Consider the following 241,283-nt stretch of genomic DNA (forward strand, 5'->3'; position numbering starts at 1 on the left):
CTCTTGAACCCCTGCCTCCCTCCACTCTTCAGAGTTCTAATTCCTGGGCTTGGGCTTGGGGCAGCTGGGCTGGTCTCCCGCTGACTCAGCTGAGCCTGGCCCAGGAGTGGCGGGTGGAATTAGCAGATTTAGGGAGGAATTTGAGTGGCGCTTCACCATCCCTCCCCTCTCCATTCTCTAGGAGCTGGGCTAGGAGCTCGCATGGCTGTGTGTGTGCGCACATGTGTACACACGTGCACACACCACACGTTTGTGGGCAGGCCGGATGGGGTGGGAGATCCGTTCTCACCCCATGCATCCTCCTCTGGGCAGATGGGATTTGTTTGGATCCGCGAAGCCCTCTCCTGCCAAGTGACTCATCCCCTCTGTTGCTGTGGGTGGAGGGCCAGCCTGCCGGGGTGGGGGAGGGTGCTTGCTTTCCTCGAGTTTGCTCGCACCTTCAGGGCCATTTGTTCCCTGGCAACCAGGCCACCCTCATCGACCCTGAAACCTGTGTTCCTGCAGCCAGACCAGGCAGCCAGCTCATGGGAGGCCACCAACTTCGGAAGGGTTGCTCACACCCGCCCTCCTTGTTTGCCATCACTGTTGCCCTAGCAGCTGGAGAGGTGTTTGGGGTATTCGCCTGTGAACCAGTTTGAAACAAGAGGGGCAGCATTCGCCCAGCCCGGGACAGAGGGACATGTGGGATACATCCCGAGCCCTCTCCGAGACAGCCATTCTCCCATCTGTGGCTGTATGCACCGCAACTTGGGGTGCATTTACAAATGCAGATTCCAGGGTCCCTCCCTGGAAGAGATTACGGTTGGGTGAGTCTTGGCAGGGCCGAGAAATCTGCATTTATTTATTTATTAATTATAGAGATGAGGTCTTGCTGTGTTACCCAGGCTGGTCTTGAATGCCTGGGCTCAAGTCAATCTCTTGCCTCAGCCTCCCAAAGTGCTGGGATTACAGGCATGAGCCACCAAGGAATCTGCATTTTTTTTGAGACAGGGTCTCACTCTCTTGCCTAAACTGGAGTGCAGTGGTACAATCTCGGCTCACTGCAACATCCGCCTCCCAGGCTCAAGCAGTTCCCCTGCCTCAGCCTCCTGAGTAGCTGGGATTACAGGCATGCACCACCACACCTGGCTAATTTTTGTATTTTTAGTAGAGATGGGGTTTCACCCTGTTGGCCAGGCTGGTATCAAACTCCTGACCTCAAATGATCCACCAGCCTCAGCCTCCCAAAGTGCTGGTATTATAGGCATGAGCCACCGTGCCCAGCCAGGAATCTGCATTTTAACAAACACCTACTCCGTGGGATGCTGAGGCAGGTGAGTTTGGGGCCACCCTGAGAAACACGGCTGTGAACAGAAATAGATGTTGCAGTAACTCCGGCCCTGGTCTGCCCACAGCCGGGAGACACTTACAGGTTTCAGCCTGAAACCTGGGTTTGAAACTTGGCTCCACCTCACACCTTAGCCGTGTGACCTTGGGCAGGTGGCTCTCTTAACCTCTCTAGACCTCAGTTTCCCCATCTGTAAAATTGGGAAGAGCCGGTGGGCAGGGATGTGTGCACAGCCCCTGGCATGAAGGCCCTGCTCCTGTCCCTGCTCCGAGGGGACAGGAGGGGGCTGGCCCAGCTTCACCCCTGTTTTGTAACATGTGTTTACTTTTCTTACAGGACAATTCAAGGAGTGGAAAATTGTGCTGGCCCTCCAGCCCACATGGGCTGACTCACGCTCAGCTCTGGGCTGGGGGCCCTGTGAGCTCCCCACAGTTCTCCTGGGGCCAGAGGGGAGGCCAGGCCCTGGCAGCTGGGGCAGGAGAGGGTCTACGGTGAGTCATGCTCTGCCTGCCCCTGAGTCATCCCCTGAGAATGTGCCTCAGGCCCCTACCCGCCCGGGCCCCCTGGCAGAATGCCACTTCTCCCTGCCTGCCAGGCAGCCCCACCCTCCTGCCGGCCCAGGGAGCCGCTGCTCCGATGACCGCCTCCTGGCTCTCTCCTGAATGCACCTGTACAGCCCTGTGTGTTATCAAAATATTGAAATAGCTCCCAACCGGTAGTTAAATAGCGGTTGCTCTGAGCCCCTGGCCACCCTGGTTTTTCCCCTCCCCAGCCACTGAGGGGTTAGCCGTGGGCTCAGCAAAGGGTTCTTCGACTCTGCCCCACCCATGGCTGGCGTCCACCGTGACTATGAAAAGCCCATCAGCCCATCTTGCAGATCCAGGTTTTTGGGATTTCAGACACTTCATCTTGAACCCTGGGCCACATTCCTTTTTCTTCTTCTCTTTGAGACAGGGTCTTGCTCTGTCACCAAGGCTGAAGTGCAGTGGCATGATCACAACTCACTGTAGCCTCAGACTCCTGGGCTCAAGCAATCCTCCCATCTCAGCCTCCTGAGTTGCTAGGACTACAGGGGTGCCACCACGCCTGGCTAATTTAAAAAACTTTTTTGTAGAGTTGGGGTCTCGCTATGTTGTCCAGGCTGGTCTCAAACTCCTGGGCTCAAATGATCCTCCTGCCTCTGCCACCCAAAGTGCTGGGATTATAGGTGTGAGTCACTGCGCCCAGCCCCCGGGGCACTTTCTGACACAACCTGCTACACATCTTGGATACCACTTGTCAAGCCTGGCCCTAGGCCTCTCAGGGGTGGGTACATTAAGTGAGGAAGTCACACTGTCAGGGCAGAAAGAGGGGCTGGGTGGGGCCGGACAGGCTCTGCTGGCTCAGGATCCCGGCAGGACAGGCTGCCCAACCCAGCCCCAAAACTCCCATCTTCTGTCCAACGCCCAAGCCTGCTTCCTCCCTGCCCCACCTCACCTCACACTGCCCAGACTGGTGGGGCTGCATTTTTGGGGCCGGTGTCAGGTGTGATAGAGGACAGCCCAGGTCAGGAGGTCAGGGCCCCGTTTCCTCCCAAGCCAGGATGACTCAGTGATGGACAGACTGGGCCACAAGGGGCAGAACACAAAGCCAAATTAGGGTTTAGTTTGAAGCCAACCTGGGTTTGAACCCTGGCTCTGCCATGCACCCAGCTGCGTGACTGTGGGCTGGTGGCTTAACTTCTCTGTAACATGGGGAAGAGCCAGTGAGCTGAGGTGTCAAATCTCAACTGACCTATTTCCTAGCTGTGTGACCCTGGGCAAATGTCTTCACCTCTCTTAACCTCAGTTTCCCCATCTGCAAAATGGGGACACTCTGATACCTGCTCTGTAGGGTCTTGAAAAGTCTCAATAAAGGAAGACATGGAATCATGGCAAATAATAACTTTTGTTGGGCATTTACTATAAACCAGGCCACGTGCTGAGTACCAGGCTTGGAGGCTGGCACTTTTTCTTCCAGCTTGATTGAGATGTGATGAACATGCAAGAAAGGGCACATTTTAAAAAATTTTAGGCTGGACACGGTGGCTCACGCCTGTCATCCCAGCACTTTGGGAGGCTGAAAAGGTTGGATCACCTGAGGTCAGGAGTTTGAGACCAGCTTGGCCAACATGGCGAAACCCTGTCTCTACTAAAAATATAAAAATTAGCCAGGCGTGGTGGCGGGTGCCTGTAATCCCAGCTACTCAGGAGGCTGAGGCAGGAGAATCACTTGAACCCAGGAGGTGGAGGTTGCAGTGAGCCGAGATTGTACTGCTGCACTCCAGCCTGGGCAACAGAGTGGGTGTTCAGTGTCATTGTTGAATGAATAAATGAATGAGTGGGAGGACCAGTGTACTGTTGTGATCCCGGGGAAGGTCCCCTTAGGGGAGGACCAGGAAAGGGTTAGTAGGTCCTAAGTTAAAACTATGATGGAAGAGAAGAGGTTCATTGGTTTGTCCATCCATCCATCCATCCATCCATCCATCCATCCATCCATCCCTCCCTCCATCCCTCCATCCATCCCTCCATCCATCCCTCCATCCATCCATCCCTCCATCCATCCATCCATCCCTCCATCCATCCATCTATCCATCCATTCATCCATCTATCCCTCCATCTCTCCATCCCTCCATCTCTCCTTCCCTCCCTCCCTTCCTTCCTCCATCCATTCATCCATCTCTTCATCCCTTCATCCCTCCATTCCTCCTTCCATCTCTTCATCCCTCCATTCCTGCATCCATCCATCCATATCTTCATCCCTCCATTCTTCCCTCTCTCCCTCCCTTCCTCCATCCATCCATCCATCCATCCATCCATCCATCCATCCCTTCATTTGTCAAATATTTACTAAGCACCTGCTACATGACACGTCCTGTTCTAGGCACTCAGAATTCAAGATCAAGTACAATAGACTCAGGTTCCTGCTCCCAGGGAGCTTGCTGTGGGAGACAGGAGTGGGAATGGACAAACAATGTAAATTTGAGGCCCCCTTGGGTGGATCATGGCGCCTCTTCTGTGTGCCCCAGGAGACAAAGTCTGCAGTCGGCACAGAGTCACCGTCAGGTGGGGGCCCAGGGACACTATGAGGAAAGTGGCCAGACTCCAGTCTGAGGGTGGTTGAGGACCCGGTGAGGAAGGGGAGGCCTTAGCTTGCAGGGCGTCAGGTTCCCTTATCGTGTTTTCTGCATCACTGACATTTCCCAGGAGCCAGGCTCCTCCTCTCCAACCCCCGTGGAGGATCTCGACCTCTTGCCCCCACAATACCTCCCACAAGTCACTCATCCATTTATTGAGCACCTACTGTGTACCCGGCTCTGGGGATATAGTAGCAAACACGATACATCCCCCACATCCTGGGGGCCCCCTGTCTTGGAAGGGAGGAGGGACAGAAAAGCAAACAGATAACTACATTTTTTACAAATGAAATAACCTAAGTGCCCATCAGTGGGGGAAGTGGTGGTAAATTACAAAACTGCCCTAGTCTGGGAGGAATTCGGGGAGGCCTGTGGGCCTCACAGGGAAGCTGAGGGCGTAGCAAGTGAAAAAAGGAAGCTGCCTGCTATTAGGTGTCGTGTTTTGCCATTTCCACTTCAGAACGGAGCTGCCCTGTGTCTCCGTGAGCTCGTCCTCCACCTGCCTGCCTGCCTGGCTCTGCCTCCACTCTTTGTTCATGCTCTCTGCTGAGCTCAAACATTCCTGCTGGGCCCAGGCAGCCAAGCCCCCATCAGCCGCCTCCCAGGCCATTCTCTAATCACAAGCTCAGGCTTAATCCCCACACACGCCCAGGACTCCGCTCTGGGCAAATACTCCTCCTTTCAGCCCTGGAGTCCCTGACCTCCCCCTACCCAGACCATCCTGTCCCCAGCCCCCAGCCAAAGGGCCACCCTCCACTGGTTGGGGGTGGGGAGACCTCAGTGTAGCCTTGTCCAATAAAACTGCCTGTGACAATGGAAATATTCTGTATACATGGAGGCAACAAGCCACATGTGGCTATTGAGCACGTGAAATGTGACTAGTGCAACTGAGGAATTGAATTGTTAATTTTTAAAAATTCATTTTAATCCATTAATTTATATTTTGTAGAGATGGGAGATTCTCACTGTGTTGCCCAGGGTGTCTTGAACTCCTGAGCTCAAGCAATCCTCCGGACTAAGCCTCCCACAGTGCTGGGATGACAGTCGCCTGCCACCACGCCCAGCCTGAATTGTTAATTTTATTGTTTATGTGTAATGTTATTTATGTAAATATAGAACATATTCATATTTACAGAATTTAATTAATGCAAACGTAAGTAGCAGTGTGCATCTGGTGGCTGTCGCAGGGTCCACATGGGCCCAGGCATGGAGAAGAGGACAGCCTGGGTCCCTGGTCCTCTTCTTGGCAGGGGCAGCCTAGAGGGGCTGGGTGGCAGCTGAGGCCTCAGGCACTGAGCTGGGGGGTCCCTGGAGTCGCTGTGTTGATGTGGCTGAGCTTTGGGTGTTGGTGCCTGTGGCCCCTCCCCAGCGGCCAGTCCGTTGTTCTGACCCCTGCTTGGTGGTCAGAATCACACACTGAGAGCTCCTGAAGACCTGAGCTGACCTTCAGGTGGGACTGTCCGGCTCCAATGACAAGAGGTCGTTGTCCCCAGGTTCCTCTGTCTGCATCCGCTCCACGGATGCCCTCTCTAGGAACAGCTTCCCCTTCCTGCTTCTCCTGGGTCTCCCTTTCCATTCCTACAGCATCTACCTGGCCAAGAGATCTAGGATCTCACCCCCTCACCTCCAGATTCCTGAGGTCACTTTGGTGGCCTCCCTCCTCCTCCTGGCTCCTCCTCTGTGCTCTCTGCACCCTTCCCCCTCCTCCACCGTGGTCAACTACAATCTATTCCCAACACAGCAACCAGAGGGCTAAAGTGAAGTCAGCAGACTCCCCTGTCCCACACGTCCCAGACACTCTGAGTACCTCAGCATCAGAGCCAGATAACCCATGAGACCCCCTCCCTCAGACTCCCCTCAGAGTCTGCTGTCTTCCCCGCCACTTCCCTCCCACTAATTCTACCCCCGATACACTGACCGCCTCCCCATTACTCAAACACACCAAGTATGCTCCTGCCTCAGGGCCTTTGCACCGGCTGCCCCCTGGGCCCCAGTCTCTACGTGGACCCCCTGCTCTTCTTCCAAGCCTTTGTGCCAATTCACCTTCTCAGCGCAGCCCACCTGGTCCCTACATTGTAATCCGCCCTGCACTTCCCACCCTCTTTCCCTGCTCACCAATCATGGCACTCAGTGCAATCTAACCCACAACAGAAGCCACTCACGGATACAAAAAAATAAGCCAGGTGTGGTGGTGGGCGCCTGTAATCCCAGCTACTCGGGAGGCTGAGGCAGGAGAATCGCTTGAACCCGGGAGGCGGAGGTTGCAGTGAGCCGAGATCGCGATGCTGCACCCCAGCCTGGGTGACAGAGTGGGACTGTGTCTCAAAAAAAAAAAAAAAAAAAAAAAAGGGAGTGAAGGCCTGACATGCACTTCAGCATGGTTGACCGTGAGCACATTAGGCTCAGTAAGAAAAGCCAGATACAAAATGGCACATATTATATGATCCTGCCTGTGAAATGTTCAGAGGTGAATTCGTAGGGATGGAAAGGAGACTGTGGCTACTGGGGAGAGGGGAGTGGGGAGTGACTGCTAAGGGGCACAGGTGATGATAGTGCTCTCAAATTGACCATGCTGATGGTTGTGCAACTCTGAAACTACCAAAACCGGCTGGAAGGCACACTTTATTTATTTATTTATTTTTTGACAGGGTCTTTCTCTCTCTCTCTTTTTTTTTTTTTGAGATGGAGCTTTGCTCTTGTTGCCCAGGTTGGAGTGCAGTGGCGCGATCTCAGCTTACCGCAACCTCCGCCTCCCAGGTTCAAGTGATTCTCCTGCCTCAGCCTCCTGAGTAGCTGGGATTACAGGCATGCGTCACCACGCCCGGCTAATTTTGTATTTTTAGTAGAGACAGGGTTTCTCCATGTTGGTCAGGCTGGTCTTGAACTCCTGACCTCAGGTGATCTGCCCACTTCGGCCTCCCAAACTGTTGGGATTACAGGCGTGAGCCACCATGCCTGGCCCCTGTTTTTTATTTTTACTTTTTTTTTTTTTGAGACAGAGTCTTGCTGTGTTGCCTAGGCTGGAGTGCAGTGGCACGATCTCAGCTCACTGCAACCTCTGCCTCCCAGGTTCAAGCAATTTTCCTGCCTTAGCCTTCCAAGTAGCTGGGACTACAGGTGCCCGCCACCATGCCCGGCTAATTTTTTTTGTATTTTTAGTACAGATGGGGTTTCACTATGTTGGTCAGGCTGGTCTTGAACTCTTGACCTTGTGATCTGCCTGCCTCAGCCTTCCAAAGTGCTGGGATTATAGGCGTGAATCACCTCACCCGGACTTAAAATTTTTTGTAGAGACTGGAGACTTACTATTTTGCCCATGCTGGATTTGAACTCCTGGGCTAAACTGGTCCTCTCTCCTTGGCCTCTCAAAGGGCTGAGATTATAGGTGTGATCCCCTGTGCCCGGCCAAGGGTATTGCTGTACTGCTGAGGCTGGAGTGCAGTGGTGTGATCATTGCTCACTGCAGCCTGGAACTTCTGGCCTCAAGCAATCCTCCTGGCTTGGCCTCCCAAAGTTCGGGGATGATAGAGGTGAGCCACCAGACCCAGCTGAATTGCATACTTTAAATAAATGAATTCTGTATCTCCAAAAAGCAGAGTTATCATCTTCCTATACTGTGTTGGCCACCCCCTCAAATGTCCAACGTCAAGTCCCCACTCCCCTTCACCCTAAAGTCCCCTGGGAAATGCCCCTCCTTCTGAGCCTGCACAGTTACAAACATGTACCCGGGTCCTCTGGTGGTCCCTGTGCAATTACTTTTCCTCACGCAATTTCCACCACCCTTCAGGATAACACTACAGTTAACCCCATTAAAAAAAAAGTTTCCAACATGATTTTTTTTTTTTTTTGAGATGGTGTTTCACTCTGTCACCCAAGCTGAAGTGCAGTGGCGCAATCTCGCCTCATTGTGACCTCTGCCTCCAGGTTCAAGCGATTCTCAGCCTTCCGAGTGGCTGGTATTATAGGGGCCTGCCACCATGCCTGGTTAATTTTTGTATTTTTTTGTAGAGACAGGGTCTCGCCATGTTGTCCTGGCTGGTCTCGAACTCCTGACCTCAGATGATCTGCCCACCTTGGCCTACCAAAGTGCTGAGATTATAGGAGTGAGCCACTGTGCCTGGCCTCAATGTGATTTTTTTTAAAAAGGCTAATCAGGTGAAGCAGTGAGAGTGGAGAAAACAAAACAAAACAAAACAAAACAAAGACATCTGCAACTGGTTGAGACAATTAGTTGTAAACACCACTGCACTCAGACCAGCTCATGTTATTTTTTTTATTGCAGTAAGATATATATAAAACGTTGCCCATCTTAATTAATCATTTTTCAGTGTGCAGTTCAGTGGCATTCACATTGTTGTGTAACCATCACACCATCCATCTCCAAAACTCCTTTTTTTTTTTTTTTGAGAGTCTCGCTCTGTTGCCCAGGCTGGAGTGCAGTGGTGCGATCTTGGCTCACCATAACCTCCGCCTCCTGGGTTCAAGCGATTCTCCTGCCTCAGCCTCCCGAGTATCTGAGATTACAGGTGCGTGCCACCATGGCCGGCTAATTTTTGTATTTTTAGAAGAAATGGGGTTTCACTATGTTGGCCAGCCTGGTCTCAAACTCCTGACTCGTGATCCGCCCGCCTCGGGCTCCCAAAGTGCTGGGATTACAGGCGCGAGCCACTGTGCCCGGCCCAGAACTCTTCATCTTCTAAAACCCAAACTCTGTGTCCATTAATTAACTCCCCATGCCCCTCCCCCCAGCCCCTAGCACCCCCACCGTTCTTCTTTCTGTCCCTGTGGATTGGGCTCCTCTAGGTGACTCAGATGTGGAATCACTCAGTTCTTGCCCGTTCAGCATAATGTCCTCCAGGTTCATCCAAGTTGTAGTGCGTGTGGGTGCTTTATTCCTCTCTAATGCTGAATAATTTTCCATGTTACCCCCTACTTTTTTTTTTTTTTGAGATGGAGTCTCACTCTATTGCCCAGGCTGGAGTGCAGTGGCATGATCTCAGCTCACTGCAACCTCCACCTCCCGGGTTCAAGCAATTCTCCTGCCTCAGCCTCCCGAGTAGCTGGGATTACAGGCGTGCGCCACCACGCCAGCCAATTTTTGTATTTTTAGCAGAGACGGGTTTTGCCATGTTGGCCAGGCTGGTCTCAAACTCCCGACCTCAGGTGATCCACCCACCTCAGCCTCCCAAAGTGCTGGGATTACAGGCGTGAGCCACTGTGCACCGCCCATGTTACCCCATGTTAAAAGGAGGGGACATTGGCCGGGCGCAGTGGCTCATGCTTGTAATCCCAGCACTTTGGGAGGCCGAGGCGGGTGGATCACAAGGTCAGGAGATCGAGACCATCGTGGCTAACACGGTGAAACCCTGTCTCTACTAAAAATACAAAAAAATTAGCCGGGCGTGGTGGTGGGCGCCTGTAGTCCCAGCTACTTGGGAGGCTGAGGGAGGAGAATGGCGTGAACCTGGGAGGTGAAGCTTGCAGTGAGCTGAGATTACGCCATTGCCCTCCAGCCTGGGCGATACAGTGAGACTCTGTCTCAAAAAAAAAAAGGGGGGGGGACATTGAGGCAACAAAGCTGGGGGGTGGCAGGGTCAGAACGCACATCAAGGTTGGTCTGACTCCTGTACCCACCCCAAGTGCCCGGCCACCCGACCCCTCCCACAGGGCTACCCCTCCCACCCCCTGGGCCACCCTCCTCCCACTGTGTTCCATTCTCTCCTTTGGGCTTCATGTAGCAGTTGGTGGAGCCCAGAAGTCTTTGTAAAGTGAATGGACTTGGGTGCCTGGCTGGGGGTCAAGGTGGGTGGGTCCTGGCTGTGCAGCCCCCTGGGTCAGACTGCCTCAGACTCAGCCTCTGCTCAGTCAAAGCTGCTCCCATGACTAGGACTGTTCCACAGAGTTGTGCAGGTTACAACCTATACACCTGTACACAACGGCCCTGCCAACCATCCTGATAGCCCTGGAGATTCCCAAATCCCGGAGGCCTCAGGGCTCTGCTTCGAGAAGGGGCAAGAAACAACACAACGTAGAGGCCACCCGGGACGAATGAGATGTCCCCCAGGAAGCAGATAAACAGATGGATGGTTTCCAGGGGGCTGCGGGAAGGGAGGAAGGAGGAGTGACAGCTTCATGGGTATGAGTTTCCTTTTGGGGTGATGAAAATGTTCCAAAACTAGAAAGTGGTGCTGGCTGTACGTGCATCTTGTGAATATACCAAAAGCCAGAGAATTGTACACTAAGAAATGGTTAAAATGGTAACTTTTGTGTTATGCGCATTTTTTTTTTTTTTTTGAGATAGAGTCTCACTCTGTCACCCAGGCTGGAGTGCAATGACATGATCTTGGCTCACTGCAACCTTCACCTGCTGGGTTCAAGCGATTCTCCTGCCTCAGCCTCCTGAATAGCTGGGATTATAGGCATGCACCACACTAAGAAATGCTTAAAATGGTAACTTTCGTGTTATGTGCTTTTTTTTTTTTTTTGAGATGGAGTTTCTCTCTTGTTGCCCAGGCTGGAGTGCAATGGCATGATCTTGACTCACTGCAACCTCTGCCTCCCGGGTTCAAGCGATCCTCCTGCCTCAGCCTCCCCAGTAGCTGGGATTTCAGGCATGCATCACCACACCCAGCTAATTTTGTATTTTTAGTAGAGATGAGGTTTGTTCATGTTGATCAGGCTGGTCTCGAACTCCCAACCTCAGGTGATCTGCCCACTTCGGTCTCCCAAAGTGCTGGGATTACAGGCATGAGTCATCGTGCCTGGCCGATTTTTTTTCTTTTTTTTTTTTTTGAGATGGAGTCTCACTCTGTTGCCCAGGCTGGAGTGCAGTGGTGTGATCTCAGCTCACTGCACCCTCCGCCTCCCAGGTTCAAGTGATTCTCCTACCTCAGCCTCCCAAGTAGCTGGGATTACAGGCATGCGCTACCATGCCTGGCTAATTTTTTCATTTTTAGTAGAGACAGGTTTTTGCCATGTTGTCCAGGCTGGTCTCGAACTCCTGACCTCAGGTGATCCGCCCACCTCAGCCTCCCAAACTGTTGGGATTACAGGCATGAGCCACTGTGCTCGGACCATTTTGCCACAGTAAAATTAAGCTGGGGACCGTACCCTGCTTGCTGCATCTTCTACAGCTTCAGAGCCATCCCAGGGCCCATTATGTATTCCAGGGTCTTAACCCCCATTATCAATGTCACACTGAGCCATTCAATTCAGGACATTCCCAGCAGGATGCCTTTCAGGAACATCTGCCTTTGGATGGGGTCCAGAGTTTTACTCAAACAAATGCATCACTAATGGTTGAATCTTCTCTGGCAGTGGCCCATCTGCTGGGAAGACAATCAGAGACATGGGGTGGTTTCTGGGGTTCCCAAAACCCACCTCCTCAAAAGTCAGCATTGGCTGGGTCATTCTTGCAGGGCAGGTGGGAAGCAGCAGATAGAGGCTAAAGATCCTGCCCTGGGACTGAGTTCATGCCCAGCACCCCTGGGGAATCAGCCTATCCTTGCAGCGCCTTCTTGTCCTGGAGCCAGGGTGCCTGGAGATCTTGCAGTTCAGGGCTTGGAATTCACATCTTCCCGGAGCATCAGCTGCAGCTCTAGGAGAAGAAGTCATTGGAGAACGAGAGTCCTGGGTTTCAGTTCCTTACTAGCTGTGTGGCCTTGGGCAAGTTATTCAGTCTCTCTGTGCCTTGTGCCTTAGTTTCCTTACGTGTAAGATGAGGATTAAAATAGTTTTGACTGTATATGGGCTTTTAATTGAGATGAAAGCCACGTAACAGAAAATTAATCATTTTAATATTGTGGCCCTAATTCAGTGGCACGTGCATTTGCAACGTTGTGCAACCACCACCTCTATCACATTCCAAGACATTTTCATTGCTCTGGGGTTGCTTTGAGGATTAAATGCATTCGTGTTCGTAAAGCTTTAGAATGGTGCTAGGTATAGTAAGCGCCAATGGAGTGTCAACAAGTGGTAGGAATAATTAGTAGAACAGTAATAATAGGCAACTGGGCCAGGTGTGGTGGCTCATGTCTGTAATCCCAGCACTTTGGGTGGCTGAGACGGGTGGATCACCTGAGGTCAGGAGTTTGAGGCCAGCCTGGCCAACATGATGAAACCTGTCTCTACTGAAAATACAAAAATTAGCCAGGTGTGGTGGCAAGCGCCTGTAATCCCAGCTACTCGGGAGGCTGAGGCAGGAGAATCGCTTGAACCTGGGAGGCGGAGGTTGTAGTGAGCCGAGATTGCGCCACTGCACTCCAGCCTGGGTGACAGAGCAAGACTCCATGTAAAAAAAAAAAAAAAAACCCGCAAAACCCAAAAAAAGCTGGAGTGAGTGTTGGTGGCGTTATTAATTCCCTTCCCTGGGGCTGGAGGAGGAGGGAGTGGGGTTCTCACTCCCCTCCAGGCCCCAGTTTCCACTTTGAGCTCTCTGTACCCGCAGGGCTGTCACACCTCTGTCTCCCACGCAGAGTCATTGTCCTCCCTCAATGTTGGGCAGCAGGAGAGGCGGACTTAACGCCTTTCGTGGTGGTAACAGCAGCTAACGGTGTTAACGTTCACTTTGCTCTGTGGCGATGCCTGGGCAGAGCTGGGCATTTCCTGGATGAGCCCGGGTTAGGAGAGTCATCCCTGGATCCCATGTCCCCCACCTACTCACCCTTGTGTTACTCCAGGAGCCATGGGCTATCATTTGCTGCCACCTTGCGACAGGGATGGGAACTTTGTGTCCCATTTCCGCCCTTGATTACCCAAGCCAAGAGTGTGCTGGGCACCTGCTGCCTGCCTGCCAGGTCCCCAGTAAGATCCTTCCCAACATGCGGGCAGCTGAATAAGGCAGCCACTGCCCCTGCCCTCAGGGAGCTCACAGTCTCCTGAGAGAGACCTCCAGGAACCCACAGATACATAAAACGAATAAATGCAATATTAGAATGTGATGCAGGCTAGGAAGGGCAGAGAGGTGGTTTTCACAGGGTGCAGTGACATACTCTAAATATATCAGGGGTTGTCCATCTCCCTGGCCACCTCTGACTTCCCCTGCTTGAAGGGGTGAATTCACCCCACGCTGGCACGTAGTAGGTGCTCAGTAAATGTTGAATGAGTGAATACATGGATGACAGCACTGTCCAGAGCCAATTTCTTGGCTCTTGTAGGCTAAACAGATGAGGAGTGGCAAGGCAGGACTTCTGGGAGCAAGGTTGGTCCCCTGGGAGTCCTGGGAGGGCTGAAAGGGGTTAAGTGTGAGTTAAAATGAGAGTGATGGACAAATGTCACTCTCCCAAGGGAGGCCCCCTTACTCCCTGTTTTATTTATTTATTTACTTATTTATTTTGAGACAGAGTCTTGCTTTGTTGCCCAGGCTGGAGTGCAGTGGCCAGGTAACAGCTCACTGCAGCTTTGAACTTCTGGGCTCAAAGGATCCCCCTGCCTCAGCCTCTTGAGGAGCTGGGACCACAGGCACGTGCCAACACGCCTGGCTAATTTTTTTTTTTTTTGCGACCGAGCTTTGTTCTTCTTGCCCAGGCTGGAGTGCAATGGCGCAGTCTCGGCTCATTGCAACCTCCGCCTCCTTGATTCAAGCGATTCTCCTGCCTCAGCCTCCCGAGTAGCTGGGATTACAAGTATACGCCACCATGCCCGGCTAATTTTGTATTTTAGTAGAGACGGGGTTTCCTCATATTGGCCATGCTGTTCTCGAACTCCTGACCTCAGCTGATCTGCCCGCCTTGGCCTCTCAATGTGCTGGGATTACAGGCGTGAGCCACCGCGCCCTGCCTAAACGAAAAAAAAATTTTTTTGTAGAGATAGGGTCTTGCTATGTTACCCAGGTTGGTCTCCAACTCCTGGGTTCAAGCGGTCCTCCCGCTTCCGCCTCCTAAAGTGTTTGGATTACAGGCGTGAGACATGGCGCCCGGCTTCTTACCTGTTTTAAATTGTCCTTTCTCTCCGCTGGCTCCTTGAGCCCCTTTCCTGCTTATTTTTCTCTCGTGAGAGTTTTTCACCACCTCACACATCATATATTTGCCTTATTTATTGAGTGTCTGTCTCCCCACCGTAGTATAAACTCCACGAGGGCAGGGATTCGTGCGTGTGGCTCACCGGCGGCTCTCCAGCGCCTGGACAGGGCTGACCCCCAGCAGGCGCTCTGTGAAGGTGTGCAGAGTGGGCGAAGGTGCATGCGCGGGCCGTGGGGCGGGGACAGGTGGAGGAGCCAGTCAGACCCAAGTGCAGCGGGACGAGGGCGAGGTTAATCTGAGCAAGAAAAGCGTAAACTGTGCTTATCTACAAATGTAAACAGTACTGTCGGCCAGACGCAGGGTCCGGGGCGGATCGGCCCGGACTCAGGGTCCGCTTGGAGGCAGAGCTAGATTAGGGCGGGGTCGTCCTGTGGCCGACCATTCCAGAGGCTGAGGACCTTGGAGGGCGGGGCCAGTGAAGGGGGAGGGGACTTCCTGAGGTATGACCAATCTAGAGAAAGGACTGGGCTGAGGGCGTGGTCAAACGAGAGACATCTAAAAACAAGGGGCGGGGCTAGAACCAGGGGGGAGTTCGCCTGGGGCGGGGCCAGAGTGGGGCGGGACAAGTTAGGGGGCGGGGCCAACCTGGGCGGGGCCATGGCCGGGGACGTGGGCGGGGCCCGGTCAGGGGCGGGGCCAGGCCAGGATCTCCGCTGTCCCGGGTCCTGGAGCTCTCTCGGCCCGGCAGGTCTCGCTCCCGCCCCTCCGGCCTTCCACAGCGTTCCTTTTTGCAGGGTGTTCAAGGCGGGACACACCAGGCTAGCGAGCCGCGATCGGGCCCCGCCTCAGGCGCTGCGCTCCAGGCCAGGCGGGCGCGGGAGCCCGTAAGCGCTCAGCTCGCGAGCCAGGCGGGCTTCCAGGGCACTTCCCCTAGGCTGCATTCCCAAAGGCTCCCGAGGGCGAGGGTGAGCAAAGCTGCGGGGACCTGTGTGTGCGAGTGCCTCTACGTGTGTGTACGTGTGTCTGCATGTGCGCACGGGTGTGTGTGCGTGTGTGCACGTCTGTGCACACCAGGGGAATTGCGTGCGTGGAGTTGGGCAGGTGCGTGTTTCAGGGTGTGTGTGCAAAGTTGGAGGCGTGTGCAAAAGCAGTCCCGTGTGGGAGGGAAACCTGCGTGTGTGCATGTGTGTGATAGAGACAGTGCTGTGAAATGTGGTGAAGGCTGTGTGTGTATTTCAGGGTGTCTGGGAGGAAAATGGGAGGGCAGGTGCAAGGAGACTTGGGGGTGGGCTGTAGGCCAGCAAGTCTGTGGCAAGCTGCGGGGTGCATGCGTGAAGAGAACCGTGGGAGTGTAAGAATTGCAAATGTGTGTGTGTCTGTGTGGGTGGCCGTAAGGCTTCTGGGGGCCCTCAGTGTGAAGGGGTGGGGGTAGAGGAAAGTTTGGGGGTGCTGACTGCTCTTGGAAGGCTGAGCGTGGTCTGGGGCCATGGCTAATGACAGGGAAGCTGTTGGGGCTTGGCCTGGAGTAATTTGGGGGTAATATCAGCCTTCTCAATTTGAAGGCTGGGGAGCTGTGTGGGTGGGGCCAGGGGCTGCCCCTTACACTTGGTGGGTGGTGTCCCTGCTTCCCGAGGTGGGAGCTGCAACCTCACCAGTCACTCCTCACCCCAGGCTCCGTGCACACCCCTGCCTGGTGACCTCCATTGGTGCTCCAGCGTGAACATGGTGCAGAGATACCAGTCTCCTGTCCGAGTCTACAAGTATCCGTTTGAGCTGGTCATGGCGGTGAGTGACTCCTGATTCTTGGGCCCCCATGTGACAGTTGGAGGGACTTGAGATCAGCTATGGCGGTAGGAAGACGGAGCTCCTTAGACTCCCAGATCAGAAGGAATTAGTGAGTTACTCAGCTGACGTGGTGGGTTTAACTTCTAACCAGTGACCCCTCTGTCCAACCATCCTATCCTCGGCCCAGTGACCAAAACACAAAGTCTTTCTTCCTTCTCCTTGTTGAAGCTGACCTGCTCCCTTACTTTAGACTCTCCTGATAGAAAGCAAAGGTATCAGGGGCCAAGCCACTGCCGTCATTTCATATAATGGCATATCACAGTGATAAATGGAATGGTGGTGATAATGACAACAGCTGTTTATTGAATGTTTACAGCACTGTCTTAACAGATGATGTTTCTTCCAATTCCCGATAGCTGTTATTTTCCCATTTAACCTCCATGAAACTGAGGCTTTGACAGGTGAAGGGATGACACCAAGTTCTATATCTATGCAGAAGTGGAGTCGGGGCTGAGATCCCCACAGAGGAGACTCTAGAACCTCACATTTGACCACAGAGCCCTCCTTCTGCTCACAGACCCCCTTCCCTCCCCTTCAAGGAAGCTGACACTGGGACGAGAGAGAGAATGAGTGGGTAGGTTTGCTTTGTGATGTACTCTGTGTTGTGCAGCAAGTCAGTTGGAGGCCTAGAATTGGCTGCCAGATCCTTGGCCCCCAGGATCACTGGTCTTTGCACCCTGGGGGCAGAAGCTGGACATAGGTGGATGTGGAATTCCTTCTTGGCTCCATCCCTCTGCCTCTCAGCTTCACTTCCCTGCTCAGTAACATGGGGACAATGCTATGAGGTTGCGGGGAGGAGTAAACGAAATAGTTCTTGGTGCTCCTTGCGGTGTGCCGGGCACACAGTAGGAGCTCACAAAATATGCTGTCGCTGTTATTACACCGAAGTCTTGTAAATTAATGTATTGAAAGTGTAAGAAACATTAGCATCCACCCCCATCTGTCCCACCCCAGCACTGACTGCTTAACCCCAGCCTTCTATCCAGGGACTTTCATATCTCTTGGTGGCTGTGTGTGCCTGTGTGTCCAGTCCTGTCTTATTCTATGAATCTACATGCATATATGTTTATTGTCACACAGAGGATTTAAAAGCATCACCAAAATCATCCACATACCTTGTGCTGTTACAGGCAGATGGTTCTAGGACAGCAAAGAGGCAGGAACTGGCTTAGGGTCATATTCTAGCTCCCAAATTGACTAGCTGAGTGACTGTGGGGCAAGTCACTTCACCTCCATGAGCCTCCACTCCCCATCACCAAAATGGGAATCTCCTGGCTTCCAAATCCTGGTGTCATGCTGTGGATTAAATGAATCAATGTGTATAAAGCTCCTGGTACAGGGCTGACGCAGACCAAATGCTCACTGAGATCCAGCTATGATTGTTACTGTTTTTGCAAGTGGCTGAGTGACTTTGCTTCTGCATAATGGGAGTGGAACACCAGGGGATGGTGAAGAGATCCAGGGATGTGAATTCAGATGCCTTAGGGTTCTGCTGTGCTCTGCCATGCTCTGGTTGTATGTTTTTAGAAAGTTGCTGAACTTAAGCCGGGTGCAGTGGCTCACACCTGTAATCCCAGGGCTTTGGGAGGCCGAGGTGCGTGGATCACAAGGTGAGGAGATCAAGACAATCCTGTCTAACATGGTGAAACCCCAACTCTACTAAAAATACAAAAAAAATTAGCCGGGCATGGTGGCATGCACCTGTAGTCCCAGCTACTCGGGAGGCTGAAGCAGGAGAATCTCTTGAACCCAGGAGGCAGAGGTTGTAGAGAGCCGAGATTGCACCGCAACACTCCAGCATGGGTGACAGAGCGAGACTCCTTCTCAACAACAACAACAACAACAAAAGTTGCTGAACTTTTCTGAGCCCCATTTTCTTTTACTTTTTCGAGACTGAGTCTCGCTCTGTTGCCCAGACTGGAGTGCAGTGGTGCCATCTTGGCTCACTGCAACCTCTGCCTCCCAGGTTCAAGCCATTCTCGTGCCTCAGCCCCCTGAGTAGCTGAGATTACAGATGCACACCAGCATGCCCAGGTAATTTTTGTATTTTCAGTATAGACGGGGTTTCATCATGTTGGCCACGCTGGTCTTGAACTCCTGACCTCAAGTGATCCACTAGCCTCGGCCTCCCAAAGTGCTGGGATTACAGGGGTGGCTCACTGCATCCGGCCCCTATTCATATAGCCTTAAGTGCTACATTCATGGGCATGGCTTATTTTCAAGTGCAATGATTGTAAATATTTTCAGAACCCTAAACGTGACAAATTAAGTTGGAATTTATTAAGCACATGCAGTAGATGGTTTTCCATCCTATAGTTAATGTGTCTCAGATTCATGGCAGAGAACCATGGGTCCTTGGACTGTCAGAGAAGGGTGGGGACAATTTCTCTCTTCTTATGAATGAATGAACAAGTGCTTGGGTCTTAGAACATGTGAGCTGCCAGAGCCTTAAACTAAGGGTGATTATTTATGTTTATCGACCACTTATTGTCACTTGGTAGGACTGGGCCCTGTGCGAGGCAAACAGACACACACACACACACAATCACTTTTCATCTTCATGACAACCTTATGAGGCGCATATAGGCATACAGTCATCCCCATTTCACAAATAAAGAAAATGGCGGCTGGGTGCTTATTCATAGAATAAGACAGGACTGGACACACAGTCCTGCACTTGAGCCTAGGCAACAGAGCGAGACTCTGTCTCAAAAAAAAAAAAAAAAAAAAAAAAAAAGAAAAAAAGAAAAGAAAACAAAAACAACAGAAAAACTATATGAATAGGACTAGTAATGTACTCGCATTGCCTGTATTGGGTATGTTAAACATATTTTGTAAGCTTCATGTTCCACAAATGAAGGCAGGGCTCCATTTACTCCCTTTGCTGTTGAGTCTCTAGGTACTGACACCTGTGGGTAAAGTGAAAAAAAGGCTTTCAAATCTATATTATCTGTGGCCAGATATGGTGGATCATGCCTGTAATCCCAACACATTGGGAGGCTAAGGCGGGCGGACCACCTTAGGTCAGGAGTTCGAGACCAGCTTGGCCAACATGGTAAAACCTTGTCTCTACTAAAAATACAAGAATTAGCTGGGCATGGTGGCAAGCACCTGTAATCCCAGCTATTCGGGAGGCTGAGAGAGGAGAATCGCTTAAACCCGGGAGGCGGAGGTTGCAGGGAGCCGAGATCGTGCCATTGCACTCCAGCCTGGGGGAAGAGTTAAACTCTGTCTCAAAATAATAATAATAATAATAATAATAATAATAATAATAATCTTCCTTATCTGTACCTGCCTTAATTTAAGTCATTTGTATTTTTCAGAGGGACTGCCACAACCCTGTCATTCTATCTTCCATACAGTCCTTGTCTGTGAAATGGTCCCAAGCCACAGCAACACTGCCAACAAAGCCACTTTACCAACTGTTTACAAAACATTATTGTCCCCAAAATAGCTGCATAACTCAATGTAACTTGCACACTGTGGAGGCACAAAAGGGGTTTTCTATGCTTAATGTTCGTCTTTGTTTCTCAGTTAAACACTTGCCCTCAGATTGGGTCAGATGCCGGGGAAGTTTCAGATGAACTCAGCTATTTTCACTGCATCCGAGTGACCAGAAAAGCTGGCCTTTCAGTTTTTCTGTTTAACAAAACTGACTTCAGAATCAAAATGCTCCTGGCTTCTTCAAAAGTCCACTGACAATGACACAAATGACTGAAATTGGGCTTGAGTAGTTGATTACAAAATTGTGCTTTGAGGTAACCTTTCTAGACCTGGCTTTAAACATTTTTAAAAATTAATACTCTCACTTCAAAAATTTATCTAGTCAAATAAATGGAGATTTCTCTCCAAATCCCTTCTCACGAATTTTGCTTCTAAAGGGAAGGATTCTAGGGTATCTTTCCTCCTCCCAACTATTTTTTTTTTTAAGACGGAGTCTCGCTCGCTTTGTCATCTAGGTTGGAGTGCAGTGGCATGATCTTGGCTGACTGCAACCTCCGCCTTCTGGGTTCAAGTGATTCTCTAGCTTCAGCCCCCTGAGTAGCTGAGATTACAGGCATGCGCTACCACACTTGACTAATTTTTGTATTTTTAGTAGAGACGGGCTTTCACCATGCTGGCCAGACTGGTCTTGAACTCCTGACCTCAAGTGATCCGCCCGCCTTGGCCTCCCAAAGTGCTGGGATTAGAGGCGCGAGCCACTGGGCCCAGCCTTTTGCTCCCTTTTTTCTTTCTTTTTGAGACAGAGTCTTGCTCTGTTGCTGAGGTTGGAGTGCAGTGATGCAATCATGGCTCACTGCAGCCTTGAACTCCTGGGCTCAAGCCATCCTCCTGCCTTAGTCTCCAGAGTACAGCCTTAGCTGGGAGTACAAGCATGCACCACCATGCCCGGCTAGTTTTTAAATTCTACTATATAAAAATTTATATATACTTTTATAGAAATGAGGTCTCACTATGTTGCCCAGCCTGGTCTTGAACTCCTGGGCTCAAGTGATCCTCCCACCTTGGCCTCCCAAAGGGCTGGGATTATAGGCATGAGCCACTGCGCTCAGCCTTCCTTTCTTTCTTGATAGCATTCCGTATCATTGGGTTCAAAACAATGAGCTTTTATTATCTTGGTAAACAGAGAAAAACAATTAAGACAATGGAGGCAGCTGGAGTATCCAGTGTTGGAGAGGGTCCGTCAGTCCTTTGAATGCCCGGGTCCCAGAAGGTGTGTGGGGTGGTGGTGTCTTTGTGGAGGTCCTTGCATAGAGGACACAAAGGCCATGTGGCTCAGGTCGCCTGAGTCCCGAAGGCCATGCTCTGCCCAGTCCATTGTGAGTTGAGTCTAGGTTATTTGTCTCTTTTCTCAAGTGGGTGGTAAAGAACAAGGGCCGGGCATGGTGGCTCACACCTGTAATCCCAGCACTTTGGGAGGCCGAGGCAGGTGGATCATGAGGTTTGGAGATCAAGACCATCCTGACCAACATGGAGAAACTCCATCTCCACTAAAAATACAAAATTACCTAAGTGTGGTGGTGCATGCCTGTAATTCCAGCTAGTCGGGAGGGTGAGGCAGGAGAATCGCTTGAACCTGGGAGACAGGTTGCAGTGAGCCGAGTTCGCGCCATTGCACTCCAGCCTGGGTGACAGAGTGTGACCCCATCTCAAAAAAAAAGAACCAGACCCACAGGCTCTATCTCTGCTCCAGGCCTCAGCACATTCCCCAATTCTTCTTCTTCACTCCCGACCTCAGGTGATCCTCCTGCTTCGGCCTCCCAAAATGCTGGGATTACAGGCGTGAGCCACTGTGCCCCGCCTCTTCTTCTTTTTTCGATACGGGGTCTCACTGTCACCCAGGCTGGGGTGCAGTGGCCTGATGTTGGCTCACTGCAACTTTTGTCTCCCAGGCTGAAGAGATTCTCCTGTCTCAGCCTCCTGAGTAGCTGGGATTACAGATGGGCACCACCACGCCCGGCTAATGTTAGTATTTTTAGTAGAGATGGGGTTTCACCGTGTTGGTCAGGCTGGTCTCGAACTCCTGGCCCCAGGTGATCTGCCCACCTTGGCCTCCCAAAGTGCTAGGATTACAGGTGTGAGCCACTGCGCCCAGCCAGTATAATATATATTTTTAAAACTACCTCATTCAGGTGTGATTGACACATTAAAAGCTATATGTCTTTAACGTACACATCTTGAATGTGTCTGGTGATAAGAAGACACCTGAGCGTACAATATTTTTAAGGTTCATCCACATCTTAGCATGTATAGATTCTGCCTTGTTTTTATGGCTAAATAAATACTTCACTGTGTATGAATAGACCACATTTTCTTTATCATTCATTAGTTGATGGATATTTAAGTTGTTTTCAGTTTGGGGGGACTATTATAAATAGTGCTGCTATAAATATTTATGCGCAAGTTTTTGTATGAACATAGTCTTTCCAAATAAATCTCTGTTGTTGGCCAGGCGCGGTGGCTCACGCTTGTAATCCCAGCACTTTGGGAGGCCGAGACGGGCGGATCACGAGGTCAGGAGATTGAGACCATCCTGGCTAACACGGTGAAACCCCGTCTCTACTAAAAATACAAAAAATTAGCCGGGCGTGGTGACGGGCGCCTGTAGTCCCAGCTACTCGGGAGGCTGAGGCAGGAGAATGGTGTGAACCCAGGAGGCAGAGCTTGCAGTGAGCCGAGATCGCGCCACTGCACTCCAGCCTGGGCAAAAGAGCAAGACTCCATCTCAAAAAAAAAAAAAAAAAAGAAATCTCTGTTGTGAATGGTACTGGTTATTCAATGGGTTTTTGAAGATTCTATTTTAAATTTTATTTAAGGCCAGTTGTGGTGGCTCACGCATGTAATCCCAGCACTTTAGGAGGCCGAAGCAGAAGGATTGCTTGAGCTGAGGAGTTTGAGACCAGCCTGGGCAACATAGGGAGACCCCATCTCTACCAAAAATAAAATAATTAGCTGGGTGTGATGGTGCACACCTGCAGTCCCAGCTACTTGGGAAACTGAGGCAGGAGGATCACTTGAGCCCAGGAGATTGAGGCTGCAGTGAGCTGTGATGTTGCCACTGCACTCCAGCCTAGGCAACAGAGTGACACCCTGCCTCAAAAAATAAAATTAAAAAAAATTTTAAAAATTTTAAAAATATTTAACAAACTCATACACGGCACTGAAGTTCTGCCACCATGCCTGGCTAATTTTTTCTAATTTTTAGTAGAGACGGGGTTTCACTGTGTTAGCCAGGATGGTCTCAATCTCCTGACCTGATAATCCACCCTCCTCTGCCTCCCAAAGTGCTGGGATTACAGGCGTGAGCCACCGCGCCCGGCCTCTTTTTTTTTTTTGAGATGGAGTCTTGCTCTGTCACCCAGGCTGGAGTGCAGTGGCATGGTCTCGGCTCACTGCAACATTCACCTCCTGGGTTCAAGTGATTCTCCTGCCTCAGCCTCCTGAGTAGCTGGGAGTACAAGTGCCCGCCACCATGCCCAGCTAAATTTTTGTATTTTTAGTAGAGGCAGGGTTTCATTATGTTGGCAAGGCTGGTCTTGAACTCCTGACCTCAGGTAATCACCCAATTTAGCCTCCCAAAATGCTGGGATTACAGGCATGAGCCACCGCGCCCGGCCCCAGACACTGCTCTGAGTCTATTCACTTATTAATTCCTCATAGCCACCCCATGAGATGAGTTCTGTGGGCAGCCCATTCGACAGAGGAGGAGACTAAGGAGAGGCTTATCCAGGGCTCCAAAGCAAACATGTAGCAGGTGGGGACTCAACTTCATGCAGTTCGGTCCCTCAATTTACACCCCAACTATGAGCTCTACCATTTTTCAGAGCTGGATGGAGGATCTGAAGTTACTGAGCTGGCGTCTGGGCCAAGTGCATGGTCCCAGCAGAGGCAGTTACCATCAGGATGCCTTTACCCCTTCGGGACCCTGCAAGGGAGAATACAGCCCAAGCCGTCAGGCCCTGGCCCCTGGCACACCGGCCAAGCCCGGGAGTGTTTATTCAGCGCTACCTGTGGCCAGCCCTTTAGGCTAGCTCAGAGGCAGGTCAATTATAGCAGCCTGATCTGTAGCAGAAGAGGAAATTGAGGCTCAGCAAGGTCCAGGAGACTGTCCCTCAGTGACCAGTGTTTATGGTCCCACAGAGCCACAAACCGGGTGACTTAGAACAACATAAGTTCATTGCCTCACTGTTCTGGAGGCCAGATGCCTGAATTCAAGGTGTGGGCAGGCCCACACTCCCTCTGGAGGCTCTAGAAGGGGATCTGCTCCTGGCCTCTCTCCCAGCCTCGGACAGTTCCTTGACTTGGGACAGCAGAACTCCAGTCCTCACATAGTGACTCACTGTGTCCAGATTTCCGTTTTTTATAAGGACACCAGTCGTATTGGATTTATAAGGACACTCCAATGGCCTCGCTTCAACTTGATTACTTGTAAAGACCTGTTCTCCAAATGAGGTCACATTCACAGGTACCAGGGCTTAGGACTTCAACATATCTATTTTAGGGGTTACATTTCACAGTTGGGATTTGAACTCAGGGAATCTGACCCCACAGCCAGAGCTCACAGCCAGACTTTCCGGATTCTGGCTCTGACTTTTCTTTCTTTCGTTTTTTTTTTTTTTTTTTGACAGAGTGTTGCTCTGTCGCCCAGACTAGAGTGCAGTGGTGCTATCTTGGCTCATTGAAGCTTCCACCTCCCAGGGTCAAGCGATTCTCCCACCTCAGCATCCTCAGTAGCTGGGATTACAGGTGCCCGCCACCATGCCTGGCTGATTTTTGTATTTTTAATAGAGATGGGGTTTCACCATGTTGGCCAGGCTGGTCTCCAACTCCTTACGTCAAGTGACCCCGAGGTCACTTGAACTCCTGACCTCAGGTGATCCACCTACCTCGGCCTCCCAAAGTGCTGTGATTACAGGCCTGACCACACCTGGCCTCCTTCCTGCCTTCCTTTCCTTCTTTCCTTCCTTCACCCCTCCCCCACTTCCCCTCCCGTCCCCTCCCCTCCCCTCCCATCCCCTCCCCCCCACCCCTTCCCCTCCCTTCCCCTCCCCTCCCCTTCCCTTCCCTTTCTCCCTCTCTATTTTATTTTATTTTATTTCTTTTTTGAGACAGGGGCTTGCTCTGTTACTCAAGCTGGAGTGCAGTGGTGCAATCATGGCTCACTGCAGCCTTGATCTCCTGGGGGTCAAGTGATTCTCCCACCTCAGCCTTCTAAATAGCTGAGACCACAGGTGTTCACCACCACGCCTGGCTAATTTTTTTTTTGAGACGAAGTTTCGCTCTTGTTGCCCAGGCTGGAGTGCAGTGGTGCAATCTTGGCTCACTGAAACCTCTGCCTCCCGGGTTCAAGCAATTCTTCTACCTCAGCCTCCTGAGTAGCTGTGGTTACAGGCATGCACCACCACGCCAGGCTAATTTTGTATTTTTAGCACAGATGGGGTTTCTCCATTTTGGTCAGGCTGGTCTCGAACTCCCTACCTCAGGTGATCCGCCTGCCCTGGCCTCCCAAAGTGTTAGGGTTACAGGCGTGAGCCACGGCGCCTGGCCGCACCTGGCTAATTTTAAAAAATATTTTTGTAAAGGTGAGCTCTCCCTATGTTGCCCATGCTAGTCCGAAATTCCTGGGCTCAAGCCATCCTCCTGCCTTGGTCTCCCAAAGTGCTGGGATCACAGATGTGAGCCACTATACCTGGCCTTGACTTTCCATAAACATTTGTGCACCAGCAGCAGTACTGTGGCTTTAGGAATGACCTGGTCCCCTTTTGTCCAGCCACTGCCCAGGTGTTCCTGTGGGGCCCCAAAGCCCAGTAGCGTCAGGTCATCTCTGTTTTGCAAACCTAAATAAGGAAGATGGCTTGGAGTAGAACTTCCTAAGCAAAAGGCTTTTCCTGTGGAGGAAGGGTTACGGAGGTAAGGTTCTGTCCTTCAGCAATTACATGTTAAAATATTTAAAGATCTGGCCTTGTTGTATTGTTAAACAGCTTGTAATTTAGCCAATGCGTTATTAATAAGAAGCAGCTTGTGAAGGTAAATTATTGTGGCTTAGGCCAAAAGCAGTTACAGTTGGATTCGCTGTTACGGAGGTAGTTTTAACAAAGCGGCAGGGGCCTTATTTAAATGAGTTTAAATTAGCTCCCTGGAGCCCGTCATCTGATCCTGTTGCTAACAGATTAAGGCAAGCAATGTTTTCTACCTTGAATGCTGCTCTGATTTGCGATGGGAGAACAGAGGTGATCCACTGCCCTGCATAGTTGTCTTCTGATTTCCGAGGGCCCTGAAATAAGTGTAAGGCCCTCGTGCATTCATTTCTGTGTGCATTTATTTATGCATTCATGCATGTGTGCATTCCACAAATATTTTTTGAGTTTTTGCTGTGTGCCGAAGGCTGTGCGAGGTGGATTCCTAGCACTTCTTTTTTTCTCCAATGTCAGAGGCTCAAATGTGCACTGATCTAGTACTTTTTTTTTTTTTTTGAGACAGAGTCTTGCTCTGTTGCCCAGGCTGGAATGCAATGGTGCCATCTTGCGCATGGCAACCTCCGCCTCCCAGGTTCAAGCCATTTTCCTGCCTTAGCTTCCCAAGTAGATGGGATTACAGGCGCCTGCCACCATGCTCGGCTAATTTTTGCATTTTTAGCAGAGATGGGGTTTCACCACATTGGTCAGGCTGGTCTTGAACTCCTGACCTCAGGTGATCCACCCACCTTGGCCTCCCAAAGTGCTGAGATTACAGGTGTGAGCCACTGTGAGCAGCCTGATCTGGTACTTTTTGAAATGCATTGTTATTCTGTTCATTTGTTTCCTTGTTTACTTGTTTATATGGGTATTTTTCATTAAGGGAAGCTCCAGGAAGAAAAGACTGTGTCTGTCTTGTCTGGTTCTTTTTCTTTTTTTTTTTTTTTTTTTTTTGAGACTGGTCTCAGGTTGTCACCCAGGCTGGGGTGCAGCGGCACGATCACAGCTCACTGCAGCCTCAACCTTGCAGGCTCAAGCGATTGTCCCACCTCAGCCTCCCAAGTAGCTGGGACTACAGGCACACACAACCACGCCAGGCTAATGTTTGTATCTTTTGTATAGAAGGGTTTTTACCATGTTGCCCAGGCTGGTCTTGAACTGCTGGGCTCAAGTGAACTGACTGCCTCTCAAAGTGTTGGGATCACAGGCGTGAGCCACTGCACCTGGCCCATCTGGTTCTTTTGATGTGGTTCCTGCCCTTATCGAGCCCTCAGCATAGTCTATTGGGGGAGGGGGTGACAGACAAATGCCATGTAGAACCATTCATCATGGGGAAGAACAGGGCATTGTAGGAACACAAAGAAGGACCCACTGGAGGCCATAGGAGGGTCATTTGAGCCAGCCAGGCTGAGAGTTGCGGGGAAGCAGGGAGTGGGGAGGTGGGGGATGTTAGGCAGGGTTTAGCCTATGCAAAGGCCAATGAGGCAGAACTTGTCTCTCAAAGAAGTGAACTAGCTTAATGGGACCCCAGTGCAAGTTAGAAAGTGGCTGGCAGCGTCATCAGGGGCCAGGAAGCAGAGACGTTGGAGGTCTGGAGGCATTCCTGAGACACTTGGAAAATTTAAAATAGCGTTTCCCCTCTGCGCAAGATCCTGACATACCATGTAAATGTCAAGCTGCTCTAGGCTGGCCTCGCTAAGTCATCCGCCCTCCCGGAGCCGTCAGGGGAACCAGGTGATCCTAGGAGTCCCTGGGCCCCGCTCCTGACACGTGAGTGAGACTCTGCAGTGGGTTTGTGCACACATGGGTGGCACGGGCTGTCGTTCTCCCAGTGCCGGAGAGGCCAGTCATTCTGAGGGTGAGTCCTCATGTGGAGGGGACACGGCTTCCCAGCCCAAAGGTACATCCAAGTGTGCAGAAGCAGGAACCAGTAAGAACTAGACCTGGCTGGGTGCGGTGGCTCGTGCCTGTAATCCCAGCACTTTGGGAGGCCGAGGCGGGTGGATCACGAGGTCAGGAGTTTGAGACCAGCCTGGCCAACATGGTGAAACCCCGTCTCTACTAAAAATACAAAAATTAGCTGGGCCTGACGGTATGTGCCTGTAGTCCCAGCTACGCGGGAGGCTGAGGCAGGAGAATCGCTTGAACCGGGAGGTGGAGGATACAGAGCCGAGATTGCACCACTGCACTCCAGCCTGGTGACAGAGCCAAAAAAAAAAAAAAAAAAAAAAAAGAACTAGCTGACTTTGGTCCTGTTGCAGCCATGGGATAGGGAACTTGTTAAAAACAGGCAAAACTGGCCGGGGGCGGTGGCTTACGCCTATAATCGTAGCACTTTGGAATGCTAAGGCAGGAGGATTGTTTGAGCCTAGGAGTTTGAGAGACCAGCCTCGGCAACATAGTGAGACCTTGTCTCTACAAAAAATTAAAATATGAACTGGGCATGGTGGTGTGTGCCTGTAATTCCAGCTACTTGGGAGGCTGAGGCAGGAGGATCAGTGGAGCCCAGGAGGTCGAGGCTGCAGTGAGCCGTGATCTTGCCACTGCACTCCAGCCTGGGTGATAAAGCAAGACCTTGTCTCAAAAACAAACAACAATAACAACAACAACCAAAAAAACTGGCAAAACTCTCCCTCTCCAGCTTTGTTGTTCATGGCTGATTCATTGTTTAATCCCTGTGGATAAACCCTGTTCTGACAACTGAGGGGGAGTTACTCATTTATTCACCTGCCCAATAAGTATCTTCCAGAACCTAGCTCTCTGAAGGTAGAGCTTTGGGCTGCGCACCTGCTGATGTCCCCTGGGAGTGTAGATGTAGGTCCACTCACTCTGAGACTAGGGAGACCGGTACTTATGTGACTTAATCTCCCAGGGATATATAGAAAGATGGTTCCATTTTCCTATTTTATTTCCCTGGCACCTGGCCGTTCACTCATTCCTTCCTGCTTTCATTCCTTTGAGAAATATTGGCTGAACGTCGACAGTGTCCCAGGTGTTGTACAAGGCACCAGGGAATTCAGTGGTAAATGAAACCTACATAGAGACGGTGGCATTGAGACTGTAAACAAACAAACGCAGACATAATGTCCTATTCCAAACCATGACAAATGCTTCTGATAGGGCTGTAGACCATCTAGGAGGTGGCTTATTCTTTTTTTTTTTTTTTTAATTGCCCAGGCTGGAGTGCAGTGGTGCAATTATAGCTCACTACAGCCTCAACCTCCTGGGTTCAAGCGATTCTCCCAGCTCAGCTACCTGAGTAGCTGGGACTATAGGTGCCACCGAACCTGGCTAATTTTAAAATATTTTGTGGAGATAGGGGTTTTGCTGTGTTGCCCAGGCTGGTCTCAAACTCCCGGCTTCAAGTGATCCTCTTGCCTTGGCCTCCCAATGTGCTGGGATTATAGGTGTGAGCCACTGCACCTGGCCTCACTCTATATTTTTTTATTGTGATGAAATACACGTAACATAAAATTTCCCATTTAAGCATCTTAAGTGTACAGTTCAGTGGCATAAGTACATTCACGTTATTGTGCAACTGTCTCCACTGTCCATCTCCAGAACCCCTTCATCATCCCAAACCGGACTCTGTACCCATGAAACACTAACTCTCCACTCCCTGCTCCCCACTGCTGCTATTAACCACTATTCTATTTGCTGTCTCTGCAAATTTGACCATTCTAGGTACCTCATAGAAGAGGAATCATACAATAGTTATCCTTTTGTCTCTGGCTCGTTTCACTGGACACAATGTCTTCCAGGTTCAGCCGTGTCGTGGCAGGTGCCAGGTGCCTCACTCCTCTTTAAAGCTGAAGAATACGTCATTGTATGACTCCATCACCTTTCATTTATCTATTCATCTGTTGATGGACACGTGGGTGGTTTCCCCCTTTTGATCATTGTGTAAATGATGCTGCTGTGAACACTTGTGTACAAATATCTGTTTTAAGTCTCCATTGGTTTGCTCTTGTCCATTAAGAAAAAATCAACAATGTGGTACCTGGCATTGTCCCTTTAATTGCTGCAGCAACTCCAGAGCCCACACTCTTAATGGCAGTGCTATGCTGTTGCTCATTCATTCATCCTGTAAATGTCTATTGAGTGTTGACTATGTGCTAGGCATTTTTGCAAAGCACTGCAAATTCAGGGATGTCAGGGGCTGGTGATGCTACTTCAGCAGTTGTGATGTGTGAAGGAATAAAACAGGCATAAATGAGTCAGCATCCTTTTCCTCTTTTTTTCTGAGAAAAACTGAGCCTCAGAGAGGTTGCTTTGAGAGCATCCAGCTGTCAAGTGGCAGAGCTGGGGTCACATGTTGACCCTGTGCTGTGTCTCTGCCCCTCCCCCACGCTCCGCCCTTGTCCTGTCACTGAGTCCAGGTGCCCTGGCTGCAGACGCTGTTCTGACCCTGTGTCTCCATCTCATGTGTGTCCCAGGCTGGCTTTGCTGGGATGAGCAGTGGCTTTTCAGCTCCAGGGCCATCTGGGTATAGCTGCAATGATGGATTGTCTGCAACAGTCATGTCAGGCCTTCCGGAACAGTGTCAGCCTGGTTCTGCCAGGCCCACTTCCCTTCATCAGCTGGATGACACTGCTGCCATTGGGTGGCTGATGACTCATTCAGCAAGCTCTAGTTGAGCACCCCTACGAAAAGTTGGGGGGTCTACCCCATGGCACAGTCTTCAGAAGTAAAAAGGAAGGAAGCACTGATGCATGATGCAACACAGATGGGCTGAAAACATTGTGCTGAGTGAGAGAGGTCAGAGGCAGAAGGCCATGTCTTATGTGATTTCTTTTTTTTTCTCTCTCTCTTTTTTTTTTTTTTTTTTTTTTGAGACAGAGCCTTGCTCTATTGTTCAGGCTGGAATGCAGTGAAGCAATCTCAGCTCACTGCAACCTCCACCTCCCGGGTTCAAACGACTGTTGTGCCTCAGCCTCCTGAGTAGCTGGGACTCCAGGTGCACGCCACCATGCCCAGCTAATGTTTTGTATTTTTAGTAGAGATGGGGTTTCGCCATGTTGACCAGGCTGGTCTTGAACTCCTGACCTCAGGTGATCTGCCCGCTGAGGCCTCCCAAAGTGCTGGGATTACAGGCGTGAGCCACCTCACCAGGCCTTATATGACTTCATTTCTTGGAACTATCCGGAGAAGGGAATATATAGACCCAGAAAGTAGATGAGTCGGATGAGTGGTTGTCTAGGACTGGGGTGGCAGGGGAAGGGGCAGAGATGGGGGTGACTTCTGAAGGATACAGGGCTTCTTTTGAAGGTGATGAAAATATTCTGGATTAGGTATTGGTGATGGTTTTAAGTTCGTGAATGTACTGAATGAAACACACTGGACTGCATACTTTGTATTTTATTTTTTGAGACAGGGTCTCTCTGTTACCCAGGCTGGAGTGCAGTGGCAGGATCATAGCTCACTGCAATCTTAAGCCATCCTCCCGCCCTAGCCTCCTGAGTAGCTGGGACCACAGGCACTCACCATCATGCCTGCCTAGTTTTTTATTTTTATTTTTAGAGATGCGTCTTGCTATGTTGCCCAGGCTGGTCTTGAACGCCTGGGCTTAAGCAATTCTCCCACCTCGACCTCCCAAAGTGCTGGGATTACAGGGTGAGCCACCATGCCTGGCCTGACCTGCATACTTAAAAAGGGTGAGTTATATGATATGATAATTATATTTTAATTTTTTAAAAAAACATTTATTTTTATTTAAACAGTTTTTGGGGTACAGCTTTTTTTTTTTTTTAACATGGATAAGGTCTTTAGTGGTGATTTCTGAGATTTTAGTGCACCTGTCACACAAGCAGTGTACACTACCCAATGTGTAGTCTTTTATTCCTCACTCCCTCCCAGTCTTCCCCTCCCAAGTCCTCAAAATCCATTATATCATTCTTATGCCTTTGCATCCTCATATATATATATTTTGAGATGGAGTCTCACTCTGTCACCCAGGCTGGAGTGCAGTGGTGTAATCTCGGCTCACTGCAACCTCTGCCTCCTGTATTCAAGCGATTCTCCTGCCTCAGCCTCCTGAGTAGCTGGGATTACAGGTGTGTGCCACCATGCCTGGCTAATTTTTGTATTTTTAGTAAATATGGGGTTTCACCATGTTGGCCAGGCTGGTCTCAAACTCCTGACCTCAAGTAATCCGCCCACCTCAGCCTCCCAAAGTCCTGGGATTAGAGGTGTGAGCTACCGCGCCCAGCTTGCGTCCTCATATCTTAGCTCTCACTTATAAGTGAGAACATGTGATATTTGGTTTTCCATTCCTGAGTTACTTCATTTAGAATAATGACCTCCAGCTCCATCCACGTTGCTGCAAAAGACATTATTTTGTCACGCCTGTAATCCCAGCACTTTGGGAGGCGGAGGCGGGCGGATCACAAGGTCAGGAGATCAAGACTATCCTGGCTAACACGGTGAAACCCCGTCTCCACTAAAAGTACAAAAAAATTAGCTGGGCATGGTGGTGGGCGCCTGTAGTCCCAGCTACTTGGGAGGCTGAGGCAGAAGAATGGCGTGAACCCGGGAGGCGGAGCTTGCAGTGAGTCGAGATCATGCCACTGCACTCCAGCCCGGGTGACAGAGCGAAACTCCATCTCAAAAAAAAAAAAAAAAAAAAAAAGACATTATTTTGTTCCTTTTTATGGCTGAGTAGTATTCCATGGTGTATATATACCACGTTTCTAAAATCCACTCATTGGTTGATGGGCGTTTAGGTTGGCTCCATATTTTTGCAATTGTGAATTGTGCTGCTATAAACATACATGTGTATGTGTCTTTTTCACATAATGACTTCTTTTTCTTTGGGTAGATACCCATATTTCAATTTTTTAAAAAAGAGTTGGAGGAGGTGAGTAGATTGATACCACATCTGTGCTGAGGTCCCCTAGACTTGCAGGGGGAAGGAAAGGGGTTGATAGGGAGACTCCTGAAGAGTATTACAGGCGATGGGGGCACCTTACTCAGTGGCTGGAAGATGTTGGTGCAGCTTGGATATTCTTTCTGCATTCTTACTGGATGTTTTGGGGTAAGTGGCATTCCAGCTTCCTTTGAATTTGGATGAGGAAGAGCAGGAAGGAAGGAAGGAGGGGAGGAGGGATCATCTGTCAAGTGATTAGCAGAAATAGCTTTTTGTACTTTACAGAATCTCACTCATTTTTAAAATTTAAATTTACTTAAATGGTGATGTAGAATGAACCATGTGCCAGGCACTGCTCTAAGCACATTACATGAGCTGACTCCTTTATTCTTCTGACAAGTAGCAAGGTAGCTGCTTTTCTTACTTCCCCTTTTACACACAAAGGAATTAAGGAACTGAGAGCTTGATGATTTTTTCACACAGCTGATGAGAGGCAGAGCAGAGATCCCAATCCAGGCCCCAGAGCCCACTCTCTTAAGGGCGGTGCTATGCTGTTGTTCATTCATTCATCCTGTAAATGTCTATTGAGTGTGGACTATGTGCTAGGCATTTTGCAAAGCACTGCAAATTCAGGGATGTCAGCGGCTGATGACCCTATTTCAGCAGTTGTGATGCATGAAGCAATAAAACAGGCCCACCTGAGTGCTAGTTGGGAGGTTCTATGATTATTGCACTTTACAAATGAAAGAGGGGTCACCCAGCCTGGAATTGGGCAAGTCTGGGTGGGAATTCAGGGCTATTTAGCTCCAGCCTCCCATCTCCAGATGCTAATTGTGTCAATATGGATTTTCCAGGATGGGGACCCATAAGAGGCAGCCCTGCTTGGTCCCTGCCTGCCCCACTGTGGCCCTGCAGCTGTGGGCTCTGGGCTTTGGACCATCTCCTTTTCTGAGCAGGCAGGCTTGGATGTCCTCTCCAGCCACCTGGCAGAAGGGCTGTAACTGAATCCTTCTGTGGCCTTGTGTCCCTGAGAGCACCACACCATGTGTTTGTTTAGCAGGGAGAGGCTCAGATCTCATTTGTGGGTGGTCAAGCCAACTGTAGGGACAGGAGCCGGCAGCTGAGGCTCTTAGGCAGGGACAAAACTAGTGGTGTGAGCTGGTTTCCAACACAGAAAGGTCCCGTGAGCTGTTTGATCCCGTAGGACCTTGGGAGGTACCAAAGGCACAGGGGCCGGGCCCTGTTTGGTCTCTGCCGGGGCCTCTCCCAGGGCAGGGTGCCTGCGGCCCGCAGTTCCTCAAGGTCACAGCAATGTTTAACCAGGAAAGAAAATGAATGTAATTATTCCAGAATACAAAAAGAAACCTGCAGGCCCAGGTGCAGTGGCTCATGCCTGTAATCCCAGCACTTTGGGAGGCTGAGGCAGGCAGATCCCTTGAGGTAAGGAGTTCGAGACCAGCCTGGACAACATGGTGAAACCCCATCTCTACTAAAAGTACAAAAATTAGTTGGGTGTGGTGGTGGGTGCCTGTAATCCCAGGTACTTGGGAGGCCGAGGCAGGAGAATCGTTTGAACCCAGGAGGCGGAGGCTGCAGTGAGCCGAGATCGTGCCATTGCACTCCAGCCTAGGCGAAAGAGTGAGACTCCATCTCAAAAAAAAAAAAAAGAGAAAAAAAAAGAAAAAAAGAAAAGAAAAAGAAACCTGCAGAGTTAAAATGAACACATGCTGAATTAAATGCCTACCAAGGGCAACTTCATGCCAGGCTGTCATCTGGACCTCAACTGTGATGAGCTCATGTATATGTAAATCACGGAAAGTGGATGCATTTTAATGTGTGTGATGTGATTGACATGGGTAGGGCCCAGGACCTGTGAAGGCCTCACAACCATCCTGCGAAGAGAGGTGCTCTATAACCTTCCGGGGCTCCCTGGTCCCTTCTAGGTAAGGTCCCTCTCCACTTGGCAGGCATTTGAATTTTATTCAGCCAGTGTTTTTATTTATTTATTATTATTATTATTTTTGAGATGGAGTCTCTGTCGCCCAGGCTGGAGTACAGTAGCATGATCTCGGCTCACTGCCACCTCCTCCTCTCAGGTTCAAGCAATTCTCATGCCTCAGCCTCCCGAGTAGCTGGGATTACAGGTGCGCACCACCACGCCTGGCTAATTTTTTGCATTTTTAGTAGAGACAGGGTTTCACTATGTTGTCCAGGCTTGTCTTGAACTCCTGGCCTCAAGTGATCCACCTGCCTCGGCCTCCCAAAGTGCTGGGAGGATAGGCGTGAGCCACTGTGCACAGCCTTTATTTTATTTTTTAAAGAAACAAGATCTTGCTCTGCCACCCAGGCTGGAGTGCAGTGGCATAATCATAGCTCACTGCAGCCTTGACCTTCTATGCTCAAGCAATTCTCCTGCCTCAGCCACCTGAGTAGCTGGTATTACAGGTACATGCCACCACACTTGGGTAATTTTCTTTTTTAAAAATATTTATGTATTTATTTTTGAGATGGAGTCTCGCTCTGTCACCCAGGCTGGAGTGCAGTGGTGCAATCTGGGCTCACTGCAAGCTCCGCCTCCTGGGTTCAGGCCATTTTCCTGCCTCAGCCTTCCGAGTAGCTGGAACTACAGGCGCCTGCCACCACGCTCGGCTAATCTTTTGTATTTTTAGTAGACACGGGTTTCACCGCATTAGCCAGGATGGTCTCGATCGCTTGACCTCGTGATCTGCCTGCCTTGGCCTCCCAAAGTGCTGGGATTACAGGCGTGAGCCACTACACCCGGTTAATTTTCTTATTTTATGTAGAGATGAGGGCTCACTATTTTGCCCATGCTGGTCTCGAACTCCTGGGCTCAAACAATCCTTCTGCCAGGATTACAAGTGTGAGCCACTTCACCCGACGTCAGCCAGTGTATTTAATGTCTTCTCCAAGTCAGATGCAGGAAGGGGACCTTCAGGCAAAGAGGCTGGACCCTCAGAGGTGCCCATGGTCAAGCTGGGGAGACAGACACATTTTCAAATACATGGGGGACTGTCCGAGGAACAAGGGCAGAGGGAGGGTCAGAAATGGGTTGAGCATGAGCTGAGGGTATGAACCAGGCTTCCGTCCTGTGTGGGAGTGTCTTGAGTGTTGGGCTGTCCTTCAGAGATCAAGGCACTGTTTGGTTCTAGAAGCAACACAGTGCACCAACCCCATGGTCTGACTGCAAGTGGGTCAAATTGCAGCTTGATCCCTCACAAGCTGTGCGACTATGGGCAAGTGACTTAAACTCTCTGAGTTTTGGCTTCTCCATCTGTCAAATGTGGAGGGTGAGCGCTACCTACTTCATCAGGAGCAGCACACGGTATGCAGTGAGCCCAGTGTATGCCTCGGCTGTTGCCGTTACTGCAATGATGGTTAGGCTTGGGCAGCTGAAAATTGTCCAAATGTGTCCTTTTGGTACTCATCGGCACCTTTTGGTCATCTGAAATTAAAGGAAAGTTTTCTGCCTGACCAGCCACCCGCTATAAACATTCACCCCAGGAGAAGGCAAGGCAGTTCTCCCGGGGCCTGGAGATGAAGCATTGATTGTCCCTGGAGAGCCCTTGGGCTGGGAGGAGCTGCTTTTCTTGCTCCTGCGGTCATTTTCCCTGCAGCAGGAGGATGAGGTTTGAAAGCAGCAGACAGAACCTGAGGTTGGTTTCTGCCGAGGTCCCTCCATCCCCTTCCCTGCATCCCCTTCTCTGCCATCCAGGGAGGTGAACCTCCTTCTCATGCCCCACCGGCCCCATCCTCAGCCCACCCCGATCCTCACTTCTCCAGGTCCCCTGCTTTGCGAGTTACAGGCCAGTGGGACTCAGCATTTCCAAGCCACCGATGCTTGTGACGTAGCCAGAGATTCTGAGACACAGTGATTCAGGGTTGTCGTCTGGGTCAGACAGGCTCATGCGCCAATCCCACCACTCCCCGGCCATGTGCTGCTGGGCGAGTCACTCTGTCTTCCTGAGCCTCAACTTGCTCATCTGTAAAATGGGCAAATGCCAGTTCCCATCTCACCAGGGCATTGTAAGGATGAAGCGAGGCAGTTAACACTTTATAAAGTCCTTAACAACAGTGTCCAACAATCATGAAAGTCGTCTGATGCTGGACAACTGGCTCTGGGATGGACGCCTTCCAGACGGAGCCTCAGCTCGAGTGTCCCCCCGAAACATGTGGCTCTGTCATTGGATACTGGGAGAAGTACCTTCCTTCCCTTTCAAAGTCAGAGAAAGTCATGCCCAAGCAGACCAGCCTCCCCTCCGCGCCTGTTATCTGGGGGCTCCAGACCGGGCCTTTCTAACAAGAGGTTTGTTAGGATGGGAAGTGAGTCAGGAACTCTGGCCTTTGATTGGCTGCGTGTGCTGAGTCTGTGGCTTTATCCCCTCCCTGACACCCTCCTTAGGGCTATTTGGGCCAAGTGCGTGTTATGTTCTTCTTTGCTGGTTAGCATTGTTAGCACCAAGGGTGTGCCGAGGACCAAGCCCGGCACAGGTATGAGGTTGTGCTTTGGAAAGGCAGGCGATCCTCCTTCACAAGTCTCCTGTTACAAGGCATGATAAACGCTTTCAAAGAAATAAAATGGTAAAAGGAAGGAGAACTGAGGAAGAGGCAGTTGTGCATAGGAGGGGGAAGGGAGGGTGTCCCAGGAAGAAGGACCAGCATGGATGAGGCCCTGAAGCCTGAGCGTCTCCTTGGCCCAAATCCAGGCCTCCTACCCCTCCAGAAAGCCCCGTGTCTCATGCCTCCCATCCCCTTCACTGTCAAGGAAATTGATCAGCGTTCCAAGCATCTGGAACAGCAAGTGCAAAGTCCCCATGGCAGGGACACGTTGATGTATTGTTCTAAACGCAGCAAGGCTGGCGTGGCTGGAGCCAGATGAGGGGGCTGGGATGGGAGGTGGGTGGGCAGGGCAGATCACACAGGGCCTGAGGACCACCATAAAGAGTGCAGGGTTTATTCTCGGCATCAAGGCCCGTTCTTTATTATTTATTTTTTTGAGATGGAGTCTTGCTCTGTCGCCCATGCTGGAGTGCAGTGGTGCGATCTCTGCTCACTGCAATCTCTGCCTCCCTAGTAGCTGGGATTACAGGCATGCACCAGCACGCCTAGCTAATTGTTTTTTTTTTTTTTTTTTTTTTTTTTTGTATTTTTAGAAGAGATGGGGTTTCACCATATTGGCCAGGCTGGTCTTGAACTCCTGACCTCAAATGATCCATCCACCTCGGCCTCCCAAAGTGCTGGTATTACAGGCGTGAGCCACCGCGCCTGGTCTCGTCAAGGCCTGTTCTGTGTATATCCTCCCCCAAAATCATTTCGTTTGGGAAATAGGAGGGAGACTGAGCAGTAGAAGGAAGGGGAGAAGGTCAGGGGTGGTGTGGCCGCTGCCTGGCAGGATTCTGAAGGACAGAGGGTGGAAAAGGGAGGAGAAGATGTGACCGCTTGGCCCGGGGGGACAGTGCCTGGCTCTGTTTCTGAGCTGCCCGTGACAACAAGCCCAGCTGCTGAGCAAACGGTTCTTGGAGGGAGTGGGGACTGGGCCCAACTGGGATTCAAATCCAGGTTCACCATCCCGTGCTGTGTGACTTGGGGTAAATTAGTGAGCCTCTCTGGGCAAGTACATGAGACATATACGCACTTTCCAAATGATGAAACAGGCCCAGAGAAAGGAAGGGGCTTGCCTCCCTGGAAGGAGGTGGAGCTGGGCTTCTAACCAGGCAGCCTGAACCCCTCCAGCCTCCACTGGCTTTACTCTGCTCTCTGTCCTCCGTGGGGAGATGATTTCCTTTGAAAGTGGGTCCAGCGTGGCTGAGATCTACAGGGCAGACACAGTTCTCAGGGGCTCTCCTTGCCAGCTCGCTGAGTCCAGACCCCAGGATCCCCATGGTGCATTCTCTGGGGGAACGAGGCCTCCCTATTCCAACGCTGATGTGTTTGTCGCAGCAACTGACATGGAGATATGGCAGGAGGCAGCTCTGTCCTCCTGGCCCTGGCGGAGGACAGGCAGGCTGGCCTCGCCCAGCCTGGGGTGACACCAAGGGCTCCTGGGCATGTATCCGTTTCTTCCTCGGCCCCCCCCCTCCCCCCGCCTCTCTTCCTGGGAGCCAGGAGGGAAGGGGGAGGAGATGTCTGTCCTCAGATGCCGGCACTATTTTTGGAGCCTGCCTTGATCCCAATTCCGGGGCACGTGGGCTGTGACAGGCGCTAGGAGCAGACCCCGCTGGAATAAGGAATAAGGTCAGCCACAGATGCTGGGATACGCCCCCACCACCCTGACCCTGGCCCTTCTAGAACTGGGCATGGACTCTTGCCCTCCCTGAGCGTAGGTTCATGGGCTTGGGGGCCCCTCAAGCTACCTTCACCCAGCTCTACACCCCCGCCTGGGAGGACCTCCGCCCGCACAGAAGCAAGCAGCCCCAGCACAGAGCCTGGGGCTGACCTGAATTGGCTCCGAGGACAGTGAGGGGCCCTTCCCTGTGAAGGGCACAGTGGCATGGAATCCAGCTTAACCTCCTGTGCTCGTGGCCAAATCCTGTCTGAGACACACGGAGAGACTGTGGAGGAAATAATCCTGGCCATCCCTTCTCCAGCACCCACAGCAGTTTGCTCAGTTCTCAGGACGACTGTGTGCAACAGGGCACTGAGAGGTTAAGTAACCCACCCAAGGTCACACAGCTTGTAAGTGGTAGAGCTGGGATTTGTACCCAGGCAGGGCTCGAGTCTGTGCTGTCAGCCAGGGTGAGACCCTCTAATGGCTCACAGGAAGCACATTGCTGAATATTTACATGAACATATACAAAAAAAATTATGTAATAGATATATTCATATATAAAATAAACTCCTTAAACGACTCATATATTTATTTATATATTTATTTTTATTTTGAGATGGAGCCTGGCTCTGTTGCCCAGGCTGGAGTTAAGTGGCACGATCTCGGCTTACTGTAACCTCTGCTTCCTGGGTTCAAGCGATTCTCCTGCCTCAGCCTCCTGAGTAGCTGTGATTACAAGCATGTGCCACCATGCCCAGCTAATTTTTGTTGTTGTTGTTATTTTTTAGTAGAGACAGGGTTTCATCATGTTAGACAGGCTGATCTCAAATTCCTGACCTTAAATGTTCTGCCTGCCTTGGCTTCCCAAAGTGTTGGGATTACAGGCATGAGCCACTGCTCACGGCATGCCCATATATTTATATATGGAATATATTATGTATCCATATATGAAATAATATATTTACATGGGTACATTTATATATACATTATATATTTATAGATATGTATAGATATGATCTATATTTACTTATATTCTATCTATATTTATAAAATTATATTATATAGAACACCTTATATTTACATTGTGTATAGAAAGATATATGCACACTATATAAATTGTGTATATTTATATTAACATATATTCATATATATTTATATATACACTTAAATAATATATGTATACATGTGGCCAGGTGCGGTGGCTCACGCTTGTAATCCCAGCACTTTGGGAGGCCGAGGTGGACGGATCACCTGAAGTCAGGAGTTCAAGACCAACCTGACCAACATGGTGAAAGCCCGTCTCTACTAGAAATACAAAAATTAGCAGGGTGTAGTGGCGTGTGCCTGTAATCCCAGCTACTTGGGAGGCTAAGGCAGGAGAATCGCTTGAACCTGGGAGGTGGAGGTTGCAGTGAGCCGAGATCGCGCCATTGTACTCCACCGTGGGTGACAAGAACAAAACTCTGTCTCGAAAAATAAATAAATAAATAAATAAATAGTATATGTATACATGTGGATTCATGTGTGTGTATGTGTATATATAAAGAGAGAGACACTTTTTTAAAGAAACAGTTTTATTGAGATACAATTCACATATCATACAACTCATTCATTTACAGCACATAATTCAGTGGCTTTCAGTAGATTCATAGTATTGTGCAAGCTTCGCCACAATCAGCTTTAGAATAGTCTCATTACCTCGAAAGGAAGCTCTGTCTGCCTTAACCCTCATCCCTCAATACCCCCACCATCTCTTTCCTCACCACTCCTGGTCCCTGGCAACCACTAATCTACTTTCTGTCTTTCTCTATTTGTCCGTTCTGAACATTTCATATAAAAGGATTCATGCAATATATGGTATTTTGTGATTGGCTACTTCCACTCAGCATAATATTTTCACAGTTCATCCATGTTGTAGCATGAATCAGTACCTTGTTCCTTTTTAAGGCTGTATAATATTCCATTTTATGGCTAGACCACCACTGATTTATTCCCTCATCCATTGATGGACATTTGGGTTATTTCCACTTTGCCTATTATGAATAATGTTGCTATAAATATTTGTGTATTTTTTTGTGTGGACTTATGTTTTCATTTCTCTTGGGTACATACCTATGAGTGGAATTGCTGGATCATATGGTAACTCTTTGTTTAATTGTTTGAAGAACTGCCACACTGTTTTCCAAAGGGATTGTATCATATTACATACACGTGGGAGGGTTTGGGGGGCTTCAATTTCTCCACATCCTCACCAGCACTAGCTATTATTATGTCTTTTAAAAGTTATTATAGTTATCCTAGTGGATGTGAAGTGGTATTTCATTGTGGTTTGGATTTGCATTTCCCTAGTGACTAATGATGTTGAACATAGTTTCATTTGCTTTTTTGTGTTGGTATATTTTCCTTGGGGAAATGTCTGTTGAGATCTTCTGCCATTTTAAAATTGGGTCATCTCTTTATTGTTGAATTCTAACACTCGTTTATACATTCTAGATGCAAATCCCCCATTTTCTACACACACATGTACACATATGTATGTATGTATAATTTGCAAAAATTTTCTCCCATTCTCTGGGTTTCCTTTTCACTTTCTTGATTGTATCCTTTGAAACACAAAAGTTTTAAAATTTGATGATATCCAGTTTATTTTTTCTTTTATTGTTTGTGCTTTTGATGCCATAAGTAAAAAACCATTGCTTAATCCAAGTTCATAAAGATTTATTCATATGTTTTCTTCTAAGAGTTTTGTAGTTTTTAAAAAATGCTTTTAAAAAATTATTATTATTATTTTATTTGTTTATTTTTTTGAGATGGAGTTTTGCTCTTGTCGCCCAGGCTGGAGTGCAATGGCACAATCTCGCCTCACTGCAACCTCCGCCTCCCGGGTTCAAGTGATTCTCCTGCCTCAGCCTCCTGAGTAGCTGGGATTACAGGTGCATGCTACTATGCCCAGCTAATTTTCTTGTATTTTTAGGAGAGACAGGGTTTCACCATGTTGACCAGGCTGGTCTCTAGCTCCTGACCTTCGGTGATACACCCGCCTCAGCCCCCCAAGGTTCTGGGATTAGAAGCGTGAGCCACCGCGCCCGGCTCCAACTTCATTCTGTTGCATGTGTATATCCGATTGTCCCGGCACCATTTGCTGAAGAGATTATTCTTTCCTCATCAGATTGTCTTGACACCTTTGTAAAAAATCAGTTGGTGATAAACGTAAGGGCTTATTTCTGGATGCTAAATTCTTTTCCACTGAGCTGTATGTCTCCCCTTATGCCAGTATCACACTGTTTTGATTACTGTAGCCTGATATATCTATATATTTATAGATACGATATATATTTATATACATACTATCTATATTTATAAAATTATATTATATAGAAACACCCTATATTTACATTGTGAGTAGATAGATATGTGCACAGTCTATATAAATTGTATTATTTTTTCTTTTATTGTTGAATAGCCTGATGTTGGTATAAATATTTGTGTATAATTTTTTTGTGTGGGCTTATGTTTTCATTTATCTTGGGTATATACCTAGGAGTGGAATTGCTGGATCATAAGGTAATTCTCTGTTTAACTGTTTGAAGAACTGCCAAGCCATTTTCCAAAGGGGTTGTACCATATTACGTTCATATGACAGGGTTTGGGGGTTTCAATTTCTCCACATCCTCACCAACACGTGCTGTTATGTCTTCTTCTTCTTCTTTTTTTTTTTTTTTGAGACAGAGTTTCGCTCTTGTCGCCCAGACTGGAGTGCAATGGTGTGATTTCAGCTCACTGAAACCTCTGCTTCCTGGTTTCAAGTGATTCTTCTGCCTCAGCTTCCCAAGTAGCTGGGATTACAGGCACCTGCCACCACGCCCGGCTGCTTTTTGTATTTTTAGTAGAGATGGGGTTTCACCATGTTGGCCAGGCTGGTCTCGAACTCCTGACCTCAGGTGATCCACCTGCCTTGGCCTCCCAAAGTGCTGGGATTGTATGCGTGAGCCACCACACCTGGCCTGCTACCATGTCTTTTAAAGTAAATCAGGAAATATGAGTTCTCCAATTTTGCTCTTTTTTGATTGCTTTTGGTTATCTTGGGTCTGTTGTATTTCCATATGAATTTTGGAATAAGCTTGTCAATTTCTGTAAAGAAGTCAACTGGGATGTGGATATTGTGTTGAATCTGTAGACTAGTTGGGGAATATTGCCATCTTAACAATGTTAAGTCTTCTGTTCCATGAATATGGGATGCCTTTCCATTTATTTAGGGCTTTAATTATTTTCAGCAAATGTTTTGTAGTGTTCAGAGTATACATTTTACACTTCTTTTTATTAAATATATTCCTAAGTATTTTATTCTTTTTGATGTTGTAAATAGAATTTTTTCATTTTATTTTCAGTTTGCTCATTGTTAGTACATAGAAATACAACTGATTTTTCTATATTGGTTTTATATCCTGCAACCTTGCTGAACTCATTGATTAGTTCTAATCTTTTTGTGTGTACGTGTGTGGATGCTTTAGGATTTTCTATATAAATGTTCATGTCATCTGCAAATACAGATAGTTTTACTTCTTCCTTTCCAACTGGATGGCTTTTATTTCTTTTACTTATCTAGAACCTCTAGCACAAGGTCGAATAGACACGAAGAATGCACATTGCTACCTTGTTCCTGATTTTAGGGGAAAGCACTCATTCGCCAGGGATGTTAACTGTGGCTTTTAGCAGATGGCTTTACCAGGCGGAGGAAGTGCCCTTCTATTCCTAGTTTATTGAATCTTTTTTTTTTTTTATCATGAAGGGGTGTTGGATTTTTCTCAAATGCTTTTCCTGAGAAATACCTTATTTTAAAATGTCCCCGGAGTCCCTGTGCTTCCTTCTGAGGGCAAAAACTCAAATGCAGAGGCAAAACTTATGTGCCAAATCATTGTCCAGGCTCTGCTGTGTTGGGCTCTAACAGGTGCTAGCTGGTGGAACAATTGTTGGTAATGACTGCAAAATCCCTGCCCATTCCAGTGGCCAGGGCTGCCTTTCCCGTCTGATAAGTGACACAGCAGATAAGGAGGTCGCGCTGGGCGGGGGGGTCCCTCTGCCCCCCCACCACGGCCGCTCACTGCCGCTCTGCCCCCAGGCCTACGAGAAGCGTTTCCCCACGTGCCCACAGATCCCAGTCTTCCTGGGCAGCGAGGTCTTGCGCGAGTCCCGCAGCCCGGACGGGGCTGTGCACGTGGTGGAGCGGAGCTGCCGGCTGCGCGTGGACGCCCCGCGGCTGCTGCGGAAGGTGGGCGGCCCTGGGGCTGGGGGGCGGAGGAGGGGACCTGTTGCGGGGGTGCGGGAGGGCTGGGCGCGGGAGCTGGGGACCGGGGCGGCGGGGTCCAGGAGATGGAGCAGCGGCGTGTGAGTTGATATTTGGATGGAGGTTCCAGGATGAGGGTGGCGGGACCCTGGTCAGGGAACCAGGGCCCAGGAGAGGCGAGGGCTGGAAGGCTGGGCTGGGGAGTAGCGGGAACTGGGCGGGGTTCGCGGGGGCGAGGCCGGAGCTGGGTGGTGAAGATGGGTTGGCGACAGGGCGGAAGTCGGGGGTTGGTGTCCTGGGTCCGGGCTGGGTGGGCGGTGGCGCAAGGGACCTGGGACTCAGGGCAGGGGGTGACTGGGGCAGGCCCGCCGGACTCGCTCTCCATTCCTGTGTGCTCCACGCCGCCCACCCACCTCCGCCTCCCCGCCCCTTCCCTTGCAGATCGCAGGTGTTGAGCACGTGGTCTTCGTGCAGACAAACATCTTGAACTGGAAGGAGAGGACGCTCCTCATCGAAGCGCACAATGAGACCTTTGCCAACCGCGTGGTGGTGAACGAGCACTGCAGCTACACGGTGAGCCCAGGCCGCCCTCAGCGCCCACGCCCGGCACCCACCTGCTCCCGGCACCCACCTGCCCCTGGGACCCACCTGCCCCCGGCACCCACCTGTGCCCAGAGCTGTGTCCCCACATTCCTTGAGCCTCTGCCAAGCCCTCCCTCCTGGGGCATTGTCAAGTAAGATGCAGGATGCTTGGTTGCCTTTGCATTCAGATGAACAACCCATAAATTTTTTAGTATGTCTCAAATATTGCTTGGGATATACTTATACTCAAATGTTATTTGTTGTTTATTTGAAATTCAAACGTGACTGGACATCCTGTGTTTTATCTGCTAAATCTGACAACCCTATCCTCTCCCTCCTTTCCTTCCTTCTTTCATTAAATTATGCCTCAGTTTCCTCACGTGTGAAATGGGCTTAATAATCATGCCTACTACACAGGTAGTATGTGGCGCCTTTAGACCAGTGCCTGGCACATATTAAGTTCTACGTAAATGTTACCTTTGACTTTAATTAATAATAATAATAATTATTCTCTAGTATATACTGATTGAGCACCTACTATGTGCCAGGCACCCTGCCAAGTGATGAGCACCCAGCAGTGGACCAGGCTGCCTGACCACTGCCCTCACGGAGGGTCCATTCCAGTGGAACAAAACGGAATGAGTGTGTGTGCATTTGTCACAGCTAAGTCTGGATCCAGCAGGGAGATGTGTGGGAGTCAGAGGAGGTGGTGGGGGCACTGAAGCTGAGTGCTGAAGGATGAGAGGAGCTGCCCATGGAGGACTGGGAACAGCATTTTGGGGGTGGGAACAGCATGAGTGAGGTCTGCCAAGGTGAGGCCATGGGGCCTAGATCTTGATGACTTTAGAGGCTGGAATGAGGCACCTGCTGGAATGAGGCACCTGCAGGCATTCACTGATGGGACCCAGTTCTGCCACTTTCTTGCTGAGTGACGATGGGCCACACTGTCTGTATCTGTAAAATCGGGACATTGGCAGATCCTGCCTTGCTGGGTCGTTTTCACGATGATAACTCCAGGATAGCAATGATAGACCATTGTACGTGTTTTTTTGTTGTTGTTGTTGTTTTTTGTTTTTTTTTTTTTGAGAGACAGTCTCGCTCTGTGGCCCAGGTTGGAGTGCATTGGCGTAATCTTGGCTCACTGCAACCTCCGCCTCCTTGTTAAAAGGATTCTCGTGCCTCGGATTCTCGCGCCTCAGATTCCCGCGTAGGTGGGATTACAGGCATGTGCCACCATATCCGGCTGATTTTTGTGTTTTTAGTAGAGATAGGGTTTCTCCATGTTGGCCAGGCTATTCTCAAACTCCTGGCTTCAAGTGATCCACCCACCTTGGCCTCCCAAAGTGCTGGGATTAGAGACATGAGCCACCGTACCCGGCTCCATTGCCTTTTCTTTCTACGCCTCCAACTCCTCTTGGGTCCTCCAGGAGCTTGGGCTCAGGGTGTTCAGATCCTCTGGGGAGGGGCGAGCAACAGTTGTTGAAACCCCTCTTAGTGTGTGTGGTGTTTCTCAGAATGAGTTCTATCAATAGCTGAGTCAGCAGCACCTGGGGCTGCTTGCGAAATGCAGATTCCTGGGCCCCAACCTGGACGTGTCTAGGGGCAGGCACAGGAATCTGCATATTTTAACAGACTCCTTGGTAATGTTTCTGCCCACAGACGTTTGAGGAGGACTAGGTCTGGGTCCATAAAGGAGCTCTGCCAATGAAGTTTTCTTTTTGCAAACATACAGATCTATAAATGTTTATTGATATATAAGGATATGTAATATATCTTTATATAGATAACATACAATATATAACTATTTTAAAAATCTATATCTAAATTTTATGTGTAATATTGATATATAATTTATTTATAGATTATATAAATGATACACTGAACAATTGTATTTATTTTATTATTTTTTTTTTGGAGATGGAGTCTTGCTCTATTACCCAGGCTGGAGTGCAGTGGCATGATCTTGGCTCACTGCAACCTCCGCCTCCCGGGTTCAAGCGATTCTCCTGCCTCAGCCTCCCGAGTAGCTGGGATTACAGGCACCCACCACCATCTCTGGCTAATTTTTGGATTTTTAGTAGAGATGGAGTTTCACCATGTTGGCCAGGCTGGTCTCCAACTCCTGACCTCAAATGATTCGCCCACCTTGGGCTCCCAAAGTGCTCGGATTACAGGCGTGAGCCGCCATGCCCGACCTAAACATAAGTATTTCTAACTAATTTTCTATGTATGTGTATAATATTGAAAGGGCAGGGCTGCAGATTTGAGACCCACATTCTCCCGGCCTCTCATGAGAAGGCTTTTTGTTCCCTGACAGTTTGAACTTTGCATCGTTCTCTGGGTGGGGGCCCCTTGGTCCTGCTACCCCATCCAGGGTTGCCAGGCTTGATCTGCTTTCCACTGCAGGCTTTGCCTGGGCCCAGGTCAGTGGGAGAGCCCTAGGGGAGGGCAGGGTGCCCCCGACATTGAGTCCCTGGCATGACCCCTGCCTGGCTTTCAGGTCCACCCTGAGAATGAAGACTGGACTTGCTTCGAGCAGTCTGCCTCACTGGACATTCGGTCTTTCTTTGGCTTTGAAAATGCCTTGGAGAAGATCGCCATGAAGCAGTACACCGCCAATGTCAAGAGGGTAAGGGGTGGGTTGCATTAGTTACTGGAGGAAGGTGCACACACCTGCTCTGCCATCAACAGCTGCATGACCCCCGGCAAGACCCTTACCCTTCCTGGGCTCAGTCTTATCTGTTAAATGGGTACTCTAGTAATGACCAAATCACCACGAGATAATGGATGGAAAGTAACTGGTCTGTAACAGGGGCACCCTAATCCTTGCTCTGGCACCATGAGATGTCCAGGCTTATGTGGTGAATTATCTGGACAACAGATAATTCTGTGGTGCTTTTTTTTTTTTTTTTTAGATAAAATGATCATTGCTTGCTCTAAAGACCTCAGATCCATCCCTGAGTAAAAACCCGTTCTTGTGATGAAACAGATGAAATTAACTTTAATAACAAATTTTTAACCAATGTGTTATCAATATAAAACTTAATTCTCCGAGGTTGGAGGCCCAGTTGAGCCCAGGAATTTCAGAGCAGTCTAGGCAACATAGTGGACTCCATCTCTAAAAAAATAAAATAAAATAAAATTAGCTGGGTGTGGTGGTGTGTGCCTATAGTCCCAGCTGCTCAGGAGGCTGAGGCAGGAGGATCTCTTGATCCTGGGAGGTTGAGGCTGCAGTGTGCTGAGATGACACTACTGCACTCCAGCCTGGGCAACACAGCAAGACACTGTCTCAAAAAAAATAAACAAAAACAAAAACAACCCCCAACCCAAAAAACTGATTACTGAGCTATTTTGCATTCTTTGTTTCGTACCAAGCCTTGGAAATTAGGTGGGTGTTGGACACTCACAGCTTCTCTCCATCCTGACCAGACACATCCAGCCACTCAATAGCCACGTGTCGGGGCTGGGACCTGAGCCGGCTGGGGGTGACTCCCTGTGGTGACCCGGTGACCCCCCTCCATCCTGCCCCGTGCTCATGTGTCTTGGGTCTCTCTGGCTTCCAGGGGAAGGAGGTGATTGAGCATTACCTGAATGAGCTCATCTCCCAGGGTACCTCGCACATTCCGCGCTGGACGCCTGCCCCAGTCCGTGAGGAGGATGCCCGCAACCAGGCTGGACCGAGGGACCCCAGCTCCCTGGAGGCCCACGGGCCCCGTAGCACCCTGGGGCCCGCTCTGGAGGCGGTCAGTATGGACGGTAGGTGGTACAGCCTAGGCCAGTCAGCCCTAGGAGGCTGCTGCAGGTCGTCTTGCTCCATGGGGGGCCCTGGGGCATGTTGGGGAGAATTGCCTCCCGTCCCCCCTGGGAATGGGTCTGGGTCTTGGAACGACACCACCTCCTGCCTCCACTGAGTGCTTTTCTCTCTCTCCATCCTGGTCCAAGAGCAGAACTCATTTGTTTCTTTTGTTTTCTCTTTTCTTTTCTTTTCTTTTTTGAGACGGAGTCCCCCTGTGTCGCCCAGGCTGGAGCGCAGTAGCACGATCTCGGCTCCCTGCAACCTCCGCCTCCCGGGTTCAAGTGATTTTTCTGCCTCAGCCTCCCAAGTAGCTGGGATTACAGGCATCTGCCACCACACCCGGCCAATTTTTTGTATTTTTAGCAGAGATGGGGTTTCGCCATGTTGGTCAGGCTGGTCTCAAACTCCTGAGCTCAAGTGATCTGCTCGCCTTGGCCTCCCAAAGTGCTGGGATTACAGGCGCGAGCCGTTGCACCTGGCAACAACTCATTTATTTCTAGATCAGGAATTAACCTCTGGTGCCTTGACATTGCCTCTTTCTCTGGTTTTACTATTTACTAACTTACCAATTATTATGAATTTACTAATTATTACGATTGCTATTGCTATTTTAAATTATACGAGTAATGCATGATCATGGTAGAAAACAATTCAAACTGTAAAGAAGATGTAAGAAGTACGATTCTTTTCCTCTCCCTAAAGGCTAACAATAGTTTTGTGTTTCTATGTCCTGAAGCTGTTTAGGTGCATATATGCACGTAAAATGTATATATACCCACACACATATGTGTGTACATGCATACATACATGTGTGTCTTATGTTGAATACGTGAGAACATATACATTCCATTTGATATTTTGCTTTTTTTCACTTACTAATGTTGCCTGAAAAACTTTCTGTATCAGTGCCTATGTCTTCTTTTCATACTTCATAGTATGGTGTGGTTGCACCATAACTAATTTATTAATAAATATTAATTATTTATTTAGAGACAGGGTCTTGCTCTGTTGCCCAGGTTGGTATGCAGTGGTGCAATCGTGTCTCTCTGTAACCTTGAAATCCTGGGCTCAAATGATCCTCCTGCCCCAGCTTCCTGAGTAGCTGGGACTATATAGGCACAGGCCACCATGTCTAGATAATTTATTTTTACTTTTATTTTATTTTTAATTAATTAATTAATTATTTTTGAAGTGGAGTCTCACTCTGTCACCCAGGCTGGAGTTCAATGGCACGATCTCAGCTCAATGCAACCTCTGCCTCCCGGGTTCAAGCAATTCTCCTGCCTCAGCCTCCTGAGTAGCTGGGATTACAGGCATGTGCCACCACGCCTGACTAATTTTTAAATCTTTAGTAGAGACAGGGTTTCACCATGTTGGCCAGGCTGGTCTTGAACTCCTGACCTCAGGTGATCCACCTGCCTTGGCTTCCCACAGTGCTGGAATTACATGTGACCCACTGCCCCTGGCCTTGATTATTTTGAATTAGTCTATTTAGCTAGTTTCCTATTGAAGGAAACAACCCTATTTAGGTTGTTTCAGTTTTTAAAAATACAAACAACATGGTACATGTGAGTACTTAAGAATTTTTTAAAAATGTATGTAAGTATATACAAAGCATAACATTTTAAAAGTGGAATTGCTGGTTCAAAGTTTACATGCAAGTAAAATTTTGGTAGATTTAACCATTAGGCTTCCAATGAGGTTGTACCAATCATTGTTCCCACTGAATGTGTAATTGCATCTATTCCTGACTTCACTGCAGCTCCCCACAAAAGTCTTAGTAAACATCTCAAACTTCTGAAAGGCAATAAAAGTAGTCACTTGTTGATTAGTGACAAGTTTTTTCATTATGAGCAAGATCAGGCATGATTTTTAATGTTTAGTGACCGTTTTCCTTTTTTTTTTTTTTTAATAATACATACTTGTTCTTGTCCTTTGTCCATTTTCTTATTTGCCCATTGCTTTCTTATTGGTTTGTAAGAGCTCTTTGTATATGAAGGCAACTAGCCTTTTGTCACAGTTCAAGCTTTTATGGACATGGAAAATGTTTACAATATAATGTTAAAAGGAAAAATCCTAGGATACAAACTGTATGTACACCACAAATCCAGTTCTAGTACAAATCTAGTGTAAGATGTGTACTCAGGTTGATAATGTTTTTCCTTTAGGGCCACTGCCGTGCAGGGACTTCCCTGACTCTGACACACTTGGGTGGCAGTGCCATGGAACTAATAATACATCTGGGGCTCTGTTTAGGGAGAATGAAATTCATTCATACAACATGTATTATTCTTTTTCTTTTTTTTTTTTCTGTCACCCAGGCTGGAGTGCAGTGGTGTGATCTCAGCTCACTGCAACCTCCGCCTCTTAGGTTCAAACGATTCTCCTGCCTCAGCCTCCCAAGGAGCTGGGACTACAGGCGTGCACCATCATTCCCGGCTAATTTTTGTATTTTTAGTAGAGACAGGGTTTCACCATGTTGGCCATGGTGGTCTCGAACTCCTGACCTCAAGTTATCCTCCTGCCTTGGTCTCCCAAAGTGCTGAAATTACATGCAACAAGTATTTATTCTGCACCGACTGTGTGTGCTGGTTGGCTGCTGTTGTACATGCACATATTTTTCTTTTTTTAAAACAGCGCCCGCTCCTGCCCCCTCCTGTGCACACTCTCTGTGGCCTCGTCCCCTGTACCTTCCCCATTTTGCACAGGTCGCTCTTTCCTTCTCCATCTTTGCTGTCCGCCAGCAGCACAGGCACTCAGGGTGGCTGGAAAAGGACATCCTCATGCCCCTTCTGCCCTCTCCTGAATCACTGAGTCTTTGTGCTCAGAGGTAGAAAAAGCCTTCACATCTGCCCGGGGCCGGAAGAATGCTGGGAGCTCCGGCCTCTTTCGTTTTTCTCCCTCATCCCATCCTCACTCCCTCCCTGATTCCAGCATCTCTGCCTCTGACCACACAAGGTCTGGACAATTCGCCCTCTGCCAACATTCTCCCACCTCTGTTTACCTAGATGGCTCCTGGCACAGCAGTTGGCATGACCCCCCACTGTGGGCTTTTCTGTTTTGGGGGTGCTGCTGGCCGTTCATTCAGCCTGTTTTCTTATTTAGCCACAAAGAACTGGCTCTGCCCACGGAGGCTGCTGCTTTGTGTGACGTCTCCGCCCACTGCTGAGATGCCAAGAGGCCTCTGCACGCCAGCATCTGCCACCCTCATGGCTAAGAGTCAGGGAACAGGACTCAGGCTTGGGGCCTGGCCTCTGCACACTGGCAACATTCCGACTGCAACTGCCCAATTGTGGGGGACAAGGCTGCACAGTGGGAATGTTCCCTGTGGTTCCCAGTCTCCTAAAGAGAGCATGGCTGTGTGGCAAGGTCCAGGCTCTGTTAAAAGCTGCTGTCTGTCAAAACCCCACAATGGGGCCTGGGGATGGGGAAAAGCAAAGAGAACTGGTGTTTATCAGCCACCTCCTTTATGCTGGGCGCACAACATGCATTTACTCATTCGAATTACTCCACCTCTCTAGGCCTCAGTTTTATCTTCTCTCTCTCTCTTTTTTTTTTTTTTTTAAGACGGAGTCTCACTCTGTTGCCCAGGCTGGAGTGCAGTGGTGCAATCTTGGCTCACTGCAACCTCCATCTCCCGGGTTCAAGCGATTCTCCTGACTCAGCCTCCTGAGTAGCTGGGATTACAGGTGTGTGCCACCACGCCTGGCTAATTTTTGTATTTTAATAGAGACCGGGTTTCACCATGTTGGCCAGGCTGGTCCCAAAATCCTGACTTCAAGTGATCTGCCTGCCGTGGGCTCCCAAAGTGCTGGGATTACAGTCGTGAGCCACCACTCACAGCAGTTTTATCTTCTCTAAAGTGGGGATAATAGTGACGCCTGCCTCACAGGGGTGTGGGGAGAGCTCAGTGAGACCAGGTGGCTTCTGAGAAGGTAGTGAGTGTAAGCCTATATTGTTAAGAATCCTTAGAACATCCCCAGAGGGTGGGAATTATCTTCAATTCCCAGGGTCAAAGAGGAGAAATCCCGTCTCACAGTGAGATCCAGGTTTGCCCGATGATGCGTTTTCAGAACCCCCTTGGACATGGGCTGGAGAAATGAATGCATTCAGAGTCCAGGTGGCTGCTGTCTGGGGCGGGGGCTTAGCCTGGTTTGGAACCACGTTTTAGAGTCAGTGAGGCAGCCAGTAAAGAATGGCACACAGACCACATGGTAAAGAGACGGAGCGTCTCCCTCTTGTCCTGAAGCTCCCCCTTCTCCTCCAAGGGGACAAGCTGGATGCGGACTACATTGAGAGGTGCCTGGGCCACCTCACGCCCATGCAGGAGAGCTGCCTGATCCAGCTTCGGCACTGGTTACAGGAGACCCACAAAGGCAAGGTGGGTGCAGGGGGTACCCTGGAGCAGTGGATGAATGGGCAATGACTGGTACTCAGCCTCCGTGCGTGGGAAGGAAAGGCGAGATGATAATGCTGACACATTATCTCTTGCTTATTTATTTATTTATTCATTTATTTCTGTGAGACAAAGTCCCACTCTGTCCCCCAGGCAGTGGTGTGATCCTCACTGCAATCTTCGCCTCCTGGGTTCAAGCAATTCTCCTGCCCTAGCCTCCTGAGTAGCTGGGGTTACAGGCGCACACCACCACGCCTGGCTAATTTCTGTACTTTTTGTAGAGATGGGGTCTCACCATGTTGCCCCGGCTGGTTCTGTAATTTTATCTGCTGGGTCAGGGGATACCGTTCTGTGGGCTTTTTACTTCTTTGTCTCTCAGATTCCCAAAGATGAGCACATCCTTCGGTTCCTGCGGGCTCGTGACTTCCACCTGGACAAGGCCCGGGAAATGCTGCGCCAGTCCTTGAGCTGGCGCAAGCAGCACCAGGTGGATCTCCTCCTTCAGACCTGGCAACCCCCTGCCCTGCTGGAGGAGTTCTATGCAGGGGGCTGGCATTACCAGGACATAGGTGCGTGCCTCCACCCACATCATGTATAGGGCATACTTTGGTCACTGCCAAATGCACTTTATTTATTATTTTGAGATGGGGTCTCACTCTGTCACCCAGGCTGGAGTGCAGTGGTGCCATCTCGGCTCACCATAATCTCCGCTTCCCGGGTTCAAGCAATTCTCCTGCCTCAGCCTCCCCAGCAGCTGGGATTACAGGCTCCCGCCACCACAGCTGGCTAATTTTTTGTATTTTTAGTAGAGATGAGGTTTTGCCATTTTGACCAGGCTGGTCCCAAATTCCTAATCTCAAGTGATCTACCTGCCTTAGCCTCCCAAAGTGTTGGGATTACAGGCATGAGCCACCGCACCCGGCCCAAATGCACTTTAAATGCCATGCTTCATGCTAACATCTTACTATTTTTCCTTTTGACTCTTCCAGGCATCTAGAAATGCTTTGAAGTGACAACCTAGCTAGGAAGAACCAGAGCTGGAAGGCTTTGGGGCTTGAGGAGGAGGCATTTCTCCACTGGGCTGAGTGAGCCCACAATTACTCACAATAATTGTGATCGTAAACGTAACAGGTGCATACATTTTGTATGCATTTCCAAGGGCAGTTGTAGCAAATTGGCACAAACTTGGTGGCTTAAAACAGTAGAAATGTGTTCTTTCACAGTTCTGGAGGCCAGAAGTCTGGAGTCAAGGCGTCACCAGGGCCGTGCTCCCTCTGAAAGTTCTAGGGGAGAATCCTTGCCTGCTTTTTCCAGCTTCTGGTGGACCCAGGTGTTCCTTGGCTGTGGCAGCTTCACTCCAGTCTCTGTCTCTCTCTTCACATGGCCTTCCCCTCTGTGTCTCTGTGTCCTCGCCTCTTCTCATAAGGACCCCAGGAGATTGGATTTAGGGCTCACCCCAAATCCAGTGTGATTTTATCTTGAGATCCTTAACTAATTACACCTGCACAGACTCTAGTTCCTTTTTTTTTCTTTTTTTGAGACAGAGTCTGGCTCTGTCACCCAGGCTGGAGTGCAATGGTGTGATCTCAGCTCACTGCAACTCCGCCCCCCGCCAGGTTCAAGCGATTCTCCTGCGTCAGCCTCCTGAGTAGCTGGGACTACAGGCGTGCACCACCATGCTTGGCTAATTTTTGTACTTTTAGTAGAGATGGGGTTTCACCATGTTGGCCAGGCCGTTCTTGGAACTCCTGACCTCAAGTGATCCGCCCGCCTTGGCCTCCTGAAGTCCTGGGATTACAGGAGTGAACCACTGCACGCAGGCATGGGTCACATTTTAATGTCCCCATGGATATGAGTTTTGGGGACACAATTCCACCCATTACAAATATCTTTTCTGGATTTTTAAGTTAAATTGCCACTGAAGCCTGTGCCTACGACACTTTCCAATGTCCTTTATCTAAACGTTCATCTATATCAAGTAGGGTAAAGGCTTGACTCTCCTAAAGAACCGGCTGGCATGGTTTCTCTTAACGATCAATCTTCCTAATTTATGGAATCCAAATTTATGAACTCCCCTTATTGCTGAAATTTACTTGTAACCCCCAAATCAGTATTCACAGAACTTTTTCAGTCATGCTGAGACATATTCAGAGTGGCGAAGTATTGGAGTCGCCCATCACGCATGCTGTCTGCTGAAGTTGAATGACGCGGCTCCTGCCTTTTTGTTTCAGTTCTCATACCCTAAACGAGTGTCCTTTTTGTGGCCTATTTAATGCCACATTCTTGCATTTTTGGGCTTTTCTTTGGTGACTTTGCTGTTTAAAATGCCTCTTTGTGTAGTGCAGAATTGCGCCTAGCTTTCCTAAGGATGAGCAAGTGGTCACGTGCTCCATGCAGAAAACACCCAAAGTGCTCCACTAGCTTCAGGCAGGCACCAGCTACAGGGCTGCTGGCCGTGAGTTCAATGCTGACAGATCAGCAATATGCATTCAAGTGTCCTTAAATAGAAACACAAGCCGGGCGCAGTGGCTCACACCTGTAATCACAGCTCTCTGGGAAGCCAAAGCTGGAGGATCGCTTAAGCCCAGGAGTTCGAGACCAGCCTGGGCAACATAGTGAGCTCGCCCCCCTCCACCACATCTCCACAAAAAATACAAAAAAATTATCTGGGCATGGTGCTGCATGCCTGTGGTCCCAGCTACTTGGGAGGCTGAGGTGGGAGGATTGTTTAAGCTGGGGAGGTTCAGGCTGCAGTGAGTCGAGATCATGCCACTGCACTCCAGCCTGGGTGACAGAGTGAAACCCTGTCTCAAAGAACAAAGAGGCCAGGCATGGTGGGCTCACATCTGTAATCCCAGCATTTTGGAAGGCCGAGGCGGCAGATCACTTGAGGCCAGGGGTTCGAGACCAGCCTGGCCAACATTGTGAAACCCTGTCTCTACTAAAAATACAAAAAATTAGCCAAGCGTGGTGGTGCATGCCGGTAGTCCCAGCTACCTGGGAGGCCGAGGTGTGAGAATCGCTTGAACCTGGGAGGCAGAGGTTGCAGTGAGCTGAGATTGCTCCACTGAACTCCAGCCTGGGTGATACAGTGAGACTCTGTCTCAAAAACCAACAAATCAACCAACTAACAAACCAACAGACAAAAAACACCACATAAAACAAGGTTATATATTGATTGGTTGACAAAAAGTATTATGGGGCCGGGTGCGGTGGCTCATGCCTGTGATCCCAACACTTTGGGAGGCTGAGGTGGGCGTACACCTGAGGTCAGGAGTTTGAGACCAGCCTGGCCAACATGGTGAAACCCCATTTCTACTAAAAATACAAAAATTAGCCGGGTGCGGTTTTGGGTGCCTGTAATCCCAGCTACTCGGGATGCTGAGGCAGGAAAATTGCTTGAACCTGGGAGGCCGAGGTTGCAGTGAGCCGAGATCGCACCACTGCACTCCAGTCTGGGTGACAGAGCAAGACTCTGTCTCAAATAAATAAATAAATAAATAAATAAATAAATATGTTTTGTAGAGAAGGGGTCTCATTATGTTGCCCAGGCTGGTCTCAAAACTCCTGTGTTCAAGCAATCCTCCTGCCTCTGCCCCCCAAAATGCTGGGGTAATAGGTGTGAGCCACTGTGCTGGCCCTTATCCTCATTGTAACACTTCTGTTTTTCTGCCTTTCAAAATAAGGGGCGTCAGCCCCTCTTGGAAGCAGGCAGGGTGTTAGTAAGTGAAGGCTGGATCGGGCCTTGGTGGGTTGCAGCCTGAGGAGGTGAAGCTCTCACCTGCAGCTGTGACCTGCCCCTCGGAAGCAGTCCTCTAAATAACGGGCTCTTCTTTCTGCTTGGCCCCATCCACAAAGATGGCCGCCCCCTCTACATCCTCCGCCTGGGCCAGATGGACACCAAAGGCTTGATGAAGGCCGTGGGGGAGGAGGCGCTGCTGCGGCATGTGAGTCAGGGGCTTCGTTCCTGGACGCCGTGCCTGGGGCCGGGCCTGGGAAGGGCTGTGTGGGGTAAAGCAGCGAGGCGGACGTTGAGCAGCACTGTCTCTCCCTTCCAGGTTCTCTCCGTCAACGAGGAAGGACAGAAGCGGTGTGAGGGGAGCACAAGGCAGCTGGGCCGTCCCATCAGGCAAACACCTGGGCTGGGCACAAATCCCCCCTAAACAGCAAAGACGGAGGGTGGAGAGGGGTCCACTGTGCATATGTGCTGGGCTGGGCAGCGTGCCAGGGGCTTCATTCTCCCCCAGTTTCTACAGTGGTCTTCTGGGCCTTGAGGCAGGGCCCGTAAGCGTCCCCGTTTTTTATGCATGGGGAAACTGAGACTCAGAATGGTGGCCCCCATCGAAGCTTGTGAGCCGGTCAGGACAGAGCTGGATTTGAACCTGGGGTCCTGTCTGGCTTCCGGCTCGAAGACTTTATCCTCCCACTCCACTCAACAGTCTCCTTGACTTTGCTTTTTTTTTTCTTTTTTGAGACGGAGTCTCGCTCTGTCGCCCAGGCTGGAGTGCAGCGGTGCAATCTCAGCTCACTGCAAGCTCTGCCTTCCGGGTTCAAGCGATTCTCCTGCCTCAGCCTCCAGAGTAGCTGGGACTACAGGCACCTGCCACCACGCCTGACTAATTTTTTTGTATTTTTAGTAGAGACAGGGTTTCACCGTGTTAGCCAGAATGGTCTGGGTCTCCTGACCTCATGATCCGCCTGCCTCGGCCTCCCAAAGTGCTGGGATTACAGGTGTGAGCCGCCACGCACCGCCTGACTTTGCTTTTTGAGATCAGCTCTCCACCACGAGTTCTGCCTTGGCTCTGTCATGGCACATCCAGGAACCCACTGTCCTCTGCAGGAACCCACTGTCCTCTGACTCCCCCGCATTTCTGTTCCTGAACTGTTTCCCGGAGCCAGTACTTACGGTGGCATCGCCCCCAAAGGCAGCAAACCTTTCTGAGCAGCAGCTTCCTCTTCTGTAAAGTGGCTTTTTTTTTTTTTTTTTTTTTTTGAGACAGGCTCTCACTCTGTCACCCAAGCTGGGGTGCAGTGGTGCAATCACAGCTCACTGCGGCCTTGACCTGCTGGGCTCAAGCAATCCTCCCACCTCAGCCTCCCAAGTAGCGGGGACTATAAATGTGCACCACCTTGCCCAGCTAATTTTTTTTTTTGGAGAGATGAGGTCTCACCCTGTTGCTCAGGCTGGTCTAAAACTCCTGGGCTGAAGTGATCCTCCCACCTTGGCCTTCCAAAGGGTTGGGATTACAGGTGTCAGCCTCTGTTCCCGGCCTGTAAAGTGGCTTTTACAAATGGATTCTCAAAAATAATAAGGGTTTAAAAATAATGCAAACACGGATCTTGCACTTGCTATGTAGCAGGTGCCTTTCTAAGCACCTTGATTAATTTCCTCCTCCTAAACAGCCCTGTGAGACACGGGCAGGCAGGAGCTGCTGCTTCAGCTTTTCAGCCCCAAATATCCAGATCTTTGTGAAAATTAAAGTTCCTTTGCTGTTTGCAGATTTTTTTTTTTTTTTTTTTTGACAGAGTCTCGTTCTGTCGCCCAGGCTGGAGTACAGTGGTGCAATCTTGGCTCACTCCAACCTCCACCTCCTGGGTTCAAGTGATTCTCGTGCCTCAGCCTCCCAAGTAGCTGGGATTACAGGTGCCCGCCACCACGCCTGGCTAATTTTTGTATTTTTAGTAGAGATGGGGTTTCACCATGTTGGCCAGGCTGGTCTCTAGAGATTTTCTAAGGACACGTATGTTGGGGTGGAAGTGAGAATCAATCCATTAGTGTCCTGGCTGGAAGCATAATTCACCCCAGGTGGCTCAAATGAGGGAGTGTCATGAAGGGATGCTTTGGAGAGGTGTGTGCAGGTTTAAGCGAACAAATCTGGGAGGTGGAGGCTCCCAGGCACCAGCCGCTGCAGTCAAACAGTTATTTTCCTAATGAATGAATACTAATGAAACGGAGGCACAGAGAGGTTCAGGACTTGACCAAGATCACACAGCAAGTGGCAGAACTGGGATTTGAACCTTGGCCATCTGACTGTGGAGTGCATGCTCTCAGCACCTCTGCTCTATTTAGTAGTTAGCATCTTTTCAACAATTAACTCATTTATGCCTGAGGTTGCAATGTTTTGAATTTTTGCAATCAGACCTTGGTGATGACCTTGGGCAGTAGGATAGAAATAACTCCCACACGCTTAGTGTTGCAATAATGGAATGCTAGGCCTAAATGGCCACTTGTGATAACCAGCTATAATTGAGGGCATGTGGTGTGCCCGTCCTTGCAGAGAGCTTTGTATATACCATGTCACTTGATCCTAACAGCAGTTGCTTCAGATGAGGACTGTTACTACCTTTGCCACTGTCCTATGAGGAAGTGGGTCTGTGCCCTGACCTAAGGCTCTCAGGGGTGGAGGTGAGACTTGAATTTGGGCGCTCAGCCCTGAAGTCCACAGTCTGATCCTCTTCATCGCATGGGCTCCCTACTGTGGCAGGAGCCCCCATCTGCTCCCAGCCCTACCTCTCAGAGCCTCCCTGTTCATCCCCTGTGGGGAGGGTGTTGGTGGCCTTGGGAGGCAGCAGAGCCAGGTGGAGCTGGGGCTATTTCTGCCACAGCTCCTGGACCTGCCTGCTAGACCTGGAGGGACTCAACATGCGGCACCTGTGGCGGCCGGGGGTGAAGGCCCTGCTGCGGATGATTGAGGTGGTTGAGGACAATTACCCAGAGACCCTGGGTCGGCTGCTCATCGTGCGAGCCCCCCGAGTCTTCCCCGTGCTCTGGACACTGGTAAGAGCTGGAGCCTGGGCCAGGACTCTCCCTGGGGGTGGGTGGGATGGGAGGGGTTCTGTCTGCAAGCAGCTCTGCTTTCTTTTCCTGTTTCATTTCATTTAGTAACTTTTTGGAGATGAAACTCACATAGCATAAAGCTCACACTTTTTAAGTATAGACTCCAGTGGTCTTTACTGTATTCACTGAGTTAAGCAATTGTCACCACTAGCCAATCCCAGAACATTTCTGTCGCCCCAAAAAGAAACCCCATACCCATTATCGTGGGTCTCAAATTCCTGGGCTCAAGCAGTCCTCTTGCCTTGGCTTCCCAAAGTGTTCGTGTTATAGGTGTGAGCCACTGCGCCTGACCTGAAATATACTCTATATTGTAACCCGGTGAGTACACGCGTGCATGCACCCGTGTGCACGCACACATACACCCACGCCCACACACACACTCCTCTGAAACAAGGGCGCAGCCAGCCACTGCACAGTGTGGGCAAAAGCCTGGAGGCTGGACCCAGCTTGATGCTTTGGAGGAACTGAAGAAACAGTCCAGGGTGGCTGAGCAAAAAAGAGCAAAAGGGACGACAGCACCTGAGGAGGCTGGAAGATGTACAGGGGCAATAGGGACCCATGGAGGGTTCAGTAGCAGGGGAGGGTGGGGGACAGACTTAGGGGCCAGGAAGTTCTCTAGCTTTTGTGGGTGCTTCAAGGCTCTGTTCAGGTGAGGCTAGGGGGCAGGAGCTGCTTCTGAAGCTTTTTATCCTGAATTGTCCTAATCTCCGGGAAAATTAAGTCCACCTGCTGTTTGGGGTGGTTTTGGGAGTGCGAGCGCATCGGCCGGGGTCCTGGCTGGAAGTGGACCTCACCCAGATGGTTCAAATGAGGGGTGTCCTGAAGGGGCTCCTTGCAGAGGTGTGGGCAGGGGAAGGAGAGACCCCAAGCACCAGTGACTGCAGTAAGCCTGGCCACCCCCAAGAGGAGGGAATGTCCTTGCAGAATCCTGGGGAAAGCTGGGACAGGGGTGGGGGCAGGGAGCTACTGGGGGTCAGCCTCAGCCTCCTGGGGCCCAGCACAGCACAGAGCGCAGTGGGGCTGGGGACAGGAGAGGGCCCTGCACGGGGGGATTGCAGTTTCCTCATCTATCTCTTGCTTGTGGCATTCCCTGTAGAACTGGCCTGTTACCTGCCATGCCAAGGGCTCCTTCCTTCTCTCTCTCCCACTTCCTTCCTTATCAACATGTGGCTTAGAGCTCAGTGTTAAAATGGATTCCATCTGGAATAAACAAACTGTGGAATACTGTTCCATCCATGTAATGGAATAGCATTCGTCCATAAGAAGGAAGGAAGCACTGATCCTCCAACACGGAGGGACCTCGAAAACCTGATGCTCAGTGAAAGGGGCCAGACACGGAAGTCCATGTACTGTGTGATCTCCTTTATATGAAATGTGCAGAATAGGGCTGGGCGAGGTGGCTCACGCCTGTAATCCCAGTACTTTGAGAGGCCGAGGTGGGTGGATCACCTGAGGTCAGGAGTTCAAGACCAGCCTGGCCAACATGGTGAAAATACAAAAGTACAAAATTAAAATACAAAAATTAGCCAGGCATGGTGGTGGGAGCCTGTAATCCCAGCTACTTGGGAGGCTGAGGCAGGAGAATCACTTGAACCTAGGAGGTGCAGCTTGCAGTGAGCCAAGATTGCGCCATTGCACTCAAGCCTGGGAGACAGAGCGAGACTCTGTCTCCGAAACAAAAACAAAAAAGAAACGCGCAGAATAGGCAAATCTACAGAGACAGAGCGTAGATGGGTGGTTGCCCTGGGTTGGGGGAGGGGAGATGGGAAGTGACGGTGGGGTGGGAATGGGGTTTCCTTCTGGGGTGATGAACATGTCTAGGTAGAGGTGCTGGCTGCACAAGCTAGTGAGTGCACTGAAAGCCACTGAACTGTGCACTTTATAATGATTAATTCTATGTTGTATAAATTATATCTCAATAAAAAAATACATCCATGGTCAGGCGTGGTGGCTCACACCTGTAATCCCAGCACTTTGGGAGGCTGAGGCAGGTGGATCACGAGGTCAGGAGATCGAGACCATCCTGGCTAACATGGTGAAACCCCGTCTGTACTAAAAATACAAAAAAAAAATTAGCTGGGCATGGTGGTGGGTGCCTGTAGTCCCAGCTACTCGGGAGGCTGAGGCAGGAGAATGGCGTGAACCCAGGAGGTGGAGCTTGCAGTGAGCCAAGATCATGCCACTGCACTCCAGCCTGGGCGACTGAGCAAGACTCCGTCTCAAAAAAAAAAAAAAAAAAAAAAAAAAACCATCCATCTTGCCTTATGTCCTGGTTTCAGATCAGCCCCTTCATCAACGAGAACACCAGGCGGAAGTTCCTCATCTACAGTGGCAGCAACTACCAGGGACCCGGAGGCCTTGTGGACTATCTGGATAGAGAAGTGATCCCTGACTTCCTTGGGGGAGAGAGTGTGGTGAGGCTTCCGTGTCCACAGACAGACCTGGGCTTGAGGAGGGGGCATGCCTGGCTGGGAGGCTGGGATTCCCGGAGTGGGGCTGGGAGGTGGAGGGGGGCTGGGTGCGGCATGTGCACTCTGCCTAGGGCGGATCTTGCTGGCTCTCAGCAGCCACAGGGCTTGCTTTAGAAGCTGCTTCAAAGAGAGGTGATGCTGTTCTGAGGTTGGGCCTTACTCTGGGTCCTTCAAACATAGTGAGTGAGATAGAAGTTTCTGGAAGCCTAAAGATTAGGCCAGTCAAAGGCTTACCCATTCTATATTCCCATCAAAGACATTGCCAAGCAGCAGTGAGTTTACCTGCTCACTCACTGCAGGGGAGGTGACTCGAATGTCTCTGCAGCTCTGGACCCTGGAGCTGGGACTAGCCTCCAACCCACAGCCACACAGCCTGAGACGATCAGGACCCCCCTTCAAGGGAGGCAGTGTCCAGGCCCCTTTTATTGCCTTCCCTGGGGTGAAATGACAGGCTGGGGTGATCCTAGGTCACAACTCTGTCATCTCATATGGCCCCCAGTGGCCCGGGCCCTCTTCGGTTCTAACAGAAATACCAGACAGTGAGCTTGCATCATTTCTGGATTTTAAAAAAGTCTTTTCCTAGGAATTTTTCCAGGCTTGCCTGTTCTCTCCATTTGTGATGTGCGGCACACACGACTTATTTTTAGCAAACGGTTCTGCAGATCTGAGAGTGGCTTATGGAAAGACACTGAACAGTGTCCTGCTAATCCCAGTGTTTCTACAAGTGAAACGGGGTGGGGGTAATCATTGTTTGGTGGTGGCAGGGGGAGTTCTGCCAAGGCCTGGCCATCCAGGGTGCCTTTGGTTTGGGGAAATCTCTCGATGAGCACGGTGCAGTGACTGTTCCACCCCCGCTTGTGACGGGGAGAGGCAGCTGCTATGGGGTGCGGTGTGGAGGGGCCCCCCAGCCTGTCAGTCCGGCACCGGGGTAAAGGGACATGAGCATGGGGCTGTGACGAACGTGGGTTTGTGCCCTGGCTCACTCACTTTCTGCTGTGTGATCGTGGGCGAGTGGCCTGACTTGCCCGAGCCTCCATTCCTTCCTCTGTGAAACGGGAAGAATAATAGTCTCTACTGCATTGGTGGACCTGGGGATTAAATGGGGTCATGGAAGCCCACAGCCCTTTCAGTAAGGGGTTGCCATTATGAGTGGCTTTGGGGGTCACACAGCACCCTCCTGTGGGTCAGGCCAGCCAGGCCTCAACTGGTCCTGACCTGCTGCCCTTTATCTCTGACCTGCAGTGTAATGTCCCCGAAGGAGGGCTGGTCCCCAAGTCCCTCTACATGACAGAAGAGGAGCAGGAGCACACGGACCAGCTGTGGCAGTGGAGTGAGACCTACCATTCAGCCAGTGTGCTCCGCGGAGCCCCCCATGAGGTGCCAGGGCCTGGCCGGGGAGGGCCCGCTGGGCTGGAGTGTCTGTCGTCTTAGGTCAGGTGACCCCAAAACACAGCTTGAGATGAGGATTCTTTTTTCTTTTCTTTCTTTCTTTTTTTTTTGGGATGGAGTCTCGCTCTTTGCCCAGGCTGGAGTGCAGTGGTGCAATCTTGGCTCACTGCAACCTCCACCTCCCAGGTTCAAGCAATTCTCGTGCCTCAGCCTCCCGAGTAGCTGGGATTATAGGCATATGCCGCTGCGTCCAGCTAATTTTTGTATTTTTAGTAGAGACGGGTTTTCGTCATGTTGGTCAGGCTGGTCTTGAAATCCTGACCTCAGGTGATCCACCCGCCTAGGCCTCCGAAAGTTCTGGGATTATAGGCGGGAGCCACGGCGCCTGGCCTCTTTTTTTTTTTTTTTTTTTGAGACCGAGTCTCACTCTGTCACTAAGGCTGGAGTGCAGTGGCGCAGTGTTGGCTCACTGCAACTTCTGCCTCCCAGGTTCAAGTGATTCTTCTGCCTCAGCCTCCCGAGTAGCTGGGATTACAGGTGCCAGCCAGCATGCCTGGCTATTTTTTTTTTTTGTTTGTATTTTTAGTAGAGATGGGGTTTCACCATGTTGGCCAGACTGGTCTCGAACTCCTGACCTCAAGTGATCCACCCACCTCGGCCTCCCAAAGTGTTGGGATTATAGGCATGAGCCACCAAACCTGGCTGAGATAAGGATTCTTATGCCAGTGATCTGTTGCAGGCGAGGTCTCAGGAGAAAACTGAGGAGAGGAGGGCACTCCTGTAAGGAATGAGCGTGTGGCCTGGGAAAGGAGACCCCAGGGGGCACCCACAGCCCCTCCTGCCACTGTCTTCCCCACCCCAGCTCTACTGTCTTGGACGTGACTCTCAGACCTTGCCTGTCTCCAAGCAGGTGGCCATGGAGATCCTGGAAGGGGAGTCGGTCATCACCTGGGACTTTGACATCCTGCGAGGGGACGTGGTGTTCAGCCTGTACCACACCAAGCAGGTGCCCAGGCTGGGCGCCCGGGAGCCGGGGACCAGGGCCAGCGGGCAGCTGATCGACAAAGGCTGGGTCCTGGGCAGGGATTACAGCCGTGTGGAGGCTCCCCTTGTCTGCCGGGAGGGGGAGAGCATCCAGGTTTGCATTTTCTGGACCATTCGTTCGCTCACCAAGCAGCACTGAGTGTCCACCGCGTGCCAGGCTTCTGGGCATACAGCGGAGGACAAACTGGGCTGCTGGTCCCCAGCCTCAGGGACCCTGCAGGACAGGGCAGAGGAAAGACACACAGGGTCTCATGTAATGAAGTGCTCACCTGCCCAATGGCAGCTGGTACAAAATCGAGAAAGCACGGGGTGCTCTGCTGAGAGGTGGCTGGTGTCTTGGGGAGGAGCACAGGGTCTGGAACCTCAGTTTCCCCATCTGGGAAATGGGACTTCTAACAGGATCCAACTGTATTTGTTTCTTGGGGCTGCAGTAATGAGTTACCACAAACTACATGGCCTAAAACAACAAAAATTTATTGTCTCAGTTCAGGAGGTCACAAGTCCAAAACCAAGGTGTTGGCAGGGCCACACTCCCCTGAAGGCTGTAGGGAGGAGTTCATTCTATGCCTCTGTCCTAGCCTTAGGTAGCTCCTGGCAATCCTGGGTGTCATTGGTGGGTAGATGCATCACCCCAATCTCTGCCTCTGTCCTTAAAGGGGTTTCTTCTCTGTCTGTCTCTCTTCTGAGTCTCAAATCTCCCTCCCCTCTCTCCTGTAAGGACACTGGCCATCGCATTTAGGCCCCACCTTAAATCCTGTTTTTTTTTGAGACAGGGTCTCACTCTATCCATGATCAGGGAACTGTTGCGGGACTGGGAATGTAGTGGTATGATCACAGCTCACTACAGCCTCTACCTCCTAGGCTCAAGCGATCCTCCCATCTCAGCCTTCTGAGTAGCTGGGACTACAGCTGCCTGCCACCATGTCCAGCTAACTTTTGTATTTTTTGTAGAGATGGGGTCTTGCTATGTTGCCCAGGATGATCTTGAATGCCTGAGCTCAAGCGATCCTCCTGCTTCAGCCTCCCAAAGTGCTGGGATTAGAGGCGTGAGCCACCATGGCTGGCCTCACCCTAAATACTTAACCACAAAGACTCTATTTCCAAATAAGGTCACGTTCTGAGGTTCTGGCTGGACATGAATTTTGGGGGTACACTGTTCAACCCACTGCATTAACTCAAGCAGGGGAAAGGATGAGCATATTGGAATTTGAAGTTCAGGTTGCCTGCATGCATTCAAGTGGCTTCAGTATGGATGAAGACCTTGAGTTGTGGCTGGATCTGGGAGGGGGTGAGAGGGGATGATGTTCCAGGTGGAAGGAACAGAAAGAACAAAATTGAAGCCGCAGTGAGAAGGCAGGTGGACACGAGGGTAGCTTGAGTGCTGGGGAGGGGTTGGAAGTTAGTTTGGATAGAAGGGGAGGTGCTAAGGTCCTGAGGTCAGTAGTCAGATTTCTGATGTACACTGCGGTTTCAGAACTGATGCAAAAGAAACTGTAGGTCTTGGGCCGGGTGCGGTGGCTCATGCCTATAATCCCAGCACTCTGGGAGGCCGAGGCAGGTGAATCATCTGAAGTCAGGAGTTCGAGACCAGCCTGGCCAACATGGTGAAACCCCGTCTCTACTAAAAATACAAAAAAAAAAAAAAAAAAAAAAGCAAGGTGTGGTGGCATGTGCCTGTAATCCCAGCTACTCGGGAGGCTAAGGCAGGAGAATCACTTGAACCTAGGAGGCAGAGGTTGCAGTGAGCTGAGATCGTGCCATTATACTCTAGTCTGGGTGAAAGAGTGAAACTCCGTCTCAGAAAAAAAAAAAAACTGTAGTCTTGGAACAGAACTTGAACGTGTAACCGGAATATGAGCTGCCCCTGTTGATCCCCACATTCTCCAGGAGGCTGACATTGCAGGTGGAATGTCACTCTCTGACTCCCGAAATGACACATGCACACACGCAGCACCAGCTCCACGAGCACTGGCAGTTGCTGTCGATCTCACTGAAGTTCCCGGTGGGGAGAGGGTGGAGGGCCGTCCTGCATGTCCCTCACAGCCACTGCTGGGTCCCACTGAACTTCTCAACCCAGAGCAACCCAAAGTGGCTCTTCTTGTAAAAACAAACACTTCCCTTTCTCACTCTCCCTGACCCCTCCACAAATTCTAAGCACCTGTGAGCTCCCAGCCCAAATCCCTTTCCTAATCCCCTTGGTTTGCAAATCTCACTCAGCAGAGCAAAAGCCCCACAAAATCCAGGTGTTTAAGCACCTCTGTTGTCCTGAAGTTGCGCCTCCACCCCCAGGCGTCAGCTCCTCTCCAGATTAAGAGGGAGGGTCTGGTCCCAGGGATATGGGGATAATAGCAAGGATGGCTTCCAGAGGCCCTGACAGGAGGAGTTGCTGGTGGACTGGAGAAAGGGACAGAGGGAGAAGAGCCCCAATTTCCAGGCCTAGTGATGAGAAGCCCACGAAGGCTCAGCCTCCTTGACCTGTCCTCTGGAGGGCCCAGGGCCTCAGGGCAGGGCTGCTGTGTTTCAGGGCTCCCATGTGACCCGGTGGCCCGGCGTCTACCTGCTCCAGTGGCAAATGCACAGCCCCCCCGGCAGCGTGGCCTGCAGCCTCCCGGGTGTGGACGATGTCCTGACGGCTCTGCACAGCCCCGGGCCCAAGTGCAAACTTCTCTACTACTGTGAGGTGCTCGCCTCTGAGGACTTCAGGTAGGAGGGCTCGGGAGTGGGGTCCTGGGCAGGAAGGACCCTGGGGCTGATTGACAATGCAGATGCCTGGCCTCTTGTCTCCCAGCTGGGTCAGCTTCTCCTGGGGTGGGAACCCAGCATGGGCATGGTTGGAGTTCTCAGGTGACACAACCCCGCACTAGGGTGTGAGGAGAGCCCAGCTCTGCGCGTCTAACTCTGCTTCCGAAGCAGGGTTTTTCCTTCAAATGAAACCTTGGGCAGAAGCTCAACTTTTTGGAGCAGTTGGAGGGGAGGAGAAGGGGAGTCTTAAACCCTTCCATGTGGGCCTCCCCTCACTCCTAGAATTCCATGGGAATATTTTAGAATATTCTAAAAGGGTGCCTTTTAGACAACCCTCCCCAAGTTGTTGCTTTCAGAGAGACAGGGAACTGTAATGGTTAAGACCTCCAGCACTTCCTGGTTGCTGTGTGACCTCGGGCAAATCACTTTTCCTCTCTGAGCCTCAGGTGCTTCATCCCTTAAATGGGAACCACTGGAGCCCCAGTCTTGTGGGTTTGTCATGAGGATGAGATGGCTGGGGGAAGCTGCCTGTCACCTGGGCATGCGGTGTGCATGCCACAGCAGAAATGAAGGAGAAGGTCTGGAGGCGGAGCAGGCAGTTTCTTCAAGGTTTTGCATTCTGTAAAAGCACTTATGATTTTGCACCCTGCTTCATGATGGATCTGCTCTGGTTTTCATCTAAAAATGATGCTTTAAATTCTTTCCCGTGGGGGTAAAATTAAGGCTCAAGGAAGGTGCTGAGTCTAGACCTCAAATTCCAGGTGGAGCTCCAAGGATCCCAGGAGCATGGGCAGCCCAGAGTGAGGAACACTGGGGCAGAGTCTTTATCCAAGGAGGGGTCCCATAGTTTGTCAGGGGGCTGGCGATTCACTCTTTGTGAAGCTGCATGTTTTGGCCATCGGTCCTCAGTGTGAGGCGACAGGCTGAGGCCCAGGGGGACACAGAGGAATAGACACAGGCATTGGAAGGTTGTCTCTGGGAGGGCTGATTCTGAGGCCGGGCATGTGGAGGCCAGAGGGGCGGGCTGGGCCAGACGCTGCACACCAACCTGTCAAGGGTGGTCACCATGAGAGGACCTTACTGCCCTGTCCTCTTGTAGCCTCATGAGAAAATCAGTTCAAAGGCTGTTTCCTGGTCGCCCTCAGGGGGCAGGTGGTGGCTCGGATCGTGGGGGGACCACACAGATAGGGTCTGCCATCATGAAGCAGAGACCAAAGGCTCACACCCAAGTATAACTATGGGCAGCGATGGATGCCATGGCCAAGGCCACGGTGTTAGTCCGTTTCCACACTGCGAGAAAGAACTACGTGAGGCCAGATGTGGTGGCTCACGCCTGTAATCCCAGCACTTTGGGAAGCCGAGGTGGGTGGATCACCTGTGGTCAAGAGTTTGAGACCAGCCTAGCCAACATGGCGAAACCCCGTCTTTACTAAAAATACAAAAATTAGCCGGGTGTGGTGGCGCATGCCTATAATCCCAGCTACTCAGGAGGCTGAAGCAGGAGAATGCCTTGAACCCAGGAGGTGGAGATTGCAGTGAGCTGAGATCGCGCCACTGCACTTCAGCCTTGGCGACAGAGCGAGACTGTCTCAAAAAGAAAAAGGAAAAAAAAAAAAACCTACCTGAGACTGGGTAATTTATAAAGAAAGGAGGTTTAATTGACTCACGGTTCTGCATGACTGGGGAAGCCTCAGGAAACTTACTATCATGGCGGAAGGCAAAGGGTCAGGAGAGAGAGAGAGCAGAGGAAGCCACACACGTTTACACCATCAGACCTCATGAGAACTCATTCACTATCGCGAGAACACCATGGGGGAAACTGCCCCCATGATCCAATCACCTCCCACCAGGTCCCTCCCTCAACACGTGGGGATTACAATTTGAGATGAGATTTACCTGGGCCATAGAGCCAAACCGTATCAGCCACCCAGCCAGGAGGCGCTCAGGGACGTAACCTAGAGCCTTGCCAGAGCACAGGACGGGCCTGGCCTAGGGCTGGGAGAGGGGGTGGGGGAAGGAATATGGAACGTGACATTGGACTGAGATCTGAGTAGTGTGGTGGTCACACAAGTCACCAGGGGGTCTTTTTATTTATTTATTTTTGGAGACAGAGTCTTGCTCTGTTACCCAGGCTGGAGTGCAGTGGTGCAATCCTAGCTTACTGTAGCCTTGAACTCCCGGGCTCAAGCAATCCTCCAACCTCAGCTTCCCAAGTAGCTGGGACTATAGGCATGGGCTAGCTTGCCTGGCTTTTTTTTTTTTTTTTTTTTTTTTTTTTGAGACAGGATTTCACTCTGTCACCCAGGCTGGAGTACAGTGGCACGATATCTACTCACTGCAACCTCCACCTCCTGGGTTCAAGCAATCCTCATGCCTCAGCCTCCTGAGTAGCTGGGATTACAGGTGCGTACCACCACCCCTGGCTAATTTTTATATTTTCAGTGGAGACGGGTTTCGCCATGTTAGCCAGGCTGGTGTCGAACTCCTGGCCTCAAGCAATCCACCCACTTCGGCCTCCCAAAGGGCTGGGATTACAGGCATGAGCCACTGTGCCTGGCCACTTTTAAAACTTTTTGTAGAGATGGGGTCTCACTATTTTGCCCAGGCTGGTCTCAAACTCCTGGCCTCAAGCGATCCCCCTGCCTCAGCCTTTCAAAGTGCTGGGATGACAGGCATAAGCCATGGCACCTGGCGAGGTTCTGCATCTCTAACAAGCTCCGGGCACTGCTGGTGCTGCCAGTTCCCAGACCATGCTTTGAGTAGCAAGGCCCTAAAGCTGCACTGTCCTATCTGGTCGCTGCTAGTCACCTGCAGCAATTTAACTTAGCAAGGAGAATGAAATAAAAGGAACAATTCAGTGCCTCAGTCGCATGGGCCACATTTCAAGTGATGAGCAGCCCATGTGGCCAGTGGCTTGTGTGTTGGACTGTGCAGGTGTACAGCATGTTCATCGCAGGAAGTTCTTGGAGGCTGGGCATGGTGCCTCATGCCTGTAATCCAAGTGCTTTGGGAGGCCGAGGCACGAGGATCTCTTGATCCCAGGAGTTTGAGACCAGCCTGGGCAGCATAGTGAGAGCCCCGTCTCTATACGAGAAAAGAAAGTTCTCGAGGATGGCGCTGCCCTGAGGTTTGGAGTAGGAGTTAACCAGACAGCTGGGGGAGGAGAGAATGGGCTTCTGCCTCAGGCTCAGTGCACACGAAGGCCACTGCAAGAGCTAGGAGGAGGACCATGGAATTTGAGTGCAAAGAGTAAGGAGGGAGTGAGACTGGAGACAGGGCCGGGGACTCCCTGGGCTGTGGCGGCCTTAGGGCCATGCAAGGGCCTCAGGCCAGGGGAGCCCCTGATGGGTCTGTGGCAGGCTGGGCTCCATCTGGGGAGATAGGAGTGTGGGGAATTGGGTAGTGCTTTTCTCTTCATGGCGTCACTTGCTTTTCCCTCTGCATCGGCCTGGGGCCCTGGGGCCTGATTTGCAGCATCAACAGCTTTTCCACTGCTGTGTGTCAGCCCAAGGGCCTTGTCACTGTGAGAGGGTAACGTGTGCCACGCCCTTCCTCCCCAGGGGCTCCATGTCCAGCCTGGAATCCTGCACCAGCGGCTTCTCCCAGCTCAGCGCCGCCACCTCGTCCTCCTCTTCCGGCCAGTCTCATAGCAGCTCCCTGGTCTCCAGATAGCCGGGCCCAGTGTTTCAGGGCCGCCCGCTCGCCTCCAGTGTCCAGAAATGTCCAGAATGAGAAGCCAGCTAACTGCAGGGCCTGGGACCATGTGGGCTGGAGCCCCAGGCCTAGATGCTGCCCAAGTTGGGGTGTCTGGAGCGGATGGCAAGGATCCAGAACTGGCCTGTGCGTGGTGTCAGGGCTCTTGAAATTGCAAGGACAGAACCATCTCCTTCCGGCTTCGTGTAAGGAAGACCAAGCCAAGGCCAAGGTGTCTACCATACCACACCTTTGGGACATCCGGGCTTAGCAACGTCAGCTAGGCCCATCTCCTCTCTGTCCACCTCTTGCTCTGCTTTCGCCATGCAGGGGACCATCACTATTAGGTGCCCTTCTCCTCCCCGCAGCTTGCCTGCATAAGAGAGCCTCTTCCTCCCAAAGGCTCCAGCCCACTTCCCAGAGCTGAGTCTTAGCCTGGAACGGGGGCGATTGCCAGGTCAATTCCTGAACCAATCACAGTTGCCAGGCACACTGGAGAATGCTGATTGGCCAGCAGGGTCATGCCCAATCTGGACCAATCACTGTGATCCAGGGTTGCAGTGAGGTGCAGTGATTGGCCAGCCTGGATCACATGCACATCTCTGGAACCAACCACCTGCTCTCAAAAGCACTAGTGGGTGCCTCGAGGAGTACTGGGGTCCCCCCTAAGAAGAAGGGGGAAGGATGCTGGGGAGGCAGAAATGAAGGGTGTTTACCTTGGCATCTGATTGCATAACGTTCTGTTATGCAGTATCAAGATGTGCTTGGTGAGCAGTTAAGTGAGTTACAGGCGCTGCTCTTTGTGGGGAACAGCACATCCTGAACTGAAAATCCATGTCCCCTGCACTTGGCCAGCATGGCCTAACCCTGACCATCCCTGATTGGAGAGGGTGGGAGAGCCCTGGGTTTCTGCTAAGTCCCAGGCAGCGATGGGGTGACTGAGGCTGTCTGTATACCCCACTGGAGATGCCTTTCTCTCCTAGGGAACTGTTTAATTATGACTGTTTTTGGTTGTAAGCCACAGAGATCCATGCCCAGGTGCTTCAACACAAAAGCATGATCATTCATGGGTGCATAGAACTGGCCAGTCCAGGAGGGCTTGCTTCAGGTAAGGCTAGATCCAGGGTCTCAACATGGAGTCTCGATTCCCCCCGCGAGTGGAGGCTGCTGTGTCTGCCCTGGGGCAGATATGACTCTGGAACTAGGTTCAATATTGACATGAGTTCCCCTAGTTACTACACAGGAGCGTCTTGGGTCTCCTTGGGGCCTGAGGACATTTCTCCTTTCCTTTCCTGGACTCCCCAAAAGGCAGCCAGTCAGGGGTCACCAACTTGAAGCCTGATCTGGCCTGCTTTTAGTGTTGCTTTTTTGCCTTTAGAATGGTTTAAAAATTGAGGCATTTCGCATCGAAATCAGGATTTCTGGCTTCCCTTAGGCATTTGGGAGCACCAGCAGAATGGGGTCACTATTGTTGCATGAAGACAACACCTCTGCACCCCTGGATGCGGCCACGCCAGTCCCTACCCCATTGACTTGCGCCCAGCCCACATTACACATCCTCATGACCTGCGTGGCAGGAGCCTCACTGACATGGCTCTGTCAGCAGTGGCTGGTACCCTTGTCTCCTGGCCTTGCTTAGAGTTGGGGCTCATCTCTGCTGCAGTAACTGAGCCAAGGGGTGGTTTTGTGGCCACAGGAATCATCTTTATGCAGGCTCAGCAATGCAGGGCCAGGAAACTTACATCTACGCCAGCCTCAACCCCAAACCCAAGGAAGAGAGAAAGTGTCATCTTTTCAGATACATCCTTCTTCCTGCTGGGAGAGAGCCTTGCCCACCTTCCTGTTGGCTCTCTGTCCGCTTCTCAGGTATCTGAACAAAATAGGTTGCTTTGCACTCTGTGTCAAGGTGTGTGTGCACATGTGTGCATAAGAGACCGACTGATTGGAAGGAGACGTTCTCAAAACTAATTGCTCCCATATCACCAGGCATTTATTGCTGAGAGCAACTTGCAATATTTTCAACTATCTTTAAGTGAATTTCTAGCTTTTCTCTTAAAAACTAGGTGTTATCCTACAAGTATGCTGGGATAAGCTGTCCTGGCAGTCTTCATACATTTATTGTCTAGCCCCAGAGAAGGACACAGAAGCCTTTTACGGGAGGAAGCTGGAACTGCCTGTTCCAGAGGCGGGTGGGGGAAGGGGGGTCTGCTATCAGCTGTCCACCCTTAACAGTGGGGGTGAGGAACCTCAGGCCCTTTCAGTTCTGCTCTTGAGAGTGCTCTCTCCCTAGGGAAAACCAGCCCAAACTGGCTTAAGCAACAAAGCAAATTCCCTGGGTCCTGTACTACGGATGGCTGGATCCAGCAGCTTAATGTCCTCAGGCCTCTCAACTGCACCCAGGCCTCTTGACTCTGCATCTCTTTGCATGCTGACCTCATTCTTTCTTCCACCTGGTGGGAAAGATGGCTGCCAGCAGCCCCAAGCCTATAACTTCAGGATTCACACTCTAAGAGACGCTTTTCCATCTCAAATCTCATGGAAGGCTCTGATTGGCCCAGCTCGAGTCACATGCTTATTCCTGTGGGCCACACTGGCAAGGAACTAGGGTCCCGTGATTGACATTCCCTGCAGAAGCCGCAGCAGGATTGGGGAGGGCCAGTCCCCCAATGGACAAGAGAAGCTGGACCACAGAACCAGCAGGTATCCATGGTGGCATCTGCTACGGCCGGCTCTCCTCCCATGTGGAGGTCTCGGGGACCCACGTGGAAGCATTATCAAGGTCATTCTTCTTGCCTTCGGGAGGCCTGGAATTAAAAATAATCCAAGGAAGGGATTGCCAAGCTTTTGGCTTTTGAATTTCCTCTGAGCCACAAAGGCTGGAAGTGCCTTGGCTTGGGCTTCTTGCATCATTAGTTCATTAATCCATTGTGACCAGGACAGAAGCAACCCACAAGCAGCATTACTGTTGGTGTTTGGGCACCTGGGCCTTGAATTTAGGCCAGGACTCAAACCTCAGCCTTCCTTTCACTAGCTGTGTAACCTTGACCAGGTGACTTAACCTCTCTGTGCCTCAGTTTCCTCATCTGTAAAGTGAGGATAGCAGTGCCTACCTCAATAGGTTGTAGTGGGACAAAATGAGGGAGTAGCTGTAAAGCTTTCAGCACAGCTCCCAGAACACAGAAAGCGCTCCATTAATGTCAGTGGTCATTCTGATTACTTAATGCTTCTCATCCAAAGACTCGTTTTCTTCCTGAGGTCGCCTATCCCTGTTTTTCGTTATTGCACCCAGAGAAAAGTAGGTGTCAAGAATTATTGCCCTCTGAGTTGGGTGTGCAGTCTTTCTCTTTTAGAAACTGCTTGTGTGGGCGGGGCGTGGTAGCTCATCCCAGCACTTTGGGAGGCTGAGGCCGGCTGATCGCTTGAGTGCAGGAGTTCAAGACCAGCCTGGGCAACATAGTGAGACCCTGTCTCTACAAAAAATTAAAAAATGAGCCAGGCGTGGTGGTGCGCGCCTATAGTCTCAGCTGCTCGGGAGGCTGAGGCAGAAGGATTGCTTGGAGGTCAAGGCTGGAGTGAGCCATGATCTCACCCCTGTACTTCATCCTGGGTGACAAAGCAAGACCCTGTCTCAAAAAAAGAAGAAAGAAGCTGCTTGTGTTTTCTGGGTAAGTCCACCCATCTGAGGGAGTGTATTCTGAGTGGTATTTCCCTTGGCAGTTAGAAAATGTTTTTTCCCAGAGGTTGAAATATGGAGAGTTTGAGACTCTTTTTTTCTATCCTGCACTCTCTGGAATTCCCCCTCCCTGCTGTAAAATTTATTGTCCAATGAGAATAGCATAATTCTTTTCAACAAAGTCTCTTTGAGCCAGTGAAACACGATGGGTTTTTTTGTTTGCCTGATCATTTGCTCCAACCAGCAGCATTAAATGTTTTCCATTTGGATAAACTTGCATCGTCAGCTTCCTAAAACCCTGGAGGTTTCCCGTGGGCTCGTTCAAGAATTTTCCAGCTGTTGTTTAAAAGACTTTAGAGAGAGCTTGTTCAGCCTGTGGCCTGCAGGCTGCACGCGGCCCCGGACTGCTTTGAATGTGCTCCAACACGAGTTCGTAAACTTTCTTAAAACACTGAGGGTTTTCTTGTGTGTGTTTTCTTTGTTTTTTCAGCTCATCAGCTATCATTAGTGTATTTTATGTGTAGCCCAAGACAATTCTTCTTGTTCCAGTGTGGTCCAGGGAAGCCAAAAGATTGGACACCCTTGCTTTAGAGCATTTGAAACAGTGATATCACCCCCAAGGGGCTGCATATCTGTTTAATGCAGGTATAATTGTGTATCATATATATTGTATACATATGTAATGGATTGGATAGCATGTCCCCAAATTCATGTCCACCTAGAACCTTAGAATGTGACCTCATTTGGAAATAAGGTTTTTGCAGGTGTAATTAGTTAAGGTTCTCAAGATTGGTTATTGGGCCGTGTGAGGGAGGATCACAATTTTTATATATAAAGCAGAAATAGGCCGGGCGCAGTGGCTCACGCCTGTAATCCCAGCACTTTGGGAGGCCGAGGCAGGTGGATCACAAGATCAGGAGATCAAGACCATCCTGGCTAACATGGTGAAACCCCGTCTCTACTAAAAAATACCAAAAAATTAGCCGGGCGTGGTGGCGGGCGCCTGTAGTCCCAGCTACTCGGGAGGCTGAGGCAGGAGAGTGGCGTGAACCCGGGAGGCAGAGCTTACAGTGAGCCGAGATTATGTCACTGCACTCCAGCCTGGGGGACAGAGTGAGACTCCGTCTCAAAAAACAACAACAACAACAACAGGAATGTTCTGGAGGCTGGAAGTCCGGAATCAACATGGAGGTAGGGCCCTGCTCCTTCTGAAGGCTCCTTCCTTGCCTCTTCCAGCGTCTAGTGGCATGTCGTGGCTTGTGGTTGCATCACTCCAGTCTCTGCCTCCATCATCATATGGCCTTCCTCTCTCTCTGTGTCTCCTCTTCTTGTAGGGATGCCAGTCATTGGATTTAGGGCCCATCCTAAGTCCAGTATAACGTCTTGAGATCCTTAACTAATTCCACCTGCAAAGATCTTATTTCCAAGCGAGGTCACATTTTAAGTTTCTGGATGGACATGAATTTTGGGGCATGCTACTCAACTTATTATGTATGCATACAATAGCTAACCAGATACACAGTTATATCTGCATTAAACAGATATGAAAATCCCTGGTGCCCATCTCTCCTGGGCTGCCCTGCCCTCCCCCTGGGGTTTTACCAAAGTGCCAGACCTGGTGTCCTGGTGAGGTGCATCCCAAAACAGCCACAGTCCTGACGTCAGAAGGGTGTGATGAGCCCTGTCCAGGGTGCCACCTGTCCTTCCCGTGAGCTCTTTTGGGGCATGGAGAGTGGAGCGGGCTGCCACACAGATCCTGGGACTCTGAAAAGCCTTCGTCATTTTGGAGCTGGTGGCTGGGGTTGTCATTTGTGAGAGCAGAGCAGGTGTGGTGTTTTGTGTGATGGCACGAGGGCCATCTGTCCACCCAGCACAGCTCGTCAGGGGAGAGGAGGCGGCTTGCACTTGCGTGTGTTCATGGGCGGTGACTCTTCCGTCGATTTCTCTGGAACTGTGGGTGGCGGGTTTCAAAGGAACAGCCAGCTGACTCGTGGGTGCGGCGGGTATCGAGAAAGAACAGCCCTGTGGGGGAAGATGGAGCTCCGGAGGGTGGGCGGGAGCTGGGATCAGGCCTGAGCTGTGGGGCCCTGCTGATGCCTGTCTCAGCCACAGCGCTTTCCTTGGAGGCCTCCTGGGGCCTGGACCCAGAGCGAGCAAAACATGCCCAGGGCTCCCTGTGGCCCAGAGGCTGCCTCTGGGATCAGTTCTTGGGGCACAGACCCCTGGGACCTCTGCGGAGCCAGGTTGGACGCAAGCAGCTGCAGTGGGAGCTGGGGTAGGGCTTGGGAGGAAGGGAGCCCAGGGCCTCCAGGGATGTCAGAGGCTGTGGCTACCAACTTCTCCCTCTCACTTCCCTGCCTCCCTTAGTGCCCAGCCCCCAACAAGGCATTTTGGAGGAATGCGGATCCCCAAAAGTCACATTTTTTTTGGAGACAGGGTCTCACTCTGTCACCCAGGCTGGAGTGCGGTGGCATGATCATGATTCACTGTAGCCTCACCCTGCTGGGCTCAAGCGACCCTCCCACCTCAGCCCCAAGTAGCTGGAACCACAGGTGTGCGCCACCATGCCTAATTCTTGTATTTTTTTGTAGCGGCGGGGCCATGTTGCCCAAGCTGGCAAAAAGCACAATTTGAAACCTCTGAGCCAGGATTTTTTTTTTTTCCGGACACAGACTGCTTGGAGAATCCCATGAAAACTCAGGACACACACATGAATTTCATTTGTTTTGGGGCCCCAAAGAGTCCTTGAAAGCCCACCCATTGACGCCAGGATGGGAACCTTTCTGGGGTCTTTCCGAATACTAAAGTTCTGTGCAGAGCACCCCAGAAGCTGAGACGTGTCACCATGGCGATGGCCCAGCATGTGGAACTCTCAGGGTTCCCAGTTGAGCTGCAGACTTCAGTGTGCAGTCCAAGACCCCCGTGCCTGTGCCTGGGGGTCTTGAGTCACTACTGTGGGTGGGGGAGGGGACCCTTATGCTGCTGGGATCGGAGCACATGAATCCCCAGCCGGCTTGCCTGCAGTTTGATGACTTTAGCTCTTGTATATTTGTGTCCCCACCAGCACCATAGGTTGGTACTGGAATCTCAGACACTTCTGCCTCCTGCTCCATGTCCTATCTAAGGTCTGCCGTCCAAAATCTAAATGCCTGAGTCCCAAAATGTGCCTCTCCTGTAACAATACAAGTGTCACACGTTTTGGGTTGCCGGAGACCCCAAAACCCAATACAAATTGCCTCAAGCAAAAAATGGGAATTTATGGGTTCATGTAATTCGGAAGTCCAAGAATGATCTGGCTGGCTTCAGGTATAGCTGGATCCAGGCATTCAAATCATGTCCCCCCACCCCCACCCCAACACCCTCAGTCTAGTCGTTTTCCACACTGGCTCACCCGCTCCATCTCTTTGTTCTGATCAGGTCTTCTCCACACTGGAGAAGAGTTGGTTTCCGTTCCTCCTCCTTGTGGCCCACCTTGGCCCACCTTGTGGCCCTCCTTGTGTCTAACCTTGGAAGTTAGACAGTCCCAGCAGAGAGAGTTTCTTCTTCCAGCTGCAGCAGAAGTTCCACGATGGGCTCTGACTGGCTGACCCGGGGCAGGTGCCTAACTCTGGACCAATCTCTCAGGCCCACCTGCAACTTGGGGTGAGAAGACAGTGCCACCCAAACCACCTGGATGGAGAATGGGGGAGAGGTACTACCCTGATAGCAACACGCTAGAGGCTCACAGCCAGGGCTCCTGGGTTTTGGGGTCTCCGGCAACCCAAAACGTGTGACACTTGTACTGTTACAGGAGAGGCACATTTTGGGGCTCAGGCATTTAGATTTTGGACGGCAGACCTTAGATAGGACATGGAGCAGGAGGCAGAAGTGGCCACCTCCCCGGGCACTCTCATTACCATGGAAGGCTTCAGGTCGCAAGATGTTGCAACTTTCCCACAGCTCCCTGTGGTTGCCAGGGCACACTCGGTCTCTGGGTAGGGCAGACTGGCACTGCCAGGGAGTCAACCCCCAGGAGCGGCCCTCAACCAATGATGAATGGGTGTTGGCTGATAAATACCCCAGCTTCCTCGCCCTTGTGTGGTGCAACCGAGACCTGTTCTACCAACTGTCCCAGAGGCCCCCAGCAGGATTGAGCCCCTGTTGCCTACAGTATAGACCTGCTCACTCCTGCACCCTGCACAGGCTGCCTTCCCTCCCTGTCCTCTACCAGTGCTTCCTGGGGCCGCCTCCCCAATAAAGTACTTGCTCTCACCTCCTCGTCTTAGTTTCTGCATCTGGGGAATCCTAGCCTAAGACAGGGCTGTTGCTAGAAGAGAGACTGGATGTCGGGCAGGCAAAGAAAATCAATAACATGATGACAAATTAAAAAGAAATTACAGGCTGGGTGCGGCAGCTCATACCTGTAATCCCAGCACTTTGGGAGGCCCAGGCGGGTGGATCACTTTAGGCCAAGGGTTCGAGACCAGCCTGGCCAACATAGTGAAACCCCGCCTCTACTAAAAATACAAAAATTAGCCAGGCATGGTGGTGCATGCCTGAAATCCCAGCTACTTGGGAGGTTGAGGCATGAGAAACGCTTGAACCCGGGAGGCAGAGCTTGCAGTGAGCCGAGGTTTCACCATTGCTCTCCAGCCTGGGGAACAGAGTGAGACTGTCTCAAAAAAAAAAAAATTCCAGGGGCCACAGGACTCACACCACTTGGCATGTTTGAGTCACCTGACCTGGGACCCCTCTAACTTTGCTGTGACAGGCCCTCTTCAGGTACTGCTGCCTCTGGGCCTGGATTCCAGTGCACAGGACTGTCACTTTTCCAACTTAGCTGCCAGCACAACAGAGATGTCCCCTCAGAAGTCATGGTTCTCAGGCCAAGGGTCATTTCAGGATGGCCATCATGGCCATCATCGTGGCCATGGCGTCAGACTGAGAGTGATCCCTGTAGATTCCAGGATCTGCAGCCAGGCTTGGGAACTGCTCTTAGGAATACACCTGAATGACTCTAAGGCGCCTGACTTTGCAGCTCCTTTTAAAGAGGCAGAGCCCGTTTCCCTTCTCCCTGAATCTGGGCTGGCCTGGTGACTGTGCAGGCGCCCACCAGAGCTGCCAGATCTTTAAAGAGAAACCAGCAAGCTGGAATTTTTGTCAATCTCTGGACTTTTTTTTTGAGATGGAGTCTTGCTCTGTTGCCCAGGCTGGAGTGCAGCAGTGCGATCTCAGTTCACTGCAACCTACACCTTCCGGGTTCAAGCGATTCTCCTGCCTCAGCCTCCTGAGTAACTGGGATTACAGGTTCCCACCACGCCTGTTTTGTATTTTTAGTAGAGACGGGTTTTTGCCATGTTGGCCAGGCTAGTCTCGAACTCCTGACCTCAGGTGATCCGCCCACCTCAGCCTCCCAAAGTGCTGGGATTACAGGCATGAGCCACTGCACCCCCGCCCTTATTTATTTTAAAATCTCTTGACTTTTAAACATGGGTAACTAATTTAAATTCTATAAAAATACTGTGAGGAAAAACTAAGCCCTGGTCATTCAAATTATGGTCAGGGGCCAGGCGCAGTGGCTCGAACCTGTAATCTCAGCACTTTGGGAGGCCAAGGCAGGAGGTTGACTTGAGGCCAGGAGCTTGAGACCAGCCTGGGCAACACAGTGACACCCCTTCTCTGCAAAAAAAAATTTAAAATTTAGCTGGGCATGGTGGCATGTGCCTATAGTCCCAGCTACTTGAGAGACTGAGGTGGGAGAATCACTTGAGCCCAGGAGGTCAAAGTTGCAGTGAGCCAAGATCGTACCATTGCACTCCAGCTAGGGCAACAGAGCGAGACCCCGTTTCTAAGAAAGACAAGAAGTGTGGTCTGGGGACCTGAAGCATCAGCATCGTCAGCGAGCTTGTTGGAAACGCAGAATTGCTGGCCTCACCCCAGGCCCAAATCTGCATTTTAACAAGATCTCCTTGTGACCTGTGGCATATTAAAGTTTGATAAGCACTGGATTAAACAAGCAGGGAACAGGACTTGGCTCCAGGACGCCGTTGTGACTTCTGTTTCAGGATAAGCCACACCTGCTAAGCCCTAGCAGTGACCTAAGTCCATGATTCAGAATCCACACACCACCTGGTGGCTCCTTTTATTATATCAATTTATTCAAGTGATTAAAAAACTTCTTGGCAGCAGGATGACAAAACAGGTCTGTAAACATGATTTCATCCCCACATCCCTTCTTCCAAGGAGCTTCCTATGACAGGAAATCGAATTCTAGTTGGCAAATCCAGTGATGAGGTCTGTAGAAAAGGGGTCCTGTGTCACAGCCAGGAAGGCAGACTCGTCCCTTTAACCCACTCCAGCCAGGGGTGCTGGCCAGGATGTGCTGTTCTGTCATGATGTGGTCACTGGGTCTGGTTCGTTGGCAGCCCCTTCCCCAGGAGGAGGGAGACTCTTTGGCAGTGCGGCAGCCCTCCCGGGGGCACGGGCTTCTCGGCAGCAGACACAGGCAGGCGGGAAGCAGGCGGCTGAGCCTCTCCAGCGAGCATGGTATTGCTAGGGTTGCAGGTGCCCTGGCAGGTGGCCAGGTGAGGGGCTGAGGCACAAGTGCTATCAGGAACTTGGCTGCCCCACAGGGGCTGAGGACACCCAGATGGTCCATGCCAGTGGCCTTGAAATTTCCCCTGCAGAAGCCAGATCGTGGGGAAACAAGCTTTCGCGACGTGCCACCCCGGGCAGCTTGAGGCTTCAGTCCTTGAAGGGGTTGTGGGCGCCCCCTGGCTGCTCCTTCTCTGCGGCCAGAGGCTCCCCATTCATCTCCTGCAGCGGGTGGTATGCATAGTCCCCATGCAGGCGCCGGTTCCTCTCTGCTCTGGACAGCAGCAAGGACAGGTTTGCTGCAGTGCTGATCAGCAGGAGGAAGGCCAGCGCCAGGGTGAGGGCTAGCCAGGCGGTCCTGCAGAAAGGAGAGAAGCCCCAAGTGGGGGACTGCTGGGTGGGCTCAGGGCTTGGGTAGCACTGGAGGGGCTTCCCTCTACCCGGCATAGATAGCACTAAATCAGGTGCCTCCGGGGACCACACAGGGAATGTTATGAGCAAAATGGACTAGGTGGGGATGGGGCAACATTTAAGACATGTGCAGGGAACAGCAGAGGCAGTCATGACGTACAATGCAGGTCCGTGCTGCCCCATCTCCTGATTTTTTTTTTTTTTGAGACAGAGTCTTGCCCTGTCATCCAGGCTGGAGTGCAGTGGCATGATCTCAGCTCACTGCAATCTCTGCCTCCTGGCTTCAAACGATTCCCCTGCCTCGGACTCCCGAGTAGCTGGGACTACAGGCTCGAATCACCATGCCCGGCTAATTTTTGTATTTTTAGTACAGACCAGGTTTCACCATGTTGGCCAGGCTGGTCTTGAACTCCTGACCTCAAGTGATCCACCTGCCTCGGCCTCCCAAAGTGCTAGGATTACAGGTGTGAGCCACCACGCCTGGCCTGATATTTTAAGAGAAGCCATTAAAAAAGTTTTTAAGGCTGGGCGTGGTGCTCATGCCTGCAATCCCAGCACTTTGTGAGGCTTAGGCGGGTGTATCACTTGAGGTCAGGAGTTCAAGACCAGCCTGGCCAACATGGCGAAATCCTGTCTCTACTAAAAATATGAAAATTAGCCGGGCACCTGTAATCCCAGCTACTCAGGAGACTGAGGCAGGAGAATTGCCTGAACCCAGGAGGCGGAAGTTGTGGTGAGCTGAGATCGCACCACTGCACTCCAGCCTAGGCAACAGAGTGAGACCCCGTCTCAAAAAAAAAAGTTTAAAAAAATGTGAATGTTACTGATTTTTAGATGCTGCTGATATATTTTAACTTTTTAAAAATTATGTAAGCCAAATAAAACACAGCTGGATGCTAGGCATGGGGGCTGGGAGGCCAAGGTGGGAGGATCACTTGAGCCCAGGACTGTGCACCTCGTCTGTGCAAAATAGTGAGATCCTATCTCTAAAAAACAGTAAGAAATAAAATTAGCCAGGCATGGGGGCATGTGCCTGTCGTCCTAGCTACTTGGGAAGCTGAGGCGGGAGGATCGCAGTGAGCTGATTGTACCACGGCACTTCTGCCTGGGTGACAGAATGAGGAAACCTCCTGCCCCAACCCTGGGATCTCATCTAGCCCAGTTTGCATTCTGAGCTCCAGGGGGGGATGCTGACAACAGACGCTGGGCACTTGAAGGCCCTGAGCTCTGCTCCAGGGTCCCCAAAGCAGACAGTGTGGAGAGCTGGTCCCGCTTCCTCTAAGGCAGGGAGCTGGCAGGGGACAAGGGCAGAGATGGACCTCACAGGGGAAGGGTGCGGGAGAGAAGGGGGATTACTCCCGCCCTGGCCCCAGCTCCCACAGAAGCACCTACCTGGTGAAAAAGGAGAGTTCGCCCGCCCTCAGGGTGGCTTCAGGTGGCTGGAGACACTGCTTTACTGTAACATACCAGAGACAGGCTGAAGGGGCCGGAGCAGGAGCGTCTGCCCATACCCCCTCCCCTTGGAGGGGTAGGTACCTCCGGAGACGCTGCAGTTGCCAGTCTTGGGGTCGCAGGGACAATGGTGCTCACACTTACAAGGCCTCTGGCAGCCCGGCCCATGCCAGCCAAGGGGACACTCTATGGAAAGGAGATGGGAGGAGGGAGGAGAGAGGTTGGGGCCTCCAGTGTCAGAGCCTTTCTCGACAGGACAAGATACCTGCCCTGGCCGATGTGTACAGAGCCGGGCTAAAGGTGAAGCACCCCCTGCCCTCCCTGGACTAGCCCCTGAACGTGACCTTATTTGGAAGCAGAATGTCTACAGAGGCACTTCAGTTAGGATCTCAAGATGAGACCGTGCCGGATTTGAGGTGGGCCCTGGAGTCAGAGCCCGGGGACCCTTGTTTTAGCCAAGCCCTTTGTGGAACGGGCCGCAGCAGCCACAGGGGAATCACGCAGTGATGTGCAGGTGAGGCCGGGGCAGAAGACAAGAGGCAAGCATTTCCCAGACCAGAAGGTGGAGACAGAAGCAGCAGAGGAGCAGTGGGGGCTGCCGGGGCCACCGTCTCCCCATCCGCTAGTGGCGTGGCAGCTCCTACCTTCACTGCAGTTGGACCCGGTCCATCCGGCATCACAGCGGCAGCCGGCTGCCGAGACAAGACCGGGGAGGCCAGGTGAGGGCCTAGGGCAAGGCAGGGCTGGGCAGAGCCCCCTCCCCAGAACCCCCACTCACTCTCCGTGCACAGTCCGTGCTGGCTGCAGTTAGAGGGGCCACAGTCCAGCTCATCACAGCCGGGACCCCGCCAGAAGTGCCCGGTGCATTGGCAGTGCCCGTCCACGCAGGTCCCGTGGCCGTGGCAGTCAGGCGGCTGGCAGCGGGGTTCGTGCACACACACCACGGTGGACACTTGGCGGGGACAGCGCCACATGTTGTCCTGGCTGTAGAGGGATGTGATGTGTGAGGAGAGGACACCCCCAGACGGCCCCTCAACTCCCTCCAGGCTGCCCCCAACCACCCCTCTCTCCATTCTCACCTGTCTACCTACCTACCTACAAGATGGCGTCTATCTATCTATTTTTGAGATGAGGTATTGCGATCCTTCCACCCGAGCCTCCTGAGCAGCTGTAACCATAAGGTGTGCACCATCACGCCTGCCTAATTTTTTTTTATTTTTTCATAAAGACGGGGTCTCACTATGTTGCCCACACTGGTCTTAAACTCCTGGGCCCAAGCGAACCTCCCACCTCGGCCTCCCAAAGCACTGGGATTCCAGGCGTGAGCCCCTGTGCCCAGCCCTCTCCAGTCTTTTATAGGTTCCTCCGCTCCCTACAATCCCTCCCAGCCCTGGGCCTTTCACATGTGGTGCCCTCTGCCCGGAAGGCTCTCCCACCCCCACCCAGCTACCACCTCCTTCAGATCTCAGTTCTTATTCTGTCATCCTCGGGGAGGTCTTTGCTGACCAACTGACCCTGCTCCTAGGCCTGGGTAGTACTGGCATCCTGGGGGAGGGACTGCAGCAATTTCTGCTCTCTTGAACCCCCGGGGCCTGGCACATAGCAGGCACTCAATATTGGCTGAATGAGACAGGCTGGGGCAGACCCGGACTTCAGCCCTCACGAAGGCAGCTCTCACGTGCTTACCAGTGATCTGACGGGTAACTGGCCAAGGTCCCGTTGAGCACAAAGGTGGCAGAGCCACCCCCATCCAGGTTGATGGCGTTGACCACGTCCTGTTTCAGCAGGAACTCCGCCATTTCCCACAGGTTGATGCTGCGGCACAAAGCGGCGTTGCTCAGGCTCAGCGCCCACCATCATTTCTCATTTAACTCCTTTTCCTTCCACAGTGCACAGCATCACGCCCACAGTGCAGGCACATTTCTAAGTGGCCCCCGCCCCCAAGCATGTCTCATCCTAGCCCCCGGAAGCTGTGAACACGTGAGATCACACCCATGCCTGTGCTGTTACATGGCATAGGAATCCTTAAGGGAGGGGAAACGGCCTGGAGGATCTGGGTGCGGCCACTGGAATCACAGGAGCTGTTCAACACAGAGAACCTTCTCTGGCTGGTGACAGAATAGGAAGTGAGATTTGAAATACGAGGGGGATGAGAGGGTGGCCGGACAACTGGGGGAGAGGACACACATGGGAAGGAACCTGGGCAGCTTGAAGGAGCTGAGGCCCCAGATGGCGGCCAGCAGGGAAACCAAGACCTCAGTCACAACTGAGGAGGCGACGTGGATTCTTTCAACAACCTAAACAAGAGGATTCTTTCCAGATAAGAGAAGAGCCCTGCCTAACCAGCATCTTGGTTTTGTCCATGGGACACCCTGAACATAGAACATTCCAAGTTGACCAGCCTGGCCAACATGATGAAACCCTGTGTCTACTAAAAATACAAAAATTAGCCAGGTGCGGTGACTCACGCCTGTAATTCCAGCACTTTGGAAGGCCGAGGTAGATGGATCACCTGAGGTCAGGAGTTCGAGACCAGCCTGGCCAACATGATGAAACCCCATCTCTACTAAAAATAGAAAAATTAGCCGGGTGTGGTGGCGGGTGCCCGTAATCCCAGTTACCTGGGAGGCTAAGGTGGGAGGATCACCTGAACCTGAGAGGTAGAGGTTGCAGTGAGCTGAGATTGCACCACTGCACTCTGGCCTGGGCGACGGAGTAAGACCCTGTCTCAAAGAAACAAACAAACAAAAGAACATTCCCTGCTGAGTGTTGCTAAATTTGTGCTGGTTATGCAACCAGAGCAAACCAAAACACTCTCTTTACAGGGGCTAGAAATGCGGCTCAGGGAGGCTGAGGGACTTGTCTACGGCATAGGTGGGTAGACAAGTCATCGATGGCTAAGCTGGGATTGGAACCAAGATCTTCTCCCTGCTCACTTTGTGACCATTTCCTTGTATCCTATCTAGGGTTCAGGAAAGGTGAGGCCTAAAGCTGAAGATGATGAGTTCTTGGAATCGGCAAAGATCTCAGGACCCTCATCCTGTGGGAAGGTGAGGGGGCCCTGGGAGGGGGGACAGATAGGTGTCAACATCCCAGAAAGCAGGTAGAGTCAGAGGGTGGCTGTCATTGGGTCAACGTTCCTCCTAGCAGGACTGAGCCCCGGCCGGGGGGCCTCAGCTCCCAGGACTCACCCACGCTGCTCCGTTTGGCCGTCTGCATGAAAGAGCACCAGCTGCCCTTTCCGGTCGTGGCCAATGGCCGTCCTGGCTGATATCACATTCACAAATTTGCTAAAGGAACCTGAAGGAAAAGCAGCCTGGCTGATCACCGGCCCCTTGGGAGGCCTCCTGCTTCTTGCCTAACTCCACTTCCCACTGGTCTGAGCTACCTGGTACCTCCCTGGGAAGCACAGCAGCCTCCTTGCTCGTCTCCCTGCCTCCCCTCTGCACATCCCAGTCTCCCCAGGGCAGCCGGGGGGTCTCTTCTTACAGGTAAACCAAGCTATGCCAGCCTCCAGGTGAAGACCCTCTAATGGTTTCCCCTGTTCTTAGAACAAAATTCAAAGAGCCAGCATGCCCTCCCCAGCCTCTTCCTCCTCCTGCCTCAGCTCCTGGGTGTCCCCTCACCACCCTGCAGCCACTTTGCACTTCCTGTTCCCTCTGGCTGGGAACTGTGCTTTTCTCTAGCTTGCTCCTTTGTCAGATCACCTCCTTAGTGAGGCCTTCCTTGACCGCCCACTCTTTTTTTTTTTTTTTTGAGACAAAGAGTCTCGCTGTGTTGCCCAGGCTGGAGTGCAGTGGCATGATCTCAGCTCACTGCAACCTCCGCCTCCCAGGTTCAAGCAATTCTCATGCTTCAGCCTCCCAAGTAGCTGGGACTACAGGCACACACCACCATGCCTGGCTAATTTTTGTATTTTTTTTTTTTGTAGAGATAGGTCTCACTATGTTGCCCAGGCAGGTCTTGAACTCCTGGGCTCAACCGATCCTCCCGCCTCGGCCTCCCAAAGTGCTGGGATTATAGGTGTTAGCCACCACACCTAGCTTACTGCCCATTCTAAAATGGTCATGGTATCCTGTCCCCATCCCAGTATTCCGCATCCCAGTGGTTCTCAACCTTGAGTGTCGGTCAGAGTCACCATGGAGGCCCGTTAAAACATAGACTCTTGGGCCTTGCCTCTGATTCTGCAGGTCTGAGGGTGTGGGGCTTTGGAACAAGCTCCTGGGCCACGCCGATGTTGCAGGTCCATGAAGATTTTTTTCTCTTCACTTTTCTCTTCCTGTACCCACAGCTCCGGTCCCCATCTCTCCCCTTTCCCCTAACTTTATTTTTGTTTCTGAGCACTTACCAATTCTTTTCAGCATATTCTATAACTATTTTTTGTCCTATATATTCAATATAAGCCTATCTTCATCCCCATGAATCCCCAGTACCCAGAATAGTGCTGGGCACAAAGTAGCTGCTCAATACTTGTTGAAAGACTTAAGAACAGCTCCGCCCAGCCCACTGGTCCTGGTTCTCGAGAGGGTTGTTGCCAACAGCCTCCCCATCCAACCTGTCTCCTGTGTCTCGTCACACTCTGTGGCTTGGCTCTCGTTGATGTAGATGCTTCCATTACGAATCAGCCACACGACCCCACTCAGCAGCTGCACAAATGGGTTCTCAGTGTCCAGCACCTCCTCCTCAGACAGGTACCTGGATCCGGGGAAGGTGGGAAGCTCACTCACCAGCAGGGGCAACTGCAGATAGTCAGGCTCTTTCTCCCTGGCCGTCCCAACCTGGCTGCTAGATTCCCCCTCATGCCCCAGGAACCTCCTGGGGCCTGAGTGTAGCTGGGACAACTTAACAGCCCTAGCAATCTCCCTGTTGTCAGAGCTGAAGCTGGACAGGGTTCTGACAATACGATCCCCACGAGCCTTTGCAAACAGTCTAAGTTTCATTTAACAGAAATGACCATCCCCCAACAGAGCTCAAATCCATCTATGGCCCTCAATCCCCAGGCCATACGCAGCCCAACTACCACTTGATCCCTGTTACGGCCCTTCATTGGCTTCCTTATTTCTCCACTGCTCTCTCCCACCTGGTCCCACTCAGGATCAGAACAAGCTTTATCATCAACAAATAATTTTTTTTGAGACTCAAATAATTTTTAAGATAATTTTAAATAATTCAAATCATCAATCTTGCCAGGGCGTGGTGGCTCACACCTGTCATCCCAGCACTTTGGGAGGCTGAGGTGGGTGGATCACTTGAGGTCAGGAGTTCGAGACCGGCCGGGCGAATATGGTGAACCCACTCCCCCGCTCCCCCTCCATCCCGTCTCTACTAAAAATACAAAAATTAGCCGGGCGTGGTGGCACACGTCCGTAGTCCCAGCTACTCCAGAGGCTGAGGCAGGAGAATCGCTTGAACCCGGGAGGCAGAGGTTGCAGTGAGCCGGTATCATGCCACTGCACTCCATCCTGGGCAACAGAGCAAGACTCTGTCTCAAAAAAAAAAAAAAAATCATCAGTCTTGATGAGTTGATGTTTCTGACACCCCACTCCTTTTTCAGTCCCTCATACACACAAGCCCCCCTGAGCCTCTGAGCCTTTGTGCGTGGGGTTCCTTTGGACTGAAACGCTCTTCCTCCAGTTCTGACCTTGGCTCACTTAGTGATTCATCTTCAAGTTCCCACTCAAAGGTCACCTCGGAGAGGCGTGTTCCAGATCACCCTCCCTAAAATCAACACTATTTACAACAGGTTCACCCCGTTGGTTGCTTTGCTGCACACACAGCAATCAGAATGTATGTTAGCTATTTACCCGGCTTTTGTTGATTTTTCTAGTAATGGGGGAGGGCTGTTAAGGCAAAGACTGAGTTGTTCACGGCTATCTCACCGGGGCGCGGCACATTGCCTGATACAAGCAAGTGCTCAATGATACTGGATGATGAATAAACTCTGCAAGGAAGCGATTCCTATCCCCATTCTGCAGATGAGGAAACAGGGGCTCAGCTTGGTTAAGTGACTTGAACACGGAGGCACGGCTACAACCCAAATCTCAGGCCCTCTGCCCTCGACAGCACGGGGCTCCCTGCCTCCTCACCCGGTGACCAGGGTCCCGTCGCGGCGGATCCCGAACTGCGCGTTCTGCAGCCCCCCGGAGCTGCTCACCCGCCGCTCGTCGCTCACCACGTTCCCCAGGCACTCGCCCGAGTTCATGCGGAAGAAGCCGCCGTTCTGAGCGACACGGCAGTCGGCCGCCCGCGCCGTCTCCTCCACGGTGGCGCGTCGTCTCGCCGCGCAGCCGCCGGGCCCACCGGGCTCCAGCACCGAGAAGGTGCGCAGGGGCTCAACGGCCCGCGTCAGGTGGCCGGCCACCGCGCGGTCCCTGAAGTGCGACACGAAGGTGCGCACGGCCAGACCGCCGGCGCCGGGGGTCGCGGGAGGCGGAGGCCAACTCTCGTGCTCGCGGCTGCCGGCGCGCACCCGTGTGCAGTCTCGGGGGAGGCGCGCGCGCGCGCGTGGATAGGGCAGTAGCAAGTCGTCGTCGCGGGAGGCCCTGCGGGGACGGGCGGCCGTGAGCTCACGGGGCTGTCCTCGTGAGCTCGGAGGACAGGGGGGACCCCCCGAACCAGGCTGGCCGCGGGAGCTGCACTCACCCCGAGTCGAGGCCGCCGGACGCTTCCCAGAGGAAGCCGAATAGTGCAAGCCGGAGGAGAAGCCAGCGACCCGTGGAGGTCGCCATATTGGACCGGGGCCTCGGGTCATGTGGGCTCGCCTCACGTGACTCAAGTCCCAGGGTGGCCGCTTTCAGCTCGGACTGAATTACCTGCGCTCTTTTCGGCTGGCGGGCTGGCGGGCTGGCGGGCGGTGCTGGTGATGTTAACTTTTTATCTCCAGGTAATCTCAAACCTACAGGAAGTTGCAAGGAGAGCATAAAGAACTCTCGTAGAACTGTTATTCATGTTTAGCAGTTGTTTAGGCTTGCCTGATTTACTCAATCATTTGTACTTTGTTTTTTTTTTTTCCTGAACAAATTGCAGATGTCATGATCCTTTACCCCATACCTTGCCATGAATCTCCTAAGAACAAGGGCATTTTCTTAACCACAGGGCAAATATCATTAGGACAACTCCCATTGACATTTCTGTGATCTCATCCACAGCTAACCTTCAATTGTCCCTCTAATGTCTTTTTTTTTTCCTTTCCTTTTTGTCCGCCCCTGACCCTGTAATCCAGGAGTTGCTTTTAGTTGTCATGTCTCTTTGATCTCTTAATCTGGAAGGCTCCTCAGCCTTTTGTCTTTTACTACCTTGACATTTTTGAAGACAGCCCAGCTACATAATTTGTGTGACTCAATGCAAAATGAAAACTTGGGGACACTTGCTAAAAAACCCAGAAAACTATTAAGAATTTCAAGATGATCAGAGCAAATGGTTGCAGCAAGCCAGGGACCTTCTGAGTGAGCCCATGAAGCTGGCCCTGAGTATAGAAGCCAGTTTATTTTGTAGCATGTACTTCAAGCTTCCTTTGAGAGGATTCTTGTCTTCAGGCCTCCTGTCCCAGTGCAGTGTCCAGGGTTGGGTGGTGTCTTGGTGCCAGTGCAGTGCGTGGGCCATTCCAGGAGCCACGGTAAGTCTAGTTGGCTTGATACTGTTGCAGTCTTGCCAATGCACCTTAATATAGCATTTCTCCTTGTCTGAACTAGTCCCGGGGTTCTTTGTCCTACCTCCAAGAAAACTAAGGAGCGTGGACACAAGGGTGGGGTTGGAGCGAAAGTTTAATAAGGGAAAGAAGAAAGCTCTCCAAAGTGGAGAGGGGAGTCCGAGTGGATTGTCGGGTTACAGCTGAATGCAAAAAGCTTTTTTTTTTTTTTTTTTAAAGACAGAGTTTTGCTCTTGTCGCCCAGGCTGGAGTGCAATGGTGCGATCTTGGCTCACTGCAACCTCAACAACCTCTGCCTCCTGGGTTCAAATGATTCTCCTGCCTCAGCCTCCCGAGTAGCTGGGATTACAGGCACACGTCACCGCGCCCTGCTAATTTTTGTATTTTGGGTAGAGACGAAATTTTACCATGTTGGCCAGGCTGGTTTCAAACTCCTGACCTCAGGTGATCCGCCTCCTTCGGCCTCCCAAAGTGCTGGGATTACAGGCGTGAGCCACTGTGCCTGGCCGCAAAAAACTTTTATAGGACACTGCTCTCCTCCTGGTAACTGAGTAACTTCTTACCAGTAAAGCTGCCTATGCAGCTCCCCTTATGTTATGCAGCTGTAGGTATGTCTCTAGGCAAGTGCAAATCGGTGCTTCTCTTGTTTGTGTATCTGTGGGTTTGTTTTAGATAAGGCCCCCTCCTCCCTGTGCCGGTTTCCATGGAGCCCACTGTGTATATGCCTGAAAAGGAGAGGAAACTTTTTCCCGGGAGCCTGCTAATTATGCAAAGAACAAAGGGCTTCTGCGCTGGACCCTGTCTGCTTATCTCCGTGCAGGTCCAGCCTGAGTTTTTTCCCAGGTTGCTTTATTTTTGCCAGTTGCTATGACTTTTCAGGCAGGCCACTTCTGAGGTCAGAATTTTCCCCAATGGATTTTTCTTTTCCTTCTCCCTCACTACCACAGGTATGGGGGGACACAGATAGGGGCCAGGCCAGCCCCTTTTCATCCACAGTCAGCACTTCTGGTGCTTGATCTCAGGCCCCTCTTTGAGCCGCTGCTCCTTTGAGCCAGTCCACGGTGAGGATTAGTGAACTCAGAGAGTGTCCCCCCAAACTCATGTCATTACCAGAACCTCAGAATGTGAACTTGTTTGGAAATTGGGTCTTTGCAGATGTAATTAGTTAAGATGAGGTCATTCTGGAGTCGGGTGGGCCCTGAATCCAATCTGACTGGTGTTCCTGTAAAAGACACAAATACACACGGAGGAAAGAAGCTCATATGAACACAGGCAGAGGTTGGACTGATGCAGTCATAAGTCAAAGAATGCAAAGAAGGCTAGCAGCCACCAAGAGCTAGGAGAGAGGCGTGGGAGAGACTCTTGAGCTTTGACAGAGAACATGGCCATGCTGATGCCTTGCTTTTGGAAACTAATACAATTCAGGGACCTCAAAGGGGTCCCGGCAACAGCTCTGACGCTCCTAGTTCACTTTAACCATGTACAAAATGACTGCTCCTCCTAGAGGCTTAAATGACCAATATATTGATGTGAAGGGAGTATATCTTTCTGAGCTTTGCATTGGGCTGCTAAAAATAACCAGCAGAGGAGCCCAGGCCTGACGCCTACTCCCTGCCTCCGGAAGCGCTCTTTTTTTCTGCCTCAGTTAGGAGTTGCAGGAACAGGCAGTCTTTGGCAAGTTCTGACTTTGGTTTTCTCCCTACTTGGAGGTTTGCTACTCCTTTGCCAAGTTTTTCTAAGCACATAACGGGTGCCACAGAAATTCTGCATTTGAACAGAGCAGCCCATATCCACAGTTCTAGCCAAAGCTGCTAACGAAGCCAAGGGTTTTCTTTTTTGCTCTTCAGCCTGGAATACTTTTCTCCCCTCTTAGCGTCCTCATTTGAGTTCTACCATCATTTGTGTGTTCAACAGGCTGAGCACCTCGTATGTGCTCCGTTGCAGCTGATCCCTGCCTTCCTGGAGCTTAGCTTTTCAAGGGGAAACAGACATGAAACAGTTATGTGATGAATGCAAGAAGCAAAGGGCAGGACTGCGAGAGAAGGATGTTGCAGGTGTGGCAGGGAAGCCTCTCCAAGCCCCTTTAGACTGTGATTGAAGGAAAGAAAAGATGCGGCTGTGTGCAGATCTGGGCCAGAGCCTGAAGTGGGAAACAGCTTGGGAGGTGCAGCAGGAAGAGCCACCTGGTGGGAGAGGAGGGCCATGGGGGAGGGGTTGGAGGTGGTGAGCAGGGTTGAAGTGGGAGGGCCAAGGCAAGGCCAGATCGTACATGCAGGGATCCAGGGAAATGGGTATGGATTTCAGCCAAAGTGAAATAGTAAGCCATTGGAAGGTTTTTTTAAAACTTTATTAAGATATAATTTACATACTGTAAAATTCTCCTGTTTTAAGTGTACAATGCAGTGATTTGTAGTAAATGCACAGCGATATTCCAGCATCACCATTATCCAGTTTTAGGATTTTTTTTATCACCCAAAAAAGTTTTGTTATGTAATTCTATTATTATTTAGAGACAGGATCTCATTCTGTTGCCCAGACTGGAGTACAGTGGTGCAATCATAGCTCACTGCAGCCTCGACTTCTTGGGCTCAAGCAGTCCTCCCACCTCAGCCTCCTGAGTAGCTGGGACTACAGGTGTGTACTACCACACCAGGCTAGTTTATTTATTTATTTTTAGATGGAGTCTCACTCTGTTGCCTAAGCTCGAGTGTAGATTGAAATGGCCTGATCTTGGCTCACTGCAACCTCAGCCTCCCAGGTTCAAGCGATTCTCCTGCCTCAGCCTCCTGAGTAGCTGGGATTACAGGGGTGTGCCAACACGCCCGGCTAATTTTTGTATTTTTAATAGACACAGGGTTTCACCATATTGGCCAGGCTGGTCTTGAACTCCTGACCTCAAGTGATCCACCCCCGTTGGCCTCCCAAAGTGTTAGGATTATAGGCGTGAGCCACTGTGCCCGGCCCGAAAGTCATTTTTATAAAACTCTTAGGAAATGTAAACGTCAAAGGATCAATTTCTTCTGTCCGTGCTGTGTAGAGTATCTGTTGTGTAAAGGGCTGGGAGGGCATTAACAGCATCCCAGAACCTGGCGTTGAGGTTCTGAGGGGCAGGAGATTCTATCATAGGCTGCGTGTCTGGTAGGTGGCCCCCACGTCCAGTTGGGTACATTAGGGGTGCCCCTCATCCCATGTGGACTTGCAGGGTGGTGTGGGGGCTGCCAGCTGGGCAGACCAGACTCAAGCACGCTCACAGCCCAAGGTCCCTTCCACCAGCTAAGACCTGGACAAAACATCTCCAGGTGCCTCTTTTTTCTTTTTCTTCATTTTTTCTATTTAATTCAGCAAATATTTTTTAAACATTTCTATGTTCCAGGCTGTATAGTAGGAGCCAGGCACCTGAAGAGGAGCAAGACATCGTCTGTGCCCTAAAGTCATTCACAATCTGAAAATAGAGTTGACAAGCACACAAACGAAGCCAGAGTGAGCTGCCACAGAGCAGTGTAGGGAATGAGATGGGCAAGTAGGTGTGAGGAGGGGAGGAGGCTTCACAGAACAAGGGACAACCTTGGGGAATCTTTTTTTTTTTGAGAGGGAGTCTCGCTCTGCCGCCCAGGTTGGAGTGCAGTGGCGCCATCTCAGCTCACTGCAAGCTCCGCCTCCCAGGTTCATGCCATTCTCCTGCCTCAGTCTGCCAAGTAGCTGGGACTACAGGTGTGTGCCACTACGCCCGGCTAATTATTGTATTTTAGTAGAGAAGGGGTTTCACCATGTTGGTTGGCCAGGATGGTCTCAGTCTCTTGACCTCGTGATCTGCCTGCCTCGGCCTCCCAGAGTGCTGGGATTACAGGTGTGAACCACTGCACCCAGCCAATCTTGGGGAATCTTAAAGGACAAATCAAATTTAACCAGATTGGGGGTGGGGGCAGATTCGCAATTGCAAAAATGTGGAACCAGCCCAAACGCCAATCAGTCAATGAGTGGATAAACATCATATATATATGATGGAATACTACTCAGCCATAAAAAGAAATGAATTAATGGCATTCGCAGCCACCTGGATGGGATTGGAGACTATTATTCTAAGTGAAGTAACTCAGGAATGGGAGACCAAACATCACACGTTCTCACTTATAAGTGGGAGCCAAACTGTGAGGATGCAAAGGCATAAGAATGATACAATGGGGCCAGGCGCGGTGGCTCACACTTGTAATCCTAGCATTTTGGGAAGCTGAGGTGGGTGGATCACCTGAAGTCAGGAGTTTGAGATTGGCCTGGTCAACATGGTGAAACACCGTGTCTATTAAAAATACAAAAATTAGGCCAGGTGCGGTAGCACATACCTGTAATCCCAGCACTTCGGGAGGCTCAGTTGGGTGGATTGACTGAGCTCAGGAGTTCGAGACCAGTCTGGGAAGCACGGTGAAACCCCGTCTGCTAAAGCACAAAAAATTAGCCAGGTGTGGCAGTGTGCAACTGTAGTCACAGCTACTCAGGAGGCTGAGGTAGGAGAATTGCTTGAAGCCGGGAGGCGGAGGTTGCAGTGAGCCCAGATCGCACCACTGCACTTCAGTCTGGGGGACAGAGCAAGACTCTGTTTCAAATAAACAAACAAACCAAAAAAACCCCAAAATTAGCCGGGTATGGTGGCGCATGCCTGTAATCCCAGCTACTCAGGAGGCTGAGGCACAAGAATTGCTTGAACCCAGGAGGCGGAGGTTGCAGTGAGCTGAGATCGCACCACCACTGCACTCCAGCCTCAAAAAAAAAAAAAAAAAAAAAGTTACAATGGAATTTGGGAACTCGGGTGGGAAAGAATGGGAAGGAGGTGAGGGATAAAAGACTACAAATTGGTTTCAGTGTATACTGCTCAGGTCCTGGGTGTACCAAAATCTCTCAAATCACCACTCACGTAACCAAACACCACCTGTTCCCCAAAAATCTATGGAAATAAAAAATGAGAAAGAAAGAGAATAGGTGAAGACCCAGAAAAAGCAAGGATACTGGTGGGACGTTGCCCAAGTCAGTCTTCCTGGCTCTGGTGGGTGAGGGGGGGCAGAAGCTTAGCCGCTGAGAGATGGGAGTGGGGAAGCAGTCATGAAAGGGTGGCTTGAACTCGCCCCAGCTCTCACCAATCCCTTCCCCGCCCTCTCTTGCTCTCTCAGACCTCATTCCAAGCAACAGTTCTGCACATACTGTTCTCACAACTCCTTCACACTAAAGCTACATGATGGAGAAAGTCTTAACTCATTCCGTTTCCTGTGTATATTTACATCTTAAGAGGAAACACTTTCAACCAGGTATGGTGGCTCATGGCTGTAATCCCAGCAGAGGCAAGAGGATTGCTTGAGCCCAGGAGTTCCAGGCCAGCCTGGGCAACACACCAAGATCCCCGTCTCTTAAAAAAAAAAAAAAAAAAAAAGGGCCAGGCGTGCTGGTTCATGCCTATAATCTCAGCTCTTTGGGACGCCAAGGCGGGCGGATCACCTGAGGTCAGGAGTTCGAGACCAGCCTGGCCAACATGGGGAAACACTGTCTCTACTAAAAATACAAAAATTAGCCGGGTGTGGTGGCACGTGCCTGTAATCCTAGCTACTGGAGAGGCTGAGGCAGGAGAACCGCTTGAACCCAGGAGGTGGCGGTTGTAGTGATCTGAGATTATGCTACTGCACTCCAGTGTGGGTGACAGAGTCAGACCCTGTCTCAAAGAAAAAGGAAAGACTTTAAGAACATCATGACTTAATGGAATTACTTGTTTACAGTAGGATTTTATACCCTGAGCCGGGAGCCGGAAGGAATGCACTTTTGACCAAGGATTGTGGCAGGGGCACATAGACCCACCGTGGGCTGGGTGCTTCCACCAATGAGGGCCTCTCTCTCGGGGTGTGTATTTGGGGGGCAGGGAAAGAAGGCCTTGATGAAGCCCTGAGGTGGGGTTTGTGCCGGGGGACCTGCTTTTCCATCCCTCTCTCATTTAACTCCAAGTCCCAAGCCTCCTTTCCTCCCTGTCTTCCTCCCACCCGCTCCAAACAATCTGCCTGTGACTGGTTTTTCTGCTCTCTGTGCTACTTGAACAGGAGGCTGTCAGGAGCTGTTCTGCTCCAACGAGGAGAATCATTGACTCTCATTTGTGGGTGCTCCTTGTCTTGACCTCGAGTTTTGTTTCAAGCCCTTTGGAGGGTTCCTTCTTTTTTTCTTTTGAGACAAGTTCTCGCACTGTCACCCAGGCTGGGATGCAATGGCATGATCATAGCTCACTGCAGCCTCAATCTCCCAAGTCTCAAGTGATCCTCCTGCCTCAGCCTCCCAAGTAGCTGGGACCACAGGCACGGGTCACCATGCCCAGCTGATTTTTGTGTTTTTTTGTGGAGATGGATTTTTGTCATGTTGCCCAGGCAGGTCTCCGAATCCTGAGCTCAAGCAATCCGCCCACCTCAGTCTCCCAAAGTGCTGGGATTCTAGGCATGAGCCACTGCGCCTGGTCATAGGAGAGGGCATTTGAGCAGAGACTGGGGCAAAGTGGAGTGTGAGCCACTTGGATGTCAGGGGAAAAGTATTCAGAAAGATAGGAGAGCCTTGCAAGGGACGTGAACTCCATGTGGGCTGGATGTGTGTGCTGAGTGGATAAATTCCAGGGAGTTTTTGGGCTACAGTTTGGCTGTGGCATGCCACTGAGAAAGTTCTTTTTGTGTTTGTTTGTTTTTCCTTTTTTGAGATGGAGTCTTGCTCTGTCACCCAGGCTGGAGTGCAGTGGCATGATCTTCCCTCACTGCAGTCTCTGCCTCCCAGGTGCAAGCGATTCTCCTGCTTCAGTTTCCCGAGTAGCTGGGATTACAGGCGAGAGCCACCACGCCTGGCTAATTTTTGTATTTTCAGTAGAGATGGGGTTTCACCATGTTAGCCAGGCTGGTCTTGAACTTCTGACCTCAAGAGATCCGCCCGCCTTGAGAACGTTCTTTTTAATTTTCGGTTTCACATCGGTCCTTTAAATAGAGGATCAGGCTGTGAACCAGGTCATCAGGACGGGTCATCTGCTTCCCCACGGGTGTGGTTGGGCTGCAGGGACCTTGTTGCTGAGACTAGGAACAGCTCCTTGAGGCAGGTGCTGCATTAGTTTGTGGGGCTGATGTAGCAAGGTGCCATCAACTGGGAGGCTTAAACCACAGAAATGTATGGTCTCACCGTTCAGGAGTGCTGGGATTATAGGCGTGAGCCAAGGATTGCCTTTCCTTGAAAGTGACTCATATGCTCCGCTTTCCTCCACAGTCATTTCACCCTCTCCCTGGTTTGGTAACTGAAGCCTTCTGAAATGAACCAGTGTTAGGCTCCAGTGAGGACTCCATCCCCAATTCAGGAAGCACAGAAGTGGAGTATAATCCCCCCGATTTGTTTATGTGCGGTTGACTTCTCTCAAGGTGGTGTGCCTGTTTGGGAAAACTTTTGTTTGCAAGACAATGTGAAAGAAATCCTTAAAGCTCACGGACTGCCGGGTGGATATGACATTCTGGCCCTTGGTTCCCCCAAGAAAACAGCAACTTGCAGAAAGCAAGTCAAACTTGTCAGCAGAATCCAGGGATGTTCCTCGAGGCCTGACAACTTAAGAGCAATCACGGGAAGGCATTCAGAGGACCACAGCAGAGGATCAGGTCAAGGGAAGCCTACCTCCTAAAGGAAAGATCGAGAAGAACCATGCGCCCCACTACCCACCGGGGCTGCTCAGCTGGGCACAGAAGCAGCCAAGGATATTTTCATTCGGATGCTCACATATGACTGAGTTGCCACATGAGGATGATCCGTGGCGATTTTCCACCTTGAGGCAAAGCAGGACAATGCGTGTAAAGAGGCTTGCAGCCCCGGGACCGGGTTTTCAGCTGGTTTTTCTACCCCAGAGTCTAATGCGTGCAGGCTGTCATCAGCACCACAGACAGCACCAGAACCCATAATAACGTCCCAGAAGGTTTTATTGCTAAATTAGTGTCAGAGCTCCAGGGAACACATTCAGATATAGTCACACTGAGTCAGAGCTCGAGGGAAGAGCTGTAAGCTGGGAACCAGAGAACCGATGACAAGGCAGCAGCCTCTTCTGGCAGCTTCCGGAGGAGCCCCCAGTTAATGGGACGTCATCACTTGAGGCAGCAGGTAACGTTTACTTGGCACTTAGTATGTTACGGGCACCATTTCCAGTATTCTAGAAACACAATACTCACAGCAGTGGAGGTAACATTGAGGTAGGGGCTGGGTTTTGTTTTTTTTTTGACTCCCACTCTGTTACCCAGGCTGGAGTGCAGTGGTGCAATCATACCTCACTGCAGCCTTGAACTCCTGGGCTCAAGTGATCCTCCCTCCTCAAGTGAGCCTCCCGAGTAGCTGGGACTACAGGTGTTCACTAGTGCACCCAGTGAGGGTTGGTGGGGAGGTGTCTCGTTATGTTGCCCAGGCTGGTCTCGAACTTCTGAATCCAAGCGATCCTCCCACCTCAGCCTCCCAAAGTGCTGGGATTATAGAGGCGGGCCACTGTGCCCTTCCAAGGTAGGGGTTATTATTATCACAATTTTACTGATGAGAAAACTGAGTCCCAGAGAAGTTGGTGACTGCTCAAGGACACAGACAGCTAGGACTTGAATTCAGGCAGCCTGGCCACAGAACCACACCATCAACCGCTATGCTATACTGTGTTTTGTAAAATGACATGATGGCCATGTGATACAATGTAATGATACAGCAGAGTTTTGTGCTCAGGATGTAAAAATGAGTATGTGCTGCCTTTCATGGTTATCTGTTGAGTTCTGGCTCATGACCTGAACTATTTTTTCCAAGACCCTTCCTTCTCCCACTGGGAAAGATACTATATTTGGTAACTGAACAAATAGCCTTTAAGATATCAGTTTATGGGTCTTTTTAGAATTTGTGGCTGGGTGCAGTGGCTCATGCCTGTAATCCCAGCACTTTGGGAGGACAAGGCAAGAGGATCACTTGAGGCCGGGAGTTCGAGACCAGCCAAGTCCATGTAGTGAGACCCCCATCTCTACAAAAAATTTAAAAGTTAGCTTGGCATGGTGGCACACACCTGTTGTCCCAGCTACTCAGGAGGCGAGATGGGAAGATTGCTGAGCCCAGGAGTTTGAGGCTGCAGTGAGCCTAGGTGACAGAGCAGGACCTCACCTATTAATTAAAAAAAAAAAAAAGAAAGAAAAGAAAAAAGAATTTGTGTTGAGTGGGATTGGAGAGTCGAAACAGACCAAGAGGTTGTCCAAGGTTGTCCTCAAAGCTGAGAAACAAGACTCAACCCTGGGTCAGTTGCAGTTGAATTTTATTCATCCGTTCACACCTGGGTCCCTCCCGGCCCCCACCTACCCTGGCCCTGCCTACTCAGGGCTTCCAAGATGGGGTGTCGGGGTGGCTTTGCTTATCCTCCAGATGCCTTCTTCCCAGGATGTGATCCGTGCCCTCCAGGATGTAAGGGATGAGGACTAAAGGGGTCTGTTCCTCCTCCAGGTAGCAGGCGTGGAACCATCTGTCTCAGCGGCTGCTTGGTGGTGGCGGTGTGGATGGGTGTGGCTCTCTGTTTGCTGGGGGGTATTCTGCCAGGATGTACAGGAAGCCACCCAGGGCTGCCACTGCTGTGGCTGTGTTGTGGGAGGAGCAGCCATCTAGGGGAGAGAGCCCCCATGAGTGCTGGGTGGCAAGAACCTTGGCCCTTTATTCAACACAGTCCCATTGAAAGTGCTTTTCAGCCAGACGCGGTGGCTCACACCTATAATCCCACACTTTGGGAGCCTGAGGTGGGCGGATCACTTGAGATCAGGAGTTCGAGACCAGCGTGAGCAACATGATGAAACCCTGTCTCTACTAAAAAAATATAAAAATTAACCAAGTATGGTGGCATGCTCCTGTAGTCCCAGCTACTCGGGAGGATGAGGCAAGAGAATTGCTTGAACCCAGGAGGCAAAGGTTGCAGTGAGCCGAGATCGCGCCACTGTACTCCAGCCTGAGCAACAGAGCGAGAATCTGTCTCAAAAAAAAAAAAAGTGCTTTTCAGGTGTCATTCCAGGCAACTTGCAAGACACTGAGTGGGTGCTTCGGTGCTCCCTTAGGCCCCTTTTGCTGGGCCGGGTGCTCTTCCGCCAGCTGCTAAGGGCTCCTTCCTCTGGGAGGTATGTCCCTCCAAAATAACTTACCAATACAGGGATACAAAAGCCTGGCCACCTTGTCCCAGGGGGATGACTCTGGTGCAATTTATGCTCCAAGGCATTCCCCTCCCACCCCTGCGGGGGTATCTGGCCTGAGGCCACATCCTGTCCAGCTCCTGCCTGGCTTAGCCTGCTTCCCTGACTTACCTACCTCAAAAAACCACACGCACCGGAGTCCTGTCCCAGGTCCTGTATAAGACCTTCTGAGATGGGGAAACTGAGGCTCGGGTAGCCGAGCAGAGCCCCTGGCCCTGGTGACTCCACAGCTCATTTCCTGACCCCAATGGCCTTCCTCTTAGTTGCCTCTGGTCTGCCTGGTCCCATGTGACCTCATGGCTCATGGAGTCAGAGTCTCAGGCCTGAGCACTTGCCTGAGATAATAACCCTTAGATGTAGTTAGTTCTTTGAGCTCAGAGTGGGCTGCACACCTCTAGTCTCACAATCTGTCTGCTTGTGGAAGGGAGCCAGGAATTCTTTCCTCCCTACCCAGAGACTTTGGGAAGGGGAGGGGACCCCAGCCAGGTCCGTTGAAGGGAGGGAGAATGCAGATTTCAAGGTGCCGAATGACTAACCCTGGCAGTTTATGCCTCTCAGTGGCCTACTGTATGCCAAATACAATGGGGAGGGCTTTGCACGATGATCAGTTGTTAGCCCCCAACAGTTTGGTGCCCATTTTACAGATGAGGAAAATGAGGCTCAGAGAGGTTGTGTGACTTTTGCAGCAAGTTAGAGGCAGAAGCGGGACTCGAACCCACACAACCTGACCTCAAACCCTGTGCTCCTAATCTCTACACCAGCTGCCTCCTGCTCTGTGGGCTTGTGTCATAAATGCAACAATCAGCACACCCCTCCTGGGCAGTTTTCTAGGCTGCTGGTCAACCTGGAGGTGTCCCAGGAAAGGCCTTGGGCTCTGGAATTTCTGTGGCTTCCGCTCCAGTCCCTAGGACAGTCCTCGTGTTGGGCTCTAGGGACAGGCAGCTGACCGGGTAGTACACAGCAGGCCCCTACCACCCTAGCCATAGGCAGCCCCAGCCCCTCTGTGTCATAAAGGCCTAGCTAGGGCAGGACCTCTGGAAGTCTCCTGGGAACTTCTCTCCCTTCTCCTGCGTGACTTTTGGTGGCAGCTACGAAACTGACTCACTGGATTTCTGCTTTCACTCCTCTCTCCTGTCCACCTATAGGTGGATGATGAGGCCACAGTGGGGTTGATGGAGAGATGTTTAGTTACTGGAATCATATACCCAAGTATGTTGGACATCCACTCTGTGAGCTGGCTATCCCATATCCCTTCCTGTTTTTGCCTGCAGTTATTTATTTTTTACTTTATTTTATTTTATTATAATTATTTTTGAGACAGAGTCTCACTCTGTCACCCAGGCTGCCGTGCAGTGGCACAATCTCAGCTCACTGCAACCTCCGTCTCCTGGGTTCAAGCAGATCTCCTGTCTCAGCCTTCCAGGTAGCTGGGACTACAGGCATGCGCCACCACGCCTGGCTAATTTTTGCATTTTTAGTAGAGATGGGGTTTCACCATGTTGGCCAGGCTGGTCTCAAACTTCTGACCTCAGGTGATCCACCCTCCTTAGCCTCCCAAAGTGCTAGGATTACAGGCGTGAGCCACTGTGCCTGGCCTATTTATTTTTTATTAATGAAAAATTGAAATCAAAGTCCTCTCTTTCTTCTTGGTTCCTCCCTTCCTGTGTCCCCCTCCTTCCCTTTCTTCTACGTTATTTCTTGCCTTTCTTCCCTTCCCAATATACTTATATCCTGTTCTCACTTTCTTTACATTGGCCAACTGACCATACAGTTTATTGTCACAACCAGGACACTTTGGAGGAAAGAGGGCACTATTCATAATGGCCCCAAGACAACAGGTGTAAACTGGAGCAGCTCTGGGGGCTGTGTGGCCAGCAAAACTGTTCTGGTCACTTGCCCATTCATTGGCTTTCGGGTCCCTTCTCTGCCTTTCCTTATTCCAAACTCCAGCACACAGACCCCTCCAAACTACATTTCGCAGGATGTCTTGCCTACTGGTTTCAACCAACAGGAGGTGCAGGTGGAATGAGGGGAGAAGCCAGAATATTTCTCCCTTCCTCTCTCTGTCTCCCCCTTGTTCAGCCCCTGCAGGCTCTGTTAACACCGCCTCCTCCTGCCATTCTCCAGCTCTAGGGAGGGTAGTGGTTTCCTGCAACAGTAAAATCTCTGGGTTTTTCCACCTTTTCCGTTTTCAGCTCTTACAACACCTCTGAGATGAGTTTCCTCTAGTAAATTCCCTGTGTTGAAGTTCCTGACGCAGGTTCTATTTTCCTGACCAGACCTTGACTTAGAAGGGTTACTGTTACTATTTTTAACAACTGAAACTTCTCTTTTATGCTCCTTTAACAAAAGACAGTATCTCTTGGACTCCCCACTTTCTTTCTTTTTTTTTTTGAGACAGGGTCTTGCTCTGTCACCTGGGCCGGAGTGCAGTGGTGCGATCTCAGCTCACTGAAGCCTCCACCTCCTGGGTTCAAGTAAATCTCATGCCTCAGCCTCCCGAGTAACTGGGACTACAGGCGTGTGCCACCATGCCCAGCTAAGTTTTGTATTTTTAGTAGAGACAGGGTTTTGTTATGTTGCCCAGGCTGTCTCCCCACTTTCTAAGAGGAGGTCATCAGGGACCCCCAGCCTCCCTTCCACCTCTCAACATGAAGGCCCTCTGATTAGTGCCCCTTTGGTGATGCCAAGTGCTTTTCTTCCATAGCAGAGAATAAACACAGGCCTCTGTTTTGCTAGGATATCTTAGTTTCATGTCAAGAAACTCCCTTGGGTATTTTCATTACCTGAAAATTGTTTTTCTCGCCTCTTCACTCTCCTCGAAAAATGCTGCTGATATTGAATAGCTTTAGATAATTTTTCATCTTCAGCATCTGGGAGAAGAGCAAAAGTTGAACTTCTCAAGAGAGATTTTTATTTTTTACATTTTAATTTCTTTTTACTTCTTTTCTTTTATTTTAGAGACAGGGTCTCATTCTATTGGCCAGGCTGGGTGCAGTGACACAATCATAGCTCACCACAGCCTCGAACTCCCAAGCTCACACAATCGTTCCTGCCTCAGCCTACCAAGTAGCTGGGACTACAGGCATGGACTACCATGTCCCGCTATTTAAAAAAAATTTTTTTTTGGTAGAGATGGGGTCTTGCTATGTTGCCCAGGCTGGACTTGAACTCCTGAGCTCAAGTGATCCTCCAGCCTTGGCCTCCCAAAGTGCTGGATTATATGTGTGAGCCCCTGCAGCTGGTCTCAAGGTGAATTTTTAAATGTTACTCACTAAACCTCCTGCCCCCATAACATTTCAAGGAAGTTAGGTCTTCTCTTGAAACTTGAGGCTATTCCAGAAGTTTCCACCTGCACCTGTCTGCAGATCCTTTTGCATGGCCTAAACTTGTCATCTACTGATGGTTTTCCAAATTGTGGCTCCCCAAACACCCACCATCAGAACCATTGGAGGTGCCTGTTAAAAATGGAAGTCCCTCCAAGATAAGCAAAAAACTGAGGGAATTCATTACCACTAGACTGGCCTTACAAGAAGTGCTCAAGGGAATCCTACATCTGAAAAGAAAAAGACAATAATCACTGTCATGAAAACATGAAAAAGTATAAAAGTTACTGGTAGAGGAGAAACAGAAAGAAGAAAGAGAAAAGAAGCAAAACTATCGCTAGAGAAAAGCCCAAACAGCAGTGATAACAATAAGAAAGGAATAAAAAAAAATCAAAGGATATAGAAGATAACCAGAAAACAATTAATGAAATGACAGGAGTAAGTCATCACAAGGCAATAATAACCTTGAATGCAAATTGATTCATTCCCCCACTTAAAAGATATATAGAGTGGCTGAATGAATGAAAAAACATGACCCAACTATATGCTGCCTACAAGAATCTCACTTCACTGGTAAAGACACATATGGAATGAAAGTGAAAGAGTGAGAAAAGATCTTCCACATAAATGGAAACCAGAAGGAAGAAGGAGTAGCTATACTTAGATAAAACAGACTTTAAGTCAAAAACTGTAAAAAGAGACAAAGAAGGTCATTATATAATGATAAAAGAAAGAATTTAGCAAGAGGACATAACAATTCAAAAAATATATGTATTAAACACTGGAGAACCCTAAAGCAAATGTTATTAGATATAAAGGGAGAGATAGACTCCAATACAATAATAGCTGAAGACATCAACACCTTGCTCTCAGCATTGGACAGATCATCTAGACAGAAACTCAACAAAGAAACACTGAATTTAAACTGCACTTAAGACCAAATGAATCTAACAGACATTTACAGAACATTTCATCTAACTGCTGCAGAATATATATTCTTCTCATCAGCACATGGAACAGTCTCCAAAATAGACCATATGTTAGGCCAAAAAACAAGTCTCAGCAAATTTAAAAGAATTTAAATTATAGCAAGTATCTTGTTGACCACAATGGAATAAAACTAGAAATCAATAACAAGAGGAACTTTCAAAATTGTACAAATACAGGGAAATTAAACAACATGTTCCTGAATGACCAATGAGCAAATGAAGAAATTAAGATGAACATTTAAAAATTTCTTAACACAAGTGAAAATAGAAACACAATATGCCAAAACCTATGGGATATAGCAAAACCAGTATTAAGAGGGAAATTTACATCAATAAATACCTACATCAAAAAAGCAGAAAGATTTCAAATAACGAACTAATGATACATCCCAAGGAACTAGAAAAGCAAGACCAAATCAAGCCCCAAATTAGTAGAAGGAAAGAAATTGTAAAGATCAGAGCAGAAATAAATAAGAGACTAAAGAAACAATACGAAAGATCAGTGAAACAAAAAGTTGGTTTTTAAAAAAGATCAACAGATAAATTATTAACTAGACTAAGAAAAAAAGAGAAAAGACTCAAGTAAATGAAATCAGAAAGAAAAAGGAACTATTACAGCTGATACCACAGAAATACAAAGGATCATTGGAGACTATTATAAACAACAAATTAGAAAACCTAGTGGAGTGTGCTGGGTGTGGTGGCTCATGCCTGTAATCCCAGCACTTTGGGAGGCCAAGGTGGGCAGATCACTTGAGGTCAGGAGTTCGAGACCAGCCTGGTCAATATGATGAAACCCAGTCTTTACTAAAAATACAAAAATTAGCCAGGCATGGTGGCGGGCGCCTGTAATTCCAGCTACTTGGGAGGCTGAGGCAGGAGAATCACTTGAACCCGGGAGGTGGAGGTTGCAGTGAGCTGAGATTGCGCCACTGCACTCCAGCTTGGGTGACAGAGCAAGACTCTATCTCCAAAAAAAAAAAGAAAAGAAAACCTAGTGGAAATGGATAAATTGCTGGACACATACAACATACTGAAATTGAACCAAGAAGAAATAGAAAACCTGAACAGACCAATTATGAGTAATGAGATTGAATGTGTAATAAAAAGTCTCCCCAAAACAAAAAGCCCGGGACCTGACAGCTTCACTGCTGAATTTTACCAAATATTTAAAGAACAAATACCAATTCTTTTCAGTCTCATCCAGAAAATTGAAGAGGAGGAAAGTTTTCCAAACTCATTCTACAAGTTCAGCATTACCCCAATACTAAAACCAGCCAAGGACAAAGCAACAACAAAAAAACTATAGGCCGATTTCCCTGATGAACCTAGATGCAAAAATCCTTAACAAAATACTAGCAAACCAAACCCAGCAACACATTAAAAACCATTCATGGCTTTCCTACTTTGACCACTTCCAGTAAGTAATGAATGTTTTGCATTTAAAAAAAATCATTCATCATGAACAAGGGGACTTTATTGGAGGGATGCAAGGATGGTTCAACATATGCAAATCAATAAATATGATACATTACACCAATAGAATGAAAGACAAAAATCATATAATCATCTTAATAGATGCAGGAAAATGCATGTGATGAAATTTAACATCCCTTCATGATAAATCTCTCAATACGTTAGGTATAGAAGGAATGTACCTCAATATAATAAAGGTCATATATGACAGACCCACAGCCAACATTACACTGAGTGAGGAAAAGTTGAAAGCTTTTCCTGTAAGAACTGGAACAACACAAGAGTGCCTACTTTCACCATTTTTATTTGACATAATACTAGAAGTCTTAGCCAGAGCAATTAAGCAAGAGAAACAAAAAAGGGCATCCAAATGAAAAAGGAGGAAGTCAAATTGTACCTGTTTGCAGATGACATGATCTGATAGGAAACCCTAAAAGCTCCACCAAAAAAACTCTTAGAACTGATAAATGAATTCAACAAAGTTGCAGAATACAGAATAAACATACAAAAAATCAGTAGCATTTCATACACCTACAATGAACTAGCAGAAAAAGAAATCAAGAATGTAATCCTATTTATAAGAGCTAAAACCAAAATACCCAGGAATAAATTTAACCAAGGAGGTGAAAGATCTCTACAAGGAAAACTGTAAAAGACACTGATGAAAGAAATTGAAGAGAACACACAAAAAATGAAAAGACATCCCATGTTTATGGATTGGAAGAATTAATATTGTGAAAAATATCCATGCTACCGAAGTGATCTACAGATTGAATCAAAATACCAATGACATTCTTCACAGAAATAGAAAAAAAAATCCTAATATTTGTATAGACCCACCAAAGACCCCAAATAGCCAAGCAATCCTAAGGAAAAAGAACAAAGCTGGAAGCATCACATTACTGGACTTCAAAATATGCTTCAAGGCTATAGGAAACAAAATATGGCCAGGTGCGGTGGCTGACGCCTATAATCCCAGGACTTTGGGAGGTCGCGGTAGGCAGATCACTTGAGGCCAGGGGCTCAAGACCAGCTTGGCCAACATGGAGAAACCCTGTCTCTACTGAAAATACAAATATTAGCCGGGCATGGTGGTGGTGGGTGTCTGTAATCCCAGCTACTCGGGAGGCTGAGGCAGGAGAATCGCTTGAACCCGAGAGGTGGAGGTTGCAGTGAGCCGAGATTGTGCTACGGCACACCATCCTGGGTGACAGAACGAGACTGTCTCAAAAAAAAAAAAAAAAAAAAGAAAAAGAAAAAGAAAAAAAAGGCAAATGAGCTGCATAGACATCTCTCAAAAGAAGGCATACAAATGGCCAACAGGTCTATGAAAAATGCTCACCATCCCTAATCATCAGAGAAACGCAAATCAAACCACAATGAGATAGCATCTCACACTTGTTAAAATGGCTACTATCAAAAAGACAAAAAATGGCCAAGTGCAGTGGCTCATGCCTCTAATCTCAGCACTTTAGGAGGCCGTGGCTGGTGGATCACTTTGAGCTCAGGGATTCTGGATCAGCTTGGGCAACATGGCGAAACTCTGTCTCTACAAAAAATACAAAAATTAGCCGGGTGTTGGTGGCTCCCACCTGTAGTCTCAGCTACTCAGGAAGCCGAGGCTGGAGAATCTCTTGAACCCAGGAGGCAGAGGTTGCAGTGAGCCGAGATCGCACCACTACACTCCAGCCTGGGTGACAGAGTGAGACCCTGTCTAAAAAGAAAGAAAGAAAGAAAAAAAAAAAGACAACAAATAACAAATGCTGGCAAAGATGTAGAGAAAGGGGAACTCTTACACACACTTGATGGGAATGTAAATTAGTACAGACATTATGGAAAGCAGTATGGAGATTTCTCAAAAAGCTAAAAATAGGACTATCATATGATCCAGCAATCCCACTACTGGATATTTATCCAAAGGAAAGGAAATTGGTATGTTGAAGAGACATCTGCACCCCCATGTTTATTACAGCGCTATTCACAGTAGCCAAGATACAGCAACCTGAGTGTCTATCAGCAGATGAATGGACAGAGAAAATGTGGTACACAGACTCAATGAAGTACTATTTCACCATAAAAATAACCAAATTCTTTCATTCATAGCAACATCGATGAACTTGGAGGACATTATACTAATTGCAGTAAGCCAGCCATGGAAAGATAAATGTTGCATGTCCTTCCTCGTATGTGGAAGCTAAAAAAGTTGATCTCATGGAAGTGGAGTGTTGAGGCAGGGTGCCTGTAATCCCAGCACTTTGAGAGGCCAAGGTGGGTGGATTACTTGAGGTCAGGAGTTCGTGACCAGCATGGCCAACATGGTGAAACCCCCTCTCTACTAAAAATACAAAAACTAGCTGGGCGTGGTGGCATGCACCTGTAGTCCCAGCTACTTGGGAGGCTGAGGCAGGGGAATCGCTTGAACCTGGGAGGCGGCGGTTGCATTGAGCCAAGATAGCGCCACTGCACTCCAGCCTGGGTGACAGAGCGAGACTCCATCTCTAAAAAAAAAAAGAAGTGGAGTGTTGAATAGTGGTTACTAGAGGTGGGGAGGGGGATGGGGGAGAGGAGATAACCAGAGGTTGGTTAGGGGATGCACTAGTACAGCCAGGAGGAGGAATAAGTGGTACTGTTCCATAGCACTATAGGGTGATTGCAAATAACAACAATTTGTGGCTTTTTTTTTTTTTTTTAAAGACAGTGTCTTGCTTTGTCACCCAGGCTGAAGTGCAGTGGTGCAGTCATGGCTCACTGCAGCCTCGACCTCCTGCTGGGCTCAAGTGATTCTCCCACCTCAGTCTCCCAAGTAGCTGGGACCATAGGTGTGCGCCACCACACCCGGCTAATGTTTTTGATATTTTTGGTATAGATGGAGTTTTGCCATGTTGGCCAGGCTGGTTTCTAATTCCTGAGCTCAAGCCATCTGCCTGCCTTGGCCTCCCAAAGTGGTGGGATTGTAAGGCGTAGCCTATTGTGTATTTTCAAATAGCTAGAAGAGCGAATTTGGAATGTTCCCAACACAAAGAAATGACAGATGTTTGAGGTGATGCATCTGCCCATTACATATTGTATACATGTATGGAAATATCACACTGTACCCCGTAAATATGTACAATTATTACATGTCTATTGAGAATAATAATAAAGCCAAAAATGCAAGTTCCACAGCCCCATCCCCAACCCGCCGAAGCTATATATCTGGAGGCCTAAGAATCTTCATTGTATAAACTCTTTTAAAAATGCACCATCTTATTTCAAAAGCTTTTGCTTCTTGGAGCATCCCAAGCTTCCAATGAGGACACTAGCATTTCCTGGGAGCTGCCGTGTACCTGGCACAGGCTATGCGGCTTCAAATGTATTCCGTTGACTCTCCTTGCAGCTCAGGAAGGTGGGGATTACTATGCTCATTTATTTGCAGACAGGGAAATTGAGGCTTAGAGGAGTGAAGCGACTTATTCCAAAGGGACCAGCTGTCCATTGTCACACGGCTGGGAAGTGACTGAGTCCTCTGCCTCTCCACCCTCTGCTACGTCACCTCCTCCCATGTAGTTGTTCCCGGCCACCCACCTGGAGAGCCTTTCCTGGACTTCTCTTCTTCCTCACCCTGTCGTCTCCTTTATAGCTCTTATCAGAACGTGCAATTATTTCACTTCTTGGTTTGTTTAGGTGATTTATGTTTCTTTTCCTCGGGCCTCTGGTTTTCCCTAGAGCCTAGATGGTGTCTGGTACATTAGTGGGTGCTCAATACGTACTTGCTGAATGAATGGTGATGTGGTTTCGCTGTGTCCCCACCCAAATCTCATCTTGAATTGTAGCTCCCATAGTTTCCATGTGCTGTGGGAGGGACCTGGTGGGAGGTAATTGAATCATGGGGGCTATTTCCCCCATACCGTTCTCGCGGTAATGAATAAGTCTCACAGATCTGATGGTTTTATAAGGGGTTTCCCTTTGTGCTTGCTTCTCATTCTCTCTTGTCTGCCACTATGTGAGACGTCCCTTTCGCCTTCCACTGTGATGGTGAGGCCTCCCCAGCAGTGTGCAACTGTGAGTCCATTGAACCTCTTTTTCTTTATAAATCACCCAGTCTTGGGTTTGTCTTTATCGTCAGCATAAAAACAGTACAATACAAATGGGCTTGTTAATGCAGCTGTGGGGGCCAACACCTTCTAATAAGACGGCCTCCTGTCTTGCCACATTTTGGCTTCCAAGGCTCCGAGCCCGTTTCTACTTGTGTGTACACGTCTGTGTGTGTGTGCACCTGCAGGTTACAAATCCCTTGGCAACCTTAACACCAATGCATTGTTCCCACACCTGGCCTAGAAACTCAGAGCCACCCCCACCCCCACTGTCCCCGCTCTTAGCCAGGGCAGCAGCGCAGCTCACCAGGCTCCCCGAAGCATCCTTCCTGCTGTTTCTGCCAGCTGAGAATGGCCTCCAGCCACCGGAGCTTGTAGAAGTCGGAGAAGCCGCCCATTCCACAGAACATGACTGGAAGTAAAGACGGGGGCTCTCTGCAGGCTTGCCCCCCAGGCCCACCTCCTCCCACTCCCCAGGGCTGCCACGGTGCCACCTGCCTCCATCTGCCTGGGTTAGGCTTAGGAGGTGGGCGTTCAATGCAGAGGCGGGAAGGAGGCAGCTTGAGCCTTTGCCCGACCAACTAGGGGCTCCCACGCTTGTGTCCCGCCTCCCACTGAGGGCCTTGATCAGGGCTGCTCCAAAGTCAGGATCAGTGGAGGAGTTTGGACACCCCAGCCAGCTAGCAGCCTCCCAAGTGCTCCCTGTCTGCCTCATCCATAAGGCTTTGCGGGTCTGTCTGCCAGTCACCTGGTCCATCTGTGTAGAGCTCCGTCACTGGGGCAGCCTTTGGGGGCAAGAAACTGTCACACAGTGGCAGGTAAAATACAGGATGCCCAGTTACATTTGAGTTTTCGATAAACAATGAATATAATTTTTGAGTGTAAGTATATCCCATGAAATAGTTGGGATAAACTTATACTAAAAATGGATTCATTGCTTATCTGAAGTTCAAATTTAACTGAGCACTCTGTATTTTTACTTGCTTAATCTGGCAACTCCGTGTGTGTGTGTGTGTGTGTGTGTGTGTGTGTGTGTGTGTGTGTGTGTGTGTTGGTGGGGGGACACCCTGTTCCTTTGCCCCGGGGGCAGAATGCTGGCCATACTGTTTTCCATGAAGATGTCCCGGGTAGGGTAGGCGTATCCAATGGCCTCAGCTCTGCGGTTCAAGTCCATCATGTTGGCGCAGAAGAGGTTGATATAGTCCTGGCTCTGTTGGAATGGTCCCTGTGTGCATCCCCTCTGGGGAGACAAACACCCAAAGACAAGGGAGTCAGTGGTACAGATGACAGACACACGCCCTGCTATGGGAAAGTCTTGCAGTTCTGAGACGGTCTTGCAAGGGGCTGTGTTTAGGGCTGTGTTTAGGGCAGGTCTTTTTCTCCTTTTTGCAGGATTTCTTCCCCATGCACACCCCCAGCCTGCTGGGACTCCTTCATCAGAGAGAGCTGGGTTCGAGATCCAGCTCTGCCACTTAGGAGCAAACCACTTGGTTTGCTAAAGTAACCTTTCTGAGCCTCAAGAGTTTTTATCAGGAAAGGGTGAGGCCTCTAGAAACGGCACCAGAGGGGCTCTCATGTGGGGGGATGACACAGCTGGGAAGTGCCCAATGTGATGCCTGGGCCACTAGGAGGTGCTCTGTGACCGATCGCGGGGGCAATGCAATGTACAACGAGCCTGAACCCGCGGGCAGCTTCAGTGCTACTCAAAGTGTGGGCCAAGTACCGGGCTGGTCACTCCCCACACTGGGAGAGAAGAACAGGAGTTGACAGCAGGCTTTAGACACTTCTGTAGCAGTGGTCAGAGTTACTTTCCACCTGCTGAATCTAATGATCAAAATAATTCCCTTGTAATATGGTTTTTATTGTATTTATAAAAATATTGGGCTGTCACAGCTTGCAGAGAAATAATAATTTTTAAATTCTGTTGAACAAAAACAGAGTGTCTCCTCAGCTAAGGATTTCTGGACACTGAATCACATTTTTTTTTGAATGAAGATAATGAACCCTACCTTTCTGTATGAAGAAATATATATGGCCAGGCACAGTGGCTCATGCCTCTAACCCCAGCACTTTGGGAGGCCGAGGCGGGTGGATCACGAGGTCCGGAATTCAAGACCAGCCTGGCCAACATGGTGAAACCCCATCTCTACTAAAAATACAAAAATTAGCTGGGCATGGTGGCACGTGCCTGTAATCCCAGCTACTTGGGAGGCTGAGGCAGAGAATTGCTTAAACCTGGGAGGCAGAGGTTGCAGTGAGCTGAGAGCTGAGATCGTGCCACTGCACTCCAGCCTGGGCAGCAGAGTGAGACTCCATCTCAAAAAAAAAAAAAAAAGAAGGAAAAGAAATATACATATATATATATATATAGTGGTATATATATACATAGTGGTGTATATATATAGTGGTATATATATAGTGGTATATATATAGTGGTATATATAGTGGTATATATATAGTGGTATATATATAGTGGTATATATATAGTGGCGTATATATAGTGGTATATATAGTGGTATATATATAGTGGTGTATATATAGTGGTATATATATAGTGGTGTATATATAGTGGTATGTATATAGTGGTGTATATATATAGTGGTATATATATAGTGGTGTATATATATAGTGTATATATAGTGGTATATATATGGTGGTATATATATAGTGGTGTATATATAGTGGTATATATATCGTGGTGTATATATAGTGGTGTATATATAGTGGTGTATATATAGTGGTGTATATATAGTGGTGTATATATAGTGGTGTATATATATAGTGGTATATATAGTGGTGTATATATAGTGGTGTATATATAGTGGTGTATATATATATATAGTGGTGTATATATATAGTGGTATATATAGTGGTATATATATAGTGGTATATATAGTGGTATGTATATAGTGGTGTATATATAGTGGTATATATAGTGGTATATATAGTGGTATATATAGTGGTATATATAGTGGTGTGTATATATAGTGGTATATATATAGTGGTATATATATAGTGGTGTATATATAGTGGTATATATAGGTATATATAGTGGTATATATATAGTGGTATATATAGGTATATATAGTGGTATATATATAGTGGTGTATATATATAGTGGTATATATATAGTGGTGTATATATAGTGGTATATATATAGTGGTATATATATAGTGATGTATATATAGTGGTATATATAGTATATATAGTGGTATATATAGTGGTATATATAGGTATATATAGTGGTATATATATAGTGTTATATATAGTGGTATATATAGTGGTATATATATAGTGGTATATATAGTGGTATATATATAGTGATGTATATATAGTGGTATATATAGTGGTATATATATAGTGGTGTATATATAGTGGTGTATATATAGTGGTGTATATATAGTGGTGTATATATATAGTGGTATATATAGTGGTATATATATAGTGGTATATATATAGTGATATATATATAGTGGTATATATAATGGTATATATATAGTGGTATATATAGTGGTGTATATATAGTGGTATTCATATAGTGGTATATATATAGTGGTATATATATAGTGGCATATATATATAGTGGTGTGTATGGTGGTATATATATAAAGAAAAGAAATATATATACTGGTGTGTGTGTATATATATATATGCCACTATATATATATTTTTCTTTTTTTATATGTATATATATAGAGAGCGGCATATATATATATAGTGGCATATATAATGTAGTAGCATGATCTCAGCTCACTACACCCTCTGCCTCCCTGATTCAAGCGATTCTCCTGCCTCAGCCTCCTGAGTAGCTGGAATTACAGGTGCATGCCACCATGCCCGACTAATTTTTGTATTTTTAGTAGAGACGGGGTTTTACCATGTTGGCCAGGCTGGTCTCGAACTCCTGATCTCAAGTGATCCACCCACCTCAGCCTCCCAAAGTGCTAGGATTACAGGTGTGAGCCACCGTGCCCGGCCTCATTCATTTGTTTTTGTTTACAGAGTTCTTTCTGATGATTCTCTTTTATTCTCTCTTTCTCTCTCTCATTGTGTTTTTCTGATGCCCTACAGTCCAGTTCAGCAGGCAAAGCTATCTGTTTCACTGGCCTAACAGAATCCCAAATGCCAGATCCCAAATCGGCTCAATTACACAGCAGGAGTATGATAGGGGCCCTACTTCTCCCTCCTGAGGTCCCAAGTAGAAATCCAAAGCTCTGCTTATTTTCCTGGTGTGTAGCAGACAAAACTACACTGCCATGAGCCCCTTTTCATTTATTTCTTTTTTCTTTTTTTTTGAGGCAGAGTCTTACTCCATTGCCTGGGCTGGAGTGCAGTGGCGCAATCTTGCTCACTGCAACCTCCGCCTCCCGGGTTCCAGCGATTCTCCTGCCTCAGCCTCCTCTTGTAGCTGGGATTACAGGTGCACGCCACCACGTCCAGCTAATTTTTTTTTTGTATTTTTAGTAGAGAATGGGTTTCACCATGTTGGCCCAGCTGGTTTTGAGCTCCTGGCCTCAAGTGATCTGCCTGCCTTGGCCTCCCAAAGTGCTTGGATTACAGGCATGAGCCACCATGTCCGGCTGCCCCTTATCCTTTTTCCTTCCCCTTCCCCTGGCACAGCGGGGGCTCCCTGGGCACTCACCATTCTGGCCCAGAGGAAGAAGAGCAGTTGGTGGGACAGGCAGTAGCCTGAGCAGCCGGGCTTGGTCATGAGGCTCCTGCAGAGGTCTGAGAGGCCGCAGGGCTCGCTGCTGTCTGTCCTGGGGGAAAGTGGTTCCAAGCTATTGAGGATGGAGCGCTGACTCCGCCCTGCGTCTTCCCAGCCCCCTAGTTGTAGTTGGAACTCCCAGTAGATTCCAGACACCCAGCTGGGCATGGGGGTTGACAGAGACAATACAGCAGTCCTGCATCTTGATTTGCTAAATCTGGCTGCCCTAGCCCAGGAAAGATGACGCTAGAGCTATTCTGGGGTTGAGGAAGCCACCAAGGCTGAAACTTCCTATTGCTCCATGGGCCAAATCACATCTTTTCCAGCCCTGAACAGTGGGTACTTGAACCCAGACCACTTGGAATCTGGGCCCAACATGCTTATTCCTCCTGCACTAGCCAGGCGCTGTGGCTTACACCTATAATTCTAGCACTTTGGGAGGCTGAGGCAGACAAGTCGCCTGAGGTCAGGAGTTCGAGAACAGCCTGGCCAACATGGTGAAACCCTGTCTCTACAAAAAATACAAAAATTAGCTGGGTGTGGTGGCACGTGCCTGTAATCCCAGCTACCGGGGAGGCTGAGGCCGGAGAATCACTTGAGAATCACTTGAATCCGGGAGGCAGAGGTTGCAGTGAGTTGAGATCGCATCACTGCACTCCAGCCTGGGAGACAGAGCGAGACTCCATCTCAAAATAAATAAATAAATAAAAATAAAATAAAAATTAAAAATACACACACAAATACAAAAATTAGCCGGGCATGGTGGCGCACATCTGTAATCCCAGCTACTCAGGAGGCTGAGGCACGAGAATCACTTGAACCTGGTAGGAGGATCTTGCAGTGAGCCGAGAAAGAACACACCACTGCACTCCAGCCTGGGGGACAGAGTGAGACTGTCTCAAAAAAATAAAAATAAATAAAAATTTTTAAAAAGCAGGGGTCCTTGGCTGGGGCCCAGCCCCTCCGTGAGTCCAGCTGTGTCCTGGCCCAAGCACTGCTCTGAAGGATGCTGACAGGATGCGGCCTGGGCACCGGCTGCCCACTTTGCCCATGGGCCCTGCACCCAGGACTGCCCTGGGGCCTTGCTCCAAGCCCACCAAACACCAGGATAAAATGAGGAGCCCAACTAGGCTCAGTCCTGCCTTCCTGGAGCTGCATCCTCACTGGCGATGGGGACAGGCTCATAATACAAATGTAAATTGCATCTGTGGCTGTAAGAGGTGCCAGGAGAGGCCCTCATAGGAGGTTTGCTATGTGCTGGGGTCAGAGATAGGATGGGGTTTGGAGGTAGGATGCTGGCGCCAGCCCTGGAGGATGGGCAGACTTCCTGAGGCCCCGGGGGTGGAGTGGGTGGGGTGGGGGGAGCAAAGTCTTTGAAGTGGGAGGAAGCCTTGGAGAGTCTGAAAAGAGGCCTCTAGGGGCCTGGAGACTTGGAACTGCGGAGAGGAATTGGGGATTCGTCCTGGGGCCTGGAGGTGGTGTGTTCAGCCGTGGCTGCTGGAAGGCCTGCTGTGGCCTGGGAGGCCAGCGGGCGGCTGGAGCAAGGGGGACCCTGCTGGAGTAGGAGAGGGCAGTGCCCGGCAGCTACAGGGAGCTGCACCTGTGTCTGCACAAACCCCTGGCTTCAGCCCTAGGGCTTGGAGAAGGAGGAGCAGGACAGGACCAGCTGAGAACTAGTGCGTTTGGGTTTCCAGCAAATAGGGCAAGTGCAGGGCCCACCCGGTTCCCAGCAGCTGCACCAGGCACGCGTCACTTCTCTCCTCTGAGAATGAGTCCTGGGGCTCGAACGTGGGGTACACCAAGGAGGCATCAGTGTGGATCCAGGCATGTGGGAGCTTCCAAAACCCGGGCTGGAGGGTCAGCTGGAACTCTGGCAGAGAGGACAGATAGATGGGGTGGGGTGTGGGGGTGACCCAGGAGCAGTGGGCCACCCTGGTGTCCCCACCTCCTCCTGCAGCCCTGCCCACTGGCAGGTGCAGCTCAGGGCTCTAAGCCCTGTCCCCTGGTCCCAGATTGGGTTTGAAACACTCAAGAAAGCTCCTTTTGCTTATAAAACCATTTTTTCCCCCTAATCAATAGGAACAGTGATGGGATGGGATTTGACTAAACCCACTGCATCCCATGGAAACCCCAGATAAATAAAAGGTTTAGTTTCCCAGGTGCAGGGCTCACGCCTGTCATCCCAGCACTTGGGGAGGCTAAGGAAGGAAGATCGCTTGAGGCCCAAAGTTCAAGACCAGACTAGGCAACATAGCAAGACTCTGTCTCCACAAAAATAAAAAAAGTAGCCAGGTGTGGTGGTGTGCACCTGTAGTCCCAGCTGAGGCAGGAAGGTTGCTTGAGTCTAGAAGTTGGAGAATGCAGTGAGCTATGATCAGCATTTTTTTTTTTTTTTTAAGAGGCAGGGCCAAGAGCGGTGGCTCACGCCTATAATCCCGGCACTTTGGGAGGCCAAGGCGGGCGAAATCACTTGAGGTCAGGAGTTCAAGACCAGTCTGGCTAATATAGTGAAATCACATCTCTACTAAAAATACAAAAAATTAGCTGGGTATGGTGGCAGGTGCCTGTAGTCCCAGCTACTCAGGAGGCTGAGGCAGGAGAATAGCATGAACCCGGGAGACAGAGCTTTCAGTGAGCCGAGATTGCACCACTGCACTCCAGCCTGGGTGACAGAGCGAGACCCCATCTCAAAAAAAAAAAAAAAAAAAAAAGAATTAGCCGGGCGTAGTGGCGCATGCCTGTAGTCCCAGCTACTTGAGAGAGGCTAAAGCAGGAGAATCACTTGAACCCAGGATGCAGAGGTTGCAGTGAGCTGAGATCGCGCCACTGCACTCCAGCCTGGGCGACAGGGTGAGACTCTGTCTCAAAAAAAAAAAAAAAAAAAGAAACCCCCCCAAAAAAACAAGTGGGGAGGTGGCATTAGTGGGGAGGTGATATTGGTAGACCTTTTGGTTTGGTGAGAAAGTGGAGCTCTTAACTAAACAGATGCCCAGTCATAGGCATCTTTAAGATGACATAGGTGGGGACAGTGTTAGGGACCAGGCCTGGGAGAGGGTGGGGGACCTTAGTATTGGAAAGGTCAGCTTGGGCTATGGTCCCTGCGGCTGGACTGCCATGTGAGCATGAAGCATGGCCTGACTACCTCCCCACTCACCCCCATGCATCTGATGGGAGTGGGGAGCAGAGGGGACAGGGTTGGAGCAGCATGATGGACTGGTTATTTGTGCCCCGCCCTTGCCATCCAGGAACAACTCAGCCAAACTTATTAGATGGGACCTTTTGCAGGGTCACTCGGGGCTGGTGAGGAGAGAGAGACTCTCAGTGGTCATAAGGCATGAGAAAGATAAACCCCACTGTTTTGAAAAATAGTGTGTGGACAACTTCAGGAATTTCTACTGATATTTAATGAAGTGGATTAAAATAATTTGGTGACATGGGACACTACTGTTTGCTGTGCAAAGGGTTGAATTGCCTTTTGGACACTCTCCCCTCTGGGACAGCCCAGCCCCTCCGCTCTGGTCTAGGACCAGGACCTCCAGCTTGTGCGTGCGCTGAATGCTTGAGAGAAGACACCCTGCCTCCTCTGCACACCTCTGTGTGGGTAGGAGAACCCGTCAGAGTCTGAAGTCAAGGATGACCGCACGTCCCCAGGGCTCGTCTGTGGCTTGCTCAGCAGACAGGTCCAAGTTGGTTACGGACTGTCCCAGCCCAGCCTTGCCCCAGGAGAGCCCACGCTGGGTTATTTCAGTCAATATCCCCAGAGGCGCTATTCCTGAGGGAATGGGACACCCTGCGTGTGCTCACCTCTTAGGTACTTGGGATCACTCAGCTTGAGGTAGTGGAGGGATCTCTGGATGGCAGCCTCCAGCTTCTCCCCCAGCATCCCCATGCGCAGGCTCAGCGGCTGCAGCAGGGGCTCCTGGGCCCACTTCTCCTGGACACTTTTTAGCTGCTCTGGAAGGGAGCAGAGTTAATTCATTCTACTATTTGGAATCGGGACCTTTTTTTGCCTTGGAACAGGAAAAAAAATGCCCCAAAGTCTAATGCTTCCTGGGAGCCTCTCTGCCTACTCCAGCACTCAGAGGGGAAGGATTTACTGAGCTGACTGGAAATGAGGCCAGGATGGGGGTGATCTGGGCAATGAGAATGGGTGTCAGAGTAGTAGAAGGTGGTGGCTGAGAGCTTGGTTTCTGGAGGCGGGCCTGGGTTCAAATCTTTGATACTTGAGGTTCAAATCCTCAAATCCTTGACTCATATACTTTCTTGTTGGATGGCCAGAGAAAGGTTGCAGGGTAGAGAACCAGTGTGTACAGTTGAGCAGGTTGTACACTGCACAAGGGCAACACACATTTGGATCATGGGTTTGTATATGCAGTAAGACAATTTCCCAGCAGATGGCTGCCAAGTGACTTCAGGAAGGAAGTGCCTTTTTCTAATTCCCACAGAGGTACCCTGTGGGCTAGCAGTGGCTTTGTTGGGGTGGGAGACAATGGTGAAGATCCAGAGGTGGCCAGAAATTGGGGAGACGTGAGTGAGAACATCCGAGTGAGAGCATTCACGCAGGGCTGAGAGGGCGAGGGATGAAGTAGGGCAGCTGCAGTCAGGTAGGAACCTTGTTAGGGAGGATGGGCTAGGTTAAGAAGGATGCTGAGGTAGTCCTCCAGGGCGACCGGCTCTGGCACGCCCCCTCTGCTCAGCCCCCTCCATGGGCAAACCCGCAGGGAAGAAGTAAAGGCTTGGGAGTGCTGACAGGGAGGGGCTCCCTGTGTGTCAGAGTGTCTCCTCCTGTGATTGCACCGGGTCTACAGAGTCCAATAGGACAGGGGTCCCCAGCCTCCAGTCCAGTACTGGTCTATGGCCTGTTAGGAATGGGGCCGCACAGCAGGAGGTGAGTGGTGGGTGAGCGAGCCAAGCTGCATCTGTAATTTACAGCCACTCCCCATCATTCGCTGTCACCACCGCCTGAGCTCCGCCTGCTGTCAGATCAGTGGCTGCATTTGATTCTCACAGGATTGTGAACCCTGTTGTGAACTGCACATACGAGGGATCTAGGCTGCACACACCTTATGAGGATCTAATGCCCGATGATCTGACACCGTCTCCTATCACCCCCAGATGGGATTATCTACTTGCAGGAAAACAGTCTCAGGGCTTCAACTGATTCTACATTGTGGCGAGTTGTATAATTATATATTATAACATAATAACAATAAACAGAAAGTGGGCCGGGCACGGTGGCTCACGCCTGTAATCCCAGCACTTTGCGAGGCCGAGGCAGGTGGATTACTTAAGGCCAGGAGTTCAAGACCAGCCTGGCCAACATGGTAAAACCTCATCTCTACCAAAAATACAAAAATTAGCCGGGCGTGGTGGTGGGTGCCTGTAGTCCCAGCTATTTGGGAGGCTGAGCAGGAGAATCGCTTGAACCCGGAGGTGGAGGCTGCAGTGAGCTAGGGTGGCACCACTGCACTGCAGCCTGGGCGACAGAGCGAGACTCCGTCTCAAAATAATAAAATAATAATAATAATAATAATAATAAATAAAAAATAAAGTGCACAATAAATTTAATGCACGTGAATTGTCCTGAAACCTTCCCCTCCACCTCAGTCCATGGAAAAATTGCTTTCCACAAAACCAGTCCTTGGTGTCAAAAAGGTTGGGGACCACTGCAATGGGATGTAGACCCTGCCCACTGGGAGCTCATTGTTTAGAGAGACACAGGTGAGGAAGCCGTTGCTGCTAGTCAAGGATGCTCAATGCTTTGATAGATGGAAACAGTAATGGCTGAAAAGTACTGAGCCCCACTGGTAAGATGACATAGACACACAATCTCATGAGATACATGTGCATGATCGTGTGATACTCCCATCCACCAGCTGCAGCTGAAGGATGAGGAAACCAAAACTCCACGAGAGCAGGTAACTCAGTGCCATGCAGCCAGTTGGGGGAGATCCAGGATTTGAACCTGGGCAGTCCAGTTCTGAAGCTCTGTTCTAGGCACTGGCACTGCCTTTGCTCCCTTCTGGGCACAGTTCACGGTTGTGGTTGTATTAAGCGCTGAATTCCTAGGGAATCTGTTATGGAGCAAGATTATTGAGAGGAGAAGGGGCAGTGGATGTGGGATGTGGCGTGGGTGGAGAAGCCGGGCTCACTGCAGCTGCCAAGGAGGGGGGACCCTGGTCTGAGGCTGTTAGGTGGGGCCGCTTTCCCAGTGAATGCTGCCCAGTCATGATTAAGAGAACCCCCTCCCTTCTTTGCTAAAAGAGGATAATAATAATGGGTGTAACCTCAGGGATGATGGGGAGAGGGCACTGAAGTACCCCATGCAATGCACCTGGGTTGTGCCCACATTGAGCAGATACTTAGTGAACTACAGCTTTTGCTATCACATGCGCCCCAGGAAGCACCCAGCCCCGTCGGAGCCACCTGTGTGCTTGTGTGTGTGTGTGATATGCTTGTGTCCATGCGTGCATTCGTGCTTGTGTGTGTGATGTGCATGTGTGTGTGCGTGCATGTGTGCTTGTGTGGGTGTGCATGATGTGCGCATGTGTGTGTTTACCTTGGCCTGTCTCCATCCCCCTTCGTGGGGATCTTATAGCTCTCAAAGCTAAACAAACACTTGACTGTTTTTGCAGAACCTTCAGGAGACTTTGGCTGGAAGTGGAGGAAGTGGGGTGGGAACCCGATCTTGAGGGTCCTCAGTTTTGTCCACAGCCACCTCATTCAAGGGGAGGGGTCTTACCACAAATATCTGTTAACGGGGCACTCTCCCTGCTCCCCTTGTTCGTGGCGTGTCAGGAGGGGCTGTCAAATGGATCATTTCATTCTGAGAAAAAGATAATTCCCAAATCCCTTCCCATGTTGCCTTTAAATCTTTCCTACTTCTAAAAAATTGCGTAGCAGTTAGCTGGGCCACAGCCGCCAGGAAGATCCAGCCCCTGGCCTCCTCTCTCCTTATAGCCGAGGCAGGCTATACTGGGGCCAGGAGGCTGCCAGGTCCCAGGCGTACAGAGCAGGGCAGGGGACAAAGCTGAGAGCTAGCTTCCCAGTGTCCAGCCCGAGGAATTGGGGCTCACTCACCTTCCAGCACTCGGACCCCCACCATGCCATCCAGGTTGATTTCAGGCAGCCTCTGTTCTAGGAAGACGGTGGCTCTGTCCAGCGCAGACAGGATCAGGTCTGCAATGGTGGCTTTACTTTCAGCAGTGTCCAGCCCAGGCAGTGAGGAGGACCACAGCGGTGGCAGTGCTGTCAGTAAGAGCAGGAGCAGCAGCCCCGGGCTGGCCATGGCTGGCCTCTGCTCACAGCTGGTCACACGCTCAGCACCCTGAGCTCTGGCCAAGCCCAGACTGCCTCTGCACACCCTCCTCCCACCTCCTCCCCACCTCCCCCTGGCAGACATGAAGACAAGTGGCCCGGCAGGGCTGCCAAGAAGCCTGGGGTGGCCTGGGCAAAGGACTCTGGGAAGGGTGGCTGCAGGGGGATGACGGTTAGGCAGCGGAGGTTAGGCCAGTCCTGGGCGTAGAGCCTGCTGTCCACGGGATGCTGGGGAGAGGGGTGCCTGCCCTGTCCTTCTCAGCCCTGATTCTCCAGGCTCACAGGCAAGATCTTTGATCTAGCAATTGCAATTCAACCCAGAAATCCAAAAGCTCTGAAAGCAAAACGAATTTTTTTTCTTTCTTTGTTTTTTGAAATAGGGTCTCATTCTCTTGCCCAGGCTGGAGTGCAGTGGTTTGATCACAGCTCACTGTAGCCTTGACCTCCTGGGCTCAATAGATCCTCTTGCCTCAGCCTCCTGAATAGCTGGGACAATCGGCATGTGCCACCATGTTGCCTAATTTTTGTAGTTTTTTTAAATAGAGACAGGGTCTCACTATGTTGATCAGGCTGGTCTTGAACCCCTGGCCTCAAGCGAGCCACCTTCTTTGGGCTCCCAAAGTGCTGGGATTACAGGCTGGAGCCACCACACCCAGGCTTTGTTTTAAATAAATTTGAAACAAACTCATTTGAGGGCACATCTGCCTTGAACTGAGGCAAACTTCCTTAAAGGGGCACCGTCCAATTGAAATAGAATTGGAGCTACAAAGATGAGCCATGTGTGCATTTCAAAATTTCCTAGTAGCCACATCTAAGAAAGCAGCAATAAGCAGGGGAAGTTAATTTTAATGATCTAGTTTATTTGACCCAATTATTTAAAATATTATAATTACATCTGTAATCAATATAGAAATGATTTATTTTTATTTTTCTCATACTAAGTCTTTGAAATTCATGAGTAGTTTATGTTCACAACAACACTTGTTTTATTTTATTATTTTATTTTTAAGAGACAGGGTCTCACTCTGTTGCCCAGGCTGGAGTGCAGTGATGTGGTCATAGTTCACTGCAGTCTCGAGCTCCTAGGCTCAAGGGACGCTCGCGCTTTAGCCTCCCAAGGAGCTGGCACTCCAGGTGTAAGCCACCATGCCAGGCTAAGCACATTTCAATTCAGACTATCCATATTTCAAAGGCTCGATAGTCACATGTAGCTGGTATACTGGGCAGTGTCTTAGTTTTGTGCTACTACAACAGAATACCTGAGACTGAGTAATTTATAAAGAAAAGAAATTCATTTGGCTCATAGTTCTGGAGGTTGGGAAGTCCAGGTTCAAGGGGTTGCGTCTGGTGGGGGTCTTCGTGCTATATCATCCCATGGTGGAGGGCAGAAGGGCACGAGAGCTGGAGAGAGAGAAGAGAAAGAAGCTAAACTCATTCCTTTATCAGGAACACGCTTTTGCAATAACAGCATTAATCCATTCATGAGGGCAGAGGCCTCATGAAAGATTCCATCTCTCAACACTGTTGCATTGAGAATTAAGGTTCCAACATACGAACTTTAGGGGACACATTCAAACCACAGCAGAGAGTGAGGACCTAGCGTCCTTATTGGTTTCACTCAGTGTGAATGCGCATCTGTTTCCTTGCAGAAATGTTAATGTTGGTTTCCTGGGTGCTGTCCCAAACCTTGCTGGGGCTGTTGTGTGTATGTGCACCACATTATCTTTCTAAAATCCCAACAATTTTGAATTCAGAAACATACTTGGTCCCAAGGGCTTCAGCAAACAGATTACAGATCTGTAATAATAATCAAAAGAACACCACTAAAGTGTGTATTTGATGCTCCCTATGTGCAGGTGCTAGATTAGGGCTTCTCCACCTTTTAATTTCGTCATTGTTCTTTTTTCTACCCCAGGAGTGTTTTTAGACATTTTAATCCTGAAAAATCTTTAGTAAGAGGCTTATTGAGATATTATTCACCTATCATAAAATTCACCTTTTAAATGTGTACAGTTTCACAGTGGTTTTTAGGATATTCACAAAGTTGTGCAGCCATCATTATCTATCTCCAGAATGTTTTTGCCACCCTGAAAAGAAATCCCATACCCATTTGCAGAAACTCCCTATTCCCTCCTCCCCAGCCCCTACCAACCATGAATCGACTTTCTGTGTCTGTGGTTTGACCTACGGTGGATATTTCATATAAATGGAATCATACAATGCATGGCTTTTTGTGTCTGGCTTCTCTCACTCAGCGTGATGTTTTCAAGGTTCATCTGTGTTGTAGCACATGTCAGTACTTTATTCTTTTTTATGGATGAATAATATCATCTCCCGGGGAAGCCCCTCCTGCTCTGATGATTTAAGAGGGTGAGGACTATGGAGATGACAAACCAAAAGTAGACACCTAGGCCGGGCATGGTGGCTCACACCTGTAATCCCAGCACTTTGAGAGGCTGAGGCGGGCAGATCACTTGAGGTCAGGAGTTCAAGACCAACATGGCCAACATGGTGAAACCCTGTCTTTACTAAAAATACAAAAATTAGCCAGGCATGGTGGCACGCAACTCTAATCCCAGCTACTTGGGAGGCTGAGGCAAGAGAATCACTTGAACCTGGGAAGCAGAGGTTGCAGTGAGCCGAGATGGGGCCGGTGACAGAGCGAGACTCTGTCTCAAAATATGAAATGAAATGAAATGAAATGAAATATAAAATAAAATAAAATAAAATGAAAACAAGACACCTGGAGCAGGGCGTGGTGGCTCACACCTGTAATCCCAGCACTTTGGGAGGCTGAGGTGGGCGGATCACTTGAGGTTATGAGTTTGAGACCATCCTGGCCAACATGGTGAAACCCCGACTCCACTAAACATACAAAACTTAGCCAGGCATGATGGTGCAGGGCTGTAATCCCAGCTACTAGGGAGGCTGAGGCAGGAGAATCAGTTGAACCTGGGAGGCGGAGGTTGCAGTGAGCCGAGACGGCACTCCTGCACTCCAGCCTGGATGACAGAGTGAGACTCCATCTCAAAACAAACAAACAAACAAACAAACAAGCAAACAAGGAGACACCTGGGAAACCTCGGGTGGGAGGCTGTGGGAGCTGTGGACAGACCGCATTCTGTTCATCACTCATCCACTGATGAGCCTTTGGATTGTTTCCATAATTTGATTCTTGTGGACAGTACTGATGTTTGTTTACAAGTTTTTGTTCGAAAACCTGTTTTTCATTCTCCTAGATGTATACCTGGGAATGCCATTGCTGTGTCACGTGATAATTCTATGTTGAACCTAATGAGGGACCATACGACTGTTTTCCACAGTGGCTGGGCCATTTACGTGCCCACTGGCAGAAGATGAGGGTTCCTTATGTACTGCCCCATGAAATTTTATTTTACTTGTTTATTTTTTTGAGACAGGGTCTCGCTTTGTCACTTAGGCTGGAGTGCAGTGGTATGATCATGGTTCACTGCAGCCTCGACCTCCCTGGGCTCAGGTGATCTTCCCACCTCAGTCTCCCGAGTAGCTGGGACTGTAGGCACACACCACCACCATTTTTTGGGTATTCTTTGTAGAGATGGGGTTTCACTATGGTGCCCAGGCTGGTCTTGAACTCCTGGGCTCAACTGATCCTTCCGCCTCAGCGTCCCAAAGTGCTGGGATTACAGGCATGAGCCACTGCTTTCAGCTTTCATAAAATTTTAATACTGCAGATATACTGCATGCTTGTGTATTGTATCATTATCTGTGCTTTATACATAAAAAGGGTAAGGATGTTTTGCTCCCCAAGAGCCATTTTTGCCCCCTTGGGAGCACCACTGGGAACAGAGGTTCTAGGGGAAGCTTGTCATTGTCGTTACTTCTGTTAAACCTTGATCACCCCTCAAGTGGGTGCTCAATCAACTTGAACAAAATCTGAGGCTCCAAGGGAGATTGAGTGACTTATCCATATATCCTCTTGATTGTTGGAAAGACTGGATCTCATGTGGAATGGATGCCAAGTGAGAAAGCAGGACAGGTGGGCTGGCCCAGCTATGAAACCGCCCCCCTGCTGGGGATGGCTCCGTCCCCTCTCTCCAGGAGACACCACTGCAACTCCCTCCCCGACGGAGGTTCACCTACCAGAGGGAGGCATCTACTTTTGGTTTGTCATCACCATAGTCTTTATCCTCTTAGCTCATCAGAGCAGGACAGGCTCTCAAAGACTTGAAGTTCCCCTCCCTTAATTCACAGACGAAGAAAGCAAATTGATGGGGAGTGACTCGCCCGAGGTGGAGCAGGAGAGCCAGGAGTCCTGAGGCTGAGGTCCCAGATCCCTACCTGTCCCATTACAGAGCGTCGACAGAGTTGGGCAGGCGGTGTGTCACAGGCCTCCACCCCAGCACACGCAACCTGGAGGCAGGGGCCTCGCTGGGAACTGGAGGATAAATGCCGCTGCCAGCATGTTTGTATGCCCATCCCTGCTGTCTGCAGATACTTACTTGTCCTTCCTTTCCTTCTGAAAACTCGGGTTTCAAGGTCTGGCTTAAGGCGTGAGCTGTCCCTTCTGAATCCATAGAAAGGGAGTGCTGGGGCTATTGTGAAAAGCAGATGCAAAGTGTGCCAAGCCCTGAGCTGAGCCCAGGGACACTGGGGAGCCACATCCATGTGGGCTACCCTGTCCAGTGGGTGCCGCCTGTGGTCCTCATCAGGGGAGGAGTCTTGTTTGTTTGTTGAATACCATCTGGGTGGTGGCTCTCCAGGTTCTGCGGCAGCTCCCAAGTGGAGGCAATGGGGTAGCATCACCAGTGAGCTCTTGGTGTTTCTCTGCAAGGAACCGCTTTCAAAGAAAATAGGTCATGATATGGTTTGGCTGTGTCCCCACCCAAATCTCATCTTGAATTCCCATGTGTTGTGTGGAAGGGACCCAGTGGGAGGTAACTGAATCATGGGGTCAGGTGTTTCCCGTGCTGTTCTCGTGATAGTGAATAAGCCTCATGAGACCTGATTGTTTTATAAAAAGGAGTTTTCCTGCACAAGCTCTCTTTTTGCCTGCTGCCATCTATGTAAGAGGTGACTTGCTCCTCCTTGCCTTCTGCCATGATGGTGAGGCCTTCCCAGCCATGTGGACCTGTAAGTCCATGAAACCTCTTTCTTTTGTAAATTGCCCAGTCTCGGTTATGTCTTTATCAGCAGCATGAAAACGGACTAATACAGGCCATCACAGAGACACACATTAATCTCTTACTATGGCTACTTTGGGAGGTGAAATTGGAGGGTCACTGTGGAAATTTCCTTTCTAGCCATTGATACTTAAGCAAAATCATGATAGTGTTTACTTCCTTGTTTGTCCTTCCCCCCTCTACCTTTTAAATGTTTTATTAAGTGTGATGTACACCCTGGAAAATGGGCAGGTAAGCTGCTGCTTGAGGTACCGCCCCAAATGCAGCACACCCACATTACCAGCACCAGATCCAGAAGCAGAACCCACCAGCCCCTAACTTCTAACAGCGAGGACTGATTTTTATTTACATAGACGGAACTCTCCAATTCGTACTAGTCAGCATCTGGCTCCTTTCTCAATGTTAGGATGAAATTCATCCAAATTCTTGTGTCACTATATTTTGAAATTATCTTTGAATCCTGAAGAGAGTTCTTAGATCCCAATACAGTAACAGCTTTACTTTAGTCGGGGAAATACACTGGTGTGTAGGGAATCTGGCGTATGTGCGTGTGTCCTACTACTACTAATTCTTGGCCCCGAGGGGCTCCTGGGGGTTCCCCGGGCCCCTGTTAGGGAACCGCGTCCACATCTCGCCCTCTCTCGGCCCACTTCGGAGGCTCGGTCTGCGGCTGCGCACAGCGCGGAGGCGCGGTCACGTGACTGCTGCGGGCCGGCCAAGATGGCGGCGTCATGCTTGGTCCTGCTGGCGGTGTGTCTGCTGCTGCCGCTGCTGCTGCTGGGAGGATGGAAGCGCTGGCGGCGGGGGCGGGCGGCCCGGCATGTAGTAGCTGTGGTGCTGGGCGACGTGGGCCGCAGCCCCCGTATGCAGTACCACGCGCTGTCGTTGGCCATGCACGGCTTCTCGGTGACCCTCCTGGGGTTCTGCAGTGAGTGGCCAAGGGTCTGGGAGGGACGATGCTCTCTCAGCCTTTGATCCTCGGTTCTAACCGCCCTGGGGAGTCGAGGCGGAAGTGCCCCTTTAGTCGCCGCCTTTGGGCAGCCCTCCAAGATTAGACGAGCGGGTTCTGCCCAGCCTTTCCTGGGTGGGTCTCTAGGTAGAGCCGGCGTTAATCTTGCCACGTGTCAGAAATGTGTTAAGTGAATCCATTGCGTGGTCTCACGTAATTCTCCTAGTAAGTGGAACCCAGGTGCGTGGAGCTCCAGGGCTAGTGCTGGTAGCTACGTCCGTGTGCAGCTACCCTTGTCAGGCTATGTCTGAGCTGACAGGATATCTCATTCCTCATCCCTCAACGCAGAGCTCTGCAGACAGATGTTTTCATTTGTTCTTTATGTCCAACTTTTCCGCACAGTGTGCAGGGCAGCGGTGTCTGCTCCCTCATTATACTCCACGTTGGTATCTTGAGAGGGTAGCTCAACCCCATCTCAGGAAGAAGTGGGAACAGCACTAGTTGCCTTTAATCCCTGTTTAGAATCTGCTATCCTAGGGTGATGGGGTAGAGTGGGACTTCCTAGGAATGGCTCTGTGGTGGGAAAATTCCACTATCCAGAGAATCTAGATTATTTTAATTGAGCACCTACTGTTTGCCAGGCATCGTGTTAAGTGAAGGTAGGTAAGATTCAGGCCCTCTCTCTGTGGGCCTCCTAGAGGAATCTGAACAAGAATTGGCCGCATTATCTGTTCTGGCTAGTGAGGAGCAGAGAGAGGTTTTGAAATATCTTACTTTCCAAAACACTGTCCGTGATTCAGCCTGAGTTGGGAGATTATCTGACTTTAGATTGCTGCTTCTGGTACATTAAAGGGATCATTCTCATTTTTCAGACTCCAAACCCCATGATGAGCTCTTGCAGAACAACAGAATTCAGATTGTGGGGTTGACAGAACTTCAGAGTCTTGCAGGTAGGATGCCGTCAACTCCAGAATCCTCTGAATCCATGGGCTGGGGGCAGGGGGTGTTTGTTTGAAAAGCCGTGCAGATTGCCAGACGCTCCTTTGGTAGTCACAGGTGTTTTCTGACTTGCAGTTGGGCCCCGAGTTTTCCAGTACGGAGTCAAAGTTGTATTTCAGGCTATGTACTTGCTGTGGAAGCTGATGTGGAGGGAGCCAGGTGCCTATATCTTTCTCCAGGTGTGTATCAGCCTCTGCCTCCCTCTGTGAGAGCCATGTTAGCAGTTTACTTTCCACACAAATTGGTACTATATTGCATATTCATATGTGTGTGTGTTGTGTGTATGGGCGTTTAAAGACATGAGTAGGAGCCTATGGTATGTGTCTATTTATGGCACCTATCCATGCTCTCTGTGTCATTACAGATAGTCTTACATTGTACTGACTGTGTATCAAGCGTTTTCCATGTATTAACTCATTTAGTCCTCACAGTTACCCTAAGAAATATTGCATGTAGGTAATACAAGAACCTGTTTCTTAAGGTTGTTCTCATTTAGATGAGAAAACCTAGACTGAGAAAGGCTCTGTAAGTAGTCCATTGCCATACAGCTAGGAAGTGGTGGAATCAGGATTTGAACGTAGGTCGTCAGTGTGATTCTATAGTATACACACGCACGTACGCATGCACACACATACACACACACACACATATATGTTTTTGAGACAGTTTCGCTCTTGCCGCCCAGGCTGGAGTGCAGTGGCATGATCTCGGCTCACTGCAACCTCTGCCTCCTGGGTTCAAGTGATTCTCCTGCCTCAGCCTCCTGAGTAGCTGGGATTACAGGTGCCCGCCACCACGCCCAGCTAATTTTTGTATTTTTAGTAGAAATGGGGTCACGCCATGTTGGCCAGGCTGGTCTCGAACTACTGACCTCAGGTAATCTGCCACCCTCGGCCTCCCAAAGTGCTGGGATTACAGGCGTGTGCCACCGCGCCTGGCCTATCGTTATACTTTTAATCTCTTCCCTTGATCACTTTTTCTTTAAAAAGTTTTTCTTTCTTTTTTAGCTGAAGGAAGAATACTTTTTTTTTTAAATCAATTTTTAATATATAGAGGCACCTTCCTCTTTTATTTATTTATTTTTATTTTTCCTGAGATGGAGTCTCTCTCTGTTGCTCAGGCTGGAGTGCAGTGGTGCAATCTTGGCTCACTGCACCTTCTACCTCCCATGTTCAAGTGATTCTCCTGCCTCAGCCTCCTGAGTAGCTGGGATTACAGGCATGTGCCACCACGCCTGGCTAATTTTTATAATTTTTTTTAGTAGAGATGGGGTTTCGCTATGCTGGCCAGGATGGTCTTAAACTCCTGACCTCAGGTGATCCACCTGCCTCGGCCTCCCAGAGTGCTGGGATTACAGGCATGAGCCATCGTGCCCCACACCTTCCTCTTTTAATAGGCAGCCTTGAATTCCAATATGTGATGTACTATACTGCATGTATTTAGTCTCATGTTAATGGATACTCAGATTCTTCCTGATTTTGTTTTTAGTTTTACAAATAGTGTGGCTCCAAGCACAGCGAGCATATGGCTTTTGTATAAGTCTAGTTTCTTTCTTAGGATAACTTCCTAGCAGTGGAATTGTGTAGTCAAAGTTGATGCATTTTAAAAATATGTATGTTACTGGATAGCTTTAGAGTAAGGTTGGGTCAGTTTGGCCCCCGCTGAGTGGGGGTACCTCTTCTCCCCCATGCTTACCATCACCAGCTGTTGTTAGACCTTTTTAGAATTTGCATTCCAACAGGTGAAAAATGCCATCTCTTTGTTCTGTTTTTTGCCTCCTTGATTATTGATGATCTTGGACTTTTCAGGTTGGTTCTGTTTGTTTGTTTGGTTTTTGTTTGTTTGTTTTAGAGGCAGAGTCTAGCTCTGTTGCCCAGGCTGGAGTGCAGTGGCACAATCATAGCTTAACTGCAGCCTCATCCTCCTGGGCTCAAGTGATCCTACCTCCTCAGCCTCCTGAGTAGCTGGGGCTACAGGTGTGTCCCACCACACCTGGCTAATTTTAAAATTTTTTGTAGAGATGAGGTCTCACTGTGTTTCCTAGGCCGGCCTTGAACTCCTGGGCTCGAATGATCCTCCTGCCTTGGCCTCCCAAAGTGTTGGGATTACAGGCATCAGCCACCGCACCTGGCCCATTCTGTTTCTTTTATGACTTTTTACACCTATTTTGGTGGTGGAGAGGGTCTTTCTTCTGCTTATTATCAAGAGCTCTGTAAAGATAACAGACTCATCACCATGTGTGTTGTGACTATTTTTACTCGGTTTATTGTCTAGCATGGTCTGGGTTTCCTCCTCTTCAAGTCTCTATCTTTCCTAGAACCCCCCAGGTCTGCCTAGCATTGCTGTCTGCTGGTTCGTGGGCTGCCTTTGTGGAAGCAAGCTCGTCATTGACTGGCACAACTATGGCTACTCCATCATGGGTCTGGTGCATGGCCCCAACCATCCCCTCGTTCTGCTGGCCAAGTGGTGAGAGTCTAGGAAGAGGGTAAAATACCGTCCCCTAAACCACTCAAGGATGAGTGAGAAGAAGGGCCATTGTGGGCCTCCGGAAGTTGGTTCTTTGTGGGCTCTGCAGGAGGTGGGGTGAGGCTGGTGAATCAGGCCGAATGCTGGTTCCAAATGATAGAAACAGGCCTCAGCAAAGGACCACATTTTTTGGCCCATGAAATGGAAGTGTCTGTGGAAATGGTTGCTTTCGAGGTCAGCAGTGTCACTGGGACCCAGCTCACGTCTGTCTCCACACTCCCTTCTGGTGTTGGTTCCCGGAACTCTCCTAGCTCTCGTCCTCACGTAGGCTCATTGGGGAGGGCAGCCCTTTCTGATTGGCTCATGTAGGTTACCTGCCTTCCTCTGATCTGCCTGTTGAGGCCAGGGGGCAAGTGCTCCAGCAGAAGAGCTGGGTCTCAGGAGCATCCATATCCCATGGACAGAGGGTGGGTGAGAGCAGATCCCCAAATTAAAACCCAGGGCTGCTGTTGGTAGCTGGAGAAGTGGGCCACAGTTGCTGCAGCTGATGTGACAGGGAGGGAAGAAGTGCCAGTGGTAGCAGTGGGACGTGGAGCTGGGAAGGTCATCTGCTGTACTCTGAGCCCAACTATAACATCTCTGTTATACTCTGCACAGCCAGCCTTCATGTGCACATCCAGCCTCCGTGTGCACGTCCAGCTGCTGTGTGTACTTCCGGCCTTGGGCCATTGGCTGGCTGTGGCCTTCGCCCTGATAGTTTGTTCACTGGCAGTGGTGACAGCAGCAGCGAACAGCTCAGTTGAGCAAATTGAGCAAAATGGTCAATGGTGAGCACCTGCTGCATGCCAGTCCTCCAGCCAAGCCCTTTTTGTATTTTACCCTGTTCAATCTGTATGCACCTCAGGAGGGTGTACCTTTTACAAGTCAGGAAACTGAGGCTGAGAACGATTATGCCTCTTGCCACACAGCTAAGTGTGAGGACCAAAATGTCCCAGGCAACCACATTTCCGAGCTTTCTCTGCATCTTGAGAGGAACAGGCGATGATACCCTGGCGGTGATAAATAACCCAGAATCGCGCATGCCGTGTTCCAGCTCTACCCTGCGATCAGGGCTCAGTCTCCGTTAGGAGAGAATGTGTACAATGTTCACTGAATCCCTTTGCCCCACGTTGAGAGCAAGCCGTGGCCTTACAGCCTTTGCAGTGGTAGCACAGGGTGGCTGAGATCGCTAGTGAGGCCTTTATTGTATTTCTTCCTTTTTTTTTTTTTTTTTTTTTTGAGACAGTCTCACTCTATCTCCCAGACTGGAGTGCAGTGGCGCCATCTCGGCTCACTGCAGCCTCCGCCTTCTGGGTTCAAGCAATTCTCCTGCCTCAGCCTCCTGAGTAGCTGGGATTATAGGCACCCACCACCACGCCTGGCTAATTTTTGTGTTTTTAGTAGAGACAGGGTTTCACCACGTTGGCCAGGCTGGTCTCGAACTCCTGACCTCAAATGATCCACCTCCCAAAGTGCTGGGATTACAGGCATGAGCCACCACGCCCGGCCTGTATTTCTTCCTTTTACAGCAAGAGAGAGGATGTTCACTTTGGCAGTGATACACAGTGTCCTTCTATTTATTTTTTTAAATTTGTATTTATTTATTTATTTATTTGAGACGGAGTCTTGCTCTGTTGCCCAGGCTGGAGTGCAGTTTCCTTTTAAAGTGATTGTATTTAAGCCAACAAGTGACACAACATAAAGGAGGGTATATACAGCATAAAGAAAGAACACTGGCACAGGTGGGGCTCAGGGAGCACAAACTCTCCCAGCTCTGTGGCCTTTTCTCTGTTAAGGGATGTCGAGTCACGTTGTGGTGGTAGCGGAGGCCTGTCTAGGGCTCTGCTGACTGCTGATCTCTCTTTTCAGGTACGAGAAGTTCTTTGGGCGCCTGTCCCACCTGAACCTGTGTGTTACCAATGCCATGCGAGAAGACCTGGCGGATAACTGGCACATCAGGTACCATGGCCTGGGATGACGGCGGCCTGGGAGAGGCGCAGGGCCCCTGGTTGGCTGCAGTGAGAGCTGCCTTGCCTGCTGCCATCCTGCTGAGGGGCAATTTGAAATACTGAGGGCCTGGGAGGTGGTCTCTGGTTTGGGGAAGCCGGAGGAGGAGGGGGCAGAGTTTCTTTCTTAGCCAGCCAGGGGGTCCAGGCAGTTTTGGTCCTAGGACGTCTCTCTGTGCATTCCCAAGTAATTGCAAGGCTTCTTCTTGTCATCATCTGAGACTTGGATTCCCCAAGCGTCCTTCTTTTCCTGGAGCCTCTGAGTCCTCTATTCCTGAGACCTTTCTTCAGCCCTCCCAATAGCCCCGTCATGATTTCATTGCAGGGCTTTGACCGTCTACGACAAGCCCGCATCTTTCTTTAAAGAGACACCTCTGGACCTGCAGCACCGGCTCTTCATGAAGCTGGGCAGCACGCACTCTCCGTTCAGGGCCCGGTAGGCCTCCCATCCTCAGCTGCCTTCTCTCCTGCTCGCCACTGCCCTGGCCTCTCCCCTTCTCACTGCAGACCTGGGAACCCACTCATCCAGGGGTTGGCAAACTAAGGCTACAGGCCAGTCTGCTGCTTTTGTAAATCAAGTTTCACTGGGACACAACACACTCATTGCCTTCTGAGTTGTCTACAGCCGCCTTTGAGCTGCAGTAGCAGAATCGTGTTTTGCAACAGAGAACCTGTGGCCCGCAAAGCCTGAAGTATTTATTCTCTGGCCCTTTAAGAAATGTTTGTGGACCCCTGCGCTGTCTTACTCTCCTGCCAATGGCTTCCCAGGCCTGTGGCAGGATCTGTGGACCTATGTGTCCCCTGGGGTGTCTCATGGGGCTAAGGAGGGGACCTTTGTGCAGGTCCACATACCCTGAGGTGTGCCCCTGGGTAAGCTGGGGTGGTGTGGGAGGGCGTCCCTGCACCCTCATCTTGAGTCCAGGGGATGATAAGACAGTAAGTCCCGTGGAGAAAAGGAATGAGTCAGTCTTGTTTGCTGTTGTAACCTTAGCACCCAGCAACAATATTAGAGAAAGCAAGCCCAGGCCTCAGATGGCAGGGGTGGCCTGGTGCTGCTGATGCGGCCGGGCACCCCAACCTTTGGGAGCCTGCAGGCCTCGCCACGGCAGGAGATGCCTCTCCTGGGTCCCGGGCCTGCTCTATGGCCTCTCACAGGCTTTTTTTCTGCTCCTTCAGCTCAGAACCCGAGGACCCAGTCACGGAGCGGTCGGCCTTCACGGAGCGGGATGCTGGGAGCGGGCTGGTGACGCGTCTCCGTGAGCGGCCAGCCCTGCTGGTCAGCAGCACGAGCTGGACAGGTCTGCAGGACCCCTGGGGCATTTGGGGTTGGTGTGACGGGCACCTGGCCAACCTGTGTTCTCCTCACCCCTGCCAGTCCTGCATGCCCCCACCCTGCCATGGTCTCAATGAGAAAGGGAGGGCGTGTGAGCTGGAAGAGGAGTGTCTAGAAACAGGCCCCTGACATTCAATTCTCTTCTCATAGAGGACGAAGACTTCTCCATCCTGCTGGCAGCTTTAGAAAGTAGGTGTGTGGCTGCGGTGAGGAGCTCTGGGCTTGTCGGGGGCCACTGAGCTGTAAGCTGCTTGCCTGGCCTGCAGCATGTTCCTGTCCCAGGCCACTGGGTGGGGCAGCCTGGGGACAGCGGGGGTGGTGGAAGTGGGCCGCCCTGAATCCCCAGTTGGGTCATTGAGTGACCAGGCCCTCAGCCTGAAATGCCCCCTCCAGGAGAGTATCTCACACAGGCTGGTGGCCTCCCCGCCAGAGCAGTGCTCTTTCTCCACCTGACCAGGTGACTCTGGCTATTGTTTATTTAAAAATTTTTTTCTGAATGGGCATGGTGGCTCAAGCCTGTAATCCTAGAACTCTGGGAGGCCGAGGCAGGCAGATCATCTGAGGTCAGGAGTTCGAGACCAACCTAGCCAACAGGGCAAAACCTGTCTCTACTAAAAATACAAAAATTAGCTAGGTATGGTGTGGGCGCCTGTCATCCCAGCTACTTGGGAGGCTGATGCACGAGAATTACTTGAACCCAGGAGGCAGAGGTTGCAGTGAGCTGAGATCGCGCCATTGCATTCCAGCCTGGGTGACAGAGCGAGAGTCTGTCAGAAAAAAAAAAAATTCTATCAGAAATTCCATGTAGAATTGTTTCTTTTTTTAAACACAGAGTTTGAACAACTGACTCTTGATGGACACAACCTTCCTTCTCTCGTCTGTGTGATAACAGGTACTGCCTGGGACCCTGGGTGTCTGTTTGGTTGGGGGATGGCGGAGGGGGAGGGGCACGCAGCCTTTACCCTGTGCTTCCCACGATCTTGTCTCCTTAATCCTCACTGCAGCTCTGCCATAGGGTCTTATACTGCTTGACATGGGGGAAACTGAGGCTCAGAGGCAGGGCAGGGAGCCCAGATTTGAATCTGTAGATACCAAGCTTTCTACTTTTTCAGTAGTTTCCAAGCATCTTTTTGTTGTTGTTGTTACGTCATTGGTGTCTTTTTTTTTTTTGAGACAGAGTCTCTGTTGCCCAGGCTGGAGTGCAGTGGTGCGATCTCGGCTCACTGCAACCTCCGCCTCCCACATTCAAGCAATTCTCATGCCCCAGCCTCCCAAGTAGCTGGGACTACAGGTGCCCACCACACCTGCCTAATTTTTGTGTTTTTAGTAGAGACAGGGTTTCACCATGTTGGCCAGGCTGGTCTTGAACTCCTGACCTCAGGTGATCCACCCGCCTTGGCCTCCCAATATGCTGGAATTACAGGCACGAACCACTGTGCCCGGCCATGTCATTGGTGCCTTAACCAAGCCTCTTAATTTTTCAAACGGAAGAGCCCCTGTCCCACAGTTACTGCTGCTGAGCCCTTTCAAGGTGACTCAGTGAGGAGGGAGAAAAGCGGAAGCCGTGTGGGAAGAGGCGGGGTCTGGGCCAGCTGCTGGTCCTGCTCTCCTCCCTCCTCTGGCCTCTAGGCTCCCAGGAGTGGTTTGGAACCCGCGCCATGTGCTCTAGGGGCTGTGCCAGGGCAGGAGGAGTCCTCGTGTCCCCTGTGCACAACACAGACAAAAGGCTGGGTCCACCCAGTGGGCGGTAAGGTGCCAGGCCAGTGCTTACCCCACCATGTTTGCAGCCCGAGGCCAGCTGGCTGCAGGTGAAGGGCTATGCGTCAGGGGTCAGGGTGCACACACCCCTGCAGGTTTCAGGGCTCCTGGGTTGCTTCTGGAAGGGCCCGGATGGGGCCTGACTGGAGCTGCTGAGGGGTGGAGCTTCTGGGAAAGGGATCCCTCCTAGGGGGGAGTGTCTTGGGCCTGGGGCCACGTGGCAGGGACAGAGATGGGTCCATGGCAGTGTCTGCTCTTCTCTGTGAAGGCAAAGGGCCTCTGAGGGAGTATTATAGCCGCCTCATCCACCAGAAGCATTTCCAGCACATCCAGGTCTGCACCCCCTGGCTGGAGGCCGAGGACTACCCCCTGCTTCTAGGTGAGAGGCCAGCAGGAGGCTCAGGGAGGAGGCGGGGGGAACGGGGTGGGCGGGATGTACTTTTTCTGAAAAGGTGGCTCTGGAGGCCACTGGGGGACGGGACCTGGGCTCTGGCTGAACTCCCAGGAGGAGGCTACTTCCTGGTGTGCCAGCCCCTCCCTGCCAGGTGGCCCCAGAGGCTGTTTACCAAGGGGTTTGAGGAGGCCATGTCCTTTCAGCCTGCCACGCCCTCCATTCAGTCCTCTTCCTTCCTGCAGGAGGGCTGGGCCTGGGGTTGGGGCCACTGTTGCCCAGGTGTGGGAGGGCAGTGGCTTTGGGAGGTACAGGGACGATGTGTTAAACAGCGTCGCCTCTCCCAGTGAGATGGTTCTCCTTTGCCTCCGTCTCTTTCCCTTTTGATTTCTCCAAGTGGGGAGTCGTGCCTTGGTCCTGATGCGTCTCTAGAGCTGCATCTTCCAGCTTCGAGTGAGCAGAGCATTTGGAGGCTGAAGGCCTTTTCCTGGCAGGACTCTCCACCTAGTCTTTGTTTTAGACAGTCTCGCTCTGTTGCCTAGGCTGGAGTGCATGATCTCAGTTCATGCAACCTCTGCCTCCTGGGTTCAAGCGATTTTCCCACCTCAGCCTTCCGAGTAGGTTACGGGATTACAGGAGCCCACAACAACACCTGGCTTATTTTTGTATTTTTAGTAGAGACAGGGTTTCACCATGTTGGCCAGGCTGGTCTGGAACTCCTGACCTCAAGTGATCCTCCTGCCTTGGCCTCCCTAAGTGCTGGGATTCCAGGCGTGACCCATCACGCCTGGCCCCAGCTAGTCTTTAGAAATGTTAAGCTATTTGGCTTTATTTTCACAGTGACAGCTGGTTTGTGGTGGGCGTGCTGCGGTTTATTATTATTATTATTTTGAGATGGAGTTTCGCTCTTGTAGACCAGGCTGGAGTGCAATGGTGTGATCTTGGCTCACACAACCTCCGCCTTCCCGGGTTCAAGCGATTCTCCTGCCTCAGCCTCCCGAGTAGCTGTGATTACAGGCGCCTGCCACGACGCTTGGCTAATTTTGTATTTTTTTAAGTAGAGATGGGGTTTCACCATGTGGGCCAGGCTGGTCTTGAACTCCTGACCTCAGGTGATCTGCCCGCCTTGGCCTCCCAAAATGCTGGGATTACAGGCAGGAGGTGAACCTGGGAGGTGGAGGTTGCAGTGAGCTGAGATTGTGCCACTGCACTCCAGCCTGTGTGACAGAATGAGACTCTGTCTCAAAACAAAACAACACAACAACAAAAAAACCAAATTGTGGTTACGTATAAAAAGTGTCAACTTACATTTTCAGATGTCCCAGCCAGGCCGTGTGGCTGCTTGGCCAGCTTAAGCCACTTGTGTTTGGGGCTGTTGGGGGCCTTATCCGATTTTCACTCTCCTTGGGGGATGCTGCCTCACTGTGCTGGGAGGATTTGTGTTCCCAGGGCAGAGACCAGTGCTCTGACCCACCCCTCTTGCCTAGCAGGGTCGGCGGACCTGGGTGTCTGTCTGCACACGTCCTCCAGTGGCCTGGACCTGCCCATGAAGGTGGTGGACATGTTCGGGTGCTGTTTGCCTGTGTGTGCTGTGAACTTCAAGTGGTAGGAGCAGAACCCAAATCCTTCTGGGGATAGCTTTGCAGATCCACCGCTGAGGGGGAAGCAGTGCAGAGGGAGCTGCCCACAGTGAGGCCCTGCCCCTCGGTCAGTTCAGCACACACTGGAGGCCATGAGGAGGAGCCCTGCGGTTACTGTGGCTGGGCTGAGCCTCACTGAAGTAGTTGCTTCCATTTAGAGCTCATGTTATATTTAGGTTGGTACAAAAGTAATCATGGTTTTTGCCATTAAAAATGGCAACTACTTTTGCACCAACCCAATATGAAAAAAAAAAGCACATTAAATACCAGAACTCCACTCGGGGCTTTTGCTCCTAGAGTAGAATTGGCGGGAATTGCCTGCAGGCTTACATGGTTTTCTTCGTTTCTTTCTCTCCCACCATGTCCCTTTTGGCCAAGCTCACATGGTGGGTTTGAATCAGTTAAATGAGTGTCATGCTGTGGCCTCACTGCACCCAGCGTAGACGGGTGTTTGGAAGGGCGGCGTTAGAGGAGATTCTAGAAGCTGTAGCCCCAGCACAAGTTGAGCCCTTGGCCCCTGCTCAGGAGCCGGCCCCTGGATGGGATTCAGGGATGTGAGCCCCTCGTGTGAGCTGAGCTCAGGGAATGTCAGGATCAAACCTGGTGCCCTAGAAAAGTCATCTTTTATGTGCTGAGCCAGTCCCCAGGGCGTTGCCTTTACTTGTTCCATGGCCATGGAATTAAGAAAAACATGCAAAAATAATTCTTTAGTCCTTGAAGAGCATCCAGCACAGAAGGTACAACCCCCCCCTTAAGGCTCCCTCCTCAAATCGGTGTGGCCATTTTGATGTGCACCCCCCCCCCGCCAGGCCTTTATACCCTTCAGATGCCAAATCTAAGAACCAGCTCCCGGAAACCACACCCCCTGTTCCAACCCCCAGCCTGGCTTGAGCATGGGATGTGTGGGGGAGCCCAGGTGGGCACCCCAGGGGTCTGGTGTCTTCTCCAGGCAGCTCTCAGGCTCCCTTGGTTCTCTCTGCAGTTTACATGAGCTGGTGAAACATGAAGAAAATGGCCTGGTCTTTGAGGACTCAGAGGAACTGGCAGCTCAGCTGCAGGTAGCCACGTCTGCCACCACGCCAGGGTGGGGAGGGTTCTGGAGACTGGCACCGAGCCACGCTCCCTGATCCCTGCTTCCCACAGCCAGGGTGGGACCATGCGGGGTCTGGCGGAAAAGCTAGGGAGGGAGCAGAGGTCACAGAGGCCGGCCCACTCTGCTGTCCCGTTTCGGTACAGTAGGCTCGGGAAAGTTAAGACACACCCTCAACCTGCCCTCTGGATTTATGGAGCTGACACTCCACAGATGATGCTGGAGCCGGGTGGGCCGGGCTGCAGTTTAGGAAGTGATCAGGATCAGGTAGGTGGGCGGGCAAAGGGAGCTTCTGGGACCAGCCTTGAAAGATGGTTGGAATTCTGCAAAGGTTACTTGTTTCTTATTGCAAAAAGTAATACATCATTCTTGCCAACAGAATGATTGGCAGGATTTTCAGTAAAGGTCCAGGTCGGAAGTCATTTAGACTGGGTGCCCCAGTCTCTGTCAGAACCATGGTACTCTGTTGGGGTGTGAAAGTAGCCACAGATCATCTGTAGATTAAGGGGTGTGGCTTTGTTCCAATAAAACTTTATTTACAAACACAGGCTGTGGGCTGGATTTGGCCTGCAGGCTGTAGTTTGTGATCCTTGATTCAGACAGTTTAGCAAGGCTGAAAAGAACACCGACACCCCCTTGTTACCCACAGATGGGTGGGACTGCGTTGGCCAGAGGCCGAGAGGAGGGTGCTCACAGGGGAATGTGCAGCACGTAGAGGCCGGGAGGTGCTCCAGGGCACCAAGTGTGGGAAAGTGGGACATGCGGGGAAGTTTCCAGAAAGTGTGATGTCAAGTTGGAGGCGGAGCGCTGCTGGGGTGTGAAGGGTCTCGAGTCCAAGTGAGGGAGTTAGGGACTTGGGAGGGGTTGTTGTTGGGTCGGGGACCTGGGGTCAGCCAGGTGGTGACCTGGGATGGGGTGGGGACAGGCAATGAGGTAAGCTCTGCTCTTTATTTTTTTGCAGATGCTTTTCTCAAACTTTCCTGATCCTGAGGGCAAGCTAAACCAGTTCCGGAAGAACCTGCGGGAGTCGCAGCAGCTCCGATGGGATGAGAGCTGGGTGCAGACTGTGCTCCCTTTGGTTATGGACACGTAACTCCTGGGCCAGAGGCTAAAACCCCAGGACCCCTGCTGTCCTTCCCGCAGCTTCTTCTCGGAGTCTCAGGGCAAACCCTTTCGAGCAGCACCTCCCAGTGGCCAGAAGCTGAAATGACAGCAGTGGTACCGCCTGGTAAATGAATTGGTTCTGTGACCCGGGAAGCTGTGGTTGGCCTTGATTTCTTCTCTGGAGGCTCGGAAACGCTTCCTCTCTTCTTCTGTTCTTCACGCCCCATGCCCCTGCTAGCGTATTACTGTTCTGTGACTTCCCTGTGACCTCTGCAGAACTCCTCATCCTGCGTTTGGTCTCCAGGTGTCCCCTTTCTGCCGTGTTCCTAACATTTTGATTCCTGTCTTGAAAAAAAGCACCTGCTGCACCGTAAGCCCAGGGATGTGGCAGCTGCAGTGGGCTTGGCTTTGTGAGGAACCGAGTGTGTCCATGTTGGGGGAACATCATACTTGATACACACGTTTTTATTTGCACAAAGAAAATGCTATTTTTGGAGCCAGAATTTTCATGTCTGATTTATGGTGATTTTCTTAAGAACCAGAACTGCTGGCAGAAAGGGGGCACCCACACGCTTAGATAGCCGATGTCTTATTAGAGGGCAGTTTGTGGTTCCTGATTTGGAAATTAACATTCTCCAAACATTCCAGTCCAATGAAAGTTTTATCTGCTTTCCCATATAGAAATTCTTCCCACGAGAGTGACTTGATTCTCACAATCCCGTTGGAGTCGTGTGTGAGTCCTACAGGGTGAGGTTCAGCATTGCCATCTCCAAGTGCTCTTCGTAGGGAAACAGTTTCTGCTCATGACGAGGTTCCACTTCCCATCTGATCCCGGCCCGGCCTGGAAACAGAGCACATGTGTTTGAGGATGGCGGTGTTTGGGGACAGGACATGAGGGTATTGTGTGGGGCTGCTAGGACAGGCCTGGCGGGGTAGGGGGGTGTCCAAGTCAGTTTACTTGGTTCACAGGTTCCCAGGCCCACCCAGGTGCCTAGAATTGGCCTCCAGGATGGGACCAGAAATCTGGTTTTGCATAGAAATGGCTAGCAGCAGGCACCGTGCCGCTGTCCACTCTCTGCCTGTGTCCGCCCCAGCACTTGGCACAGCGGGACAGAAGCAGAGATCTGAACAGTCAACCCACTCTTCACAAAGCTTAGAAAGTGGCCGGGCACAGTAGCTCACGCCTGTAATCCCAACACTTTGGGAGGCCAAGGCGGGCGGATCACTTGAGGTCAGGAGTTCGAGACCAGCCTGGCCAACATGGTGAAATCCCATCTCTACAAAAATACAGAAATTAGCCAGGCATGATGGCGAGTGCCTGTAATCCCAGCTACTTGGGAGGCTAAGGTGGGAGAATTGCTTGAACCCAGGAGGTGGAGGTTGCAGTGAGCTGAGATTGTGCCACTGCACTCCAGCCTGAGTGACAGAGTGAGACTAAGTCTCAAAAAAAAAAAAAAACCGCACACCACACACACACACACACACACACACACACACACACACACACACACAGCTTAGAAGGGGCTGCTGTTCTCATAAGCACAGATGTCTGAAGAGCCGTTAGCCAGAATGATTCTTTTTTTTTGTTTTGAGATATGATCTTGTTCTGTCACCCAGGCTGGAGTGCAGTGGCACAGTCATTGCTTACTACAGCCTTGACTCCTGGGCTGTAGCAATCCTCCCACTTCCTGAGTAGCTGGGATGACAGGTGCGTGCCACCATGCCAGTAATTTTTTTATTTTGTAGAGATGGGGTCCTGAATGCATGGCCTCAAGTGATGCTCCTGCCTCAGCCTCTTTTATTATTTGTTTTTAGATGAAGTTTTACTCTGTTCCCCAGGCTGGAGTGCAGTGGCACAATCTCAGCTCACTGCAACGCCTCCCAGGTTCAAGTGATTCTCCTGCCTCAGTCTCCCGAGTAGCTTTGATTATAGGCGTGCACCACCACGCCTGGCTAATTTTTGTGTTTTTAGTAGAGATGGGGTTTCACCGTGTGGGCCAGGCTGGTCTTGAACTCGACCTCAGGTGATCTGCTCACCTCAGCCTCCCAAAGCCTCAGCCTCTTACAGTGTTGGGATTACAGGCGTGAGACACTGTGACCCGGGACGATTTTCAATCACAGTTTTTTGTTACGAGTGGAAAATGCGTATTTATAAGAATGAAGTAGTACAGACATGAATGTGTAGAAATCTCTATAATCCTGCCATCCAAGGATGGCACCTGTTAATGTGTATATCAGGGATGTCCAATCTTTTGGCCTCCCTGTGCCACACTGGAAGAAGAAGAATCGCCTTGGGCCACCCATAAAATACACTAACACTAGCAATAGCTGATGAGCTAAAAGAAAAAAAATCACAAAAAAACCTCATACTGTTTGAAGAAAGTTTACAGATTTGTGTTGGGCCGCAGGTTGGACAAGACTGCTATATGTATATTCTAGGTTTTCCCCTATAGGTATACTTATGTGAAAATGATTATTGTGATAAATTTTGTTTTGAGATGAAGTCTCGCTATGTTGCTCAAGGTGGCCACAAACTCCTGGGCTTAAGCCATCCTCCCGCGTCAGCCTCCTGAGGAGTTGGGAATATAGGTACTCATAACCATGTGTGGGTGATTATTATTAGTTTTTAAACAAAAATGGGCTGGGCGCAGTAGCTCACGCCCGTATTCCTAACACTTTGGGAGGCTGAGGCGGCAGATCACTTGAGGTCAGGAGTTCAAGACCAGCCTGGCCAACATGGCGAAACCTCAACTCTACAAACAATACAAAAATTAGCCAGGTGTGGTAGCACGTGCCTGTAGTCCCAGCTACTCAGGAGGCTGAGATGGGAGGATAGCTTGAACCTGGGAGGTGGGAGGTTGCAGTGGGCCGAGATGGCACCACTGCATTCCAGCCTGGGCAATACAAAGCCAGACTCTGTCTCAAAAAAAAAAAAAAAAAAAGGTGGGTGGGGGCTTATACTATGTGTGCTGCTTGGCACTGTTTTTTTCACTTAAAAGATATTGCAGGTTTTTTTTCACGTAAGTATCTGAAGAAAGACTTCCTTTTTTTTTTTTTTTTTTTTTTTTTGCTTTTTTGAGACAGGGTCTTGCTCTGTTGCCCAGGCTGGAGTGCAGTGGTGAGATCAGGGCTCACTGCAGCCTCCATCTCCTGGGCTCAAGCCATCCTCCCACCTCAGCCTCCTGAGTAGCTGGGACTACAGGCGTGTGCAACCACATCTGGCTAGTTTCTGTATGTTCTGTGAAGATGGGGTCCCACTATGTGGCCCAGGTTGGTCTTGAACACCTGGGGTCAAGTAGTCCTCCTGCCTTAGCCTCCTAAAGTGCTGGGATGACAGGCCTGAGCCCTGCGCCCGGCCAGCCTCCTGTGCGAGGTTGTGGGGGACTCTGTCGTGGAACCCAGTACATCTTCGTGTGCTGGCTTGTTTGTTGGCTCTGTAGTTAACGGGCTGCCCCACGTGGACAGGCACTGGGTTGTCTGTGTCTCTGTGTGCAGGCAGAGGCTGCTGTGTGTGCATCTGTGCACATGGCTGCCAGGAGGGGCTGTGCTCAGGGGGAGCTGGGGCAAAGGCTGGTGGCACTGGAGGGCTTGGGTGTAGTGTGGAGGCGTGAGAGCCAGGTGGCCGGGGTGCAGTCTGCGGGAGCTCGGGGGTCTCTTGGCCTCCGTGTGTCCTAGTGTCTTTGTTGGTGAGATGGGACAGTGACAGCACACCCTCACAGGTGCCGGGGGCTGACAAATGTCAGGTCTGAGGACAGTTGCTGGCCCACTATGGGGCCAGTTCCCCTTCTCTACAGTCACCCTGCTCGTCTTCCACCGACTGGGTGCTCAGGACAGTGGCGTGGTGGATCCGCCTGTACAGCCTGTGCTCCAGCATCCTGCAGGCCACAGCTGTGTCCAGCCCTGACCCCGACTGCCCCTCCTGCCACCTCCATTTTATAGATGAGGAAACCGAGGCCCAAGGGCTTAGGGAACCCTGCTCTGAAGCACACAGTAGGGCTGCTGGGCTCAGACCCTCCCTCCCTGTGCTGAGCTGCCCTCCTCCTGCCGCAAGCCCCCCACGCCCCAAGCCCACCCTGCTCACTGGCCTCTGCCTGAGTTCCCCGCATGGTTTGGGAGTGTGGGGCAACCTAGCTTTTCCCCGGCACCCAGTTCTTTCACTTCCACTGGCGTCCTGCAGGGACAGCTTGGGGACCATGCAGGCCCGGGTGGGCGTGGGGGCTCACCTAGCTCGGTGGTGAACAGCTGGCACGTCTCTGGGTTGCGGATGGTAAAGGCCACGTAGACCTCAGGAGCCCGCTGGTGCTCCCGGCAGGCAGCCAGCCTCTGCAGGACCCCGACCAGCGACACGATGGCTTCTGGGCAATACAGCACGTCTATGATGAAAGCTTCCGGTTACTGAAAGGGACCAGTGGACAGTTCCAGGTCATGCTGACCTCAGCAGCAGGGCGAGGCCAGAGAGGCAGCGGTCATATGAGACTAGTAGATGCCATTTGACCATTTGGGCCATTAGACAGAAAGGCAATTACTTGGGTGAAAAAGGAGAACCCTTAATAGAGAAAGCTGCAAAAGACCGAAGCAAAAGAAAAAAATCTCCAGACTCACTGGTGTTCCTTAAAAAACGAGCTCTGGTTCTCGGCCTATCTAGAGGGCTGTGAATGACACAAAGCCCGACCCTGCCGTGAACTTCGTGTTTCAGGTGTCTGCCGATTGGTCTGCTGGCTTGCAGGGGTGGGCCTGTGTCCCTGGCCACCGCTGGACCTGTGGGTTTCAGGGCTGGGACCCAGGACCACAGGCAGAGCTCTGATCCACCAGAGAGGGGACTGAGTGTGCTGGCAGGGGCGAGGGGTTTTCGGTGGCCCAGCCAAACACCACCTTCTCTCAAGGGCCCTGTCCTTGTCCCTGAAGTGGTTGTTTTCCTCCTGTGGTCTCTGAAAGACACAGGCATGGCTCTGGGACAGAGCCATGTGGTAACGACTGTAACGGGAGTATGCCTGTCTCCAACAAGAGGGCTGTGGCTTGAAGGTCACCTTAAGAGGCACCCCTGTCCTGTGATGTCACCCTGGAGGCACAGAGTAACTCTTCTGGAAGCCCCATCATGTCCATGCCCGACAGTGTCCATTGTTCCCTTTTCCCAGAGCCAAGAGCTGGATAGAGCTGCAAGGACACTGCCTGCACAGGGTGCCCGGGGCTGGACATTACCTGCTGCAATGACAACATCTGGCTGGAAGGCAGAGAGCTGATGGACCGTCGCGACGTCCCAGTCCAGCTGGGCCACTGTCACCCTGGGGCTGTCTAACTTGGCAGTGATGTCTGCCTCTAATGAGAGGCCATTGAGAAGGACATTCCCTCGGAGCTGCTCAAGGACCCGGCTGTGACAGTCGCTGAAGATGTATGCCCGGGGGCGGCACATCTTGCAGATGGCCAGGCCTGTGAGGCCAGCACCACTGCCAAGCTCTAGGACAGTCCTGGCGGGAGGAAAGGGGACCGTGTCTGCGACTGCACCAGGGTAAGCCTGCCTCGGTGCCCTGCCCTGCGCCCCGAGGTCACCTGTTAGTGAAGGCTGCCGGGTTCTCGATGGCCCATTCTGCAAGGTAGAGGGCGGCGTCCCATGTGACCAGGCCTGTGGTACCGTGGGAGATGATGGCCGTGCTCTCGGAGAGTGTGACCGAGCCTCCCGAGGGCTGCACCAAGAGAAGGCGAGAGAGTCAGTCCAGTGATCAGAAGGCAAGTGGCTTAGAAGACAAGTAGCCATCCACCACATGGCTGAATAAACCATGACAGGACCAATCGCCACTCAGTAATGAGAAGCAGCTAACTGTTGACATACCAACAGCTTGCATGGGCCTCAAGGGTGTCACGTGGCGTGAAAGACACTCATCTCAGGCCACACAGGATTCCATTCATCGAACATTCCTGAGACAACGGAATTCTGGCGATGGAACACATGTCAGTGGTGGCCAGGGAACAGGTGTGGCTATGAAGGGGTGGCTGCCTTGTGATGATTCAGTATGCTGTTTTTCCTTTGTGGTTTTCTGTATCTATGTTTTATCTTATTTTTTTTTTAGCTCTGTCACCCAGGCTGGAGTCAGTGGCATGATCTTGGCTCACTGCAACCTCTGCCTCCTGGGTTCAAGCAATTCTCCTGCCTCAGCTGCCCAAGTAGCTGCGACTACAGGCGTGTGCCACCATGTCCGGCTAATTTTTGTACTTTTTTTTGAGACAGAGATTGGCTCTCGTTGCCGAGGCTGGAGTGCAATAGCGCGATCTTGGCTCACTACAACCTCCACCTCCCGGGTTCAAGAGATTCTCCTGCCTCAGCCTCCTGAGTAGCTGGGATTACAGGCGCCCACTACCACACCCCGCTAATTTTTGTATTTTTAGTAAAGATGGAGTTTCACCATGTTGGCCAGGCTGGTCTCAAACTCCTGACCTCAGGTGATCCCCCCACCTCAGCCTCCCAAAGTGCTGGGATTACAGGCATGAGCCACCACGCCCGGCCTGATTTTTGTATTTTTAGTAGAGACAGGGTTTCACCATTTTGGCCAGGTTGGTCTCGAACTCCTGACCTCAGATGCACCCACTTCGGCCTCCCAAAGTGCTGGGATTACAGGCGTGAGCCACCACGCCCAGCTCTGTCAAGTATTCTTTGAGGACTGGGCACCAGGTCTTGGTGAAGCAGGTAGTGTGTGTCACCTATTGGACAAATGCCCAACAACTCCACGAGACATGCTGTTGTTGTTGAAGTGCCTGATTTACAGACAGGGAAACTGAGGCTAAAGAAGGTTGACGGACCTCATGTCTAAGACTGCAGAATGGGTGAGTCAGGATTTGAACCCACACCCACGTTTTCACTTTGTCTGTGCAGGAAGGGTATCTGGGCTGTGAGGGGGAGGAGGGTGCCCTTCTCATACCAGCAAATAGCTCCGGTGGCCTTGGGTGGACTCCTTGGCCATCAGGGTCTCCGCCAGCGCCTCGTACAGCTCGTCCAAAGGCTCTGTGTGGACAGCCTCGTGCTGGGGGCAGACAGAGTGAGAGCTTGTTTGCTTTCGTTCTAATCTGTTAAAATGGCCAGATGATTTTCACCAAGTTTGGAGGGGAGATTTGGGATGGAATGGTGTAATACCAGCCAGCTGCCATATAGAATATTCACTTTGTTGGGTGTGGTAGTGTGTGCCAAATAGTTCCAGCTACTCTAGAGGCTGACATGGGAGGACTGCTTGAGCCCAGGAGTTCGAGGACAGGCTGGGCAACAGAGACCTTGTCTCTAAAAAAAAAAATTCACTTGGTAGGGAAACCTGGATGGGAGGGCCTTCAACCAGAGGTGTTGAGAGGGTAGGGTTAGGTGTAGTCTAGGGCAGGAGACAAGGATTCCGTGAGAGCTGCCACGTGACCATGATAGAGAGCTCTGTGTTTGGATCAAACACAGAGAGGAGGAAAACAAAAGGTGCTTTTAAGTGAGCCCAGGAAGAAGTGTGAGGGCGGCCCATGCTGCAGGCTGTGGCTGTCAGCAGGCCGCTTCTCCACAGCTGACCCCGTCCTACGATTCACAGGGGAGCAGCAGAGTACACTGGGTGACTGCTGCCCTCTCCTGGTGGCACAGGGCAGACCTGCTGGTGACCACAGATGCACGCTTTTGAGGAGGACTAGGGAGAAAGCAGGTATTGGAGAAGCAGGGGATTGTTTATTTGCTAAAAGTGTGGCCCTTTCACTCAGCAGGTCTGCTACTGCCTACTGAGGAACGGCCTCTCGACATCCTCATGTCAAACCCTGCATGTTTGGGCCCATCTTTAAAATCCATCCTAGGCCAGGTGCGATGGCTCATGCCTGTAATCCCAGCACTTTGGGAGGCCGAGGCAGGCGGATCACCTGAGGTCAGGAGTTCGAGACCAGCCTGGCCAACATGGTGAAACTCTGTCTCTATTAAAAATACAAAAATTAGCCAGGCATGGTGGCGTGTGCCTGTAGTCCCAGCTTCTTAGGAGGCTGGCATGACAGTTGCTTGAACCCAGGAGGCAGAGGTTTCAGGGAGCCGAGATTGTGTCACGGTAATCCAGCCTGGGCAACACAGTGAGACTCTGTCTCAAAAAAATAAATAAATAAGTAAAAAATAAAATCCATCCTGTATCAGTCAGGAAAGAGCTCATGCCAGCAGGATTAATGCAGAGAATTCACCAGAGGAACTAGTTCCGAAGGTATGGCAAGAGCTAAGCTTCCAACAGGGGCCCGTGGGGCAACCCAGAGACGGACAAGAGCAGGAAACTCCAAACCCTTTGGCGGGCAGGACAGAGAGTGTGGGTGCGGGTTCCAGTGCTGTGGGCTGGGCCAGCCCGGTAGGAATGAGAATCCATATGCTAGGAGCTGGGGCCCCAAAGAAGCAGCTGCTGTGGAAACCCCAGGAGGCAGAGTGAGGGAGAGACGCTGGCCTCCCCTTCTTCCCGCCCTGCACTGTTTCCCATGGGTCACACGCGGCTGCAGCCAGTTGCCTGGGGAGCCCCTGCCATGCTGGGGTTTGCAAAGCAGGCCCAGGGCCTGGGAAGGACAGGGGCTCCAGCACGAAAGTGGCTATGCTGTCCAGCTACTGGGCGGACACTGCCCATAACTGACCTTTTTGATGAGTTCTGAGAGAAAGCACCGGGCATATTTGACGGACGGCGGGTGCTTCACACACACAGGATGCTTCACAGTCTACGGCAAAGGACAGAACGTTGGTTGCTCGAGAACCCGTCTTAAGTCTCCTATGAGCTTCAATCCAACACAGCAGAGGGCAAACTGCAGGCTACCCAATCCCTCAGCAAAGATGTAGATGGACACAGCGTTCTGGCCCCACACATCTGAAGTTTGTCTTAAGATATAAGCCGTTTCCCAGAAATGCTTCCACTGCAGTGGCACAGGCTATGGCAGCATTTCTAACACCCATTCTGAGCAGGAACACAGGGCATGTGGGCCCAAACCACCTCCCTCCCAGGGGAGCCAGTGTGAACCAGGGTTTGCAGTAAAGACAGTTGCCAACGGTCTGGCTCTATGGAAGAGGTGGGAAGGCCCACTCGGCAACTGCTCTCTTGGAGCGTGTGTCCCTGGGGACAGGATGGAGGGGAGGGGATGCTCCGGGTGACACTCCAGCTAAAGCCCAGAGAAGCCAAATGCAGGACGAAAAAGTTCTAGGCAGTGGGAACAGCTGGTGCAAGCTCTGAGGTGGCCCCAGCCTGGCACTTGGAAAGGAGGGCAGAGGGACTGGTGCAGCAGGAGTGGGGACGGTGGGAAAACAGGAGCCTGGAGGGAGAGGGAGGAGACGGTCCGCAGCGCCTGCTGGCTGGGAGGGATGCAGATTCTACCCAAGGGCAGCAAAGTACCCCACACAATACACAGGCTCTTCAGGCTGGTGCTGGTTTTTCATTTATTCTGACACAGAGTCTCGCTCTGTTGCCCAGGCTGGAGTGCAGTGGCCGAATCTTGGCTCACTGCAGCCTCTGCCTCCTGGGTTCAAGCGATTCTCCTGCCTCAGCCTCCTGAGTAGCTGGGACTATAGGCGAGCACCACCACGCCCAGCTAATTTTTGTATTTTTAGTAGAGATGGGTTTTTGCCATGTTGGCTAGGCCGGTCTGGAACTCCTGACCTTAGGTGATCTGTCCACCTCAGCTTCCCAAAGTCCTGGGATTACAGGTGTGAGCCAGTGCACCCAGCCTTGTGCTGGGTTTTAAAGCACTCTCCCTACATTTCATGCTTCACCACCTACGAGAGTGAGGCTCAGGGTGAAACTCAGAGCAGGGTGCAAGATAACTTCAGGTGTCTCCATGCTCGAAGCCCTGACCTACTGTATTGCCCCGAAAGTCTTCCCTGCTGTGGCTGTATCTTTTCCATGTGGATAATCTTGGTTCACCTCTAGCACAGGAATTCTTCACCGGGGCTCCTAGGATGGGCTGGGTGGGTGGGGGTGGAGGATATCTGCCTCCCGAGTTTGTATGGAAAATGTATTCTTCTGGTGCACTTCTTTCTGCGAGGGAGTCTATTGCTTTGTCTTTTCAGAAGGGCTCATGGCCCTTCGAAGGTGAAGACCCAGGATGCAGGGTGATCTGCACTTGGCCCTCAAGGCCAAGGTCAGGCTGTGGCTGGGCCGGGTGGTGATCCTGCCTCTCACCTGCATGCAGATGCACTTGAGTCCAAACCCCACCCTGGGCAAAGCAAGGGCCCATTTAGGTCTAGAAGAGACAGGAGTGGGCAGGACAGGCCTCATGAATGCAAAAAAGAAAGTCTCTGAGCATCAACCAAATGCTAGAGGCTGTTTTGCACCTATCATCTCTGTTTTTGCTGTGGATGGTTTAAAAAACATTCCCTAGATTTCCCCCCTCACGCAGATTTTTGTATATTCTGAAGTCTTTGTCTAAGTCTTAAATAGAAAATGAAAGAGCTGGAGCTGTCGGAGGTGCCGACACCCACCTGCAGTGCTGACTCAATGGTTTTGTTCTTTGAACAGGGGTGTTTTTAAAGGGTACAAGCACACCTGTGGTTCTTCTCTCAGGTCTTCCGGAGAGATTCAGGAGGCAGGGTCATGAGTCCCAGGGACTCTGGGATTCTTACCTTGTGCAAAATATCCCGCAGCAGCTCGGAATCTGATGAGTCTCTTAACTTTGCTTCTAAGCTCTGTGTGGAGGGGAAAGAGAGAAATGGCAAGGGCGCATTCACAGGAACATTAAACACGCAATAGAATGTGCTGGCAAAGTGCTGTGTGATCCCTCCCTGGGGATGTGGAGCCAGTTGGAAGTGGAAGCCACAGCGGCTGAAAGCCTGACCTTTGGATGTCGCAGGGTGCACCTGGATGAGTCACAGGAAGAAGGCTGACTCTTGGCCACATTAGTCCTGGCTACTTAGTGGCCACCCGGGTCATGGGCCAGCTCCCTGGTTGCACTGGTCAGCCAGGAATTACCAGGGCAGCCATGGCACCAAGGTTTGATGGGCTTGCCATCTGAGTTTAAGTGGAAATGCAGAATGTGCCCATACCAGCCCGAGTTACACTGTCCTCTTACAGTGGCCTCAAGCCCAGCAGCGAGCTTTGGCTCCCGAGTTAGGCAGACTGTCTCGGCTGGTATGTGACACAGGGCAAGGCACTTCATTGCTTCAGAGCTCCTTCCATGCCATAAAAGGCCCTACAAGACCTGGTCCTAATCCCTCTCTCTGGCCTGTTCTCCCTCACCCCTGGCCCACCCTGCTCACTCCACTCCAGCCACACTGGCTGCCTTGCTGTTGTTCCTCAACCACAGCTGCCTTGTTTCCACCAGAGGGCCTTTGCATATCCTGTTCCCCAAGCCCTTCCCATGGCTGGCTGCTTCACCACTCAGGCCCCAGTTCAAATGCCACCTCTTTGGGGAAGGCTTCCCTGATTCCCTGACTTTGGTGATTCTTCTCCCCAGTTGCTCCATTCACCATTTCCCTGTTTTATTGGCTTTAAAGCCACTGTCATCTGGTCTTTTCTTGTTTATTTATTTGTTTATTCTCTGGCTCTCCCATGCAAGCAGAGCCTCATCTGTCATGGGTACTGCTGATCCATGGTGCCTGGCTCACGGAAGGCATTTATTAAACATTTTGAGACTGAATAAAAACACAGGCTAACACCGACATGCATTTACCATGAGCCAGGCACTGATCCACAGGCTTTTGTACTCAACCCTGACAACAACCCTAAGAGGTAGGTATCATTATATCCCCCATTTTATTAATAAGAAAACAACAGCACAGAGAGATGCAGTCACTTGCCCAAGGTCACACAGGGCCAGGGGCTGGGCCAGGATTCGAAGCAGACAGGCTGTCTCCTGAGTCTGAACTCTCAACTACTGCACCCTAATCAAACAATCCCTCTGGTCAAATGTGAGTGATAATAATAGTACCCACCTCGTGGGTGTTGAGTGTGAGCCCAAGTTAGCATTCAGCGTGGGCATGTGAACAATTATAGTCAATATTGAATGGAGACCTATGATGCTTTTATGAAGGTTTCTATTTTGGGTTAAAAATGCATGAATTTCTCCTGACCAGAAATGATCTCTGAGTGCAAATATTTTATGTCAGTGGAATAACGCAAATGATTAAGCAACACCCCATAAAATGGGGCAGACCCAGGGAGGAATATATATCCAAACTGACTCATCCCAGTGAGCTCACCGCACATGAATTACAAATGGAGCGGGGTGCATTAAGCCCCTCTGCTGGCAGAAGGGAGGCTGCTGCCTGCCATGCGCCTGTGCTGAGAATGGCAGGTCCCCAGGGCGAGGAGAGGCCACCCCCTTCTCTGTCTCTTCCATCACAGGCGTGACAGCCTCAGAGCATGAGCCGATTCTGTGCAGTGCTCGACATACAGATGAGAACACTGAGCCACGAGGGACAGACTGTGACCTGGGCACCGCGCTCAGGAGGAGGTGGTTACCCGCGGTCCTGAGGGCGCTGACTTTTTAGAATGGGCGAGGGCAGCTGTGTCCCAGTGACCAGAACGATTACTGCCTTTAAAAAGTCGTGAAAATGATCGTGAACTGTACCACACACCAAACGCGCGTCTGCCCCCCAAGGCTGTGGAGACGCCCCCAGCTTCCCCCGCAGGAGGGGTGCGAGCGACTCTGGCCAGGCCCCAGGGACGGGGACCGGGTCGCGCGGCCCTGACCGGCGGGAGCCCAGGCACTCACGTGGCGGGAGCGTCAGGGGCTTCAGCACGGAGACCCGTCCCGTCTGCCCCTGGACTCCCGCGAGCCCCGCGAGCCTCTCCGTTCGCCCTGCCGCCCACCTGCCAGGGGAAGGAGCGCAGTGTGCGCGCCGCCAGGAAGCGGCGCTCGAAACTCTGCAGCAAGAGTTCGGTCCCTGCGTTCTCCTCGGGCGCCATGACGTGGGCGGGGCCGCAGCGTTGCCGGCAGACCGGGCGGAAGCCGGGCCTGGACTGAAGAGGGGGCGGGCCCAGGGCAGTGCCCGGGGGCAGAGAGGGGGCGGGCCCCGGGGGGGGTCCCCCGGGGGTCAGGAGGAGCGTCGTGGGGGCGGACTCTAGGGCGGGGCCAGGATGGTTGTTATGAGGGCGGGGCCTGGGGTGGGGCCAGGATAAGCGTCGTTGGGGCAGGTCCTGGGTAGAGTCCAGGTTGGCGGGTCCTGGGGCAGGGCCAGGATAGGGCGATCCTGGAAGCTGGGCTTCAGAAGCGTCCAGGTTGGTGGCATCCTGGAGGCGGGGCCTTGCGTGGGGGCAGGATAAGAGTCCTGGAGGCGGGCATTAGGGCAGGGATAAACGCCATTGGGTTCAGGAGGCGAGACTCGGAGCAGAGCACAGGAGACAGGTCTTAGGGCAGCGCTAAGGCCAGACCCAGAGAAGAGCTCAGGAGGCGGGGCCGGGGCGGGACGTTGACTATGTCGTAGCACGTGGCCAGGCGCTGCTCGGACTCTGGGAGGCGGAGCTTAGGACGGGCCGACGTGGGAGGGGCCCAGGGTCCGGGAGGCGGGGCCGAGTCCGGGCTGCGGGCTGCGCTCAGGAGGCGGGCCCTGGGAGGCGGAGCTTAGGGAGGGGCCGGTGTCGGGAGGGACCCAGGGACTGGGAGGCCGGTCGGGGCTGGGCTCACGGGCGGAGACCTAGCTGGGCTTGGGGCGGGGCCGATACGGAGCGAGGGGTCCAGGGCGTGGGAAACGGGGAGGGGTTTGAGGAGGGGATCGGAATGTAGCTCAAGTTCGGGAGGCGTTACCTGTGGAGGGTTTGAGGCAGGCCCAGCAGCGAGGCCACGGTCTGCCGACTCGGGGCCAGGGGCGGTCCCCAGGATCCGGAGCTTAGGGCGGGGCCGAGTCCGGGTTTGGGGACCGGGAGGCGGGGCCGGTTAGGGCGACGGTCCCTGGGAACGTCGGGTCAGGCCTTGGGCCAACGTAGGCTCTCTCGCAGTTCCTCCGCCTTCAGGAAGGTCTTTTTGGCAGGGGCCTTACGGGTGCGCGCTTCGGTCCTGGAGGCCTTATCTAAGCCTCCTCTCCATCAGCGCCACCCGTCTGGGGCCCGAAAGGAGGGAGCTTTCCCTCTGTCCCCCAGCCTTTGGACTGTCACCAAACAAGCCATTCGTTCACCAAATACTTATTAAGCGCCTACCATGTACCTGACAAGGGAGATGTAACGGTGAGAAAAATTAGGTGTGGTCCAGGCCCTCCAGGGGCTCCGGGGCTCGTGGAAGAAGTGGACATTGAAGTATTTATCACACAAATGAGTATAAAAGTACAATAGCGATATCTGCCACGAAGGCGAGCAGACAGAGCTAGCGGGGCTTGCAGGAGTTTTGATCTTGCAGGGACAGGAAGGAGGAGTTAGCTCCTGCGGGGTGGGATTGGGGGTGGTGGTGATATAGACGTGGGGACAGAGTGGAAAACAACAAAAATATAATTAATTTAGTTCAAAGTTATTGTGTCTTGAGTGGAAAGGCAGGGCAGTTAGCAACACAGTTCAGATTTCAGTACTGCCCCTGAAATCTGAACTGTTCAAAGTCTAAAACGTTTACCTTAGCAAATCCCTCATAAAACTCCATTTGGAAGAGTCCCGAGAGCTAATTTGTTAAGTATACTTGCAGAAGGTAGATGAGGAGACAGATTAAATCTTATTACCTCTTTCAGATGAGAGGCTCTTGAGCCCTGCTCAGCTATGAGAATAAGAGAGGGGAATTAATTCTAACTGAATACACTTGTTCTCTCTTAGCTGTTGTTCCCCACCAGAACCAAATGAGCGCAAGATCTGACAAAGAAGAAAAAAGGTTCATCTTTTATTCCCCCAAACACTTTTATTTAAATCAAGAGGGTGGGATGTGGTTATTGCTGTGTTTTTAGACAGAATCAACAGTTTCTGGGTCTGAGATATTGCATACACCCTCTCAGTCCCTGTATCCTGAGATGGAGTCACCTGATAATCCACAGCAAGTCCTAACCAGGGATGGGTCTGGGTGGTTAAGGAAGGTTGGCTTCAGAACTGGGCCAGGGGCACTGCTTTGCTTTTGCTGTTTTTATCAGCTCTCTGCCTGCAGGAGACAAGGAAAACCAATGGGAACAGGTTTGTTACACTCATAAATCCTGGGCTTATTTTATTAACTCACATAATAGCTATTAATTGCCTTTCCTCCAAGGAGCAAAAGGGCACATACGGTCAATGCTGTAATAAATAACACTGTATTATGTTATACTAAAATATTAATAAATCTAGGTTGGTTCAGTCTTTCCTGATTCCATAGATTGGAAGCAGATTGAGGAAGGACCCTAGCAGACCACAGAGCTGAGCCATGAGCACAGAAGAAATCTTTTTTTCTTTTTTCTTTTTTTTTTTTTGAGACGGAGTTTCGTTCTCTTGTTGCCCAGGCTGGAGTGCAATGGCGCAATCTCGGCTCACTGCAACCTCTACCTCCCGGGTTCAAGCGATTCTCCTGCCTCAGCCTCCCGAGTAGCTGGGATTACAGGCGTGAGCCACCATGCCGGGCCATTTTTGTATTTTTAGTGGAGACAAGGTTTTAACACGTTGGCGAGGCTGGTCTCAAATTCCTGACCGCAGGTGATCCGCCCGCCTCTGTCTCCCAAAGTGCTGGGATTACAGGCGTGAACCACCGCGCCCGGTCAGAAGAAATCTTTATCTTGGTGTGCGGGTTCGGATGAGGGACAAATGTCATCTCTCTTGGATCTGAATCTGGAAGGATCAAGGCACTGAAGGGATTTTTTTGTTTCAGACAGTCTCCCTCTGTTGCGAGGCTGGAGTGCAGCGGCATGATCTCGGCTTCTGCAAATTCTGCCTCCCAGGCTCAAACGATTCTCCTGCCTCAGCCTCCAGAGTAGCTGGGACTACAGGCACGCGTCCCCACGCCCAGCTAATTTTTGTATTTTTAGTAGAGACAGGGTTTCACCATGTTGGCCAAGGTTGTCTCAATCTCTTGACCTCATGATCCATCTGCCTTGGCCTCCCAAAGGGCAGGGATTACAGGTGTGAGCCACCATGCCCGGCCTCACTGAAGGGATTTTTTTTTTAAATGTCACGTGGCTCTCACAGGTGCGGTGTGTTTGGGTGCAAGTGAAGATTAGGACTGATGCTTAAAAACAAACGTAAAATTCCAGGTGGTGTTGCTATGGGGAGCAGCATTAGGACAATCTGAATGGTTTCAATTGCAAGAGTGTGCGTGTACGTGCAAGAACTACAGTCAAGATTCAACTTCTGGCTTTGAGGGTCTCTTTAATTATAGTAATAACAACCTAAGGCAGTTTAACAGTATGGAATGGTTGCCTTTTAGAAGTTAAGCTATGGGCATGGAAGTTCAATCAGTACATTGAAGTTTTTCCTTTATCTCTCGTATGGTTAATGGTTTCTGCAGAAAAGGACCAATTGATTTCTTTCTAAAATGTTGCTTCAGGGTGTAGAGACCTTTATAGGTCATGTTTCAACTTACAGAAAATTTTTATAGTTCAAATATAAATTACGTTCAATGTGGACTTTGTAATAGAATTGAAGGTTAAGTAAAGTTTCCACTTTCCTGAGGCTGTTTGCAGTGCCCAGCAGGCCCCATGATATCGAGATGGAAGTTATGTTAAAGGAGGAGGTTGGTCAGGGATGGGCAGAATAAGGAATATGGGCAGCTCAGGCTAATGATGCAATGACTGAGATGTAGAAAGATGGCCAGGCACGGGATAACGCCTGTAATCTCAGTGCTTTGGGAGGCCAAGGCAAGAGGATCACTTGAGGTCAGGAGACCAGCCTGCTCAACAGAGTGAGACCGAATCTGTACTAAAAAAAAAAGAAAAATTAGTTGGGCATGGTGGTGTGCACCTGTAGTCTCAGCCACTTGGAAGGCTGAGGTCAAGGGATCCCTTGAGCCCAGGAGTTTGAGGCTGTAGTGAGCTATAATCACATAACTGTACTCCAGCCTGGGTGACAGGGTGAGGCCCTGACTCAAAAAAAAATGAGTCAGGGAAAAAATTGGAAATCTTAATCCTCCGTACCCAGGAATGTGACCTTATTTGGAAATAGGGTCTTTCTAGATGTAATCAAGTAATGATGAATCATACTGGATTGGGGGCTGCTGGTGAGGAGGCAGATGCAATGACCGGCGTCCTGATAAGAGAAGAGAATGAGGGCCGGGCATGGTGGCTCATGCCTGTAATCTCAGCACACTTTGGGAGGGTGAGGTGGGCGGATCACTTGAGGTCAGGAGTTCGAGACCAGCCTGGCCAACATGGTGAAACTCCATCTCTACTAAAAACACAAAATTAGCACTGCGTGGTGGCGGGCGCCTGTAATCCCAGCTACTCAGGAGGCTGAGGCGGGAGAATCACCGGAACCTAGGAGGCGGAGGTTACAGTGAGCCAAGATTGTGCCAGTGCACTTCAGCCTGGGTGACAGAGGGAAACTCCATCTCAAAAAAATAAAAGAGGAGAATGTCAGGTGAAGAGAGAGACACAGGGAGAAGGCAGCCATGTGATGAGGGAGGAGATTGGAGCGATGCATCTACAAGGAACACCAAGCATTGCCGGCGGCCACCAGAAGCCAGAAAAGGCAAGGAAGTATTCTCTCTTACATATTTCAGAGGAAGCGAAGCCCGGCCGACACCTTGATTTTGGGCTTCTAGCATCCAGGCCTGCGAGACAATACATTTCTGTTGTTTTCATCCACATGTGGGGCCCTCGTTGTTGTGGTTTTTTTTTTTTTTTGGAGATGGAGTTTCACTCTTGTGCCCCAAGCCGGAGTACAGTGGCGCGACCTTGGCTCTCTGCAACCTCCTCCTCCCAGGTTCAAGCTGTTCTCCTGCCTCAGCCTCCTGAGTAGCTGGGATTACAGGCATGCTCCACCTTGTCCAGCTAATTTTTCTATTTTTAGTACAGATGGGGTTTCACCATGTTGGCCGGCTGGTCTCAAAATCCTGACCTCAAGTGATCCGCCTGCCTCAGCCTCCCAAAGTGCTGGGATTACAGGCATGAGCCACCGCGCACGGCCTTGTGGTTATTTTTTTAGACAAGATTCCGCTGTGTCATCCAGGCTGGAGTGCAGTGGTACAATCTCAGCTCCTGCAGCCTTGACCTCCCTGGGCTCAGGTAATTTTCCCATCTCAGCCTCCAAGTAGCTGGGACTACACGCTTGGCTAATTTTTGTATTTTCTATAGAGATGGGGTCTTGCTGTGTTGCCCAGGCTGGTCTCAAACTCCTTGGGCTCAAGCCATCTGCCTGCCTTGGCCTCCCAAAGTGCTAGGATTACAGGCATGAGCCACTATCCCTGGCCACCCTTGTTAAAAAATAAAGAATTTCAAGATGGTGATGGCAGATTATTAAACCACAGTGGGGACTCTTTTGTGTCCCTGTGGGACTGTCCAGGTTGCAAGCCCATGAAGCCAGCCCTGGCTGCTGGGTTCTTGGAGTGCTGGACCTCCCGTGGCATGTGGCAAGGAGTTGTCATGGGTTATCACGACATATGATGATCAACTATGGGAGACCCAAAGACCACTCAGTCCTTTTTCCGACGAATGGCTGTGTATGTCACACTAGCAACAAACAGAACCGCAAGAGCTCCTGTGACAATGCTGAGCCCGATCACTGCGCCTTGCAGAGCAGATGCCCTCTGTACCTCCCTCCTGTTAAGAAACCAGAGGGTTTTTAATTGCCTGATTATTAAGAGGCTCTTCTGGCTACTCCTGGTTTCCTGGGAAGTTTCCCATCTAGCCGCTAGTGAGTATTCATTATGGAAATGAAATGTACATTTAACCCAAGAAAATGCTCACTCTAGAGAAATCTCATAGGGCAAGTCGTTGAAAACCGATTTACTAAATGACCTCTTCACCAAATGACCCATTTGCCTAATGACCACTTTGCCAAATGATCAATTTGCTGAAAGCCAATTCGCTGAAAATCTGTTTGTGGGATGTCCTGCTTATTAGTAACTGACAGACGCAGCTTATCCCAGGCTCCCAGTGGGATGTGGGACAGGGGAGGGGCTACAAAATAGTTGTAGCAAAACTCCAAAACTTAAAAAGAAGAAAAATCCTCCATAATTTGGTGAATTGGTCATTCATTTAATTAGTTTTCTACAAAAGGGACTGCTTTCTGTATGTTCACAAGGAGATCATGGGCAGTGGCTTACAAGAAGAGAAAGGATGTATATCACCCCTGCCCTCTCCTCTTTTCCTTTTTTTTTTTTTTTTTTTTTTTAAGGCAGGAATCGGAGTGCTGTAGCACAATCACAGCTCACTGCAGCCTCAAACTCCTGGGTTCCAGCGATCCTCCCGCCTCAGCCTCCCCAGTAGCTGCGACTACAGGCATGTGACACTACACCCAGGTAATTTATTGTAGAGACAGGGTCTCACTATGTTGCCCAGGTTGGTCTCAAGCTCCTGGCCCCAAGTGATCCTCCTTCCTCGTCCTCCCAAAGTTCTGGGATTACAAGTATGAGCCACTGTGCCCAGCCCATTACTCCTTTTTGCATGTAATTGCTTTAAGTGCTCGTTAGATCACTGGACAGTATCCAAGTCTCTCCTGGCAAAAGGAAAGATAGCCAGTGTTTGTAAACAACCCACAAAAGAAGGCAACAGCAAATTCTGAGATGATTTTATTCTTCCTTTGTATCACCCAGATTGAAGGGGTTTGAAGTCTTGAGAATTTGCATTCTCATTTCAGACTCTCCCCTCTCCTTTTTTCAGCATCGAGGGAACAGCAGGGTTTTGCTCCTCCCCTATGAACAGCTTTCTGTGCTATTGAAGGAGGGCTGATTTCCGTATCTGGAAGGGGCATCTTGGGGGCAGACCGTAGACAGTGATTTCCTTAGGACTGGAAGGATTACAGCCCGACTTTCTCTATAGAGCACCTTCCCTTTGCCTAAAAGGCACTATGTAAAATGTTTCCAGCAGGTCGAGGGATTCTCTACCTCCTGTGCTATCTGTTTGGAGCTGTTGGCATCTTGTTCCTGGGGCTCCAAAGCTGCTGGGAAACAGGATTGTTGTGCTTGAATTCCCTCCTCCCCACCATGAGACCCCTTTTTGATTCTTTTCTATCTCAGGACAGAGCAGACTCTGCTGACAGTTTTCTGGCAGCTGCTTTTGTGTCTCACCTGGCTGCTGTTCATAAGAGTTCATGAGCATTTCCTGGGTGACTGCCAGGGAGCCGTTGTGGGTTTGGGGGTGACTCCCAGGAGCTTACACACGAATGGGTAGATGTGGAAGCTGTTAAAAGTCGTGGCCGGGCGATTCCTCTTGAAATCTGGCCCAAAAGCTCTGAATATGGTCTTCATATCCATGAGGACATTATCAAAACCATGGCTGCCTTTGTTGAAACACATTATAATTCTCTGAAAAATAATATCAATTAGAAAGCCATTTTAGATTCCAATCCCCTGAAAGAAAACTGTCCCTTAGTTAATGTCATGCTTGTTGGATCCATGAAGTCTTTGAGAATTTAAACTACAAGGACACTGCTCTCTGTGGTGGTGGAGAGAATACCAAGGATTTAAAGGTCTTTAAGACAGAGAATGTAGAAAGGGTACCCATTGGAAACAGCAAGATGATGATAATCGTACTGACGGTAATAATAAGCTCAAATATATAGAGCTTACTATGTATCATGAATTGTTGTGAATGCTTCATAAACATACGTTCCCTCCTTTACCCTCATGGCAGCCCAGTAAAGGCACCATTCCCCATTTTACAGCTGGAGAAACTGAGTTACAGAGCTTGTTTGCATTGAGTCAACAGGAGCAAATGCTAGATCAGGTAATTGAATCCAAGCAATCTGGTTCCAGAGCCAAATAGATGTATTTTTTATGGTATAAAAACATATACATACATTTTTAGGGGAAGGGTGGGGGTAGGGTGGGATCAGGATTCTGGGTAATTGCTTGGTAAATGCCAAATACCTTTCTTGTCTGTCCCTCTTTTCAAATGATGAAGTAATGTCAATTGCAACACTTTTTTTTTTTGAGACAAGGTCTAGCTGGAGTAGAGTGATGCAGTCATAGCCCACTGCAGCCTCAAATTCCTGGGCTCAAGCAATCCACCCACATCAGCTTCCCAAGTAGTTGGGACTGCAGGCCCACACTACTATGCCCAGCTAATTATTTTAATTTTTGTAGAGATGGCAGGTGGCGGTGGGGGGTGGGGGCGGTTTCGCTATGTTGCCCAGGCTGGTCTCAAACTCTTGACCTCAAGTGAACCTCCTGCCTCAGCCCCACAAAGCTCTGGAATTATAGGTGTGAGCCACTGTGGCTGGCTACAATACTATTTATTTATATTTTAGACCAACAGATATTCTAGCATATAAGAAATGTGATGCTCTCTGTACATTGAAGAGTTGGTCTAATATTTGTCCTGGTGGATAAAGAAATTGCCTGTCTGCTCCGCTCTGGTTAAGAAACCAGTCCGACTGTCTCTGCGGCTATGGAGCAGTCCATCAAGAATGAAAGCCCTCGGCCAGGCACGTTGGCTCACACCTGTAATACCAGCGCTTTGGGAGGCCGAGGCAGGTGGATCACTTGAAGTCAGGAGTTGGACACCAGCATGGCCAACATGGTGAAACCCTGTCTCTACAAAAAATAGAAAAATTAGCTGGGCCTGGTGATGCGTGCCTGTAATCCCAGCTACTCAGGGGGCTGAGGCAGGAGAATCACTTGAACCTGGCAGGCAGAGGTTGCAGTGGGGAGCTGAGATCACACCACTGCATCCCAGCCTGGGTGACAGAGCGAGACTCTCTCAAAAAAAAAAAAAAAAAAAGAATGTCTTCATGATGGCTTCAAGCACATTGGTCCCTGAAGAGAGTCAAGGAAGGCCCACTTTACTCTGCACTACAAAGCAGGCAGGTGGACAGGAATCTGAGAAGTGGATTCAGTGAGAGGCATTGACTCAAAGGATTTTCTGCCTGATGGTCGGTTCAGCAGAAGATTAAACTGAGCACAGCATCCTGTTCCCTCAAACTGTCTGGTTGGTCAGTGGGAAATGTTCTTGTCTCGTTAAATGTCCTCATGTTACTGTCAAGATATCCTGTTACAAAACATCATAAACCAGGTTTACAAACAGGCCAGGTGACTGTGGAATTTCTCCTTGGCAAGGCCTTAGCTACGGGCGTGGGATTGGCGTGCAGTAATCACAGGGTTCTGGGCCACTTGAGGGATAAAATATGCCTTAGGTGATAAACTGTTGTATTTTAATGTGAATATTTCCACCAACATTAAACAGTAACCCCATGAGTTTTCTCATACCTGTTATACTCTGGAGTTGCAACAAGCTAACATGAAGCAAGTTGCAAACATAATTATCGCATTTGGCTCCTATTCACAGCAAGGGTTCTTCAAGCTCTACCTGGAGCAGTCTTCCCTCACACGAGGTTTATAGCATCATTTATTTAGTTATTTATTTATTTTTTGAGACAGAATTTCACACTGTCACCCAGGCTGGAGTGCAATGGTGCGATCTTGTCTCACTGCAACCTCCGCCCCGCCGGGGTTCAAGCGATTCTCCTGCCTCAGCTTCCCAAGTAGCTGGGATTATAGGCACCCGCTACCACGCCCGGCTAATTTTTGTATTTTTAGTAGAGACGGGGTTTCACCATGTTGACCGGGCTGGTCTGAAACTCCTGACCTCAGGTGATCCACCCACCTCAGCCTTCCAAAGTGTTGGGATTACTGGCGTGAGCCACAGCGCCCTGCTATAGCATCATTTAAGCTTTGTTTCTGCCATGAATTGTTAGTTGGTAGTTGACAAAAAATAGACCACCTCATTTATGTCTCACAGTTAGCATTGGCTTTTGTGTTTTCTTTAGGCTTGTTTCTTAATTGTTTTTAAAATTGTGAAACAGGGTCTTGTTCTGTTGCTGAGGCCAGAGTGCAGTGATGCAATCTTGGCTCACTGCAGCCTCAACCTCTTGGGCTCAAGGAATCCTTCCACTTTAGCCTCCTGTGTAGCTGGGACTACAAACACGAGCCACCACCGCTGGCTAATTTTTAATTTTTAATTTTTATTTTTTTTGAAATGGAGTTTCGCTCTGTCGCCCAGCAGGTTGGAGTGCAGTGGCATAATCTCGGCTCACTGCAACCTCCACCTCTCGGGTTCAAGCGATTCTCCTGCCTCAGCCTCGGCACCCACCACCATGCCTGGCTAATTTTTAAAAAATATTTTTAGTAGCGACAGGGTTTCACCATGTTGGCCAGGCTGGTCTTGAACTCCTGACCTCAAGTGATCCACCTACCTCGGCCTCCCAAAGTGCTGGGATTACAGGCATGAGACACCATGCCAAGCCTAATTTTTAAGTTTTTTGTAGAGACCAGGTTTTGCCATATTGACTAGGCTGGTCTTGAACTCCTGTGCTCAAGTGATCCTCCTGCCTTGGCCTCTGAAAGTGCTGGGATTACAGGCATGGCCTTTATGCCTGGCCCTTAAAGCTGCTTTTTAGTAACAGCCTTACTGAAATATAATTCACATACCATACAATTTACCCACTTAAAGTGTACAATTTGGCCGGGCATGGTGGTTCACATTTGTAATCCCAGCACTTTGGGAGGCTAAGGTGGGAGGATTGCTTGAACCCAAGAGTTTGAGATGAGCCCGAGCAACATGGCAAAACCCTGTCTCAACGAAAAATACAAAAAAATTAGCTGGGCATGGTGGGTGTGCCTGTAGTCCCAGCTACTCAGGAGGCTGAAGTGGGAGGATGGTTTGAGCCTGGGAGGTGGAGGGTGCAGTGAGTTGAGATTGCACCACTGCACTCCAGCCTGGGCAACAGAGCCAGACCCTGTCTCTAAATAAATAAATAAAGTGTATAATTCAGTGGTTTTTAATATAATCACAGAGTTCTGCAGCCATCATCACCATCAATTTTAGAAATTTTAATTACCCCAGAAGAAACCCTGTATCCATTAGCAGTCACCACTTATTTCCCCCCTACTATCCCCACCCCTGGCTCCTGGCAACCATTAATCTACTTTGTTTCTTTGGATTTTCATATTCTGGGCATATATATATGTGTGTGTGTGTGTGTGTGTGTGTGTGTATATATATATATATATATATATATATATATATAATCATCTAATATTTGTCTGGCTTCTCTCACTTAGCCTAATGGTTTCAAAGTGTATCCAGGTTGTAGCATCAATCAGCCCTTCATTCCATATTGTGGCTGATTAATGTTCCATCACACGGGTGGACTGTACTTGTTTGTCCACTCATCTGTTGTTGATAGATATTTGTGTTGTTGCCACCTTTTGACAATTATGAATAATTTTGCTACAAGCATCTGTGTGTGTCTTTGTAGGAACAGGCTTGCATATTTTTTGATATGGGCAAATGAGAACCAGTGGCAGGAGGCCTTTGTGGTGAATTTTTTGGTGATCTTTGTGTACTCTGTATAATGTTCACCCACGCAGGCTTGGGGGCAGCACTTAACCTTACATTTCTTTCTTTTTTTTAAGATAGGGTGTGTCTCTCTGCCACCCAGGCCAGAGTGCAGTTGATGCAGGGCAGGGGATCCCCCAAGTGGAGCATAATGTGTCCAGAACTGGTTGGTTCTTGGTCTCACTGACTTCAAGAATGAAGCCGTGGACCCTCGCGGTGAGTGTCACAGCTCTTCAAGGCGGTGTGTCCAGAGTTTTTTCCTTCTGATGCTCGGATGTGTTCAGAGTTTCTTCCTTCTGGTGGGTTCCTGGTCTCGCTGGCTTCAGGAGTGAAGCTGCAGACCTTCAAGTTGAGTGTTACAGCTCTTAAGGCTGCGTGTCTGGAGTTGTTTGTTCCTCCCGGTGGGTTCATAGTCTCACTGGCTTCAGGAGTGAAGCTGCAGACCTTCAAGGTGAGTATTACAGCTCATAAAGGCAGTGTGGACCCAAAGAGTGAGCAACAGCAACATTTATTGCAAAGAGCAAAAGAACAAAGCTTCCACAGTGTGGAAAGGGACCCCAGCGGGTTGCCACTGCTGGCTGGGGCAGCCTGCTTTTATTCTCTTATCTGGCCCCACCCACATCCTGCTGATTGGTCCATTTTATAGAGAGCCGATTGGTCTGTTTTACAGAGAGCTGATTAGTCCGTTTTGACAGGGTGCTGATTGGTGTGTTTATAATCCCTGAGCTAGACACAAAAGTTCTCCAAGTCCCTACTAGATTAGCTAGATACAGAGTGTCCATTGGTGCATTCACAAACCCTGAGCTAGACACAGGGTGCTGATTGGTGTGTTTACAAACCTTGAGCTAGATACAGAGTGCCGACTGGTGTATTTACAATCCCTTAGCTAGACATCAAGGTTCTCCAATTCTCCACCAGACTCAGGAGCTCAGCTGGCTTTACCAAGTGGATCCCGCACCAGGGCTGCAGGTGGAGCTACCTGCCAGTCCTGCACCCAGCGCCGGCACTCCTCAGCCCTTGGGTGGTTGATGGGACTGGGCGCTGTGGAGCAGGGGGCGGTGCTCACTGGGGAGGCTCGGGCCGCGCAGAAGCCCATGGTGGGTGGGGGGGAGGCTCAGGCATGGTGGGCTGCAGGTCCCAAGCCCTGCCCTGTGGGGAGGCAGCTAAGGCCTGGTGAGAAATCGAACACAGCAGCTGCTGGCCCAGGTGCTAAGCCCCTCACTGCCCAGGGCCTGCGGGGCCGGCTGGCTGCTCCGAGTGCGGGGCCCACCGAGTCCATGCCCACCCGGCACTCATGCTGGCCCGTAAGCGTCGTGCCCAGCCCCAGTTCCTGCCCGTGCCTCTCCCTCTACACCTCCCCACAAGCTGAGGGAGCCGGCTTCAGCCTCGGCCAGCCCAGGAAGGGGCTCCCACAGTACAGTGGTGGGCTGAAGGGCTCCTCAAGTGCTGCCGAATTGGGAGCCCAGGCAGAGGAGGCGCCGAGAGTGAGCTCCAGGGCTGCCAGCACGCTGTCACCTCTCAATAATACATGAGGGTTCTTGCCTTTGCCCAGGAAAGAATTCAAGGGCAAGCTGGAGGTATAGAAGAAAACAGCTTTATTGAAGAGGCAGCGTTACAGCCCTGTGACTGCTCCTGTAGGGCAGGGCTACCCTGGGGTCAGAGAGTAGCGGAAGAGAGTTTGCAATCACATTTATACCCACTTTTAATTGCATGCAGATTAAAGGGCAGTTTATGCAGGAATTTCTAGAAAATTGGTAGTAACTTTTGAGGCATTGGGTCATTGCCATGGAAAGGGGCAGTAACTCCCGGGTGTTGCCATGGCAATAGTAAACTCACATGGCACACTGGTGGGCATGTCTGATGGAAAGCTGCTTCTGCCCCAGCCGTTTTAACTAGTCCTCAATTTGGTCTGGTGTCCAAGCCCTGCCCGTGGAGTCAAGTCCTACCTCCTGTCTCACAGTGGCGTGATCATGGCTCACTGCAGCCTCAACACCCCGGGGCTCAAGCAATTCTCCCACCTCAGCCTCCTGAGTTGCTGGGACCACAGGCACGTGCCACTACGCCCAGCTACATTTTTTTGCATTTTTTGTAGCGATGGTGTTTCACTGTGTTGCCTAGGCTGGTCTCAAACTCCTGGGCTCGAGCAATCTACCTACCTTAGCCTTCTAAAGTGCTGGGATTACAGGTGTGAGCCGCTGCACCCAGCCCAACCTTACATTTTTAATCTCAAGTCACTTCTCTCTAGGTTTTGATTTCTTCTTTAAAATGGTGGAATTTTATAGGGTTGTTGGGAAGGCAAAATGAAAGAACTGCTATTCAATGTTTAGTGAAGCGCTATGCACAATTTTGAATAATGAAGTTGGTGTTTATTTTCTATTATTTGTTTATTTATTTTTAGAGACGGGGTCTTGCTCTGTTGCTCAAGCTGGAGTGCAGTGGTGCAGTCACAGCTTACTGCAGCCTTGACCTCCTGGGCTCAAGAAATCCTGCCACCTCAGCCTCCTGAGTAGCTGGGAATACAGGCATGCATCGCCATGTCTGGCTATTTATTTATTTGTTTGTTTTTTGTAGAGATGGGGTCTCCCTATGTTGCCCAGGCTGGTCTTGAACTCCTGGCCTTAAGCAGTCCTCCTGTCTTGGCCTCCCAAAGCACTGAGATTACAGGTGTGAACCACCATGGCCAGCCTTATTTTTATGTTTAAATCAGCCTTGTCAAGTTGAATTGGTCATTAATCTTGTATAATGGTAATTTGGGGCAGCATTGGTTGGGCGGGGGGTGGGGAACATTTTGTTTTGTTATATTATATTATATTATATTATATTATATTATATTATATTATATTATATTTTTTGAGACAGGGTCTCACTCTGTTGCCCAGACTGGAGTGCAGTAGCATGATCTTGGCTCACTGCAACCTCTGCCTCCCAGGTTCAAGCGATTCTCCTGCCTCAGCCTCCAGAGTAGCTGGAACTACAGATGCACGCCACCACGCCCAGCTAAGTTTTGTACTTTTAGTAGAGATGGGGTTTCACCATGTTGGCCAGGCTGGTCTCAAACTCCTGACTTCAGGTGATACACCTGCCTCAGCCTCCCAAAGTGCTGGGATTATAGGCGTGAGCCACCGTGCCTGGCTGTGCCCTTACGTTTGATTTTTGCAGAACCACCCTTCCCTACTGGTTGTCTCCTAGATCCAAGGTGACTTTATTCATTTTAGAATGAACTTACCCCATTGATACCGTAACCAGAGTTGGCATACATCACGATTGGCAGAACTTGGTCATGTTTAGCGAGATGGAAGTGTTCTGGAAACTCCTCCTTCTTGTAGACGTGGAGGTGAGGGTACGCATTCTTCAGTGCCTGGTAAAGGGCTTCCTCTTGCCCCAATTTGGGTAGGGGCATCCCAAAGCCACCGTAGCCCACAATATCAAACTTGATCCAGTCCCTGAACTTGATGTAGTTGGACAAGGGGATCTTGTTGACATTGGGTCTCTTCTTCACAGTGGTCATCCCATGGTCTCATGTGATGATGACGCTGAGGTGCTCTGCAGGCTGTGCTTCTCTGTGGCTCCCACCAGATACCCGATGGTCCTGTCGATTTGCTGAATCATCAACTTCCTGTTCTCTGCTTCTGGCCCGAATCGATGTCCCACGTTATCTGGCTCTCTGTAGCACAGAGTCACAAAGTCAAAGTCTTCCTTGGTGAACCAGTTCACAATGGTATCGAAGTTCTCCCTCCACTCTGTCTCGCTGCTGTTTGGGTGAGTGTAGGACTCCACCAGGGACGGCTTGACAGCATCACCCTCGTATTTAGCATTTCCCCTGGAATAGTGGAATGATGCCGCTTTGTTCCCCTGCAAGTACAAGAAGAAAATTCCATCAGGGCCATTTCTCATACCTTTCTCACAATCAGCAAAGCTCGAGTTGTCTACATCTGTGCCCCAGTCCAAAGGCATAGAAAATATGTGGTCTTTGGAGTCAGACAGGGTGGAGTTAGATTCTGGGCTTCCCCAGGATCTCATAGCATCTACAACACTGTTAGTTACAAGATGTACTATTATTTTATGGGCTACTAAGCAGAAAAATGCTGCCAACGAGACTGTGACATTCCAGTGATTGTAAGGTGTATTCCAACTTCAGAGATGGCAAAATGAAAAATAATTCCTTAGAATAGAGGGAGACGGTAATTTCTGATTTGGTGGTGGTGAATCTGTGCATGTGTGTTTTTTATATATATACACATATATATACACACACCTATACATGTATATATATGTGTATATATAGACACACCTATATACATACACATATATATATGTGTATATATAGTGGTGCAGTGGTACAATCATAGCTCATTGCACCCTTGAACTCCTGGGCTTAAGCGATCCTCCCACCTCAGCCTCTTGAATAGCTGGGGCCACAGGCATGTGCCACCATACCTATTTTTTTTTTTTTTGAGACACCGTCTCACTCTGTCACCTAGGCTGGAGTGCAGTGGCATGATCTCAGCTCACTGTAACCTCTGACTCCTGGGTTCAAGCAATTCTCATGCCTCAGCCTCCCAAGTAGCTGGGATTATAGACACGTGCCACTATGCCCAGCTAAGTTTTATATTTTTAGTTGAGATAGAGTTTTGTCTTGTTGGCCAGGCTGGTTTCGAACCCCTGGGCTGAAGTGATCCACTTGCCTTGGCCTCCCAAACTGCTGGGATTACATGTGTGAGCCACCGTGCCTAGCCCTAATTTTTTTTTTTTTAAATATTTGTAGAGATGAGGTCTCGCAGTGTTGCCCAGGCTGGTCCTGAACTCCTGGGTTCAAGTAATTCTCCTGCCTCAGCCTCTCAAAGTGCTGGGATTACAGGCATGAGACACCGCGCCCAGCTGGTGGTGAGTTTTAAAATTTCCCAGTGTCTAAGTGTTTCTACCTGTAGAATGCCAAAAAGTAGATGGCATCTTTGTGAGGATTAAGCCGGCTAGCTTCTTTTTGTTTTTGTTTTTGTTTTTTTTGTTTGTTGTTGTTTGTTTGTTTTTGATACAGAATTTCTCTCTTTTCACCCAGGCTGGAGTGCAATGGTGTGATCTTGGCTCACTGCAACCTCTGCCTCCTGGATTCAAGTGATTCTCCTGCCTCAGCCTCCCAAGTAGCTGGGATTACAAAGCCAGCTAGCTTTAAGACGCAGTGTTGGGCATCACATTTTGGCACGGAGCAGGCACTCTTTTCTTTGCCCCCAGGTGGGACTAAGCCACCAGAAGCCTTCCCTGGTGTGTGCAGTGGGTGATGAATGCTTGCCTGCTCAGCACCCACTTCCTGGTGGGCTGGGTCACATTACTCTGACTCCCCCTTGAGCTTCAGTCCGCGCCTGGTTCAAGATGTATTGACTCAACCCGAGGATCCAGAGGTGGGATGTGGCTGTGGCCTGGCCAGAGGACCAAGGATGCTGCATGCCATGGCTACAGCAACTGGTTCAGCTTTGGGCTTATGTCCTAGTCAGAGCCAATGAGATGTAATCTTGGAATATCAGCTGGGCTGTTGGGAAGGGGGACAGGCTGCCCTGCTCATCCCCATTCCTGATGCTGAGGGATCTGAGAAAATCACTTGTAAAATTTGGGGGTGTTTGGAAGAAGGGGAGACTGATGTCTCTTTCTCTATACAGACATCTGATGAGCTACAGAGTTTGACTAACCTACCCAGAGGCAGAATGATGTGGTGGTTAAAAGTGTGCTCTGGACTGAGATCTTGCCACTGCACTTCAGCCTGGGTGACAGAGTGAGACTCCGTCTCAAAAAAAAAAAAAAAAAAAAAAAAAAGTGTGCTCTGGGCTGGGCGCGGGGGCTCACGACTGTAATCCCAGCACTTTGGGAGGCTGAGGCAGGAGGATCGCTTGAAGTCAGGAGTTTGGGATCCGACACTATCTCTAGAAAAATGTTTTTAAAAAATTAGCTGGGTTGGTGGTGAATGCCTGTAGTCCCAGCTACTCGGGAGGCTGAGGCAGGAAGATTGCTGGAGCTCGGGAGTTCAAGGCTGCAGTGAGCTATGATCAGGCCACTGCACTCCAGTTTGAGGGACAGAGAGAGACCCCATGTCCCTAAAGAACAAAAAAGTGTGCTCTGGTGCCACACTGCCTGGTTAGATCCTTTGTCCACCACTTAGATGCACGTTATATAAATGCTCTCCTCAGTTTCCTCGTCTGTAACTTGGGGATGATAATGCTGCCCCATGAAGTGGTTGTGGGGACTAAATACATGTGGGCACATTGGTAAGTATTCAACAAGCTTGACTTTTCCTGGAGAGGGAGAAAGAGCATGCAGTGAGGTGGCATGGTCAGGTGCATTGGGGCAAGGATTATTTCCTCTGGCTTCTGCCTCCTGGGAGGTACTAAGGATGGATCTGAAATGTGTCTGCAGAACCCAGAGTTAGGGACTACAGAGGGAAATTGAGATCAGGGACCCCAGTCTGGCAGAAATGGCTGCAGCATGGGGTGTTGCGTTCCTTCCGTCAGAGGCATGGGGTGTGTTGCAGACAGTCATGAGATGTGGCTGAATCTTGCAAGGGAGCCGCGGTCCTAGGGTTGCTGTTTGAGACAAAGACCCCTGTCAGTGGAACCTGGTGACCTTCACCCTTCTGTGTCAGGCTGCAGACAGCAAGAGATGGCAGCAGATTACACCCAACAGGAAAAGGGCCATTGCTATCCCACAGGTTGCCATAGGAGGAGATGACATCTCTTCCCTCTCCTCCTCCAGCAGTGTCAGCTGGGGATGAGGTGGGTGGGTGTGCACCAAAGAGTAGACCGCAGACCATGCTCCTTCTCCTCCAGTCTGCTGGGGCCCCGAGAGAGTCTGCAGCCCTTGGCCAGGGACCAGCTGACACAGGAGAACAAAAGACCTGAGGCTGGGATATCATGGTGGTGCAGTTCATCCTCTGGAGCTCCCTGTGAGATCAGACTGGAGCCGGTCTCCAGCTGAGACCACATCTCACTTGGCTCCTTCCCTGCCATATTCTGTTTTCCTTACTCCTATCTCCTGAGAGTTCTTCCTGAATGAATTACATGCACTCAATCCCTGCCTCAGGCTCTGCTTTTAGGGAACTTGACCTAAGACAGAAATCTTAGTACTAAATACTTTGCAAGGCCTCGGAAGCACTGCTATCCACAGGCAGGTGAGATATTACCTTCCCTACCACCTGGCAGTCATAGTCTAGGATGCGATTCAGCTTTGTGGAAGTGCTTCTCTAAAGAACTTCCCCCAATTTAAGATGATCTTAATTTGCTTACTTGTTTACTGTCCATTTAGCTGTTCTAAAATGTGAGCTCCAAATCAGGGGCCATGTCTGGTTGGTTGCCCATTTCCTGGGACCTAGAACGGGCCTAGCTCAGAGCAGGTGCTCACTATTGATGGAATGCATGTTGAAAGAATGCATGAATCTCATCTCCTTTTGTGGGTGAAAAACGCATCCTATTCTCACTCCTGATTAACTTTCTTTCTTTTTTTTTTTTTTTTCTCAAAATGGAGCCATGATCTGTCACCCAGGCTGGAGTGCAATGGTGCGATCTCGGCTTGCTGCAACCTCTGCCTTCTGGATTAAAGCAATTCTCCTGCCTCAGTCTCCCGGGTAGCTGGGATTACAGGTGCACGCCACCACGCCTGGATAATTTTTTGTATTTTTAATAGACACCAGGTTTCACCATGTTGGCCAGGCTGGTCTCGAACTCCTGACCTCGTGATCTGCTCGCTTTGGCCTCCCAAAGTCCTGGGATTACAGGCATAAGCCACTGTACCCAGCCACTCTTGATTAACTTGATGGAAATATTTACAGAGATTCTTTCTCTTCTGGGTTCTAGCGTCTTATCTGTAACCTCTGCAGGTAATACATTTTCCTTCCTCATAATAGCATTTCTATGGTTGCTTTCACTTGCAAATCCTCTAATACTTATTTATTCCATTTCTGATTGGCATTAGACATAATTCTCCATTTTTAGTGACAGCACTTTTGTTAACTTACATATAAATCGACTTTGCCTTGAAATGTGACATTGACTAGAAGGATGAAACTTCTAACATGCTGTAGAACATAGTTTGACTGGCTAATTTATTATTGAGAAGCTACTATTGCCATTATGAGGGACTTAGGTGGCTCTGAGGAACCAGTTGTATTTCTGATGTTTGCAATGTTAAATCACAGATATTGCCAACGTGAAATAGTTTCCGTATGCTGTGTTCTCAATACACACCTTTTCCAAAGATATCCCAAGCTGTAGTCTTAGGAAACTGTGATTTTTCTTATTTGGTCTCATAGGAATTTGGGGAGTTATGCGGGATCTCCATAAAATGAGCTCCAGAAAGACACACGTGTGCGTGCGCACACACACACTCACACTCTCACACACACACACTCACACACACACTCACACACACTCACACACACACTCACACACACACACTCACACACACTCCCACACACACTCACACACACTCTCACACACACACTCACACACTCACACACACTCACACACACACTCACACACACACTCACACATGTACCACACCACACTTGACTCTGTTTATTTGGGACCCATGATTATCAGAAGTGCTATTTTCAACAAACACTTCTGAGAAATAATCTGAACACTTAATTGGATGCAAAAGAGTGGGTATTTACTATTCTACCCTTTAATTAGCATAATCAGTGTTTCCAGCAGCAAAAGCAATTGGAAAAGCGCTAGTTTTATTAGGTTCATTATTCTCCCTTAGCGTAGTGTGGCATCAGCACGGCTATTCTTCTTAAATTGCCTCTTTAAAACAAGGGCTGGTGCTTCTTACAGGCAATTCCTAACTCTTGGGTTTTGTAGAGAGTCCAAAACTCTTTAGAACCTATAATTCAAGGAAAGGCTCCACTTTGGTTTTACATTTTGTCTGGTCTCTTTGGGTGACAGAATTTATGTCACAAGGTGCACATGTTTGGGGGAGGCTCATGGACAGCCGGTCGTGCTTGTGCTTTGGTAGGAAGTATGTGCCGTTAAGGGGAAGGAGTTAGTTACTCACCTAGGGAACAATTGGGTAGAAAGAGATGGACTCCCTGTGTTTGAAATTCAGAACTCAAGCTTGGCTCTAAGTGTTTCCTTGCTTTGCTGTGCTCCAGGGGAGTCACTGAGCAGAAGGAAGTGAGTTGCCTGAGATTCTTCAAAGCCCCAGCCCTTTTGGAGGTTACATTGTTATTCTCAGAGCCTTTAAGATGCATAATAAAGACCTAGCTTGGACCAACATTAGGATGAGTTATCTTGCTATTAACATTCTTTTAGGAAGAAGTTGCTGGTACCATCTTGCTCACAATCCTCCAAAGTTTGGAAGTTATTTTCCAGGAGACTTAGCTTGCACTGAGAGCTGCCCTCCCACCCTCTCTCCAAATTTCCTCTTGGGAGTAGCCTAACAAGGTGCTGTCACAGACCCTTGCCAGCCACGATGACCCCACCCAGACCATCCCTCTGCTGTTTCACTCTTTGATACTCTCTGGAGCTCTCTGGGGAGGGGTGAGACCTGCCGTCTGGTTTGTATGGTTTGCCCAGGTCTTGCAGTCATGGCTGGCGCCTCTCTCTGAGAACTGGGGATCCTGAACTTTGTGAAATACCTCAGCCATCCATCGTGTTGAATTATCGGGGACACTCATTTAAAATCCGAGCCTGTTCCAGATGGACTCTCTCTCTTTCTGCCCTGAACGTGAGAGAAGCCCTGCTGGACGGTGGAGATGCTGGTGGGTTGTGAGCAAGGGATGCAAAGGCTGCCGGGAATCCCATATTTCCAGCATCATCTGCCAAGGCACATCAGTCCCTGGGTATCTTGATGGGTTCTGGCAGCATTACTGTCATTGAGGGAAAAATTTTAGCCATATTAAAGGTGAATGCAGCAATCTCCACACAGGCTGCCTGGAAGGGACGCGGGACAAGGGTAGGTTTTCCTTGTGATGGACAGGAGGCAGGCGGCCCTCCCACAGCCCTGGTGGCAATGCAGATGTGTCCCCAAAGGCACTGGGGGCCAGCTGGAGTGCTGTGCCGAGGCGGGCTCACCCGGGCCGTGGGTTCGCTCTGATTGCAGCGGTTTCCCGCCAGCTCCCTGGAGAGCTGGCAGATGGCCCAGCCCCACAGCAGGAGCCGCGAATGGCAGAACAAGATAAAACAATTTGATATCCACTTGCCAGACGAGCCGGGTGTCGTCAGTCGCCTGGCTCTGTGCCCAACCTCTTTTTGCATAAACACTTATGAATTCAGCCAAGAGGAAAAGCACTCTGATTATGAATTGAGCAGAAGGAAACAAAGTTCTGCAGATAAACACCAATGAGACAAAAAACCACGAATAAGAAAAATGACAGAAAAGGAGAACCTTCCCAGAAGCCTCCTGCCAGTGAACGGCCACCATAGCAAGAGCATGGAGGCCCTGGGTTTTGAACTGTGAGATAAGGAAGATGATGAAAACCTCCCTAGCAGCCAGACAAGCACAAGATTCCTGTGAAATCCAGATCTAAGTGTTTTGACCACAGAAGTAATATTATGTCATAGATGAGAGCTGTGAGTTGCTGAACCCAAAGTGAGTTCAAATCCGGGTTCTGCCTCCTGCAACCTGTGTGACTTTGAGAAGTTCCAGCACCGCTTTGTGCCTCAGTTTTCTCATCTGTTAAATGGGCAGAATCACAGCTCCTGCCTCAGAGTTGTTGTAAATTAATACATGTAAAGTGCTGAAATCAGCCTGGTATACAGTAAGTGTTATGAACGTTATTTTCTTGGAAGGACAGAACTTATTTTCATGGTCTAAGCCTGAAAATCTAAAAAATGTGAGAGAAGAGGAAAGAATCTAGAGTGTCACCATGAGGGGGAAAAGTCAACTTGAAGCAGGACAGGGTCATTGACAATTTCCTGTGATTCTACAGCTGCCTTGTACACTATGGTAGCTCCTAGCCACTTGTTGTTTAGATTTTGTGATTTAGAAATGAATTAAGGCTGGGTGTGGTGGCTCATGCCTGTAATCCCAGCACTTTGGGAGGCCAAGGTGGGCAGATCACCTGAGGTCAGGAGTTCAAGAGCAGCCTGGTCAACATGGTGAAATCCCGTCTCTACAAAAATACAAAAATTAGCTGGGCATGATGGCGTGTTCCTGTAATCCCAGGTACTCAGGAGGCTGAGGCAGGAGAATTGCTTGAACCTGGGAGATGGAGGTTGCAGTGAGACGAGATTGTGCCACTGCACTGCAGCCTGGGGGATAGAGTGAGACTCTGTCTCAAAAAAAAAAAAAAATTAGTTAAAATAAGAGAAAATTGAAAATTCAGCTCTTCATTCTCACCAGCCACATCTCAAGGGCTCAACAGCCCATGTGGGTGGCTAGCAGCTCCCATGTTGGACAGTGCAGAGTAGAGCAAGTCCGCCATTGCAGAATGTTTGATTGGACTGTGACTGAATAGTCTACTGCAGTGGTCCCCAATGTTTTTTAGCACCAAGAACCAGTTTCCATGGATTTGTGGGGGGAAGTTTTGGGATGATTCAAGTGCATTACATTTATTGTGTACTTTACTTCTATTGTTATGAACATTATAATATATAATGAAATCATTATACAACTCACCATAATGTAGAATCAGTGGGAGCCCTGAGCTTGTTTTCCTGCAACTAGATAATCCCATCTCAGGGTGGTGGGAGACAGTGACAGATCATCAGGCATTAGATTCTCATAAGGAGCACACAACCTAGATCCCTTCCACATGCAGTTCACAATAGGGTTGGTGCTCCTATAAGAATCTAATGCCACGGCTGCTCTGACAGGAGACAGAGCTTAGGTGCTAACACTAGCCAGGGGGATCAGCTGTAAATACAGATGAAGCTTCACTCGCTAGCCTGCTGCTCACCTCCTTCTGTGCAGCCCAGTTCCTAACAGGCCACAGACCACTACTGGTCCATGGTCTGGGGGCTGGGGACCTCTGGTCTATTGGATTACCCTGGCTTGGAGCATACTGATCAGCCAAAGAAGCGCTGAGATGATTTGGCCTCCATTAGTAAGAATGATGGACTTTTTTTTTTTTTGAGACAGAGTTTCACTCTTGTTGCCCAGGCTGGAGTGCACTGGCACCATCTTGGCTCACTGCAACCTCTGCCTTCCAGGTTCAAGCGATTCTCATGCCTCAGCCTCCCAAGTAGCTGGAATTACAGGTGCCTGCCACCATGCCTGGCTAATTTTTGTATTTTTAGTAGAGTTGGGGTTTTGCCATGTTGACCAGGCTGGTCTTGAATTCCTGACCTCAAGTGATCTGCCTGCCTTGGTCTCCCGAAGTGCTGGGATTACAGGCGTGAGACACCGCACCTGGCCAGATGGACTTTTTTTGAGCATTTACTTCCAAGCACCTTCCCTGCACTTTCTCAGTTAATCCTCCCAGTGACTCTTTGAAGCAGGGACTGTGACAATCTTCATTTCACAGATGGAGCAACTCAGGCACAGGGAGCAAGTCATTGGCCATGGTCGCCCAGCTGAGGAAGGATGGAGCCGGCTGAGATCCTGTTCTGGGGATCTAACTCTGCAGCCTGCATTCTGGGCTGCTGTATTCTGCCATGTGCTATCTGACGAGCACAGCATGGGCTCAGAGTACAGAGAGGAGGAACCAGGTAATAAGGATAGGTCTGGGGCGAAGGCTGGTGCCTTGGGGAAGAAGAGAGAGGCCCCATTCTAAAGGGAAGCCATTGGAAGCCCATAGTGATAAAGCAAAGCCAACAGGTTTTGGGGCTGGGAGTTAAACACACAGCTCTGGTTTCTGCCTTTTCACAGTGGTGATGAATGGGCACTGAGAGCCTCTCAAGCTAAAGTTGTCATCACTGCTCTTCATAGTCTGAAGGTGCATGAAATGGTCAACTTTCTTCCAAAGGGCTTTTATGCCTGTCTGTGGTTAGTGTATAAACAGATATTTACTGAAGTCCTGCTGGGTGCGGACACTGTGGCCAGCCCTGAGGCTGCAGTCAAGATGAAGCCAGTCTCTGTCCTCATGGAGACCTGTCTATTGATAAGAAAAGAGAAAGCTCACTGAGCATTGACCCTGTGCCCGCTGCTTTTGATGCATCTCTCACTTAATCCTTCTATCAAATCTGTGAAATATATAAAAAACACCACCATCATCCCTATTTCACATTTAGGGAAACATATGCTTAGAGAGGGTAAGTAACTTGGTCAAGGTCGCACAGCTTCGAACTCTCATCCCACAGGCGCAGGAATGAGAGGCAGCAGCCGGGGAAGCCAGGGTCTCCGGCAGTTCTTGTCTCTGGGCATTGATCCAGAGAGAGAGAGAAAACAACTGTCTCAGCACTGGGTCTTCTTCTGAGTCTTGAAGGATCACTTCCAGAGCGTCTCAGTGTTAAACATCATGTTGTGAATGACTCCGTCAGCTCTGACTCAGTAACCTTGGGGATAAAGGAGGGGAGGTACAGAGAAGCTCTTTGAATGGATGTTGCCGGGGTGTCAGGGTTCTTTGAGGGCACAGACTATGTGTCACCAAAGAAAGAGCACAGTGCCTTTTCTCATTGTTCAAGAGATTGAAGGGGTAGGAAGAAAAGATGTTAAGTTATAAACATGTTTCAGTTTTGATACCAGTTGAACCAATTACATTTTGAAGAGGAAAGAGTCTTGCCTACAAAGTCAGCCCCCGGGTTTTCCTTTTGCTTATGGAATCCAGGCAATGGGCAAAGTGAAAAAGAAAACTAAGGAATCAGCCAGGTGCAGTGGCTCATGCTTGTGATCTTGGCACTTTGGGAAGCTGAGGCAGGTGGACTTCTTGAGTCCGAGAGTTCAAGACCAGCCTGGCCGACATAGTGAGACCCCGTTTCTACAAAAAATACAAAAAGTTGCTGAGCATGGTGGCATGCACCTGTAGTCCCAGTTACTTAGGAGGCTGACGTGGGACAACTGCTTCATCCCAGAGGTTGAGGCTGCAGTGAGCCATGATCATGCCTGGGTGACATACTCCAGCCTGGGTGACAGAGTGAGGCCCTGTCTCAAAAGAAAACAAAAAAGAAAAACAAAACTAGGGAATCTAGACAGAGTAAGTTTATATATATAATAAAGAACTGAGATAGTACTGGGTTGACTGAGTAATTATTTGAATTGCTTTTGACTGAATTTTTCTTATTGGAGTCTACCTTTGTTTTTGTGTGTGTGTGTGGTTTTTTTTTTTTTTTTTTTGGTTTAGTTTTGTCTTTGTGTTTTTTTGAGACTGGGCCTTGCTCTGTTGCATAGGCTGCTGGAGAGTGGTGGCGCGATCTCAGCTTACTGCAACCTCTGCTCCTGGGTTCCAGCAATTCTTCTGCCTCAGCCTCCCCAATAGCTGGGACTACTGAGCATGTACCATCAAGCCCAGCTATTTTTTGTGTTTTTAGTAGAGATGGGGTTTCACCATGTTGGCCAGGCCTGGTCTTGAACTCCTGGGCTCAAGTGATCCGCCTGCCTCGGCCTCCCAAAGTGCTGGGATTACAGGTGTGAGTCCCTGCGCCCAGCTAGAGTGTACCTTTCTTTGAATTCACTGCAGTGCAAAGACTGGGACATGTGGAACTCCAGGTGTGCATGGGTTACATAGAGATGCTAGGGGCTGATTAAGGAAGGAAAGATATGAGAAGCCTGCAGAGCATGCTTTCCCAGACTGTATGGGCCCTGGGAAAGGAGAAGTGGACAGAAAGGGAACACTGGATGCCCTAGAAGAGAAGATTCATCCAAGTCATCAGGGAAGTTACTAATGCAAGGGAAGAAATGCAGAGACAGGGCCAAACAGGCTTCTTCCAAGTCCTTTCTGTGCGCTCAGTCACCTCTATGCTTATTTTTCTTGTTTCCTGTAAGTAGTGTCATGCGTTTTCTTCCCATTCCTAGTCACTCCTAGTCAACTAACTCCTCTCTTTACCATCTTTTCATCAGAACTTGAAACCTCCTCTCCTTCATGTATTAGTGATCATGTTTCTCCGTAATACTGCTAGAAACAAGAATTGAAACCTGGAAAACCTGCATTTGAGTACCAGATCTGCCTCTGCTAGCTATTTGAGAAGTTATTTTGTTCCATTCTTTTTGTTGTTGTTGAAACAGGGTGTCACTCTGTCGCCCAGGCTGGAGTGCAGTGGTTCAATCTTGGCTCACTGCAGCCTCAACCTCCTGGGCTCAAGCAATCCTTCCACATCAGCCTCCTGAGTAGCTGGGACTACAGGTGTGTGCCACCACACCTGGCTAATTTTTAATGTTTATTTATTTATTTTTGTTTACTTATTTGTTTTTGTAGAGATGGGGTCTTGCTATGTTGCGCAGGCTGATCTCAAATTCGTGGGCTCAAGCGATCCTCCTGCCTTGGCGTCTCAGATAAAATGGGAAAAGTTCCCTTGTCCCCCTCGAAGGGAATGCGATGGGGGTGTGGTTCGCTTCATCAGTGCCCCACTGCTCAAACCTCTAGGGGAGCACACAGACAGGCAGGGAGCCCCATGGCAGTGTCTAGGGGTGAATGTTTATAGTTGAAGCCCCAGTGGGCGTGTGTTACAGGGTGCTCTTTTAGTTTAGCCGTCCGTAGGTAGCTTGTGTTAGTCGGCTCAATTAGACCCCTGCCTTATTGCAAAGACAGAGGGCTCTCTTTGTCCCGGCGTTCTTGCCTTGGTGTACCGGAAGTGGTGCGATCTCAGCTCACTGCAAGCTCCGCTTTGGGTTCACGCCATTCTCCTGCCTCAGCCTCCCAAGTGGCTGGGACTACAGGGGCCTGCCACCACGCCTGGCTAATTTTTTTGTATTTTTAATAGAGATGGGGTTTCACCGTGTTAGCCAGGATGGTCTCGATCTCCTGACCTCGTGATCCGCCCGCCTCGGCCTCCCAAAGTGCTGGGATTGCAAGCGTCAGAGTGCAAGGTTTTATTGAGTGGAAGTAGCTCTCAGCAGATGGGGGAGCCAGAAGGAAGATGGTTTTCCCCTGGAGTCGGGCGAGTGGCCCGACTCTTCTCTGACTGTCCCAGCCAAACTCTGCTTGTTGTGCCAGTCAGTGGCCTGCGGTGTGCCGGTGCCCATTGGTGCGTTCCTCTTGACGTGCAGCGCACATGTGTTCCTCCGCTGATGTGCTCCTTTTGAAGTCCAGCTGCCTGTGTGTCTGCCTGCTAGGGTCTCAGGGTTTTTATAGGCACAGAATGGGGGTGTGGCAGCCAGGGTGGTCTTGGGAAATGCAACATTTGGGCAGGGAAACAAAAGTGCCTGTCCTCACCTAGATCCGTGGGCACAGGCCCTGGGGTGGAGCAGTAGCCAGCGACCACACCCTCCTCTACCCAGTACTTCCCTTCCTCACTTCCATATCATTTAAAGGGACCACATTCTTCCCTTCTGAGCACTTCCCTTCTGTATCACAAAGTGCTGGGATTATAGGCATGAGCCACTGGTCCCAGCCAATTCCGTTCTTTTAATGCAAACTAGAAAATAGGTGTTCAGAAAGGCCTGCCCTATCCACCTCAGGGAGTTGCTATGAAGATCAAATTAGATCATGTGCAACAGAAGTTCAGAAAAGATTCCAAAAGCACTGCACAATGGGAATGTATTTTTAAACTCCACTGAGTGGACTTAAAACCATGTTTTTTTTTCTTTCTTTTTTTTTGTTTGAGACAGAGTTTCACTCTTGTTGCCTAGGCTGGAGTGCAATGACACCATCTTGGCTCACTGCAACCTCCGCCTCCCAGGTTCAAGTGATTCTCTGCCTCAGCCTCCCGAGTAGCTGGGATTACAGGCGCCCGCCACCATGCCTGGCTAATTTCTTTCTTTCTTTTTTTTTTGTCTTTTTAGTAGAGATGGGGCTTTCACAGTGTTGGCCAGGCTGGTCTCGAACTCCTGACCTTAGGTGATCCACCCACCTTGGCCTCCCAGAGTGCTGGGATTAAGGCTTGAGCCACTGCACCCAACCTGTGTTTCTTTTTTAAGCAAGAAAACAAATGGCTTTCCCCAGCACTCACTAAACAAATCCCTCTTTTTTTTTTCTTTTTTCCTTAGGATTCTTATCCTTCTTGCCCCAGTTCAAACAATCTATTTTCTTTTGGCCCTTCTGTCCATCTGTGAAAGGGTCAGGCTTTCTAGCTAACCCTTAATCAAATATTTTTGATGACCGCAGTCAAGACAGTAGTTATTAATTTTTTTTGAGATGAAGTTTCACTCTTGTTGCCCAGGCTGGAGTGCAATGGCGCAATCTCGACTCACTGCAACCTCTGCATCCAGGGTTCAAGTGATTCTCTTGCCTTAATCTCCCAGGTAGCTGGGATTACAGGCACGCAACACCACGCCCAGCTAATTTTTGTATTTTTAGTAGAGATGGGGTTTCTCCGTGTTGGTCAGGCTGGTCTCGAACTCCTGACCTCAGGTGATCTGCCTGCCTCAGCCTCCCAAAGTGCTAAGATTACAGGCATGAGCCACCATGCCCCACCCCTATTTTCTAATAAGGTCACATTCTGGGATTCCTGATGAATGTGAATTTTTGGAGGACAGTATTCAGTCTAGCAAAAGGCAGGGCATCCTCATTTTCTTCCCTACTTCAGAAATAAGGAAGTTAACTTCAACCCCTCGGGGAGAGAGAGAGGCTTCCTGAGCTTCCAACAATCAATTATCCAAATATTAGCCACAGAAGAGCACTAAGGTTGTGCACAGCACGTGGCCAGCCCGTTCTCAGAGTCTGTCATGTTTAAGGTGAACGCTAATCCTGAATGAGTTTTAAAATGTATTTGGCATTTCCTCATCAATGTAAAATGTTCTCACATCGTGATGGCTGGGGCTTCCCTCTCAGGTGTAATCTGTGAAGTCAGACGTGACACAGCCTGGGTGAGGTGGGCCAAGCTGGGAACTGGGTTAGGAGGGAAGCTGGGGAATGAGCTCCAAGGTCTCAGATCCCAAACTGGCTTTAGCCTGATTCACGCAGTGGGACCTGGTAAAAAATGCACATTCCAGGGCCCACCCCAGACCTAATGAATCACAATTACCTGGGCAGGAGCCTGGGGAGCTCTGTTTTCAGAAGCAGCCCAGCAGAATCCTGCCGTCAGACAGGGCTAGGAAACCGAGCTCAGTCTAGGGCAGTAGTTCCCAAACTCGTCTGTGCTTCAAAAAATACAGATGCTGATGGCCAGGTGTGGTGGCTCACGCCTGTGATCCCAGCAGTTTGGGAGGCTGAGCTGGGAGGATCACTTGAGCCCGGGAGTTTGAGACCAGCCTGGAGAACATAGGGTGATACTGTCTCTATAAAAAATTTAAAAATTAGCCAGGCGTCGTGGTGCCCGCCTGTGATCCCAGCTACCCTGGAGGTTGAAGTGGGAGGGTTGCTTGAGCCCAGGAGTTGGAGGCTGTAGTGAGCTATGATTGTGCCACTGCACTCCAGCCTGGGTAACAGAGTGAGGCTCTGTCTCAAAAACCAAACCAAACAAAAAACAAAAAACAGATGCTATGTCCCATTCCAGAGGTTGAGGTTTAATTGTTCTGGGGTGTGGTCTGGGTTTTGGAAGATTTTTTAAAAAATCCCAGGTGACCCTAAAGTGTAGATGAGTTTGGAAATCACACATCGAAGGCACACTTGAATGGAGGAGCAGTGAGGTGGTGTGGGCTGGCCGGCCAGAACCCAGGGGTGGGGCAGTAGGAACCAGCATTGCAGAGGCCATGAAGGCTGGGAAGCATAGTGTCTGGGGCCCATAACAATGCTTGGACGTGAATGCTTTAGACCTAAGACAATTGGCTCCTAAATGTGAAAACGGCAAGGCTGAAATGAATGCATGTTTAATGCTTTGCAACATTGTCAAGTGGTCAGCTGCAACTCCGTTCTGAGGGCGTGATGCCTGAGAGGTGCCTGTCATGGGGGTTGATTTTAATGAATTTAACATGGTGTGGAGTGGGGCCTTCAAGAGTAAAAATGTCAGTTCTAAGTTGGTTGCGGGGCTCTGGGCAGAGGTCTTAAAACCCCGTGGTAAACACCCCAATTTTAAAACAAGGCCTTTTCCCCAAGAGACTTTTTGAAAATAGCTCCTATTTTGAGGGGAGGAACACTGGCGGGAAAGAGCCAGAGTTAAGCCCAGCTGAGAGGGGGTTGGAAGTCAGGGGTCTGCCTGGTCCTCACTGAAGCTTGCTACTCAGGGTGAGCTTCCTAAACCAATGCAGATTTGCTGGCCCACTGAGCCTGCCAGATGAGAACCTGCATTTCAACAAGGTCCGCAGTGCAGCAAAGTTTGAGATATACTGGGCTAGAACACCCAGGGGACCTAAAGGTTCTTTGAAAACTAAGGAAAATAGGCAGGGTATGGTGGCTCATGCCTGCAATCCTTGTATTTTGGGAGGCCAAGGTGGGTGGATCACTTGAGGTCAGGAGTTCGAGACCAGCCTGGACCAACATGGTGAAACACCATCTTTACAAAAGTTACAAAAATTAGCCAGGTGCAGTGGCAGTTACCTGTAGTCCCAGCTACTTGGGGAGCTGAGACAGGAGAATCACTTGAACCTGGGAGGCGGAAGGTGCAGTGGCCCGAGATCGCAGCGCTGCACTCCAGTCTGGTGACAGAGTGAGACTCCATCTAAAAAAATAAAAAATAAATAAAGAAGATAAAAATAAATACTGGGCTAGAAGACCTAGGAGACCCGGAGATTGTCTCAAAACTAAGGAAAATAATCTAGGTCACAAATATATTCTCTTTCTCCTTCTCCCCATCGCCCCCCTCCGCCGGTAATCTTTATGGACTCAAATAGAGTTGATGTTCTATAAGCAATTCTAGTCACTTTTATTTATATTTATTTATTTTAGAGATGGGGTCTCACTGTGTTGCTCAGGCTGGTCTCAAATTCCTGGGCTCAAGTGATCCACCCACCTCGGTCTCCCAAAGTGCTGGGATTACAGGCATCAGCTACTGCACCTGGCCGTCACTTTTATTTTTGATGTTCAAATTATAAGCTAATGCCTGTGAGACCATAGATTCTTTTTATGCACTCAATACATTTTTGTATTTACCTTACATTTTTATTATGGAAAATATTCTGTTTTTTCCACTTGTTTCTATTTGATAATGAAGCCCTCTGTGCCTATCAGCAGCCTCAGCCGCCATCATCTCATTACCAAGCTGGGTTATTTTGAAGCAAATATCTTCAATATTTAGCCGGTGTTCAAATTTCCCCAACCATCCTAAATGAGTGTTTAGAATAGTTGTTTCATTGGAAGCAAGGTCAAAACAAGTACATTTTACATTTTTAGGCCAGTCTTGAAAGTAAGTGTAAAACCATATGTGGGGTAGGAGGTGGGACTAGCCTCTCAAGGTGGGGCCTGGATACCAGACCCAATTGAGGACTAGCTAAAACAGATTCCACAATGAATAACACCAGGAGGTGGGAATATTAAGGTCCATTGCAAAGGTTGGCTACCACAATTATTTGATCAACTAGTTATCAACCCTGACTGCAGCTGAGACAGATTTGTTTTTGCTTTTTTTTTTTTTTTTTTTCAGAATCAGGGTCTTGCTATGTTGCCCAGGCTGGACTCAAACTCCTGGGCTCAAGTGATTCTTGTGCCTCAGTCTCCCGAGTAGCTGAGACTACAGGTGTGTGCCACTGTGCCCAGCAAGATTTTAAAAAATACATATGCCCGGACACCACTCTAAACCAACGAAATCAGAATCAGATATAGTGAAGTCATTAATCATTTTACTCCTGGGTCTTTATGACAGTTTTGCTCCTGGGAAACTGCTGGGAATGTGGTAGAGGGAGAGAAAGAGATGGGAAAATAAGATTTTAAGAAGTGTTGCTATGCATTTTGAAAATAATTTTTCTTTGGTGTTTGTCTTGAGGGACGGCGGTAAACATTTCAATTGCCTTTAAGTATGCTTGCATGCTGGAATGATGGTTCTTTGAGTGCAGCATCGAACTGGGATCGGGCCACATGGCAGCCAGCGTGAGCCTTTATGCCACATTTATAAACCATGAATGTCATGAGCCCACTCTCAGGGACCTTACAATTTGGAGGGTTAGGTCAGATCCACAAATCTCTTGTATCTCATGGTAACGGAAACCTGGTGTGTAGCAGGAGATGGTGTGATAACAATAACATATTGCATGATCAATATTTGTTTTCTTCTTAGCAATATTAAACTTTTTGACCCCCTCCATTGTGTCATCAATTTGCTTAATACAGTTTCTGCCTCAGCGTCGGTTTTTAGGCCTGGCATAAGCTGTTTGAAACCCAGGCACATACCCCCACCCGTCGTCTTTGGCCTCGTTAACACCTCCCCTCCCTGCGTGGTGGTTTGGAGAATCTGCTTGTTCCTCATCCCACTGATCCCAAACCCAGGACACCCCACAGCTGCTGACCATGATTAAACCTTATGGAGATTCAATGCCTTTCTTTTGATTATCAGGGACTGACGTTCATTCATTTCTTAAATACTTGCAGAGTCGGCCAGGCATGGTGGCTCACGCCTGTAATCCCAGCACTTGGGGAGGCCGAGGTGGGTGAATCATGAGGTCAGGAGTTCGAGACCAGCCTGGCCAATATGGTGAAACCCCATCTCTACTAAAAATACGAAAATTAACTGGTGTGGCGGTGTGTGCCTGTAATCCCAGCTACTCAGGAGGCTGAGGCAGGGGAGTTGCTTGAACCTGGGTGGTGGAAGTTGCAGTGAGCCAAGATTATGCCATTGCCCTCCAGCCTGGGCAGCAGAACGAGACTCTGTCTCAAAAACAAACAAATAAAAAACCCAAAAACTTGCAGAGTGAATTTAGGAAACCATGAAGTCCAGAGTTTGATGCAATCCCTTCCTTTTTCTCTTTCTCACATACTTTGAGCCAGGTACTATCCTAGATTGTCTTGTGATATTTACAATCAGAAGGCAGGAGAGAGAACTAAGAACAGAGAGCATGTTCTGAGATGTCTGCTTTGTTTGCAGGTACCTTCCCTCAATTTCCCTACTCATGGCCATGCTGGAAAGCAGGTCTTGGCGCCATATTTGTGCCATGGTTCTCCCCCTCCCTGTACTCAATTGGTTGGCCAGAAGCCCAATTCTCTCTCTCTCTCTCTCCCTCTCTCTTTCCCTCCCTTCCTCCCTCCCTGTCTCTCTCTTTCTCTCTCTCTCTCTCTCCTTCTACCAAGACATCCAGTTACTAACAGATCAGCTGGTGGTGGGCTCTGCTGGCTGCCATGATGGGCCACCAGCAAAAAGGGAAAATTGGTTGTGAGTGAGAGAAGCAGAGATAAGAAAGTCCACAGGGCTGTTAAGAAAGACCAGGGGAGGCTGGGCACGGTGGCTCACGCCTGTAATCCCAGCACTTTGGGAGGCCAAGATGGGCAGATCACGAAGTCAGGAGATCGAGACCATCCTGGCTCACACAGTGAAACCCCCATGTCTACTAAAAATACAAAAAATTAGCCGGGCGTGGTGGTGGGTGCCTGTAGTCCCAGCTACTTGGGAGGCTGAGGTGGGAGGATGGCATGAACCCTGGGAGGTGGAGCTTGCAGTGAGCCGAGATCATTGCACCACTGCACTCCAGCCTGGGTGACAGAGCGAGACTGTGTCTCAAAAAAAAAAAAAACAAAAAAAAACATAAATAAATAAATAAAAAAGACCATGGGCTTCTGAGAGTCAGAAAGAGGAATTTTGGTTTCTGTAACTGCAGTTTCCATTCTCTCATGGCCTCTCATTTGTTTCCCATGCCCATGAGTTTGCCTGTTAGAGATAAGGTGTGCTCCTTTCCCTCCAGCTCATGCAAATGGGTTTCTGTTTCTTACAATCATTGTTCCCAGGTACGGATGGTGACTGATGCTCTACTAAATGCTGAAAAAAAGCAGAGCAGAAGCACAGAAAAGAGGGCTTCTCTGAGGAGGTGACATTACAGCCCAGTTGGAAGGCAGGAGTAAATGTGCACCATGATTTTTTAGGATTAAAACCAAGGTGTCTCACTGCTTGGGCACATGTAGATAGAGGTGATTTAACAGTAAACTATCCCCGTTGTACCCATTGTCAGTTACCTCACCACAGGGATTATGTAGTCCTGAGTTTGCTTAGTGCTTATTTATTTTAGGTTGTTGTTTATCCAAACCTCTTAAATGATATGCACTTGGAACAAGTGACAGCATCGTTCATTGATGATGTGGACAAACCACTGTTTATTTTATTACTCAAAACTGGGTAAATTATAAAGAAAAAGAGGTTTAATGGGCTCATAGTTCCATGTGGCTGAAGAAGCCTCAAAATCATGGTGGAAGGCAAAAGGCACGTCTTACATGGTGGCAGACAAGAGTGATGAGAGCTATTTTGGTCATTGTTCGCTGGCCATAGAATTTACTTCTATATTTTGAACTAAGATGAGAGCCAGGCACACAAGATGGTTACAGGTCTGTCTTTTGTTTTTGATGATGATGATGATGATGATGATGATGAAATGGCTGACATGGTTCATGACTTGCTTTTTCTCATCGTCTCAGACCTAGATTTTTAGCTGGACTATTGGCTTGGGATAGATGAAAATCATTCCTTGTATCCCCTGATCTTAAAGTCAAGACTGAAGCAGCCTCCAGATGCAAGCCTTCATGGGGCTTCAGATACCATGAGGAATGGGCGTCCCTGCGATATTGTCATGGCTGTCAAAAATGTTATTGGAGCTGGGCAAGTGGGCGCTCTCCTGCCATTCCATCCTGCTTAGATTTCCCATTCAACACCAATCTTGTTTCCTTTTTTTTTTCACAGAGTCTCATTCTGTCTCCTAGGCTGGAGTGCAGTGGTGGGATCTTGGCTCACTACAGTCTCCACCTCCAGGGTTTAAGTGATTCTTGTGCCTCACCTCCCAAGTAGCTGGGATTGCACATGCACACCATCAAGCCTGGCTATTTTTTTTTTTTTTTTTTGTATTTTTAGTAGAGACAGGGGTTCACCATGTTGGCCAGGCTGGTCTTGAACTCCTGACCTCAAGTGATCCACCTACCTCGGCCTCCCAAAGTGCTGGGATTACAGGTGTGAGTCACCGCACCTGGCCCCATTTCCTCTTATACCATAAGTCATTGCCTGCAGATGTGTTTTCTCCATTAGTTTGCAAAAGCTTCCTGAGAGTAGGTCTGTGCCTCATTTATTCTGGAATCTCCCTGGCATGAAGCACAGGGTTTATCCTCAGTAGGCATCCAACAAATGTTTAATTTCACTCAACAGCTCCTCTTACCACTGCCCCCACCTTATCTGCAGGTGGCTAAGTACAATCAGAACAAGTAGGTATCATAAGATTTAGTCCAGAGTCAATTTGGGAAGAAATTACTTTAGTGATATGAAAAGAAACCATGCTATTTAGTCAGAATACTTCTGAGAGTATCCCCTGTCCAAGCATTTGCTGAATTTCTATCTACTAATTTTCAGGTGGAACAGTATGGTTGCAGAGAGTCCATTTGGACATAGATACACTTTCATGCATTCATGTCTTTAACAATAATTTGTGGCCCTACTGTGTTTGTTCACTAACTGCTTCGAACCTGCCATATAAGCTATATCTTTATTTTCCTTGTAATTTGGGAAGTCCAATGCTTCATTAAGCTCACATGCCTGAAACTAATGAAGAAAATAGCTCGTTAACCAGCTAGTATAAAAGTAGCCACCAAATCAACTCAATCACCTGCCTTAAATCAGCCCAGTACCCCATCTTGAGCGGAGAAGCCCATTCTGAATCACAGTCAAGACATTGATGGAAAAACAGCTCCCTCTGGGGATCAAAACCACGCTCACCCCAAATCCTCCTCCCCAGAGTTTTCCTCATTGCTCACCCACTGAACCTAGAACAAACCAGAAGTGCTTGAAATGAGGACGGGTAGCTCCGTGTACCAATCGGAATTTAAAACTGTATCAATTCCTGCTATAGAAATGAGGCTTCTCCCCAGGACCAGCATTCCACGAAGGCAGCCCTTTTCTAGATGGAGAAAATAGAACCTGAAGGCACCTGTTTCCCTAAACCGCTCTCGCTCATGTGTAAGTACAAATGAAAAATGCTGAGGCTGCTTCTGTTGGCATTGCTTTTTAATTACGGCCTTCAATAAATCATTTTATCCTTGAACAAGACTTGAGAATGGCCCGAAGGCAGAGGCACGATTCCTTAGGAATTAGGCCAACAGAGAATGGGCTATCTCTCTTCCCACCCCTTCTCTTACTCTGCTGTCAGAAACGGAAAAGTTCTCTGTGAGTAGCTGGGAGGAGACGGCCGCACTTGAGTTCCATCTGGGGGTTCTGTTGACACAGTTTTACCCCAGCCTGCCTTGATGGCCACTGCCACACAAGCTGCATCTGTTCTTTCTTCTGCGCCTTTTGTTAGTACGTTGTTTTTCCTCTTTCTAGTGTAGTCAGCTGAATGGTGGCTTCGCACAAGATATATCCAGATCCTTGTGCCTAGACTCTGTGGAGGTGGCATTATTTGGAAAAAGGGTCTTTGCAGAAGTAATTAAGTTAAGGACCTTGAGATGAGATTCTCCTGGGGTATGTTAGGTAGGCTGTACATCTAAAGACAAGTGTCCTTATAAGAGGACACTTTTGTCTGGGTGTAGTGGCTCATGCCTGTAATCCCAGTACTTTGGGAGGCCGAGGCGGGTGGATCACCTGAGGTCAGGAGTTCGAGACTGGCCTGACCAACATGGAGAAACCCCATCTCTACTAAAAACACAAAATTAGCCGGGCATGGTGGCACATGCCTTCAATCCCAGCTACTCTGGAGGCTGAGGTAGGAGAGTTGCTTGAACCTAGGAGGAGGAGGTTGCAGTGAGCTGAGATCATGCTATTGCACTCCAGCCTGGGCAACAAGAGCGAAACTCCATCTCAAAAAAAAAAAAAAAAAAGGACACTCTTCCTCTAGAGGAGGAAACCCAGACAGAAAAGGAGGAGGCAAGGTGATCACAGAGGCAGAGACTATCATGCAGCCACAAGTCAAGGAATTCTAGTAGCTTCTACAAGCTGGAAGAGGCAAGGAATGGATTCTTCCCTAGAACCTCTTAAGGAGCATGGTCCTGCTGACACTTGATTGATTTTGGACTTCTGGCCTCCAGGCTTTTTTTTTTTTTTTTTTTTTTTAAGATAGAGCCTTTCTCTGTTGCGATTTCGGTTCACTGCAAACTCCACCTCCCGGGCTCAAGCCATTCTCTGCCTGAGCCTCCCAAGTAGCTGGGCTACAGGTGCCTGTCACCATGCATGGCTGATTTTTGTATTTTTACTAAAGACAAGGTTTTGCCATATTGGCCAGACTGGTCTCGAATTCCTGGCCTCAAGTGATCCACCCACCTCAGCCTCCCAAAGTGCTGAGATTATTTAGGTGTGAGCCACGGCACCCGGCCCAGACATTGTTTGAAGCCACCCATTTCATGGTTCTTTGCTGTAGTGGTTGTGGAATATGAATGCACTCATGCTGTTGGTTGGACTTTGCTGACCTTGTGTCTGTTATTTCCTGGCAGTTCTACAGGGCCTGGAGCTGGTATGAGAAACCTCCCTTTTTTCCCAAATGGTCCCCAGCTTCTCCATTCACTAAAGGCCCTGCAGTCAGGAGCAGTCAGGACTTTGCACCCAGTTGCTGTGGGTGCTGGGCCGACCCGATCCTTCCTCTTGTGTGATCCGTGGACTCGCAGCATTGTGTCACCTGTGAGCTTTTGGAATTGAAGACTTCCAGGGCTCACCCGGGAGGACCTGCTGGGCCAGAATTTGCATTTTAACAAGATGCCCAGGTGATTTGCATACACGTTCAGATCTGAGAAGCGCTGGTAGGAGAGGCTTTAAGGTGGTAATTAGATCTTTTCTCCACCTGCAAGAATCTTAGTTTCTTCATGTTAAATCTATTAACTGTGGCAATGGCATGGGGGTCATAAAACAAAACAAAATCCTTACATCAAGAATGCACCCTGGTGTGTTATGGATGTGGGTGAAGTGAAATGTGTGGAATTTGCTTTAAAATATTGTAAAATAGCCAGAAGGAAAAGAAAAGCGGGAACTGGAATGAGATTGGCGAAATGTTGACAAGTTCTCGCAGTGGGATGATGGGTGCGTGGGGGTTCATGGTGCAATTCTCTCCCCGCTTTTTGTGCATATGGGAAATTTCCATAATGAAAAGTTAGAGGTCGGGCATGGTGGCTCATGCCTGTAATCTCAGCATTTTGGGAGGCTGAGGTGGGTAGATTGCTTGAACCTGGGAGTTCAAGACCATCCTGGACAACATGGCGAAACCCCATCTCTACTAAAAATGCAAAAATTAGCCAGGCATGGTGACAACATGCCTGTAGTCATGTTGAGGCATGAGGTTGAGGCATGAGAATCACTTGAACCCAGGAAGCGGAGGTTGCAGTGAGCCGAGATTGCACCATTACACTCCAGCCTGGGTGACAGAGTGAGACTTGGTCTCAAAAAAATTTTTAATTTTTTTTTTTTTTTTTTTTTTTGAGATGGAGTCTTGCTCTTTTGCCAAGGCTGGAGTGCAGTGGTGTGATCTTGGCTCAGTGCAAGCTCCACCTCCCGAGTTCACTCCATTCTTCTGCCTCAGCCTCCAGAGTAGCTGGGACTATAGGCACCCACCACCATGTCCGGCTAATTGTTTGTATTTTTAGTACAGATGGGGTTTCACCGTGTTAGCCAGAATGGTCTCGATCTCCTGACCTCGTGATCTGCCCACCTTGCCCTCCCAAAGTGCTGGGATTACAGGCATGAGCCACCGTTCCCGGCCTTAATTTTCTTTAATTTGTTTCTTTTTTGAGACAGGATCTCACTCTGCAGCCCAGGCTGGAGTGCAGTGGTGCGATCCCAGCTCACTGCAGCCTCTACCTCCTGGGCTCAAGTGATCCTCCCACCTGAGCCTCCTGAGTAGCTGAGACCACAGGCATGAATCACCACATCTGGCTAATTTTTTCACTTTTTGTAGAGGCAAGATCTCGCTGTGTTGCCTAAGCTGGTCTTGAACTCCTGAGCTCAAGCAATCTTCCTGCCTCAGCCTGGGAGTAATCCCAACACTTTGGGATTACAGGTGTGAGTCACTCTACCCAGCCTGAACGGTTTTTCGTGACTCCACTTTTTCTCCCCTCTTGGAAATGAGTAGTCTTTGAGGGAATGTCTTTTTCGTCTCAATCTCTGGTTTCTTTGCTCAGTGCACTTGTGTTTGGGGCTTTATTGATCTCCAGGCCTTTTTCAGCAGTGTCGTCCCTGGAGAGCAGGATGGGAGCTGATGGCTTCTCAGCATCTTTTAACTCAGTTTAAAGATGACTATCAACAACATCTAGTCAGCATCTGTTGCCGTCGGCAGCTGCGACTTCATTTCCTTTCTCTTTCTCCATCTCTCTAACCTGTTTACGACTCTGTCTTTGTCATGGGTACAGCATCACCTGTGTGGCCCTTAGGCTCTCTTACTTACATGTGATCTGCATATTATGTCTTTACTTCAGGGCTTCTCAACCAGGGGGTGATTTTGCCCCCCAGAGAACACGTGGCCATGTCTGGACACAGTTTTGGTTGTTGCAGCTGGAGGAGGTGGTGCTCCTGGCATCTAGTGGGTAGAGGCCAGGGATGCTGCTAAACACCCTACAATGCCCTGGACAACTCCCACTAAGACAAAATAATGATCCAGCCCCACATGTCAATAGTGCTGAAAGTGACAGACCCTGATTCCATCTTAGAGATCATCCAAGCACATTTGGCCAAATTGTTTTTGCTACTGTCCCATGAAGAAAAGGCAGACTCTTGACTGATGGCAACATCAAAGGGAATTTTGTTTACCTCTTCTTGGTGGACTTTGGGATACGATGACTTACCATTTGTGCAAGTTGTGCATTGCCCACCTCCAGGGGGCGCCACCCACATATTTATGAAAATGCCACCCCAGGAATTGCCACAGTACATAGTCTACATGGCTATAAGCAGTTGCTCTGGTTTTGGGGTTGCCCTGGGGTGCTCTGGAACTGGGAGGAACTTTATTTCTGGCCATTAGAGGCCCCGAGCATGACATTGAGTATCCTTTCAAGAAAGGAGAAATGTTGAACAGAGAGGACCTCATTTTTATAACTCTTGACCATCATCTAGTTACGGAGCATCCACTTTTCACCCCTGGGCCATATCCATTTGACAGATGTAAAATCATCAAATTATAATATCATGGCTTACACTTTTGATAGCTTCTGCCCAGAACATGGCGGTAAGAGCTTCTCATTTTCAATTGATTCATTGGGGGAGAAAATATACACGGCTGCCCTAAGACTTTCTATTACACACCATTTGCTTGACGGGATTTCTTTAGTTTCTGTAGCATAACTTATTCTAACTGGTCCTCAATCACTTTGCAATAAAAACTGAGATTGTGAAAATGTTCTTTGTCATTACCAGTGACAGAGCATTAAGTACCGAGTTCTAGAAAGGGAAGGAACCGAGAGATTTAAACTAGCAGAATGAGCCGCTCACCCTCAGAATTGCTTTTAATCTTGGTGAGAACTGAGGGGAATTTTGACAGGGCTCAGGGGGACTGCGGGGAGTGGGGCTGGGAGGTGGCTGTTTGCATGTGTGGTCAGCAGATCCAGTGGGGGTCCATGTACTGTGGGCAGGCCCACAGATGGAGTTGGGATTGCCCTGGACTGAGTACTGGGTCGTCAGACTGCAAACTGCCATTCTCAAGACATCGAGGCCCAGACTGGTGCAGGAGATACATTGCAGTGTGTCAGCCTTTGTTCCATCGCCCCCCTCCAATGACAGTCCCTGATTTTCCACCGAGGAGTCACTAGTCCCCCACGGCATCTGTGCGACTGGCCACTTCCCAACCTGATCTGGGGCTGGGGCATGTGGTCCCAGCCTGGATGTCAATATCCTTCCACTACCCTGGCCACAGTGATTGGGTCTGAGAAGCAGATTAGCCAAAGGAGAGACAATCTTGGGAATTTCATGTTCATGCTGAAGAAAGTAAAATGGAAAGTGGGGGGAGAGTGAGGGGTTATTCTGATGGTATAGTTTGAGGACCTGGATGTAGCCACACCTGTAGCTGTCAACTCTGTGCCATAGTACTGCTTTTTTTTTTTTTTTCCTTCAAATTTAAATACTTTCTAGAGGCAAGGTCTTGCTATGTTGCTTAGGCTGGTTTTGAAAAGTCCCTTTTGGAGGGTTGCTTTCACGGCTTCACTTCCTTTCTATGACAGCTCAGGGAATCAGAAGACAAGGGAGATGACTTTTTTTTTTATTTTTTTTTGAGACAGGGCTTGCTCTGTTGCCCAGGCTGGAGTGCAGTGGTGCAATCACAGCTCGCCACAGCCTTGATCTTCTGGACTCAAGCGACCCTCCTGCTTCAGCCTCCTGAGTAGCTGGGACTATAGGTGGGTACCACCATACCCAGCTAATTAAATTTTTTTTTAGAAATGAGATCTCACTATGTCACCCAGGCTGGCCTCAAACTCCTGGGCTCAAGTGATCGCCCTGCCTTAGCTTCCCAAACTTACAGGTGTGAGCCCCCACACCCAGTCAACGCTGTGTTCTTATGCACCTGGTGTCCCCCCAGGCCCTGAGCGATGATCCTCCTGCCTCAACCTCCCAAAGTGCTGGGATAACAGATGTGAAGTACAATGTATGGCCCACATAGTATTCTTATGGGTTAAATTGAGTCCTCCTCAAAAGATGTTGAAATCCTAAATTCTAGTAGCTCAGAATGTGACCTTATTTAGAAATAGAGTTATTGCAGGCTGGGCGTGGTGGCTCACACCTGTAATCCCAGCACTTTGGGAGGCCGAGGCAGGTGGATCACCTGAGGTCAGGAGTTTGAGCAACCAGCCTGACCAACATGGAGAAACACCATCTCTACTAAGAATACAAAATTAGCTGGGTGTGGTGGCGCATACTTGTAATTCCAGCTACTCGGGAGGCTGAGGCAGGAGAATCCCTTGAACCCAGGAGGTGGACATTGCATTGAGCCGAGATCGCACCATTGCACTCCATCCTGGGCAACAAGAGTGAAACTCTGTCTCAAAAAGAAAGAAAGAAAGAAAGAAACAAACAGGGTCATTGCAGATGCTATTGATTAGGATGAAGTCATCCTGGAGTAGGGAGGCCCTAAGTCAATGACTGGTGTCCTTATAAAAGAGGAGAGGACATGCCGAGTCACAGAGACACAGGGAAGAAGGCCATGGATCGGACGGAAGATTGGACTGATGTGTCTGCAAACCAAGGAACACTGAAGACTGCCAGGAGACCACAGGAAGCTAGGACGAGGCAAGGCAGGACTCCCCGACAAGTGCAGGAGGAAGTGCGGCCCTGCTGGCACCTCCATTTCAGATTGCTGGCCACCAGAGCCACAAGACAATCAATTTCTCTTGTTTCAAGTCACTGAGCTTGTGGTACTTGGTTGTGGCAGCCTTAGGGAATGAATATACGTACTTTTTTTTTTCTTTTTTTGAGACGGAGTCTCGCTCTGTTGCCCAGGCTGGAGTGCAGTGGTGTGATCTCGGGTCACTGCAAGCTCCACCTCCCGGGTTCATGCCATTCTCCTGCCTCAGCCTCCCGGGTAGCTGGGACTACAGGTGCCTGCCACCACGCCCAGCTAATTTTTTGTATTTTTAATAGAGACGGGGTTTCACTGTGTTAGCCAGGATGGTCTCGATCTCCTGACCTCGTGATCCACCTGCCTCAGCCTCCCAAAGTGCTGGGATTACAGGCGTGAACCACCACGCCCGGCCGAATATAAGTACTATTAAATTAACTCTCCCCTTCTCTCCGTTTTCTTCTAAATGATCATTTTTGCCTAAGCAACAGCTAGGGTCTAATACGGATGTGTTGACTCACTTCAAAGTGGGGGAAGCCAGTCCCCATGTGCGCCCAAAGCTCCTGCTGTCTTGGCCCTGGGCTCAGAGACTGGACCATCATTCTGGGGGCTTGCTGAAGATCTGAGCCAGGGCACCATTCTCTGTTGCCTTTAAACAAAGGCTGGGCTTCCTCTTTTCCAACAAAACACCAAATGGCGGATGACGCCGGTGCAGCGGGGGGGCCCGGAGGCCCTGGTGGCCCTGGGATGGGGAACCGCGGTGGCTTCCGCGGAGGTTTCGGCAGTGGTATCCGGGGCCGGGGACGGGGCCGGGGCCGAGGCCGCGGAGCTCGCGGAGGCAAGGCCGAGGATAAGGAGTGGATGCCCGTCACCAAGTTGGGCCGGTTGGTCAAGGACATGAAGATCAAGTCCCTGGAAGAGATCTATCTCTTCTCCCTGCCCATTAAGGAATCAGAGATCATTGATTTCTTCCTGGGGGCCTCTCTCAAGGATGAGGTTTTGAAGATTATGCCAGTGCAGAAGCAGACCCGTGCCAGCCAGCGCACCAGGTTCAAGGCATTTGTTGCTATCGGGGACTACAATGGCCACGTCGGTCTGGGTGTTAAGTGCTCCAAGGAGGTGGCCACCGCCATCCGTGGGGCCATCATCCTGGCCAAGCTCTCCATCGTCCCTGTGCGCAGAGGCTACTGGGGGAACAAGATCGGCAAGCCCCACACTGTCCCTTGCAAGGTGACAGGCCGCTGCGGCTCTGTGCTGGTACGCCTCATCCCTGCACCCAGGGGCACTGGCATTGTCTCTGCACCTGTGCCTAAGAAGCTGCTCATGATGGCTGGTATCGATGACTGCTACACCTCAGCCCGGGGCTGCACTGCCACCCTGGGCAACTTCGCCAAGGCCACCTTTGATGCCATTTCTAAGACCTACAGCTACCTGACCCCCGACCTCTGGAAGGAGACTGTATTTACCAAGTCTCCCTATCAGGAATTCACTGACCACCTCGTCAAGACCCACACCAGAGTCTCCGTGCAGCGGACTCAGGCTCCAGCTGTGGCTACAACATAGGGTTTTTATACAAGAAAAATAAAGTGAATTAAGTGTGAAAAAAAAAAAAAAAACAAAAAAACAACAAAGGCTGGTGCTCGCCCAGGCATGTGAGCTCCACCGAGGATCTATTTGGAAGGCAGAATTCTGAGATGACCCCTTAGGTTCTTGCCCTGGATAAATGCCAGGTGTAATATTCTCTCCCCAGGAGTGTGGGCAGGACCCGTGGCTTGCTTCTAATCTATACCTAGGGAAAAGTTGAAGGGATTCTGCAGATGTAACTAAGCCCCTAATCCATTCGCTTTGAGTTAATCAAAAGGGAGATTATTCAGGGTGGGCCTGACATCTTCAGGTGAGATCTTCAATGAGGGTCTGGAGGAGACAGACTCCTTCCTCCTGGTTTTTGCTTTTTGTTTGTTTGTTTTTGAGATGGAGTCTCACTCTGTTGCCCAGGCTGGAGTGCAGTGGCACAATCTTAACTTACTTCAACTTCTGCCTCCTGGGTTTAAGTGATTTTCCTGCCTCACCCTCCCAAGTAGCTGGGATTACAGGCATGCGCCATCGTGCCTGGCTAAGTTTTGTATTTTTAGTAGAGACGGGGTTTCACCATATTGGGCAGGCTGGTCTCAAAATCTTGACCTCAGGTGATCCACCTGCCTCGGCCTCCGAAAGTGCTGGGATTACAGGCGTGAGCTACCATGCCCAGCTGGTTTTGAAGAAGCCAGCCACATGAGTTCCACAGTTGCATGGAAAGAAATTCTGCCAACAACCATGTGAGGTTGGGAGAAGACCCCAAGCCTCATATGAGACACTAATTCCAGCCGACACCTTGATCACAACCTTGTAAGAACCTGAGCAGTGGACCCAGCTAAAGCTGCACCCCCAGACTCCTGACCCACAGGAAAGGAGAGGTAATAGATGGGTGTTTTAAGCTGCTAAATTTATGTTGATTTGTTATGCAGCTTAGAAAATGAATACATCATTCCATTTTTTAAAATCATAAGCTAATCACACCATTCTTTTTTTTTTTTTTTTTTTTTTTGAGACAGTCTCACTCTATTGCCCAGGCTGGAGTGCAATGGCACAATCTCGGCTCACTGTAACCTTTGCCTCCCGGGTTCAAATGATTCCCTTGCCTCAGCCCCCCAAGTAGCTGGGACTACAGGCATGCACCCACCACACTCAGCTAATTTTTGTATTTCTAGTAGAGATGGAGTTTCACCATGTTGGCCAGGCTGGTCTTGAACTCCTGACCTCAAGTGATCTGCCTGCCTCAGCCTCCCAAAGTGCTGGGGTTACTGGTATGAACCACTGCACCCAGCGTGACACACCATTCAATTTTAAGGAACTTCCAGGTGCTGTGGCCAAGCCCCTCTTGTGTGGCATGGAGGTGGGGAGAGATGGGTTGGAAGATGACTGTATGGGGGCATGGAGCTGGTGGGAAGAGGAAAAGTGTCTTGAAGGAAGTAAGTCCCTTTAGATAAGGAAGGGAGATGCTTGATCAATATGCAGACTTGCACAGTCCTTCAGTCCTGGGGATATTGGAGGAGAGACAGGTCTTGCCTTGTAATGGAGAGTCACCATCCCAGGCAGAGGCCCTACTTCCACCTTGTTGCAGGTAGGGCTGGGGGGCAAATACTTAGAGGAGAAACGAACACCCTTTGTAAGCATGCAAAAAGTTTCTGGAATGGAGAGATGATGAAGCAGGATATTTGGAGTCAACAGCCAATGTTTTAAAAATCCTCTCTCCCTGAGCCTTTCCCTCATTCAAACAGCTGGCACCCTCAGCCTCCTTGCTTCTAGGAAAGAATGTGCTGGAGGAAAACAGAGACTCCTCCTGGCCTGGGGTTTCACAAGCTTAGCTCCTTCCAGGAGCCACAGAGGAGTTGGGACATTGGGAAAGTCTTGGGGGATACCAGGTGAGGAAGAACACAGTCTTGGCTAGGTGTGGGGGCTCATACTTGTAATCCTGACACTTTGGGAGGCCAAGGCAGAAGGATCACTTGAGCCCAGGGGTTTGAGACCAGCGTGATCAACATAGTGAGATCCCATTTCTAAAAAAAAAATAAAAACTAGTTGCGCGTGGTGGTGTACACCTGTAGTTTCAGCTATTCAGGAGGCTGAGGCAGGTGGATTGCTTGAGCCCAGAAGGTCAAGGCTGTGGTAAGCTGTGATCGCACCACTGCACTCCAGCCTGGTCAATACAGCAAGACCTTGTCTCCAAAACAACAACAACAACAAAACAACAACAAATGTCATCTCCCTTGTCTTCTGTTTTCCTCAGCTGTCAGAGAAAGGAAATGAAGCAGTGAAAGCATCCTCCCAAAAGGGACTTTTAAATCCTTCTACCTGGGCTGAACTACAGAGAAAAGGAAGCCATTCTCACAGAAAGATCTATGGGATCACAGAGTGGAGGGGACCTGAGCCCCATGTCATGGGACAAGCCCTGGGAAGATGGCACCATTCCCAAGACACATGAGTTCTATCGTTTGCCACCATTTCCACTGCCTGGACCAAAGCAGATGCTCAAAGAGTATTCCCCGAGTGAAAGGAGGAATACAGCATCGGCCCTTTCAAAGAACTCTCCAGGAAGACTTTCCTTCATCAGCAGCAGGGAAACCTAATGAGGGTCATATCATCCTGCCTCCCAGGTGAGGTCTGAGATGTCTGCACTGTGCACCTCCGCAGGCACGTGGCGGGTACCACCGGCTTGGCTTTGCAGAGATACCATGTGCCCCAGGGAGAATCTGGGCAGTGAAGTCAGCTCTCTGTCTTAGGGAGTCTCTCCCAGAAGGGCTGTTGTGCCAGGGGGATTGGACTCTGCCGGCTTTGTTTCCTGCTTAGGACCACCAAGCTCTTGGTACCCCCAGGACTCTTGGAGTCCTGTCTAGGCAGCTTGGAGGGCTGTCTACGTGGCTTCTTGGACCTGAACCCTAACTGGACCTGTGCATGGTTTTGCAGCCCAGATGTGAAACAGGGATCATCCCACCTCACCAGCAATCCCCCTTGTTTTAAACTGCAGTTAATAACTGGCTGGGCTGAGGGAGCCCCCTTTATCATAGTTTACGTGCAGCCTACCCCCTGGAATCTGATAAGGTCTTTGGGTGCTGGCAGTACCAATTTTTATCCATTATTTTTTCTATTACGGATAATTCCTTTCCACAGTGGAGTCACCCAGAGGTTGGCTTGAGCCCAGCCACATGAAGACAAATGCCAGTGGTTTTGCCGGGTCCCGGGTGCCCTCTGTTTCATTAAAGCAACATATTCGGGATATATATCTGTTGCCTGGAAGCTTGGAGCTGGGTGAAATTCATAGGGGTTTGTAATGATGACTCAATTAGAACCAAAGACACATGAGGGCTGAGGCTGGAGGAGGGCGGCGGGGGGGCGGGGGGGGGGGCGGTGGCAGGGGCAGGGATGGGCCACCCAGTTGCTGGAACCATCCAGGGCTGAGTTGGAATCCTGCCCTGCCTCTCCCCACCTGTGTGACCTCAGCCTGTGATTTCTCACCTTTAAGGAAGGAACCTGCCTGACTTGCTATCAGTGTTTAGAGAATTGAAGGGGAGCTGATTGTGGAACCTGGTAGACATTTTCTGAAGCCTGGTACTGGGTTCATCATGGTGTATAGTTATCTCAAGGTACTGATTCTCAACTGAGGGTAAATTTGCCTCCCAGCAGGCACTTGGCAGTGTCTGGAGATATTTTTGGTTGTCACAATGGGAGCAGGGGTGCCAATGGCATCCATCTAGTCAGTAGAGGGCAGGAAAGCTGGTAACATCCCACAGTGCCCAGAACAGCCGCATGCAACAGAGAATGATCCTGCCCCAAATGTCAATAGTGCTGAGGTTAAGAAACCTATTTCTTGGTTTGGAAGTGGGGGCAGGGTCTCACTGCATTGCCCAGATTGGAGTGCAGTGGCACAATCATAACCCACTGCAGCCTTGACCTCCTGGGCTCAAGCAATTCTCCCACCTCAGCCTCCTGAGTAGCTGGAACCATGGGTGTGCACCACCACACCTGGCTAACTTTTTATTTTAATTTCTTGTGGAGACGGGATCTTGCTATGTTGCCCAGGCTGGTCTTGAACTCCTAGGCTCAAGCAATCCTGCTGCCTTGGTCTCCCAAAGTGCTGGGATTATAGGCATTAACCACAACCTGTGGCCAAAAAGCGGTTTTAATGTTGAAGCAGAGTAAATGTTCCCCAGCTCAATACATGGTATATCTGGTTATAAATAAGAGGTGCACACGAACATGTTTCCACAATGAGTGAACGAAAAAGATTTTATGTTGCAACAGTTTGTTATTTGTAGGCAATGAATGGCTTTGTATGTACTTCCCTTACCGCTAAGCAAATATGTCAGCAGGACAAAGAGTCCTACAAGTGGAATCGCCAAATAAGAAAGTTCATGCATTAAAAAAGAATTTTTTTTGAGACAGGATCTTGCACTGTCACCCAGGCTAGAGTGCAGTGGTGTGATCACAGCTCACTGCAGCCTCAACCTCCCAGGCTCAAACAGTTCTCCCACCTCAGCCTCCAGAGTAGCTGGGACTACAGATGTGCACCACTATGCCTGGCTAATTTTTGTATTTTTTGTAGAGATGGGGTCTCATCATATTGCCCAGGCTGGTTTCAAACTCCTGGGGTGAAGTGATCCTCTCCCCTTGGCCTCCCAAAGGGCTGGGATTATAGGTGTGAGTCCCTGTGTCCAGTGCACTATCTGATTTTGCCAAATTACCCTTCACTGAAGCCATACACATGTCTTTTCTTTCTTTTCCTTTTTTTTTTTGAGTCGGAGTTTTGCTCTTGTCACCCAGGCCGGATTCCAATGGCACAATCTTGGCTCATGGCAACCTCCGCCTCCTGGGTTCAAGCAAATCTCCTGCCTCAGCCTCCCAAGTAGCTGGGATTACTGGTGCATGCCATGACTCCCAGCTAATTTTCTATTTTTAGTAGAGATGGGGTTTCGCCATCTTGGCCAGACTTGTCATGAACTCCTGACCCTCAGATGATCCACCCTCCTCGGCCTCCCAAAGTGCTGGGATTATGGGCATAAGCCACCGCGCCCAGCCTGAAGCCATACCCATTTCTATCCCCCGGCAGTGAATGTAGAAGAGCCGTGGGGTGATTCTGTAATTTTAAAAACGTGCTCTCCCTGTTTCTATCTTCTCATCAAAATCTGGGAATAAATAAAAGGTGGGCACGCTTTATGATAGTTTGTGCCCATCGTATTCTCAGCCCTCAGGGATCCATCCAGGATCTGCCCACGGGAGATCTTTTAAGTGTAATGAAGTTAACGCTACTGGGAAGTGGTTTCCCCTTTCTCGAGAAAAGGGATATTTGGCTCCTGCTTCCTGACACTAAGAGACCCCAAATGACTTGCCTGTCAGAGTTTGCATGTAGAAAAATCTACCTCAGCAAATCTTCCTCTGAGTGGTTGTTCAGCTTTGTTTTTTCAATTTCCATTCTTTTTTTTTTTTTTTTTAAATTTTAAGATAGTCTCACTCTGTCACCCAGGCTGCAGTGCAGTGGCACAATCTCAGCTCACTGCAGTCTCCGCCTCCCGGGTTCAAGCGATTGTCATGCCTCAGCCTCCTGAGAAGCTGGAACTACAGGCATGTGCCACCATACTTGGCTAAGTTTTGTATTTCTTTTAGTAGAGATGGAGTTTCACCATGTTGGCCAGGCTGGTCTCGAACTCCTGACCTCAGGTGATAGGCCCGCCGTGGCCTCCCAGAGTGCTGAGATTACATGTGTGAGCCACTGCACCCAGCCTATTTTTTAAGTTTCTGATTCAAGGACCCCTTTGAGGGTCTGATGAAAGTGATAAACCATCTACCCAGAAGAATGCAGCTGTAATTTGCCTGGAATCTCCAAGGTTCCAGAAGCTTTCCTGGACCCCTGAAGAAGTGGCTGTGTGGATGGAGTGAGGCTCATGCCGCCAGGCACTCTGCCTTGCCTCGCCTTTCTCTGTTTGAGGTGCACTGCATGAGGGGGGCCTGTGGTTGGACTTCCAGGCTCAGAAAACCAGGTAGAACCAGTTCCATGTGGCCAGGGACGCCCCAATTCCAAGTCTGTCTTCCCTACCTTCTAGCAGAGCAACTGGTCAGTTATTCAGAATCTGTTTTTGTTTTTGTTGTTTTTGAGACAGAGTCTCGCTCTGTCACCCAGGCTGGAGTGCACTGGCATGATCTCAGCTCACTGCAACCTCCACCTCCTGGGTTCAAGCGATTCTCCTGTCTCAGCCTCCCATGTAACTGGGATTACAGGCATGCACTACCACAACCGGTTACTTTTTGTATTTTTTGTAGAGACAGGGTTTTGCCATGTTGGCCAGGCTGGTCTCGAACTCCCAACCTCAGGTGATCTGCCCACCTCGGCCTCCCAAAGTGCCGGGATTACAAGCTTGAGCCACTGCACCCAGCCTGTTCAGCATCTCTGAAACTTAGTTTTCCGATCTGTAGAATGGGACACTGACTTTGCTATCTCCGTGTATCAGAGATCATGAAAGTGAAGGACTTTACACAGTGCTGGCACCAAGCCTGTGTATGAGGAACGGAAGCTAGTGTGATTCTTACACAGAGTCCTTTGCTTTCCAGCAGCCTCCTCTCCCTCCTTTTTAGGTTGGAATCCCTCTATTTTAGTGGCCACTGGGATTCTGAAATGACCAGGTCTTTGTTTCAGAGACCTCACACATGCTGTTCCCTCTGCCTGGAACACTTTTCCTTGCTCTGGTCCCCTGAGATCTCTTTCAGCTCAACTGCCCCATGCTCAGAGAGCCCCTTTCTCCCTCTCTAGGTTGAAGCGAACTTACCCCTGTAGTCTGTGCCTGGAAAACTCGTTTTCCTCCTTGGTGCCTCCTGAGTTGTCACGGGGTGTATGTGCCTGTTAGGGTGTCTGGTGTCTATCTCTCCGACTGGACTGCATGCTCCTGGTGAGCTGGAGGGACTGGACTAGCACAGGCCAAGGCCCTGGGGCTGGAGAGAGCAGGGCAGAAGGCACAGGCAAAAGGCCTTTGTGATCTGGAGGGAAGTGAAGGAGAGGGAGAGAGATGAGAGAGGCTGGTAGAAGATGGGCCAGGGGCCAGGCTGTGTGGGATCTTCTGGGCCACAGAAAGACATTTGAATTCTCATGTAAGAGAACCAGGACACCATTGGAGGGTATGAGTCACCTCATCTAACTGAGCTCTGTAAATGTTAATGTTTTATTATTTTCATACAATTCTTTAGAAGTGATTTTAATTATTTACCTTTCTATTTTAATTATTTTTATTTTTTTTGAGATGGAATCTTGCTCTGTTGCCCAAACTGGAGTGTAATGGCACGATCTCGGCTCACTTCAACTTCCACCTCCTGGGTTCAAGTGATTCTTCTGTCTCAGACTCCTGAGTAGCTGGGGTTATAGGCGTCTGCCACCACGCCCAGCTTATTTTTGTATTTTTAGGAGAGACGGCGTTTCACCATGTTGGCCAGGCTGGTCTTGAACTCCTGACCTCAGGTGATCCACCCACCTTGGCCTCCCAAAGTGCTGGGATTGCAGGGGCGAGCCACCATGCCCGGCCTTATTTACTTTTTTTTAAAAAGATCAGGCCAGTCACGGTAGCTCATGTCTCTAATCTCAGCACTTTGAGAGGCTGAGGTGGGATGATCACTTGAGCCCAGGAGTTCAAAACCAGCCTAGGCAACATAGACACCCCCTGCCCAAATCTCTAAAAAAAAGAGAAAATTAGGCATGGTGGCTTGTCTGTATCCCCACCTACTGGGGAGGCTGAGGTAGGCAGGACTGTTTGAGACCAGGAGTTTGAGGCTCCACTGAGCTGTGATTATGCCACTGAGCTGCAGCCTAGGCAACAGAGTGAGATCCCATCTCAAAAAAATGTCACATTCTTTTAATTACCTACTTTTACAGAAGACCACTGGACCTGGTGGGGAAGGGCCTGGGAGCAGGGAGACCCCTCAGGTGGCTGCAACCCCGGTCCTGGTCATGTCTGCAGGCTGGGTCTCGAGGCCCAAGTGACGGCCCTGCACCCCTGCACCCCCACGCCTCACAGTGTATTCTGACCTGGTGCTGCTCCTGGGGCATGGCGCTGGGCTGCAGGAGCCGCCTCAGCCTCCCTAGAGCTGACTGAGCTTTTGCTTCTTATTCCGGGGAATGATGGGCGCTGGGGCTTTGATGGGCATCGGGTGAAATGGGCAGAGTGGTGCTTACCCGGGATGGCGGTGAAGTGGGACGGGGAGGTCATTGTGACAAAGGGCGGCATGAGGTACTTGGCCTTGACGCCCTCCCCGGCCAGACCGTCCAGGTTGGGGTTGTGCACATCCTGATCCTAGTCCCAGCGGAAGCCCTCAAAGGAGATCAGCAGCAGCTGTGAGTGCTCTTCCTCCCTGGGACGGGGTGGCCGCCCAGCAGGACAGGCGGTGGCAGCAGCAGCAACTGGAGGGCCCCGAGCCCTGTCATCCCGCGAGCACCTGTCATGCACTCCTCAGAGTTCATGGGCTTCTCCCTCTTTAGTCCGTTGTTGAAAAAAGTCCACATTAATAATTCAGCCCAGCTCTGTTGTGGGACAAATAACCCGGAGTGTAGCAAGGTGCCGCATATTTGCAGGACAGGTTGAAAGCGTTCTGGAGATGGATGGGGGACATGGCTGTACAACGTGGTAGATGCACTTAACACCACTGAATTTTTCCTTTGAAAATGGCTAAAATAATAGGTTTTGTATGTATTTTACCACAATAAAAAATCAAACTGGCCGGGTGTGGTGGCTTACACCTGTAATCCCAGCACTTTGGGAGGCTGAGGCGGGTAGATCATTTGAGGTCAGGAGTTCGAGACCAGCCTGGCCAGCATGGAGAAACCCCATCTCTACTAAAAATGCAAAAATTAGCCGGGCGTGGTGGTACATGTCTGTAATCCCAGCTATTCTGGAGGCTGAGGCAGGAGAATTGCTTGAACCCGGGAGGCGGAGGTTGCAGTGAGCCGAGATTGCGCCACTGCACTCCAACCTGGATGACGGAATGAGACTCCGTCTCAAAAAAAAAAAAAAAAAATCCATGTGAAATATTTTGGACTCTTATACTAATTCCAACATTTTGAAGATCTGGGGAGAACAAACTAGATTGGTGCTTTCCTTGGCTTAGTATGTCCTGTTTTCATAGGGAGAGCAAATTATTGTTCACCGGCACTATTAAAATAGCTACAACAGGATGGGCATGGTGGCTCACACCTGTAATCCCAGCACTTTGGGAAGCTGAGGTGGGAAGATCGTTTGAGCCCAGGAGTTCGAGACCAGCCTGGGCAACATGGTGAGACCCTGTCACTACCAAAAATACAACAACAACAAAAATAGCTAGGTGTGATTGTGTGCACCTGTAGTCCCAGCTACTTGAGAGGCTGAGGTGGGGGGATCACTTGAGCCCAGGAGATTGAGGCTGCAGTAAGCCGTGATTACGCCACTGTACTCAGCCTGGGTGACAGAGTGAGACCCTGTCTCAAAAAAAAAAAAAAAAAACTGCAGTGGACTCAGTGATCATGAGGCCAGGCACTGTACACATATACATCATCTCATTTAATTTTTCCTCTTGTTTAAAATTATTTTTTCCTCTAATCCCCATGTTGATCAACATTTTTTTAATCTAGGAATTTATTACTTGAAAATTTCGCATAAGAATTAAAAATTGCCTGGCGTGATGGCTTACATCTGTTATCCCAGCACTTTGGGAGGCTGAGATGAGAGAATCGCTTGAAGCCAGGAGTTTGGGCAAATCTGGGCAATATAGTGAGAATGCAACTCTATAAAAAAATTAAAAACCCTGGGTGTGGTAGCGTTCACCTGTAGTCCCAGCTACTTAGAAGACTAGGTGGGAGGATTGCTTGAGCCCAGGTAGTAAAGGCAGCAGTGAGCTATGATTGTGCCATTGCACTGCAGCCTGGGTGACGGAGTGAGACTCTATCTCTAAAATAAATGAATAAAATTGTGGTATAATATATGCAGCATTTACCATTTTGTACATCTGAAAGTGTACAATTCAGTGACATTCTGTACCATTATCATGTTGTGCAATTATCACTGCTACCTAGTTTCAGAGCTTTTTCAACACCTCAATTGGAAGCCTCATACCCAATTCAGCAGTCACTCTGCATACCCCCTCCTGCAGCTCCTGGAAACCTCTCATCTACTTTCTGTCTCTTTCAATTGGCTTAGTCTGAGCATTGCATATAAATGGAATTGTACAATATATGACCTTTCATGTCTGCTTCTTTCACTGAGCATGTTTTTAACGTTCATCCATATCACAGCATGAATAAATTTTATTTTCTTTTTAGACGCTATCTAAAAAGAAAAAAAAATTGTAAAAAAAAAAAAAAAAGAATACAGGATGGAGATCAGATGAGTCCTGCAAAGCTGATATTTACTATCTAGCATTGTACATAGAAGCTTGCCTACCTCTGAGTGATATGCAGGTACAGGGATGACATGTATCTTGGCACTTATAGAAAGACCTGTAAGTTGTATAAAGACGTCATCATTGGATTTCCAGTAACAAGAAGCGGCAAGACATGACGGTGTGTCCAGGTGTTCAGGTGAAGTTTAGGGAAGGTCTTGTCTTGAAGAGGTCGGATGTGAGACCCAGATGAGATAACCCCATTTCCCCTGCTGAAATTGCCTGAGAATTTCTTCCAGCTATTTGTGTGGGTTGATTCTTTTGGTGGGGGTGGGGTGGGTGAGGAGGTGAAGTGTCAGTGGAATTCTATTGTGTATTTGCACAACTTGGCTTTCTTTTCACTTGGTGTGGGGTTTTGCTGTATGAGGAATTTCGTAGAATTTTATGATGAGTATGCAGCGTAGTGGTTTGAATCCTGCCAGGCCGAGGGTCATATCTCAGCTCTGCAACTCATTATCTATGATGCCTTGGGGCAGGTCCCATCACTCTCCAAGCCTCTGTTATATATTCCATGGGGTTGTGAGGTTCAGATGAAATAATGCATGCTGGCAGGAATGGTTACTGCTCATGGGATTTCCATGTGCTCCCCGTATTCCCCAGATCTCCAATAGTTAGATGGATCCATGCCAGGGTCCAATGCTCTATAAGTGGAAGTCACTGACATCACCTCTAGTGTACAGCTTTTGAGGGCTTGGGAATAACTATCTCATCCTCTCATCTCCTGGTGCAGTAACTATGGGAGAATCCCTGCATTAAGATGGTAGAATTTCCATCATTCTAGGTCTTTGAGGGGCCATATGGAGCACACCATACCCAGCCAACCCATTGTGGACATGGAATGTAAGAAATCAACCTTGGTTGCTAAGCTGCTGAGTGTCTGGGGTTAATTTCTTACTGCAGCATAACCTAGTCCATCCTGACACATGCAGCATGCAAACCACTTATGTTGACCCTTAGTCATGGTAAGTGCTCCACAGATGTTGGTTACTTTTGGTAGGAAGATAGATTGCCTCTGAAAGTTTTGTTAGCTGATCTCATGATGCCAATGTTGCTATTTTGTAATTGGATAAATTGGACTTGGCTCTCCTTCCAGCATGTGGGAGAGACAGATGACTGAGAGACAATAAAGCACTATTATCTTCAGTTTGTGTCCTTGGATACCCTTGGTGGCAATGAACAATGTATGCTCCTCTGGGAAAACTGGACCTAAAGGAGAATGGGAGGTGATACCAGAATTGGGAATGTCCAAGTCCCCAGGCATTCCCTGGTCTGGTGACAACTTTGAGTCCTTGGTGGGAAGATTCTCCAAGGCAACATAAATGCTTTTACTATCTAGTTTGTCTCTTTGAGAATTAAAACTCTTTTTTTTTTCATTCCAGTAGCTTTTGGGGTAGAGTTTGGCTCTTTGAGAATTGCACACTAATTAATTTTAGGGGTCATGCGTACACATCTTTTTATTCCTGAAACAGTAGAAACAGCCAGCAGTCAGGCAACCATCTACCATGACCACTAAAACATCCCCAAAGTGAAACACCAGATGCGATCCGCTAGGTTTAGTGGAGGTGGCTGGCTCGAGAGTTGATTATATTCATTATCGTCACTGTGGTGATTATGGCCACAACATTGTGATGCGTCTTGGTCTTCTTTTGGTGAGTTGCAGTTTGGAAGGAATAAATCCATTATTCTTTTTTCTTTTTTCTTTTTTTTTTTGAGTCTCGCTCTGTTGCCCAGGCTGGAGTGCAGTGGTGCCATCTCAGCATACTGTAAACTCCGCCTCCCAGGTTCAAGTGATTCTGCTGCCTCAGCCTCCCAAGTAGCTGGGATTACAAGCGCCCACCACCACACCTGGCTAATTTTTATATTTTTAGTAGAGATGGGGTTTTGCCATGTTGTCCGGGCTGGTCTTGAACTCCTGACCTCAGGTGATCCACCTGCCTCAGCCTCCCAAAGTGGTGGGATTACAGGCGTGAGCCACCATGCCTGGCCCCATTATTCATTTAACCAATATCTGTTGAGCACGTTCGGTGTGGTGGAGGATGGACTGCAGGGAGGGAGGAAGCCTCGTCCTGCCACTATGTTTTCAAGTTGTCCTAATACTCCACCATGGGACACACAGGCTTGTGGGTCCCAGAGCTCCAGAAGCATCTCCCAACCATACCAACCTGACCCAGATTCTACCAAAGAATACGTGAGTCTAGCAGAGCCATCTCTGACACTTCCCTTCTTTTGAACGGCTGATCTGTCAGTCATGGGTATCCCTTATGAAAGTGCAGTGTGCTTTGTGAAACTTGAGGTTGATCAAAGAATACCATTAAACTTTGTTAAGAAATCTACATATTGATGACATAGGCAGTGGGGTAGAGGTGGGGAAATTCCCAAATACATTTTAGAAATTATCTCAGAAGGAGGTAATAGTCAGAACTCTTGGTTGCCAGTGACAGAAACTCATCTTACTAGTGTGGAGTGGAAAAGGGATCATGTTTTGGTCTGCACTCCCCAACCCCAACCCCAAGCAGATCCTGAAAGAGGGACAGGATTGCAAGTGGATTATTTAGGAGATGATTCTAGGGAACACCAACAGGGGAGTGAGGAACTGATTCATGGAAAGGCAGGAGGCCACACAGGGGGCTTCAATGAGCAGCTTACCATTCCAGGCAACTAGGATTTGACCCCACTGGGGACCTCTGGGAGGTGATGTGGAATACATTTCAAAGTTGTTCCATCCAGGGGGCAAAGATATTGAAGCATTTATAGCCTGGCTCCCATCTGTCACTGGCTGAGGACTGGTCCCAGGGCATCAACTCTGTGGCTTTTCTTTTTTCTTTTCTTTTTTTTTGAGACATAGTCTTGCTCTGTCACCCAGGCTGGACTGCAATGGCATGATCTCCGCTCACTGCAACATCTGCCTCCCAGGTTCAAACGATTCTCTTGCCTCAGCTTCCTGAGTACCTGGGATTACAGGCGCCTGCCACCCTGCCCCGCTAATTTTTTTATTTTTTGTAGAGACGGGGTTTTGCCATGTTGGTCAGGCTGGTCTCGAACTCCTGACCTCGTGATCCACTTGCCTCGGCCTCCCAGTGTTGGGATTACAGGCGTGAGCCACTGCGCCCGGCTTCTGTGGCTTTTCTGAGATACTCCATGCCTAACTTTGAGAAGGCCCTCAGGTGAAAGTCTTGGTTGTATGCAGTAGCATGTACTAGAATGATAAAAACCAGGGGGCTTACCACAAGATCTCTCTCTCCATCTCTGGATGGAGACACCATCAGATCTCTCTCTCCATCTCTGTTTCTAGCTTTGTCTGCATACTGGCTTAATTTCTTCTTACTCAAGCCTTTTCTCCATAAGGCAAGAAATGTGGCCACAAAAGCTCCTGTATTTCTCACTACACACAGTTCCTGTCATCACAGAGAATGATTAACTTGGTCTAGTGCTAGTTTGGAAAAATATTCAAGGGAAGAATTCTGATTGGCCAATTTAGGCCAGATGCTCATCCCTGGACCAATCAACTGAGGCCAGAGGGGTGGGGTCATGTGAGAACATGGCAGCCCCCATGAGAGCCAAGTGACTGGAGTAGGAAGTGTGAGTCTCCACAGAGGGGAGGGCTGCTAGGCTGAAAAAGCAATAGATGTCTGCAGTGAAAGGAATAGATTAGGAGATACATTCTGTTAAACCTGTTAATTATTAAAAAAAAAAACTTTCAATATACAGTTACAGTATAGGTGAGCCGGTGGCTCTCGCCTATAATCCCAGCACTTTAGGAGGCCGAGGTGGGCAGATCAGAGGTCAGGAGTTCGAGACCAACCTGACCAACATGGTGAAACCCCGTCTCTACTAAAAAAAATACAAAAATTAGCTGGGCATGGTGGTGCGTGTCTGTAATCCCAGTTACTCAGGAGGCTGAGGCGGGAGAATCGCTTGAACCCAGGAGATGGAGGTTGCAGTGAGCTGAGATCACACCACTGCACTCCAGACTGGGCAACAGAGTGAGACTCCATCTCAAAAAAAAAAAAAAGTTACATTGTGGTTCCCTCAGCATGATTTATCAGAAAGGAAAAACTTACTATATGTATATTTCCTATGCACAGGCTACTGCTATGAATTCAAATTCTTAAATTCCAAAGATTAATTAAAGTGTTTCTCAAGACATATAAACTGTGTTAGAATCTGCTTATAATGAGGCTGAAGTTGAGTAAGAAGAGAACTGGCATTTAGGACACTACTTTTCTTCTGTCGAGTACTGTCAAGTTTAGGTTCTGCCTGGAAGTAGATGCACCTCAAGGGAGGGTTGCATGTAAAGGGGTGTGTGTGTGTGTGTGTGTGTGTGTGTGTGTGGTACTTTCCAAAGATGGGTACAACTTTCTGCAAACGCTCGTGTAGTGTAATTGAACCAATCTTTCCTTTAAGAGGTAGAGTTTATATTCCTTTACATGAATCTGGGCTGCCTATGACTTGCTTTGGCCAGTGGAATGCTGCCAAAGTGATCATGACCAACTTCTAGCCGTGAAAGGAAAATAAACCTTGGGGCCCCAAGATCACTAAGCGGCCAGGCTTGGTGGCTCACACCTGTAATCCCAGCACTTTGGGAAGCTGAGGCAGGCAGGTCACCTGAGGTCAGGAGTTCCCAGCACTTTGGGAAGCTGAGGCGGGCAGGTCACCTGAGGTCAGGAGTTCCCAGCACTTTGGGTAGCTGAGGCGGGCAGATCACCTGAGGTCAGGAGTTCAAGACCAGCCTGGCCAACATGATGAAACCCTGTCTCTACTAAAAAAAATGTGAAAGTTAGCCAGGCGTGGTTGCAGGCGCCTGTAATCCCAGCTACTCGGGAGGCTGAGGCAGGGAAAATTGCTTGAACCCTGGAGTTGGAGGTTGCATTGAGGCCGAGATTGCACCACTGCACTCCAGCCTGGGCAACAGAGCGAGACTCTGCCCCGCCACGCCCCGCCCCCCACCCAAAAAAAGTTACTAAACTAAAGAGAAAAGTCAAGCTGGGAACTGCTCAGGGCAAACCTGCCTCCCATTCTATTCAAAGTCACCCCTTTGCTCACTGAGATAAATGTATATCTAATTGCCTCATTTGGAGAGGCTAATCAGGAACTCAATAGAATACAACCTATATACCATGGAATACTATGCGGCCATAAAAAATGATGAGTTCATGTCCTTTGTAGGGACATGGATGAAATTGGAAATCATCATTCTCAGTAAACTATCGCAAGAACGAAAAACCAAACACCGCATATTCTCACTCATAGGTGGGAACTGAACAATGAGATCACATGGACACAGGAAGGGGAATATCACACTCTGGGGACTGTTGTGGGGTGGGGGGAGGGGGGAGGGATAGCATTGGGAGATATACCTAATGCTAGATGATGAGTTAGTGGGTGCAGCGCACCAACATGGCACATGTATATATATGTGACTAACCTGCACAATGTGCACATGTACCCTAAAACTTAAAGTATAATAATAAAAAAAAATTATAGAACTAAAAGGTACAATAACAAAAATTAAAAACTTGCTAAAAAAAAAAAGAAAAGAATACAACCATTTGTCTCTTAACTACCTATGACCTGGAAGCCCCTCCCTGCTTCGAGTTGTCTCACCTTCACCTGGAGTTGTCCCGCCTTTCCAGACTGAACCAATGTACATCTTACACATATTGTTTGATGTCTCATGTCTCTCTAAAATGTGTAAAACCAAGCTGTGTCCCTACCACCTTAGGCACATGTTGTCAGGACCTCCTGAGGCTGTGTCACAGGCGTGCATCCTCAACCTTGGCAAAATTAACTTTCTGAATTAACTGAGACCTCAGATTTTTGGGGTGCATATAGTCTTAGGCCTTGAGAGCCCTCTCGTAGTTTCCATATTTTTGCCCTCTTGGATGCTGGCACCAAGCAAGACTTGGCTATCCTGCTTAAAGTGCCATTTGGAGAGGGGCTCTGGAGGGCGAGGGGCCACATGGAGGAAAACAAGTTTCCCCAGCTGACAGCCAGCACCAACTGCCAGGCACATGCGTCAGGCTGTGCTGGATGTTCCGCCCAGCTGGCCCTCCAGCTGCAGGTAGCCACACAAATGAGCCCAGGTTAAACCAGCCAGGAAGTCCCCATGCAGCTCACAGGGTCATGAGCAATAATGACTTGTGGTGGTTTAAACTTTCTAATTTTAGGTGCAATAGGTAACTGAAATAGCCCACAAGGGTGTGAGGCTGTGGAGGGTGCATTTCGCACCTGCTGAAGCTTCTCAATTCCCAGGATCCAATCCGGATTAGACTCTTGTTCTCAGTGTCCTTGATGTAAATGGCAATGAACTTTTCTCGGATTGGACCATCTCAGGGGAATCCCAAAGATCGGAAACTATTTTCTTTCTTAGAATCTTCCACACGGCATTGAGCCTTAGGAATTTGTAAGAAGGATCTGGAATGAAAAAAATCTTTTGAAAAGGTATTTGTGTAGCTTCAGTTGACAGCAAGATTCATGGGGGGTGTTAGACTAAGTGCTGGTGTTAAGCCAAACCATGTTTTTCAAAGACTCATCTGGCCTCAAGGTTGGCAGGATCAGAGTGGCCTCCCAGGATCTATCACCTCCTCAGAAGGGTTGGTTCAACTGGCATGTACCCAGATCTCTTTCAGCTAGTATGATACTCCCTTGAGTCAAAGGCTGCCACGTCACATCTCCTTTAAGTCCCTCTAAGTACGACCCCAGAAGCAGTGACAAAATGTGCTATTAGTAAAGATTTCAGGAGGACATAAATGAAGAGATTATATTGCAAGGTACCAAAACTTCCATCTTTGCTAAAGACTCTCATCCAGGCTGGGCACGATGGCTCACGCCTGTAATCCCAGCACTTTGGGAGGCTAAGGTGGGCGGATCACCTGAGGTCGGGAGTTCAAGACCAACATGGAGAAACCCCGTCTCTACTAAAAATACAAAATTAGCCAGGTGTGGTGGCACATGCCTGTAATCCCAGCTACTAGGGGGGCTGAGGCAGGAGAATCGCTTGAACCTGGGAGGCGTAGGTTGCGGTGAGCTGAGATTGTGCCATTGCACTCCAGCCTGGGCAACAAGAGCAAAACTCCATCTCAAAAACAAACAAACAAACAAAAAACCCTTATCCAATGGTCATGCCACTCTATCTGGCCATGTAATTTCTCCTCCTGGCTTTCTGTAGCAACAGCCTTCTGGGGAACCTCACTCTGCCTTTCAAAACCCCTTCAACTTGTACCCTTCATCAGCAAAGTATTTAGCTCAACACGTATGCCTCTGGGGGAGCTCATCCACATGCCATTTAAGGATATTTCCAGCAACATCATCTTCACTACCCCAGGACAGCCTTTTAGAGTGGATTATGTGCCTGTTGGATGGGGTCATCCTTATATTCAGCACAGTGTTTGTCCTGAAACTTTAATGGAGTGCTCCTAGTTTGATAACTTTTGCCATGCCAAGTAAATGGAATTTCTCTGTCTTAACAACAGATGTTTGAATACAGCCCCATGTCCCTCTCTGCTCCTTCCTGCCTTACTCCTCTCCTCTTCCTTCCCTTCCTTTTCAAGAGCAGGGTTTGCAAACTTTTTCTTGAAAGCATCAGATAGTAAATATTTTAGACTTCGTGGGCCATAGAGTCTCTTGTAGTAGTTTCTCAACTCTGCCACCCATAGCATGAAAGCAGCTGATATAGTTTGAATATGTGTCCCTGCCTAAATTTGATGTTGCAATGTAATCCCCAGTGTTAGAGGTGGGGCCTGGTGGGAAGAGATTTGATCATGAGGGTGGATTTCTCATGAATGATTTAGCATCATCCCTTTGGTCCTGTCCTTGCAATAGTGAGTGAGTTCTTGCAAGATCTGGTTGCTTACGAGTGTGTGGCACCTCCCTCCTCACTCTTTTGCTCCCGCTTCACCTTCTGCCATGATTGTAAGTTTCCTGAGGCCTCCACGGAAGCTCAGCGATGTCGGTGTCATGCTCCCTGTACAACCTACAAAACTGTGAGCCAATTAAACCTCTTTTCTTTATATATTACCCAGTCTCAGGTATTTATAGCATGAGAGAACAGCGTAATCCAGCAGCCACAGACAATATGTAGCAAATGGGCATGGCTGTGTTGCAATAAAACTTTATTGACAAAAACATGTGCAAGCAGGTCAGATTTGGCCCATGGGCCATAGTGTCCCAACCTTTGCTCTGGAATATTCTCTTCAGCCTGGATGGACATCTGTACCTGTTTTTTTTCGTTTCTTTTTTTTTTTTTGAGACAAATTCTCACTGTCGCCCACACTGGAGTGCAGTGGTGCAATCTTTGCTCGCCGCAACTTCCGCCCCCTGGGTTCAAGCAATTCTCCTGTGTCAGCCTCCCAAGTAGCTGGGATTACAGGCATCTGCCACCACACCTGGCTAATTTTTGTATTTATTAATAGAAATAGGGTTTCACCATGTTGGCCAGGCTGGTCTCAAACTCCTGACATCAGGTGATCCACCCACCTCAGCCTCTCAAAATGCTGGGATTACAGGCCCCTGCCACCACATCTGGCTAATTTTTGTATTTTTAGTAGAGATGTGATTTCACTATGTTGCCCAGGCTGGTCTCGAACTCCTGATCTCAAGGCATCCACCTGCCTTGGCCTCCCAAAGTGCTGGGATTACAGGTGTGAGCCACTGCAGCTGGCCTCCAGATTTTTTTTTTTTTTTTTGACCATTGCTTATTTGGTTTGACTTTCATTTTCTTCCCCATTGTGGTAGCCATTTTCTGAATGCCTGTTAGTTTGCCCGTCTCCCTCCTCTGTAGTCCCTAGAGTCAGATGAACTCCCTGCAGATGCAATGGTGTAACACTCTCTAGTGCTGAATTTTGAGCAGGAGAAAGAGAGCAAGAGTGACCAGCACCCTTGGAAACTGGCCTCCTGGGAATTTGGTGTCTTCTCTGCAAAGGTTGCAAACCTGTTAACCCACAGGCCAGAGAGACAGAGAAGCCAGAAGCATGATCTGTTAAGCTTGAGTTTAATATTTGATGCAGAGATCACTGAGTTTTTTGATAAGAATTAGAGGGGAAGACACGGCCACAGAGAACAATTTCTATCCCCAGGTGAGGATTCAGGAGATAATTCTGTGAACAGAACTTCCTGAGAACTGAGATGGGGGAAATCGCTGGTGTTAGAAGGGTGAAAAGGTCAGTAATTAAGCCTACGACTGTGCTCTGAGAGGCGAAAGAAGAAAATGAGACTGCCAGGCATGAATAATGAGAAATCTTTGATGGAATTAGCCGTGCAGAACAGATAGTAAATGCATCGTCATTCCTGTCATAGTCAAAAGTTTTTGCTTAAGCTGGATGGGAAAAAGAGAACCCTTTTCACTATGTATAAAAGAGAGGATTTTAGAGAAGGTCTCAGAAGAAAGAGATGTGGGGGTGTGGTGAAACTCACCAGAGGCTGAACCCTCTCCAGCATAACACAGGGATTGTGTGGAGCAGGGTAGCATTAGGCTAGGTGCGTGGCCCAGTGCTGCTCTCTCTGGACTTTCTGCTCTCTCTGGACTTGTTTGCTAGCTGAGCTCATCCATTTGCATAATTTTCAGTGCCATTTCTCAGCTGATGAGTCCTGAACTTTTGTTTGAGGCTAGACTTCTCCTTCAAGCAGCAGTCTTAAACACTCAACTTCTTTCTTATTTTTTCCACTTGTCAACTCATGAACACCTCAGCCTTGTGACATCCAAAGCCAAACTCATGGCTTGGAGGGGTAGGTGATGGCTGTAATCCCAGTGGTATGAGAGGCCGAGGTGGGAGGATTACTTGAGGCCAGGAGTTTGAAGCCAGACTGGGAAACACAGTGAGACTCCCTATCTACAAAAAAAAAAAAAAATTAGCTAGGCATGGTGATGTGCATCTGTAGGAGCTGGAGCCCTGCTACTTGGGAGGCTAAGGCAGGAGGATCACTTGAGCCCAGGAGTTTGAGGCTGCAAAGAGCTATGATCACACCACTGCACTCCAGCCTGGGTGACAGAGCCAGACCCTGTCTTAAAAAAAAACCCAAAGCCAAACCCTCCTTTTCCTCCTCCTTCTCCATGGGCTCTGTCCATGCCATCTCTGTTCTGTAGATGGCACCACCCCCTGCTGAGCTGCTCAAGGTGGTCATAACTCATGTGTTGTGCTAACTCTGCTTTTGCCCTCTTCTCCAGTCAGCAAGTCCTGTGATTCTAAACTTTACCCAACTTGTCCACTCTCTCTATCTTCACTGTCGTTGTCTTTGCCTAGGACACCCCTATCCCAGCTGGGCTACAGCAGCAGCCTCCTAACTGGTCTTAACTGGTCCTCTGCACCTGCTCTCCATGCTCAGCAATCCATTTCCCACCTGGCAGCTTCAGTGATCTTAAGGTTTCCATTGAGTCTCATCCCTGCCTTTCCTGCCCATGGCACATAGAATAAAATCAAGAGCCCTAGTCTTCTGCCTGTTCCTGCCACCTCTCCAGCCCTCTCCAATCTCTTCCCCTTGGCCTACTCTGTTTCAGCCGCTCTGGCCTCCTTTTGTTTTCTTGGACTTTCAAATCTTTCTCCACAACAGGGCCTTTGCACTTGCTGCTTCAGCCTGGAATGATTTTCCTCTGCACCTCCCCAAATTAGGCCATCCTTTAGGTCTCAGCTAAAATGGTGCTTCCACAGAGAGCTCTTTCCTGACTGCTTTATAAAGTGGACTTCCCTGCTCTTCTCCACCTTAACCTCTATTATTTCTTGTTGCGGGAAGTCAGGGACCCCAAATGGAGGGACTGGCTGGAGCCGTGGCAGAAGAACATAAATTGTGAAGATTTCGTGGACATTTATCAGTTCCCAAATAATACTTTTATAATTTCTTATGCCTGTCTTTACTTTAATCTCTTAATCCTGTTATATTTATAAGCTGAGGATGTACATCAGCTCAGGACCACTGTGATAATTGTGTTAACTCTACAAATTGGTTGTAAAACGTGTTTCAACAATATGAAATCAGTGCACCTTGAAAAAGAAGAGAATAACAGCGATTTTTAGGGAACAAGGGAAGACAACCATAAGGTCTGACTGCCTGCAGGCTCTGGCAAAAAGAGCCATATGTTTCTTCTTGCAGAGAGTCTATAAACAGATGTGCAAGTAGGAGAGATATCGCTAAATTATTTTCCTAGCAAGGAATATTAATATTAATACCCTGGGAAAGGAATGCATTGCTGGGGGGAGGTCTATAAATGGCTGCTCTGGGAATGTCTGTCTTATGCTGTTGAGATAAGGACTGAGATATGCCCTGGTCTCCTGCAGTACCCAAAGGCTTACTAGGGTGGGGAAAAACTCCGCCCTGGTAGATTTGTGATCAGACTGGTTCTCTGCTCTCGAACCCTGTTTTATGTGTTTAAGATGTTTATCAAGACAATACATGCACCGCTGATCATAGGCCCTTATCTTCTGCTTTTGCCCTTTGCCTTGTGATCTTTGCTGGACCCTTACCAGTAGTTCTGCTTTTGCCCTTTGTCCTGTTCCCTCAGAAGCATGTGATCTTTGTTGGACCCTTATTAGTAGTCCTGCTTTTTGTCCTTTGAAGCATGTGATCTTTGTACCTACTCCCCGTTCTTACACCCCCTCCCCTTTTGAAACCCTTAATAAAAACTTGCTGGTCTGAGACTCAGGGGGCATCACGGTCCTACCGATATGTAATGTCACCCCCAGCGGCCCAGCTGTATAATGCCTCTCTTTGTACTGTCTATTTCTCAGGTGGCTGACACTTATGGAAAATAGAAAGAACATACGTTGAAATATTGGGGGCAGGTTCCACCAATACTTCTTTCATGGATTTACTTCTTTTTTGTTTGTCTCCCTCCATATCCTAGAAACTCCTGGAGGGCAGAGTCGTGCCTGCCATCTTCATCATTGCATTAACAGCACCCAGCCCAGTGCCTGGCACAAAAGAGTTGCTCAATAAATAAATCAGGATGAATGGATAAATACACGGATAGGCACTTTGAACTACAGATGAGCTTAAATACTTTGTGTTTTTCTTAGGCAAACATGTGCAATTAAGCATGTGATAAATGATATTACCACACCTGTGTCTTGCCTGATGTTCTTTGCAATCACTATATGAAGTCAATTGTGCCTGTTTTCACAGTTCTGTTTTTAACCTAATGATCTGTTTCTTTTAACTTCTGGCGTTTGCTTTGTTTGGCTTTTGTTACTTTGTCACTTTGTTAGCCCGACAAAGTGGCAGATATTGGTATTTACTCTTTGGTTTAAATGTCATGAACTTTAAAAATGCCTTTGCTTTTGGTAAGAAACCCTAGTTAGGACAGTCTAGCGGTCGGGATGATTTGGGTTCTGCTGCAGTAACAACAATCCCCAAATCTCAGTGGGTTCATGCAGTGAGGTATGTGTTTGTTTGTTTTTGAGACAGGGTCTCACTCTGTCACCCAGACTAGAGTGCAGTGGCACAATCTCAGCTCACTGCAACCTCTGCCTCCCAGACTCAGTGATTCTCCTGCCTCCTGAGTAGCTGGGATTACAGGCCCGTGCCACTATTGTCTGGCTAATTTTTATACTTTTGGTAGAGAAATGATTTCACCATGTTAGCCAGGCTAGTCTTGAACTCCTGACCTCAAATGATCCACCTGCCTTGGCCTCCCAAAGTGCTGGGATGACAGGAGTGAGCCACCGTGCCTGGCCACAGTGAGGCTTATTCTTGGTCACGTTGCATATCTGGGCTGTGTTAGGGCATTGTGGGTTGGTCTGTTCATTGCATTCACTCAGGGATCCAGGCTGACAAAAGCCCCATCTCTGCATGTGTCCTCGATCACCACTTCAGGGGAAAGGGAATGTGGTGGATCACAGAGCCTCTTAACACTTCCACCTGAAGTTGACTGAAGTTGCTCCTGCTCATGGTTCATTGGACAAAAAGGATCACAGAGTCATGGGCAACTTCTCTGTGCCTGGAAGGGGAACCAAAATGTGAATAGCTACATTGATTTTCCCTAGCTATTACACAGAAGGCCTCATTTAAACACAGTTACTTATTTGTGTTTTGAAGCTAATTGTAGTCTATCAACCTTCACAGAAGGTATGTGCACTTCCAAGCTATTATTAAGCACAGTTTTTTTTTGAGACAGAGTCTCACTCTCTTGCCCAGGCTGGAGTGCAGTGGCATGATCATGGATCCCTGCAGCTTCCACCTCCTGGGTTCAAGTGATTTTCATGCCTCAGCCTCCCAAAGTGCCGGGATTACAGACACCTGCCACCGTGCCTGGCTAAGTTTTGTATTTTTAGAAAAGATGGGCTTTCACCATGTTGGCCTGCTTGTCTGGAACTCCTGACCTCAGGTGATCCACCTGCCTTGGCCTCCCAAAGTGCTGAGATGACAGGCGTGAGCCACCGCGCCCAGCCTTGAGTATGATTTTTGATTCGGAAGGTCAGAGTTAGGGTTTTAGTCTGAGGACAGTACGATGTGAAGGTGAAAAGCAGAGCTTGGCTGTGAGTTTGCTGGGATTCCTGTGCTGCTTCTACAGCTCTTTGGCTGTGTGACCGTCACCTTTGGCAAGTTCCTTTACCTTTCTATGTGTCAGTTTCCTCATCAATAAAATGGAAAAAATAATCGTAATCAGAACATCTATTGGTGTTGGGATAGCCCAGCGGTTGACACATAAGGACTCAAAAATAGTTTTGTTTGTTTGTTTGTTTTTTTGAGACAGTCTTGCTCTGTTGCCAGGCTGGAGTGCAGTGGTGTGATCTTGGCTTACTGCAACCTCCGCCTCTTGGGTTCAAGTGATTCTCCTGCCTCAGTCTCCCAAGTAGCTGGGATTACAGGTGCCCACCACCACTCCCAGCTAATTTTTGTATTTTTAGTAGAGATGGGGTTTCACCATGTTGTCCAGGATGCTCTCAATCTCTTGACCTCATGATCCACCCACCTCAGCCTCCCAAAGTGTTGGGATTACAGGTGTGAGCCACTGTGCCTGGCTCAAAAATACCGTTATTAATTTTGGGTGGTAGTTACTATATTTTGTCAAAATCAGAGTTCAATAACTTGTAACACTGGGTTGGGATCTATCCCTGAAGGAACAGGCTTCTAAAGAGGAAGGCATGGAGAAAGGGGCAAAATTTTAGTGGATGTTGTAATGAGTTTAGGTATATGGACATGGGGCTGAATTCTAGCTGGGGCCACCAGGTAGCAAGATGGACTTTGCTAAATTCTATCACTTTCCTGGGCCTTGGACTCACTTGTTACAAATGGGGTTAAAGCATCCCTCTTTCAGGGCTAAGATAAAGATGATTAAGTAAGAGGGAATGAAAGCAACTTCCATCAATGGTCAAAAGTATTCATTTAATTACTTCTTTTTTTTTTTGAGATGGAGTCTCTCTCTGTTGCCCAGGTTGGAGTGCAGTGGCATGGTCCTGGCTCACTGCAACCTCCACCTCGTGGGTTCAAGTGATTCTCCTGCCTCAGCCTCCCAAGGAGCTGGGATTACAGGTGTGTGCCACCACGCCTGGCTAATTTTTGTATTTTTAATAGAGACAGGGTTTCACCATGTTGGGTAGGATGGTCTCGATCTCTTGACCTTGTGATCCACCTGCCTTAGCCTCCCAAAGTGTTGGGATTACAGGCATGAGCCACCACGCCTGGCCCATTTAACCTCTATATTACTTTCCTGTTGGTGGATTTACCAGTGCAAACTGAGCAGCTTAAAACACCACCCAGTTATTATCTGTTTTCATGAGCCAAGGGTCTGGGTGGGGTTTAAGTGGGTCTTCTATTCAGGGTCACAATACTGCAACCAGAGTGTCAGCTGGAGCTGGGGTCTCATTGGATGCTCAGGGTTCTCTTCCAAGCTTATTCAGTTTGTGGACTGAATTCAATTTCTTGCAATTGTTGAACGAAGGCCCTCAGCTCCTAGAGCTGCCACCTCCAAAGACAGCTCACAGCATGGCCATTTGTGTCTCCTTGGAGGCTAAGAGTTGAATCTCTGAAACTTCACCTTTAAAAGGCTCACCTGATTAGGTCTGGCCCACCTAAGATCATCCTGCTTTGGATGAACTCAAAGTCAGCTGAGCAAATGTGCTTAACAAAGCAAGTGTGACCTTAATCACATTTGCAAAATTCCTTCCCCTTGGCCATATCACAAGCTCTGGACATACTCAAGAAGAGGAGATGATACAGGGAGTAGATACAAGGGAGTGGGTCTCTTGGGGGCTGTCCTAGAATTCTGCCCATTACAACTTCCTTTCTCGAGGAACAGCAGGCCTGGGGACAGATAATCACGGATGAGCGCAGCCAACAGGTGGTGAGCACCTGGTGCTGGGGTAGGATGCAGGGGGCTGCAAAGCAAGTATGAAAAGCCTTCTCTGGGCCGGGTGCAGTGGCTCACGCCTGTAATCCCAGCACTTTGGGAGGCCGAGGTGGGCGGATCACAAAATCAAGAGATCTAGACTATCCTGGCCAACCAACATGGTGAAACCCCGTCTCTACGAAAAATACAAAAATTAGCTGGGCGTGGTGGCTCACGCCTGTCCTCCCAGCTCCTCGGGAGCCTGAGGCAGGAGAATTGCTTGAACCTGGGAGGCACAGGTTGTAGTTAGCCGAGATCGTGCCACTGCACTCCAGCCCGGGTGACAGAGCCAGACTGTCTCAAAAAAAAAAAAAACAAAAAAAACAAACCTTGTCCGTTTTGTGATTCTGTTGGGGCTGTGCCTTCGCAATCAGCCAAGACCAGGGTAAGACCAGGACATTTGGATTCTTTGTCTCCTGACACAGTGCCTGCAGGCCCCCAGCTATGCCAGCTTGAGACCCACCAGCTGTAAGTCGGAATCACCTGGTGCCACCGTCAGAGATACAGGTGAGCAGTCCGTGGTGGGAGTTACAGGAGCAGAACAATACCCAGGATGATTCTTCTAGTGGCTCTGCAGATGCAGGCAGGCAGGCAAAGGAAAACAAACCTCCAGTAAAATCAACCCTAGGGAGAAAGTGAATTTTAAGGGGTGATGTTTTTTGTCAGAATCTGCCAGCTGTTAGAGGCTCTTTGAAACAAAACGAGTCCTGTCTCGGCTCTGCAGAAGGAGGCCCAGGGAGGTTGCTGTGATGTGCCAAGAGTCAAATTACCGACCACTCGTGCAGGAAAATAGCCTCTTCTTATTTACAGGGCTGTTGGGTACACTTGATAACAAGCAAGATAGAAGTTAAGGTCGGCCAGAGACACAAAGCCACTAATCCTGAGGTCTCTTGGTCCCTTTCAGCAAAGCCTTGAGCACAACAGGTTCCCTCCTAGGGAGTGAGCTGAGAGGGTCACTGTGAGGTTCCTTTCAGCGGGGTTCTGACAGATGCCCACAGCTCTCTTAATGGGACTGCAGTGAAGGAAGTACCTGGGGAGGTCACACCCTCAGCAATGAAGCTCCATTCTGCAGGTACACTTTGCTCCCCATATCTGTCAACATCTGCCCTGCAGAAGGGAAAGCAACTGCCTGTCTGTACATCACTGTCAGGCAGGACAGAGAAGAGCCCTCCTCGGGCAACAAAAAGGCTAACGTGAGAGCATAAGCTGGAGTATTCATTTGGATTACTGAGGATTCTTAGAATCAATCTTATTCCAAAAGGGGAGGGGGCGTTCTGGCCAGCCTGGGTTTGGAATGATATCAGTCAACCCACAGATAATGGGATACAGGCGAGAAGGAACGCTTTGTTCTCACCCAAGGCTTGGGGGGCTGCTGGGGAGAAGAACTGAAATGGAGAGTCAGTAAACAGTTGTAAAAGACTGTGTGCCACTGAGTGTTCTTGATAAATGTTAATGAGACAGGAGCAGGCATTGAGATTGGGCAGTATTGATTATGAGCAGAAATAAAATGAGCTGAACAGTTCTTCACAATCAAAGCCATGACTGTGTTGTGTTTTGAGTATCTCTTGCCGGAGTGTGCGTCCTAATAAATCTCGGGTGTGAAATATGCTGTTTTCTCCTTTCTTTCCTCTCCCGCTTCCACGCATTCATTCTTCTGCTCATTTGTTCTTGCATTCACTCATTTGTTCATTCATTCACCAAATGTTTGAGTGCCCACTGCGTACCCACACAGAGCTAGGCACCAGAGTTAAACTGGGACGTAATTAGACACAGTTGTTTTCCCCTCAGAGTTTATGTACAGCAGTGCTGGGAGAGAGGCTTTAAAAGGTAATTTCAGCTGGGCATGGAGGTGCCTGCCTGAGGTCCCAGCTACTCAGGAGGCTAAGGTGGGATGATCACTTGAGCTCAGGAGTTTGGGTCCAGTCTCTTAAAAAATAAATAAATAAAGCAGTTTCAAGGTATGGAGCTAGATGTGGCAAAAGACAAGGACCTCCTAGTGGGGGGAGGGGGAGGGGAGGCTTCTCTGGGGAAGTGATGGCTGGGCTGAGACTGAAGGATGAGCAGCAACCAGACGGGGCTAGGAAGAAGACTGTCCCATATGAGCTAAACTGTATCCCTGCGAGGGCAGTGGGAGGAAGAGTAGAGCTTCTAGGGCTGTGGCATGGGCAGTGGGCGAGGGGCAGAGAGAAGAGGAAGAAATGAGGCTGGAGGTAAGAGTGGTGGGGATATTGTGGATTAAATCATGTCCGCCTGAGACACATGTTCAGGTCCTAATCCCTGTACTCATGCATGTGACCTTATTCAGGAATAGGGTCTTTGCAGATGGGCTCAAGTTAAGATGAGCTCATACTCATATGAAACAAGTTCATGGATTGGGATGGCCCTAAATGTGATGACTGGTGCCTTTATAAGGCAAAGAAGAGGGAGATTTTTTAAAATTTAAATTGCAATAGTTTGGGGTACAGGGCGTTTTTGGCTACGTGGGTAAGTTCTTTACTGGGGTTTTCTGAGATTTTATTGCACCTTTCAGCCAAGCAGTGTATGCTGTACCCAGTATGTAGTCTTTTATCCCTCACCCCCATCCCAACCTCTACTCACCACCTAGTCCCCAAAGTCCATTATATCATTCTTTTTTTTTTTTTTTTTGACAGAGTCTCACTCTGTTGCCCAGGCTGGAGTGCAGTGGTGTGATCTCAGCTGACTGCAACCTCTGCCTCCCGGTTCAAGGAATTCCCCTGCCTCAGCCTCCCCTGTAATTAGCTGGGATTATAGGTGTGAGTCACCATGCCCAACTAATTTTTGTATTTTTAGTAGAGACAGGGTTTCGCCATGTGGCCAGGCTGGTCTTGAACTCCTGACCTCACGTGATCTGCCCTGATCGACCTCCCGAAGTGCTGGGATTACAGGTGTGAGCCAGCACACCCAGCCAGCCTCCTCATTTCCAACAAGCTCCTGAGTTGCCGATGCTGCTGGCCTGAGGACCTCACTTGAAGCAGCAAGGTGTCCAAGGATCCGTGATACCTCCAAGCACATCAGAAGAAAATTTCCCCAGTCCTGACATTGATTGCATCTAGCCTGTCTGCCCAGTATCTGGGGATGGATGGGGGAAGCTAAAAAGGAGAGCTGGGAGACCCGCTGACCTTCACCTTTAGAAGCTGGGAACACAGAGCCCCACTCCAGGGTACAGAAGGATTTGGGGAAAGTTCCTCTTGAAGTCTTTGGCTCAGTGCATGGAGTGGGAAAAGGACTGAAAGGAAACAAAGGCTTCTGAAGAACCAGGTGCTCTCTCCCCACCAAATTATAAGCTCCACCTGGTAGAGCCCTGTCATCTCTCCTTCTTACCCAGGCCCGTGGCATCTGGCCTCCCATCTCGTGCACACATTTTTCTTTGCACTCCTGGAAAAATTAAACCCATAAATTTAATCTACCTTCAGGCAGTTTAACTTGCATGGCCAGCACTTACTCAGCAGATAACCACCAGCCTCATTAACCTTGGCTCATTCTCAAGATTTTTTTTTTCTTTTTTTGGCTGGGGGGCAGGTAGGGAGCTGGTTGTGGTGGTGGTAGAGCTTATGAATTATTCTTGGATGATTTCTGGAGTATTTTAGGGGCACAGTCATTTATTTCATGTATAAACATACCGGCGTTCCAAGCCCTCCTTGTTGGTATTGTTACGTGTGTGTGTGTGTGTATTGTGTGAGTGTTCACGTACACCCATTTTAAATGCTGACTTGTTCCAAAACCTCTCCCTGAGGGTGTCTCTTACCCACCTAGTATTGCCAAAAGACCTGCAAAACCATTGTCTTGGGTTTTGTTAGACCCATGTTTTCCAACATGTCATCTTTTGGCCACCTACATCAAATCACTTGGAGAACATGTTAAAATGCAGCTCTCTGGGTCCCGCCATGCACTTGCTTTATTAGAATCCCTGGAGCTGGGGCCCAGGATCCTGTGTTTTTATTAACTCTCCCTGTGACCTTAACACACAGGAACGTGGGGAGTCATTGCTGTGGACGTGGCTCACAGGGTCCTTTCTGCCCATTAGCTGGGTCATCCCACCTGTCTTTGGGTTGTTGCCTTGTTGATAGAATCTAGTTGAGTTTATATCACAAAGTACTCCTGCTTCTCAGGCACCACTGGTTGATATTTTATTTTATTTTAATTTATTTATCTTTTAGAGACAGGGTCTTGCTCTGTTGCCCAGCCTGGAGTGCAGTGGTGCAATCATAGCTCACTGAAGTCTCAAACTCCTAGGATCAAGCAACTCTCCTGCCTCAGCCTCCTGAGAAGCTGGGACTACAGGTATGCCCCACCACACCTGGCTAATTTTTATACATTTTGCAGAGATAAGGGTATTGCTGTGTTGCCTAGGCTGCTCTCGAACCCCCGGTCTCAAGCAATCCTCCCACCTTCCAAGTAGCTGGGATTACAGGTATGAGCCAACACACCTGGCCCGGGCTGGCATTTTAAATGATGATCATGGCCTAGTGCAGTGATGTTTGCTGATCACCTATGTTTCCTCATTGATATGGTTTGGCTGCGTCCCCCTTCAAATGTCATCTTGAATTCCCACATGTTGTGGGAGGGACCTGGTGAGAAGTAATTGAATCATGGGGCCAGATCTTTCCCGTGCTCTTCTCGTGATAGTGAATAAGTCTCGCGAGATCTGATGGTTTTATAAAGGGGAGTTTCCCTGCACAAGCTCTCTCTTTGCCTGCTGCCATCCACGTAAGACATGACTTGCTCCTCCTTGTCTTTGCCATGATTGTGAGGCTTCCCCAGCCATGCGGAACTGTAAAGTCCATTATACGCATCTTTTGTAAATTGCCCAATCTTGGGTATGTTTTTATCAGCAGCGTGAAAACGGTGCACTCATGTACTCATGTTCTGCCAACAGCCCCCATTTTCATCTGGGGCCCCTGGACTGAGATATGCTCTATGTGATCTCTCAATGTTTCCCTGTGGGGTTGAGCCCCAGTCGCGCAGAGCAGAGACCTCCCCATCCCGCCTTTGGTACTGGGTTCCTTCTGTTGCTATTTCACTGTTCCTCTCCCCGTTGGAGCCTCTTAGGATCCCCTCCCAAGTCCACTTGTACCCAAACCCTTATCTCAAGGGGTTTCCTGGGACATAATATGTTTAACTTTCTTGTAGCTCATCTCATTCAGTCTTCACATCAGCCTGGCCCTGTAGGAAGTATCAACAGCCCCATTGTATAGATTTACAAAGGGAGCCTTGGAGAACAGAAGACACTTGGCCAAGCTTAAGAGCCAAGAAAAGACTAGAACCTAGGGGCTGGCTGTGGTGGCTCACTCCTGTAATCCCAGCACTTTGGGAGGCCGAGGCGGGTGGATTATGAGGTCAGGAGCTCAAGACCAGCCTGGCCAAGATGGTGAAACCCCATCTCTACTAAAAACACAAAAATTAGCCAGTGATGGTCGTGGGTACCTGTAATCCTAGCTACTCAGGAGGCTGAGGCAGAGAATTGCTTGAACCTGGGAGGTGGAACTTGCAGTAAGCTGAGATCACACCACTGCACTCCAGCCTGGGTGACAGAGCAAGACTCCGTCTCCAAAAAAAAAAAAAGACTAGAACCTAGGTCTGCTGGTGCCAATGCCCAAGCTCTTAGCCTCTGCTTTCTATGCTAAGCCAGGGCGCACACCTCCAGGCCTGGCTGGCTTGTGAACAAGACTTTTTACAACAACCTCAGCTAAACTTGGCAAAGTGAACCCCAGCCAAGAGAGATGCTTTTGGGTGGAGCCTCCTTGCCCCACCGCCCATCCCCAGCTGGCCCAGACCTAAGCAAAGCCCCATGTAAGCCGACCTCTGGGTCCTAGCAAAATGCCTTTTTCTTGGACTTTTCCTGATGGGAAAGCCTTCCAGGGTTTTTACATTGATGAATTTCACGTCTGTGATCTTGTTTGCATTGCCTTAATATTATAAAGTTGCACTACTGCCTACAGGCCATTCTGCCAAGAGCAGAATTTCTATTTTAAAAGAAGAAGTAATAAACCACTCTGGAATGGTGATAACTTCATAGCCTCGTTAGGTCCAGTCTCTCACTTGTTCATTTGGTAAATGCAGAGAGTTCTTGGGTTCTGTAGGCAGGAAGAAGTGAAGTCCAACGTGTGCCTGGCGAACACTTTTTGAGTGATTAATATGCACAGGCCTGGGAATGTGTGATTGGAAGTGTGGGAAGTGTATTGTGGATAAGAAATGGTGATAGGAGAGAAGAACAGCAGGCCAAATCTTATAACCATGCTTTTGGTTTGCTGTACAGTCTTCTAGATTATTCTCTGTACTTACAGTCATATATTAATTAAAACACATGTGTCAGGCCAGGCGTGGTGGTTCATGCCTGTAATCCCAGCACTTTGGGAGGCTGAGATGGGCAGATCACTTGAGGTCAGGAGTTCGAGACCAGCCTGGCCAACGTGGAGAAACCCCGTCTCTACTAAAAATACAAAAAATAGCTGGGCATGGTGGCAGGTGCCTGTATTCCCTGCTACTGAGGAAGCTGAGGCAGGAGAATCACCTGAACCCAGGAGGAGGAGGTTGCAGTGAGCTGAGATCGCACCAATGCACTCCAGCCTGGGTGACAAGAGCAAGACTCCGTCTTAAAAAAAAAAAATACAGCACACACAAATGGGATTACACTGAATATATTATTCCTCAACTTGCTGTTTCTCTTCAGCATCTTTTATGGGCCTCTTTCTGTGACAGTATATATGAACTGCCTCATTTAAAAAAACTCCTTATGGTGGAAACTTAAAAATATATTCAAAATTAGAGAGAATGGTATAATGAATCCCCGCGACTTCAACAATGGTTGACTGTTGGCCAAACTTAATTCATCTAGATCTGTATCCCCCTACCCACATCTGTTTACCCCTTCCTACATTATTTGGAAGACAATCCCAAACATCACATTACTGCATTTACAAATCTTATTATGCCTTATCCCTTTTTAATCATTGTATAATATTCCATGATAAATAGACCACAATTTGTTTATCCTGTTCCCTATTGATGGTCCGTTTTCCAGCTGTGTTTAATATGGGTAAAGATGGCACTTCCTAGCTGTAAATCCAGAACTAAATTTAAGATTTTTATTTTATTCCTCAAGGAGACCTTTGTACTGAGGACACCAACTCTCTAGACTTGAGTGAAATGAAAGCCTGCTTCATTGCTGCTGTCTGCCACTTCCAGACCCAGTGGGAAGAAAGAGATGGGTCTCTGCACCAGGCAGGAGGGGATGGGATTTGCTGTCCATGGGTTGGGGTGGGGTGGTCATCTCCACAGCCTGAAAGGCCCCAGAAGGAGGGCAAGTCAGACTGTCTGGTCAGGGAGGTGCAGTTGTTTTACAGAAGGGTTTCAGCAAGCATAAGGGCCACAGAACAGGCTGGAATGAAGACTTCCTTTCCTAGGGGTGTTGTGACGATGACTACACCTTGATGGCTTAAAACAATAGAAATATATTCTCATCGTTTTGGAGACCAGGAGTCTGAAGTCAAGATGTTGGTGGGGTCATATACCCACTGATGGCTCTAGGGGAGGAGGCTTCCTTGCCCCTTCCAGCTTCTGGCATTCCTTGACTTGGGGCAGCATCATGCCAACCTCTGCCTCCATCTTGAGATGGCTTTGTGCTCTGTGTCTCTGCGGTCATCTTTCTGTCTCTTACAAGGATACTCGTCATTGGACTTAGGACCCACCTAATCCAGCATGATCCCATCTCCATCCTTAACTAATTACATTTACAAAGACCCTGTTTTCTTCCTTTTTTTTGAGACGGAGTCTCACTCTGTCACCCAGGCTGGAGTGCAGTGGCATGGTCTTGGCTCACTGCAACCTCCGCCTCCCGGGTTCATGCCATTCTCCTGCCTCAGCCTCCTGAGTAGCTGGGATTACAGGCGCCCACCACCACGCCCAGCTATTTTTTGTATTTTTAACAGAGACAGGGTTTCACCCTGTTAGCCAGGATGATCTTGATCTCCTGACCTCGTGATCCGCCCACCTCGGCCTCCCAAAGTGCTGGGATTACAGGTGTGAGCCATCATGCCCGGACTACAAACACTGTGTTTTCTAATAAGGCCACATTCTCAGGTACCAAGTGGACATAGATTTTTGGAGGACACTATTCATCCCATACTGGGAGTGTCCTGGTACTTCCAGTTGCCCCAGGCAAAAGGCTAGGCCTTCTCTCCTTTTTCTGATGCTGAATGTGTGTAGCTGTGGCAGCCACGTAGTCACCTTGTAGGCCATGGAGAAGTTATAGTACATTCACCTGTAAGTGACTGGGAATCCAACTCTCAGTGGGTGAAGAGTGGGATGATCCATAGGAAGCCTGGAGGGTGGGTGGTGTTTCTGGGGTTGGTTCATTAACTGCATGGGATCAGGGCTCTGAGTTGTGGACTCTACAATTCTCTTGGTTTTTCCTTCATGGTTGCAAAATGGCTGCTGAGATCTAAACAGCGAATCATTACCCACCTCCAGCCAAAGGCAGCTGGGGGTGGCCAGGGTGTTTCTTGTCTTTGTTGTTGTTGGTGTTGGTGGTGGTGTGTGTGTGTGTGTATGTGTGTGTGTGTGTGTGTGTGTGTGTGAGAGAGAGAGAGAGAGAGAGAGAGAGAGAGATTCCTATGAGGAAGGAGACATCTTTCCCAGAATTTCCCAGGAGTCCTTCCTTTGTGTCTCATTGGTCAAGACTGGGTTATGTGGCCACCTCTAGCTGCAAGGGAGGCTGGGAAAACAAGCATCTCTTTTGTTCAGCCTCTGTACAGGTAGGTGAGAGAGAATGAAAGATCTCAGGAGGAAGGGGCTTCAATAACCTATGGACAAATAGCCCTGCAACTCTTCCCTGTCCATCCCAAGTGATCCATTATGCTCTTCCATTTCATTATATTCGAACCCTTGCACTGCCAAGTCTCATTATCTTGTTTATCATTCAAGACCTAGGTGCATCAGCTAATGCCAGGGACAGTCTCATTTCAAGGCAGTGTTTGGAGGGCTTGTGCCCCATGAGAGACTTTCTAGAGAAACCCTATTAAATCCTTTATCCCTCCCCTGTCCCCACTGCACAATTACAGCAATGCTGAAATGAACAACCTGGTCCATAACTATTTGTACATCCACGCCTATACTCTGGTAGGTTGGACTTTCTGGATGTGGGATGGCTATGTTTGAAAACCCCATACATGCTTGTTGGGAGCTTTCTCTAGGGTGGTGTGAAGATCTCACTTGCTCATCTTCAAGCTGACCGTAGCTCACAGTTTTCAGGCAAAACTGGGCAGGAATATGCATTTCTATCCCTTCCCCTTGTAATCCACTATCTCAGCCCACCGTGCTGTCCCTGTTTTGGCAGTTAGGTTCTCTGATGACTGTTGGGCTGTTGTATGCATTATTCATATGTCTTTTTATATCACCTACTGGGGCACCAGCTGGGGCCAACAAATACTACAAACATGGCACCAATAAAAAAGAATGTGTAATCAGTCTTTAAAAATTCCTTCTTGTCTGCCAAGAGTGGCACGTGGGGGTGGGGAATGAGCAGCTGGCCAGTCCTGCTAATTCAGAGGTGGCTTTTCTCCGAAAATCATGGCTGCTTCACTACCAGCGTCTCCTCAACCCCTGGAAAGAGCAGATCCCAGGAGCCCTGGCTGATTTTGTGAGGGAAGGAGTGTCTGTCTGATGCCGCAATGGAGAGAAAAATAATTTTTTTAAATGCATTATCCTGCTTCAGTAAGTGGGGGGAATTATTTCTGGCTCTGTCTTTCAGAAGCTGAAAAGAGGAGGAACTTGTTGGTTATTGCTTATTTATTTTTTCCTCCCATTTTGTTTTATTTTTTAATTCAGGTATAACCTTTATTCAGTAAAATGTATTCATCTTAAAGGTGCAATTTGATGGCATTTTCTTTAACCTATGTATACACCTGTGGTTGTGAGTGGAATTTGGTCCCCCAAAACATGTTGAAGTCCTAACCCAGTGCTTCAGAATGTGACTTATTCTAAAATAGGATCATTGCAGACATAATTAGTTAAGATGAGGTCATCCAAGCTTGGTGGCTCATGCCTGTAATCCCAGCACTTTGGGAGGCTAAGTTAGGATGATCTCCTGAGACCAGCCTGGGCAACAAAGTGAGACCCCATCTCTACAAAAAATTAGCCAGGTGTGGTGATGCACACCTGTAGTCCCAGCTACATGACAGGCTGAGGCAGGAGGATCACTTGAGCCCAGGAGTTTGAGGCTGTAGGGAGCTATGATCTTGCCACTGCACTCCAGCCTGGATGACAGAGCAAGACCGTGTCTCTTTGAAAAAAAAAAAAAAAAAAGAAAAGAAAAGAAAAAAATGAGATCATTCTGGATTAGGGTGGGTCCTAGGCTTAATACAACTGGTGTCCTTATAGGAAGAGGAGAGTAGGACAGAGTCACACGCACAGGGAGAATGCCCTGTGAAGATGAAGGCAGAGATAGAGGTCATGCATTTACAAGTCCAGAAACCCTAAGGGTTGCTGGACATCATCAGAAGCTGGAAGAGGCCAGGAAGAACTTCTCCCCTAGAGCCCTCTGAGTGAGCATGCATTTGCCAATTCCTTGACTTTAGACTTTTAGCTTCTAGAACTGTGAGACCATAAATGTCTGTTGGCTTAAGCCACCTCGCTTGTAGTACTTTGTTACCTGTGTGAAAAGGCCCATGTAACAAGTGCCGAGATCCATATGTGGAACCTTTCAGCACCCGGACAGCTCCCTGGGTCCCCTTCCCCCATGACAGCTCCTTCCCCACCTGAAGTCACCATCTGTTCTGCTTTCTGTCTTCACTGATGGATCTTGCCTAATCTTGAGCACCACATAACTGAAATCATCCAGTTGGAACTCTTCTGTGCCTGGTGTCTTTGATCAATATCCCATGTGAGATTCCTTCCTTGTGTTGCCTGTGCCAGATTACTGTTGACTTTTTTCCATAAACATTGGTTAATCACCTGGGATGTGCTAGGTGTGGTGTTAGGCCCTGGGGACACAGAGGATCTAGGGGTTCCCTGTCCAGTTTGGAAGAGAAGATGGTAAATTGAGACAGGAATACTACAGGGAGGTTGCAGAAGAATAGAAAATTCCAGGCCTCAGTTTCACATGACTAGAGGCTATGGGCTAAGACCCTGAAAACCAGGTTGTGGGCCAAGCTGGCTGAGACCAAATGGATCCAACATGGTGCTGTATTCAGCCAAGGTTTTATCCAGGACCTCATGATACATGCATTAACATCTTAAACCACACACCCACCAGCACCGTGACAGTTCCAAGAACACCCGTATGTGGTATAAAAATGGGTGGCACCACATTTTCAAGAAATCTCCACCTTTTTCCAGGAATTTCCATGAATATCCCACCCCTTGGTCAAAGAAACCCCTAAAGATGGAAACCCCAAACCTCTTGGCACATCTCTCTTGAGTGCACCTGCTCTCCTCTTTCTGGAGTGTGTACTTTTTGCTTTGCAATAAATCTCTGTACTTTCACTATTTTCTGACTCATCGTTGAATTCCTTCTCACAATGGTGTTAAGAATCTGGACACCGGCATGTTTGGGACCTTCCACAGCTCACTGGTGTCAAAACCACTCACCATGAGATGGTGTAGACATGATCTGATAGAGCTGCAGGCTGTGGGAGCTTGCAGAGCCTGGGGAAGTCAAGCCAGTGTTCACAAATGAGGCAGGATATTCATGCTGGCAGTTCTGGGAGGATAGACTAGCTTGATTCTAGCTATAGACTCAAGTCATGATAGCTATAGACTAGCATGGAGGTGTGGGGGTGCAAGGTTGTGTGCAGGGGAACCGCGAGGAGTCTGTGTGGCCTAGGAATAAGCCCACAGGCCAAATCTGGCTGACCACCTGCTTTTATAAATAAAATTTCATTGGACTACAACCATGCGCACTCCTTTATATACAGCCCATGGTTGCTTTTTTCATGCACATTCCTTTATATACGGCCTGTGGTTGCTTTTTTTTTTTTCTTCGTGAGGAAGTTTTGCTCTTTTTGCCCAGGCTGTTGTGCAATGGAGCTCACTGCAATCTCTGCCTCCTGGATTCAAGTGATTCTCCTGCCTCAGCCTTCCCAGTCGCTGGGACTATAGGCAAGCGCCACCACACTCAGCTAGTTTTGGTACTTTGAGTAGTATCGGGGGAACCAGCCCCCAATATTTCAACATACATTCTTTCTATTTTCCCTAAGTAACAGCCAGTCTGAGAAATAGAGTACAAAGAGAGGAATTTTGCAGCTGGGCCGCTGGGGGTGACATCATATATTGGTAAGTCTGTGATGCCCACCTGAGCTGCAAAACCAGCAGGTTTTTATTAAGGACTTTAAAAAGGGAGGGGGTGTACGAACAGAGAGTAGGTCACAAAGATCACATGCTTCTGAGGCCAATAAAGATCACAAGGCAAAGGGCAAAATTAGAATTACTGATGAGGGTCTAGGTTCAGCTGTGCACATATTGTCTTGACAAACATCTTAAACAACAGAAAACAGGGTTTGAGAGCAGGGAACCGGTCTGACTTCAAATTCACCAGGGTGGGATTTTTCGCCACCCTAGTGAGCCTGAGGGTACTGCAGGAGATGAGGACGTATTTCAGTCATTATCTCAACCGCATAAGACAGACACTCCCAGAGTGGCCATTTATAGACCTCCCCCCAGGAATGCATTCCTTCCCCAGGGTATTAATTATTAATATTCCTAGCTGAAGAAAGAATTCAGCGATATCTCTCCTACTTGCACGTCCATTTATAGTCTCTCTGCAAGAAGAAAAATATGGCTGTATTCTGCCCGACCCCACAGGCAGTCAGACCTTATGTTTGTCTTCCCTTGTTCCTTGAAAATCACTGTTATTCTCTTATTTTTCAAGGTGCACTGATTTCATATTGTTCAAACACATGTTTTACCATCAATTTGTACAATAGTGGTCCTGAGGTGATGCACATTCTCAGCTTATGAAGATAACAGGATTAAGAGATTAAAGTAACACAGGCATAAGAAATTATAAGAGTATTATTGGGAACTGATAAATGTCCATGAAATCGTCACAATTTATGTTCTTCTGCCACGGCTCCAGCCAGTCCCTCCTTTCAGGGTGCCTGACTTCCCGCAACATTGTAGAGGTGGGGTTTTGCCATGTTGGCCAGGCTGGTCTCAAACTCCTGTCCTCAGGTGATCTGCCCACCTTGGCCTCCCAAACTGCTGGGATTACAGGTGTGAGCCACTGCCCCTGGCAAACCTGTGGTTGCTTTTTAATGACAATGTTTAGTAATTATGACAGAGACCCTATGGCTCACAAAGCCCAAAACATTTACTATTTGGCTATCTTGGTCCGTTTGAGCTGCTATAATAAAATACTGTAGACTGGGGAGCTTACAAACAACAGAAATGTGTTTCTCACAGTTCTGGAGGCTGAACGTTTGAGATCAGAGTGCCAGTATGGTTGTTTCTGGAGATGGTCCTCTTCTGGGTCAAAGACCGCCATCTTCTCATCATACCCTCACATGGTGGGAAGAGGATGAGAAAGCTCTTTGGGGTCCCTTTTATAAGGGTATTGATCCGATTAATGAGAACTCCACCCTTATGCCCAAATTGTCTTTTGAAAGCCCCAGCTTTGGATACCATCACAATGGAGGTCAAGATTTTAATGTATGAATTTTGGGGGAATACAAATATTTAGTCCATTGCACCTGCCTTTATACAAAAGTTTGTTTTGACCGCTGGTCTAGTGTATTTCAAGAAGCTATGCTGGGTGCTCTTCAGTTATATTCCCATGTAATAACCACAGCAACCCTGCAGGGAACCATGATTGCCCTTACTTTACAGATGAGGATCTTCAGGCTCAGAGAGGTGAAGTGATTTGCCAAGGTCACACAGTCAGTGAGAGGAGGAGTCAGGTATGTCTGAGTTGAAAGGACCTTCTCCAGACTAACTGGAGTTACTCTAACAATGGTACAAGTAGGCTGAAGCCAGATAGTGGAGAATTGTGCAAACATTTTGGTCTTTGGAGAACAGGGAGCCACCAAAGGCTCTTAAGAAAGACAGTGGCATGATCAGACTGGTTGGAGGCTGTCCCATCCAACCTCTTTGCTGGACGCGGGATCCTAGTGGGGTTTCTACTCACCCAAAGAATTCTTTTAAAAATCGTCATTTAGGCTGGGCGCAGTGGCTCATGCCTGTAATCCCAGCACTTTGGGAGGCCGAGGTGGGCAGATCACTTGAGGTCAGGAGTTCAAGGCCAGCGTGGCCAACATGGCGAAACCCCATCTCTACTAAAAATACAAAAATTAGCCGGGCGTATTGGCACACACCTGTAGTCCCAGCTACTCAGGGGGCTGAGGCAGGAGAATCGCTTGAACCCCAGAGGTGGAGGTTGCCGTGAGCTGAGATCGTGCCACTGTACTCCGGCCTGGGCGACAGAGCGAAACTCAAAAAAAAAAAAAAAAATCGTCATTTATTTGGGAAAGTAGAGAAAGTTTGGACCAATCTCCTGTGAAAGGAAAATATATTGGGCTCCTCAAATCACTATGGTAAAGGGAAAAGTCAAGCTGGGAACTGCTAAGGGCAAACCTTCTTCCCACTCTATTCAAAGTCATCTCTCTGCTCACTGAGATAAATGCATACCTGATTGCCTCCTTTGGAAAGGCTAATCAGAAATTCAAAAGAATGCAACAGTTTATCTGTTACCTACCTGTGACCTGGAAGCCCCCCACCCTGCTTCAAGTTGTCCCATTTTTTTTGCTTCGAGTTGTCTTATCTTTCTGGATGAACCATTGTTCATTTTACATATGTTGTTTGATGTCTTATGTCTCCCTAAAATGTATAAAACCGAGCTGTGCTCTGACCACCTTGGCTACATGTCATCAGGACCTCCTGAGGCTGTGCCACGGGCACAGATACACCCTCGACCTTGGCAAAATAAACTTCCTAAATTAACTGAGACCTGTCTCAGACTTTCAGGGTTCACACTCTCATATTTCAGCTATGGCTGGGGAGCTGGGGTCTCTCTTGACACAACCCTGAGTATGAGTAGTAGAGAGGAGGGGTGCCTATAAGCCCCCTGCCTAGATTTAGATCTGAGCACATAGTGTGTACCAGTGTGTGTCATATGAACATAGCACATAAGATATATAAATACATACATGCATAGTGTGTGCCACTGCAAGTTTATAAACATGATCTCATCTTGTTCTCACCCAGCCCAGTGAGGCAGGCACTACTATTAGCTCCTCTCCACAGGTGAGGAAGGTAAGATAAGAATCTTGTCCATCCCAGCCAGGCACGGTGGCTCACACCTGTAATCTCAGCACTTTGGGAGGCCGAGGCGGGCAGATCACCTGAGGTCAGAAGTTCGAGACCAGCCTGACCAACATGGAGAAAACCCATCTCTACTAAAATACAAAAAAAATTAGCTGGACGTGGTGGCACCTGCCTATAATCCCTGCTACTCCGGAGGCTGAGGCAGTAGAATCGCTTGAACCCGGGAGGCAGAGATTGTGATGAGCTGAGATTCCGCCATTGCACACTCCAGCCTGGGTACCAAGAGCGAAACTTTGTCTCAAAAAAAAAAAAAAAAAAAAGAATTTTGTCCATCCCAAAGTACATCAGCAGTTTCCAGGGGCTACAGAAAGGGTGGATGGGGAGTGACTAAAATAGGCATGGGGTTTCTTTGTAGGGGGAGTAAATATTCTGGAATTAGATAGTGGTAATGGTTACATAACTTGTGAATATTCTAAAAAAAGATTCTCACTTGTGAATATTCTAAAAAAAGATACCATTTCATGCCCATGAGGATGACTGTAGTCAAAATATAGACAATAACAAGTGTTGACGAGGGTATGGAGAAATTAGAACCCTTATGCACTACTGGTGGGAATGGAAGATAGTGCAGCCCCTATGGAAAGCAGTCCTGCAGTTCGTTAAAAAGTTAGCCACATGGTCGGGTGTGGTGGCTCACATCTGTAATCTCAGCACTTTGGGAGGTCGAGGCAGGTGGATCACTTGAGGTCAGGAGTTTAAGACCAGCCTGGCCAACATGGTGAAATCCCGTCTCAACTAAAAATACAAAAATTAGCTGGTGTGGTGGCGGGCATGTGTAATCCCAGCTACTCAGGAGGATGAAGCTGGAGAATCCCTTGAACCGGGGAGGCAGAGGTTGCAGTGAGCCAAGATCACGCCATTGCACTCCAGCCTGGGTGATGGAGCAAGACTCTATCTCAAAAAAAAAAAAAAAAAAAAGTTAGCTATGGAGTCACCATATAACCCATAATTTCACTCCTAGGTGTAAACCCAAGAGAAGTGAAAATTTATATCCACAGAAAAACTTGTGTACCCATGTTTATAGCAGCATTATTCATAATAGCCCGAAGTAGAGACACCTCAAAATGTTCATCAACTGATAAATGGACAAACAAAATGTGGCCTATTCATACAATGGAATATTATTTGGCCATAAAAAGGAATGAGGGACAGC

General features: G+C 49.4%; 6 protein-coding genes and 1 long non-coding RNA gene across 17 annotated transcripts; 4 read left to right on the forward strand and 3 right to left on the reverse strand.

Annotated features, from left to right (window-relative positions):
* The first annotated feature begins 15,134 nt into the window (after positions 1-15,134).
* SEC14L5 (SEC14 like lipid binding 5) lies at positions 15,135-75,254 on the forward strand. The gene is made up of 16 exons (XM_016929366.3): positions 15,135-15,405; positions 16,112-16,225; positions 44,011-44,160; positions 44,617-44,748; positions 47,258-47,386; positions 48,321-48,513; positions 52,822-52,934; positions 53,329-53,518; positions 56,808-56,896; positions 57,008-57,078; positions 59,556-59,727; positions 62,067-62,201; positions 63,501-63,635; positions 64,558-64,785; positions 67,216-67,394; positions 70,994-75,254. Exons 2-16 carry the CDS (start codon positions 16,163-16,165, stop codon positions 71,103-71,105), a joined length of 2,091 nt encoding a protein of 696 aa, XP_016784855.1. The 5' UTR covers positions 15,135-15,405; positions 16,112-16,162; the 3' UTR covers positions 71,106-75,254.
* A 5,661-nt stretch (positions 75,255-80,915) lies between these two features.
* Positions 80,916-89,988, reverse strand: NAGPA (N-acetylglucosamine-1-phosphodiester alpha-N-acetylglucosaminidase). 2 transcript variants are annotated; one of them, XM_510795.9, is made up of 10 exons: positions 89,878-89,988; positions 89,322-89,777; positions 87,791-87,930; positions 86,427-86,535; positions 84,922-85,050; positions 84,014-84,219; positions 83,880-83,927; positions 83,320-83,421; positions 83,176-83,239; positions 80,916-81,730 (listed from the first exon to the last, which is right to left on the reverse strand). In XM_510795.9, exons 1-10 carry the CDS (start codon positions 89,961-89,963, stop codon positions 81,523-81,525), a joined length of 1,548 nt encoding a protein of 515 aa, XP_510795.2. In that variant the 5' UTR covers positions 89,964-89,988; the 3' UTR covers positions 80,916-81,522. The 2 variants fall into 2 exon arrangements, with proteins under 2 accessions (XP_510795.2, XP_054524118.1); XM_054668143.2 differs by lacking the exon at positions 83,880-83,927 and having other exon boundaries at positions 89,878-89,983.
* ALG1 (ALG1 chitobiosyldiphosphodolichol beta-mannosyltransferase) lies at positions 89,954-142,435 on the forward strand. 3 transcript variants are annotated; one of them, XM_510796.8, is made up of 13 exons: positions 128,799-129,085; positions 129,979-130,056; positions 130,181-130,284; positions 132,423-132,571; positions 134,480-134,569; positions 134,942-135,052; positions 135,793-135,914; positions 136,100-136,138; positions 136,782-136,841; positions 137,976-138,086; positions 139,589-139,703; positions 140,721-140,796; positions 141,790-142,435. In XM_510796.8, the coding sequence occupies exons 1-13, from the start codon at positions 128,878-128,880 to the stop codon at positions 141,919-141,921; spliced, it is 1,395 nt and encodes a 464-aa protein (XP_510796.4). In that variant the 5' UTR covers positions 128,799-128,877; the 3' UTR covers positions 141,922-142,435. The 3 variants fall into 3 exon arrangements, with proteins under 3 accessions (XP_054524120.1, XP_510796.4, XP_054524119.1); XM_054668145.2 differs by lacking the exons at positions 128,799-129,085; positions 129,979-130,056; positions 130,181-130,284 and adding exons at positions 89,954-90,118; positions 98,147-99,019; XM_054668144.1 differs by lacking the exon at positions 136,100-136,138 and having other exon boundaries at positions 128,844-129,085.
* On the reverse strand, positions 100,174-123,450 carry C16H16orf89 (chromosome 16 C16orf89 homolog). 4 transcript variants are annotated; one of them, XM_054668146.2, is made up of 9 exons: positions 122,759-123,041; positions 119,483-119,632; positions 117,398-117,548; positions 115,613-115,730; positions 112,075-112,210; positions 111,278-111,382; positions 110,647-110,741; positions 103,893-103,979; positions 100,443-100,530 (listed from the first exon to the last, which is right to left on the reverse strand). In XM_054668146.2, the coding sequence occupies exons 1-8, from the start codon at positions 122,964-122,966 to the stop codon at positions 103,917-103,919; spliced, it is 1,026 nt and encodes a 341-aa protein (XP_054524121.1). In that variant the 5' UTR covers positions 122,967-123,041; the 3' UTR covers positions 100,443-100,530; positions 103,893-103,916. The 4 variants fall into 4 exon arrangements, with proteins under 4 accessions (XP_001170427.1, XP_009428521.2, XP_054524121.1 ...); XM_001170427.6 differs by lacking the exon at positions 110,647-110,741 and having other exon boundaries at positions 100,174-100,530; positions 122,759-123,450; XM_001170404.7 differs by lacking the exons at positions 100,443-100,530; positions 110,647-110,741 and adding an exon at positions 100,568-100,888 and having other exon boundaries at positions 122,759-123,450.
* EEF2KMT (eukaryotic elongation factor 2 lysine methyltransferase) lies at positions 141,340-155,028 on the reverse strand. Of its 3 annotated transcripts, XM_016929369.3 has the most exons (8): positions 154,697-155,028; positions 152,509-152,571; positions 150,537-150,617; positions 148,844-148,945; positions 147,480-147,613; positions 147,132-147,397; positions 146,156-146,305; positions 141,340-142,773 (listed from the first exon to the last, which is right to left on the reverse strand). In XM_016929369.3, exons 1-8 carry the CDS (start codon positions 154,790-154,792, stop codon positions 142,673-142,675), a joined length of 993 nt encoding a protein of 330 aa, XP_016784858.1. In that variant the 5' UTR covers positions 154,793-155,028; the 3' UTR covers positions 141,340-142,672. The 3 variants fall into 3 exon arrangements, with proteins under 3 accessions (XP_016784858.1, XP_016784859.1, XP_016784860.1); XM_016929370.4 differs by lacking the exon at positions 150,537-150,617 and having other exon boundaries at positions 154,697-154,856; XM_016929371.3 differs by lacking the exon at positions 148,844-148,945 and having other exon boundaries at positions 154,697-154,856.
* On the forward strand, positions 155,016-172,030 carry LOC107968781 (uncharacterized). Of its 3 annotated transcripts, none has more exons than XR_010152258.1 (7): positions 155,016-155,104; positions 156,617-156,671; positions 161,090-161,213; positions 162,547-162,639; positions 166,329-166,467; positions 169,753-170,010; positions 171,308-172,030. It is a non-coding gene; the product is annotated as an uncharacterized LOC107968781 (long non-coding RNA). The 3 variants fall into 3 exon arrangements; XR_010152259.1 differs by lacking the exons at positions 155,016-155,104; positions 169,753-170,010; positions 171,308-172,030 and adding exons at positions 155,613-156,046; positions 156,925-156,964; positions 168,650-168,773; XR_010152257.1 differs by lacking the exon at positions 155,016-155,104 and adding an exon at positions 155,961-156,046.
* Positions 172,031-197,550: 25,520 nt separating this feature from the next.
* Positions 197,551-199,087, forward strand: LOC107968687 (small ribosomal subunit protein uS5-like). The gene has a single exon (XM_054668148.2). It carries the CDS (start codon positions 198,190-198,192, stop codon positions 199,057-199,059), a length of 870 nt encoding a protein of 289 aa, XP_054524123.1. The 5' UTR covers positions 197,551-198,189; the 3' UTR covers positions 199,060-199,087.
* Positions 199,088-241,283: the final 42,196 nt, after the last annotated feature.

The sequence above is a fragment of the Pan troglodytes genome, chromosome 18 (genome assembly GCF_028858775.2).
Source record: "Pan troglodytes isolate AG18354 chromosome 18, NHGRI_mPanTro3-v2.0_pri, whole genome shotgun sequence".
In the NCBI taxonomy this organism is placed as follows: Eukaryota; Metazoa; Chordata; class Mammalia; order Primates; family Hominidae; genus Pan; species Pan troglodytes.

What these genes read in the sequence shown, in the direction of transcription:
- SEC14L5 (XM_016929366.3), top strand. Translation starts at nt 16,163, where the DNA reads ATGGTGCAGAGATACCAGTCTCCTGTCCGAGTCTACAAGTATCCGTTT. An exon ending in CGTTTGAGCTGGTCATGGCG is followed by an intron (nt 16,226 to 44,010) that starts GTGAGTGACTCC and finishes CTCTGCCCCCAG; the next exon opens with GCCTACGAGAAGCGTTTCCC. An exon ending in CAGCTGGGCCGTCCCATCAG is followed by an intron (nt 57,079 to 59,555) that starts GCAAACACCTGG and finishes TTTCTGCCACAG; the next exon opens with CTCCTGGACCTGCCTGCTAG.
- NAGPA (XM_510795.9), bottom strand. Translation starts at nt 89,963, where the DNA reads ATGGCGACCTCCACGGGTCGCTGGCTTCTCCTCCGGCTTGCACTATTC. An exon ending in GACGGGACCCTGGTCACCGG is followed by an intron (nt 87,931 to 89,321) that starts GTGAGGAGGCAG and finishes CCCCGGATCCAG; the next exon opens with GTACCTGTCTGAGGAGGAGG. An exon ending in GGCCAAACGGAGCAGCGTGG is followed by an intron (nt 85,051 to 86,426) that starts GTGAGTCCTGGG and finishes TTTGTGCCGCAG; the next exon opens with CATCAACCTGTGGGAAATGG.
- C16H16orf89 (XM_001170404.7), bottom strand. Translation starts at nt 123,080, where the DNA reads ATGTCTGCCAGGGGGAGGTGGGGAGGAGGTGGGAGGAGGGTGTGCAGA. An exon ending in TGATCCCAAGTACCTAAGAG is followed by an intron (nt 117,549 to 119,482) that starts GTGAGCACACGC and finishes CCTCTCTGCCAG; the next exon opens with AGTTCCAGCTGACCCTCCAG. An exon ending in GGACATCTTCATGGAAAACA is followed by an intron (nt 111,383 to 112,074) that starts GTATGGCCAGCA and finishes CTTTACTTCCAG; the next exon opens with TCATGTTCTGTGGAATGGGC.
- ALG1 (XM_510796.8), top strand. Translation starts at nt 128,878, where the DNA reads ATGGCGGCGTCATGCTTGGTCCTGCTGGCGGTGTGTCTGCTGCTGCCG. An exon ending in CCTGCTGGCAGCTTTAGAAA is followed by an intron (nt 136,139 to 136,781) that starts GTAGGTGTGTGG and finishes TTTTAAACACAG; the next exon opens with AGTTTGAACAACTGACTCTT. An exon ending in TCTCGTCTGTGTGATAACAG is followed by an intron (nt 136,842 to 137,975) that starts GTACTGCCTGGG and finishes TTCTCTGTGAAG; the next exon opens with GCAAAGGGCCTCTGAGGGAG.
- EEF2KMT (XM_016929369.3), bottom strand. Translation starts at nt 154,792, where the DNA reads ATGGCGCCCGAGGAGAACGCAGGGACCGAACTCTTGCTGCAGAGTTTC. An exon ending in TGCGGGATATTTTGCACAAG is followed by an intron (nt 150,618 to 152,508) that starts GTAAGAATCCCA and finishes CCTTTGCCGTAG; the next exon opens with ACTGTGAAGCATCCTGTGTG. An exon ending in GCTGTTCACCACCGAGCTAG is followed by an intron (nt 142,774 to 146,155) that starts GTGAGCCCCCAC and finishes CTCTGTTTCCAG; the next exon opens with GCCGGGCCGGGATCAGATGG.
- LOC107968687 (XM_054668148.2), top strand. Translation starts at nt 198,190, where the DNA reads ATGGCGGATGACGCCGGTGCAGCGGGGGGGCCCGGAGGCCCTGGTGGC.